The sequence below is a fragment of the Gobio gobio genome (assembly GCF_949357685.1).
Source record: "Gobio gobio genome assembly, chromosome: 6".
Taxonomy (NCBI): Eukaryota; Metazoa; Chordata; class Actinopteri; order Cypriniformes; family Gobionidae; genus Gobio; species Gobio gobio.
Window position 1 is genome coordinate 12,757,652 of NC_137102.1, and position 244,584 is coordinate 13,002,235.

General features: G+C 38.3%; 11 protein-coding genes and 1 long non-coding RNA gene across 24 annotated transcripts; 3 read left to right on the plus strand and 9 right to left on the minus strand.

Moving 5' to 3' along the window:
- The first annotated feature begins 11,241 nt into the window (after positions 1-11,241).
- On the plus strand, positions 11,242-20,583 carry nck1a (NCK adaptor protein 1a). The gene is made up of 3 exons (XM_079819107.1): positions 11,242-11,365; positions 17,553-18,262; positions 19,661-20,583. The coding sequence occupies exons 1-3, from the start codon at positions 11,332-11,334 to the stop codon at positions 19,853-19,855; spliced, it is 939 nt and encodes a 312-aa protein (XP_079675233.1). The 5' UTR covers positions 11,242-11,331; the 3' UTR covers positions 19,856-20,583.
- A 330-nt stretch (positions 20,584-20,913) lies between these two features.
- hltf (helicase-like transcription factor) lies at positions 20,914-35,702 on the plus strand. Its single transcript, XM_079819099.1, has 25 exons — positions 20,914-21,121; positions 22,482-22,613; positions 23,178-23,335; positions 25,108-25,274; positions 25,378-25,511; positions 25,624-25,706; positions 25,986-26,057; positions 26,152-26,343; positions 26,423-26,497; positions 26,649-26,697; positions 26,807-26,923; positions 28,145-28,192; positions 28,288-28,383; positions 28,475-28,566; positions 28,665-28,808; positions 30,214-30,352; positions 30,464-30,599; positions 30,675-30,854; positions 30,933-31,042; positions 31,401-31,582; positions 31,670-31,789; positions 32,651-32,763; positions 32,873-33,053; positions 33,208-33,288; positions 35,390-35,702. Exons 2-25 carry the CDS (start codon positions 22,526-22,528, stop codon positions 35,534-35,536), a joined length of 2,904 nt encoding a protein of 967 aa, XP_079675225.1. The 5' UTR covers positions 20,914-21,121; positions 22,482-22,525; the 3' UTR covers positions 35,537-35,702.
- gyg1a (glycogenin 1a) lies at positions 34,563-43,251 on the minus strand. The gene is made up of 7 exons (XM_079819106.1): positions 43,114-43,251; positions 41,410-41,545; positions 40,551-40,725; positions 40,303-40,465; positions 38,636-38,762; positions 37,824-38,043; positions 34,563-36,573 (listed from the first exon to the last, which is right to left on the minus strand). The coding sequence occupies exons 1-7, from the start codon at positions 43,118-43,120 to the stop codon at positions 36,406-36,408; spliced, it is 996 nt and encodes a 331-aa protein (XP_079675232.1). The 5' UTR covers positions 43,121-43,251; the 3' UTR covers positions 34,563-36,405.
- Positions 43,252-43,724: 473 nt separating this feature from the next.
- On the minus strand, positions 43,725-47,768 carry agtr1 (angiotensin II receptor type 1). The gene is made up of 3 exons (XM_079819108.1): positions 47,620-47,768; positions 47,261-47,344; positions 43,725-45,905 (listed from the first exon to the last, which is right to left on the minus strand). The coding sequence occupies exon 3, from the start codon at positions 45,854-45,856 to the stop codon at positions 44,780-44,782; it is 1,077 nt and encodes a 358-aa protein (XP_079675234.1). The 5' UTR covers positions 45,857-45,905; positions 47,261-47,344; positions 47,620-47,768; the 3' UTR covers positions 43,725-44,779.
- Positions 47,769-69,980: 22,212 nt separating this feature from the next.
- rab3aa (RAB3A, member RAS oncogene family, a) lies at positions 69,981-78,760 on the minus strand. Its single transcript, XM_079819805.1, has 5 exons — positions 78,677-78,760; positions 76,109-76,336; positions 75,852-75,970; positions 72,080-72,204; positions 69,981-71,955 (listed from the first exon to the last, which is right to left on the minus strand). Exons 2-5 carry the CDS (start codon positions 76,334-76,336, stop codon positions 71,768-71,770), a joined length of 660 nt encoding a protein of 219 aa, XP_079675931.1. The 5' UTR covers positions 78,677-78,760; the 3' UTR covers positions 69,981-71,767.
- A 365-nt stretch (positions 78,761-79,125) lies between these two features.
- pde4ca (phosphodiesterase 4C, cAMP-specific a) lies at positions 79,126-129,477 on the minus strand (the record flags this gene model as incomplete). 10 transcript variants are annotated; one of them, XM_079819806.1, is made up of 18 exons in its annotated part: positions 79,126-81,589; positions 83,080-83,262; positions 83,353-83,475; positions 83,585-83,739; positions 83,825-83,924; positions 84,005-84,169; positions 84,256-84,354; positions 84,483-84,655; positions 85,450-85,543; positions 87,725-87,837; positions 87,945-87,994; positions 88,078-88,151; positions 89,017-89,053; positions 89,653-89,694; positions 90,799-90,990; positions 127,241-127,455; positions 129,042-129,099; positions 129,290-129,455. In XM_079819806.1, the coding sequence occupies 17 exons, from the start codon at positions 129,081-129,083 to the stop codon at positions 81,101-81,103; spliced, it is 2,346 nt and encodes a 781-aa protein (XP_079675932.1). In that variant the 3' UTR covers positions 79,126-81,100. The 10 variants fall into 10 exon arrangements, with proteins under 10 accessions (XP_079675932.1, XP_079675935.1, XP_079675934.1 ...); XM_079819809.1 differs by lacking the exon at positions 89,653-89,694 and having other exon boundaries at positions 129,290-129,477; XM_079819808.1 differs by lacking the exons at positions 127,241-127,455; positions 129,042-129,099; positions 129,290-129,455 and adding an exon at positions 124,646-125,087.
- A 200-nt stretch (positions 129,478-129,677) lies between these two features.
- mpv17l2 (MPV17 mitochondrial inner membrane protein like 2) lies at positions 129,678-132,507 on the minus strand. Of its 2 annotated transcripts, XR_013816746.1 has the most exons (6): positions 132,027-132,507; positions 131,659-131,820; positions 131,411-131,487; positions 131,193-131,319; positions 130,409-131,022; positions 129,678-130,093 (listed from the first exon to the last, which is right to left on the minus strand). XR_013816746.1 is itself a non-coding variant. In XM_079819817.1 (5 exons), the coding sequence occupies exons 1-5, from the start codon at positions 132,214-132,216 to the stop codon at positions 130,988-130,990; spliced, it is 591 nt and encodes a 196-aa protein (XP_079675943.1). In that variant the 5' UTR covers positions 132,217-132,503; the 3' UTR covers positions 129,678-130,987. The 2 variants fall into 2 exon arrangements, 1 of the variants encoding a protein (XP_079675943.1); XM_079819817.1 differs by having other exon boundaries at positions 129,678-131,022; positions 132,027-132,503.
- Positions 132,508-132,924: 417 nt separating this feature from the next.
- ifi30a (IFI30 lysosomal thiol reductase a) lies at positions 132,925-135,817 on the minus strand. The gene is made up of 7 exons (XM_079819816.1): positions 135,166-135,817; positions 134,602-134,784; positions 133,938-134,012; positions 133,723-133,812; positions 133,481-133,633; positions 133,320-133,388; positions 132,925-133,227 (listed from the first exon to the last, which is right to left on the minus strand). The coding sequence occupies exons 1-7, from the start codon at positions 135,298-135,300 to the stop codon at positions 133,165-133,167; spliced, it is 768 nt and encodes a 255-aa protein (XP_079675942.1). The 5' UTR covers positions 135,301-135,817; the 3' UTR covers positions 132,925-133,164.
- Positions 135,818-141,562: 5,745 nt separating this feature from the next.
- Positions 141,563-188,980, minus strand: pik3r2 (phosphoinositide-3-kinase, regulatory subunit 2 (beta)). 2 transcript variants are annotated; one of them, XM_079820206.1, is made up of 16 exons: positions 188,642-188,980; positions 181,356-182,056; positions 161,952-162,044; positions 161,300-161,371; positions 160,339-160,479; positions 159,969-160,167; positions 159,782-159,867; positions 157,660-157,765; positions 157,467-157,565; positions 157,123-157,303; positions 153,254-153,379; positions 153,024-153,166; positions 152,719-152,895; positions 151,339-151,410; positions 148,159-148,332; positions 141,563-145,617 (listed from the first exon to the last, which is right to left on the minus strand). In XM_079820206.1, the coding sequence occupies exons 2-16, from the start codon at positions 181,672-181,674 to the stop codon at positions 145,428-145,430; spliced, it is 2,178 nt and encodes a 725-aa protein (XP_079676332.1). In that variant the 5' UTR covers positions 181,675-182,056; positions 188,642-188,980; the 3' UTR covers positions 141,563-145,427. The 2 variants fall into 2 exon arrangements, with proteins under 2 accessions (XP_079676332.1, XP_079676331.1); XM_079820205.1 differs by having other exon boundaries at positions 153,024-153,379.
- A 365-nt stretch (positions 188,981-189,345) lies between these two features.
- Positions 189,346-222,117, minus strand: mast3a (microtubule associated serine/threonine kinase 3a). Of its 2 annotated transcripts, none has more exons than XM_079820208.1 (26): positions 221,587-222,117; positions 219,098-219,174; positions 218,765-218,834; positions 217,561-217,636; positions 215,291-215,445; positions 214,175-214,250; positions 213,787-213,996; positions 210,918-211,019; positions 210,465-210,597; positions 210,270-210,334; positions 209,117-209,202; positions 205,899-206,107; positions 205,650-205,788; positions 205,430-205,562; positions 204,170-204,335; positions 203,854-203,955; positions 202,117-202,239; positions 201,927-202,030; positions 201,658-201,833; positions 199,190-199,308; positions 198,872-199,069; positions 198,395-198,621; positions 195,319-195,441; positions 195,084-195,220; positions 194,798-194,976; positions 189,346-191,909 (listed from the first exon to the last, which is right to left on the minus strand). In XM_079820208.1, the coding sequence occupies exons 1-26, from the start codon at positions 221,667-221,669 to the stop codon at positions 191,110-191,112; spliced, it is 4,068 nt and encodes a 1,355-aa protein (XP_079676334.1). In that variant the 5' UTR covers positions 221,670-222,117; the 3' UTR covers positions 189,346-191,109. The 2 variants fall into 2 exon arrangements, with proteins under 2 accessions (XP_079676334.1, XP_079676335.1); XM_079820209.1 differs by having other exon boundaries at positions 201,664-201,833; positions 221,587-222,087.
- Positions 222,118-233,928: 11,811 nt separating this feature from the next.
- Positions 233,929-236,185, plus strand: gdf15 (Growth differentiation factor-15). Its single transcript, XM_079819804.1, has 2 exons — positions 233,929-234,293; positions 235,003-236,185. Exons 1-2 carry the CDS (start codon positions 233,975-233,977, stop codon positions 235,746-235,748), a joined length of 1,065 nt encoding a protein of 354 aa, XP_079675930.1. The 5' UTR covers positions 233,929-233,974; the 3' UTR covers positions 235,749-236,185.
- Positions 236,186-239,546: 3,361 nt separating this feature from the next.
- On the minus strand, positions 239,547-241,591 carry LOC307127677. Its single transcript, XR_013816672.1, has 3 exons — positions 241,493-241,591; positions 240,920-241,281; positions 239,547-240,602 (listed from the first exon to the last, which is right to left on the minus strand). It is a non-coding gene; the product is annotated as an uncharacterized lncRNA (long non-coding RNA).
- Between the last annotated feature and the right edge of the window lie 2,993 nt (positions 241,592-244,584).

Sequence of the window (244,584 nt, forward strand, 5' to 3'; positions counted from 1 at the left end):
CTCTCACTGGCCCTGCTCCTCTCACTGCTCCTGCACCTCTTACTGCATCTCTCACTGCTCCTGCTCCTCTCACTGTACATGCATCTCTCACTGCTCCTGCTCCTCTCACTGCTCCTGCTCCTCTCACTGTACATGCACCTCTCACTGGCCCTGCTCCTCTCACTGCTCCTGCTCCTCTCACTGCATCTCTCACTGCTCCTGCTCCTCTCACTGTAAATGCATCTCTCACTGCTCCTGCTCCTCTCACTGTACATGCATCTCTCACTGGGCCTGCTCCTCTCACTGCTCCTGCTCCTCTCACTGCATCTCTCACTGCTCCTGCTCCTCTCACTGTAAATGCATCTCTCACTGGGCCTGCTCCTCTCACTGCTCCTGCTCCTCTCACTGCATCTCTCACTGCTCCTGCACCTCTTACTGCTCCTGCTCCTCTCACTGCATCTCTCACTGGCCCTGCTCCTCTCACTGCTCCTGCTCCTCTCACTGTACATGCACCTCTCACTGGCCCTGCTCCTCTCACTGCTCCTGCACCTCTTACTGCTCCTGCTCCTCTCACTGCATCTCTCACTGGCCCTGCTCCTCTCACTGCTCCTGCACCTCTTACTGCTCCTGCTCCTCTCACTGCATCTCTCACTGGCCCTGCTCCTCTCACTGCTCCTGCACCTCTTACTGCATCTCTCACTGCTCCTGCTCCTCTCAGTGTAAATGCATCTCTCACTGCTCCTGCTCCTCTCACTGTACATGCATCTCTCACTGGGCCTGCTCCTCTCACTGCTCCTGCTCCTCTCACTGCATCTCTCACTGCTCCTGCTCCTCTCACTGTAAATGCTTCTCTCACTGCTCCTGCTCCTCTCACTGCTCCTGCTCCTCTCACTGTACATGCATCTCTCACTGGGCCTGCTCCTCTCACTGCTCCTGCTCCTCTCACTGCATCTCTCACTGCTCCTGCTCCTCTCACTGTAAATGCATCTCTCACTGCTCCTGCTCCTCTCACTGCTCCTGCTCCTCTCACTGCTCCTGCTCCTCTCACTGTACATGCATCTCTCACTGGGCCTGCTCCTCTCATTGCTCCTGCTCCTCACTGCTCCTGCTCCTCTCACTGTACATGCATCTCTCACTGGGCCTGCTCCTCTCACTGCTCCTGCTCCTCTCACTGCTCCTGCTCCTCTCACTGTACATGCATTTCTCACTGCTCCTGCTCCTCTCACTGCTCCTGCTCCTCTCACTGCTCCTGCTCCTCTCACTGTACATGCATCTCTCACTGGGCCTGCTCCTCTCACTGCTCCTGCTCCTCTCACTGTACATGCATCTCTCACTGGGTCTGCTCCTCTCACTGCTCCTGCTCCTCTCACTGTACATGCATCTCTCACTGCTCCTGCTCCTCTCACTGCTCCTGCTCCTCTCACTGTACATGCATCTCTCACTGCTCCTGCTCCTCTCACTGCTCCTGCTCCTCTCACTGCTCCTGCTCCTCTCACTGTACATGCATCTCTCACTGCTCCTGCTCCTCTCACTGCTCCTGCTCCTCTCACTGTACATGCATCTCTCACTGCTCCTGCTCCTCTCACTGCTCCTGCTCCTCTCACTGTACATGCATCTCTCACTGGGCCTGCTCCTCTCACTGCTCCTGCTCCTCACTGCATCTCTCACTGCTCCTGCTCCTCTCACTGTACATGCATCTCTCACTGCTCCTGCTCCTCTCACTGTACATGCATCTCTCACTGGGCCTGCTCCTCTCACTGCTCCTGCTCCTCTCACTGTACATGCATCTCTCACTGGGCCTGCTCCTCTCACTGCTCCTGCTCCTCACTGCATCTCTCACTGCTCCTGCATCTCTCACTGCTCCTACTCTTCTCACTGTACATGCATCTCTCACTGCTCCTGCTCCTCTCACTGTACATGCATCTCTCACTGCTCCTGCTCCTCTCACTGCTCCTGCTCCTCTCACTGCTCCTGCTCCTCTCACTGTACATGCACCTCTCACTGGCCCTGCTCCTCTCACTGCTCCTGCTCCTCTCACTGCTCCTGCTCCTCTCACTGTACATGCATCTCTCACTGGGCCTGCTCCTCTCACTGCTCCTGCTCCTCACTGCATCTCTCACTGCTCCTGCTCCTCTCACTGTACATGCATCTCTCACTGCTCCTGCTCCTCTCACTGTACATGCATCTCTCACTGGGCCTGCTCCTCTCACTGCTCCTGCTCCTCACTGCATCTCTCACTGCTCCTGCATCTCTCACTGCTCCTGCTCCTCTCACTGTACATGCATCTCTCACTGCTCCTGCTCCTCTCACTGCTCCTGCTCCTCTCACTGTACATGCATCTCTCACTGGGCCTGCTCCTCTCACTGCTCCTGCTCCTCACTGCATCTCTCACTGCTCCTGCATCTCTCACTGCTCCTGCTCTTCTCACTGTACATGCATCTCTCACTGCTCCTGCTCCTCTCACTGCTCCTGCTCCTCTCACTGCTCCTGCTCCTCTCACTGTACATGCATCTCTCACTGCTCCTGCTCCTCTCACTGCTCCTGCACCTCACTGCATGTCTCACTGCTCCTGCTCCTCTCACTGTACATGCATCTCTCACTGGGCCTGCTCTTCTCCCTGGGCCCCTTGTTCTTACTCTCCCTCGTCCAGACATTACAGTGTTTGTCTTTTTCTGTTTCCAAAAATATAACTCCTAAAAGTTCTCCTTTTACTGTATAAGTGTCAATGTAATAGAAAAAATAACCCCTGCCACTGAGTCTAAGCCAGACTGGAATCAGCTGTGCTTGGCCCAATTTACCCAACATAAATCAGCTCTGTGTCAATTATTCAATTGTTTGTTTATTATCAGCTGAGATATATTGTTTTTGAACTGATATCATTGCAGAAGCAGAGGTTTTTATACTGTATCTAAGGTTTGGAATATTGTTTTTTCTATTGTGGGATGTTGTGTGTTAACATTCGTAAACACTACAAAAACAATCCATAATTTTGTTGGGAGGTATAGCTTGTCTGTTACGAAAATGTAAGCATTGTGGAAATGTGTTCATTGACTGCATATTGTGTGAAAACGACATGAAATGTGTGAATGGTATGGCCACAAAAGACTGACGCTGTGCTAATTGTGTTTAGAGTTTTGAAAATGTAACAACTGGTTGGACAAATGCTTGTTAGCGACTGAAAAAAAATAATTAATTTACATTATTAGTTACAGTTTTTTCCAACTGCTTACACACGTTTTCAAAACAATGTCTCCTTTTTTCAAAACTCTGCACAATTCCCAAAACTGCACACACAAAATGCAAAATGCCTCACATCTCCTTCAAAATGTGACACCGCATTCAAATTGCCATAAACGCATGTCAGAATGAAGCATTTGCATCAAATGGCAAACACTTCTTTCATAGTAGTACATTTTTGGATATACCATATAAACACTGTTATAGTCTGTCATAGGCTTATATCTAAATTTCAATATAATGTTCTACAGTGAAAGTAATCTGCTGAGAGGGGTTACAAGTACACTCTAAACACCAATGCAATGTAGAAACAGAAAATATTTATTAGGTCAAACATTACTGTTGTATACAGTAGCATACAACAAAACCATAAACATATGTAAACATGTGAGGAGTGTGTGTGTGTGTGTGTGTGTGTGTGTGTGTGTGTGTGTGTGTGTGTGTGTGTGTGTGTGTGTGTGTGTGTGTGTGTGTGTGTGTGTGTGTGTGTGTGTGTGTGTGTGTGTGTGTGTGTGTGTGTGTGTGTGTGTGTGTGTGTGTGTGTGTGTGTGTGTGTGTGTGTGTGTGTGTGTGTGTGTGTGTGTGTGTGTGTGTGTGTGTGTGTGTGTGTGTGTGTGTGTGTGTGTGTGTGGGTGTGTGTGTGTGTGTGTGGGTGTGACCTGGTGAATAAGTGTAGCATTTTGATTGGTTGCGTTTGGAAAAGTCACTATCACTTCCTGTTAATTTTTTGTGTTTTAGGTAGAGAATTGTATGTAGCGTTTTGACAAAAGTGTTTTATGTACTTGAAAACTGAGTCAAAGGCTGAGAAATAGCTTATGGTTTTGGAGATTTGGTGTGTTTTTCACAGATTTGTCTGTCCGTCCGTCCGTCTATCTATCTATCTATCTATCTATCTATCTATCTATCTATCTATCTATCTATCTATCTATCTATCTATCTATCTATCTATCTATCTATCTATCTATCTATCTATCTATCTATCTATCTATCTATCTATCTATCTATCTATCTATCTATCTATCTATCTATCTATCTATCTATCTATCTATCTATCTATCTATCTATCTATCTATCTATCTATCTATCTACTGTCTGTCTGTCTGTCTGTCTGTCTGTCTGTCCGTCCGTCCGTCCGTCTGTCTGTCTGTCTACCTGTCTATCTATAATCAAGGTCTTTCCAGGCTCCAGACGTACCAGAAGACTAGTAGGTCTCCTGAAAATAATCTGAATATGCAACTTTATGATCCACAGAGGAAGGGAGAACTAAAACAGGATGTGTAAGTCTGAAGTGAGAGGGTTTGCTGTGAAGTCTCACATGTCATATATCTCATACAGGAAGTTTTGTCTTTATAGCTTTGGATATCCCCAAGCTCTCACGTTCCTGAGCTCATTTCGGTCTGTTTTGTCCTATAAACCCATGTCTCTATGGATGTCACCCACTCTGTGAGACGTGTCTAACCCTACTTCTGAAAGCAGAAGTTCGGTGTTATGAGGAAGGAGGCCCCAGCGCTTGAGTCAGAGCACACATGGTTTGGTTTATATACTTGGCCTACCACTTCGATTGGATTTTCCTGTTTTTTCTGATAGTTGGTCATTTAGAAAGTTTACACTCTTAAGATTGCTTTCCCTCACCAGTGTCAAAAGTTGAAGTGATGCAATGGCCCATGCAGTTAAATGAGAACATTTGTTGTTATTGAGGTGGAGCCTGAGACATATATTGCAGCAGACCTGACTTCATGCGCATAATTCGTAAATTATGTTAATTTTGTCATTTGTACACAATTTCACTAGCCTGGCGTGGCCATACTCAATTCTAGTCAGAATTTGAGTCTGGTACCGCTCCATTGAGCTTTGATTATGGGGCGTGTTTCAACCGAGCCAGGAAAGACCTCAATTGGATAGACCCACAACCAATCAGAGCAACGGAGCGACGCGTAACGTTAGTTGTCAAACGTCAACAGAACTCAAATGCACTGTGTTACCAAGTCCGTGTTTTTCTCCATGTCCGCGGGTTGAAGCGACCCCAATTATGTGATTATATAAACCCAGGAATGCGAATTTTAGCAGGCAACCTTGCCAAAATAACATATTTTGCCAACCAAACGCCATTTTTTTCCGGAGAACCCCCCGGAAAGTTATTGTTTTGGGCTATAGTTTTGAGTAGCAATTGTGCGCGACATTGCAAAAACACTTGGCAACCCTGTCTGCACGCACGCTGGATTAAGTAACGTTACAAGAAAAAGATGAGTGTAAACAATCTTTGCCAGTAATAAAATAATTTAAGGATACACAGAGTACTTACTAACACGATCATCGTTTCTGAGAGAAATAGTGAAGGTGAATGCATATACGAACAAGTTCTCCGTTTAGGATAAGAGCAAATTCAACCCAAGAGCCTTCGATGACGTGGATGATTACGTTACTGTTGATCATCTGTCCATCATCGTCTAAAGCCCGCCCTGACAATTTCATTGGTCCGAACAGTTTCTGTTCGGGCATAATTACTCCTCTATGGAGCGAGTCCAGACCGAATTGCCCGAGCAAAAATTTTTGTGGGCGGGGCTAAATTCGGCTGGCATCCAGGCTACAATTTCACAGACTGACACTGCAAAGTGTTTTTTTTTTCTTCTGCACTGGTCTATTATTTATTGTTATATCAGCATTATCAGATGAATCTGCTACTCACTGACACAAAAAAACTGTGATTGGTCGATTTTCATATTGGTGCAAGCTGCAGACTGGACCAGGCTTTATGCCGATCAACAAATGTCTGTCTGTGTGCGACCTGGTTGCAATTAGGGCTAGATTAAAGCTTAAGTTTTTGGTTGAGACAAGACGCATTACTTATGGGATCAGTATCATGGCAGTATTGTTTTTGTGTTTTTGTCCAATAAATATATAATTAATGATTTCAAAATAAAGGATGTATATTTAACATATGGTTTGTAATGTGTGCTTGCGTGTGTCTGTGTGTGTTGTTATTCCATTATTTATTTGTCTGTTGTAAATCCACACAAGCCCAGCATGTTGGCTCTCGTTTCCAGTGCAGGGCAGCTGCAGGCGAATCCTGTAGTAAACAGCTGCCCTGCATTTGTAGGGTTTGGATGGGTCACAAGCACTGAAGTGTTTGTTCTTTTATGTTCTGTTATCCTTCCTTTCAAGCTGCAATGAAAAATAAAGTTTATTTTCAGGTGCTGCATGTTCAAGATGTCTCATCATTGTCTAATCATGACAAGGTGAATGCTGGTGGATATGAAAGCCCATTTCCGCCACATAAGAAAAAAGTTACACTTTGGTAAATCCTAATGATGACATAGAATGTCATAATTATGAGATAAAAATTTAAGATTAAAGTCACAATTATTATATAAAACTATTATCTGCGTAATATTCTCGCGCATGCGTCGTGGAGGCAAACACGGAAGACAAGAACAAGTTGGATAAAGGTATTATTTAGATTTTTTTTTGCGCACAAAAACTATTGTCGTCGCATCGTAAAATTATTGTAGAGCCACTGTGGTGAGATGGACTTTGTAACGACGTTTTAAGTGCCTTTTATGGGTCTTGGGAGTGTAAATGTACTGAATGCCAATGGAGGCCTATCTGAAGCCTTTCTCAATCATCAGCTTTCAACAAAAATATCTTCATTTGTGTTCCGAGGATGAACGGAGGTCTGACGGGTGTCGAACGACATGAGGGTGAGTAATTAATGACAGAATTTTCATTTTTGGGTGAACTAACCCTTTAAATGGCTGTAATTCAAGAATGCCTTGGAATATAGACCTAAGGTTTGTCTCGTTTTAAAGATGACACTCAGCAGATTATTGCTGAAGTGAAAGCACTTCATTGAAAGCATGAAAAAGTTATAGAAGTTTAAATTTACTGTAAATTACACATACTATTTTTTTATTTTATATAAAATACATATTTTACGAAAAAAAATACTATAAAATTACTATAAAATCAAAGCCATATGTCTAACCAAGTTGTGTTCCAAATTTGAAGTTGATATCACAAAAATGTAAGTTCCCATGAGATTTTGTTTAGGCGCTATACCAAAAAATAGCCACCGGGTGTGAGCCACCTTCCATTGATTTTTTATGCATTCTCCTGTAACAAATTACTAAATATCTGTCCAAATATCGCTTCTATCAAAAAAACAGTGACCAAATATGGAACCTTGAGACCTCTCCGACGATATGTTTTGTCAAGATTAGAAAAGCATTTGATTATAAAGTAGTTAACATACATTTTGTAATATGAAACCTGACACCACCCACTAGGGGAGGAGCCCGCAAGAAGAATTTAGAGTACAATGGTAAAGCAACGTCCAATTTCAAAATGGGTTTCACAGGATGCATTTTGAGTTCGTAAGCTTTTAAATGATATCTAATTTATGATGATTACTAAAATATATGATAAGAAAAAAGGCGTTAAGTTAAGGGGAACTATACTTAACCTTTCAGGATGTGTGGCCTTTCAAAGTATACTCAATTTGAGAAAACCCGTTTGAGAGAACCCATTTGAAAGAGCCCATTTGATTGATTGAGCCCATTAAATAGACTGAGACCATTGGAAAGAACCCATAATAGAACATATTTAAAAAAAATAACACTATAGTGTTAGAAATGGGCTCCATGGCCTGGTTTCACAGACAGGGCTCAGATTAAACCAAGATTAGGCCGTTGTAAAATTAGCGCATTTGAGTAGCTTTTATAAACGTGCCTTAATAAAACATCTCCTATGTGCATCTTGAGACAAAACAATGACACTGACATATTGTACGATACGATACCTCAGTTAAAACAGGTAAAATATGCTTTTTAGTCTGGGACTACTTTTAAGCCTTGCTTGTGAAACCAGGGGCATATGTGGTAAAATAGGTTATCTCATTGAATCTTTATTAATTTTTTCTCCCACTCTCTATCTGTCTCTTTCACTCTTTATGTCTCTTTTTCATAATATGCTGCTTATAGCTTGCTGTTCCTGCCCCTTTTTTCAGTCATTGAACCTTCTCACACCCTTCAGGAAGCAATTCGGCTCCATGTAACTGTGACCTCATTCCCTTAAATTACAGCTCTGTCCACTGGACCAGGTGCTCCAGAGGTGCATTTGACAGCCTCTCTTTCACAATAGCTCTGCAGGTTTGTAAACAGATGACTCGCACACTTATACAGCTAAAGAGTTGAGAGAGCTGTGAGAACTTGTTCATGTTCAGAGTAGTTTACTCATATTACACACACTGTTGAACCACTGGGGGACCAACTAAATAACCCACGAAGACCCACATTAGGTCAATAAACTGCAGTACAGTTCTTAACTGGTTTTGCTTCATGACCTAGATTTTACACTGAACATCAGTGTTGACCTAAAACAATATCATAACTGATTAGCATACAAAATGTCAACAAAATTAAATATGTACCGGTAAACGAATAATATTACCATGAGCAACATAGGCCCAATAATACTGAATAGGAAAAAATTTAATGAATTGGAAAATTAAAAGCATACTTTGAGTAGGTCCTCATTTTTAATAAGTAATTACTTTATGACCGCCAAAAAAAAGTGTGTTCTATATCGTAAGAATGTGTGTAGTATGAATGTAATCTGGACATAGCCTACATGTTGCACCATGTTGTCATTATCATGTGACATACCAGCGTCAGTTACCTCGTGTTGGAGCACACACACACACACACACACGAGGGAACAACATTGAGGCAAGGGATGATGTGATGACTGGAAGATGACTTGGATGACTGGAGATCAACTTGGATGAAGTAACAGCAGCAGCTAGCAAGTCAGGAACATAAAGCAGGTAGCAAGGCAAGTAGTCTGTAGCATCAGACAAGGTCAGAAATGACTGAGTGTGTGTGCTCTATTGACTAGATGAGGCTAGGTGTGCGTGGGTAGGTGCCAGAGAGGATGTTGGGAAATGTTTTAATAGTTTTAAAGAAAGTTAAACCTTAAATTGCACTGTGAGTCTGCTCAATATGTACATGTAAATATATAAATTATGTGTCAATATTTATTTCAGTTACATTTAGTATCCACTTACGAAACATAAGCAATTTGTTACAGAGCCAACAATATTCATAGTGTACAATGCCAAGTTTATAAGAAAAGCTAGACTTATGCTAGAGCAGAGGTGAAATCAAAAAAAGATTTTTTTTTAAATGCATGCATACAAAATTAGAACATTGCTACATGTTTTGTGGCTCACCAGAGCATGCACTCTGTCTGTAAACTCATATACACTGTAAAAATGTATATGATCAATAAGTCGTGACAACATAAATGGACTGCATTTATATAGCGCTTTTAACAGACCTACGGCCATCCAAAGCGCTTTACATTTTGCCTCACATTCCCCCATTCACACACTCATTCATACACCGACGGCGGTGTCAGCCATGCAAGGCCCCACCCAGCTCGTCGGGAGCAGCTGGGGTTAGGTGTCTTGCTCATGGACACCTCGACACTTGGTCAGGTGGAACCAGGGATCGAACCACCAACCTTCCGGTTTGTAGACAACCTACATGGACCACTGAGCCACTGCCGCCCCATTACACTATATTGCCGCCCACATACACTATATTGCCAAAAGTTTTGGGACGCCTGCCTTTACATGCACATGAACTTTGATGACATCCCATTCTTAATCCATAGAGTTTAATATGGAGTTGGCCCACCCTTTGCAGCTATAACAGCTTCAACTCTTCTGTGAAGGCTTTCCACAAGGTTAAGGAGTGTGTCTTCTAGAAGCGCATTTGTGAGGTCAGGCACAGATGTTGGACGAGAAGGCCTGGCTCTCAGTCTCCGCTCTAATTCATCCCAAAGGTGTTCTATCGGGTTGAGGTCAGGACTCTTGTGCAGGCCAGTCAAGTTCCTCCACACCAAACTCACTCATCCATGTCTTTATGGACCTTGCTTTATTCACTGGCGCGCAGTCATGTTGGAACAGGAAGAGGCCATACCCAAACTGTTCCCACAAAGTTGGGAGCATGAAATTGTCCAAAATGTCTTGGTATGCTGAAGCATTAAGAATTCCTTTCACTGGAACTAAGGGGCCAAGCCCAACCCCTGAAAAACAACTCCGCCCCATAATCCCCCCTCCACCAAACTTTAACTTGGCACAACGGAGTCAGGAAAGTACCGTTCTCCTGGCAACCGCCAAACCGAGACTCGTCCATTGGATTGCCAGACACCACAGCGTGCTTTACATCACTGCATCCAACGCTTTGCATTGCACTTGGTGATGTAAGGCTTGGATACATCTGCTCGGCCATGGAAACCCATTCCAGGAAGCTCTCTAAGCACTGTTCTTGAGCTAATCTGAGAGCCACACAAAGTTTGGAGGTCTGAAGCTATTGACTCTGCAGAAAGTTCGAATTCTGCACACTGTACGCCTCAGCATGCGCTGACCCCGCTCTGTGGTTTTACGTTGAGTTGCTGTTGCTATAATACCACTAACAGTTGACCGTAGATTAGAATATTTAGAAGTGAGGAAATTTCACGAATGGACTTATTGCACAGGTGGCAACCTATCACGGTACCACGCTTGAATTCACTGAGCTCCTGAGAGCGACCCATTCTTTCTCAAATGTTTGTAGAAGCGTCTGCATGCTTGATTTTATACACCTTTGGCCATGGAAGTGATTGAAACACCTGAATTCAATGATTTGGAGGGGTGTCCCAATACTTTTGGCAATCTAGAGTATGTTTTAACATTAATAAAATTTAAGCAATTGCAACTTTTTTATGTTATACAAGATTCAATTAAATTTAATCAGCTTAATATAATTTAAGTTGGAATGCCTATAGAGGCAATTTAATTATATATATTTTTCAGCGTTGTCATGTTAGTTGCCCTGAGTTTCCACAGAAGACCCTGTAAGTGTTTGAGGCCCAGCCAGCCACTACAGAGAGTACAGAAAGGACCTCTTGACAGCCATTGGATAAGGACAGTCATGTGTGGGGGGTGGAGAGTCTCTCTGTCAATAACTCTGGACTTTCAGGAAGTTCTCATGGAATAGCTGCTGCTCTGTTACAGAGAGAGAGAAAGAGAGAGCGGTAGTGTGTGAGAAAGGGGGGCTGCTCGCAGAGCTGGGAATGGATATGGCCAACCTTTTTAAACACTTCTTTCGTGAGTACATATTTATTCTCTTTTCCACTGAAGTATATCACTTTTTCTTAACAAAGTCGTTGCCATTGCCCTGCATGTACTGCTGATATATTAACTAAATCTCTGAGGAAAGAACAATTTCTGTGAGTTTCTTCATACTTGATGTGATTTTTAAGTTATATACTTAGGTTGTCTGCCCTTTGTAACTGTCCTTGTCTTTGTCTTGTCCAATATGATCAGATGAAAGTGGGCAGATAAGGGTGCAAATGTGCAAAAATCCCTGTCCTCACAATCTTTCAGAAATATTGTTCAGTTTGGGATTATTTAGAAGATGTGTTTCTCTTCCATCATAAAAATAATTTTTAAAAAGTTATTACGAGTTTAGTGCTTAATGATATGTTTTTGGTGTCATACGTCTCTGGGTTGTAAACTTAGATGAGTCACTCATAATGTCATACGCAAGCTCTTTGACATACATTTTAAAGGGCAGTTAGGCTACACTCAGGTACATCAGCTACTTTCTTTTTTCTATAAAACTGGCCATAAGAGAGGGAGGAAATAGCACCAGGCCCTTCAGGGTAGCTTGGACAGTCTTAAAAAACTCAAATCAAAGCAGAAACCCATGCAGGCCCCCTCAACCTCCTCTACTGTCAACTTGAGCTGCTCTGTGAAGGCGGCCGGAAGCTGTCTAATTCAACGCAGATTTCTAGTGCAGGAAAACAGAAGGATGTGAGGCAATGAATAATTGAGGGCCTTTGATTCTGGGTTTTTCTCTCTCTCATTAAGTTCTTCTTCCCCTTTGTAACACATTCAGCATTTCAGAGTGTTTTATTCCCCACATTACAGTGGACAAGACAGTGGGGTGTCTTGACTTGGCAGGGTGAAGCAGCGGATCTTGCAGGACAAAAGAACAGTAGAGATGGGACAGAACACTTCAACAAATGAGACTCCTTATTTGCGTTCGCTTTCTTCGCACTTGTTTTGTTTGCTCACTTATTGAATAGCCGTATTTGAAAATTCGGGAGAAGAGGGGAAAAAATCGCAGGCTGCTCTGATGGCCTCCTGCCAGCTCTTTTTCTTGCTCTCTGTGTCTGCCTTTCTTTCTCTCTCTGTGCATTAGTATGCCGTGGAAGTTCAGAGAGGCTATTGTATACCAAAACGGAGGCGTGACCGATTCCTGCACAAAGGGAAAAATGTCTCAAGTGTTATTTGTGCAATTTTGCATTCACAAAAATCCGTTGCGGACAATTAGCCACAAAACAAAATATACTGTCGGTTGAAATGAGAAAGAATAGGGAAGAGCAGCTGTGAGGTCAAAAGTGAACAGAAACACATGCTGAAGTTCATTACGGGTTTACATTTGTGTGGATGCGTGTATTGCGTCACTCTGAGAATTAACGGCGCTATACCTTTGCTGACAGCTCTTGGATGCTACATCTGTTTGTGAAGAGGCTGTTTGTCTTATGCTGTCATTGGTGGAGTGAGCTCAGCCTGAACAGAAACAAAGGCAGGGTGATTTGGCTGCGTTCGCTCGGTTCCTGTCGTGGATATGAGAAAGCAGCTTGCCACGGGTCACATTACATTGATAATCACACTCAGCTTTTTCAAAACCTGGGCTGAGTGAGAGAGCTCATTCAATATTGAGGGCAGATGACAACCAAATTAGGTCAATTCAAAATGTTCTGTTGTGTTTCGTGGGAAATATGTATGCAAACTCATTTCAAACCCTATATTCATTGAATCTCTGTTCGGCCTTTGGGTTGGACTCTGAAAAACAGAAGACTTTATGACAGTCTCAATGCTATTTTAATATAGCATACCTGTGGTGCCAAGGTTTTTACTTTGGGTGGAATTCTGCCTTATCTCTGCTTTTGAATGTTTTTCCGCATGTGGAAAACTTGGGAAATTGACTGGAAAGCTGAGCCGCCGTTATTCTGGCTGTCAGAGGAAATGAAACAAAAGCAGACAGGACACAGTGCCTCAAGCTCCGTCCTTGAGTCACGTCATAAAGACAGTTAAGATCTGTATGGATCCTGCTTTCATTACCGTTGCCTGGAATTTCCATTTGAAATAAAATGTCAGCGTCATTGGCTTTTCCACACATCCTCATGATAGTTTTACCTCTCGAAACGGTTGCATCACATTGACCATGATAGTGATTTATCACTGACATTTTGTTTCCCTCCAATTTTATGCCTGTGTGACTTTTATGTCTCCATGGTTATTTGGAATACATCGGCTGTTATGGACGAGTTTGGAAAGTTTGATTTTGATGGAGCAGATGAGCTCTGTAATTCCACACATATGAATGAGTTAACTGGATCACGAGGCTGCTTTACATTTCAACGCTCTTCCCTATTTTTTGTGTTGGTGTTTATTTTACAGGAAGCTCTTCCATCACTCTTCTGCTTTTTCTTCCTGTTGATGGTCATGAATGGGCAAAAATTAGATTTCGTTTTTCATTTGGAGGGGGCGTTTCTTTTTTTAGCCCTTTTTTGGGAAATTCTAATAAGTAAAAAAAAAAGAAATGTATGGATCTTGTTAGGGAATAACCGATCTTTTACTATGTTGGTGATTGAGTCTGTGGTATTTAATAAAGGATTGTGTCTGAAGAGAATTTGTGTTGTTTACGTTAAATGCCATTTACCTGTATGTTTCAGCTAAAAGCTTACCGTTTTCAGCAGTTTGGGAACATTCTGACAATTTTAAATGTAAAAAATAAAAAAATTATACGTCCATTATTTAAAGTGATCAAATAATTTTGATTGTTTGAACTAACAGTAGTATATTTGACATTTTCAAATTAAATTGTATTTTTCTAAACATGTGAAATATATTTTAAAATGTATACATATATAAGTGCTGTCAATCGATTAAAAAAATAACTATTAATCACACTTTTTTCTGTAATTAATTGCGATTAATCACACATAAATTATTTATTTATACCTATCTCTTTTTATATTTAATAATTTCACATTTAATCTCCAAATTAATTGTAGAAACATCATAAAGACGGTAGCCTAATATTTCTTTAATGACATCTTTTTATGAAAGAACGCCAGTATCACAGATACTAATACTGATTACTGATGTCTCTATGAAATAATTTTTTCCCCGCCTCAATTTTAGCTATTAAATAAAGCCATTCAGCATTACAGTATTGGAAGCTATGATTAAAAACTTTTAATTTAAGTGAACTTTAAACCATCTTCACATAAACCCATTATAATAAATGGAACATTTACCTGTGCCCTTCAATATCAGGGATCATTTTTTTCTTTTGGCCCAGTCAGACCAGTTCAGATTTTTACTGTCAAATAGCACGAAAAATTATTTTTTTCATTTTCAGTTTCAGGTATGGCTATATATACAGAAATTGAATAAAGTTATCAAACCCAGTCTTCACTGCATAAATTATAAATTAAATATATGTTATCCTTATTAAAGCTACAAATGTTATTCCGTCAAGAGAGTGATTTTCTCTTTTTCTTTTGTTCTTTGATTAACATTAACATTAAAGACAGACAGCAGAGGATTTATTACGCTGCTGTCACTTTAAAACCAGCCACACATGACTCCGATCCGATATTTTCTCACAACTCTTTACATTCATTTAACCAATTTAAGACTGTGATCGATACTCGACCAAACGGGCATTTGCGTTCTCTTTTGTGTCTTAACATGCTTGAATGGTTTAAAAGCATATGCATAAATAAGAGCGTGATCATATGATGTAGCTATATGAGGTCTTAAGTAATATTCTAATTTTCTGAGATACTGAATTTGGGATTTTCCTTAGTTGTCAGTTATAATCATCAAAATTAAAAGTCTGTGTATCAATGAATGATTATAATATACAAGTTTCGCTCTTTGAATGGAATTAGTGAAATAAATCAACTTTTTGATGATATTCTAATTAAATGACCAGCACCTGTATGTACACAATAAGTGCATTGTATCAAATTACTAATTTAAACGTATATAAAGGCCACCTAATATAAAGTGGGTCCCAGAATGTTCTTTTTTCGGTGAACTAACCCTTTAAATACAATTTTGGTTTCAACAATGGGTTAAAAGAAACACATTTCTCTAGAAACTCATCAGCCTATTGTTCATCTGAAGACTTTTCCGTGAACTACTCTCTTGAAAGGAGAGCAAACTGGATCCAACCAGTACAAAGAGAAGTGGACAGCCCTGCTGCTCAACAACAAGATGAGAAGTACATCAGAGTCTCTCGTTTGAGAAACAGCCCCCCCACTGGTGCTCAGCTGGCAGCTTCATTGAGAAGTACATGTCAAATATCAGTTCCATCAGCAACAGTGAAGAAGACAAGCCTGTGTGTGGGAAGCTGCTCGCCTTTAGGCAGAGTTTCACAGATAAAGTTTAATCTGAAACTTAAATAAATAAATACGTTGTGCTGTTGTGGGAACCGTTCGGTCGCAAGGCCAGTGAGAAATGCCCTAAAAAGCCTGTGGGAACACCTGTGGGAAGTGCTGCAGGAAGCATGAATTCATTTCATTTAATGCATCCTTGGTGGACAAGTATCAGCTTATTTTAACAAGATAAACATTTCATAGCGATTTCAAACTTTTAGTAAAGTAGGGTAGATTTTTGTTCCAAATTGTACTCTTCCTGTGTTTGCCGAGTTTCATTTCCATCTGATCCACATTTTCCTGAAAGGAGAAAGAGATGTTGACAGCACTGGGTGTGTATTTTAGCATTTGTGTAGACACACAGACTCGGTGGATTCAGGCCCAGAAATGAGTATGTTAAACTGTTAAACTGATGTTTCATTGCCAAATCACTAAATTGGAATTTATCTCTTCTGGGATCAGGGTGTATTTTCCTGACTTGATTTAGTAGTCATGTTAAACAATTTATGCGAGATGGTAAACCTGTCAAATGTCATTTTGCTTACATTTAGCATACTCAAGTCATGATGAAACAAGATGATAGTCGGTCTAATGATGTGCAGATTTGAAGTCTGTAGCACTCAAATTGACAGAGGGAAAAAATTATTTAATAATTAACATTTTTTTGTATTTTCTTGTACACTTCACATCATATATTGTTATATGTAAATGAACTTTTATGTGTTTATCAGATATGAACAAAGTGTACCTCTATGTCATTTTCAATTGTCAAATGTCAAATCAAATCCAAATTCTTAACTGTTATAAATTTAGTAAAGATTTTAACCATTTAAGAAAATTGATAATTGGGATTAAACGTAACTATCTGACTTCACCTTTATTCACTGAACTTTACTTAATTTTTTTTTCACTGTACTACACTGCCATTCAAAATTTGGGGCTTCGATTTTATTTTTATTTTTTTAAAGAAATTAATACTTTTATTCTGTAATGATGCATTAAATTGATAAACAGTAAAGACATTTATAATACAAAAGATTTCTATTTAAAATACTGAACTTTCTATTCATCAAAGAATCCTACATAAAAAAAAAAAGATTTTTGATTTTAACATGGATGAAGATAATAATAATAATAGTTTTTATGCAGCAAATCAGCATATAAGAATGATTTCTAAAGGATCACTGAAGACTGGAGTAATGGTGCTAAAAAAATACAGCTTTGACATCATGAATAAATTACATTTGAAAATATATTCAATTAAAAAATGGTTATTTTAAATTGTAATAATATTTCACAATATTACTGTATTTCTAATCAAATTAATGCAGCCTTGGTAAGCATAAGATATATATTTTTTTAAAACATGAACAAAATCTTACAGACTGCAACCTTTTGAATGGTAGTACATTTTTATTCTTTTAATTTCAAAGTGTTGAAACAAGAAAAAAGTCTTAAAATAATTTAAACGTGACCATTTCTATGTGGCACATTATAAAGATCATTAATGTCAGTTTGCAATGATAAAATACCAATATACTAGTATCATTAGTTAATACTACACTCTAAAAAATGCTGGGCTAAAAATAACCCAAGTTGGGTTGAAAATGGACTAACCCAGCAATTGGGTTGTTTTAACCCAGCGGTTGGGTTAAATGTTTGCTTAAAACAACCCAATTGCTGCAATAAAGCAACCCAATCGCTGGGTTAAAACAACCCAATTGCTGGGTTAGTCCATTTTCAACCCAACTTGGGTTATTTTTAACCCAGCATTTTTTAGAGTGTAATCATTGTCCATATGCTCATATTAAAAACACTTTCTATGACTGCAGGGATTGGGAAGGTGAAGCAGAAAGGCTGTGTGCGAGATTTGCCCTCCAGCGCAGAGAAATATGACAGCGATGAGCGACTGTATGACCTCAACCTGCCCGCAATGGTGAAGTTCAACTACACCGCAGAGCGGGAGGACGAGCTCTCATTGGTGAAGGGCACAAAGGTCATCGTCATGGAGAAGTGCAGCGACGGTTGGTGGCGAGGAACCTATAATGGCCTTTCTGGGTGGTTTCCTTCCAATTATGTCACGGAGGATGTGGACAGGACAATGAGGGGCGATTCCATGAGCTCTCTCAAAGATAAACTGGCCTCTGTGGGGCACAATAACAATGGCTCTCAGGTTCTGCAGACTGTACAGGCACTTTATCATTTCAGCTCGGGCAATGTCGAGGAGCTAAATTTCAACAAGGACGAACTTATGGATGTGTTGGAGAAACCTGAGAACGACCCTGAATGGTGGAAGTGTAGGAAGGAAAACGGGCAGGTGGGTTTAGTGCCCAAGAACTATGTTACAGTTGTACAAAAAACACATAAAGAACTGGGGGATTCAGGACCACCTACTTTAAACTATGACATTAAGCCTTCTATGGACGGAAAGTTTGGAGGAAAACAATGGTACTATGGGAAACTGACACGGCACCAGGCTGAGATGGTCTTGAACCAGAGGGGTGCAGATGGTGACTTCCTCATCAGAGACAGCGAGTCTACGGTAATTGAATTCAATTGAAAATGTGTCCAAAAAAAGTTAATATTATTTTTTTCTAATTAATATAAAGAGCTTCTGGTGGTAGAAATGGAATTTTGCATTTTTTCATATTTATTTATTTAAAGGTGCACTATGTAACTTTTCCGTCCACTAGAGGTCGCCTGTTCAAAACAAAGGCGTATTTGATGACGCCACGTTTGAGTGCAGAATCTTGGGACATGTGGTCTTCACCTCACAGCCGGTGGAAAAGAATCGGGATAGGACTCAGGCAGAAATCATGTTCATGGATGCGATTATTACCATTACTGTAGTCTGAAGCAGAGCAGGACCGAGTGTTGTGGATCTGAGCAAGGCCGCTGGAGCGATTGTTAATGAGAGAGATTGGCGGGACTTTTATTATGACACAGTCACCGGCACCACTTCCGGTTTTCCGGTCATGAGTATGAGGTAACGCCATAGACGGAAAAAAAATGATTGACGTAGTGTCCGTGACGTCACCCATAGGAATCTGATGAGAAGCTTTGAAGCGTAAAGTGGTCGAGATGGCCGTTGCCATCTTGTCCACGGATCACTCCCGGATAACAGAAAATGGGCAAAAAGGCGGGACGTGGGCGGAGCTTAAGTGACGCGATGACTTACAAACAGCAGATAAATGGCTATCCACCTGTCACTCGAAGTGGCCACGCCCTTAATTATGCAGAACTTTAATGCTTTATATAATGTAAACGAATTAGTTATAAAAAAATTCACCCCCTCACAGTTGTCATGAAGGGCAAAATTAGCCGTATAGACCAAAACCACAATTTGTACCAGGCTATAAACATGTTTTAATCTGCTGTAAAGTTGGACATTATAACATGGGGCTCAATGAGATTCTGCTCCCTTCTGGAGCCTGTCCCTAGTGGCCAGTCGATAAATTGCAGTTTACGTCACTTCTGTTTTGGCTTCAAGAGAAACTGCGGGAGTTTGCCGCTTAGGTAACCCAGCTCTGTTTATCATATTAGATACATCTGAGTGTGTTGGAAATTATGTTATGACGTTACTCTGTGCGTTCTCTCAGCGGCTGCTATGACACTTGTTCACACTGCAGTGAGAGTAAAGCGTTTCTGCAAAATAAAACAGGAAACCGAGGTTAAGGCAGATATGACGCCATCGACAGGCGACTCCCTCACACGTCCCGGTTCCTTGGTTAAAATAGCAATTTCTCACGATTTACAAATAGTTGGAAACATTTGGGATATTGTAAGTACTCAACTGAACAAAATATGTAACACTGGCCTAGTGGTTTTTGGATATTTTACTAAAAAAAATTACATAGTGCATGGTTAAGCACTGTTTTAGTGTCACAAACATTTTAATTTGTGCTTTATGAACACAACATTTCATTTTTTCACTTTCCAGCCAAACGACTTCTCCATCTCCCTGAAGGCGGTGCTCAAGAACAAGCATTTCAAGGTGCTGCTAAAAGATGGACTGTACTGCATTGGCCAGCGCAAGTTCAGCTCCATGGAGGATTTGGTGGAACATTATAAAAAGGCCCCCATTTTTACCAGTGAGCAGGGAGATAAACTGTACCTGATAAAAGCATTAACCTGAGCCTATACAGGAGCTAACTACATCTAACCCTGTCATCCTTCAGCGACAACATGAAACTATGTTGACTCTGCATTGGGAGAGTGTGAAAACTTATTTGGTTCTTTGGTGTATTCACAATTACATTCAGTAAATATGTTTGCTTTAGCATTGCTCCACTTTGGGATATTCCGCAAATGTAATTGCAAACTAATATCAGGATGATAAGCTATCATTGCAATTGTACAGTTTTTCCAGTGCAGCAGTCCAAACAAATCATTTCACGTTTATGTACTTGTATAGGCTTTTTGTGATTGTCCATGACAGTTAAAAAGTGAAGAATGAATGAAATGTATTAAAATTACATTTAATTTGTTTCATTTAATATCATGAGCCCCCCAGTGGACAGTGAGAGAATGGACATAGTAACTTTAAACCACATGTGTGATATCATTTTTACCTGATACATTTGTATTTGCAGCATTGATTTAATGTCTTTTTCCCATGCCAAAACTTTATTTTCAATCTACATTGGGTTTTTACAGAGATCAAGACTATATTTATATTCCCATAGTCCTATCCGAGCTTATCCCCACCTCACCCTTAAATGTATTTTCTCAACTACTAATTTGTAATTTGTAACAACTTATAAACTGTGAATGATGTTTCCTTCCACAGTGTTTTAGATTTATTTTACTTATCATTTCTTGACTTGATAAGTGTAACTTTTAAAAAATAAAGCATACAAGCTGTGTCCTTTGTATTTAATGCATTCAATAATTTCATACAAAATATGCATACAATATAGGCCTACATATGATTATGATGTATACAAAAGATACATATAAAGTCAGTTACTTTTCCAGAGTAACAAAAATATATTCTTTCTGCCTCCTTTATGCAAAATACAATCATTTAGAATCATGTACTTTTTTATGAATTTTATTTATTTATTTTTATTTTAGAAACGATGACAAAACCTTATTTTATTTGATTACAAAGCTAAAACATTAATATATTCAAAAAAATTGTAGTGACGACAATCGCCAGTCTTTGCTGATTCGTTCACGTGACAGTGACGTGAGGTCTGATTCTGGCGCCGGAAGTAGCGTGCAGTTTCAAAACACTCGCGCCACTAACAGACGTCACAGAAGCTAAACTTGTAGTCAAGAATTTATAACTGAACTACAATAAACCCTTATAAGACTGCAAGATTTATCGTTCATTTCGGAGATTGGATGTGTTTACATACAGAGCAATCCTTTATCGTACTGGAGTCTTGATCGGGAGGTGAGTGTGGCCTGCAGCTAAACAGTTTAACTTAATCCACGAGAGCGTGCTCGCTTGTTATGATTAGTGATGGGCAGACCGAGGCTTCGTGAAGCACTGAAGCAGTTGAAGCAAATGTGTCATATTGTTTCGAAGCTTCGAATCAATCTGACACCTGTCTCTACGGCGCCATCTAGTGGTCATTTCCATGTGTTGATCTGAAATACCTTGACAATGATCCATGTAAAAACAATTGTTTTTAACATCTGTCTGACAACTACATGATCTTGGTTTTGTAACCTGTAGCCTCGTCATTGTAAAGAACTATATATATTTTGTTTGTTATACAAAATGAACATTAATAAAATAAATAAAGCCACAATGTGTCACATTTGTCACAAAACATTTTTATTCAAAAATATGAATTGCTCTGCTGTTGAAGGACTCAGCTGACTTCTTTTTTTACATAATTTCTCCAGCCTTTGAAAAAATCCTCTCACAAGGGACATTTGTTGCTGGCATGCACAAATATTTTTGGATGATGTAAATACATGGATGATGTATTGTTGCAGAAGGCTAGCTGCCTATCACAATACACACATCTCACTTTATTTGGTGCTTCCAAATGGAAATGCTCCCACACCACAGATGTACGGCATCTCTTGCGTGCAGCCTCCATTTTATATATTCTATTAATATATCTATCTATATATCACCTATCTATATCTATATAATTCTATATATCTAACTTATGCTGTGCTATCTATCTGTCACTATCTAACTTAGCCTATATGAATGTGTCACTATATCTATCCTAACTATATGTCACTGTCTATACCTATCAGTCAATAGCCTATATCTTATTTAAATCTAGCCTAAATATAACTAACCAAAGCGCACTATAAATCTCACTGCTATCACAAAATCACCGCTATCACAAAATCACTCTCCTCTCACAAAAACCCACGAGGTGAAGATGGATTTACTTCACTTTTAAACTGTGGTGAATTAGGTTTACAGATGTGTGACTGTGTGGCTTGTTCCCGCCCCCTTTAATCAACGCAGTTTCGGAAGGCGCCACCTGATGAAACACTTTGAAGCTTCATTTAGCCATAGTCACGTGACATGGGTGTTTCGAATCACAGTTCGGAGCAGTGTTTCGAAACATCTGCGCTTCGGGATCTCGGCAAAGCCCCGAAACGTCTGTTTCGCGTCTGCCATCCCTAGTTATGATCCATAGACTGTATAAAACAGTTATGAACAATTTCATTCTAGTTGGAGTAATACGTTTACTATTTATATTACTATTAAGTCATTATATGCAGTTAAATGTCTTGCCTCTTTATTATACTTTCGAATGGCGCTTTGTTTTTCTGGTTAGGACCTGACACAGTGACATTTCGTGTTTGTGTTGTGATCGGAGACATGCAGTCGTCAAACAAATCAACAGGCATCAGTCCCCGCACTGCAGCTCACCCTCACAGCCCCTCCACCAGCGCCTCGCCACGATACGGTGAAAAACAGCACATGTCAAATTATAAATATGTGACCCTGGACCACAAAACCAGTCATAAGGTCCATTTTTTGAAATTGAGATTTAGACATCTCATGAATGTATTGATGTATGGTATGTGATGGGACAATATTTGGCCGAGAGAAAACTATTGGAAAATCTGGAATGTGAGGGTGCAAAAAATATTGAGAAAGTTGTCCAAATGAAGTCCTTAGCAATGCATATTACTACTAATACATTTTTTGATATATTCACGGTAGGAAATTTACAAAATATCTTCATGGAACATGATCTTTACTTAATATCATAATGATTTTTGGCATAAAAGAAAAATGTATCATTTTGACCCATACATTGAATTGATGGCTATTGCTACAAATATACCCGTGCATCTTATGGGTTTATGATGTTTTGTGTTCCAGGGTCACATATGTGAAATGAATAATGATTAATAATGGTTCCTAGCAAACTATAGTCTAAACTAAAACCTGGTAAATCTGCTCCAAATGTGTTGAATTGTTGTCACGCCTTATATTAATTATGATGCCTGTCATCCAACTTCAGGTTTTTTAGATTTCATGGATGTCGGCGGCACAGTGACCATATCCCAGGAAATTGCAAATCTAACAGAAGATTCAGGGCAGGACCTGGAGGCAGACGAGAGTGTTCAGATCGGATCAATTCAAGGCTCAGTTGTTGGTCTGCGCTACTACACTGGGATGGTAGGGATCTTCACATTTGACTGTGTGTGTGTGTATGTATGTATGTATATATATTACACCGATCAGGCATAACATTATGACAGGTGAAGTGAATAACATTGATTGTCTCTTAATCACTGCACCTGTTAGGCAGCAAGTGAACATTTTGTCCTCAAAGATGTGTTAGAAGCAGGAAAAATGGGAAAGAGTAAGGATTTGAGCGAGTTTGACAAAGGCCAAATTGTGATGGCTAGACGACTGGGTCAGAGCATCTCCGAAACTGCAGCTCTTGTGGGGTGTTCCCGGTCTGCAGTGGTGAGTATCTATCAAAAGTGATCCAAGAAAGGGTCAAGGGCCAAGGCTCATTGATGCATGTGGGGAGCTAAGGCTGGCCCGTGTGGTCCAATCAAAAAGACAAGCTCAAAGTAGCTCAAATTGCTCAAGAAGTTAATGCTGGTTCCGATAGAAAGGTGTCAGAATACACAGTGCATCACAGCTTGTTGCATATGGGGCTGTATAGCCACAGACCAGTCAGGGTGCCCATGCTGACCCCTGTCCACAGTCGAAAGCGCCAACAGTGGGCACGTGAGCATCAGAACTGGACCACAGTGCAATGGAAGAAGGTGGCCTGGTCTGATGAATCACATTTTCTTTTACATCATTTGGATGGCCGGGTGCGTGCACCAGAATGCACTATGGGAATAAGGCAAGCCAGCGGAGGCAGTGTGATTATTTGGGCAATGTTCTGCTGGGAAATCCGGGGTCCTGCCATCCATGTGGATGTTACTTTTACACGTACCACCTACCTAAGCATTGTTGCAGACCAATGACACCCTTTCATGGAAACGGTGTTCCCTGGTGGCTGTGGCCTCTTTCAGCAGGATAATGCGCCCTGCATGCACAAAGCAAAAATGGTTCAAGAATGGTTTGAGGAGCACAACAACAAGTTTACAGGACTTAAAGGACCTGCTGCTAACATCTTGGTGCCAGATACCACAGCACACCTTCAAGGGTCTAGTGGAGTCCATGCCTCAATGGGTCAGGGCTGTTCTAGTAGCAAAAGGGGGACCAACATGTTATGCTTGATCGGTATATATGTATAAATATAATTCATCTCATCAGAAAAGGCATTTTCCACACAGCTATATTTCTTTGAGTCGTGCTCTTGTTTAATAGTATCATAATATGCAAGAAAGCAGTATTATTTATTGCAGTACAACATGGTTTTATATATTCGCCATGAACTGTATTCTCCCGCCATCTGTACCCGCTTAATTCCTCTACATTTGACAGGAACGGGTGATCTGCACACCTGACCTGTCCCACCACACAGTGTACATTACCCTCTAGTGGTTTTAAGCAAAACACAGAATATTCTATTATGGCTCTTTCAATCTAGCCGGGTTCTACCAGACTACCGTACATTTAATTTGTACAGAGAGTCTGGCCACTCTCCATTGACAAGCGTTAACTTCCTTGAAGGCGGGGAACTCTATTGAAGTTTAAAACTGTTGGATCTGCCCAGAGCCACTCTGGATCTGCCATAACCAATCGCTAACGTTTGGTCGTGACGTATGTCATCTCAAACTAGCGCACGACATCAACGTCATCGTTGTTGTTCGCTGATTGGACCGGTTGAAATTTGACCGGAGAAAACCAGAGAATATACCGCAATCCCAGACGGAGTACTGAAGGAAAATGAAAATTGAGCTGAAGTACGTAGGAGGGCGGAACCAGGCTACCTTCAATCTCATTTAATAACTGGAATATTGTGTGATTGTGACGTGGTGTAGGTCAATAAAGGAGAGATGGTGTCTTTGGTGAGAGAGCCGCAGAATCCCTATGACCGAAATGCCGTGATGGTTGCCAATGTGTATGGAAGTCAGGTGGGGCACATCAAGAAAGAGCTTGCAGCCCCATTGGCTTACATTATGGACAACAACTTGGCCAGGGTGGAAGGGTACTGTAGTTTCTTCTTTTCTACAAATATTTTTGAAGTGATTTGGGAAGTATGCAACTGATTTGATTGCATCAGATCTCTTTTGTGTTTGATCTCTTAATAGGGTTGTGCCCTTTGGGACTACTAATAAATTCACAATGCCTGTGAACCTCACGTTCTGGGGCAAAGAGGAGAAACGAGAAGCTGTGCATAATCAGATGACACGCTATGGTTTCAGACTTGGCACTGACTTGAAAGGTTGTTTTTTTCCCCCAAATGACATACATGGCACTCGTTTATTTATTCAATACTTAATGTTCTTTTGTGAACACTTAATGCTTATATGATTGACGTTATGTTATTCTCTTAGGAGGTGCTAAACAAAGATCTATGGGTAGAGATCTGCTTGGATTGTCATCCAAAATATCTGCCATTCCTTTGACTGTAGAAGAGGTAAATTATAAGATTATTATTATTTGTCTAGTATGCTTTAGTATGTTAAAATCTAGATAAGTGGTTCTTAACTTTTTTGTTTGTTTGTTTTCTTTACTTTTTACACTGGACCCAACACAGTACTATCAAAAATGTCTGTATAATCAAACATGGAAAAAATATTAGTAATATTCAAATATTACATTTAAAAAAAGTTACAAATAACCATAATTATTCTTGTTTTAAGTTCATTTAACCTTTTAACATTTAAGTTCCTTTATTTTTGTTACATCATATCAGCTGAAAAATGCCTTTGACAAGCTCTTTGATGATTTGATGGAAGACAAAACCAGAGAAATGGAGCCAGCAGAGGTGAGCACAGACAAAAAGAACACAGCTGTCTTTGTACTGTCAATGTCATCCATCAGTCACTTACAGATGTCTCTGTTAATGTCTGTCCATACAGGCAGTGTGCACTCGTCTGCTCCCACATCAAAAGCAGGCACTCTCATGGATGACCTCTCGTGAAAACAGCGACGATCTGCCCCCATTCTGGGAGGAGAAGAGTGGCCTTTACTTTAACGTTCTCACTAACTTTGCTGTGAAGGAAAGGCCAGAGAAAGTGCTTGGTGGGATATTGGCTGATGACATGGGGCTGGTGAGAGGATCTTAGACTTGTTCTTTTGGTACTCAATATAAGCCCTACTAGTGCTCAGAACTTTAATGCTGTGTTTCAGGGCAAAACCCTCACCACCATTGCCTTGATAGTCTCTAATTTCCACAATGGGAAACCTCTGCCACTGGAAAAATGTGTAAGATGCAGATGAAAATATTTATTTAACAGATAAAGCATGTGTGTAAATGAAGTGTTGTTGATATAATGAATTTAACTGATTACTGTGACCTTGCATGTATTGTAGCCAGAATTTAATTATGAACATATCCACAAAAAATGTTTTTCAGGAAGAATCATCCATGCCTTCTACTACCAGAAAGAAAGCAGCCTCAAAAGGTAAATATGTCACAAATGTCTGTAAAACTGCAATCCAATCTAAAGTGAAAAGTTACATTTGTTGTAAAATACTGACACACAAATTGTATATCATTTTTTTTATGTACAGAGAAATGTGGAGACCATGAACAGTCTCAGGAACCAGTGGGGTCGTCCCCATTGAAAAGACTGCATGCTAATAGTGCCACTGCTGACACCATTGATGAAGAGGCACCTCAGAAGAAAGGTTCGTTTGGCTTTTAAGTCATGATGCAATGCACAAATATCATCTGGGGTCAGAAAGATTTTAAAAATATTTTTGAAAGAAGTCTGTTCACCAAGAGTCATTTTATTTGATCCGAAATACAGTAAATATGGTTAAATATGACAACAACAAAAAAAAAAATATATATTCTTTTGATAGCAAATCTGTCCACTCAAGTCTTCAGTCACATGATTCTTCAGAAATCATTCTAATATGCTGATTTGGTGATCAAGTAACATATAACAATAATAACAACTACTATTAGCAATGTTGAAAACAGTTGTGCTGCTATCATTATAATTCTTTGGTTATAAAGAACTGCATTTTTGTTTTGTAACTATGTAAAGGTCTTTGTCACTTTTGATTAATTTAAAGGATTAGTTCACTTCAAAATGAAAATTTCCTGATATTTTACTCACCCCCATCTCATCCAAGATGTTCATGTCTTTCTTCAGTCGAAAAGAAATTATGTATTTTGAGGAAAACATTCAGAGGCTCTGCGCGATCCCAGACGAGGAATAGGGTCTTATCTAGCGAAACAAAAAATTGAAATGAATATACTTTAAAAACCTAAATTGCTCATCTTGCACTGCTCTGCGACGTGCCACGGATTGCGTAATCACGTTGGAAAGGTCACGCCAGACGTAGGCGGAAGAACCGACCCAAGAGAACGTGCAAGGACTAATATAAACGAGCGCTTTGTAAACACATCCGTCTACTGTGACCTTTACGACGTGATTGCGCAATCCTTGGCATGGCGCAGAGCAACGCAAGATGAGCAATTTAGGCTTATTTATTTATTTTTTAAATGGTCGATCGTTTCGCTAGATAAAACCCTATTCCTCGTCTGGGATCGCGCAGAGCCTCTGAAGCCCTTCAAAGCGCTTTGAAACTGCATTGATTTTGGACCTTCGACATTTTGGTTGCCATGGAAGTCTATGATGGGGAGAAAAAACCTGGAATGTTTTCCTCAAAAAGTCGTTCTTTTCAACTGAAGAAAGAAAGACCGAACATCTATCAGGAAATTTTCATTTTGAAGTGAGCTAATCATTTAATGCATCTTTGCTTAATTTCTTTCCCAAAAACACTTTTACATAGTATTGTATGTCAGTTTGCATAAAAGTGTCTGACAAACACATGCATGTAAATGTTAATAATAATTGTTGAGTTTGTTTTTGTCACACTTATTTGTGTTTCATATAGCAAAAACTACAAAGAAAACCGCTAAAAAGTCTGCCAACACCAAGAAAGGTACCCTTACTTCTTGTCCTTTATTTTTCAGGTAAACTGAAAGGCAGATATATTTTCAGTCACAACTGACTTTGTTCTCATTCTCTCAAACACAGGAGCGGTTTTGCTGGATGATGTGGACTTCGCTGCCGCTCTGGAGTGCACTTCCTCACAGGCTGTGCCTGCCAAAAAGAGTGCGAAGAAGAGTTCTGGTGGGTGTAACATTAATGACCTTTTCGTCAGTTAGTTTATTATTGTATGAGAGAGTTTTACAGGATGCAATCTGCTTTGTGTGGGTTGTAGGCAGTGGTAAAGGCCCATCTGGAGTCGGTGGAGGGTCAGGAGCCAGAGCCACTTTGATTGTATGTCCCGTGTCAGTCCTTAGCAACTGGCTGGTGAGTGTTGAAAATCTGTCCACTGAAGTTTTTTAATGAAATGTTTAAAAAAAGTCATGAACTCACATTGCTCTTGTTTGGACTTCATATCCGTCCAGGACCAGTTTGAGCAACATATTCGAGCTGATGTCACATTAAAAGTGTACCTGTACTACGGCCCTGAGCGCAGCCGATCTGTCAGCCTTCTGTCTGGGCAAGATGTGGTTCTCACAACATACAATGTGCTTTCATTAGATTTTGGGGTAGGTGGATTTAAAACAGTCCTGCTGTTTTTCCTGTTAACATTGCCATTACATGATACTGTATGCTGAGCCATGCTGGAGGTTTTACCTGTGGAATTAAGTTATAAAAATAAAATAAATTTGGCATAAAAGCTTGGCAGGGTGCTATTTGCACTGTTATATTTATTTACATTGTGTAAATAGTGGAAATAAAATATTTTGTTTGTGTGAAGTATTAGTTAGATGCCAAGTGTAAATGGAGTTAGATTGCACCTCAGTGTACTGTTGGACATTATAAAATGGTATGCAGTTAAAACATATTCAGTGGATATTTATTAAAATCATTCTATCATTCATTGGATCTGCTGACCAGTAAAAGTGTCCAAGAAGGTCCACGTTAACAATATGAGCTGTGCACATCACAGTCAGCATACCAGTCCGTCCGATCAACATGAGGACACCACATCCAATTTCATTTATAAGCCTATTAAATAGATGTTAAACACTTTATTCCTACTATTGAATACAAATTTAAATTAAAATAAACACCTCTCCGAGCTGATAGGCGATGGGAACATTTTTAAGGGAAAAGATTGTGACTGGAAAAATGGGATTCAAATTTAAAAGCTAAATCCACTGCCCTTACTCTTCACGACACTGTCCCAATTACTGGCTTAGTTTCTTTTGTGATTTTTGTCTGGCTGAACTAGACAATGGTTGCCGGAGTTAGTGTAAATAGCCTCTGCCAACAAGATAGGTGTTAGTAGACACTCTGTAAAAACTTTGGACTAAAGCCTCGTGCACACCAGGGCGGTTATCATGCGCTTATCGTCAGCGTTTTTGAGACGTTTTTCGACGCGTCTTTTTGTTCATACCCAAGCGATTTTCACTGCCTTGCAAATTCACTCCCTGACAGTAGATGGCGCTTATTGAAAAACAGAAATACCCCGGCACAAAAGGTGGCGCTGCGCAACTTTACGTCAAGACTTTGTCTGTTTAGACACCAAAGAGACCAGCAGCTCTACTTTCATCTTGCCTCGTTGCATCTTCTTCTTCGTCTACTTGCTTCCTCTTTGTCGTCGTCTTCTTAGGTATCAATGTGTGCTCGGCAAGGCCGTTTTGCTCCACCAAGTCGTGTTTTACTGTAACTTCAGCAGCTCCAGGCACGTGAACAAAAGCACAAATCTCATTGGTGGACCAGTTTTTAACGCGGCGCGTCAAACCAAAAAAACAAACCCAATGCTTGTTTTTTTTAAAATGCCGCTTTTATGCCTACCGTTTTGCAGGTCGGTGTGCACACTCACATTGGCACCCTTTGTTTAGTCACAAGGCGTTACATGTCAGCGAAAAGCACGCGCAATAATTGTCCCGGTGTTCACAAGGCTTTATGGTGAAATAGAAAAGTAACTTTGACTCCCCCCTGCAGAATAGAGCCAGCAGTCCTCTGCACAAAGTGAACTGGCTGAGGGTGGTGCTGGATGAGGGCCACGTCATCAGAAACCCTAGTGCTCATCAGAGCAAAGCTGTCCTGGGGCTCCAGTCAGAGCGCAGGTGGATCCTGTCTGGTGCGTTGCCTCATTAATCTCTCAATCCTGGATTATTACATGTGAATATTACCAAAAGGACAGATCTTAATGCCAATGAAGTCAATGTCAGTTGTGTATTTTTACCTTCAGGAACTCCCATTCAAAACTCGCTAAAGGATCTGTACATGCTTCTGTCCTTTTTGAAGCTGAAGCCTTTCGATGTGAAGGAGTGGTGGAACAGAATAATTCAGAGACCCGTGACCATGGGTGACAGATTTGGACTAAAGTATGTCAACAATAGCTGCGTCCCAAATCACATACTTTCAATGTATTGAATTCTCTATTGTATAACTGTTATCAGGAACTTGCAAGCACTGGTAAAGGGCATCACACTGAGGCGCACCAAGAACAGTAAACTGGCTGGGCGCACGGTGGTGCAGTTACCCGCGCGGAGAGTGTTTGTGCAGCATGTGACTCTCTCTGAGGAGGAGAGGGAGGAGTATGAACAGGTCAAGAGGGAGGGCAGGAACATCGTCGGCAGGTGAGCACTTTTACTACAGATTTGAAAAGCATCTATATAACAAAGAGAATAGAAAACGGTAACCATTTGTCTTTCCAGGTATTTCCAAGAAGGAACAGTAATGACAAACTATGCCGACGTCCTGGCCATCCTGGTCCGTCTGAGGCAGTGCTGCTGTCACCCCAGTCTTGTGGGCAAATACACAGCAGGTATAAATTAGAGATTAGACAGTCGCTGATCACATTTAATTAAATGTTAAAATTAAATTATACTAATAATTAAAATCATTTTTAAACTATTTAAAATTATAAATTAAATGAATTTAAATTGTATTCTATATTAAAGGAGTAGTCCATTTTAAAATGAAAATTACCCCATGATTTACTAACACAGCTTTATAATGGCCATTGAGTTTGAAACTCAAAGTGAACTACTCCTTTAATTTTAATATTACAATTATTAAATAGATTCTAAGCTTTAACTACAATGCCACAGCAGCATCGCCCCAATCAGATGTGTTGTGATGACCCCGTCTTTGTGAGAACAAATGTTTTGGATGTTTGTTAGGTGATCTTGGGACCCCTGGTGAGCTGCGGGAGCGTCTCATCAATAAGATCACATTGGTGCTGAACTCTGGCTCAGACGAAGAGTGCGCCATCTGTCTAGACTCCCTACGTCAGCCTGTCATCACCTACTGTGCTCATGTGTACTGCAGGCCCTGCATCTGTGAGGTCATCCGCTCAGAGAAGGTCAGTATCTCAGAGGTTTGCTATAAAGACTACAGTAAAGACTTTATTGTGTGTTGGTTCTGCATACGGATTGTTCCTGTCTCACAGGAGCAGGCCAGATGTCCCCTGTGTCGTGCTCAGATCAAGACTAAAGAACTGGTGGAGTATCCCGGAGAGGAAGTGGAGGCTCAATCTGCAACTGGGGAGAACTGGCAATCAAGTTCCAAAGTAACTCTTAGGCTGAAATCGGATGGAACTCAAAGGAGACTATACAATTATTCAATAATAATAATACTTGCTACTAAAGCCCAAAGTATACTTCAGCCACCCGCGTAATATCCGCGTGATGTAATTTTCGTCATCAGGAGGATCCGCGGATAGTGCATGTCCGAGTGTTTGAAAACAGTCCATTACGCGTCTTTCAATGCTCACGGCCAAAGGAGTATACTTTTGAAAGTCTCGCACGGTGAACTGTCTCAAATATTTCAAATAAATTCAGATTTATTTAATTATTCCTTTTATTCATCAAGGACATATTAAATGGATCAAAAGTGAAAGTAAAAACTATTCTATTTCAAATAAATGCTGCTCTATTCATCAAAGAATCCTGAAAAGCAGCACAGCTGTTTTCAACATTGATAAGAAATGTTTCCCAAGCAGCAAATTAACATATTAGAATGATTTCTGAAGGATCATGTGACATTTAAATAGAAAAGAGTTATTTATTCCTGTGATGGAAAAGCTGAATTTCCCGTCTTGACTATGTAGTAAAATGTAATTTTAAATTTGTAATATTTCACAATATTACTGTTTTATTGTATTTTTGATCAATTAAACAGCCTTGGTGAAAAAAAAAACAAAAATGAAACGATGACCATCATTTAGATTTTTTGGGGGTTAAAAACAAGTAAATAGGACTAGAAATTGCTTCAGAAAGGCACATAAAATAACTGCCCTTCAGGGCTTAAATAGCTCTTAGTAAGATGAGCAAACATTAAGACTTAAGATTCTTCAGAGGCTAAAGAGACTTGTGTTGGTCATTTATGAGCAGCCAAAGTACTTAAGAATGAAGTGTTTCTCTTTATACAGGTGGATGCTTTGATGAGCCACCTATTGAAGCTTCGCAATGAAGACCCCACTGTGAAGAGTCTTGTGGTCTCTCAGTTTACCAGGTTTTTGGATCTTTTAGAGGTTCCTTTGAGGTACAGTTTTCATTCCTGAGGCTACTATAAACAACAGACTTTACTACATACTGAAAAAAAAGTAGTAGCTGTTAGTGGTTTAGTGTGCTGACGCTGCTGCTGTCTGCAGAGAATATGGGTTCTCTTTCACTCGCCTGGATGGCTCTATGAATCAGAAGACCCGAACAAAGGCCATTCAGGACTTTCAAGACTCCTCACCTGGAAGCCCCACCATCATGTTACTGTCACTCAAAGCTGGAGGGGTTGGGATTAATCTAACTGCTGCTTCTCACGTCTTTCTGATGGATCCAGTGAGTTGAATTCTCCCAGGATAGTGTCAGCCACTAGGTGGCAGTGATGTCATGGTTTGATTCTGTGTCCATATACATCTATAATGGGGAATGAATAGAGGCTTACACACTCAGAGCTCATTTGTTTGTCTTTTTTTCCCTGCTGTTTTTTCAGGCCTGGAATCCTGCCGCAGAAGATCAGTGTGTTGACAGATGTCATAGATTGGGCCAGACCAGAGATGTGGTGATCACTAAGGTACAGTCTTTTGATTTATGCCATGGCAGGCGCACAGAGGAATGATAGCGGCTAATCCCAGTAGTTATTATTGCACACCTGGCGTTTTTCCTCAATGGTAACAGATAGTGCCAACAAATGCAACAACATAATGTTAATGGCTTCCTTAAACAATGATTGACTACAATGTTTAAATTTTTTTGCCAGAATTGTGACAATACAAATCAAGATTTCAAAAAACTAGTTGTACATTTGGGAGATGATTGTTACATCTTTAGAGTGTGATGTTTGCTGAACCAGTATTAAAGTGATAATTCACCCTAAAGCCACGGACACACCAAACCAACAGTCAGCCATTGAGCAACGTCTGGCTTTTTTGAGCATCGGCTGACTTAGTTTTTTCTGTGTTCAGCACAGTTGTCTCTAGTTGGATGCCATTTTGTTTTTTTGGGTCGATTCAATTTGTAGAAATTGGTGTTGGGCCGGCGGTGAGAGAGAACTGTTCAGCTTAGCGAACAAGCCTATAACATGAAAATGGTAATATCTCACCTTCATGTCGCTCCAAACCTGTATGACTTACTTTCTTCTGCAGAACACAAAAGATGGTATTTTGAAGACTGTTGGTTACCAGACAATTTTGCAGACCATTGACTTCCATTGTATAGAAGAAAAAAAAAAAATGCTCTCAATATCTTCTCTTAAGGCGGGCATACACTGTGCAAGTTTAGACACTCGGGAGGTTGTAAGATGTTGCATACGGTATGAGTTAGTTAACTTGATAATCACGTCAAAGCAGCTGGTTCACGGCACGACTATCCACGGCGAGCTGGAAGCAACCATGTGAGTTTTTGCGCCAAACACAGACTTGAGTTGTTGCAGCTATAGCTTCGGATAGTAAAAAAATAAATACAAATAATTTGTTGTAAAAGCAGAGAACAGCAGCTATTCCTTTCAACAGAAACCACCAGACAGTAAGTGCATGCATGTGTGTGCACACTCTGTATGGTTGCAGTCACTTATAGCCTAATAATACTCGATTTAGCCTGTGCCTGTGTTTAGTTGTGTATGATTTGACAGTAGGGAACAGCCTATACACTGTTGAAAATCAGGCTGACTCCCCAAACTTTTTAAACATGTTTAAAAATTATCGGGAGGTCATGAGGTTCTTGTTACGTGCTCAGCTCGTCTCGTAATTCCTCACATGCTGCGAGCCCCGACCATATGAGTATCAACAATTTCCACGCGAGTGAAAATCATCTGTGAGCTCATACGACAGCAACAACAACAAACGCATTGTGTACACCCGGCTTTATTTTCCACAGAAGTCAGTCAGTCATACAGGTTTGTAATGACATGAGGGTGAGTAAACAAGGACAGAATGTATTCTGTTGCACTTTATTTTAGAAAGTACTGGTAATATAAGGAAACTACATGGGTTTAGGTTCCGGGTTAGCACCTAGTTATAATAACCAAGTTATTGTAAATCGCTATAATAAGTACATAGTATGTACATGCGGAATAGGACTGTAAATGTGCTACCACTATCCCTTTTAAGCATTTTTTTTTTTTGCTCATACTAATGAACAGTGAGCGGTGACAACGGATTCGACTCATGAAATGGATCCTTAAATCACCCTCTCAAGCGAGTTAGTAGCTTGAATGAGACCACTCATTTGATTTAGTTAATTACACTGAACAGAGTAATTCAGTTGTACAAGATTCAAAATAAACCAAGAAACAGTTTGAGACAGTATAATTGACATTTAATAACTGACTGATATTCATTGGGGTGTAATATGAGTATAGTAAAATCCAACAGAGTCACAGAGTTCTTATTGTAATAATTCAAATAGTGTCTACTATACTGAGGCCAAATTGTAAGGTTGGATTGGCTGTAAAACGGAGCGACATTTTGAAAATCTACATTTAACAGGAATAAAGATTGACATTTACGCAGCACATCAGGATTATTAGACTGACAGCATCAAGTTAAAACAAATTTTTACTAAATACAGTTCTAGTTTATGTAAACTATAACCATACTAGGGGGTTTATTTTAGGAGAACCGTTTGAGTTATTTAAAAAAAAAAACCTGAAGTCTCTTGTTTTCTGTTGTGTTCAGTTTATTGTGAAAGATTCTGTGGAGGAGAACATGGTGAAGATTCAGAAGAAAAAGCAGGAGCTTGTGGAGAAGGCTTTCGGAGTGAAAAACACTCAGGACCTAAAACAGGCACGGATAGACGAGATCCGAACCCTCATGGAGATTTAGTGTTAGTCCGTTCATTTCAGATTATTTACTTTAAGACAGCACTTTTTTGTTTTTTTTTCTCTCCATACACGATCTACACAATGTCTGTATAACTTGTTCTAAACGAAGTCGGTTTGGTTGTTCAAATAATGCATTTCAATAAACACTATGCTGTCAGTCTTTGTGCATGAACACTGGTTTGAACCACAGTAAATTGGGACTTCTGTTACTAGTTCTTTATTTCAGGCATTACAGGTGGGGGCAGAGTTACAAGGAGGTTATAAACTAGTTATCAACAGCTACAGCATTAACAGTAGTAACTAGGTGTAGCAAAACCGTTGTCTCTTAACCCTGCTACGGGGAGACTACTCAATAGGCAAGAGTGGAGTGACCTTGGTTCATACAATAAGAGTTGAAGTGTATTGGAGCCAGTAATGTGCACAATGTCTTGCAAAGGTGGTTATTAGATTATTAATACTGAATGTGGAGTGGTGTACAGTATATCTGGGATGCTGAAGTCATTTACAAGGTTTGGTATCATTTTGTTTGCTGTACTTTCTACAAATGTTTCTGATCTTTACAAACACATGAAGGGCAAATGAAAGAAAAACCTGAAAGTTGTAAGACTTTATATTATGGTATTTTGAACAAAAAGACAACTATTGTCTTGTTCAGTGAGATCAGAAACAAAACGTCTCCTCTGGAAATGAGGCAAGTGACAGACAGTGTCGTTCGAACAACTGTCGCAATCACAGCATTTAAGAGATGGAGTAGTTGAGCTGCATAGATCTGGACTGGTATAAAAATCATAGGAGGCTTGTTTTTAATGGTTATGTCCTGTACATACCCAAGTACAAAACTAGATCTGATGATCTGTTCCTAAGTGCCTCTCACTTTAGGAAAGAATCTAGCCTTTTCTCTATGTTGTCAAAAGAGTCCACTCCCATGTAGTCAGCTTGGCCCTGTTCCCACTTCTGTTTCCGTTCCTGAGAAGACATCTGAGGTGGAGGGGGATGATGGGATATGTGCATCTCCGCCACATCAACGTGAATATCACCCTGAGATGGAAAAAAAGAAAGCATAAATTGTAAATGCAATAGAATTGTTTTACATTTACTTTTTTTAAAAGGCTATAAAATAACAGACAATCATGTTAATACAGATATAAGGGATTTAATAACTTCCTAGTAATATATGGCACAACTCAAATAGAATTAGTATTTAATAATTCAACATAAAAAAAGACTACTTAATTTCTCTCCTGCACAGTAAGAGAAAGCAAATGTAGTTTAGTGAGCTATATATAAAGGGGTTTAGAGTTAGAACTTAAAGCCAATATAAAATAAAACTTGCCACTATGTATAGCCTTAATACGCATTCTTGGTCTTAAGATGCGTTCACATTTATAGTCGCAAATTTCACAGGGGAAATCCGATCTAAATTATTTTAACAGCAATTCAGGCAATCAGGTTTCATTTCATATGAGGGAAAAAGATTTCCCCACTCAGAATTTGCAAGAATTTTCTGTTGGTCACAAATTTGTCGTCCAACAGAAAGCTGCTTGTGTTTGAAAGTAACTTGAGAATAAAATCAATATTGAATAATGTAACCACACCTTTATTTTGCAAGATTGGGGAAATTACTTTTTTTAATTAAGTATTTAGTAGGGCTGCGCAATATATCGAAATATCGCAAATGTACATATCGCAAGGGCACGCAATATCGGAATGATTTTAATAGGCTACTTCAACATTGTGAAAAGTGGACGTTTTAGGTTGATGCATATAGCAGAGAATAGACTGAGCACATGACTGTTACTTATGTGACTTGCTTGACGTTAAAAAGAGTTAAACGCAATAACTCCTTGCAGTCTTGTGCGGTCTACACCGAAACGTGCGCACAAGCCGTTCTTTTTTTTCGTGTCTTGTTACACACAAACTATCAAAATGAAATGCACACAGTTGAGTCAAAATGGCTGTATTGATGAGTATTCATGTAAACAAAAAGTCGGTTATGCTTTAAGTGAAAGATATCAGTTGGGGAAAGAAATAGATTTTACGCACTTAAAGCAATATCGTATCGCAAATCGAATATCACACAGCCCTAGTATTTAGTATATTTGAATCTTTATAAATTTAATAAAGGACCAGTCTGGTATTAATGACACTATTATACGATCCAATCAATTTAAAACATCTTTTCCCTCATTAAATGTCCAATTTGACTTGAAATACTACATTTTAACCACAATACTGGCCAAAAACGACCTATAAATGATAATTGTGCCAGTTTCAGCAGTGGCGCTTACCTCTGTGCATCCGGTAAGGAAGGGCTGGTCACCATATTCCTCCTTCATGATGGGCAATACTGAAGAACAGAAAAGCTCCCACCATTGCATCAAGTAGTTGGGGAACATGCCAGAAGCATCCTGGGATTGTCCCTTTATTGTTTTGCTTGTAGTGTCATAACTGTAATCCCACGGTTTGACTTTGCCAAGGAAATGAACAACCTTAGCATCACTGCCGTATCTAAGGGAATAAAGAATGATCAGATCGCGACCGGCAAAAGGACAAGGACTCAGAATTCCCAAACACTGGCCAACCGGAAGCGCTAAAGTGGGACCTGCCAGTTATAATACCTAAACATTTTTATAAAGCCAGTGTCATGGGTGCATTCAAGATATGTCAGTTTGTGGCATACAGGTACAAACTGCATTTAAATTAGATCCGAATGGGAGCCTTACCAACCAGAGAACAGTACATGTTGCTAATGCAAAAGATCATGTAACAAACTATTCAAAATGACATTTAGGCTCTGTGCATGGACCCTAAAATAGCCCCACTATTTTTGGAGGGCAGTATGTATTTGGAGGAAGTTGAGGCTCAAGGCCAGGAACAGAAAGGATTTCTGGTGCTGGCTTCATCTCTGGTTTCAATGTTGCTCTGTGATGGGGCTCTCATTTGACCTTGGCACGGCTAATTACAAATACATAACATCTACAAGCAAACCTAACATTCATAGAATATCGAGAACAAGTGAAGCCAACCCCTCAAACAAAGGTCAATCCATGAAGAACCCAGTAACCCATCTGCTCGAACACCTAGCTTTAAAATCACTCACTGCTTGAATGCTGGGAGATAGGTGTAGATGGCGATGCTGCTGAGGTTATAGATGAAAGGAAGGTGTTTTGAAATATCTGCCGTTGCCCAGTCACTGAAGAAGCTGTTGAGGACACCCTGATCCCCACCTGATGAAAACAAAGCAGACAAACCGTCAGAATTAGAAATAGCACCGAAATATGAAAACTATTTACAGAAGGTTGTAATCTTCCCTAAACAGATGAAGCAATTAGAAGATTGCTTCAGGATACACTTGCTTTGCTGTTTGCTTAACCTTGTCACTTGGATTTTCACTGGGCATGTCAGCAAGGAAAAGTGACCTCAGACCAGCTGACCTCAGATTATCAGTGAACATGAGACTCATGTTACACATGAAAAGCACATGATGTCCTATACATGACTATGACCGAGAACATGTAAAAAGGATAGTTCAATCCCCTCACGTCGCTTAGGTCATTCCAAACTCTTATAACTTTCATTTCTCTGCAAAACAAGGACATTGTTGAATGAAACTTGAGATTTCTGTCCCTCCATTGAAAGTCCACGTAACCAAAAGTTTGGCATAATAAGGAATCCATATGAATTTAGTGGTTTAATCCAAGTCTTCAGACAAGATCACTTTACATAATGAACAGATTTAACTTTAACAGATTAAACTGCTCAATTCATATGTTTGTTTTTTCCTTTTATAATCTATATGAATTTAGCTTTTTGAAGCATCAAAAGTTTTGGTTACATGGACTTTCAATGGAGTGACAGTTCTCTCATGGTTCATGAAAAACACCCTCAGTTGTGACAAATTAAAGTCATATGGGTTTAGAACAACTACAGACTAAATGACAATTTTCATTTTTAGGTGAACCTCAAAAGAACTTTCAAAGATGGGCCATATGCTTTAAGGCATTGTGACTGGAACTAATCAATCACACTACAAGAACCCTCTGTATGTTGTGCTATATATACAGAGAGATAAACATGATGCAATTGTGGTTTTTTGAAAGCTGAGTGACACGGAGATAAAACAGAAATACGATAGCCTCAAAGACCTTCAAAACAGAGGTCTGCTGATAACTTCTGGGGTTCAATTCTTTGCTCAAGATTAGGTCTCTAAATAAAGAGCCAACCACAGAAGAGTCCTTTTGTTACATTGATTAGACAAAGCACAGACACATTGATGACGTGACAATTACAGTATCTTCGATAATTAGCTGTATAAATGCACTGGGATTGAATCTGCACTTACATGTAATCAATCAGGTATAAGCTGAGGTTTCGGAATTTCAAAAAGTACAACCAGAAGTTATTTCACAAAATGTAAGTAGGAGTCTGTCATATAAGAGGCCTTTGTTTATTTCATCCCACACCGAGCCTAGAAATAACTCCCTCAGGTGGAGTGGTGCACCCAAAAAAAGAAAATCACAGAGCCAACTTGTGTTCAGCCTACACGACTGATAAAGAACTCAGTCATTGCCATGTTAGGCTCTAGCAAGTTTGCACAACTCTTTTACAGCCCATGGTTTAAATATCTAATACAAGTTGTGCTGGAAGAGTGGGACCATTTTTTTTTCTCCACGAATGAATTCCTAAGTAAGGAATTCAAATTCCTGTTTAAAACCAGGAATTAAAATACAGTTTTCTCAAAACATAACACCAAAAAGTGTCACTCACCATCAAAGCTGCCATTCTCTGAGCAGGCGGTGAGAAGCTTCCCATGCGTCTCATTGGAGGGCCGGAAGACGAACACACCCGAGTTAAAGCAATCAGGCCAGCCGGGATCAGGTGCAGCGGAGAGCTCCTCTCTCTCAAATAACTCATCTATGTTAGACAAAACCTGGCGACAAGAGGGAACACCGTTAAAAAAAACCATGCAAGACATCATGAAAACATCACTACCAGCACTGAGAGGCAGCACTCACTAGAGTATCTGCATCCATAAACACGCATTTGGAGTATTCTGTAAGAGTCCAGCAGTGGAGTTTGGTGAAGGTGACACCCAGGTCAGGTCTCTTCATCATGGCCAAGTGTGCAGCATCCCCACTGTCCAGCACATCCACCAGCCTGACCTCATCATAGACTTTACGAAGCACTGCTCTGAAATATAGCACACAGAGCAAAGTGAAGCCGACTGATGTATAAAGGCCTGAATTTCATTTTGGAAAATGTGGGGGAATGCGTTTGATTGTTAAACACTATAAAAAATAAAAAAAAGTTGTTACTCGAGCTGTTTCTCATGCGGCTTTATGCATGCGCGCAAAGAAAACCATCCCTCAGAGAGTGCGAGTACTGAAGGGTTTAAAATCATTTGAATGTTTAAATTGGTAAGACTTAAAAAGATGTGCAGATGATTAACTTTAGAGACCCGATTGTGCAAGTGACAATTCAGTCAACTGTCCCGGCTCCCGAAACGTGCGAGTCTGGTACCTTGTGCAAATGCAATGTGGTGATGTTATGCGCATTGAGAGAGAGAGGACACGTCACGCTGTTTGTGAAATTATGTCTCACATAAAGTTTTAAAATGACTGATTTGATTTTATAATCTGTGTGGATTAATTTACAACCTACATACCAAAGGGAAAAAAGGTTTGCAGGAATGTCCCGGATTATAATTGCGAGACCTGCAGGAATGATTAAAATTGTGCAATACCATGCCGAAATTCGAGCCTTGTCTATGGATAACATTCTGCACTGTGGACGACAACAAATACCCTATGTGACACAAAGCAGTTGAAAACCCATCGACTTGCGCTGTGCAACAAAACACAGCAAACTCTCTACCTGGAGGGTTCTGAGACATGGGGGCCGATCAGGGCCACTAGTTTCTTCGATGTGTTGTGGTTCCTCAAGGAATTGCCAAGGACCAATGCTCCTTTCGCATAGTTGTCAGTTGTAGCAAGGGTGACAAAAGCCTGGTCTGCATTAAACACAAAAACACACCATCATTACTTGCGTATTCTAATACAGGTTATATCTTTATATTGCACAAACAAAATATCCATTATCCACCTTATTTTTAAACGAAAGAGTGGGCAGACATTTTTAACTTGAAAGAGTCTGACACCAGAAGACAGAAGCTTTACAAATTCATTTGTTTTAGCTGTACAAAACGGTCCATTATGCTGCTTGATGTTGCAAACTGATATGTTATATTATTTTCATGCATTATAATCATTGTAGTCCAAATAGTTTTACTGTTTACTGCACTGTTATTCTTTATTACTTAAAGTCAGCCTGAAACGGAATGCGATTCTTTTCTTCATTGTGACATTTGTATGGAAGTTTGTTTCCACCAGAGAATAAAAAAATTAATATAATTGTGACAATTCTGACCTTTTCCCCCCCTCACAACTTCCGAGTTTACATGTCGAAATTCAGGCACTTTTTTCTGAATTGTAAGTTATGAAGTCAGAACTGTAGGATATACTCACTATTCTGACTTTTCGCCAAATTGAAATATATGAACACAATTGCAATATAAGCTATAAGGTCCAATTCTGAGGATTCTGAGAAAAGTCAGAATTGGGAGCCAAAATGTCAATTACCTTTTCTATTTTTTATTCAGTGACATAAACAAGCTTCCATACATCCAATCAAAACGGCTTCAGAAAAAAAAAAGAAAAAAAAAAAAGACTCGATTTATTCCATAGGGAATTGATTGGATCAGTGTGGCTAATACGATATGATAACAGGTTGTCCCGCCCTCGAGATAGCAACATCAGAGAGGAGTCATCACAATAGGAAGTTATTTTATTAAATATTGTGATATCAACAATTGAATTCGTGATATCAGAAATGCTAATTGATGATATCAAGAATTCAATTCCTGATATCAACAAATTAATTTGAATGGCAGCCTATGGTGACATTTCACTATTGAAAATACAATATCAAGAATTTTAGTTGAAATTGAATGGTTGATATCAAGAATTCAAATCCTGTGAATGAATAAAAGTTAAAACGGCTTGCCATAGTGGCACTGCCAAGCAATGACTATTGCCTAACAAAAACAAGTTACCATTTGCGTTCATTTAAAAACAACGTATGCACTAGCGCGTGCGGCATACGTGTTAGATAAACTGATTGCAACACATCCGAGCGAGGGCAAACGCTTTTACTCGCTGTGATGATAGACACTCTTTACTGCCGCAATGAACTCAAACGGGTTAGAAGTGACAAACTAACGGCAGCTCTTACTGCAATACAGGCCAACGGCTGCTCAAACAACTGCGTACGAGAGGCGACTAGGCCATTTACGCAATGGAGCAGACTCTAAACGGTTTATATCGTCAAATATGACATGACAACGCGGTCTACACAACGCTGAAATGAAACTGAAGCTGTAATATCGAACCAGTCCTGCGAACTCATGAGGAAGCGCGTGGTTTAAGCTGAAACGTTGATCATGCTATTTGTGCAAACGCAACTGTTATTTACTTCATTTTACAGACATAGTCAATGTGTGACGTCCATAATGTTGCCTACCTGCCATGACTCCTATAACAGCCAGACCGAACCAAATACACGTCTTCCGTTAGAAACGCTGGGAGAGAAGCTGTACGCGTCTGACAGAGGATTTATACTAGTGACATGACTTTACATGGTCACATGACCATTGACAACAGACACGCCCCCACACGCTCCACATTTTGCTTCAAAACACGTACAAAGCTCACATTTTCAAGATTTAAAAAAGTAGTTGTGCATACTTTTAAATAATTAAAGTAAAAAATGTTTTCCGTTCATGTTCAAATGCAGTTAAAATTATTTTTTTTGGTCTCAGCATAGCCTAACAATTGAATTGTCTAATTTACTTCACACTGCAAATTATTTGGTTCTTACCAAGACCCCCCCCCCCCCCCAAAAAAAAAAACCTTTGATAATTTATCTTGTTTTAAGGTGTTTAACTTTACACTATAATCTTAATTCAAGAAATCTTGTCAAGTGAAATTATCTTGCTGCATGCAGGACAGATAATTTCACTTATTTTGAGTAGGCTATCTTTTCCCTAAGATTTAGTGTTTTTATCTTGTTTTTAGACACCCCTTTTTTGCAGTGCACAAACACTTACAAAGCATTGAGTTAGTCATCAAATTGAGGATCCTTTCATAGATTTATTTTGTTTTCCTGTTAAAAGACACCATAACCTATACATGTTCAGTTTCAAGTACATTATGTAGAATACAATATTTATCAAAAGAATAAACAATTTTACTAACCATAAGAGCTTTTTGGAGTACCAAATGACAGCGTGGTGGAAGAAAAATACAACTTTTAAACAGTGATGGTAACCATGATAGCACAGATGTGAAAATTACTATATACTGTGAGACCCCATGACAGTCGAGGGGGGTTTAAACTGGGGTCCGGAGACCCCCAGGGGGCCACAAGGGAGTGCTGGGGAGACTGTGGAAAAATTTTGACTAGAAAAGTAGTGTAAAAAATTTAAATAAAATCATATAAATAAATACAATTACAGAATTTGGCATTATTATGGTTTCATTTTGCTTTCTAAACATCTAAAGTCATTAAAAAATGAGTTTCATAGATTAGAAACATAAAACTATCGGTGTTACAGGATAAAATACTTGTGGGTAAAAAAATACAGTTAATAGAAGCTTAACTAAAATGTCCAGATTTTGTACATATTTATATTTTTATGAATGTGTAAAATCTAAATAGAATAATTATCATTATATGGTTCTTTATACTGTACATGAATTTGATCTATTTTTGCAAAGGGGTCATCATATTTTGGGGGTTCATGGCATAAAAAAAACACTGAAAACTTATCAATACACAGGAACCAGAGTAACAGAGTAATTGAAATTGCACTTTTTGGATGGAAAAAAATATATAGATTCAGCATGTTTTGGTCCCTTTGGCAGGCAAGGTGAAAAGTTGGTCATACAATTGTTTTGACAAAATGTTATAAGACAACATTAACATAAACCAGCATGTCAACAGTTACATTTTCAGTGTATTTACACTGAATTTACAGACTATACCCCAAAAGACAGAAAGATTAATCACTATATTTGTTCCCATTCAAGTATCAAGTGACAACACAATAAACAAGAGTTATCTTCTGAATTGAGTCAATGAGGATGATTCGTAGGAGATTCACCCCCTTCCCGTTTTCCCGATTTTCTCACGTGGCTTGAGGTAGCGCGGACGTTTTAATGACGGAGAGGTGGAAAGACTCTGAGGCTCGATACGAGAGAGAGCTCATCTTGGTACTGAGGGTGGGGTGAGAGGCCACAGAAGTCGAGGAACACCTCAGCAGCTTCAGCAAGTTCCTGCGGAAGTTCTTCCCAACAAAACCGTACAGGATTGGGTTCATACAGCTGTTGAAAAAGGCAATGCAAATGGTGAACGGCATCCCGGTGTCAATGATCTCGATGACGTCGCAGTTGGTGATCACGTTCAGCAGAAGAAGCATGTCCATGAAGTTGAAGATCTGATGCGGTGCCCAGCAAAGGAAAAACGACAGCACAGCGGCGGCCAGCATGCTCAAGACCTCGTCCCCGTTTGATCTCGAATTCCTCTGAATGTCCCGCGCTTTGAGCAGAGCCCGACCGATCAGGCAGTAGCACGTGAGGATGATGGTGATAGGCAGAAGGAACCCAAGAACACTCTTTATCAGACTGAGAGCTGCTAGCATATTGGGAAGATCTTCTTTGTCTAGGATGCCACATACAGTGACATTGATATGCTGGATTAAGTGGGTTTGACGGATAAGGGCTGTGGGCAGGCTTAGAAGAAAAGCAACCACCCAAACTAAGATGCACGTCACACGGGCGTAGGCCACTGTACGGCACCGGCGGGACTGGACGGGATGAACGATCGCCAGATAGCGGTCAATGCTGAGAGCAGTGAGGAGAAAAATACTAGTATATAGATTAAGGAGAACCATACCAGCAATGGCTTTACATAGGAAGCTTCCAAAAACCCAGTGGTAGCCTGTTGCGGTGTATATGGCCCAAATGGGCAGGGTCAGGAGGAAAGTCAAGTCTGACACAGCTAAGTTCAGAACAAATATGTTGGCAACAGTCTTCAGTTTCAAACAGAAGTAGATGACAGCGACTACCAGGCTGTTGCCTACAATTCCGATAATAAAGTTGCAGCTGTAGACTATGGGGATGAACGTGAAGATGAATTTGTGGTTCCCAGTCATGTTACACGTGAGATTGAGTCCCACATTACGGCCGGCGGTAATGTTGTCCATTTTGTAGACTTAGTTTCACAGCCTAAAGAGCTGCATCACTAAACAAGCCCTGTAAGAACATAGTGGATACAGACGGTTAATATGGCAACTTTATCCATTTGGAAGGTGCGATACTTACAACAAACACCAGATGTCTCTCTGCTCATATTATTTAATATGGGCCTCTGAATAAAAGTGAGGTGTTTTTTTCCTCCTCCAATATGAGCTTCATATTCTCCTATATTACACTCTATGAGCCATAAATCCTGGTATGAAATATGTTCAACAAACATATGCAAAAATGATTTGTTTGTTTAACTAGTCCATAAAAAAAAGGGTACAATGTACTGTATAAATATGAAGGAATTTTCCGTATTGGTTTTTTACAGATGTTTTACCTGTATTTTGAATTAGGCTACATTAGTTTGTGTTTTAAGAGTTAACGGAAAAAAATACTGGATAATGTACTGGCAGAAAATTACCAGTACATTTTCCGTTTTTATTTTTTAAAGTGTAGTTATTTAGATTTTGTCTAAATGTTTGAAAAACAAAAATAGATTTTTTGGACTATTATTTCATGACAGGGTCACTGATCTTTTTTTAAATCATTACCATTACATTTATCAACACTGTTTACACACTGTGCTGTATTTCCAGTTCACTACAAAAATAATGTCAAACCATATAAAATCCAGAGCATAAAAATAAACAGACTTCTGACCGCTCCAAAAGGTCAAACATGTGTTTCTAACTGGTTTTCTCTAATGAAAGATAGATTCACACCATCACAAAGAGAAGGTTTTTTTTCAGATTTGATCTCTTCTTTCAGCAAGCACATGCCATTCGAAATGGCTTCATATACAGTATGTTGATATATTGAATACAGTATGTCGATATATTGAATATTGTATGCTGTATGTAATGCAAATTCTTGGTAAGTGTAACTTGGCCAATAAAACTGAATTCTGATTCTGTATTTAGCGGCAATAGCGGCATTAGCATTTCAAATAGCTCTGCTCAAGATGTTTCTTCACTGGTTACATGATAAGACAAGCAAAATATTATGTAAGCAGATGCAGGCGTGCTGCCAAGGGAGTCAACAACCAATAACAGACGACATTGCATTCCAAGGTTCATGTCTTTTGAATATCCCTCAATCTATTTTAATATGCTTATCAGACATCCGCTATTACGCAGGAAGTTATGGCTGATCAGAATACTGTAATTAATCAAAGCGATAAGAGAACTTTGTTGTTGTGTTCATTTATTTTTATTTTGCTTGTCTAATAAAATCGTTGTACTCCCTACAATGATATGATCAGCCCTGTTAATGAAATGAGTGGAGGAAAGTTTATGCATTCAAATCGTGACAGAGTTTTAACAATAACATGAGTAACAAGTCCTCTGAGATTGTGCTATACTTACATTGACAGAGAATCTTAATGTGCTGAGCTGAACACATGAAACACTGTCATTGACATCAATGGTGGGTTAGTAGCTGGAAAGACACTGTATATGACCAGACAGACAACAGAGCACACACACACAAAAACATTAGATGCTGCTTTATGGTAAAAAAAAACATTTTTTGTTGTTGTTACTATGACACATTTACTGTTATCTGTGGTTGTGTGTAAAATCATAATCTAAAATGCACTTTCTTTGTTAATGCACAAGCGTACTCATCTATCAGGATTCTGATCAAGTATTCTAATTAAAGGTAATAATTAAAAATATAATAATATATAAAATTAGATAAACAGGGGGAAAAAAAGCTATTTTACCTTTTGTGAATATGACATCCAAGATGCTCCGTCAGTTCCAAAATTTAGCATTTGCTTTAAGAGATCCGTCCTGACTCTCAGTCATGACAGAGTGCCCGGTGCATTTCCTCTACGCCCCTCTTATACCTCTCCCATAGTCCTACAACTACACCAGGGACCCACAGCGGGGGCTGCACTGTGGGGGCCGGATACGTCCATGGTCATGGGAGCAAAAAGTGGGGGTGAGAGAGAGAGACCCTTGAGGGCAAAGACAGATTTTCCCATCATTTGTTTGGTCACCTTTTTCTCTTACACATGAAATGTTCTGTTCTCTTACCACACACTTGTAAACAAAATTTCTTCAATGGATTGTTTGGCAAAAAGCCTGCACATTAGCATAAAACACATTAAATCATTATCCAAGCTTTAAGCACATAACAAAAAAGGTACAAACTGGTACAGCACGACAGCGTGGGCATTCATTCTGACGGACATATTAATGTAGTATATCATCAGGGTAAGGTATTAAACCTGTGAAATGAACAGCACAATATATAAATGCTGAATACTAAAGCAAGCTCACAGTCAATAGCTGAATAATATTGTTTTCAGCCACTTTCATAAAGCAGCAGGGAAAACATATTGGACATTATGTTTATGTCTATTGTGAAAGAGACCAAGCTGGAAAAGAGTAATTCGATGATATTACATGCTGCAGACAGATTCAAATAAGGTACTGAAATAAAGTCCATTTCAATGTATTTGTATAGCGCTTTTCACGATATAGCCTATATATATAAAGCACATATGGACATTTTTCAAATAGTTTCCTTTAAGTACAAGTTTAAAATTACATGCAGTTTTTTGTGACTGTCTGCTAGTAATCTTTCCCTCATTTTTTGAGGCCTCTGGGAACTCTGGCCTCTAGTGCCTGTTTTACTCTGAATTCCCAAGGGCAATTCCAACTGCTTCATCACTGGTGTTTTCACTATTCAGCTGCTGGCCTTTCATTTCTTCCCTTAAACAGTCAGTCAAAGTGGCTAGTTTGCAGCACTAAAGGTCTTGCGCACAGACAAAACTTAGTGATGTCATGGCTAAAAGCAATTATATTGTGAGAAAGTTGCTTTAAAATTTGAAAGGTTATGCCAATCTGCTCCACTTATAATGCAACTATATATATTTTGTTATGTTCCTTTGCTGTAGAATAGAAACTTTTAACATTCAGAGCATCTGGATGTTCCCTCTAATGTTTGGACAAAAATACTAGATGGAACTAGAAGCGGCTCTAAATGGTAGACAGTATATACACTCACCTAAAGGATTATTAGGAACACCTATTCAATTTCTCATTAATGCAATTATCTAATCAACCAATCACATGGCGGTAGCTTCAATGCATTTAGGGGTGTGGTCCTGGTCAAGACAATCTCCTGAACTACAAACTGAATGTCAGAATGGGAAAGAAAGGTGATTTAAGCAATTTTGAGAGTGGCATGGTTGTTGGTGCCAGACGAGCCGGTCTGAGTATTTCACAATCTGCTCAGTTACTGGGATTTTCACACACAACCATTTCTAGGGTTTACAAAGAATGGTGTGAAAAGGGAAAAACATCCAGTATGTGGCAGTCCTGTGGGTGAAAATGCCTTGTTGATGCTAGAGGTCAGAGGAGAATGGGCCGACTGATTCAAGCTGATAGAAGAGCAACTTTGACTGAAATAACCACTCGTTACAACCGAGGTGTGCAGCAAAGCATTTGTGAAGCCACAACACGCACAACCTTGAGGCGGATGGGTTACAACAGCAGAAGACCCCACCGGGTACCACTCATCTCCACTACAAATAGGAAAAAGAGGTTACAATTTGCACAAGCTCACCAAAATTGGACAGTTGAAAACTGGATAAATGTTGCCTGGTCTGATGAGTCTCGCTTTCTGTTGAGACATTCAGATGGTAGAGTCAGAATTTGGCGTAAACAGAATGAGAACATGGATTCATCATGCCTTGTTACCACTGTGCAGGCTGCTGGTGGTGGTGTAATGGTGTGGGGGATGTTTTCTTGGCACACTTTAGGCCCCTTAGTGCCAATTGGGCATCGTTTAAAAGCCACGGCCTACCTGAGCATTGTTTCTGACCATGTCCATCCCTTTATGACCACCATGTACCCATCCTCTGATGGCTACTTCCAGCAGGATAATGCACCATGTCACAAAGCTCGAATAATTTCAAATTGGTTTCTTGAACATGACAATGAGTTCACTGTACTAAAATGGCCCCCACAGTCACCAGATCTCAACCCAATAGAGCATCTTTGGGATGTGGTGGAACGGGAGCTTCGTGCCCTGGATGTGCATCCCACAAATCTCCATCAACTGCAAGATGCTATCCTATCAATATGGGCCAACATTTCTAAAGAATGCTTTCAGCACCTTGTTGAATCAATGCCACGTAGAATTAAGGCAGTTCTGAAGGCGAAAGGGGGTCAAACACAGTATTAGTATGGTGTTTCTAATAATCCTTTAGGTGAGTGTAATTGAGAATATTGAAGAATTTTTTCTCCAAAAAAGTAATAATAAATGGTTAGTTTTTCATTGGCACAAAAGGACTGCCAAGAGACAGAGAGTGTGGTGCATAAGTCTCGTGGTAAGTGGATTACGTGTTGCTGCATCAATACAAGGCTGATTCAATACACTCATGTGCTCAAAAGTTAATGTTGCCTTCAGGGAGCAATGTGGATGCTGATGTCTGCAGTTCCCCTGCCACTATTAAGGATATTTATTCCACCTGTTTGTTTGGGTAAATGTTAAAGAGCACATCTCTATCAGTATTTAGAATTATGTTTATATTAAATATAGGATCTATTGTAAACGTAGTCTTTATCATAAAACAAGGGATAATGTAGGCCTATAATAAGACTGTGCATTTATCTTGTTTATTAAATAGGTGGACATGAAATATTTAATATTTGTTGGACAAATTGTTCATTACAATGCACAAAACAGGAAGTCGTATCTTACTAGACTATAGCCTACGGCCTACGCAGTACGCACACAATTAAATTGGAAAAACTTGCTACATTACAGTCAGTTTGTCACTGCAGTCTATTTGTTGCTGGGGAGATAAAACATAACAGAATTTGAGAGAGAGAAAAAAAGGTTTTCGTTACCTGCTAGCGACTGATAAACAGCTGACTGGATGCCGTGATTGACCAATCCGAATCATCATAGTGCAAAGAGCCGCGTAATAATGTCAAACAATTTTTTTTACATCAAGTATAAGCTTCCGACTAATTTAATGTAATCTCAGAGGAAGACACAGTTGTTGTTGTTGTTGTTGTTTTTTATTTATAGCTAATGATCTTTAATCCAAAGCTAACAGCTCTGATTCCCATACAGCTGCGCCCCAGAGAGCCCTATAGTCTGTCCACACCTAAATCAACATGGCCATCTCGAGACTACGCAAAAACCAAACACACCAACAAACCCTCTGGGACTTTTAAAGTTTGTTTGCATAGGCCTAGATAATTGAGATTTTCCTGTTGTCTCCCAAAAACACAGTTTGTCCTCCTGACGGTGCTAATAAACATTTACATTTAATCATATAGCAGACGCTTTTATCCAAAGCGACTTACAAAAGAGAAAATATGTCAAGTATTTTTTTTTCTTCTCTCAACAAAACTTCTGTGAGGCAGTAGGGCCTATAGGCTGAGAAGAAGTCTTTAGAGCCAAAAAAGAACGTTTAGCTGAATTAAAATTAATAATTTATTTTTCAGACTGTATTTAACAAGCCTATTTGCCGTTGTTTACCTCGATGTGAATTTTAAGTCAATATATAAGCATTCCATGCACATTTACAACATAAGCCAGTCTCTGAGTCGTAACCTTTGCCCTCCTGCAACTGATGATGTGAGTCATATACATGAGAAAAACATCCTGGATGACTCTACTGTAACATTCGCCTCATAGTACATCCCACTTAAAAAAATGTCACTGTGGAACAAGGACATAGTGGTTCTCATGGGTACACAATGAAAAGTCTAATGCAGACTCGGCAAGCACTGCATTATTTTCTGCTCATTGTTTTAGCTACTGCTCACATGCATTCCCCTCTGCAGCCTTTGATATGGCTGGTTGCTCTTCAGTCAACACCTACTGAGAGATTCTGAAGAAGAGCAGAGCATCACTGCTCAGAATATCTCCTCCAATCACTCGAACCCTCAGTAAAGTCATGACAGAATAATACACGCACATAAAATGCTAACTATATAAAGCTGAGTCATGACGATACTTGAAAACACGTAAATCACCCCATCTTATGCATTTAATTGCCTGGAGGAATTTTTTATTGCCGAAAAGTTGCTCTTTTGTAGCTCAGGGGAGCTTGTGAATGTTTGTGAATGATCATTATGTTTCAATTAGTGTTTCTCCCACATTTCCACAGATGAAATAAAACATGAAGTAAGCATACAAGTATTTGATGTATAATTAACAATATATTCAAAATTCTAAAAACTCAATAGAAGATGCATACTGTATATGAGTAAGGTCTTTATCTTAGGAGGATAAGTAGAAGACTTAAAGGTATAGTTCACCTAAATATTTAACCCTTAAATGCATGACTGTTTCGCCAAACATTCTTACATATTCGGGTCTTTAGCGACCCGGATCTATATCTAACATGGATAGATCTCTACCTGTCGTGATAATATATAAAACTCCTGATATTAGAGTAACAATTACAGAAGAATAAAATAAAACATATTTTTCGTTACCTTTTGGAGCTTGGAAGGGTTCAGTTTAAGCAGATGTTCATGTCCCAGTCCATTCAGCATCTGGCTCATATTCGCGATCTCATGCATATTCTCAAAACTCATTTTCAACGTCTTCAAAATAAATATTTTGATTGCTGACAGCTTCTTGACCAGATCCATCATCAGGTGACACTGACAGTAATATTTGAATGTGTTCAGTACTTGCTCTGCAGTAAATCGTTGAGCCGTTTCAAGTTTTGCAGATTATAATTATTATTGTTTCGTTACCTGTCTGAGGTAATTATGAGTGAAACGTCACAATTATAATTTTTTTGTTTCTTGTTATATTGTTTCAAATGGATTGATTGAGGAATACTAAGAAGGTTGATGTCTAACTTTAAAAAATGAATGAGGAGGAGGGTAGTGAATGATGCCCTGGGTCGCTAAAGACCCGAGGTATTCATAAGGCTGAAGAATCCTTTATTTGAAGTGTTATTGGTTCATTCGTGATCAGACTCTGACTTGCAATGTTATGGGCCAGGGCTCGCAAAGCCCAACGTCCCAGGGCTATGTGTTTTTCAGAGGGGCTACCAAAACGTAAGCCCGGCCTGCAGACGGGCTATCTTAAATAGTGAAATAATATTCCTTTCTTGCGTGTGTGTGTGAACGGTTTGCGGTTATATTCACTGATTGGGCCGGCCAAGTAATAAAAAAATAACATTCCAATCAATCGCGGGTGGATGAGAGATGAATCATTGTGTTTGTTTGATAAAGACATTTTGCGAGTCCTGTGAGCGTTTTCCCACATGCTTTCAAAACAATTCCCACATGTACTGAGGGAGCTGAAGCTCATTAAATATGCAAATCTTATCCAATCCTAGCCGTGGGCGTTTACTTCCAAGTCTTCAGTACGGCACGCCCATAGAAACCAAGCGTTTCTTCAAAGAGCCTCAAAATCAGGGTAGAAAATAGCCTATTACTTATTCATTATGATGTTTTTGAATGTAAAAACCACGCCAACGTCATAAAAATTTTAAAAAAGCCAGTTCATGACCCCTTTAAATTTTGCTATCACTTACCCTCATGTTGTTCCAAACCTGTATGAGTTTCTTTTTTCTGTTAAACACACAAAAAAAATACATTTTAAAGAATGTTGGTAATCAAAGAGTTGATGGTAGCAATGAACTTCCATAGTAGGAAAAAAAAATATTGGAAGTCAATGGAGCCCATCAACATTCTTCAAAATATCTTCTTTTGAGCTCAACAGAAAAAAGAAACTCATACAGGTTTGAAACAACATGAGGGGGAGTAAATTATTACAAAATAAAAAATTTTGGGTGAACTATACTTTTAAGCAAAAGTTTCCATTAGCTGTATTTATCTCGTTGATGTTTTGCAAAATAACCAAAAAAACTGATACAGATATTAAAAAGATGGTCGTATCTAGTGAAGTCAATCAAGTTTCAGTCCATCTGGAGCAGACTGCATGTTATTGTTACTAACATTAGGGCATCCTTAATATTGTCCTATTGTAATTATGTTAAAGTCACCATGAAGTCAAAATGGACAATTCTTGTTTTTCTATGGAATATTGCCCAATTTATTAAAAATTATTTATACATTCACATAATTATTTTTATTTACTTCATGCCCTCGTAATCAAAATAATTTCTCCCTTCATGCAGAGACATCTCTTCTCTGACAGCGTGTTTACTGGCGCGAGGGCGGGCAACCACACGACGTGTTATACTAGAAATGTTCATTTGAAATTCATCTATGCAAATTGTACACTAGACATGTGGAATGAGGAGGTTACACATTAAAATGAATCAGAGAGGTGCGCTGGCTGAACATGTGCAGACCTCAAAGAACATCCTGAAAAGCAGATGCTGTTATGATTTTTCTTAATTATTCTTTGTAACATTATCCTTTCATGTTTATGTTTTATCATTCTGAATTTATTCCTATCAACCATTTTTAGTTTCATCTTTAAAGAATAAAATATAAGGGATGGGATGGTCAAAGTTTTTGTCAATTATGGTTAAGTTTCTTATTCAAACAATCTCTAACATCCATGTGAAAACTCAAAGAAGGGAATCACCCAGGCTTATTTTAAAACAAGCACATATTTTTATATCGTCAGTCTCATGAGATCCAGCTATTGTGAATGATCATGAAGGTCATTTTTGAGGAAATTAAAAAAAGCCTCAAAGCCCTAGAGTCGGCCATGCAGAATAATTTGGGGGACTGAGACCACAACGAGCGGACCAGTGTTTGACTCAATAGACATGTCAGAATGTTTATTTGTAGTTGCTCTAGACCAGTTCAGCTGTAAAACAGAAGCTGTCATACTGTAATTTACTACGGGACCAAGATAGTTATTATTTATTTAGTTTTTGTTGTCAAGTGAGGTTTATAATATACTGTTGAACAGCTGGCTTTTACTTCAGGCAAGCTATAACGTACAGTACTACAAACAATATGATGCACATCTGACGTCATGATTTACACTCGGCAGAGAAGGCTCCACCTGCCAGTCCTCTTTATCACGTACACTCATCAGTCAACATCAGGAAAGTGCAGCAGCCCTGCATGTTACTGTTACTGTAACCAAATCAAGCTCACTAATGGATGTCTAAACCGTATGGTGAAGAGGGCCTGAGGCTTCAAACAGACTTTCAATTACTTCTGCACGGGTTACTTATGTGTTTTGATCACTGTCACAGCTGTCAGGTTTGTCACCACACAGAAGCACTTTTGACTGGAGACTACATCAGTGTTATAATGTGGGTTGCTTTTCCAATGGCTAACTTGATTTAGAGTCGATGACAAATGTATGTAATTGTTTGAAATGTAATTCCAATTTTACCATGTTAAAACAAACAATTAGATTGAATGACTGGTCTAACCATCAAGATTAAAAGTAATTATAATATTGTAAAAGTAAAAATATTGTCAAGAATATCAAAACGTTTTCTTGGTTACTTCGTTTGACCTTAAAGCTGCAGTCTGTAAGTTTTGCCTCTTTGTCGCCATCTCTGTTTGAAACCTGCAACTGCAGTTATTTGCGGAATTATCGTCTTCACGTGGGTTGTGCATCGGCACAGCTCCCCAGCGCGGATGAATCTAATGTTTTGAGGAGTATGTGTGGCTGGCTGTCAGTCACCGTACCAGTGTGGATACTGTACTTTAGAATCACAGATTCTACATCTTGGATAGGGTTGGGTACCGAAATCCGGTTCCAATATGGCACCGGTACTTATATAACCGGTATGTACCGGACCGAATCAGAACGCAGATTTCGGTTCCTCATTTCGGTGCCAAAATTCAAACGTGCTTTCGGGTGCTTTGGCTGGCACCGAGCCAGAGACAGACGCTCAGCGCTGGTCACATCACAACTCATGACAACTATTCAGTGTTTTCAAAGACATCATGTTTATTCCAGGTTTCAGACATTTAAATGCTCATAAGTAGGCTACTAGCAAAAAACACACTGATGTCTATGAAAGCGGCAATGACAATCCTTTCAGGCGGTTATAATTTGACTAACGTTACATGTTTTATTCACATCAGATACATGCACATTAAATAGTAGCTATATCGTTTACTCTATTCTTCCTCCAGTTCACTGGTCACTTACTTTCATGTATTTTGTAAGACGAGAATGAACTCTAGTGTTGTAAATCCGACAGATCCGATTCTGAAGCGCAAACTAACATGGCGCCGCCCATTGCGCTTTATAGATCAACTAACACACATTGACTCACACATTTGAACATCAGATAGTTCGTGACACAGTTCAGAAGTTTGTGAATATTTTGAATAAAAAGAAAAAAACGAAATAAACCCGATACAGCTGAGCTGTCAGCGCTATTGCGGCTGCTGTGTCATGTGAGAAACATGACGCGTCGTCATGGAAACATTAAGGCGATGCGTTCTAAAATATTTAGCCAGAGAATATGATCATATTTCAAAATAAAGCTGAAGCTCGAAGCTGGTTAGTAGCAGACTGAGAATACAGACTAGGCTAACTGCTGTTATTACTGTAACTGTTATTTAGAGTTATATTAGGCTTGTTGTAGTTGGGTTAGGTGGCTATTAGGTTTTACTGTGAATTTGTAAATAAGTCAATTATAATTTGTAAATAAGTCAATTGTGTTTTGTATTTATTTATATTCATACATTTAAGTATACATTAAACTTTTAATAAATGGTTCAATTTAAATAAATAAATAAAAAGCCATTTAATGTTATCCACCTCGTTTTGTGGCCATTTAAAAAAAAAAAAAAAGTATCGGTTCAGGCACCGTAACCGTTTTAAAAGTATCGGTTTGGCACCGGAATCGAAAAAAAAACCAAACGATACCCAACCCTAATCTTGGAGTATGACCAAAATAAGAATTTTCCCCGGAAAATGTCATCAAGTAAGTAACATGTCTGCCACTTTTATTCTGACCAACTGAGAAAAAAATCATTACAATAAATCATGCTACCAACGGTGATAAAAGGTGCAGTGTGTAGTTCCTACGAGGATCACTTTGACAGAAATGCAATATAATATACATAACTAGGTTTTCAGTGGTGTATAAAGACCTTACATAATGAACCGTTATGTTTTTATTAATGAGCCTATCTACATACGCCGCTGGTCCCCTTACAGTGAAATCGATACAGTAGCCCTAAACGGACTAAATTCTCTACAGAGCGCTACAGCTACTCTCTACTGTCTCAGACGACTGCTCACAACCTCACGGCTAGATACCGCTAACATTTACACAGTGCACCTGTAAATATAACAGTTGCTTAGCTCATATCATATCAAACCATGCAAATTATTATTATTATACTTTGTTCTCAAATGTTAATGTTAACGACATCAGCATTGCTTGACTATGTGTATTTAGTGTGTATTAGCGTTACCTGTGGATTTCAATTTCTGTCCATTCTAATCTTTTGCTTTTGACTACGGGTGAATCTCCAGTTGTCACTGATGATTGTCGTTTGGACCTTTCTGGATTACAATCTGCCATCAAAATGATACATTTTAATATTCCAGCTGCTGTGAGAAAAGGCTATAAATTATCTGCGACCTGCAGCATCCTCACATGCGATAGTACTACTAACCAGACTCCTTCTTTATGTATACAGATGTGATGTAATGACGCAAAGACATTTCCAGTGGAAATCCACCAGTACCACTCAAATTATAACACATTATTACAAGCTTACCGTTGTGAACCGGGCTAAAGTAAGAAGATAGTTTTGAACACTGGCTGATACTTGCTCAAAAATTAATTTTGGATCATTTTTAACCCCAAAAAGTTACAGACTGCAGCTTTAAAGTGACTTTTCATAAAAGTCAAAGTGTACATTGTTACACATTCATGTGGGTGTAAAGAAGTGTTATTTTTATAATTGTATTGTTTTCTAGTCACATGGCAAAATAATGACTTCCTGAATTTTGGTTATGCCACAATGACTTGATTTGTTGATTATACCAAGAAAAACTTTTTTCAAATAAGACTTTCTTTTTCTCCAGCCAGTTGCATTACATTTTAAGTACTTGGCTGTATAACTAATTTCAACTTAAATTATATTAAATTGACTTTTAAAAAAAAGAGTTTGCAACTTCTAAAAAGCTTATTTTGATGAGTTAATGCTAAAAAAAACATGTTGTCATGACTTATTAAATCTTTTTACACATATATTGTATAGACACCAATTATATAGTTATCTTTTATCAAAACTCAAACTCCCATATTATTTATAATACAGTGAGAAGTACTGATAATAACCTAATATTGTGATTTTGCTATTAAATAAATCATCATGATCAGTCCTTTGCCTCATTATAATATTAGGATAAAAATGGTAAAATGCCTGTATGACATACAGTATAAGTCATATAAGAGTTCATTTCTGCCGGTTTTATATTTGAGATGAAATAATCCTCCTTCCTCAAAAACGAAAAGATGTATAATCCTGTAATTGGTTATCTTTCGGCTATCACTGTTGAGGGACTTTCCATCAGGGATAACAAAATTAATAATATTTATATTAGGAAAATCTTAACTAAAGAAAAAAAGTGTTTCACCTTAGGCAATGGTGAAGTGGAAACAGGGTTACGGGACTAAAATAATCAGATATTATCCTTGTAATGATTTTATTACGTTTAAAGAAGGGTTTTTGCCATTATGCTGTTTTTGGTAAGAGGAAACAGAAATAATCTTGCATTTATTTTTCAGTTCTAATCATACCAAATTATTTTGGTCCCAAGTTTCTATGTTTCTTTTTGAGATGTTTGTCAATAACTGATACAAGGGTCTTGTTTATGATACCGGTTTATTGGAAATGGATAATATAATAAAAATTATTATTTTATTTGGGAAATAGCATATACATAAAGCAAAATGTGTGTTAACGGTACCAAATGGTAGACTATTTTCCACTGACTTAAAGGTTTTTTATGACTCCCTGACTTCTATACAGAACAAACGTAACGCTGTTAAGACATCTCAGCTGCTGAAAAGGGTACTTGATGTATTAGATGTATGATTGGTTTTTTAACAAGATGCAGAATTTTTTATTTATGTTCTCATTCAAGTGTTTTTGTATGACTCTGTATTCCCCTATTGTTATTTCAATAGAAAAAGAACCTCCTTCCTGTCATAGCCAGAACTGTGTCTCACCTCTGCCACCATGTGGCTCCCTGTATGTACAGTTTTAAAAGTCAAGTCAAGTTTCTAAAAAACGTTAAATTCTAACAAACTTGTGTTAACAGTAACCATATAGTGAATACATTAACATCTGCACTGATTATGTATAGAGTGTGATTTTAAGAGCTATATTATGCTATCAGGAAACACTCAAGGGAAAAACACCAATCAATGAAGTATGCAAATGACATCTGAATATTATTAGAGCATCTGAATGCCCGTCATACTGCTGGAAGTGAGAGATGCAGGTATTTCTGACAGCTGCACATTGAAATGACAGGTGCAGCTTTGACTGTTCGGTCCAGTGGGAGAACCCTTCAGATTAGAATCACTGGGGACCACTCTCAAAAATAATCTTTATTATGTTAGTATGAAACACAATCAGCTTGTTAAAACTAAGTGTGTTCACTGTGCAGTCACACTGAACCCTTAGGCTACTTTCTGGACCAATCTCAGTATTGTGTTCCTGAATCCTCTACATGTGTATCCAAACATAAGTATTAAACCACACGGAAATCGAAATTTAAGTTCAGCCAAATCAAGTCCCGTTTATTTATGCGCTTTTTACAATACAGATTTTTTCAAACAGGAAAATAATGCAACAAAGTTTGTTTCAGCTGTACAGCAGATCTAGAAGAAAATAATGTCATAGTCCATCTAAGTTCAGTGATGGAGGCAGATCAATAATTGAATATTTAGTGTCCACAACTAAGCAAGCCGAAAGCCAAAGGCGACAGTGGCAAACTGTTGACAGTTTAAAGTAAAAGTAATAATAACGTATTAGAGGTTTTACCCACAGAGAGATTAGCTGTGTGATCAGCATGTTCTAATCAACACAATTACTGCTGAGATCAGAGACATCAGATCAATGCATGGGTGATTTATTCTGTCTAGGTGAAGAGAACACGCCGTTTCTTCCAGAATCACCCTCTGCTAATTTTAACTTTCACATTAACTTTCCAATTTACCTTTCGCTAGTTGTGTCATTTAAAATGCCCTTAAAGGGATAGTTCACCCAAAAATTAAAATTACCCCATGAATTATAAATCACCCTCAAGCCATACTAGGTGTATATGACATTCTTCTTTCAGACGAATACAATCGGAGTTATATTAAAAAATGCCCTGGCTCTTCCAAGCTTTATAATGGCAGTGAATGGCTGTTTCCATAAAAGTCCTTAAAAGTGCATCTATCCATCATAAAAGTTATCCACACGGCTCCGGGGGTTAATAAAGAAATCTCTAATCTCTAACTTCCGCTAACTGTCATATGCACGTTCACGAGAGACTTGTTTTCCAGGGTATGACCAGTGATGCCAGTAACGCGTTACTCTAATCTGACTACTTTTTTCCAGTAACGAGTAATCTAACGCGTTACTATTTCCAAACCAGTAATCAGATTAAAGTAATTTATCCAAGTCACTGTGAGTTACTATTTTAGTAATTTTCCTTAGTAAAAATAGATATTTTTGCTTTCTTCCTGCGTCTCGGGGAGAGTATTTATATTAAAGGGGTAGTTCACCCAAAAATGAAAATTAGCCCATAATTTACTCACCCTCAAGTCCTCCTAGGTGTATATGACATTCTTCTTTCAGACGAATAAAATCTCTGAGTTATATTACAAAAGTCCAGGCTAATCCAAGCATTAGAATTGGATTCATAGTTGCTCTGTTTTTGAAGTCCATAAAAAGTGCATCTGCCCATCAAATAACTGCTCCACACGGCTCTGGGGTGTTAATAAAGGCCTTCTGAAGCGAATCGATGCGTTTGTGTAAGAAAAATATTCATATTTAAAACTTTATCAGGTAAACTTTCGACCGACCGCCTTCCCTATTCAATTTATGGAAAAATTGTTGAAAGTTCCCCTGCCGATCGAAAGACTAACACGACCAGGTAGGCTCGTCATGACGTCACGTACGCATCTTGAGTTTCACTTTCAACATTCAACACTTTTCCAAGGAAGGTGGTCGGCCGAAAGTTTACTTGATAAAGTTTTAAATATGAATATTTTTCTTACACAAACACGTCGATTCGCTTCAGAAGGCCTTTATTAACACCCCAGAGCCGCGTGGAGCAGTTATTTGACGGACAGATGCACTTTTTATGGACTTCAAAAACAGAGCAACTATTAATTCAATTCTAATGCTTGGATTAGCCTGGAATTTTTTAATATAACTCCGATTGTATTCGTCTGAAAGAAGAATGTCATATACACCTAGGAGGACTTGAGGGTGAGTAAATTATGGGCTAATTTTCATTTTTGGGTGAACTATCCCTTTAAGTGAAGTCAAGAAAAACAGTCTTTATTAAAAAATTTTATTAAAACATGTTTTTTTTTTTTAAGGAAATCTTTTTTAATTTTAACTTAAAATGTCAGGAGATACATTATTGACGTTACTGTTAAAAATGCACTTCCAATAAAGTGAGTGTTGGCAAAAACAGTTGTCATTTCTATGTTGAGGCGGCAGGGGTGTTGTCGGCAACTGCTGAATGAAACTAATAAAGTAACTTGTAATCTAACTTAGTTACTTTTAAAATCAAGTAATCTGTAAAGTAACTAAGTTACTTTTTGAAGGAGTAATCAGTAATCAGATTACTTTTTCAAAGTAACTGGGGCAACACCAGAGGTGGGTAGAGTAGCCAAAATCTGTACTCAAGTAAAAGTACAAGTACTTACGGAAATATTTACTCAAGTAAAAGTAACAATCGTAATATTTACTTGAGTAAGAGTAAAAAAGTATTCGATGAGAAAACTACTCAAGTAGTTAGTTACTAGTTACTTTCGATCTGATTGATAAGAAGCGAAAACCCTGAATATTTCAGGCTACTTGGAGAGCTTTCACACACGTCTCGGTAACACTTTACAATAAGGTTGTATTAGTTAACATTAGTTAATGTATTAGTTAACATGAACTAACCATGAACAACACCTCTGTTCAGCATTAGTTTATCTTTGTCAACGTTAGTTCATAAAAATCCAGCTGTTCATGGTTTATTCATGTTAGTTCACAGTGCATTGACTAATGTTAACAATATTTGAATATGCGTGTGTGTGTGTGTGTGTGTGTGTGTGTGTGTGTGTGTGTGTGTGTGTGTGTGTGTGTGTGTGTGTGTGTGTGTGTGTGTGTGTGTGTGATTAATGGTTAAACAGTGTAAATTAATGGTGTGCTGGGCTAACTGGAGCTCTTCTTAAAACATACTTTGTTCTTATATTTTTATAAGTATATAGGCTATTCTTTAGGTAGGAATAAAATACAATACCGTTTTTAATTGTATGTATTTTCTACACTTCAGACAGGTGTCTGTCCGGATTTGTGTATAAATGCAAGACGTCACATTAGGCTATTCAACTTGTTTCGTTTTGTGAAGAAAAGGATATGTAAATGTGAAGATGTGAACGCGTTTGTTCGTGGACGTGTGTTGTTTGGAGGATTCAAACGATTTGTCATTGCTTACACGAGCGCATATGAGGAAAACACTCGGACAGTGTGTGAAATAGTATTATAATAAGGGAAAATTTCCCATAGTTACCAAATGACCGTTAATAGTGTTCAAATATAGGCATCATTGTGACACTTACCGCTACATGTTCTTTTCAGGGTAGAATTCTTGTATGCTGAGAGATGTCAGTTCGTTTTGGTGCACACAACATGCATCGCATTATGAAACTATTCTTTTTGACATTTTGGAGTGAAAACATAGGCTGCGTCCCAATTCGCCTACTTATACTACGTCCTAAAAGTATGTACTCTTTTTGTGAAGAAAAAGTACATACTTTTGAGTGTGTAGCAGAAGAGTATGCAAGCTTTGGGACATACTACTTCATCATCTTTAACGGACTCTGTTACGTGCGTCCCGTCACCGTTTAAACTGCCCTGTCAATCATCATCACAGTTCAAATCCCCCACTTTCAATTTAATTTCCTACCGTATCGGAGAGAAATGTAGTCGCTCGTTGATCTGCCTTTCGTGGGTCTTTAATGCAGAGACTCCTCTCAAGTGTTAACAAAGTTAATGGCCAAACGCATCATTACAAAAGTTCTCAATGCTGCTGAAGGAGAAATATAATGTGGATAATATTGAATAAATATCTTTTCGTCCGGTTAAATACTGATAATTGCTCACTCAAACCACTTAATCTAATCCTCTCCACTTAACCGTCAGACTCGCGTAACCGTCATGTTTGTAGTTTTTAAACACTTTTTATCCGCGTTTGTAGTTCTAATCGAATCCTCGTCCATCTCGCAATGGGTTGTGGGCAATATCAGCCGTTAGAGTGCGCATCGATCTGCACTTCGGATTCTGACCGGAAATAGTAAACCATCCGGGAATCTTTGGAATACTTTTTTCAACATACTAAGATTTGGGACATACTAATTCTTTTTTCGAATACTATTTAGTACGGATAGTATGCGAATTGGGACGCAGCAAAAGACTGAACTTGAGGCCACGGGCAATCTGCGTCCCGTAGCTCACACACATCTCTGCTTCGGCCATCATCTTCCGACTAAACGCGCGCTAATTATAAGCGGGTGATGCGTAGCAACCTCTCGCGAAGCAGCCTCTCCAACGTTTCGCGAGACTTGCGAAAGTCATATTTACTTATTTTAAAATATATAATATAATTATTAGCATTTGACAGTGACGGAGGAACGCCACCGAATGTAACTAAGTAAAAGTACAGTTTTTTCACAAGAAATTTACTTGAGTAAGAGTAAAAGTACCCATCTCTAAATCTACTCTAAAAGTACAAGTTACCCAAAAAATTCAAAAATTTACTCAAGTAACGTTAAATGTAACGAAGTAAATGTAATTCGTTACTACCCACCTCTGGGCAACACTTAGTATGACATAGGACACTCCGGTGAGAATAGGGCTGCGCCCAAATTCGCATACTATCCGTACTAAATAGTATTCGAAAAAATAATTAGTATGTCCCAAATCTTAGTATGTTGAAAAAAGTATTCCAAAGATTCCCGGATGGTTTACTATTTCCGGTCAGAATCCGAAGTGCAGATCGATGCGCACTCTAACGGCTGATATTGCCCACAACCCATTGCGAGATGGCCGAGGATTCGATTAGAACTACAAACACGGATAAAAAGTGTTAAAAAACTACAAACATGACGGTTACGCGAGTCTGACGGATAAGTGGAGAGGATTAAAGTGGTTTGAGTGAGCAATTATCAGTATTTAACCTGACGAAAAGATATTTATTCAATATTATCCACATTATATTTTTCCTTCAGCAGCATTGAGAACTTTTGTAATGATACGTTTGGCCATTAACTTTGCAAACACATGAGAGGAGTCTCTGCATTAAAGACCCACGAAAGGCAGATCATCGAGCGACTACATTTCTCTCCGATACGGTAGGAAATTAAATTTAAAGTGGGGGATTTGAACTGTGACGATGATTGACAGGGCAGTTTAAACGGTGACGGGACCATAGACCGTAAAAAAATATGGACGATGCGACTTCATTGACTTCCGCTGACCAAAGTTGAAGCTTTCATAGGCCCGCTCACGGCGCTGACATCTTGGGACTTGGGTCTGCGCAGTAGCGATCTCGGGACCGGAGTTGCGCAGTAGAGAACAGGAAGTAGAGGCGCGATTATCAAAAGCCCGCCCACACTCTCGCAGATGCAGAACAATTAATTATGTTGGTGTGAAATAAACAGTTATGGAAGTGTAGAAATTAAAGCTAAAGCTCCAATCTCCTCCCAAAAATCCAGAAAAAAGTCCGTTAGTGCCTCAGTGACAAGTTCACTCAGAGAAGCCGTCAATCTCAGCTGTCAATCATGACGTCACACCCCCCGTTTTTATAGCATCAAATAACTCACTAAAACTAAACTTATTTAAAAAACGAACACTTGAAATGAAATTATTGTAATGAAAACTGCCTAAAATGACAGAAACCATCTTTAGGAAACAATTATTTGAAGTGTAATTAAATTGTTTAGTGTGTCTCGCGCCCATTCAAATACATGGAGAGGCGGGGTTTAGGAGCTATACTCGACCGGCCACCGGGGGGCGATCGAGGCGCGAAAGCTTCAATTTCTGACTGGAGCACTACAGGCTTGGACGGGACGCACGTAACAGAGTCCGTTAAAGATGACGAAGTAGTATGTCCCAAAGCTTGCATACTCTTCTGCTACACACTCAAAAGTATGTACTTTTTCTTCACAAAAAGAGTACATACTTTTAGGACATAGTATAAGTAGGCGAATTGGGACGCAGCCTAGGTTTTATTTTGCCCTATCTTCTGCACTTCCACGTTCGTCACCGGAACTTATGCTACACCTGCGTCCTACGTCATACGCTGGAACGCCAGTCTCTTGTGAACGCGCTTACGACAGTTAGCGGAAGTTAGAGATTATAGTTTGTAAAGTTTTAAATATGGATATTTTTCTTACACAAATGCATCGCTTCCCTTCAGAAGGCCTTTATTAACCCCCCGGAGCCGTGTGGAGTACTGAACTTCAAAATAGAAATACCCAATCACTGCCATTATAAAGCTTGAAAGAGCCAGGACATTTCTTAATATAACTCTGATTGTATTCGTCTGAAAGAAGAATGTCATATACACCTAGGATGGCTTGAGGGTGAGTAATTCCTGGGCTATTTTTCATTTTAGGGTGAACTATTCCTTTAATTGTGTGCCTAATCAAAATTGTTCTAAATGAAACCAAGTTGTGCAGTGTTTAATGTTTTATTACACTTAAAGAGAAAATTATCACTTTAGACAACAACAAAGCTGAGATGATTTTCATTCTGTATTTAGCTACTGACAGGTTACACATTTAAATAGTTTATCTCATCATGCTGGAACTGTTTTGACATGCAACTTACAAGATCTACTAACATGCAAACTGTTTTTAGTGGTCAAATATGTTTTAAGTTTCCTTATACACATGGGAAAACATTAGTAATTTTACAGTAAAATAGTGTTAAATGTATCATTTTTGGGAATAAAAAGAACAAATCATCTTACAATTTACAGCAAAAAAACTCTAAACTGACATTTCCAGAATTCCTTGTGACACTTCACATTTGATTTTTATTTTTTTATTAATATGTTTTATTATGTTATAGTATCAGTTATGCACATTAGTTTTTTTTCTATTACATCTTATGTTGTTAAATTAATGTTTTATTTTAGTGTCATTTGTGTTACCATGATAGTGTGTGTGTGTGTGTGTGTGTGTGTGTGTGTGTGTGTGTGTGTGTGTGTGTGTGTGTGTGTGTGTGTGTGTGTGTGTGTGTGTGTGTGTGTGTGTGTGTGTGTGTGTGTGTGTGTGTGTGTGTGTGTGTGTGTGTGTGTGTGTGTGTGTGTGTGTGTGTGTGTGTGTGTGTGTGTGTGTGTGGTGTGTGTGGTGGGTGTGTGGTGGGTGTGTGGTGGGTGTGTGGTTGGGGTGTGTGTGTGTGTGTGTGGTGGGTGTGTGGTTGGGGTGTGTGTGTGTGTGTGTGTGTGTGTGTGTGTGTGTGTGTGTGTTGTGTGTGGTGTGTGTGGTGGGTGTGTGGTTGGTGTGTGTGTGTGTGTGTGTGTGTGTGTGTGTGTGTGTGTGTGTGTGTGTGTGTGTGTGTGTGTGTGTGTGTGTGTGTGTGTGTGTGTGTGTGTGTGTGTGTGTGTGTGTGTGTGTGTGTGTGTGTGTGTGTGTGTGTGTGTGTGTGTGTGTGTGTGTGTGTGTGTGTGTGTGTGTGTGTGTGTGTGTGTGTGTGTGTGTGTGTGTGTGTGTGTGTGTGTGTGTGTGTGTGTGTGTGTGTGTATATTAGTCTTATATATATTAATATTTACCTTAGCTACTTGTAATGACCTGTTATTCTTCATGCGGCTTTCTCTTTACCACAAGTGTTATTATGGTGGATGTCAGTATATCTTAAAAGTACAAAATAGATTTTAGTAGCAGCATGGACTTGCTAATTCAGCAGAAAATAAATAAAATGTTGTTTTTTTCCTAGTTTTAAATTGTAAAATTTACAGGGTGTCCTGTAAATGTGTTTATATTTTTTCAACCACAGCTGCCAGTTTATTTTCTGCAAAAAGATTTTTACAGTGTAAGTATTTAATTTCATTGCTGCATAATAAATCAAATGACAGTATTTTTTTCTCTGTGTACATTATTAAATTATATAATTATTATAATATATAATTATTCATCATGTGTGGAACATCATTTTCACATGTTGACACAAAAAAAATGGAATGAAAAGAATGGAATAAAAGCAAATTTTTGTACTAGAGCACACCTTAAAATATTATTTGAAAAGGGCTGGATCTCTATAGCCGTTGTCATAACTGTAGTTCGGAGTGGATTCCATAACTGGCAGATGGACCTGCAGTAATGAAGAAGACAGATAAAGTGAGAGTTCAAGTATTTAAAAGTTCATTAACATATAATGAATCATTCACTGATGGAATATCAAAGTACATTTTTCATTTTCTATCAGCACAATTTTTTGGGGATACAAACGTCAAAACCACTTAAAATAAGTAAAAGAAAATGATATAAAATGTAATTTACCTTTATGTGTTTTCTGAGGGAGCTGGCATGAGAGTATGATTTATTGCAGTACATGCAAATGTATTGTTTGTCAGATGCGTGGACACGTATGTGTTTTTGTTTATCGCTGCTGTTTGCAAAACGCTTTTCACAGGCCTCAAAAGGGCATCTGAAAGGTTTTTCACCTGGAACAAGTGAAGATTATGAAAATTAAATGACAATCCCTTCATGTAACATCAACAAAACAAAAAAACCCCCCAAAAAACAGCAACAAATAAAGTGTCACCTGTATGTGTCCTTTCATGAATTTTCAGGTTTTCCGCCCGTGCAAACTCTCTTCCACATCCGAAGGAGCACCGGAAGGGTTTTTCACCTGTGTGGACTCTCAGGTGATTGATCAATTTGTACTTGGCCTTGAACGGACTCCATTGACGGGAACAACCTTCCCATAAACAAATGTAACTGTATTGCCCTGACACATTAACATGCTCCGCTGTCAGATGAGAGATGAGCTCCTTCATCGTGCAGTAGGTTTTCTTACAGCACTGTCGGTCCAGCCACTGGCAGGTGAACCTTGACATGCTCGTGCTCGGATTGATCTCTCTGGACGGCAGATAAATGGGTCTATCTGTGTTTGGGCCGTTGAACGTCATCCTTTCTCCTTGTTTCTGTCCGTTCTGTGTGGTGTAAAGCTCTTCTGTTGGGGTCAAGTGTGTAAAACCGTCCTCCACGACGAATACCCGTCCATGCAGATTAAAGAATCATGCAAAATATCCACGGTGGAAGACATCATCACCTGTCCATCACAAACGCTATAGACATCAGCGGTGTTATCCATAAACATCTGAAAACAAGAGCCGAACGCAGCCATATTTTACTAGTTGTAATATAATGCAGAGCGTGTGTTGTAACAAGTTTCTGTAGGCCTCCACTTGTAAGTTCACGGCAAGGTTCATCCATGAATCGGTGCGGATCTCAGCGGCTCTTTGATCTTTCTGAGAAAATATTTAGATTATGTGACAAGGCTTGGAAAGAAGGTAACTTATATAGTAAGTTTAACACGTGGATGATTTCAATTCCCAAGACTCTCTTCATTTAGCATCTGTGTACTTGTCATTCATCATTCATCAAAAAATAATTAAATAATCTTGAAACTCAAACTCTTGGTTATTTCTTATGACATAGTACATACACAATCAGGCATAACATAGTGAGGTGAAGTGAATAACACTGATTATCTCTTCATCATGGCACCTGTTAGTGGGTGGGATATATTAGGCAGCAAGTGAACATTTTGTCCTCAAAGTTGGTGTGTTAGAAGCAGGAAAAATGGACAAGCGTAAGGATTTGAGCGAAAGGGCCAAATTGTGATGGCTAGACGACTGGGTTAGAGCATCTACAAAACTGCAGCTCTTGTGGGGTGTTCCCGGTCTGCAGTGGTCAGTATCTATCAAAAGTGCTCCAAGGAAGTAAGTAACAGTGGTGAACCGGCGACAGGGTCATGGGTGGCCAAGGCTCATTGATGCACGTGGGGAGCGAAGGCTGGCCCGTGTGGTCCAATCAAACAGATGAGTAGCTCAAATTGCTTAAGAAAGCTGGTTCCGATAGAAAGGTGTCAGAATACACAGTGCATCACAGTTTGTTGCGTATGGGGCTGCATAGCCGCAGACAAGTCAGGGTGCCCATGCTGACCCCTGTCCACCACCGAAAGCGGCAACGGTGGGCACGTGAGCATCAGAACTGGACCACGGAGCAATGGAAGAAGGCTGCCTGGTTTGATGAATCACGTTTTCTTTTACATCACGTGGATGGTCAGTGTGCGTGTGCGTGGCTTACCTGGGGAACCCATGGCACCATGATGCACTATGGGAAGAAGGCAAGCCGGCGGAGACAGTGATGCTTTTTGGGCAATGTTCTGCTGGGAAACCTTGAGTCCTGCCATTCATGTGGATGTTACTTTGACACGTACCAACTTCCTAAGCATTGTTGCAGACCATGTACACCCTTTCATGGAAACGGCATTCCCTGGTGGCTGTGGCCTATCAGCAGGATAATGCTCCTGCCACAAAGCAAAAATAGTTCAGGAATGGTTTAAGGAGCACAAGTTTAAGGTGTTGACTTGACCTCCAAATTCCCCAGATCTCAATCCAATGTGCTGAACAAACAAGTCCGATCCATGGAGGCCCCACCTCACAATTTACAGGACTTAAAGGATCTGCTTAGTGCCAGATACCACAGCACACCTTCAGGGCTCTAGTAGAGTCCATGCCTCGATGGGTCAGGGCAGTTTTGGCAGCAGAAAGGGGACCAACCCAATATTAGGTCATAATGTTATGCCTGATCGGTGTATAAACCAAGCAAACTGATCACATCTCAAATGAGGACACAGGTCAAGACCAATGAAAAGCCAAATCACAAAAGATTTCAAACATAGCTTTTTATTTAACTCAAAGAGATGCATGTGTCCATTTCATTCAGAATAAAACTCATAACATCAAGTTTCCTGCTTATATTAGTTGCTAATACAGTGGTTTATTCTACCCATTCTCTCCCAGGGTGAAAAACAGCATTATATGATACACATCACTTAAAACCTGCTATCCGTATTGTTTTATTTTCTTGACATTTTTGAAAAGACATCTCATACGTGTGGGAATTGGAGAACTATTGTACAGTTTACAAAACAAACAAACAAAACTCAAACTGCCAAACTACAAAAAGAGTATCAAAACCAAAACTTTTGCTTTTCAAACTAAGTTGTATGACTTTGACAGTGATTACCCTACATATAAAGCGTACTAGTGTGTCATATTTCTCTGTATAAAAAAGTAAATCCCAGTGGTTTTCTATTTGTTTAGGACGGACTGTAAACAGTATATAAATGGAGGTTATAAATTACGCACCTTACAAACACAGCGTCTCTGCATATCCAATGACTATTTGGTATAACAAAGCTTCTGAATTGCATAGGGAAAAATCAAACAAAAGTTTTCAAACATTCATCCTCTTGAGTGTTTAAAACTGTGATTTATAAAAGTGTGACATTTCAGGGATCCAGGCCTGTTTTATAAGAATAGCAGTAACCTCTTGATCTAATGCAGAACACATACACCAATAAAAACGCACGGAAATAAATAAGCAATAAATAAAGCAGTAAATTAACATATTTTATAACAACATAACTAACAGTCTAGTGATTTAACCGACACACATGATCAATATATTCAACCAGGTAACTAAATAATATCTTTGCAGTAATTATAGCGTTTCCGATGCCTAAATGACAACGCATTTTGTTTTAATATTACTGTCTTTTCTGTCCAGAAACACATTAGCTGCTATTCTTTGATGAAGTTTCACTTTATTAAAGCTTTGATTGTGTTTTCAGCCTGTAGAAACGAAATACCTATACTAGGATGACATAACATGCATAACGCTCACACATTTTCTTCATGGCAAAAGTCCACAATGTGGAGGAACCGGAATAAAAGCAGAACATGTAACTGAAAAAACACTTAAATTCGTTAATTCTTTCATATTACAAAAACAAGACGCAATTAAGCACACCATAGTTATTTCTTCCTAATCACATCTATTATTTCACATATACCATTTTTACTTATATAATATGTTTTACAAAATACACCTGCTGTTATTTAAAAGTAATAGGGAGTAAATGAGTGTTTTTATTCAGTTTTCACTCTTTAATTGAAAAAAAATAATAAAAGAGTGAAACGGTACATTACGAAAGATTCAAGCTTAGGATTCATTCCAACTTTCTATCTTGGGAAGAGCCTTTATGCTGATGGTTTCTGGTCCCAACTGTATATTGGTCGGTTTAGAAAAGAGTAAAATATCTCTTGGCAATGAATTGGGGATATTTGTGTGAATTTGACTTTGATGAAACCCAAAACATACATACAAATTTGACGTTGGAATTGATTTGACACAAAATATACTTCTAATTATTCAGAGATTTAGTCAAAAAAGTTAGGTTCAATTATTAAGAGATGAGAGGAGCATTGGTTACCGATACCAACATAATCAGAAAAACACAAATGCGCTGATGTCAACCTCACAAAAGTGATAGAGAGAGATGACAGGCTCTCAGCCGCATCCCATCAGCTCTTCCCTTACCAAAGCCTTCGTAGAGCGGTCCATTGTTCAATCTGCAGGGGAATGGTTGAGAGGTTGAAAGCGACCCTTAGCAAGCACAGTCCTTGTTGGAGCGTTGTGGCTGCTCACTGAGCTGAGGGCCCTGCTTGTTTCCAACGACGGACGGATCCGACTCCAGGTTCTCTGACATCCTGTCACAGATTATGTCCACCAGACGCTCAAATGTCTGCTTCACGTTGATGTTGTCCTTGGCACTGGCCTCAAAATACTCAAAGCCTGTGACAGTTAAATAAGGGCAAAGACCAATAAAAGAGCCACAAATTAGGATAAGAGCTATAGGAAAACAGCATATGAAGGAAAGTCAAAAAGTGTCAAAAACATTCTGTTCAGGAAAACTCACCTAACTGTTCGGACAGCTGTCTTCCTCTCTCTGAAGCAACCACTCTCTCGTCTTCCATGTCGCACTTATTTCCCACCAGCAGCACTTGAGCATTGTCCCATGAATATGTCTTAATCTGTGTGGACCTAAGAACAATGAGAGGTCATTAGGAAGAGCTTAACTGCTTAATTACTGCTGCTGTAACTTATAGACACACATTTAATTTAAAAATACGTATAAAGTAAATGCTTTTGACATTGTGTCCTTGTGTACCAGTTATGATGTGGTAAAGCAACAAGTGACAAAAATTATTTTCATGTAAACATGAGTACTTATTAATGGTGCGCCATATCATACCATCCACGATAACACTGGTATAAATTTGATTTAAAAAAGTTTCATTTTTTAAATCAAAAAATCAAAAAAGCGACGTAATGACGTATACCGCATTTACGTTCCCTAGCCCGCACAACAACAACACCTGTCTGAGAGTAATCAGACATGTCAGCCTCCAATGACGATTTAGTACCTAAAAAGGGAGCTACTTGGTTACAAGAGGTCAGACCTCTTGACAACTGACAAAACATTGATAAGCTATCATTATTGATGTTTGCAACACAATATTTGACTGGAAGGGTAAAATTGATTTATGGTTATTTTTGTCAGTTAGTAGTGATGTAAACCCATCGTTGCTGAGAACTATAATGTAGTGATTCGTTCATTTTGAACAAATCTTTAATATGACTCGAGAACAACAGGTTGTCTCAGAGAGCGATTCGTTCATTTTGTGTTGACAGCACATGCGCAACATCCCATATGTTCCGTACAGGAAACAGAATTGATTAGTTAATCTCTAGAGTCTTCGGGTTTGAGTCATTCGTTCATCAAGTCCCAGCCCCATAGACAAGGCTATGCACTATGCAGTCACCAGTGATGGGAATAACGGCGTTATAGATAAACAGCGTTACTAACAGAATTATTTTTTTCAGTAACGAGTAATCAAACGAATTACTGTTTCTCCCGTTACAACGCCGTTAGCGTTACTGAGTGGGAAAAAACGCAGTGTTACTATAATTGAGCTCACTGAAGCGGTTTTCATCCGAACAGGCTCTCTGTCAGTCGGACCTGCAACTTTTTTTTCTCTGATTGGTGTGTGTGTGTGCGGGCGTGCATGGCATGTGTGTTGGGGGGTGGAACACATAACTGATGATGATTGGTGGGTGGGAGACAAGGTTGAGGTTGATAATGGTTGAGTTCTCACACACACACACACACACACACACACACACACACACACACGCACATGCACAGTCACACACACCAAGTCCTACGACTTCAAAGGTAGCTTTCCCAAACTGGAAGTGTAAGCGCTACTTTTCCCTCGTTGAAGTGAAAGGTAAGAATGTTTATGTAACGTGCAACTTATGCCCAGGAAGAAAGAGTCTCTCCACATCGATGGCAAGTAATTCTAATCTAATGAAGCGCCTCACATCATCACATGCCGTTTTTAGTGGCTAAAAACCCAGGTGATAACGTGAGCTCCACTACCAAAGGAGTAGTATAGTACTGATAATATTTACACAATATTTACACTACAGTAGGCCTACTGATAATATTTACAATAATGTATTGAATTTGATAGGTGTCTCACATTGTCCCACAGCAACATTACAATAGTGTACATTAATGTACAATGTTTTATAATAATAATTTATTCTATTTAGTGTCCAATTCATTCATTTAACATATTTAATATTAGGAGCATCCAAGTAAAAAAAAAAAAAAAAGTAACTCCGTAGTTACTTTCCCTGGTATTTAGTTGCTTTTATAATGATATAACTCAGTTACTAACTCAGTTACTATTTGTAAATAGTAACTAGTAACTATAACTACCGGTAATTACTTTTTTAAAGTAATGTGCCCAGCACTGGCAGTCACCGGAAACAGAAAAGTTTAGTTCATCTCTCGAGTCTTCTCGATCGAGTCGTTCGTTCAAGTCCCCATAGGCTGAATGCAGAAACGGTTCATCTCTCGAGTCTCATTCTTTTGTCACGTGACGTGACAGCCGTGTTGGATACAGAAATTAGTTAATTATTTTACAGTCTATGGTTAATTCCCAACCTTCCTTACAAACAAGTGAGTAGTTTTTTTAAATGTTTGTTTAGTTCAGTTTTTTAGTAGCATAATAATTTTCATATGATGAATGGACACATTGGATTGTTCAGAACGGATAGGCATAACGAATGTTTATTGCACATATCTTCTCTTCTGATGATTTTATAATAAATATATTACAACATGCAGTCAATAATACGACTAATGTATATGTTGCGAGACACTGAACAGCGAAGCGGTCACGTGAAAAAAGAACGAACGACTCAAACGAGAAGACTCGAGAGATAAACTAATCTTTTCTGTTTCTGGACGCATGTGTTACATATTAGGCTGTCACGGCCCAGATCAGACATGATGACGGAACTAACGGCTCGGACCCGAAGACACGAGAGGTGAACTAAACTTTCCAGGGAACAGATGTGTTTAAATGTGAAGTGACAAAAGAAAGAACGATTTGGATCGGGAGGTGAGGTGAACTAACAGACTGCATACATAGCCTGAAGACCCAGCTTAAGCAATTCATTAATCTTTCCTTTCTAAATCTAATCTTTTCTGGCTGCATTAGCTTATAGTTTATTTTTTATTCCAAAAGTACTAAATGTGTTGAAAAATGTAGCATGTAACATTTTAATTAGATTCTGCTGAAATGAAAGAAATTACTTGAAAAAAGATTAGTTCATTTTGCTGAACGAGATTCAAAGATCTGAGTCAGTAAAATGATCCAAACTTCCCACTACTAGTAGAGATCCAGTAGCTTAGCTATTTTATAGCTAAAAGTTGCAGGGCCCCGTTGATAGGTTGCTGTGCTCCTGAATGCGCAGCACAATCTCTGCTCTTTGCATGCGAGTGACACAGGCCTGCCTGCCTGCCTGTGTGTGTGTGTGTGTGTGTGTGTGTGTGTGTGTGCTCCACTCTCTGTTTGCGAGTGACGTGTGCGCTTCAATGAAAACAGCACATTAATATAGAACGGTGATTAATCTGACTTGGAACTACCTGTGCATTAAATTATTTTATTGCACACCTTCCAGCCAATCAGAATAGAGTATTCAGACAGACCATGGTATAATAGACTTTAGTTATTGGTAAACTAAAAGGTAAAGGAGTTATGTTATACTTTTACTTAAGATTTCCAGTGAAAACACTACCAACTTGTATCAAGTCTACTTTTTTTTTTTTTTTTACTTTGCTTAAATTTGACTAGTGCTGTGTGACTGTGTCACTTGCACTATAATGCTGCCGCTACCTTATGACAATAGATTTACACTTGGAATTAAGTATTCTGTCATCAATGACAGTAGCTCATTGGAAAAGGATGGAAAATGCCCTTCATTTTATTTGCACTAATAAATGCTGCAATCACCAATAAAACTGTTCCATATTTTTTTTATAAATTTATAAATTGTGGAGTGACGGGTTATAAGTGAAATAAATGATTGGAGAACCTCATATTACGTCACCATAATACGCTGACTCGCTGTGATCGTGTCATGTGTCATTGTGTATCAATTTTGTGTTCAGTGTGGAATCTATGGATACATTACTAATGGCTAGAATCATATCACACCAGGTTGTTGTAAATATATAGGTGTATGCTCTCAGGACAGCCTGCACTTTGACAGAAACTAGGTCACATCTTAGCAAATGTGTCAATTTTATGAAATACAGACAAATCTCGTACCAGTCCTGAACGGCATTAAAGGAATCCTCATTGGTGATGTCAAACATAAGAATGAAGCCCATAGCTCCACGATAGTATGCAGTGGTGATGGTCCTGTACCTTTCCTGCCCAGCAGTGTCCTGAAATATACAGCAGTTGGAGTGAAAATGCCTTGGTATAAAACACCACTTAACCAAAATCAATGAAACAGCTCTAACACAAAACTCAGAAAGACACAAAAACTGAAAATGCCAGGATGCTTTTGATAAAGTCCTCACCCATATTTGGAGCTTTATCCTTTTGTCATTCCGATAAATGGTCTTCACTTTGAAGTCTATGCCGACAGTGCTGACGAAAGCGGGTGTGAAGGAGTCATCAGCGTAGCGGAACAGGAAACTGGTTTTTCCGACACTGCTGTTACCAATGATCAGGATCTTAAACATGTAATCAAAGTTCTGATCCGCAGACTCTTTTTGTCCATATCGAGCATCATTTGCTGAGGCCATCTGCAAGCAACAATGAAACAGATTCACTGCAAAGAAGGTCATTCTTTAAAATTGCTATTCTGTTTTCATTCCGTACAGTTTAATAACAGTATTCTATTCAAGTATACATGAAATAGCATTTAAGTCAAATTTGAGTCTCAGTCCTAAATCCTTTTTAGGGGGTACTTGGTAATTATAATGTGCATGCTGCTTTTTCTTTTTTTTAATTGGGGTGAGAAAGTGCAATTTTTTTTAAAGAAGAATTTTCACAGATTATTACTACATCATGCCTTTGATATTCTGCTGTAAAATAAATGCAGAACTAAGGCTATTAGAAATCTGGGGAAAAAATAACTTGTGTGCATTGAGAAATTAAAGGCGCACTATGTAACTTTTCCGTCCGCTAGAGGTCGCCTATTCAAAACAAAGGCCTAGTTTGATGACGCCACGTTTGAGCGCAGAATCTTGGGAGTTGTGGTCTTCACCTCACAGCCGGTGGAAAAGAATCGGGATAGGACTCGAGCAGAAATCATGTTCATGGATGAGATTATTAACGTTACTGTAGTATGAAGCAGAGCAGGAGCTGAGCAAGGCCGCTGAAACGAACGTTAATAAGATGAACGCAACACACGCCTCACGAGCAGCGGGACTTTTATTATGCCACAGTCGCCGGCGCATCTTCCGCTTTTTCGGTCATGAGTATGAGGTAACGCAGCTCTGTTTATCATATTAGATGCATCTGAGTATGTTGAAAATTATGTTACGACGTTACTCTGTGCGTTCGCTCTGCGGCTGCTATGACACTTGTTCACAATGCAGGGAGAGTAAAGCGTTTCGGCAAAATAAAACCAGAAACCGAGGGTAACGTAGATATGACGCCATTGACAGGCGACTCCCTCACACTTCCCGGTTCCTTGGTTAAAATAGCAATTTTCTCACGATTTACAAGTAGTTTGGGATATTGCAAGTACTCAACTGGACAAAATATATAACACTGGCCTAGTGGTTTTTGGATATTTTACTGAATTTTTTTTACTTTTTACATAGTGCACCTTTAACAGATGTATAAACTGAGGCATATTTTAGACACTTTCTATGGTTAAACAAAGTAAAATAAAAACAAGTGGTTGTTATATTAATGCATAGAGGTAATCAATCAAAAATATATATCTGAAAAATGTAAAATGGTCAAGCAACCAACTGCATTTGGACAACTTGAGATGGACTAAACCATTTCATATTCTCTCTGAATAATAAACAATATGGTCATTCAAAATTGCAGATAAACAAAGCCTGAAAGCCTCATGAGAGTATAGGTTATTTTAGTGAACACAGAGACATTCATTTGCACAAAAGAATAGTAGAAACAAATAACTGCAGGATAATGTGTATTATTTTCCAATAAATTCCTCAAATATTTACAATGGAAACAATTAGGACAACTGACATTACTACAAGGTTGATTATTCATACTGTATCATTCAATATTGCACAATGGCATCAGAAACGGTTCCTGGCAATGTGTTGAAACAAATATGTTTTCCTATTCAGTCTGTTTGCTGAATTACAATTCATATTCAAATTGAATAGTGGGTGTAACTGGCACTATCCCTGTATCCTTCTGGATTGAGCTAGGCTGTCAGTGTAGCCAGGGATTTTAAAGGTTTTGTGCCGGCTAAACCCTGTGCTTAGCTGGCTGTCAGGAACTGAGCACACGACGTTGTCAGATAAAGATTAAGGCAATATTTCCCTTTTATAGTGGAAGACCAAGTAGTTTATTCCCATATAGGGACAAACAAACCTCTGAATGTTCATTCCAGCTCTATTCAGTCTGTAATTAATCAGGCCACCTTAGCAGACCCATCAAGGCTTAATTCAAACATATGGTTGAGACTTGGCGTACAAGATTAGAGCAGGAAACCGTTGCGTATGAAAAATGCTGCTACGTTCACAGTATACGGCAGCCAGTGAGAGCGAGTCTGCTGGCTGCTGTATGGTTGATAATGGTTAAGTCCGTACAGCTCTGGTTAGCATCTATCCGCTTAACACACGGACTGATTTCCATTTCCATTCGGGTCAGTGAGTGACTAACACCGCATCGATCAAACAAACAAACAGATAGCATCCATCATAACTGCTAGCTACAGTGTGCTGAGTGTCAAAAGCCAGTTGACATGTTTTAGCATGCAGCGATGGATTATACAGCAGAGGCTGTTTATGAGCCACCCCAGTTAGCGATGTCAAATGTAGGTTACGACGTTTTGAAATTAAAACCACTCATTTCCTAGTTTCTAAGCGACATCTTGGATCATTTCGAAATAAACGCAAGATTAAACGGCATGATGTTGCCAGAGAGCTTACCGTAAGAGGAGGTTTATTTGGTGTGGTTTGGATGCAGTTCCCAGGCTGTGCACCTGCGCTCGTGCTTTCGTCACTCGACTGGAGTCAGCTGGGGGCGGGGCTAAACAATGATTGACATGTGGATGAGCTAATCACACGCTCGCTCGGTCACCTTAGCGACATAGAGGTCTTCTGAATGCATGAAGCCACAAGACTTTTTAAACGTTTTTCTTTAATACTATGGAAGCCCATTTCATCTTAATTTTCTACAGCTCATAATGAAAATGTCAGAATTACAAACAGTCGGAATTATGACAAAAGGTCGAAACCTTTTATTTTTGTGACATAATTATGTTATAATTGACTTTTTGCCATAATTCTGACTTTTATATCATAATTATGATTTACCATAGCAAGATTTTCTCTCATGCGGCAAAAATGGGCTTTCATATAACACAATGAGTCCAGTTTACTAACATTTCTTGGTTTATTGGCATTGGGAACAGGAAAACAATCATAGCAACATTAGTAACAGCGTTGTGGTAAACAGTACTTTTGGGATTGTCAGATCTGCAACAGAAAGAGACCAAACAAATGTGTGCCACGTACAGTCAAGTCAAAACTTTGTATGGCCACATTTCTTTCACCACACGAAACGTTGCTGTAAAGAGCACAGACCGACATTAAGATGGACACAGCCAATAATTAAAAGCCCTGTTTACTTATGCATTTACTTACAAAGATTCACTGTATCCAATATTAAAATTAAAATTCATACCATGGTATAAAAAGGACACAAAAATCTGACTTACAATGAGCACATTGAGTCAGAAAGTCTGTTATTTATCATGAATAATCTTAAATAAAACAATCTTTTTGAATAAAGAAGAAAGAAAACTAAATGATCAAATCAGTATGTTACTGACAGTAGTAGATGTCATTGATGGAAATTAGCCAGTGGCAAAATGGAAATTACAGTACAGCATGGATCATGCTTGCTTGGCACTTGTACTGTCATTGGCTATGTCCCTGTGAAGAGCAGAGCACTGATCAATCACCAAAAACAAAAGAACACAAAATGTCTGGCACAGAAAACTAACTTTGGCTTCATTTCTCTTGCAGCGCACAGCTCTCGTTTTAGAACAAAATGTTCACTTTTGTTTAGACATCATACATTTGTAAAGATGTTATATACCTCACATTTTTCAGTGTGACCAGCACAGAAACAGAGAGAAAGTACACATGTGGTTTAAGGACACCGATCACTTCCTGTACAGCTAATGTGGGTTTCTGATCTAGCTCAGCCTTCCAGAGACCACCTTACAGGGCGCGTACACATGCTGGTTACCCTGCTGACCACAGCCAATCATAGCCTTCTGTACATTAACAATGACTCCAGCCCTTACTGATGGAGCAACGTTTGGCAATGACAAAGATATCTCTAAAGTGCTACCTGTTACATCAGAAGCAAGCCGTTTTAAAACCGTGACATACGACGTATTAATGCTTACGCTCATGCTTTTTGGATGAAGCAGAATAGAAAAATAAACGAGAAGCATATGTAAACCACGTGAATGTCATAAATTAAAGCAGCAATCCTACAAATAAAAGGTGAGAAGGGTTTTAAGTTCAAATTATAATAGTCAAATGAGTATCATCTGTGCAAAGGAACAACAATACAAAGCCACGGTGTTCAGCTGGAGTCGTAAATCCTATCAATGTGGCTCCAGTTCCACTATTAAGCACTAGGTGGCGTCACATACAAATACAAAAGATCACAATCATGGCTCGACTTCAGTCTACCGATTTAATAGCGATCCAAGGAAGACGGCGGGTACCCTCAAGCTGTTTGCTACATGAAAGCAATCGTTTCTTTGAATCCTGAGTTGTTCTGTTGTGTTAAGGTTAGGTTGTTTTTGTTCAGCTAATAATAGACCAGCTTTAAGTCAACAGTGTATCTTTTAAAAAACATTTTAGTGCACATACGTCTCACATAAAAAGTGTCCTGTCTCACATAAAAAGTGTCCTGCTTATCAATCAATATGTTCAGACGGCTCTCAAAGGTCCACTTGTTTGTTAACTTTAAACCCGGGATGTCACAGGAAGACACATTTCCTCTCAGTCCATATCACACAGGCAGTTTACACTTAGACTGCATGACAGTAAAGCCAAACGGCATCCCGAAGTCATGAAACTGTTGAGAATGTTTTAAGAAAGCTTCCTGGTTTGACAGTCTGTAGAGTAAGAGATCTCTCCAGTGCAAGGTTACTACTGTATAAAAAAAACGTCCTGTGGAAGCTTTCCTACCTCTCCTTTGCTCTTCTGCACTGCCTTTGCTCTTTCGCCTCTGCCCGAGGAAGCTAAGAATCGGATGGAGAGGGATAGGGAGGTTGTGAAGAAGAGGTACAAAAGAAAATGGAAACTAAATGAAAAAGTGCAGTAGTGTTATGTTCCCAGGCGCAGACACGATACGCTTTTCCCTTCTTGGTCAAGTTCTCTATCTTCATCACTGTCTGGCAAGTCGCCCATCCTAAAAGACATTGTCCTGCAGCCAGGAGAGCGGGCGGTCAGGTTGGTGTGCTGTGTGCGGGGAGTCAAAGACGGATGTTTGCCTTCTGGATCTGTCCTGGAGGAATCCTGTGTGATGGTAGGGAGCTCTTCGTCCACCGGACTTTCAACGTCAGACTCCCCTTCCTCTTCCAAGGTCAGTTCGAATTGGAATTTCTCCCCCGCTGAGGCAATGCCTCCACCCATCGCTCCCATCCCAACCACACCGCCCTTGTCCTCAGGGGTGGAAGTGGGACTGTGAGGGATCAAGCTCTGGTACCACTCACGATTGTCCTCCAGCGTGTCGAGAATCTCCTGGGCATCAGGGTGAACCAGATCCGCCCAGGTCTCCCACAGCGGGTGCACGATGTAGTCAATAAAGCCCACCTGTTGGATGAGGCATACACAGTAAATATGAGTTCGTATCATTCTACAAAAAGTGGATTTTCACTAATAATTCATAATTGTATACAAGTGCTGGTACTCATGTTATGTGTGTGTGTATATATATATATATATATATATATATATATATATATATATATATATATATATATATATATATATATATATATATATATATATATATATATATATATATATATATATATATATATGAATGAAGACTTCAGATGAAAAAGCCTCTAAGTCCGTCTGACGTTTTTCTTTAAAATAAGCATTTTTGTCAGGCTTCTATGTATAGGTTTTTACCTAAGTACCGGTACTTCTGAATGGGCTGAGGCTGGAATTTAGTGGGTTTGAAGTAATAGTATGTTTAAATAGTATATTTTATAAACGTATATTATATGCAGAGAGTATTCACTCAGTATCGTTATCTCATTTTTGACCAAAGTGGCTTTTAGAGGCTTTTGCATCTGAACTCTTCATATATACACATACACATATATAGGAATTTTATTATGGTGCTCCAGAGTGCTGATCAGGAATCACTGTTATTTTAGTATTATTTATTTATTATTATAGTATGCATTAATATTTTGTAAACGTTTGATTTTTACAATTTCAGTTTTCATTTTCAAGTTTAAGTTTGAGTATTTTCTATGTATTTGTCATTTTTATTAGTATTAATAATTTTTTTAAATATTCTATTTAGCTTAATTTTTTTATTTCAGTTTAAAAATTATTTTTAGTACTTCAACTTATTTTATTTTAGTTAGTTGCCAATGCAACATTTCTAATTGTCGTTTAAAGTTTTTTAATGCTACGTTTTTATAGATAAATCTAAGGCCGCATTTACACTGCAGGTCTTGATGCACAATTCCGAATTGGTGACTATATCCGACCCGCTTACATCATCTTTTAAAAGCGACCCGTATCCGATATTTGCATTTACACTATACACTGGCGAAACAGCCCAAGACGCTCTGACCCAGAAAAGGAAGTAAAACGGCGCAATGGATGCAGACGAGATGATTATTCAATGTTTTGCTTTCTGCACTATCTTTAAAGGTCAGCAAAAAATTGCTCTAATAAGGCGGAGAAAAAAGAGGAGAGCCCTTTATCGCAATTCTTGTCCACCTGAGTTGACGTCATTCGCCTCCGTCCCTTTTTTCAATGACGTACGACTTGCATTGACTGGGGATTATCCGATTTGACCGTTTACATGGCAGACGCAAATGCACGTATCCGAATCATATCGGATGTGATATGAGTGAGGCCTGAATCCGATCTGAGGATATCGGAAATCATGCGTTTTTTTCCTGCTTACACGTTCACATGTCATATCCGGTCTGTGCCACATGAGAGGGAAAAATCGGTATTGGATCACTTGAACCATGCAGTGTAAATGGGGCCGAAATGACAAAATGAGGCCCAAAGTCTTCAAAGACTGTTTGTGGCATATCATTTTCCCTCACCTGTGTTTTCTCAATTGAAGCATTGTGTTTATCACACATGGGGCTGATCTCCATCCCCTTATCTCTTTCTCTGTCCCCCTGAGTAAAAAACTCCACCATGATGCGATCGGTCCACTGACGGTACAGCTCCAGGGGCTTTGTTGGGTTGCTCAGGTCAGCGCAATGCACCATGTTTTGAAGAACCTAAGCATTTGATTAACCATACATTTGAATTATGGACTTTTAATACGTTCAGTATAAAATGGCTTTGCTCCACAGAAGCTCAAAGTATACCTGTATGCGATCAGAATAGTTGTCCAACAGTAGCACGCCTAGACTCGTCACCTTCTTGGTCTCTACCATGGTCTTGAGGTCCGCTAACAGGTTCATATGCTTTGACATATCAGTGGCTAGTACCTGTAAGGAGTTAAATACATGGTAAATACATAAAACCACGTGTTGATTGTAGTTCTCAGGACCTCTTCATCATAGCCTCACAGATTTGTCATTGCCTCCATTTCCTCACCATGTCAATGACCATTTTGCGTAGTGACTGCCTCTGTTTCTTGGTCAGGTTCTGGAAAATGTCACAGTTTTCTTCCTGCAGCAGTTTGAAGCCAACAGCCAGGTGGTGGTTCTCCAGAACAGAGGAATCGTTGTACATAAGAGCCAGCTCTGAGTCTGAAGAAAAGTATTAGGCTCTTAGTAAACAACACAGTGTGCAACCACAATGACAAGTTGCTGTTGCTCTGCCGTGGCCACTCACTTGTGTTGATGAGGAACTGGTTGGACACTCCAGGGTGGTCCACGTCATGTATGGCACTAGCAAACATTGCAGCCAAGATCTCAAGGTCGGTGAATACGGCCTAGCAAAACAGAATTCTGCATGTGAAACACCTTGCTTCGGAGACTAATGAGCAGATGAAAAGAGTTGATTCAGACAAACCTCCAGGGCAGGGGTGGACAGCAGGACATTGGTGGACTGGACCACGTCAGCTGCATGGATGCTATTGTGGTATGCAACATCTGAGTGATAGTTCTCCTCCAATGCCATCATGTAGGTAATGAATGTGTCTACAGGAATTTTAAAGGATTTCAACAGGTCTCTTTCCTGTGGATCACAGGTTCAGGACACTTGTTATTGTGGTGGTTTGGCCAAAACTACATGAGAAAAGTTTTTTATTCCCCCTTTTGTACCTGAAAGGTTGTGTACATCGCTACCGTTAGCGGTCGGTTGCCAGAATACTCGGATATCTTGAAAATATCAACACCCCATTTGTCAAAGTCCTCTAACTCCTGCAAAAGGGAGTTGGATGCAATTAAAAACAGTATTGAACTTTGTTATAATTACTGCAGATAAACTCCATGTTAACTGTGGTGATTTTAGAGGCTGATAGGGTGTTTTACTGGCCGTGAGAGCTCACCTTGGCCAGCAGATCTTCCTGGTCAGTGCTGATGCCAAAGCGTGGGATGCTGGAAGCTGCGACACTGGAGCTGTGTGTGGGTTTCTTCACTCCACTGATCTGAGACATGGGCCGTTTTTTCTTCTCCTTCTCCTTGGTTGGCGGGGACATAATCTCCATATCATGTTGCTTCTCTGCAACACAGATACATTTTTATAACTAGACGCAATGATACAGCTCTTTAAATGAGCATTGAAAACCTGGGACAAACTAGAATTTAAACCTGGAAAAAAATGAAAGTGTTTTAAGATTTAAAACAAAGAAACGTTATGATGTAGTCACTAACCAAATCTGAAGCAAATTTGTGACACTGGCCATTTTAGGTCAATATTGTCTGCTTCCATTGATGCACAAAATGCTCTTCATGCTCAAATTCTCATTCTTGACATTCTTAAATCATGCGCTGGATAACATGGATTTGAGGAGTCCATCCAAGCTTGAGCGAATGTTGTCTTTAAAGCAGTGTTGTTACTGTTAACTAAAACTAACTATAAAATGTCTTTGGTAATTGTAATAAAGCTGAAATAAAATAAGATATAAATATTACATGGAAAAGTTAAACAAAACAAAAAAACTTAAACGAAAACTAGACAATCAATTGAAGTACAAAAATGACAACAAAAAAAAAAATGCTAAAAAGTACAAATATATATATTATTTTATTATATATATTATATATATATATATATATATATATATATATATATATATATATATATATATATATATATATATATATATATATAATATATATAATAAAATAATATATATATTTGTACTTTTTAGCATTTTCTTTTTTTTTCTTCTTCTCCATAATATTCACAATATTTTTGTGTTGTGCCAATAATAGTATATTCTGAAACATTTGTATTCAATTATTATAAATTAAATTAAAATATTAAAAAGGATTTTCACTAGTTGATTTTACCTAAGAAGGTGCTGGAGATGAACTCTGAGACCTGGTTTCCTGACTTGCTAGTCTCTGATAACTGGGTTAGCTCTCGATTCAGCATCCTTTTGAACTGTAGAACAAGACACAACAAGAAAACATGTACACTTTGAGAATTAGCATCTCCAACCTGTATTTCATTTCAATAAATCCATACAATTGATTTTCGTATTTCCATTCAATACCCAATTGAATCTTCCGAGACCAAAACATTTTTATTCAACAATATTTTTCTACAAATATGTGCTTTATGTTTCATTAAGAAAAGTTAAGGGGTTAAACATCACACGACTTGCTCAGGTCTGAATATAGTTGCATTCAGAGTGGTATAGCAGCCAACTACAGGCATCCAAGATTAGGGGCTGGACCAAGCAGGGGGAGTGCCTTTCATCTGTGTAGTGCTATTATGTAATCATACACAAGGTTTCAGAATGAAACAGTTCTGACTGAGGCAGCAAAACATACAGTAGTACTGTAGGAGCTACACACACACACACACACACACACACACACACACACACACACACACACACACACACAGTGACATCAGAAACACACCCAGACTGACATCCTCACACCAACACTCTGCACCATCTGTGATTTATAGAGTGTCAACAAGAGCATCCCTCCCAACTTCAGATAAAAACATTGCAGGAGCTTCTTCCCAGCATGATGCTGCCAAATGAAAGTGCAGAGCCGAGCATGCAGAATCACAACACAAGTCTTACCTGAACATACATCCACGACAAAGAGAGCGAGTAACTGACGTCTGGCATTTTCAGCACAAAATGAAGCTTGAACAAAACAGAAGCTCCCTCTGACCGGTGCACATGCTACAGACACGTTCTGTGCTCCGGTCCAGATTGCCTGAGCTCCCCGGTTCCACAGCAGTCTAACGGTCCACAACTCATGTGGCGGCTCTGCAGAGCTCAGCCCAGCACTGGGAGCTCCAGCTGCCATGGGCTGCCCCTGTGGCAGGCTGAGAGCGTGTGCCGCTGACTGGAGCAAGTTTGCATCGCTGCCGCATGCTCTGCTCTCCTACTCTGCCTGATTCATGTGTAAACATAGAGATCAGGCTCCTCCCAGCAGCCCCCTCTCTCCCTCCAGCAGGTAGCTCCCTACTCGCTGCCACTCGCCAGCCAATCAGATGAGTTTTGCAACAGAGACTGGGTCAGGGGGAGGCATCTGATTGGCTCTTGGCTCCACAGCACATGCAGGGGCTGGATGGGGTGGATACAAGGGGCTGGGGCTGCACCATGTGCACTTGGTTTGAAGATGAAAAGCTTTAGGAGCCTCTTCATGCTTCGCATCCACTGTCATGTTGTTGCTGGTGTTTTATTAATACTTATAACTCATGCAGTTGTTATTTATATTGAATATTGAATTAGACGTTCAATTGTTAGGGGTCATTAAGATTTATGCATTAAATTAAGTGATAGTAAAGACAGCAGCAATAATAATAGAAATGTTTCTTGAGCAACAAATCAGCATGTTAGAATGATTTCAGAAGGATCATGTGACACTGAAGACTGGAATAATGATGCTGAAAATACACTGGAATAAATAAAGTTATTTTAAATTGTAATAATATGTATATATAATAGTAATAGTATTAATTTTACATTAATGAAAACTTTCATTAATGAAAAATACAAATCTCTAAATATGTTGCAGCTTAGCTCTGCCCATGACTTGCCATTCTTACCCGATCTAGTATGAAAATATGGCACTGCAAATTTTGATGAAAAAAAAACCTGATTTAATTGACTATCTATAAATTGCAGTGCTTTTATTGTAACCTAAATACTTTGAAAGGTTTTTGCACACTCATATATATATATTTCGCCTCTGCCAGTGCAGGGTGATGCCTCAACGGGTATTAGATACGTTAGTTAGAGTGAAAACACACAAACATGTGTGTGAAAGTATGTATCTGCGTGCACGTGGCTGCTGTGTGGGTGGGCTAATCACACGTCACACAGGCAATGAAACCCCCAGCAGGAATGGGGGGAGATAGAGGGGGTGGGGGATCAGATTCATCCATGACTCCACTCTCATTCACATTTTTCAGCACATGATGGGGTCGGGGAGGGGAGCGATTCAGAACATGCATGAATTCTGATGTGTAATTCATAAGAAGGCATGGCGGGTATTTGGCTGTTGAATTGTGTAAGATTGTTATTAGTGCTCAAGGCAAGTCCCTGGGTGGAAATGGGGATATTTGAGGAACCATCTTTTATTTTAGAAGGTCTACCTTGGTGGATGCCATCTCACTGACTGAGTGGCGTGTCTTGAGAGTCTCGAGCTGTTCGAGACACCAGTCCAGCTCATCCAGAGTCTCCACTGCCAGCTTCTGAAACGGCTCCTCTGCAAAATACAGTTCATATATTCATGACTACTGAAACAAGATCATCATCATATGTAATTTAAAAAAAAGTACTGTTTTGCTTTTCTACAAGAGTTTATTGTCTAACCTGGTAGGCTTGTCTTGCACATGGATGGTGGGTAGTTTCCAGTGGTCCTCCTGTAGAGATTTATAAGATCAAGTATGACTTAAGCATTTGAACAGGGATTACACAGTTTACTGGGACTGTAAAAAGGGCTTACTTGCTCGGGACACGGTCTTGCTGATGGGTCAAAGCGGCAAAGTTGCTCCGCACAGTCCTCAAGCTGGCAAGGACCTATGAGAAGAACTTTACTTTTCTTTCTTTTTTTAGTTCCAACTTGCTTGCTTACAGCTTCATTTTTTAGCATTGCAAAAATGAATGTATTCAGTTATCAGCATTTTTTATTGTATTTTTATTGTCCAACAAAATAGATAAGCAAATCTGTGCTAGATACTTTCAGCATATTTATACAAAAACATACAGTTTATTAATAAATATGAATATACATGTTATTATAAAATATATATTTTATGCTTTAAAGGGAAATGACAATATGGAAGTCTTAATATCTTATGCAGTTTTGCTTCACAAGTACATTCATCTTGTTTTACCAATGCTTGGATATTATTACTTTAAAAAAGATTAACACTGATAAATAAAATTATTTTTGGAATGAGCAAGAGAGAAAAAAGTCACATAAAGGTGATCTAGTAAATTAAAAATTAGCTTAAAGCGCCTAGTTTGTCCTAAATTCTGCAGCTCTTTTGGAGTTTCAAAAGGACATGAAGGGTATCTGATTTCCAAAGCAATGCAGATTTCTCATCTGTCAGCATCCATATCGACAAATGCGGTATTGGATTCCTTGCCTGTTTTGTAAACTGAGTACAGTGGTGACGCAAATCCCACGTAAAGCAAGCTGCATAAGAGCGGAAGGGCTGTTCCCGCCAATGCCAAAGGCAGCACACTCCGCTTACACAAAAAAGTCACTACCGAATATTAGGAGATTAATCTCTCTTTAAAATATAGGGGGTGTAGAGTCAAACTGCCATGTTCCTTAAAAGAGTGGTTATCTGAAACCACATGACGCAAAGTCTCTAATTGCCTATTAATGTCAGACTATGCCAAGCTTTTCATTTTCATGACCCACTCTACTACTAACCTGTGCAAACGGTGTAACTATCATGTCTTCTCCATGTCTGCAAGAGAAAAAGACATGAACAAATCACAAATCAAACTCAAACATTACATACTGGAAAAGACAGCTCTTTAATCTCCCAATAATAAAAGGAGGCACATAAAATTACTTTAGGATCAGTGAAAAAGAATGACAAAGAGTTTAACTGTGGAGAATTAAGGATGTGGTTGGCTTCAGGTTACAGCACACCATCATTCAAAAGAGCAAGAGGACGGTAATACGCTTTTTATTAACATGCAGTTTGAATGGAAATAAAGAAAACAGCTCAGCATAAGGAAGGCACCTCAGACTCTCCAGTGGGATATTAGAAATCCTACATTAAAAGCTTATGGAAATACGCAATAAGAACATAGATGGGTTCAGCGTGGTCGGACAGGGTGTGTCATGCATGTGTATTTGAGGAGCAGCAGGAGAGAAGCCAAACTAGGGAACACACTGGGAATTGCGCCTTTATTCATATATTCCAAAGCCTCTTTGGTGGCATGCCGATTGCACATGGTGGTAGAGGACAGAGGGGAAGCTCTGAGGTTAGACTGGTCTTAGACACTAGGGGAGAGAACCGGCCTGGATCCTGTAATGGACTGTAATGGATCTTCTCACCGATTAAGCCAGTTGACTTCCCAGTGCTTCAAGCTCTCTTCCCTTTGAAAAGACAACAAGAGTTGGTGACCTGCGATTAATTAAGCACACTTGTTCACATCGTCCCAGCAGTTGGAGGTGGTTGTGTTCACCATGCTGGAGTTTTGTTGGGGCGGTGTGAACCAGCCTTAAGGTGTTTCGATTCGGGCGACTAGCTTTGACGCAGAGTGGAAAAATAAACTGCAGAAAAAAACAAGAATGTGGCGCCCTTTTTCCGACTTTGTGAAATCCCTGCAAACCAGAGCTGACATGCAAGCGTGCTCAGATGGAAAGAACAGCTGGAAGTGGTAATAATAAGGAGTTTTTAACCAGGGCCTTGGATTTTCCAAAATGATCGAGCAATATGATGTGATGTAATACACTATTAAAATGGTGTGTCTTGGGAGAACTGTGTTTCAGACATAATCAACCAGCTGGAGTAAGCCACATCTGTTATGAGGCAACGTTTACAGTCCTAATTAACAGAACTCTTCCAGCCACAAAACACTGTAGCTGAAGTACACACTTGTGCAGCTTGTAACACGTGAAGCTTGCAGTGAATCAAACAACATGCACATGAAAACTGAGATCTTGAAAAGTTTGGGGTTGGTAAGATTTTGGTTTTTTGAAAGTAGTCTCGTGCTCACCAAGGCAGCATTTATTTGATCAAAAATACAGTAAGAACAGTCAAATTCTGAAATATTAGTAAATGTTTTATTATATTTTAAAATGTAATTTATTCCTGTGATGGCAAAAGAGAATTTTCAGCATCGTTACTCAAGTCTTCAGTGTCACATGATCCTTTAGAAATCACTCTAATATGATGATTTGATGCTCAAGAAATTATTATTAACAATGTTCAAAACAGCTGTGCTGCCTAATATTTTTGTGGAAACCGTGTTACAATTTTTCAAGACTATAGAAAATTCAAAAGAACAGCATTTATTTGATATAGAAATCTTTATAAATGTTTTTACCATCACTTTTATTTCAATAAAATTATTTATTTAAAACAATCTTACAACAAAACTTTTGAACAGTAGTCTAAATTAAAAAACAAGGTTATTATATGAGATTTCTTGAGCAACAGTATATTAGGGGATCATGAATGAGACGAGTGATACTCACAGCTCACTGGCCGTGGATGAGTTTCGGGACATGCCCTTGGGTGAAAGGTCAAAGTCGGAATCAGAGCGATACAGGAAGGATTCCCGCCGCTGACTGTGAGGGAAATTGGCCTGCAGCACAAGGCCGGAGCCTGGACTGGCCTGGGACTCCAGAGGACTGCGGCCCACCGACAGCCCATTCTCAACATCAAAACTGAGGAAAGAGAAACAGAAAGAAAATTGAACACAATTTACCTGGGATGCAGTCTTAGCTTTTGATTTGACTTTTTTTTTACATTCCTTTCAGATCAATTGTACCTAATGTCGCCATATGCTCAACACACACCCTGTGCCAGTGACCTAAACTAGTATAGAAGGTCACTGAGACCTTGATAAAAATGGATACACACAAATGTGAACCGAGACACTCTCTTCCTGCGTCAATCCAGATGTAAGCACTAGCCCTGCGGGTTAATATGACAGAGCTTGTCATAAAGTATATCACAGTCTCTGTGATCTCCATGACTTCAAACACAAGAATACTTTTCAATGCTTCGCTAAAGCCAAGCCAGCTGCTCTGACACTACATCACTCAAGAAAAAAGAGATGGGGGTCCAAAAGTCTGAGACCACTAGTGAATACAGTTTTTAACATTATATAATTATAACATCGGCAAACTGCATGAATTTCACAAGTTTGCGTAAAGCTTGCCAATCATGTTCTTTAATAGGGGTACACCAATACTGAAATTTTGGCTGATATCGATAAGCTAAAAGGGTCCCACTTTATATTAAGTGGCTTTAACTAATATGTACTTACATAAAAAACAAGTACATTGTACTTGTGTTCATACTGTATTGCAGAACACTTTTTCTGCTATTGAGGTGGGATACGGGTAAGGTTATGGACAGGTTTGGTGGTTTAAGGGTGGGTTAAGGGGTAAGGGAAGGGTCAACAGTATAATTATAGATGTAATACAAAAATTAATTACAACTGTAATTGCATGCAGGTATTTTCAAAATATAAATACAATGTAAAAACATATATGTATACAATAAGTACATTGTATCAAATTATTAATTTAAATCTTTAAAGCCAATTCATATAAAGTGGGAAACCTAAATGTTATATTTTTGTTATGGGCGATAACTGATACATGGTCGATATTATAAAACTACATTAAAACACAAAAATATGTGCATAAAAAAAATTGTTCACAAAAAAAAAAGATAACTATAATTACTCATACAGATATGTTACACAGAAACTCACTCTGGAAGAGATGGCGCTCTTAAAGTAGCCATGAAATCAAAATTGACAATTCTTATTTTTTATGCAGTATTATAGTGTTTATCATAAATGATTTATCTGTGCACTTCATTCTTTTATTTTTTTTAAATTCATGTGCCATCATAATCTTTAATCAAAAAACATGAACCTGTCCTCCCCCTATCGAAACAACTTCTGTTCCTGTCATCTGCTATGGCGCGAGGGCGGACCTATCGCGGTTTGTCTCGATTCTGCCTCCATTTTGTTAGCAACACCAACTTCCACTGATCTAATCAATTTCCAAAGGATGAAATCAAGCCCCATCCTAAATTTTTTCCCTCATTTCCGAAGCCGTTTCACTTGGATACACGTCACAATAGGTAAAAAAAGAACAATCGCAACTTCCGTTTACCAGCTAATATGGTGCCAATATATTGTGCACCCAGCATGATTTGAGACGATCCAAAGAGCATCTTGTGCTTCAATAGAAGCAAAAACATCTGACCAATTGTGTAAAGAATCACATGATCACTGTCATAAATACACATTTGAGCAGTGACCCAGAAATAGTGCAGATTTTCATAAACATTAAAAAAGAAATCCTAAAAGGTTCTATTATTAAATTCCAGGTTTTTTTTATACACTGCTGTATACAGCAACACTGGCAGAATGTCAAAACAGCTACAGGATTCGACCTCATTCCACAGACAGATATAGTACGTCTGTTATGGTGAAAGTGAATGAGAGAAATGCATTTGAGATTTCGTCCTCCTCTAAGCCACAGTCTGAGTGCCGTGAATCTGTCCGTCTCAGTGACAGATTCAGGTTTTGTGGAGTGGGTAAGACCTCCTGAGACACGGAGGCAGCGAAGCTCTGAATGGGCTGCGTTCTTCAAGGTCAATGTGATGCAGGAATGCGAAGCCAAAAATAGCCTTGGCTCATTGACGTGGAAGCATGTGAGAGACCTAAAAATAACCTCCTCAGGTAAAGCCAATTCCCAATCAAACTAGCACAAAATTGACACAAAGCACATATAGTAATTTCATTTATCAATAGCCCTGCCTCTGTTGCTTCTGTAACGATCCATTGCTAATGAAGGTATTCATCTACAGTGTATTATTAGGTTAGTGTGAAGGAGAGAAACAACATTGGCCAATGGCCATTTTTTTTTCTTCTATTTTTGGGAGAGAAGGAAAAGCATTGCCTAAATTTATAAAAAACAATTATTTATAGTCCCTGTTGTTCTAGTTCCAACACATAATACTGCAGTTTATGTTGATTAAGTTCAATTATGACCAAATGCACCATATATATTCAGCTTTTTTAACACGTGCAATCTGTATGCTTTATTAATCTTTTTATCTGCACATCCTTAACATGTGAGTGTATTAAATATTTTTGAAAGTGATGGTGCTTTGAATGTTCTGTAACATTTATGTGGTCATCTATATTATATATATATGCAAAAGCCTCTTAGTCCATCTGAGGTTTTTCTTTAAAATAAGCATTTTTGTCAGGCTTCTTTGTATAGGTTTCTACCTAAGTACCGGTACTTCTGAATGGGAAAATTATTATTACTATGATACATTTTTACACATATTTTCCCCCTTTACTTTTCCCATGACTGCAGTTTAAAAACATGCACATCACCCTGCAAAACACGTGAATTTGTAAGGTGTAGTACTCATCCAGCTGAATTAAGTTAAATCTGAATCTCTTCTGCATGTCCTCATTCACATCTTTCACAGATGTTGCATGAGGACAAGACGGATGTCTCTTACACTGTATTATATAATCAACCCGGTACACCCTATTCATGTGCCCACATTACAGGAGCGAGAGAAATATAGACAGAGCGAGAGAGCAGCACTGTGAATGGACCAAAACACACATACACATTAGCGCATCTCTTTAAGTCACTCTACTGTACATTCTGGCGTGAGGGGACACCGCATCCAGCTCTAAAAATACCTGTGCTTGGGGCAGAGGCTGTCGCTTCCACTTCGTTTCTGCTTCCGTCCCTCATCTTTACTGCTGTTTCTCCTATGGGTCCCTGTGCACACTCAGAGCGAGGCACTTCTGCAGTGCTGCTGCTATAAATAGCCCGTCCCTGTGCGAGGGATCCGAGCAGAAGCGCTATATTTAGAACAGCAGGTAGCCTCAGATTCTTCCCCCCATTCATGAATATTTATGGAGATTTCTACTGTGCTATTTTTGGCCCACACATCTATCCACCCACACATTTCCATGTTGCCATTTTAAGACATCCTCCGTCAAAGGGAATGTGGGAATTTCATCATTCAGTGAAGCTGCATTTTTAATGCTGTTTTTATACTGCATGTGGAAACTACATCAGTGCATATAGGCATATAAGCCAATCACAGTTTAACAGTTGGTGGGAAGATACCACCAAAATTCAAATATTTGATTTCTCTGATTATTATTATTAATGCAATATTGTACCAGTGCATTGAACATTGCTGAAATGATGCACATCACATTGGAAATACAAATAAAAATGTCTTATTAAAATAAAAAATATTTATCTCACAGGTGAACATGAGAAATGTCCCAACTCAAGGGAAATACTGATCCTCATTTTGCCTAGTTCTTTGTGTTAGCTTTCAATAGCTACATGTAAATTTAGTCATCTAAATTTAAGTGCATAAGATATATGATTAGTATCACAGTTTTTCTATACTAAAATACACTATACAGTTAAATTTTACTTTTTTTAGTGAACTATCCCTTTAACAGTGTTCACATGCACTGTATTGACAATTGCCCACATCATCTTTCCCACCAATGAGTCCAGACGGGTTAGATAAACTGGTCCTTGTTACCAGTCTTTGTGCTTGCAGTGCTGTGGAAAATAATGGGCTGTTTTCTGGGAATAGGATGCCTCCTGTGGCTCATGATAGAATAGGCATGTATGAAGCTGGCCTTTTCAGTCAAGACATGATGACAGAAGAGTACAAGCGTATGAGCCTTAATATGTATATTTTTCTGTTGATATGAAAAATTGGATCTATATAGCGGGTGAATTATGTATATGATGTACATCGATCAGGCATAACATTATGACCAGGTGAAGTGAATAATGATTATCTCTTCATCATGGCACCTGTTAGTGGGTGGGATATATTAGGCAGCAAGTGAACATTTTGTCCTCAAATTTTATGTGTTAGAAGCAGGAAAAATGGCCAAGCGTAAGGATTTGAGCGAGTTTGACAAGGGCCAAATTGTGATGGCTAGACGACTGGGTCAGAGCATCTCCAAAATTGCTTCCCCCTCTTGGGGGGTGTTCCCAGTCTGTAGTGGTCGTTGCCCAAGGAAGTAACAGTGGTGAACCGGTGACAGGGTCATGGGTGGCCAAGGCTCATTGATGCACGTGGGGAGCGAAGGCTGGCCCGTGTGGTCTAATCAAACAGACAGGCTACTGTAGCTCTGTAGGGTTAGTTCACCCAAAAATGAAAATTCTGTCATTAATTACTTACCCTCATGTCGTTCGACACCCGTAAGACCTCCGTTCATCTTCGGAACACAAATGAAGATATTTTAGTTGAAATCCGATGGCTCAGAAAGGCCTCCATTGGCACAATGCACTGTACACTCTCAAGACCCATAAAAGGTACTAAAGATGTCGTTACAAAGTCCATCTCACTACAGTGGTTCTACAATCATTTTATGAATCGACGAGAATAGTTTTTGTGCACAAAAAAAACCTAAATAACGACTTATATAGTGATGACCGATTTCAAAACACTGCTTCGAAGCGTTATGAATCAGTGAGTCGAATCATGATTCGGATCACGTGTCAAACCGCCAAACTGCTGAAATCACGTGACTTTGGCGATCCAAACCGCTGAATCGACTCACTGATTCATAACGCTTCGAAGCTTCATGATGCTGTGTTCTGAAATCGGTCATCACTATATAAGTCGTTATTTAGGTTTTTTTTGTGCACAAAAACTATTCTCGTCGATTCATAAAATGATTGTAGAACCACTGTAGTGAGATGGACTTTGTAACGACGTCTTTAGTACCTTTTATGGGTCTTTGTGCCAATGGAGGCCTTTCTGAGCCATCGGATTTCAACTAAAATATCTTCATTTGTGTTCTGAAGATGAACGGAGGTCTTATGGGTGTCGAACGACATGAGGGTAATTAATTATTGACAGAATTTCCATTCTTGGGTGAACTAACCCTTTTAAACTGGTTCTGATAGAAAGGTGTCAGAATACACAGTGCATAGAAGTTTGTTGCGTATGGGGCTGCATAGCCACAGACCAGTCAGGGTGCCCATGCTGACCCCTGTCCACCGCCGAAAGCGGCAACACTGATGTTATGGAAGTAATGGAAGGAGGTGACCTGGCTGGTCCGATGAATCACGTTTTCTTTCACATCACGTGGATGGCCATGTGCGTGTCCGTCGCTTACCTGGGGAACACATGGGACTAGGATGCACTATTGGAAGAAGGCAAGCCAGCAGAGGCAGTGTGATGCTTTGGGTAATGTTCTGCTGGGAAACTTTGGGTCTTGCCATCCATGTGGATGTTACTTTGAGACGCGTACAACCTACCTAAGCATTGTTGCAGACCATGTACACCCTTTCAAAAACGGTAACAATATTCCCTGGTGGCTGTGGGCTCTTTCAGCAGATAATGTGCCCTGCCACAAAGCAAAAATGTTTCAAGAATGGTTTGTGGAGCGCGACAATGAGTTTGAGGTGTTGATTTGGCCTTCAAATTCCCCAGATCTCAATCTAATCGAGCATCTGTGGGATGTGCTGAACAAACAAGTCCGATCCATGGAGGCCCCACCTCGCAGCTTACAGGACTTAAAGGATCCGCTGCTAACATCTTGGTGTCAGATACCACAGCACACCTTCAGGAGTCTAGTAGAGTCCATGCCTAGACGGGTCAGGGCTGTTTTGGCAGCAAAAACGATGCTATGATGAACTATATGCCTTTCTCTACTGACGTTCTAAGTTGTTCAAAGCATTTCTAAGGATGCTGATTTTTAGAAGGCGGACAGAGATGGCGAACGATTGTGTAAAATTAGCAACGCATTATTAGCTGTTTGAGTCAAGCAAAAGGCTAATCATATTAACTACCGTTATGTGTCCGACGTGTAAAGTGTTTACTACAGTAAAGTTGTCCGACAGTAAAGTGGATCTCTGAGCGCATACTAAATGAAACAAGGGTGTAGAGTTACATTCAAGCTATTTTAAGGCTTGAAGAATTTGTTTTCACAGGAAAAAAAACTTTTAAATGTGTCATTTTGGTGATCAAATATGAGTTTTAAGGGATACAATTATTGACTGCAGGGGGACTTAAGATCATATACTGTACTTGTACTCTTTTCTTTTGTTATATATTAATAATAGTAGTAGTAGTAATAATAATAATAAATGAATACAATATTAAAAACAATATTTATATAACTAAAAAGCTATAAAAATTCTAAACAAGTAGTATCATTGATCAGTCTGTAAACATAAACAACTGTGTCAAACAACTATAAAATCAAATGCAGCTGAATTTAAAGTTTAATAGTTTCTGGAAACAGGTTTCAGGATGTTACATATAGCATCTGGTGTGTTCTAGAGCTTTACATAAACAAAGCATTGAGAATTAAACAGGTTAGTGCTACTGTAACCAGTCAATTTCAAAAGCTAGGAAAACATTTTTACTTTCGACTTAATAATTAGTCCAATTGAATGTGGGAACATTTACATTTTTACTCAAGCATGTTTTTGCCTTGAGTACAAGTCTGACACGGTATCATTTTACACCCCTGGCTTTAACTCAGCTCGTCATCGCCTTCAGGAAACGGTTGAAATTGATTCTAAGTGGAGGCCAACTCGCTACAAAGGCTTCGAGCAGAATCTTTCAGACGTTTAAAGAGCACCTCCAGTGTGAGGAGTAAAAGAGCTGTTACTAAATCCTCTACAGTCGTATGACATGCTGCATGTTGACTGTCAGTATCTAAACACTTGACACCCAGCATGCGTCACGAGACACTGGTGCTACGTCAGTCCTAATCCGGGCACATTACCAGCCCAGCCTGCATGTCCCACCCGGGTCCTAGCCTACACCAGCCTAATTGCAGCACAATCATTAATCTACAGTCAAAACATCTTACGAAAAGCAAGAAAGCCGGCCCCACATCGAGGCATGTTTGTTTATATGCTTTAATGCCGCATTTTATGTAAAGACGAGAAGAATAGAGGCGGAGCCACGAGTTCATCTGAATCTTTTGTAGTCGTTTAGTCTCATAGTTGAATAACCAGTCCACTGGGACGCAGCCAGAAGGCTGTTCATCCTGTTCCTCTCTCCATTGTTTCTAATCAACAAGAAAAAATGGCATTTAAGAGAGCCACAACATCAAATGACGTCAATGAACACCCATGGGCCCGGACATACATGAACATACCACAGGAGATTTGGAAGACAGCTGTTGCCTTACAAATAAAATGGTTGCACAACACCAAAAGTTGAACATGAGAGCGCTGTAGAGAGATTAAAAGCACAGTTAACCACAAGTGAACATGCATTTGAGTTCTAAAAAGACCCTTCTTGGTGCTTCACGTTGAGATTGAAGTCTCAAAGAAGCACAACGGGAGACGTTACCGATCTGATGAGGTGGTTAATTACAGGGTCATCCAGCAGGTCACATACTCGTGCGTAGACACTGCGGGCAGAGGATGTGTCCTCGATTGTTTAATCACCGTTTCTGTGCATGCTGCCTTTTCCTAATTGTGCACATAAAATGTGGAGCACATCCATACCGGTAAGAGCCGCAGAGATTGTATAAAGATTTCTGAGGCACAATAGGGTGCTCAGAGAGAGGGAAGAGAGAGAGAGAGAGAGAGAGAGAGAGAGAGAGGGAAAGAGAGAGGGAGGTAGTGCTGTGATCTCAGCTTTCCACTGAACATTTATGGTCAAGATTAAAAATAAGCTTGGTTTGTCTCTGATTTAGACTGACATTTTAAAACATGAGTGGGGGTTAGCCAGAATTAAGTCATAGACATTTGAAGGCGCATTACACAGATATTTCCACATACATTTTCCTGCTCAGAAGCAAACTGGTGGTGACTTTAAAATACGTTCATGTTACAGAAAAGAGTGCTTCCGATCACAAAAAAACGACCCTTAGTTGTTATAGTTAGTGCAAATACACTTAATGTGGGCACTTTCAGCCTTGTTAATTACCTGTTAATGCAATAAAATGAGCTGTCTGCACTGTAAACATTTGAAAACTATATTTTTCTACTTTAATATTTACTTTCATTGGTGTATACTAATTTAGTTCAGCATAAAATAATATATTAATGCACTACCATTACATTTTTTTTTTAATAATCTCTTACGCTCACCAAGACTGCATTTGTTTTATAAAAATACAGTAAAAACAGTAATATTTTGAAATATTACACTTTAAAACAACCGTTGTCTATTTGAATATATTATAACATGTAATTAATTCCTGTGATGGCAAAGCTGAATTGTTCAGTGTCACATGATCCTTCAGAAATCATTCTAATATGGTGTATAATTTGACATTCAAGAAACATTTCGTATTATCATCAATGTTGAAATGAAATTTTTTTGAGGATTATTTGATGAATAGAAAGTTCAAAAGAACAGCATTTATTTGAAAGAGAGTTACAAGTCAAAAGATTCCTTGCTGAATAAAAGTATTAATTTCTTTAAAAACAAAACTTTCAACAGTATTTTATTTCTGACTAATATTAAATATTTGATTTGCATGCTACATGATGCACACTGTTTGCAGTGTGTACGATCCTGCATAAAAAAACACTACATTTGTAAATCAACACTTATTAACCCCTTAACTGTCATCCCCCTTTTTGAGAATAGATATGAAAATGCACTATCCAAATTTAAAGGGCTTTAATTCAAGAATGCTTTGGAATATAGACCTAAATTTGGACTTGTATTAAAGAAGACACTCGGCAGATTATTGCTGAAGTGAAATATGAAAGTATAAAAAAGTTATTTACTGTAAATGAAAAATACTGTACTAAATATTTTTTTCTTTTATATATATATACAGTGAGGAAAATAAGTATTTGAACACCCTGCTATTTTGCAAGTTCTCCCACTTAGAAATCATGGAGGGGTCGGAAATTGTCATCGTAGGTGCATGTCCACTGTGAGAGACATAATCTAAAAAAAAAATCCAGAAATCACAATGTATGATTTTTTAACTATTTATTTGTATGATACAGCTGCAAATAAGTATTTGAACACCTGAGAAAATCAATGTTAATATTTGGCACAGTAGCCTTTGTTTGCAATTACAGAGGTCAAACGTTTCCTGTAGTTTTTCACCAGGTTTGCACACACTGCAGGAGGGATTTTGGCCCACTCCTCCACACAGATCTTCTCTAGATCAGTCAGGTTTCTGGCCTGTCGCTGAGAAACAGTTTGAGCTCCCTCCAAAGATTCTCTATTGGGTTTAGGTCTGGAGACTGGCTAGACCACTCCAGAACCTTGATATGCTTCTTACAGAGCCACTCCTTGGTTATCTTGGCTGTGTGCTTCGGGTCATTGTCATGTTGGAAGACCCAGCTTCAACCCATTTTCAATGCTCTAACTTAGGGAAGGAGGTTGTTCCCCAAAATCTCGCAATACATGGCCCCAGTCATCCTCTCCTTAATACAGTGCACTCACCCTGTCCCATGTGCAGAAAAACACCACCAAAGCATGATGCTACCACCCCCATGCTTCACAGTAGGGATGGTGTTCTTGGGATGGTACTCATCATTCTTCTTCCTCCAAACACGTTTAGTGGAATTATGACCGAAAAGTTCTATTTTGGTCTCATCTGACCACATGACTTTCTCCCATGACTCCTCTGGATCATCCAAATGGTCATTGGCAAACTTAAGACTGGCCTGGACATGTGCTGGTTTAAGCAGGGGAACCTTCCGTGCCATGCATGATTTCAAACCATGACGTCATTAGTGTATTACCAACAGTAACCTTGGAAACGGTGGTCCCAGCTCTTTTCCTTTTTTCACGAGGCTGCTTGGCAATGTCCCCGTAGCCCTTTCCAGCCTTGTGGAGGTGTACAATTTTGTCTCTAGTGTCTTTGGACAGCTCTTTGGTCTTGGCCATGTTAGTAGTTGGATTCTTACTGATTGTATGGGGTGGACAGGTGGCTTTATGCAGCTAACGACTCCAAACAGGTGCATCTAATTTAGGATAATAAATGGAGTGGAGGTGGACATTTTAAAGGCAGACTAACAGGTCTTTGAGGGTCAGAATTCTAGCTGATAGACAGGTGTTCAAATACTTATTTGCAGCTGTATCATACAAATAAATAGTTTAAAAAAATCATACATTGTGATTTCTGGATTTTTTTTTTTAGATTATGTCTCTCACAGTGGACATGCACCTACGATGACAATTTCCGACCCCTCCATGATTTCTAAGTGGGAGAACTTGCAAAATAGCAGGGTGTTCAAATCCTTATTTTCCTCACTGTATGTATATATATATATATATATATATATATATATATATATATATATATATATATATATATATATATATATATATATATATATATATATATATATATATATTACAAAAAAAAATACTCTAAAATTACTATAAAATCAAATCCATTATGTCTAACCAAGTTGTGTCCCAAATTTGAAGTGGATATCACAAAATTTGAAGTTCCCATGAGATTTTGTTTAGGCGCTATACCAAAAATAGCCACCGGGTCATCCGCATTCCATTGATTGTTTTTTTGATGCATTTTCCTGTAAATTTCTGTCCAAATATCACTTCCATCACAAAACAGTCAACAAATATGGAACCTTGAGACTCCGACCTTTCTGACGATGTGTTTTGTCACGATAACTACTTTTTGTTTTGCGATATATCGTCCCAGAAATAATTGCGATAAACAATATTATTGTCATTTTAAGACTATTTTATGCTACTGAATATATAATCCTAATATAACAGCATAATATTGCAAGTAGACCTACACACTTTCAAATGACAACCTTTTAATTCTTTAGATCATGGAAATGAAGGGTAAAAAATATATTATCCTAAATAAAAAATACAAAAATGTTATAAATAGTAAATAAACATTTTTCCTTGTGAAATGGCTTTAACATTTATATGAGCACCGGAACAGGGGATTGCGGCTTTGAAATCGAGTCCATTTGGGCTTATTCTTCCAAACTGTCAGTAGTTGTCAGGAAAACACTATAACGCCTCAAATGGCACCTTTTTTTCACCTGTCGATAACCGCTCTGTTTATGGAGGAACTGCCCGAGAACCACTTTCGCCTCCATCACGGAAAACATACAAGATGACAGCACAATCGAGTAAAATGTTGGTGACATTCATTATCATGTAAACATAATGGGCGATATATTGCATCACAAAAAATGATTGAGGTCATATATCGATATATTGCGACAAGATTGATTATAAAGTAGTTAAAATAAATGTTGTAGTATGACACATGACACCGTCCACTAGTGGAGGAGCCCGCTAGAATAATTTAGAGTACCATTTCCATGGTAATGCAACGTCTGATTTCAAAACGGTTTTCCCAGGATGAATTTTGAGTTCCTAATTTATGATAATTACTAAAATATGAGATACGTAAAAAGGTGATCAAAAAGAAGAGCAGCAGGCATCCCACCAGCGGGACAGTGACAGTTAAAATAACACAAATGTTTCTTATAACAAAATTGTCTCATTTTACAAATTAGCTTTTTTTTTTTTTACAAAAATAAAAATATTACTTTTAGCAATAAATGAATTAAATAATAATCAAAAGAAATACATACTAAGAAGAGGGATTTTTATATGAGTAATGTCCTTTAAAAAATGTAGAGGAAAATACATGCCGGCCCATGCATCATGCCAGACCATCACTACAAACAGAGTTAACGAAGTGCATCAGATTTTCCATGCAGGGTCTGTGACGGAGCACTTCTGTGAACACAGCAGAGGGTCTCTCAGAGGGCACGGATGGGGCTCAGTCTGTTATCCTAGGATCATTTTGTGACCATAAGAAAACAACAGAACAGCAGTGCAAAATGCCCAGAGCAAAACATACATTATGAAAGTAATCTAAAGTGATGGTAAAGTTCATCAAAAATAGTCATACTATGGAGAAAAGAGATCTGATATAGCCTAAGAGACACACTAAAATCACACGATTACAGCCGGATTCAGAGACAGCTACAGGTAATACTGTGAACCGTGTCCGTACAAAAGAGCTATAGGACCCCATTTGTTTTAGACAACACTAGCGTCGTTTTGTAATAGGTTGACTAAAACTGAAAATAGCTGTATCTCTTGGGGGTGAAAGTAATCCCATGTGACATTTCACTTGAAAAAAAAAGCAAGAAGAATGAGCTGCAGATGTTCAGACGATTGCAATCTAACACCGCCAAGACACCGGCCAAGAGGGAGACAAATGGATATTCTCAAAGAATGTTTTACAGAAAACCTCTCTAATAAAGATTAAGAAAACTAACACAGTTCAACATATTCATTACAGAGCAATATTCTGTCAGGTCACACAATTCAGCAGCACAAGGCCAAGTGCTTAGATAATAACTTGAATGTGCTCCAACCATACCATTGCGTTTAGTAGTGTTGCCTTTACCTCGCCGCTAACATTTAACGGCAGAAGACGTGGCACTCCCAGCCTCCAGTGACTGTAATCCGCTAAGTCCCATAAATCATTTTTCTGGACATGAGGCTCTAGAAAATATGTTGAACAGTTGACAAATGGTTTACAACCGTTTACAGATCCTGACAATCTACACAAGAAGGAATTACGAGCAGAAGCAGATGTAGAAGCACACACAATGTCCTAATGAGTGATACATTTAAACATTAGGGGATTTGGGGTATTGGCCATCGGACGTTTTAGTTGAACTTTGATATTTGAATAATTCTAATGACCAGTTTTACAAACAGCAACCTAATAAAATAGCCAACAAAACTGATGTTTCGTAAAGCTTGAAATGTTCAGTCTGTGTGAATTTCGCCCAATCTCATAAAAGATGAAAGCCTGTTTCTAACTCAAAGTTTAAGTTTAAAAGAAAGAATAAAGTCAGAATTATGAAAAACAGTCAATCAATTAAAAGTAAAAGTCATATTGTGCAATTGGTATATATAAAAACCGCAGCTACAAGATTTAAAGTCACATTGCACTATATAAAGTCCCAATTGTGATCATATAAAGCCAAAGTGTCTTGTAATTTAATGCCTTCAGATTAACCAAGGTTGTGTGTTCTTAAAATCTGAATCAATATTTCAGCACTAGCTTTTGCATGGTAAAATATACACCTCATACAATATACACCTCAGTAATATGCGCCCTTAAGTTTCCATTAAAATAATCAGTTGTAATAAAAGTTGTAATTTTTCATCCATGTCTCTAACTCCCAAATGTCCTGTACTTTATCTGATAAACCAAGACACAGCCTAAGAAAATAAATGGTGGAAAAAAATGGAAAGGATACCTCTTTTTATCTGTAATCCTGCTGTCAACACTGACATTGATGGCTATGCAAGTGGGAAACGTGTGTGTGTGTGTGTGTCCAAAAGGAGTGTACTAACTCAGACTAGGTCTGATACTGTGGGAGGACAGATGCTTCATGGTTCACTTTAAATCAAAAACCCCTCTGACTAAAGCAGATTTCCTCTTTACTTCATAAATCCCATACTTCCCTGACAAAATTACTATTCTACCAGGAGAGAGCACAAGTGTGTCTCGTAATTTTTCTGTCGATGGCCATGAAGAAAATTATGATTAGATGGTGGCCTTTTTCTATATCTAATATACAAGAAAATACTGCCAAACATTCAAAGAAACTTTTATTTCTGAAAGTATTTTTTATAAGAATAATAACTGGTGTGCAGCTGAACAAGTGGACATGGAAACACCACTCTCTGTCACTGCTTTAAAATTTTAATATTTTCAATATTAAAAAGCAGTTATAAAATAAGCCATCTGTATGTTGATTTGCATGAAAAGTGTCAACACTGTGACTTTTTGTTTCAGCATCCCAGCAACACTGGCTCAACCAGTGGTGTGAGTTCGGAGACGCTTTGGTTTTTCTGACTGACGGCAAATAGGGGGAGCATTCAGGAAACCTGTTTGAAAACAGTTGCTATTTTTGCAATTCCTTTTGGTAGCGATAATAGAAAATAAAATTTCAGCTTCAACTTCTGTAACAATCCAAAGGTACAGTCCTGGTACTGTAACAGACAAATAGAAGACTATTATATATATATATTTTTTTTCATTTAATATATTTTTTATATTTCTTAATGCTATTGGTTAATGGTTTATAGAGAAAATCATCAGAAAAGTCCACACGATTTAAGGGTGAATTAGAGGTGTTATATGCTGAACGTTCTCAGTGAATAAGCAGGGCTGTTTGGCATTTGGTGGAACAGTTACAGATTAACTGATTTTCAGACTGTGATACAATAAATGCAAAAGCAGAGAACTCTCACAATCACTGATTGCGCACACAGAGTAATGCAAAACCCTGGAAGAATAACTGCTCATTTATCATAGTGCTTTACTGCCACCAGACTGAAGAGAACTAGTAGATCATATCAAGCATATCAACAGGTTATTCCATGGACATAGTAGAAGATTTATTCAGCCAAACCACATGACAATCTGTCTCTGTCTCTACACCAGGTGTAAAGAAAAAAAATCAATCTATCAATGTGCAACAAACAAACGTGCAAAACCACACCTAATTTTGATTTTATATATGATATATTAGATATAAAAAAAAAGATTCTGCAACATTTTTTGGTTATTAATCAAGTAACTAAATTTGTGCCAATGATCATATGACTCTTTGTACAAACGGTCAGGTGTTCTTGCTTCTATTAAAGCTCAAGTTGCCATTTGGATCATCTCAAATCATTCTGAAAAACATGATCATCAGGTTTGACACAAACTTGTGGAGTTCATGCAGCTCCACTGCTGCTGTCATTAAAGCAAAAGAGAGACAAAAAAAAAAACAATTCCCTCCATTTTTCCTCCATTCCTTCCCTATTCTAGCTTATGCTACTCTAAGCAATGTCCAAAACGTAGTATTTCAGGAACTTTTTGTGATTTTTCGCCTTTTCACAAAGTCGCTTTGGATAAAAGCGTCTGCTAAATTAATAAATGTAAATGTAAACCAAATATTGAGACATTCTGATATAAATGTTAATTTTTAAATTCATCTTTCAAGGAAAAAAAGTTACATTTATAAGCATTTTCACTATTTGGTCTCAGACTTTTGGACCCCACTGTATTTGACAGTAATGTGCACTAGAATCACATATATAAATCAAGTTTATTACCGCCTGCGTTTCTGCACAATGTCGATGGGTCTGTTGACGGCACATGGGGATCCATATAAATTCCAGTTCCGTGGCTTTAATGCCCGGTCAGCTGAGAAAGAGTATCCACAGTTTGCCGGTACGCTCATCTTGCCGGCACACTCATCCAGTGATGTCTCTCGCGTAATTCCTTAACACAAATCACCTAAATATACTTTCCTTTCACTTTTTTTTAGGTAAACATTGTTCGTGGGTCAAAATGACTCCTCATTGCCTCTGATTAATAGTTACATCTCAACTGAAAATCTGAAGGAAAACGAGAAAAAGCAAAGCATGATATCCACCGTCCTCTTCTAAAAGTCCATCAGCTCTCCTGTCCTCTGTGACACCTTTGCGAGTAAACGGGGATGTGAGCTTGAGTGACGAGCCTTGTCAAAACCCATGCTTCACTCTGAAAGCATGTGTTCAACTTAAAGAGATGCTCAGGCAGCATTTACACATGGATCCTCTGCTCTTTCAGCCCCAGTCTAACTTCTCATGTAGACGCATCTAAGATGATCCTTTAAGTGAAGGTACATCAGGCTTCTGTCCTACTCTGCTTCTGTGTGGTAGCTGGACTCATGTAGGAGAGTCTGTGCCATATTTGAGCTAGACTCTTTGGCCCACTGCTGTCCCGCGGCTGGAGCTCGCCTTACTCTGAGATCATGCTCAAGAAAGAGGGTGGGACCAAAGAAAGCATAGTTCCTGCCTCCTTGAGACGTTAACTCTTTCTTGCGCTGTCTGCAGCTGATTAAAGGTGCTGAGTTATATAAAAATAAAGAAAAATGAAACAAAAATAGATAGAAATTAAAACACATTTTCATTGCAAAGACAGTCTTCTATTTGGGAGCTATACTGGAATTTTGCCTAAATGCAGACGCAGACACAAAAGGTTCACATCTTAACATTGGTGCTCATGCACTAAGATAATAAACAATCCAGAAAACCATAGATCATCCACAGCTGTTTAAAATCACCATGTAATCATGTAATTTTTAATATGGAATACTGCAGTATTTATTATAAATGATTTGTCTGTGCTCATACTTTTTTTTAAATTCATGTGCCCTTGTAATCTTTGATTCAAATAACTTCCCCTCCCTTTTCCAGTGAGATCACTTCTTTCCTTTGATGTTGTGTTTACTGGCGCAAGGGCAGGACAACCTGTCACTCACATGACATCACAGCAACAGCAAACTACAATTGTCCAATAAATTCCTGATGGACAAAATCAAGTCCCGACCAACATTTTTTCATGATTGAGAATCTGTTTCTCTCAGATATACATCAAAAGTGAAGAGAAGACTATCGCAACTTCCGTTTCATGCCGACTTTAATCTGGCCAGACTATTAGGTTGAATCTTACCTCTAGGGCACAAATGTGAACGGTTAACCAAAAACTTTAAGGCAAGAAAAAAGTCTATTCCTTCCCCTCAAGAGAGGATCTACAGTGAACCCAAGATAACAATAAAAAAAAAAAAATGCTATTGCTGTCATGAATTGAAAGAGTCAGGCATATAACTTCCTGAGCTGATATATACATTCTTAAAGCTAGTCTAGGCAGTGTAGATGAGTGACAGTCCCTCCGACTAGAAATAGACTAATAACCTGAAGTATATGCTGTAACTACAACAGTTCACTGATCTGAGACTGACAGAACTGATGTGAAGTGAACTCCGGACCATCCGTCTCTCTGGCAGCAGCTCGTGCCTGCTCGTGCCTCGTAGACCTCGTTAAACCACGCCCCCTCCGCTTATTTCAAATGCAAAGATGTCATCCAATCACAACAGTGGGCGTTTTTACTGAAGTCTCACAGCAGACACGCCTCTTGTAACAGGGCAGTCAGCCACAGGGCAAACAGCAGTATTGAAAAAATGCCTTTTATTTCTAAATTATGACATTTTATGATGTAAAAATCATACTAACAATATAAGTACACCTCAGGGAACATTATAAAATAATAGAAAAATGCCATGCCATGGGACCTTTAAGTTTATATGCAGAGGACGAAATCCAGTGGGAACTGGAAAGTCGTGCGCAGTCCTACGTCATCGGACTAAACTTCACGGTACTTTAGACCACGATGGAAACAGACAGCAACAGGTCTGGGGGGAAAAAGTTCCTGGGACAAATTGTTCAGGGTAATTTCGGTGGAAACGGGGCTTATGTACATGTTTTAAATGAACACACCGACTTTTTGGGACTTTAGCTTACTCACCGTATCCCCTAGAGTTAGATAAGTCCATACATGCCATTCTCATCTCCGTGCGTGCCATAACTCTGTCTGACGCATCCACCGCTAGCCTAGCTTAGCACAAAGACTGGATGTAAATGGCTCCAGCTAGCCTACTGCTCAATAAGTGACAAAATAACGCCAAAATTTTCCTATTTACATTTTGTGATGTGTATAGTTACATCATGTACAAAGACTGTCGGAAAATGAAAAGTTGCGATTTTCTAGACCGATATGGCTAGGAATAATAATAATAATCATGCGTAATAATCAAGGAACTTTGCTGCCCTACCATGGGTGCAGCGGCGCAGTGATATTACACAGCGCCTGAAAATAGGCGACTTTTTATTTTCCATCAGTCTTAGTACACAATGTAACTATACACATCACAACATGTAAATAGGAAAATGTTGGCGTTATTTTGTCACTTATTGAGCAGTAGGCTAGCTGGAGCCGTTTACCTCCAGTCTTTGTGCTAAGCTAGGCTAGCGGTGGGTGCATCAGACAGAGTTATGGCACGCACGGAGATGAGAATGGTATGTATGGACTTATCTAACTCTGGGGGATACTGTGAATAAGCTAAAGTCCCAAAAAGTTGGCATGTTCCTTTAATATTTAGACTACTTCTATTATTCATTGTTATAAGGATGTGAAGAAAGTTTCAACCAGTATTACAAAAAGTGTTTATAAAACAAATTGCCTACCCTACCTTTAATCTTCATATTCACTATTGAATGATTACAAGTTTAGCTAAGATCTTAAGAGACTTCAAGGGGCTTCTAATTACTTGAGACCAGCTTTTGAGTACTGAAATGTTGTTACTATTGCTACCTCAAACAAAGTGGTTAAACTGGTTTCTCTGTTGTAAAACTATTGTTTGCAGTGACCGCAAAATAAACAAGTGGTATAGAAATCACATCCATGGCCTCTCGTGGCCCTTTTTTCTTTTTCCAGTAATGATAACACTCCCAGAATGACCTCAGAAAGGTTGTTTTCAAACAGTATGCAATTATTTAAAGCTGAGGTTCTCAAGTACAGCCCTTGAAGTCCACTTTCCTGCAGAGTTTAGCTTCAACCCAGATCAAACTAATCTGCCCATAACTTTCTAGTAATTCTGAAGACCTTGATAAGCATGTTTAAAGTGTTTGTTTAGAATTGGAGCTGAACTCAGGAAAGTGGATCTCAAGTGCCAGAGTTTATAACCCCTGAATTACCTTACAGCATCTTTACATTATAAACCTATTTAGGCCCCACTTTATATTAGGTGGCCTTAACTACTATGTACTTACATCAAAAAATAAGTACAATGTACTTACTGTGTTCAAATTGTATTGCAAAACACCTTTGCTGATATTGAGGTGGGATACGGGTAGGGTTAGGGACAGGTGTGGTGGTATGGGTAAGTTTAAGGGTAGGGTTAAGTGTAAGGGAAGTGTCAACTGTGTAATTACAAATGTAACTACAGAAATTAATTACAGATGTAATTACATGCAGGTATTTTTTTTAAATGTAAGTACAATGTAAAAAAATGTATGTACACAATAAGTGCATTGTATCAAATTATTAATTAAAATATTAGTACATAGAAGTTAAGGCCACCTAATATAAAGTGGGTCCCATATTTATTATTAAACATGTTATTTGAAGTTTCGCTCTCTAATTATTTAAATGTCATTTGCAAACTAATTATTTTGTCTGATAAAACAATGAATCCACTCAAACCACTTTAACTGCCAGGATGTAGTTGTTTCTCTATGCTAATGATTTGGACAGCGTGAGGGCTGATAAAGATCTTTGGCTAAAGCAAATGGCCTTGTTTGGACTATCTACATGTCTCAGTCAGAACAGTCTGTTAGGATGTCATAATCATGACTCAAAAAATGATGATGGGCAAACTGGAGAATGCATGTTTTAGCACTCAAATATTGAAAATAACAGAAGGCTGTAGCTCATCCACAGAACTGTCAATCTGGGATCTTTTTTTGTTAGAAAGATCAGCCAATGGCCAGTTTTGTGTTGATTTAAGAGAAAGTTTTAGAAAATACATACTTCATGAGGTTTTTGACTGTTTGGAATTTGCTTTTAAAATATGATATCGAAGGATATATTCCAACTCGAAACTATCCAGTTTAATAAACCCGACAAAGAGATTCATGACATTGATGCTTTGGCTCTTTAAATTAAATGTTAAATAACCGAACAAAACTGAATGATCAGGTGCTGTGTTGATAATGTCAGTATGACAAAGTGCTGTGTGTTGATAATGTCATTATGACAACATATGTAGCTAGGATTTTCTAAGAATTAATGAAATATTTTTCCTCAACACAATGAATTACCAATTACTTTGACGGATCGAAACCCAGCGTAAAAATGAACGTTTCTTAACAGATTACCGCACGAGGAATGAAAGTCCCGAGGTCAAGATGATATGTCTAAAGTAAAGTATTATTCTTGGCTTTGCAGCGTAGTGAAAAATTCTCTGGTGCTCACCTCAGTGCTCATTTTTTATTACTCAGGGTTATAACGTGTGTTCAGAGTCAGTGTCCTGGAAATCTATCAGCTTCAGATAGCAAACAGACCTCAGTTTTTTATACCTGGCAAATGTCTCTGAAGTGCTGGTACTGGTACAGATTATTTACTCTTTTTCAGTTTTTGTCTCTTAAAGGGGTCATGAATTGAGAAATCAACTTTTCACTCAGCCTTTGATATATAAAAGTTCATCGTGATATAAGAATATCCTGTACGTTTCGGAGCAGAAAACTTCCTTGTTAGTCAAAGAAAAGCTTTTATTGACACCAGGCCCAGAAAACACTCAATCTCAGAATGTGCCAACCTGTGAGGTCAGAGTGTGGTGAAACGCCGCCTCAACAGAAGAAGAAGTACGCCTGATTCTGTAGCCTTGCCCACCGACTCATGCAAGAAATCTAACATAAATAACATAGGCCTTAGTAGAGCTAAACACGTCGCGCTACCGAGCAATAAACATGCCGAAGATAGCAAGATATTGCGCTGTGCCTGGTTGTGGAAGAACACAGTCTTCCTTAAGCTTCCTTCGGATTCTAATATTAGGAATGTGTGGTTGAACTTTATTTTTAATGAAGATCCAGCTCAAGTGGGGAAGACATTTGTTTGTAAACAAGAGACTGGATTTGCAGAAAGGATGAGATTACATGAATGAATCCCGGTTGCCGTTTCCCACACGCTTGTGTAGGGAACTCAGGAGTGTACTCACAGGGGAGCCGGAGCTCATTATAATATGCAACGCTTATCCAATCATAGCAGTTGGCCTTTACTTCCAAGCAGTGTTGGGGAAAGTAACTTTGAAAAGTAATGCATTACAATATTGCGTTACTCCCTTAAAAAGTAACTAATTGAGTTACTTAGTTACTTTTTAAGAAAAGTAATGCGTTACGTTACTTTTGCGTTACTTTTTCTCACCTGGGCTGGGCTTGTTTTTGTTTTGTTTTTTATAACAAAAAAGTTATATTTTTGTGCAACGGTAAAGACCTCTTCATACCAAAATTGAAATAATAAAAATGGTAAGAATGCAAATTCACGCATGAACAGTAGAGGGCGCAGCTCTGCTCTGCTGTGCTTCCATTCTGGATAATGGTAGAATAGAATGCAGGAGAAAAAAGTTTTACCAATAAAAACAAAAAATCTAGTAAATTTCATCATCAAAGGTCAGCAGCAAGACATTGGTAAATTAAATATAAAGGTAGATTATGCATAAAAATAGTTGTTTTATTTAACATTTAATTATTGGAGGTTTGCATAGTACTGATTTTATTCATTTTGAGGAGTACAGAATCTTTATTGTGCAAGTTAAATAAATGCTCACATTTAGTCTGGAACTACAATAACCATCATGTTTACACACAACGCCTCTGCACTTATTTTTCTCAACATGGGGACAGGAGAGCTGTCAGTCAAATTAATGTGAAAAAGTAACTTGCGTTACTTTTTTAAAAAAGTAACTCAGATATTTTGTTGTAAATTTGAAAAGTAATGCGTTACTTTACTAGTTACTTGGAAAAAGTAATATTATTACGTAACTCAAGTTACTTGTAATGAGTTACCCCCAACACTGCTTCCAAGTCTTCAGTGCGGCACACCCATAAAAACTGAGCGTTCCATGAGAGAGGCTCAAAACCAGGGTAGAAAACAGCCTATTACTTATTCATTATGATGTTTTTGAATGTAAAAACCACGCAAACGTCATAAGTTGACCTCAGACAACAGCAATGGAAAAAAACTTCAGGTCTCCAATTAAACATTTTCTAGTGACCGATCACATCTTAATTTTTCAGTTGGCCAAATTTAATTTCTGTGAATGTATGCAATTTAATTCACAGAAATTCAATTTGGCCAACTAACATTTTTTGATGTGATCAGTCACTACAACATTTTCAATTGGAGACCTGATTTTTTTTTACAGTGAGTATAATTTTTTTTTAAAGCCAGTTCATGACCCCTTTAATCTATGCACACTCACAGATAAAAAATACATACATTACCTTTCAAAAAAATTTTACTTTTAAAATATTATTTCATTATTTCAAATAAATGCTGTTCCTTTGAACATTCTAATCACCAAAGAATCCTGAAAAACACATGATTTCCACAATATCCCATATTAGAATGATTTCTGAAGGATTATGTGACACTGAAGACTGGAGTAAAGATGCTGAATATTCAGCTTTCAGACATCACATGAATAAATTACATTTTAAAATAGAAAAGTTATTTTAAAATTGTAATCATTTTTCACTATTTTTATGGTTATTTATCAAATAAATGTATTAACTAGTCAGACAAGCTTTGTCCTGCTTTTGTAGTGACTTGTTTTGCTTTGGTTTGGCTTAATTTCATAAGTTCACCTCTACATTCTCTGCACACCTGAACTGACTGAATAACTGAGCTTTGGCAGTAGCCATTGACAACATTCTTCAAAATATCTTCTTTTGAGTGCAACAGAAGAAAGAAACTCATACATGTTTGGAACAACTTGAGGGTGAGTAAACGATGACAGAATTTTCATTTTTGGGTGAACTATTGCTTTAACAGCACTATCCGTGGGAAAAAAAAAGTTTTTTGCCAGGACTGAGACTCATAGGATGCATGAAATCTCCAGGCAGACGTCATCGCAGGCATGAAGCATCACTGTGTTGACGACACAGGCTTGTCACACTGTGATGCTTGGCCAACAGCGCGTCTGGCTGGCAGCTGAAAGCGTCGAGGCTCGAGACTAAATTCCCGTGATAAAAATTGTGCTAAGGATCAGAAAAGCATTGCCAAAAAAGTCAATTCTCCACAAAATGGAACATAATAATCTGAAGCAGGTCTGTGAAAAAATAGTGTAATTGTAGCTCTGCTCATAATTCTCAGGTGAGGATGCCTTGTGAAACAGAAACAAAAACTATAGTCTAAAAAGACAATATTTCAACTGGTCTTGTGCTAAGAAATGTATTAAAAACTTTTATTGGATTTTGTAACAGGCAGGCATGCAAATGCACCTTCATTCATTCATAATGTGATGCATTTGCATTAGACCACTGCATCCCCTGCTGGTGAGACATGAACTACACGTAGCAATCTGGAAGACCACATATAGTTTAAACCAGTGGCACACACACACACACACACACACGCACACATTGTAAGAATATGACTACTAATACTGATAAATAAACTGTATAAGGCAAGGCAATAAAATAGCAGTCCCAAACTAGTTTTTTGTTAATACAATAAATTTAGTAAGTTGGTATGAGCCACCACAGTCATACACAAAGTGAAAATAAAGTGGCATTTTGGGGTTACGGAAACAACAGTTAGCATGTAAATACACAATACTAGCATGACCTTTTAATGAGATAGGGAAACTGCTCCTGATGAATAAACCTGCATGCAAATCCTTCCAAGTTAACATATGCTGCATGCATGGCATGCTCATAATTTATTTCGCTCTTTATTTATAATGAAGTGAAAAGCAGCTTGCACTACTGCATTAGCGCCTGCAATTGAAGAGTAACAGGACAAGAAAGTTTGTTTTTATGATGCAAGACTTTTTATTTCGTAACAAGTAATGAAAACAAACAACGTTAGAATAATGGACGAAGATATACCAGTGAAATTAATACAATGAGGCCCTTACAGAAGGTAGCCTTTTGTATTTTTACAGCTTGCTTATAATTAGTTTATAATAGCAATATATAATAAATAAATAAATACATTTAACCTACAGGACAAACTGAAATTCTATTTCAAAATAGGACAATGTCCAAAAGGATTCTAAAAAATATCAAACAAGACCCTATTATTTTTATTTATTTATCACAATGTCCAATAAGATTCTAACAATCAAACAAGACCCTACAAGACAAACTGAAATTCTAATAGGATTTTTTGACAAGGGATGACACTGACATATATCCTGTCAACATCTCATGTAACCGCAGATACTGAATCAGGCAGCGCGCTTTTCTCAGGCATTCTTTACTTTAAGTGTCAACAGCTTTCATGCACAAATGTTTTGCATTAAACCAAACCTAAACCACTCAATCATGAGTTCAGCCCACCCTCCCCATCTCTTTAAGGGGTTACAGTACAGCAAAGATACCAAGATATAGTGGTAGATTAATTGTGTCAAATGGTATTAATAATAAAAAAAAGTGTTATTTTGGTATTTACCATAGTACTTAATTATTCATGTTGGCCAACCATGGCATATACTTGGCACTCCAATGTACTTCAAAAGAATACTATGGTATTAGCATTGTACATGTCCAAAAAACATAGTTTTACCATAGTACCATATGAAAAACAAAACAAAACAAAACTAGGGATATAACGTCTAAACACAGACACTTCTCAGCTAAACCAGTTGAGCACCAGGCTTGGAGTCCAGCTAAGACCACCAAACCAGCTTAGACAGAATGAATCACCTTTGAATCTGGAGAATAAAATGCACTGCTGATAATACTAGGTCCACAAAGCAAAGCATTACTTCAAATAATCTGATGTGATTTTCGCAGTAACATCATTTTACCAGTAGATGTCACCAGCCTATAATCTAAGAGCACTGTAACACTAACCAAAAACAGCAAGGTATAAAAAAAACTGGTCTGACAGCTTCTATTAGATTGCTGGGTTTTTTTTAATTGAGAAAGGGCAGACGGGTTGGCAGGGTTTCCAGCATTAGTGAGAGAGGCTGACTGATCAATGAGCGGTGGGAGTCATTGGGGAAAGCAGCCATGCTGAAAATATGGAGCAGAACAGTGACGCACAGCGACTCCAGTCACAGCATCAGCGCCTATCGACTATTCTGAGGTTTTATTTTTGGGTCCGCTGGTTACTGACACTGTTGTCCTGTTTTTGGTTCACCTCACTTGACTTTCTCTTTCGACATCTGTTTGGAACGACTCAACATGGTTCTACTCGAATATGTGCTGCGATATTAGAAAGTTGTTTGCCGAACCAGTTTAAGAATTAAGAAGCTGCAACCACCACTACTTTAAGAGTTCAGAAAAAGCTAACATAAAATGCAATGCAAAGTTTTAGCTCAGTTTAGCTCATTAGAGATTAGACAGTGACATTCTTAGGGGCCACAGAATGTGTTTTGTGCATTCCCTGTAGATGCACCCAAATTCATGTACGTATACACTATAATATGCTGTTTTGTAGTATAAAGAGTAGTGCGTTCACAAAATTCCAAAAAGAAAACGTGCACTTTAACCGAACAAATGAAGTGTGGGATGTTGGACACTTCATGCACTCAACTGTCTTTAATTATGTAGCGGATGGGAAGGGGCTATCAGACTCCAATGTTGAATGACAAAATAATCGTATAAATTTCATACACCACACGATTGTATATAGTATATGACATTTGGGACACAACTGAAGTGTGGAATGTTATACACTCAACTGGCACAGCTTTAATTATGTAGTGGAGGGGAAAGGGCTATCAGATTCAGTTGTTGAATGACAAAATTCATCCACTGCATGGTTGAGTACATGGTGCAGAGTGTATAATGTGTCATTTGGGACACACGACTATTGTTTTTCCCCCTATGTAAACATGCACAAGACGGACATGTTTGACAACTGACTTGCACCTCAAATCTTTCGCAGCGCTCAAGTAAAAAGAAGTTAAATTATTAAAAAAACAAGTCGAGGGACTTTAATGTTGTTTCATTCTGTCCGGCATCTCGCATATAAAAACACATTCTGTGTGAATGGCTTATGTACACAAACAGCAGCAAGGTTGAAATACAGTCGACATTGAACCAGATTTCTTTAACTTAGTGAAAATAATATTTTTCCACACTTTCATACAACAGCTCAGTAAACAAAGTTAATATTGAGTGCCTTGCTCAATTTTCTGTTTTTGCACAAATAGCTCCAAACGAAACCACAGCAGAGGCGTTTCTCATCAGGCAGCACTCGGTAATGGCGTTCCTGAGTGAATCAGTGTTTTTTTTTAATGAATCGGTTTAAATAATCATTCAATGACTCACTCGTACAGACATCCACCTGCCTCTGTCTGAACACCTGGCGTAACAATGTAACTGATGTAACCTGCACGAACTACAGCCAATCATATTTGAGGTCCTGAAATAATTGTCTAAGTACATTTTTTTTCTTTAAGATTCTTACTATATATTACACCACCTGCTATCGCCAGATGGATGTTTAGCTCTTAGTTGTGGTACAAAACTAAGAAATGATGAGGTATATATCCAGTCCTCTGTTTTGATGTTAATGCTCTACAACACTGATTGCCCTGCTTTAAATGGCTATTGTGGTGAGACGCGTCTAGGAAACAAGTCAGAGCTTTGTCTGAGTCACATGGCGAGTAAGAGCGTTGTCTCTGAGTGAAAAGCCTCTTGTGAACAGTGTAACATTGTGATATGCTGTGCGGAGTTGTGACAGGTCCTTTAGAGAGCCATAGATTGAAGAGTGGCAGTGTTTCAAAGAGGCTCAAATGAATCAACTTTACAGGAGATAAATACAGCTCAGGCTTACCAATAAAATGACTGCACGTATAGCGGCTGTGATCACTGGTATCTTCATCTAGGGATGCACAATATTTCATATCGACCATAAATGTGACATTTTAATGTTATTACTAAAAGTCAGATTAGTAAAATAGGCCAATAAATTATAGCCAAATGATCATGGGATTTCTAACTATTGTTAAACACAGATAACACGGTTACAGAGTAAGACTTTGTTTCTTTATTATTCTTTTATTTTCCACAAATATTTCAATATATTTTTCTAGTAATATACAATACCGTTCAAAAGTTTGGGATTGGAAAAAATTACAATTTTATGTTTTAGAGGGGGGGGAAAGTACCATAATATTGTGATTTTTTTTACAACAACATTTTAAAATGTAATTTCAGTGTCACATGATCCTTCAGAAATCCTTCTAATATACCGATTTGGTGCTCCAAAAAAACATTTCTTATTATCAACGTTGAAAACAGTTGTGCTGCTTAATATTTTCGTGGAAACTGATACATTTTTTCATGATTCTTCGATGAATAGAAAGTAATGGAAAAGTCTTCACTGTCACTTCAATGCATCCTAGCTAAATTTAAGCAATATTTTCTTTCTTTAAACAACAAAAAGACTACATAATTTTGAATGGTAAAGTAACTCTCTTTTGTTTGAAGAGCACTTTTTTGTAATCTCAATGTAGATTGATATCTACTACTGGCCAATATATCTGTTATCAGCTTCAAAACATAAAAAGATGCTGGTAACGTTCAAAATTTCCAAATCAGTGCATCCCTAACTGATGAAATGAAGTTAATCTTAGGGAAACTATCTATCTCTGCCATAGTGTTTCTCCAAAGAACAGAAAACGTCTCAACATTCATCAAAATGTATGTGTGTTTGAACAACATACACTCTGCATAAAGGCCACATATAGAGTACAAGAGCATAATTTACTCATCATTTACATTAGATAATGCCAGGCATGCTGGATAGTACAGAGGTTACTGTGTGCGTAAGGTTGTGATGTGTCTGCCCATCGTGACTCTGCCTGACCGCCACAGGCGAACATCAACAGACAGTGGCTGAGCCATCGATTCCCTACCTCTACTTGCCTCAGGCTGTCCAGGCCACAGATATAGCAGCTACACAAAACATCACATAACAGCCAGCGCTGCTCTCTGCCTGCTTTAACACTGTGACACTATGTATATGCAGTGCTTGCAGAAAAAGAGGGAAGTCTAAGTAACTCCAGAGCAACTCTCTCCACTAGACGTGCACTCCACTCATCATTTCAGAGTTGACGTTAGTGATGTCAGAAATTCAGTGGAGATGGGAGCACTGGTTTGCTTCAAGACTTTCTTACACAAGAAAGATCTGTCAGGGCTGAGCACTGGAAAAACACCATATTCAGAAGAGCAAATCTCATTCTGTAGTCATTTCAGTGTTATCAACACAGCAAAAATGATATTGACATCATGGGACAGTGACATGGTGTAACGTGCACTTGAGCAAAGTTCAACCGAGGTCATTATATAATCAATGGGATTTTAACATTGAAGCTTTAAAAGTGAGATTAGCAGATGACTGACTCCACTGAAGGTGAAGACACCATCATTGTCGCTTCTGTTGCCTATACATACCCAATGCATGAGTGTCGTCGCGTTGAGTAGTTCATCTGCATTGCCTTCCTGGGGAAACGAGGATCTTTGTTCATTGTGAGAGAGGATTAACTTTTGAATACTACAGTTAAAACTTGGGAATTGTTTCCAATGTCAGACAGCAAGAGCGTGACACAACTAAAAGCAACACCTCAGAAGATCTTGATCTCATGTCCCCAGTGTCTCCATCCGCTGAGAAACATAATGCCGTGACAATCTCGAAGCCACGTATTGAACAAAAACTCGGCAGCGCGAAAGTGTTTCTGTTGTTGGGCACTCAAACTTGACATAAACTTAAATAAGCCACTATGTCGCCAGCATAAAGGCCTACCATAGCCTCTACAGTCCCGGATGAAAGTCGATCTAGATTCACCCTGCTCGATCCCACAAAGTCCTTAAAGGAAGAGCATAAAGGAGAAAAATTAGCCCAGTAAAAAAATTGTTCCTAAACATCAAAAGTTTTTTGCTGATATTTCATTAGTAGTCTAAAAAAAAAAACTGTGGATCATAATCCCGTCAGATGCTCCATATAGTGTGTCATCCCATCTAGCCTCCTGGTGCCATTCTCTGAATCCAAAGCCCTGAAACTAAACTCTGGCCTGAAACAACCAGCCTTTGATAGAGAGAGAGTGAAAGAGAGAGAGAGAGAGAGAGAGAGAGAGTGAAAGATAGAGGGTGGAGGGAAGGGGAGAGAAGGACACAGAGAGAGAAACTCTGCAGCACTGTTGCATGTGTATATAAGGTATTTTTTTCAAGGGTCAGTTTGTGATAGATGGGGTGTCCTGAGGCGTAACATCTGCAACTTGCTGCTTTACCATCTTCATGTGCACTAAAAGTAATAACCTGAGTCGTACACATCACTGGCCTGTTTCCAAATGCAACACTAACTGAACTCTGCCTGCAGCAAAATAATGACACTGTGTGTCACTAAATCCAATACATTGAGGGAGGCGGTATGTACACACAGCGGCTCAACATCCTGAACTCAAAACAAAAAAATTCTAGCTTTTCAATTTACAAATGTCTAATTTTGTGACTATATACTAATGTGTTCAGAATTATGCCAGGAAAATATTTCCAGTATAAAAAAACGAAGTGTAATCTTTACATTTACTAACTGAGATGACTTGCATGGTCTGTAGAACAAAAATAGAACAAAATTATTACAAAATGACAACGATGTCAAGTAAGGGGTAAGATAAGCTACTCAGCTCTACCCTCTAGTGGACACGAAGAACAAAAGGAGCAAAAGAACCCCCTTCAATCTTACAGAGCAGTTGACATTTTACTGTAACTTATTTTGTTCTCTTTTGACTGTCCTAATTATGAACTACAAATATTAACCTAAAAAACTGAAATGTAAAGTAAATTTGATCATTGTTGCAGTGTTAGGTCTCCACATAATAGAAAAAGAATCATCACCATTAATTTAAAAAAAATAAAAAGTTGAAATGGTGAAACCTTTTGAACAGGATGAAGGTGTCCAAGTTTTTCTTATTTTGTTTAAATATAATTTATTTTCATTTAGTACTCCCCTTCGGAAGCAACAGAAGGTACTTGCATGTTTGCTATTTATTTGCCTTGATATTTAAATTCCCAAATTTTCAGGACTTGAAGGATTTTTCTGAAGAACATTGGGCAGTTTAACTGCTCAGGTCAAATAGGGACTCATGAACAATCGTCGTAAAAAAAAAAAAACAGCCGTGGATCATCCAACGACACACAATATTAAGAATCAATGGTTCATAAACTTTTGAACAGGTAATTTTTAAAAATTCAGCTTCTTTTTTTTGTCTTAAAAATAACATGTGTTTTGTTAAAGTTATACACGTTTTCACAGACTCTGAAAGGGGTGTATAAACTTTTAAGACTGTATATTAACCTAAAATCTTGAAAACACAAAGTTTATTCATCAACGACCCTAAAATAACCTATAGTCATTATAAAGTAAGTTCAGATGATTTGGCAGCCTGTAAGTGACAGGAAGAGAGGAGAGAGAAAGTTAGGGTTGATCTGTTTATGGGTCAGGCGAGGGTGAGGGAGGATGAGGGCTGATGCAGGCGCTTGAACTCAGGTTGTTGATATTGGCCAAACAGTCTTGAGAGGAAGATCAGCACATGACAGGATAACGCTCAAGAAGAACGGCAAGAGCAGTGTGAGCTTTACACACAAGATCTGGATCCAAAACGCATCCAGCATCTCAGAAAAGTTATTAAAGAAGAAGCAGCAATAACAAAAGACAAACTCTTAGAATTATGTTGGTCAAAATCCATGTGGTAAAAAAGGAGGGGAAGTTATAGTTCTTCTCTAAAATACCTACAGATCAAATTTTGTTATTTCACTGAACTCACATGATTTGTAAGCGCAGCATAGCACAGAATAGGCTCCCTAAATATTGAGGGATTCATGGGTCAAAATATTTGCTACGGTCAACCTCTAGCGGAGTTAAGAACCAGAAAAGATACATTTAACCACTCAGTGGAAGAACTTCTCAGAACAAACAGATCTGCTGTTATTATAACCCTGAAACCTTGTTAAAAACACTTTCAAGTTACTGACACTAAATGTTAAATAAAGTCTCTTGCTCCGATTTGCTTTATCTCTCGCGGACAGTATTCTGACAGAGATATGACTTGTTTAATCGTTCCTGTTCCTACACCATCCTGCCATAATTCTCCAACAGCCTGTTTCTTTCTTCTCCCAAATCATTTGACCTGTGTGGACTTTCACCGTTCACAGAGCCAAGGGAATGGTTTCAGTGTCCATTAGACGGATGGCAGGTTGACTCTTTCCACTTACATCACACAAACCAGCTGACATGAACACAGTGACCCGTGTTCAAACATTTTAGCTGAAACTCTTCTCTTGCAGATTTATTCTGATAAACAACTTCTGAGTTCACTTGTGGTCACCTCTTGGCAAAATACTTGATAGCTGTAATCAGTTAATAAATATTTGAAGTAATGTCTATTTCATCGTTTTGAAGTATAACACCTCCTGTGAGCTCTGCTGATGATTTCTCAACATTTATTGCATGTGCGTGTATGGCCGGGGATGTTTACAGTGTTGTCAGGCTCTGACTTCCTCAAATCTTGGAAGTTTAACAGACGCAAAAACAACTCAAACCAGAGGCTGTAACACGTCAAAGGCACCAGCGTTAGAGATGTATTTTGGCAATGGCTTCCAAAAGGGCAGTTTTAAGGGTTTATACTGGGTTTTATTGATGTCAATCTTCAGAACTCAGGCAATTAGTGTGAACCATGTGATTCTTCACTTTCAGAGTGTTTTGAGGACAATAAAAAATAAAGAAAGGCATCATCTCTTAGCATTAGGTGCAACACACTACACAGTAAAATCCAACGGTGATTCTAACAAGCACTTTAGTTAACTTTACTTAATGTCTTAATTGTAAAAGTCTAGTAATCTGTCCTATTCACATACTATCCCTTGTTTATTCAGAAAACCCAAGTTAAGATTAATTGATTGGTTTGAAGTGCCATTTTGTCAAGCAAATAAAAACATCACCATTATGGTGATCAGTGTTCACTTTGGTTGGGCACTTGGAACATTCATATTATTATAAATCTCTCTATTGATGCAGCGATGCAACAAGAGATCCCAGTTATTTGGTTTTAAAGGAAGAGAAGTAATAAATAGTTTTCTTTTAAAAGATGATCTAGCTTTTTTTATTTAGTCAGAAATTAAGATCAACTTTTAAAATTAACCTATGTAACATTTCCCTTTATGTCGTATAATGATCGTTTACAAGTTTATTGCTAACACTTGCGTCATAAACACCGGAACTTTTAATTGGGTTGAAATAATCCCTCTATATTTGTAACAATATCTTGCAGTTGATCATGCGTGAGTCACACACAGACTTCAACATTCAGCATGCAAAACACAACAATGGTAGCTAAACTAAGTCAAGAGTAAATCTAAAATAAAAGATCAAGTACTCTTTACTGTACTTTTTAAGTTACTAGAACTCTTGTGCAAGTGAACTATACTAACTAAGCATTTGTTAGCACAACATACTACTCCTATTTCTCTTTACTTGTTTTTTTAAAGCAATCGGTTTGCATGCTTTTTTTAAGTAAGTCTAACTAATTCGATTTTACAGTGTACTGGTCAAAAGTTGGGGTCAGTAAGTCAGTAATTGTTTTGAAAGAAACTTTTACTATTATTCAGGCGTTAAATTGATCAAAGGTGACAGCAAAGACATTTATAATGCTACAAAAGATTTCTATTTCAAATAAATGCTGTTCTTTTGAACTTTCTGTTACTTTTCATCAAAGAATCTTGATTAAAAAAATTGTCACAGTTTCCATCAAAATATTAAGCAACACACTGTTTTCAGTATAAAAAATATAAGTAATACAGTTTCCTGAGCAGCAAATCCACATATTAGAATGATTTCTGAAGGATCATGTCATGTGACACTGAAGACTGGAGTAATGATGCTGAAAATTCAGCTTTGCCCTCACAGAAATAATTTGCATTTTAAAATATGCTATTTTTAATTGTAATAATACAAAAAATGCAAGCATTGTATCTGATCAAATAAATGCAACCTGAATGAGCAAGAAACTATCAAAAAAGAGTGCATCAACCCCCAACAGTAGTAATTTAAAATGGACAAAAAAAAACCGTTAAGCCACAAAAGCCAATCATTTGCAGAAGTTACAAACCATGTTGAACTGTTTCTTACTACACTGTGAGAAATGTTTTGTCAGGTAAACCTAAAAGTATACTATAAAAAGGTCAGCACGGCTGTCTGTATACATGCATTTATATCTTAAAAAAAGAAGTAGAAAAAAGAGGCAAAATTATACAATGCGGATCAAAGCCTGTTCTCTCAGGAGGTCAAGTGCTCATAGTTAATTTTAGTACCATGTTTGACTTTAGCAGGCTTAAGAGACAGAAACCAGTATAACTACGTGCAAAAAAAGCAGTTCATTCGATCACTGCTGAGATAGGCTGACAATAAATACCTCAGGTCAAGATATCTTCCCAAACAAAGACATCTTTTTATGCTTCCACACAGCAGACAAACCACCTCCTTGATTATAGTGATTATAATTGTAGCTAGAAGTGTTAGCATCAATACAAACCTTGGAAGGGGGGGCGAATGTCTCAAGCAGCCACAAAATTTGCCATGTGATGCGTTGTTACGTAGGTGCCTGTGCCACAAGACTCCTGTGTGTGTGTGTGTGTTTGTTTTTGAAGCCAAGCCTCCCGGTAAGAGGCTAAATAAACGATGCAGAAGAATTCAGATCCTACCTGGGAGTGTGAGCCAAAGTGAAGCGTCTCTGCAGAGCAATGCTGCGATTCATCATCAGCTTCCGGAAGAGCAGAGGCGAGTTGCGGGGCGAACTCCGAGGAGAGTCCCGCGGAGACATTTTGGGGGAGACAGTGGGAGATTTTCCCTTCAGCTTGAGATGCGAGGGTCTCTGAGGTCTCTCCTCTTCCGAACCCTCTGAGAGCAGGTCACTCATGACAGCAGAGTTTGTGTGTCTTCACAACTGGCAGAACGGCTGTCTAGTCATGGCATGAGTTGCTCACTCACACTGCTTTCTCAACACTAAAACCACAGTCTACATCTCTCACCCTTCACTAGAGCTGAGAAATCCAGCCTTGCTTCAGAGATCACAGGCGCATTAATGGAGCCAGCCATCATAGCAATGGAACATCTCCCCTTGTGAACTCTCTTTGTTTACATAACTTGGAAGACTTCCCTCCAACAGACTAAATATGGCAGTGTGATTTACAATGAGAGGACTCCATGATAGAGCTCTCTAAGTGGCCCCACCTCCGCGTTAAGACTATTAGTGTGCGAGGTCCAGTGTTTACTGGTCTATAATGACTTCCTGTTCCAGTCCCCTGGTGTGCTGAAAAGCCAGTGCACAAGCGGCGCAGCGCAGAGCTGATCGCGGCGTTCAGATTTCCTCAGAGAAATGCGTATGCCTTTCACATGCTCTAGGTTTACCAGGAGAAGTCACATGAAAGCTCTGACTATAAAAAGCAAAGTCAGATAAAGTCAGACAGAGAGCATGGCTCATGTCACGATGGCCCTCTATCACGGGCCCCATGGGCTTTGATTATCAGAGGGGAAAAGGTTCCCTGTGATCCTTTGACTGCCGGATGAGTTGTTTATGCAAAAACAATATGCATACAGTGGCCCCCCGAAAAAGGATACTTTAGATACAAATGTCTTATGCATTACAAAACAAGATATTAAAACTTTATATTAAATATTAAAATGATTTATAGGTTTTCAAAATACAAGACAATATACACTTACTATTAAAAAGTTTGGGGACAGGCTTTTTTGTTTTGTTTATTAATTTAAATTGTTCAAAAAGTGACAGTAAAGACATTTATTATAATGTTAAGATTTCAAATAAACACTGTTTTGAACTTTCTATTCATCAAAGAATCCCGAAAAAATATATACATTTTTCCCCCCACAAAAATATTCAATTTTCAACTACATTTGAGCAGCAAATAAGGATATTAGAATGATTTCGAAGGATCATGTGACACTGAAAACTGGAGTAATGAAAATGGAAATTCAGCTTTGCCATCACAGGAACGGATTATATTTAAAATATGTATTAAAACAGTTAATTAGAATTGAAGTAATATGTCACAGTAATACTGTTTTTACTGTATTTGTGTATTTCAAATAAAAGTTACTGTATTTCACCTTGATTAAAAGTACCAGCTAATTAAAAGTAACTGCGTTTTTTCTAAAGGCACATTTGTTTTGTCAGCCCCTGACCAATTAATACTAGCACTTACCTATTCTATTAGTTTTTTTCTGATTTAAAAACCTTGCTATGCGTACTGTGCTAGACTAACTGAGACGTGTTACAGCACTTGTATGCTGTTGCCCTCTTGTTGGTCTGGTTTCTTCTATTGTTCTCCTCATTTGTAAGCCGCTTTGGATAAAAGCGTCTGCTAAATGATTAAATGTTAAACTCCAAAAACAGCTCAAAAGTGGGGGGAAAGTGTGAAGAAAGCACTAGCATAATTTGTTTTAATTTAAGTACTGAGTAATATTGATTAACTACATAATATAGGGTTAGGGTTTGATTTAGGGTTAGTTGCATGTAATTATGCATAATTTACTTGTATTAATATGGTAAGTACATGTAACAAGGACACTGTAAAATAAAGTGACCATTTCTTTAAATTAAATAGCAAATCATGAACAATAACCTAGTGCACAAAGAATGTGTTCTTCTTATGACTCTTCTTTTACTTTTTTATATATCACTAAAGTTACCTGAAAAGTGAGCTTGGTAAATCATTAAAAAAAGTTAATAATGTGTAACTGCACATTTACTGTTTATGATTTCATTTTTTCCTCCTGACTGTTCTTTTGTCAGAGCTATATATTTTTTGTCTTTATCGAACAATAGCTCCCTCTGCTGTCTCTATGCAAAACGTCAATCATCAATTAATGAATAATTGACATTTAGACAATTACAATACTGTACAATTTTGTTCAAAGTACATTATGTTAAATTATAAGCCATTACACCTTATAATTAAGAAACAACATAGGCTAACACAACATTGAAACAGTAAGTGCTCGTGCTCAGTCTAAAGTTGCTGACGTGAAGCCACTATTTTGAAAACAGGTAGGCCTAGATAACGAACGGTTATCGACTAAAATCGGTAAAGTTCCTCAAACCCTTACACTTGTTTACAACAGAAGATAAAAAACAGGATTTTCCTCATTCTTCTTCACAAACTGAAGCCTACAAAGCGCAAGGTTGTTACCAGACATTCAAATCCTTTCGTCAAATGATCACTTGTTAAGATTAAGTGATTCGAAGTGTCTTTAAAAATGGCAAAAGAGCAGCTTACCAGGTACTTTGAGAAGTATCGAGGTCGAGGCCATTGGCGATGCCGAGACAGAAGGTGGCCTTGCGGGCTGTGTTCTCTGAATCTCCCTGAACCGAGAGCCGGCGGGACAGACGGGGAAGCTGAAGGATCCCTGAAAATGTCCTCTTAACTGTACGGTGACTGGGCTTGGGTTTGGATCCTTGCAGGCCTTGCTGGTTCGCAGTTTCCCATTCTCTCTGAATTAAACAGAGCAAGTAATTAATTTACACCAACACATAATCTCTCTCCAGAACAGCACAAAAGCACAATTATATTAATACTTTTTCCATCACATGGAGGGGAGAGTGGTGACGGTTGCAACATGGGGCAGTTGCACTTGCAACATTGCTTATTATTATTCCTTCAATCAGGTATGAGCTACTCATATAGATATGATCATATAGCCCCTCTACTTTTCTGGAAGAAAGAAGCCACATGTGACCATTCCTTCAGAAAACAAAATAATACTTCTTTAAGTTAAAAAAAAAAGTTGTTGTTTTTTTCACGCCCAGAGTTTTCGTTTGTCTAAACTGTTTGCGTGAAGCATTATAAAGTTATATCGTTTTAATCGGTGTTTTCTTAGCTTCTAAAAGACAGCTACCATGTGTCAAGGCTATTGTGTCAAGCTAGCATAGCAAGTTTTGTCATGGCTGTCAGTGTAGGGACGGTTGCATCAACAATTGATGTAAGCTATAACCAGTATTGTTTAAGTTACTCTAAAAGTTCATTTAACTTAGTGAAAACCCTGTCTGTGTACAAATAAAATAAAGAAATTGCAATATTATGATAAAGTAATTTTTATTATTACATGTTAATGAATGTTGCAACGTCCACTATTCAAGTATAAATTGTATGTATTATCATATGTACGCATGTTACAGTGGTGTGTGGGGGGGGGGGGGGGGGGTTGCTGACAGATTTCAGTTTAGTGCATTACAATTTTGGCTTTCCAATAAAAACAGTCTCTGAGAAACTGAAAAAAAAAATGCTAAAAGTGTTACAACCGTCCCCACTCTCCCCTAATATTGGCATAATTACTATCAAAGTAAAAAAAAAAAAAACTATATAATAATATATTATATAATATATTTAATGTTAAAAAGTTAGTTCACCCAAAAATGAAAATTTACTCGCCCTCAAGTCATCCTAGGTGTAGTTATATGATGGATAGATGCACTTTTTATGGACTTCAAAAACGAAGCAACAATTCACTGCCATTACTTGACTAGTCAAGTGCCATGAGTAACTCGGTGAGGGTGAGTAAAACATGGGCTAATTTTCATTTTTGGGTGAACTAGCCCTTTAAATTGCCAAATAGTTAGCCCTTTATATGCATATTATTATGCCTATTGTTGGAAATCTTAAAGGGATAGTTCACCCTAAAATGAAAATTCAATCATCATTTACTCTCCCTCAAATTGTTCCAAACCTGAATGAGTTTCTTTCTTCTACTGAACACAAAAAAAATATATATTTTAAAGAATGTAGTAAACCAAACTGCTGATGGTCCCCATTGACTTCCATGGTATTTTTTTCTACTGTGGAAGTCAATGGGGACCATCAGCAGTCTGGTTGGAAACTCATACAGGTTTGGAACAAGTTGAGGGAGAGTAAATGATGACAAGAATATTCATTTTAGGGTGAACTATCCCTTTAATGGTGCACTTTAATTTAGTATTATTGTAAATTAATCTGCACAGTCACAGTGAATCTAAACTAATCTTTTAAGAATCAAACCAGAAAGGATAATAACTGTGAGCGCTGATGAACTGATATGACCTACTTCTAATGTCCAGAAAGACTTCAAAGAAGAACTTCTCTTCATAATGCGGGAGGCACTTCTGAAAATACACACTTCATGGTAAACAACTCAACTTTTTCCAGCCTAAATAAAAATAAAATCTACATGACTATACAGTTCACTAAAATAAAAATAAGAAACATTAAACACCAGTCAATAAATAGGCCAATTAATAATAAACTATTATTTTAATTAAACAATAGTATATATGTGCAGCAAATAACACCTACCTCTAAAACTGAGAAGATATTGTAATATGTAATGTGTTTTTCTTCAAATAATTTTTAAGCATATCTTCAGTCCAAAAGTTGCACATTCGGGTCATTTCCAAAAAAAAAAGGTTGTTGTCCAATCCTGTGGCAGGTAATCTTTATAGCTCAAAACCAAATGGTTTGTGAAAACATCCTGCCAGAACACTTGTGTTTGTCAGTTTGGAAGCCCCTATGAAGGCTGTCCTGTCACTCTCACTCAGCAGGTTTGCCTGTGCTGACTGCAGAGCAGCTCACGTGCTGTCAAGCACTGTCATACACCACTGAAAGATGGATGCCTTGATATACGAGTAAAAATGCTCCTTCAAATTTGGATTTTAACCTCAAAGTACAAGTTATAAAGCATGATAATATTCAAAACACAAAATCCTTTTATTGTCTTCCATAGAAAACAGTGTCACATAGGACAATGTCGATATAAAAGGTCTAGCCAACTGATGCATTTATCATCAAAACAATTTAATTAATTAGGTAAAAAATACAGGTACAGGTACATGTAAAGGCAATTTATGAACAACATTACTTTGGAACAAAAACTGGCTAGAAGCAGACACACAGCCAGCCACATTACCGCTTATGCAGCATAGGCTTATGTTACAGCATTCATCCAGTATATATGACAGTAATATTGGCACATTATTGTGATTATAAACCAAAATGAAAATATTTCTTACAATGAAGGAAGATAACTATATAATCGGTATACCATATTGGTCACCTTGATTTTGCCAAGTAAGATATTTTGTTGATCCTGGAACAACATTCCTGTCAGGAAATGAAGTCCTAACCATAACCATAACCCTACCCCTAAACCTAACCTTATTCCTAAAATCAGAGGCAAATAATAAGTCAATAACTCTGATGTAGAAGCACTTAACCCTGGTTGTAAGTCTAAATTTGACACAAACTGTAAACATGTCCCTCAAATCTGACTGGTTGATTGGAATGTTGTTCCAGGATCAACAAAGATAAGGAACCGGGGGGGGGGGGGGGGGGTATTCCAGAAAGCAGGTTATGTGACATACCTGGGTATGTTTAAGGGTAAGTAAGCGGATAACCTCGACTTTCACTTCCAAAAACGGAGGTAACTTTCAGGGTTCAAGTAGCCATAGCAACTCATTCCCTGAACATAACCTGCTCCGTCGCTCTGTTGAGAATGTCTTGTGTGTTTACCGGGAACATACTCTGAGTTGTCTGAACTTACTCCCGGACTCGTTTTTGGAACCAGCATACCTCGAATAAGCCAGGTTTGGGTTAATCAACCAAGAGTTCAAGGTATATGTGACGGTAAGTTAACCTTGCTTTCTGGAATACCCCCCAGAAACACGTACTTGGTGAAATCAGGTTCACCACACTATACCATATATATTTGTAAACAGTATGATTTTATAAATTGCTCTTCGTTTGTCAACAATACACTGATTTCAGACATTGAATTACATTCAATACTTTTTATATTATTCAAAATAAATACAAACACACTCAAATAAAATGTTTTACAAAATGTGCAATTTACCTGCCATTATTGGATACAATTCGATTGATCCTATTATATGAAATAAAAAAAAAAAGCTGTACATTAACAGTCTTGAATTATCTTATTTAATTAATTTTGTGTGATCGAAGCAGTGTTTTGTGATTCCTTTTCTTCAGATTTCTTCATTCAGCTTCTCTTTTGACCTCTACTTGGTCTCCTTGAAAAACACAAATGTCATCGTGTCACAAGGAAGCTCACATCCAGGAAAAGAGCTTTGCTTTAATTTTAAAACGGCCAAGCACTATGTAAAACTTACACACCATCTTTGTTCAATAATTACTACAAATGTATTATTGTTATGCATTGATAGATGCAAACATGTCTTACTGTGTTTAAGGTAGGAGAGGTAGGTGTCCCATCCCAGGGTAATCATATTCACATAAAGAACCCGGAACTTGGGTGGCAAGAAGTAGAAGTTTACCATTTGTGCTGCTGGCCAAACACACCAATCTGCCTGAAAAGAAGCATGTTATGAAAAGCTGTCAGCTATGAAGATACGTAATTTGAGGTTGAACTAACAACACATGCTTATTAATGCAACTTACCTTGTAAAACTCCCAGAATTTGTCTCTGAATTCTCTTTGTGCCTCAGACAAAGTGTGGCCCTCCATCATACCCATACCTTCATTAAAACAACAACAACAACAAACAGGTGTAACATCATTCAGACTTTCATTCATTATATTAGAAATCTTACATTATGCCTCATTACCGTAAAATATATTTGTAATAAATTCTGAGACTATAACTGAGTGAAAAACAGAAATAAATGGAAATCAGCAGCAGATCTCACCTAGAAAGTACCAGGCCCCCAGTACCGGTGAAGCAACCAGCTGATCAATAAGCACTTTCTTGCCGACATTACGTATGCCATTGCCAACAAAGTATTTGTCGAGCCACAGGTACCAATAGTGCATGAATGGACCCATAGAGCATCCGACGGCAAACATACAACCTGTAGAGGGCGCAACACCGCGAGAGTTAATCAATCTCGCGTTACTTAGAACAGGACATTCGAACGATACTTAAAAAAAATAAGATAAAAGTTTTTTGGGGGGGTATCACGCATTGGTACATAAATTACAAACACGAGCTGATGTGTATATATTTTTAAACAAGCCAAACTTTCTTCTGTGTGTGTGTGTAACTAAATATCGTCACCTGTACGCCACCAGTCACGTGCTCGTCCGGGTGTCCTCCGTCTCTCTCGCGTCTGCTGGATGCAGTCGCCCGCCGCTAACATTCCCCCACAACTCACCGTGTTTGTCACGATCAGAAATCTGCCTTTGAAAAGCGGCTTCCAGTAACCGGCGATCCGTATGAGAAAATCCTTACTCTGACGAGATATCATGTTTAGGCCGTTTGAACGTAAATTCCTCTCAAGTTTCCGAACAACCAACGCTTGACGACTTCATTCGCCACTTCTGTTCCTTTACCCCAGGATAAATAGCATAAGATACACAAACATATATTTAAATACTGAGAAGGGTTGTTAACTTAAAATGGAGAGGAGCACATCTTCCTTAATAATCGAAGATAGATGTTTAGCGTTGTTACGCTATCCCGGAATTGTGTATTTCATAAGTTGAGCTGCAATCAGCTGACTAACAAATTTACATCTTTAGATTTCATTCATATAACCGGCGGAACCTTGAGCAGCCTTATGGAGCCGGTGACGAGTCATGCGTAATGGCGTTGCGCTCACGAGCATCAAGATTGCGTCAACGTGCGCAGAACGCCGCCACATCAGTCTGACCCCTAACAATCATCTCGTCCCGTTTGAATACTTGCTATTAGAATATAATTTATTGATCTTCGGGCGCTTACTTTTTTTTGACATTATATTAACGATAGTTTTATTTAAAACCCCAAAGTATTTTCATCATGTAGGTCAAAATGTGGAAAGACTTAAGGTTAATGATAAGCAAACATGTAGACAAGCAAAAAATTAAAACCACTGAGGAAGCATTTATCTTGAGTAAAGTCCACTTAAGCAATGCTTATTTAAAAAAAAAAAAATCATTGACACACAAGAAAAATTACATAAAAAAAGTGCAAAGATGATGGAAACAATTTTATTTTGTTTATGCACACAGAATGGTTTAAAACTGACTGTATAAAAATATGGTCTTGACACCAGTTGTAGTCAGCAGCAAAACATGTTCAAAACTACCCTTTCATGTACATGAGCATAAAAAACAACAACAACAAATGATTCAAATACATTTCAGCGTGTATTCACGTATGTCTCACACATGGTCTCCATTCCTGACTTGAGTAGTGTTATCAGATTTAATGATTACTTCATGCAGTAACTGCTGGTTTTCTTCAACCCTTGAGCACAAGCACTAGGCTTTTCACCCTATATGAACACAAAGAATGAAGAGGTCATGTGATGGACAGCTCATTGATAGGATAAGACTCTGAAATGGTTATAAACACTAACAGACAAACCTTGTACAAACTGCACACAAGACTGAAGAGGGAACTCATTGCTTTATCCTGAAGATCGTCTGAGTGTTCCTACAGGAACAACATTGAGAAATTTAAATTACACTGATAAAAAAAAAAAAAAAAAATCCTTATAAATAAAAAAAACAAATAAACATCCTTACTCCATTAATGGTTATCCAAGGCACATACTGATGAGGGGGCTTCAGAGCATTTGTTTTCACTGCATTTGCATGCATTAATTTATTGCCCTGGTCTCCCTTCACACACGTCATGACTGAATCCCATGTTATTTCGGGATGATAGGCTCCAAGACACTGAGATGGGAGGTACAGGTTAGCATTGCATTGCAACAGTGTTGATGATGGATAGAATAACAGCAGGTCAAATAGAAATGAAGACTTACAGGCTGGGCCGATTTCAGAACATCTACACCAGACTCCATGCAAAAAATGACCGGAATAGCTTGCAGTCCTAAAGTATTCAACAGGCAGGTCTGATAGGCAGGAAAGATTACAATTATTATATCGCTAAACAAGATGTCTTCAAATGTTGACAACACCAATCCACTTCTGCTTTTAAAATGTTTGAGCTGTGAAATAAATAGGCGTTGCGCCTCACCTCAATCATGTTACCAAGACATTCTTCCTCTCCGTGCTGACAGATGAAGGTGTACTTCCCCTGATCTTCTTTCTCCTATTATGAAAACAAATTATGAGCGACATCATTTAACATTAAAGGGATAGTTCACCCAAAAATTAAAATTCTGTCATCATTTACTCGCCATCGAGTTGTTCCAAACCTGTATGAATTTCTTTCTTCTGCTGAAAACAAAAGGTTATATTTTGAAGAATATGGGGAACCAAACAGTTGATGGACCCCAGGGAAAAATACTATGGAAGTCAATGGGGTCCATCAACTGTTCGGTTACTGACATTCTTCAAATATCTTCTTTTGTGTTCAGCAGAACAAAGAAATTCATACAGGTTTGGAACAATTTGAGGGTGAGTAAATGACAGAATTTGAATTTGTAGGTGAACTATCCCTTGAATGTAACTTACATGAATGGGAGCCTTTTACTAAGTATAAAATAAATTGGTTGCCATTTGCGCTGTGTAAATTGTGTCCGATACTATATTTGCATCGTGTCAAATACAATAAATATAATCTAGTTACACCATGTTAAATGCAAACTGATTCTATTCACACAAAGGGTAAATAGCAGCTATGTGCTGTTTGTACAAAGGGGAAATTGTGTAAGCAACAGTGGGTAGTGTAAATATACCTGTGCATTTCCATATGGAACCAGATCGACGTTCATGATGTCAAACAGCATGTATAAGGTTGGCACGAGTTGTCCTACAAGAAAATTTCTGCATCCGGGACACAAAGACTCATAGTATAAGCTCACATTCACTTTGTCAGCGTTGGGCTTTGTCACGTTAAACTTCATGCATTGATCCAGCACCTAAGAAAGAAGAGAATAAAGGGAAATGATCAGTGCCAAAAAAAGTTTGGGATTTCCCAGATTTAAAAAAACGAGAAGCACATCAGGGCAATTTGCATAGGCTAAATGTATCTACTGTAACTTCAAATGCGGTGAAAATTTTAATTTTGTTTATGCATACAAAATGGTTTAAAACGTAACTAGAAAAATATGGTCTTGTCACCAGTTGTAGTCAGCAGCAGAAAACCATGTTCAAAACTACTCTTTCGTGTACATAAAAAACATTTAGGTCAAATTCTTGCCCAAAGCAATATAAAAACATAGGCTATCCAATGGTTTCATATTATGAAATGTAAGGAGAAAGTTACAGGTTGTTTGGTTTTTTTTCGATAGCCTACTTACCCCACATTCGGCTGCAATGTCTTCAGAGTCGCACCACTGTGAAGGCGGATATTTACAGGAGAAAACAAAGCTTCCGCTGCATTTACTCAGCGAGAACACGGCGAAGAACAACACAGACAGTTTAAAGCCGAACATGATTCCTGGTCACCTGCTTGCCTTATGCTCTGAATGAAAATGTGTATGTGTTGTGTACATCATTTTAAACTTTCTTCCTCGTACGGATATCAAAGGGCCGAGATTTTGATTGGTGTATTTACGTGACGTCATTAAAATCCGGCAAAATCCAACTCTGCAACTGCGGGATACTTTTATTATGGCCTCAAAACATTATTGCTATCACGAGGAAGGCTGCGCCGAAAATTCTTCCCTTTTTTTGTAGTGAAACATTATGATACTAGTTGACCGTCGAATGTAAATGTTTCCCGATGAAAACTACCAAAATGGCAACATTTAAATACTTTTAGACACTGTTGCACGAAGAATGCCGCAGTGACTATATACGTTCAGTGTCTAGTTTCTGCCGTCATCAAAACAATTTTGTTCGAATAGACTTGGTGGTATTCCTCTTAACAATATACATTCCCCATAGAGTTCACTGTCTGCAGAGGTAGTGACAAAACAATAAAAAAGAGATGATATTTTGTCCAGAAATGTGTGAAAGTGTGTGAATGATGGTGCACCAAGGCCAGGGTTGCCAGGTTTTCACAACAAAACCCGCCCAATTGCTCCTCAAAACAAGCCCCGGTTGGTTCCCCGGTAAAAATTGTGTTCGGGGGGTAAAATGTGTGTTTTTTTGGCAGGGTTCCCTACAAAAGTCGTATTCCCGGGGATAAATCACATAATGCGGGTCGCATCAACCCGCGGACTTGAAAAACAGCCCGCGGAAACAGTGTTAAAGTAGCCCAATTCAGCGCGAAAACCGCGGACTTGGCAACACTGAAGGAAGACAAAATGCCATGAGCAGCTGTATTCACATTTTCTAAGCTTGCCCATGTGGATAATGCCCAATAAAATGATGACCATGGATCATTTTGGCTAACTATCCTGGCCTAGGTTATTGTTGTGGCAGAAATTAATAGCAGAATATCATGATTGATGCCATTGAACGGAACTGATTCTGTTCCAAATGATATTGTCTTGTTGTGATTGTTAGCATGTTAAAAGTGGGATGAGTGTTTTCCAAGTAAAAAATGAATCGTATATATTACTGAATAAAAGCATGAACAAGAAATAGGAAGCAATTATTTGATGACAATGGACTGCAAACAGCAAAGAAAATCATATAACCGAAACCAAATCATGTATGATATTGAGTGAATAATGACATGGGTTCGAGTATGGACAGCCCTCAATGAGTAAATATGGTGTCTCTAACAAAAGCATTTTAAGGTCTCCATTTACAGGTAAATGCAGTTCTGTTAATACAGAGGATGTTCATTCTACCAATCCGGACCATCTGACTGGAAGAGGCAGAAGAGCGAGGAGATTGAGCAGACTCAACTGGTGGATTAAAAGCCCAGTGTTTGCTCCAACTGATAAAGAGCATCCCAGAATAGAGGGAGGATCCACGAACACCTCAGTGCTTTGCAGCCTTTATCCCTCTATAGCCTAATAAAAAATATGATGGAGAAAAAAAAATATTTGTGGTGTTTTTCCTGCTTAAAATTGGACATTATAACAATTATCAATAATATATATATAATTTTTTGAAGTGTTTCTTCAAGGCAACATTGTACCATAACGGACAAATTGAAACATTTTACATCTTCATGTAGAAAAAGAAATATATTTATTGAAAACATCAGTTTCTTTAACCAGACACTTGAACAAACACATTTATCCAGTTTTTAATATTACAAATTTCATATTTAATCAAAAGAAACATTTCAAATTCAGCTTTTGCTCTCAGGCAACACTGTACCATCGTGGAACAAAAGTATTACCAAACCATCGTATGAAGTTATCATATTCATCTTTGATATTTCCCTGCCGGATTGTCACTATGACCTCATCTTCCTCATCACAGTATGACATCTCATCCCACATCAACTGGCAGTTGTGTTTTATACCTTTTTGTGCTATAGAAAATGTGCAGATCATAATATGTGCAGTTATTGTATGTGAATTACTTCTCTTTTTTGTATAAGTGTATTACAAAATAATGCAAAAATGCAAACATATTTAGATAATTCTAACTCTTTTCCTTATAATATGTTTGTATCCAACCTAATACGTCTGGTATGGCCTTATGTGATTCCATTATGGTACAATGTTGCCTTGAGGCAACAGTTTTTTTGTTATTTCCTCTAAAACATTTGATGATATATAATGTAAAGTTCTTGAAAATACTTCTTTACTTAGTGAAGATGACTGATTTTTTTTGTGGGTGATTAACTGGACGCAAATGAGTGAAAAATGCACATTTCATTGAAGAACGTATATGGAGCCATGTGACCTGTGCATATGTGCTGAATCAGGGCACAAAATGGACCCATGTGGGTCATGTGACCACTTTTTTTGCACTTTCATTGTATAGTGAGTTTTTCTCCCCTGAGATAGGTTTGAACAATAAATTGGTGTTTCATTTTATTAAAATAAACTCAAATAGACTGTAGCCTGGAGGCAATACCGTACCATAGAGGGTTATGAATTGTAGATCCTTTTTATGCCTTGTGTTACATGATTTTTCCTGTACATGTTACTGATTTCTTTGAGTGTATTTACCTTCAGACTTGATCGCATGATGTGCCATGGTGTCAAAGTGCGTCTGTTTTCATCCCTGCAGACATGAGATAATGCAAGATCTGCTATATTCTCTTTAAGCGGTTAAAATCACAACCGCTCAGTAGGACATGGTGACCTAATAAGACCTACTAGGGTGCATTTTGTCTTGAGTGCATCCTTGTTGGTACAAAGGTACTTTCCCTATAGTCCCTTCCTTTTACGTAACCACAGCATATAAAATAGTTAGTTTCAGAAGACACAGGGCTTCTTTCTTGTCTCTTTTCATTGTGCAATATATTCCTTCTTTTTGGCCTTTCTTTTTACTCTGATCATCACAAACTAACTCTGATAGATACACTTCTTTGTATTTTATTGACTAAGATAGATTTATCTTATCTTGAAACTTATTTGCTTACAATTTTAATATTTACTTGATTCATTTGTCGTCTTTATAATTTTACAATATTTAATCAAATGTGTTATTCCTTATTCAAAATTGAATCGCCTACATAATCATTGCTCGTCTGCTTGGATCACACTTTGTCTCAACATTACTTCTTGAGTTTGAAGGTTCTAAAATGAGTTGTATTTTACAGATAATTGTCAACTATAAATGAAAATGCAGACGGTCTTGATTCTTTGTGGACTTTATACATGACTGGTGTAAACAATCACATGGGCTATTTATTCTAGTTTGCTCATCTGAACAATGATGTCCGTGTCAAAGCTCCATAAACAGAAACAATGTGTGCACATGTAGCCTATGAATGTTAGTAGTCACATAGAGCCACATTCTGAAGACATAACTGATTGATCCATATTATAAAATTGTAGTTTTAAAGTCACTATGCAATCAAAACTGACAATTAGTTTTTGGGAGGAATATATTTAATTTATTTAAAAGGGATAGTTCAACCAAAAATGAAAATGTTCTCACCCTCAAGCCATCCTAGGTGTATATGACATTCTTCTTTCAGGCGAACACAATCAGAGATATATTAAAAAATGTCCTGGCACTTCAAGCTTTACAATGGCAGTGAATGGCTGTTTCTGTTTTGAAGTCCATAAAAGGGTATCCATCCATCATAAAAGTACTCCACACGGCTCGGGGGGTTAATAAAGGCCTTCTGAAGTGAAGCGATGCATTTGTGTTGTAAGATTACAAATGTATTAATGTTTGAAATATATTGTGGTACAGTTTAAGGTAAAGATTGACTACATTCTAACATGATCAAGTTAATCAGCCCATGGGTTGGAGACATTACGTATTTTGTCTTTATGCACCTCCTGACCATTTAGCATAACAAGCTCAGAGCACAATATCGTTTGGCTGATTGGGATTAGGATTAGTGATACTCTGTCTGGGCGGTTTTTCCCAAAACCTGTATCTTCCCGGCCAGTTCCGGTTATCTTCATTGTAAGTAAAACGAGCACCATTTGTCTTTAATGGCTCTGGGATGGCTCTTGGAATTGGAGTTCCTGGCCAGTATCAGCATGCGAATAATTATGCTGATTCAATGGGATTGGTAGGGCTTCTCATAGTAGGGTGTGTCCTTTTACCTATACAACATTTGCATTGTATTGCTCAGAGTGTCTCAGGACACTCCGGTGAGAATATGCTAGTTCTACCCGAAAGACTCAGGAGGCGAGAATAACATTTGAATGAGATTTATTTACAGTTTGTATACAATGAGTATCAAATAGATGAAATGATACAGTTCTTTGGCGTAGGCCCCGTCCATATTCCGAATCCGGAGGGTAGCGGATGCTTGCAGCCTATGAGCCTAAGCTTGGAGCCTACCCCCCTGATGTATGGACAGGGCCCGACCTGGTGGTGGTTGGGAGGATGGGGGTGAACGCCGGCATCAGTATCTGCGAACAAAGTAATGGATGGGAACAGAACTTATATACTACAAATGATGAACAATGATAGATAATGAATGAATGACATGACATTTGAGTCTTCCAGGTAGAACTACGCTAAAGCTCCCATTTCTCACGAGAACCAAGTTTTGTTTTGCTCTATCCTCAGCGCTTCCACATTCGTCACCAGAACTCACGCCAAGTCTGCATCCTACATCGACATTTAGCGAAAGTTAGAGATTACAGTTTGTAAAGTTTTTAAAAAAAATTATATTTTTCCTTAAACAAACGCATCGCTTTGCTTCAGAAGGCCTTTATCAACCCCCCGGAGTTGTGTGGAGTACTTTTATGATGGATAGATGCACTTTTATGGATTTCAAAACAGAAACAGCCATTCACTGCCATTATATAGCTTGGATTAGCTAGGACATTTTTAAATATAACTCTGATTGTATTGGTCTGAAAGAAGAATGTCATATACACCTAGGATTTAGCCTGGCGTGGCCATACTCAATTCTAGTCAGAATATGAGTCTGGTACCGCTCCATTGAGTTTTGATTATGGGGCGTGTTTCAACCGAGCCAGGAAAGACCTCAATTGGATAGACCCACAACCAATCAGAGCAACGGAGCGACGCGTAACGTTAGTTAGTTGTCAAATGTCAACAGAACTCAACTGCACTGTGTTACCAAGTCCGTGTTTTTCTCCATGTCCGCAGGTTGAAGCGACCCCAATTATGTGATTATATAAACCCAGGAATGCGAATTTTAGCAGGCAACCTTGCCAAAATAACATATTTTGCCAACCAAACGCCATTTTTTTCCGGAGAACCTCCCAGAAAGTTATAGTTTTGAGTAGCAATTGTGCGCGACATTGCAAAAACACTTGGAAACCCTGTCTGGACGCACGCTGGATTAAGTAACGTTACAAGAAAAAGATGAGTGTAAACGATCTTTGCCAGTAATAAAATAATTTAAGGATACACAGAGTACTTACCAACACGATCATCGTTTCTGAGAGAAATAGTGAAGGTGAATGCATATACGAACAAGTTCTCTGTTTAGGATAAGAGCAAATTCAACCCAAGAGCCTTCGATGACGTGGATGATTACGTTACTGTTGATCATCTGTCCATCATCGTCTAAAGCCCGCCCTGACAATTTCATTGGTCCGAACAGTTTCTGTTCGGGCATAATTCCTCCTCTATGAAGCGAGTCCAGACCGAATTGCCCGAGCAAAACATTTTGTGGGCGGGGCTAAATTCGGCTGGCATCCAGGCTACCTAGGATTACTTGAGGGTGTGTAAATCGTGGGCAAATTTTTATTTTTGGGTGAACTAACCCTTTAATTCATATGCCCTTGTAATCTTTAATTAAAAGCATACAATGATCCAACCAATCAACCCATCCCGATGGACAAAGTCCTGGCCTACATTTTTTTCTCATTGGATATTCATTACAATGGGGAAGGCAATTTCTGTTTCATGCAAGTTTAAAAGTATTGTTGCATAAAATTCAGACATTCCTAGGAAGAGCAGCAAAAATACTGTCATTTGATTTAAAACCATCCTGATCCAGCTGTTGGTCACTTTGAATCAGAAACATTCTTTAGGTTGTCGCTATATTTGCACAGATTTTCCACCCCCAGGTAATCTAAGGACACATGCCAAAGTTTTTGTCAAAAACTGACCAAACAAGCTCACAGCATGATCTTTTTTGCTGCTTCAGCATGACATTCCCTATAATAGCAACAGTTGTTTGGATCACACCACACATCACAAGATCAAACTGATGACGACAGACAAGAAGGTGCAATAGACTCAATATCTTTTTATTGTCTTAAAAATAATTCCATCTACCTATTAAAGAGCCATATCTCTGTAATGCTTGTGTACCTGTTTGAGAGACAAACAACACTGATGCAAACTGTACACTGAAAAATCTGAACCCAAAAACAGATTGGAGAGAACAGAAGTAGTAAAAGGAAATAGAATTATGTACATATAGTTTGTGCACACACACACTCACACATCCAGTAGAAATGTACTGGTAACAAACAGTGCTCCCCATCCTCCATGTCTAATGGCACTTTGGTGTGCATTATCTTCAACAGACTACAGTAAGGTATCATTTAGTTTAAAGAGGTGAAGGATAATGAGTGGTTATGTCATAACCACTAAATACAAAAATACATGTCTATTAAACATTTGGCCCTGCTGTATCTTACTTTTCGGTGTATATCTTGTCATAGAAAGAAGGAAGGGGGGAAAAAAAGAACTGCTAATTTTAGTTCTTGCTCTGAGACTACAGAAGGAAGTTGAACAGAAATCAGGATATAACTGTCCACGTTATATGTAACTTGACAAATATGTCTGCTATGGAAAGAAAAAGCGAGCAAACCTGTTCTGGGTCATAGCTGCATTTTAAAGACCATATTAAAGTGTTTTTTTTTTTTTTAAGGAAATATGTTGTGAGGTGAGGGAGCACTGTTTAAAGTGAACAAAGAAGGGAAACAAAATCTTCAAGTTTAAAACAGAGGCACAAAAAAAAAGAAAAAAAAAAAAGACAAGAAACCCCGTCTGACAGACAGAGCACATTTGAAAACATCTTCTATTTGGTTAATTAGATACTGTAAACATTTGTAACTGTACTGAATGGAAGAGAGATATTCAAGCTAGCTTATCTTTGAATCCATAAGGTCATTACTTACAATGAGAAACAAAACAATTATAGACTCTCTTTAAAAAGGAGTTAAAAAAAAAAAAAAAGAACAGACCCACTTCGGCACAATCATAACACATTATGACATTACAGGCCTGTAACTAAAATGTGTACCTAACCTATATCTGTTGCTCATAAAGACTGTCAAGCTTCATTAATTCTCACTCATAAATCACCTCAAGATGTGCTTGTATAGTGCATTTAGCGGATTTTACTCACACAAACTCGTCACATCCAACACCCTGGCTCATTCTCTGTGCTCTCAAAGACCCGACGTCAGCCAGTCAGAACATTCAAGGAATCATAACCAGTGTCTCTGTCCTTGCTCCACTCCACACCATCATAGCAAAACAACTTCATCCTATCGATAGGATGAAACAAACTGGAGTATACCAACAAACACGCTTACAAAACTAAAACCTGCTCCACTGTATTGTCTGATTTATAAACAAAAATCAATCCATCTAAAAGGAGGATGTCAAAAGCAAAGAATTAATACACTAGAGATTCAGGCGAGTTTAAAGTTTCAAGGTTTTTCCATTTCAACGTGCCCTTTAAATCAATTGAAATACACTGCATCTGTTTTTGACAGCTTGCTAGCCTATTTTTATTGATTAAAATGTCGCCAGAATAAAAGCCTGTTCACGCCAACATAAATGTTCGAGATTTTTGTGTGTGTTTAGACCAATGCTTATAAAACCATAAACGTGCTGTATAAAAATGTCATTACTCTCTTTGACACTTTTGGAAAAGTGTCTGCTTACTACATTTTACACAAAGCACTATGCAACTTTTCGTTGATCTGCAACGTCTGTCTTTTCGCAATTTGTAAGGTATTGCTATTTCTGCCATGGAATAAAAAAAATTTAAATAAAAAAAATTACTTTTTATCTCTACTGAGCGTATATCTTTTTACCATTTATTATTAAAATCTTTATTATTTTCGAGTTTAAAGGATAGAACTGCATGGAAGTCCAAATTGTGAGATATAAACAACAACCAAAAAGTTGTAATTACCTTTATTTTTGTATTTTGTAGTCAAAAATAAAAAACAGAACTGCGAGATTTGTGAGGATTTTCTATTTCCAGAACCAAACTGTACTCTGTTTGCGAGAACCACCAAGTTGTAGTTTTATTGTAACAGTGTCAGCGGCTCTGGGTGTGTGACCAAAAGTGTGTTGAATAGCTTTATTCACAGTGCAATGGACAATGGATAAGAGATTAGAACACCTCTCTGTATTAAAAAAAATTAATCTGTCGCATTGATGGCATGTGAATGTTCAGGTTAGTCTGAAAGCATTACCAGCCATTCAATCAAATTCAAATGTTTATCTCATCGAATATTTGTCGGTGTGAACAGACCTTAAAAATGGATGAAATTACTCCTGTTGTTAAAAAGGTACCTCAAATGAACTTCCACGAAAGTGCATACTGGTTAAGACCAAACCTCATTAAAAAGCTAACAAATAAAAGTTGTTACAAATAAGAGGTCATCTCCAACTTTCTACTCTCAATACACCTGCAATAAGAAAGCGTTTTATTTTAAAGTACTTAATGCATTTCATGGGATGATCCTCCTTTTGGTTGTAGGGTTTATTGAATCGATGAAAGTGAAGCATTCTGTACTGCCCTAATCCCAGGAAAACCCATGGACACATGGGCAGAAGGCACTTTAAAACCACTCCCTCTCCAAAAATGTAATCACTGATTCTTAGCAAGCAAACATAGAATTGCTATCTGGTTCTGCTTGATAAAAAAATGCATATGGTCACTTTTTGATCCAGCTGACTGTATGACGTACAGACCTGTGTATCATCTGACAACATGAGTCATAGCACAAGCCCGAGATGCCATGAAACACTAGGGGAAGTACAGTTACAAAACACCCAACAACCATTAGGACTCATTTGCTACCACGATATATCAACTTGCACCTGATAATTCCCTCGAAAATCTGTAATCACATCCAGGTGTTTTCCGTTTCATTTTTGCTTGCGCCTGTTGATTAACCTGCTTTGCCCCTTGAAACCGTTCTAAGCGAGTGAAAGTTCCTGTGCGTGTCGTTGCTTTGGGATCACATTTGTTTTGCTCTGGATCTTAACGGTTCGCTATAGCTATGCATCATTCTCATGTTACAAGAATCAAAAATAAAGCAGGAAGCACCAATACCAGCCCACAGAAACCATTAAGAAGCCAGACTTCAGCTCTGTGGTGTAAAATCTCAAATAAAAGTACACAATTGTTGATGGCTATTTATTCTCACCATGACGACTAGCTTTTAAGAGGCAGATTAGAAGCTAAAAGGACTTCAGAGTCCCTCGACCACATCTGATATATATAAAAAAAAGGTTTGTTTCACATCTTCTACAGGACAACTCACATAAAGAGGAATCTATTCGTATGGTTGGCAGAAGCGAACTACCAAACAAATACACAGTGACATAAAGGTGCGTCCACGCCATGTCGCTATTACCGCAACGACAAGATTGCGGTACAGCTCAGAAGAGAACATCACGTGTTGTCATCTCGAGACCGCGGTAATTACGACATAGCGTTAACGCAGCATAACAGCTAAAAGATTGATTATCAACAGCTGCAACTTTCGGTTAATTCCTCATCTCGTCCCTGGCCTGTGTCCTAATCGAAAATATCCAAGACTACGACACTAGTTCGAGCTTTCGTGGAAACACGTGACACTTCCCTCTCTCTTCGTGTTGGGACAAACAAATACAGAGTACTCAAGCTGTGATCTGACCGTAATTACTGCAGCTGACTTTAAATTGATACGGAAAACTATGGGCTTACAAAAAAGCCGTACGTTTACTTACGATAATATACTGTGCTTATCTGTTCTCTATGATAAACATAAAAGTTCGGCGTTAGTATAGTTTGCTCTGTATAGTGTGCTTAATCATGCTTTAAATGCGTGTCCTCGGCAGTCTCGTGTCGCGGTGCTCATCTCGGCGGCTGTGCGAGGACCGGGTAGGCCAGGGTTACATTCAGTGAGTCGTTGTGCTGGACCAGAGAGGTGTGTTTGTAGTGCAAGACCAAGTCTTTCAAGGAACCGTAAAGGTTGTAGGGCTCAGCAAATCCAAAACCTGTGGCCGTCTTGTAAACCATGCAATGCTTGATCTCTCCATCCACTCTGTTGAAAAAGAAGAACATGTGTCAAGCTAGAGGGAGATATTAAGGAAGTGCAGGTCACAGCCGGGGAAGAGAACTGTGAAGAATTTGACTATTCCAGCTCCAATTCCTCTTAACACTTCTGGTTCCATGAATGATTCTTTCAGTGCTTTTAAGGAATAAATATTTAGAAAAAAAAGACATGAAATCAAATTCAAGACTTTTTGAGACCTGCACAAATAAAATGAAAATCGTGTAGGAGAGTGACACGTAAAAATAAGAGATTGTTAGTATCTTTGTTAGCTTTTTGCGCACAAAAATTATTCTCGTCGCTTCATAACATTTAAGTTGAACCACTGGAGTCACATGGACAATTTTAACGATCTTTCCTACCTTTCTGGGCCTTGAAAATGGTCATTGTGATGCGGCCTATAGCCCTGTTTCCACCGAAATTACCTGGAACAATTTGTACCAGGAACTTTTTTTACAGGAACTTTCCCCCCCCCCAGACCTGCTACTGTCTGCGTTTCCACTGCGGTCTAAAGTACCGTGAAGATAAGGCAAATTAGGGACAAATTGTTCCGGGTAATTTCGGTGGAAACAGGGCTTTAGTCCAGAGACGTGGGACTGCGCTCAACTGTTCCTCCCAGTCAGCGACAGACAGTAATAATTTTTTGTGCGACACTGTCTGCAACAATAACAAGTATGGAGGGGATGCGAGCAGCTCTGCTTTTTCTAGTTATGTATTGGTTTACTAAAGATGTAGTTAACAAAACGGCGGAAAAGAGACGAGCACTGCTACTAATGCGTATTCTGAAAGCTAGATTTAAAATAAGACAACGTATGTTATCAGCTATTATTGACATTGACCGTGCGATTGCTGAGAGAGCGTGCGCCATCGGACAGAAAGAGCAAGACTGATATTTACTGAACGCAGAACGAACCTCGCAAGACTTTTAAAAATGCCGGTTGAAATAAAATGCTGCGTGAGCTCAACCAATCAGCATGTTCAGCGCCCGAAAAGTCCCACCCCCGAAAGTTCCTGAACTTTGAAAAAGTACTACCTCGCAAGCAGTGCCGTTTGGAGGGGGAAATATTTACCCGGAACTTCATTTAGACCCTGGTTCCTGCGGTCGAAACACACCGAGTACCACCCCAAACTTCCTAGTTCCTGGGGAAAGTTCCTAGTTCCTGGGGAAAGTTAAAAGTTCCTGGGGAAAGTTCAAAGTTCCTGGGGAAATTTCCTGCGGTGGAAACGTGGCTTATGTGGGGCCAGAAAGCTCTCGGATTACATCAAAAATATCTTTATTTGTGTCCTGAAGATGAACGAAGGTCTTCCAGTTTTGGAACGACATGAGCGTGAGTAATTAATGACAAAAAATGTCATTATTGGGTGAACTATCCCTTTAAGGCTAGAGCACCCCCACTAATTTCAGAAGCACCCTCATACCCCTTTTCCACTAACATGGTTCTGGTGCGGGTTCCCAGCCTGTGTTCGTTCTTGAACCATTCCATGCATTTCTAAAGCACAAAAGTTAGTTCCGGGCCGGAAAGATTGTTTCAACATTCAGACATGTTTTGTGAACGTAGCTGCTTTAATAACAAATAATTTATGAGAAGCGTTTATGCTCGGATGTGTAGGTTGTTACCAGGCAACATGTAACTTGAAACTATTAAATGGAAATCTATTTAAATGTTTTTTTCTTTTGTTTTTTAAAGGGGAAGCGCATCTCCTTAGCCTTTCCCTGGAACCGGTTCACCCTCCACCTATGTCTATATACTGAATGTGTTAAATAACATTTAATATACCAATCAAATTGTGAATGAAAATAATAAACAAGCCCAGGACTCTTATTTTAAAATGTCTATGATTTACTACTTCCAGCTGCTCATTCAAAAAGATGAGGGAGAACAAATATACACTGTTTTAACCATCTACACTAGCTATGTCATAAACTAAACATTGTTATATATTTCATCAACAGTAGATCATAAGCAAACGCTTGGCATAAATGTGCACTATTCATTGATTGCAAACTAAACTCTGAACATGCAGCACTTGCATACATTTTATTCATAGCTTGTACATTTATACATTAGGCTGTATTTTGTCAAGATATTTAATTTAAGGATCCGGCAGGACAATTAATGCAAAATTCTTTGCGTCTTTTTAAAACCTACATACATGTAATCTCAGTTAGTTGAAAGCTGAATGTTTGATTCACTAAAGAAATGGATCACAAGAGTCTTTTTTTCGCGAGTCGGACTACACTGTATGAACTTGATGTTTCTGATTCACTAAAAGAAGAATCAATTCATTAGAATCCTTTATTGTTATCAGACTACTCTAACCAAACTGAATGTTTTTGGCTCTAGATTTGGTGCTGCAGCACCACTGAATTAAGTAGGGGAAGAAAACACTTTTTAAAACCACTAACAGAACCGAATGCTGTTCCACTATTTATTTATTTTTTAAATGGAACTGGTTCTGAATAAGCAGAACCCTAGTTGCAGCAAATGTGAAGCTGGATTCTGTGAATAGAGCGTTGCTTCAATAACTCACACCACAGAGCAGGCGTAGGAGCCTTTTTGGGTCTGGCTCTCTCTGATGAGGAAGGTGCCGTCTCGTTTGCCTCTCAGGAGATCCTCCGCCTGTGCACGCTTGATGTCCCCAACATACCAGGAGCACTCATCGTGATGCGCTTGATCGTCATCGTCGTCCAACAGAGAATAGAAGCTGAAAGGTCAAAAGTGAAAAATTACTGTATGAATAATGACTGTTTTTCTACATCTAATTTTATTTATTCAAAATATCATGATTTTGTTTCATTAATGTGCATTGTGCAATAGGATATTTTAGTTAAAGGGATAGTTCACCCAAAAAGGAAAATTAACCCATGATTTACTCACCCTCAAGTCATCCTAGGTGAATATGACATTCTTCTTTCAGACAAATAAAATCGGAGTTATATTTAAAAAAAGTCCTGGCTCTTCCAAACTTATTATGGCAGTGACTTCTCGTTTTTGAAGTCCATAAAAGTGCATCTATCCATCATATAACTGCTCCACACAGCTCCAGGGGGTTAATAAAGGCCTTCTGAAGCGAAGTGGCACATTTGTGTAAGAAACATATCCATATTTAAAACTTTATAGACTAAAATAACTTGCTTCCGGTGTTCAGTGGTACGCTGATGCGATGTACAGGAGCGACGCAAGCTTTGACGCCTCTCGTGGATAGGCTCAAGCCCCTCTTCTCTTATATCGAAATCCTCCGCCATTTCTCTTTAAAAATTCTCGTTTTAGACTTTAATTCATGACCAGTGTTTTGTTTTGCTCTATCCTCTGCGCTTCTGCGTTTGTCAATACGCATACATCAAGGGTTCAAGGGTTACACTTTCGTCGTAAAACGATGTGTATGGCGGTCCGCCGGTCTTCAAAAATGAAACATCAAGTCACTGCCATTACAAAGCTTGGAAGAGCCAGGACATGTTAATATAACTTTTTATTCGTCTGAAAGAAGAATGTCATATACACCTAGGATGGCTTGAGGGTGAGTAAATCATGGGCTAATTTTTGGGTGAACTAACCCTTTAATGTTCCTGCTTGTTTATTTAAAAAAAATTATCCCATGTCATCACTAAAAAGTCTATTTTCGTGGCTAAAACAGTGGTTTAACATACAATGGCAAACATAAATAAATCCACTATTATTTCTGTAAAATTACAAGCCAAAATCTTTTAAATTTAATATTTGACAGAATTTCTTCTGTCAAATATCTTCTGCCATTTTTCAAGAAGTTTTTGTGAATAAAACCTGTTTAAGCACAATAACATGTGTTTAAATTAATGTCCAGATTCTCTAAGTGGTGGTCTATGGGCAGGGGTGGACTGGGGCAAAGAAGTGCCCCTGGACTTTCTGGCACAAAGCGGCCCATCACACCCGGTCTGCAACACACCTCACCATAAACCCACCAGCTCATTATACACAGGGCAATTTTAAACACCGAAGCTATTTATACAAAAAATATGCATTATATTAATTGTTTTATTGAAATGCTTATCATACTGAATGACTGGCATACTTCTTCAGGTTATAATTTGTCTTTCCTGGTGCACATGGAAAATCGTTTTTTTTTTATATACAAATTTTGATTTCTCTTTTCCATACACTGTAGTTTCATCTCATTAAGTTCCTACCTATCATAAAATCAGACCGTATACAATGCTATGGTCTAGAAGACTTAGGATGTAGTGCAGAATGTGGACTGTTTTAGGGTGCCTTTCTAGTGGTTATAGTATCTAGACATCTGTAATTTTATGGAATAGACCTCAAAGAGTGGAAAAGAGTTTAAAAATGATATGAAAAATACAGCATATTAAAATTATTTCTGAAGGATCATGTGACACTGACTAAAATAATGATGCTGAAAAGTCAGCTTTTTACAGAAATAAATTACATTTTACAATACATTCTCATAGAAAACAACTAGGCCTATTGGAAATTGTATGAATATTTCTTAATATTTGTGGTTTTACTGTATTTTTGATCAAATAAATTCAGCCTTCTTCTTTCAAAAATATTTTAAAAAGTCTTAATTATTTCAAACTTTTGATTACCAGTGTGTAAAATAATGCATGTGAACTAACTAGCAAATTATATATTTATTTTCATATGACACTTTCCATAGGCTACTTGAATATGAAAGTTGCCAGTTTTTAGCATGATGTATGTGTAGGCTACACTCTAAAAAAAAGGTTCTATATGGCACCAAAAATGGTTCTTGGCTCGTAATCATAGGGGAACCTTTTTTTAGTGCTATAGGCTATAGCACCAATTTTGGTGCTTCAGTGGTTCTTCAGCGGTGCTATATAGCACCTTAGTCAAAGAACCGGTGAAGAACCTTTGAAGAACCACTGAAGCACCAAAATTGGTGCTATATAGCACTAAAAAAGGTTCCCCTATGATTTCGAGCCAAGAACCATTTTTGGTGCCATATAGAACCTTTTTGTGTAAGAGTGTAAGCCTACGTTTCAGAAATATATTTTGAGTATTATGAATAATTTGAAAATGATTGTGAAATTACTGAAGAAAGCCTGGAAACAGAAAGACAAACATTCCCTCTGATATGCTGAAAACTGCGACACCTACGCTAATGTTTCTTTGTGCATTCTGTGACGAAAAACGTAAAAGGCATTACAATCTGATTAATTCTAACAGGTCAGCAGTAGTTTACATCCCTGGAAATTAATGTCCATCGTTTAACATTTTTAAAATCGTTAACAGTCTGGAAATATTGCTGTAGCAATTTGACTCATCTGCCATTGACCCATTTTCAGCTCTTCCCTCGGCTCGCATTCAAGTGCCGCCCGCGCTGCTCGGCTCACAGTAAATCCCGCCTCCTTCAATTTGATTGGATATCGCAAACATTTTGACATTGACGAGCGCTTTTACACCACTGAGACACTGGGACTGAGCAGGCTATAGATTAGAGTTTTGCCTCAAGTGGGCTGCGCGGACCATTTGTCTGGGCTGACGGAAGGATATAGGCTACGTAGTTTTACTATAATTTATTCTTCCGTAGCAACGGGCCGGCCCACATTGTCCAGCAGCCCACCGGGAAAACGCCAGATGGCCAGTCCGCCCCTGACTATGGGTATCCCAAAAGGACTAATGTACCTGGTCCTGGCTTTATACAAATGTAGGTCCTATTTGCAATTCTGAAGACAGACTGAACAGAACTTACTCTTCAGATTCATTCTTTTCACCCAGCCATTCGTTGATCTTCTTTTGCCTGGTGCCTTTCTGAGTCAACCATCTGCAAAGACAATATCAGTGTTGTTAACATCACCAGCGGTTACCTGTGAATAAACATCCAGAGTACTGAGTATCCCTGCCACAATCTGCTCAATCTACAGCCTCACAGCAAAAAAAATTAGATTGCGAGCTTGCAGTAATGCCGGTGTACCGCAAATGAATGTCAACACACTACGTTTTTATATTGTGTCGTCTTTACTGGCTTCACTCAACAATGAAAAAACGGACTAGTCATTCCCACAAACATTAGATTCAAACAAACTTATAAACTCACAAGATATAATCAGTCTGATTTTGGGTTCAGTAAAAATTTTTTTTTTAAACAATTAAATACATTTGGGTTGTTAATGCTATTTCATGCATTCTGACGCATTTACACTGTTAAAGAGTTGGATTGTCATGCTTAACATGGCCAAAATGTCAAAAAAGGTCATAAAGGTGTCATAAAGGGCAGAATTCCGCGTGCGCACATCAACCAGAGCAAGAGCAAGAGCACGTCAAGCTTCGTTCAGGTTACCGTCGGCAGCGCGGTCATTTTGTTTTTAGACCACAAAATCATCAATGTCACTAAAGAAGTGTGTTTTTGGTTGTGAGGGAAAGATAACCTTGTTCAGCTTCCCAAATAACCCAGCGGTATGGAAACAGTGGATGCAGTTTGTTTTTCAAGAGGAGCAACAGAGTTCTGCAAGTGTGTTTCTTTGTTCCCGGTCATGAGTCGAAGCCGCAGGCAGTGAGTGAAACTGCATCAAATGTCATTTGTTGGCAATCGGTGCGTGTATATAATGTAAACAACATTAACGTATAGTGAATCGAAGGTTATCCAGGGATAAGGCCATGATGTATTGTGTGTGTGTGTGTGTGTCATAGGTGTGTGTGTGTGCGTGCTCGTGACTCTTTAGCTCCACTCACTGCACGCCTCCATGAGTTTGGCTGTTTTCGCAAAGAATCGGTACGGCGCATGTCTTTTATAAATATGATAAAACTAAAGACTCTTCGGAGATATGAAGGATGCAATACTACTCTATAGGCACACAAGATTAACATGAGATTGGCAGAAACTGTGCGTGTTATGTAGCCTTTAAAAAATGTATCAATGCTACCACAAAATGATTAAGCAGCACAACTGTTTTCAACATTGATAAGAAATGTTTCTTGAGCAACAAATCAACATATAAGAATGATTTCTGAAGGATCATGTGACACTGAAGACTGGAGTAATAATGCTAAAAATTCAGCTTTCAGACATCACAGGAATAAATTGAATTTTAACATATTAAAATAGAAATACATGTGTGGGGGCTGTTCTTACACAAGGTATTGGTCCCTTAGCTTCCTCAGCTGGATGAGGTCTGGTTTCAAGCTGTTCATCCTCTTGTCTATCTCACGATTGTCTGTGGCTTTCCTCTTTAAGTCCAGCTCCAATTTACTCTTGCTGTCATGAATCTCTGTCACTCTGGACTTCAGCTTCTCAGAGTTGCTCTGAATTCTGTATAGACAGTGAAAAAGTTTCCCTCTGACATAGAAGCCAAAACATTACTCAAACTCAAATTAACACCAGGGAATTAAGGATTGGATGCATATAGTGCTCTGATGTGTAATGACAAACAAGACTACCTCTCAATCTCCTTGTCATTGCCTTCTCTGCGAAACTTCTCAATGTTCTCTCTGCTGAGGCGCTCCTGGGTCTCACACTGCTCCTCAAAGATCTTGATGGTCTCATTAAATGCCTCTATGGCTGTTCGCTTCATCTGCAGCTCCTGAGAGAGATCGAACAGACCATCTCCATTAGTAACTTTGTTATTTAGATCCCAATGCATTTGAAGGAGAGATGAAATGCGGCCTACTTGTGATGTGCGTGTGTATTCTTCATACAGTACATCATATTCATGACTTTTCTCCTGAAACTGCTCGTGATAAACCTTCAGCTGCTCTCCTACCGCCTCAATACTGTCCTCTTTTACCACCTGATCCTGCAGAGCACAAGAAGACGTGTTCACAAGCCTTATTAACACCAAAATGAATTATTTTCTCACCCTCAAGCTGGTTTTAACTAGACATGTGCAAAACTATATATTTTTTAAATCGACTAGTCATGGGTTGCTCGATGCTTCCCAGACTGTTTAAATAAGTGCTGTGTTCTATGAGTGGACAAATAAGTAAAAAAAATTAACCTAAAAGGATTTCCATGTCATAGAAGGTGGAGCCTCAGACCACACCCACCTTTTGCGTAATTGCCATGGACCAATGTGCTTAACAGCCAGCGCAATTTTTTCTGGAAAGTTTGTGCTGGCGAGCTGATTCAAACCACCGAAATTCACTTTTTGGGCCAGATTTTGTTCGAAATGCCATCGCAATCATTTGTTCATCACCTTTTCACCTGACCCAAATCAGATACACTTCTTTAAGGGGCAATTACATAAGAAACACTATTGAGTTGGGATGGACAAATATATCGACCAATAATCGGTAATGGCAGATAAAAGGAATTCTTTTCACTATTGGCCGATTGTAAAACAGCCGATGATCAGGGCCAATCATAACCTGTCAATCAAAAGGGGGTGGAAAAATGTGTCAGACTGCAACTTCTCATGAAAAAACTTGTGTTGAATTTAAGGCTGTGGAAGTTAACGTTACAATAACTCATTAACAGTTAAAAAATAGCAACGTTAAAGCAGGCTCTATTTGAACCAAGGAATCACCTGTAGTTCAAGCCAGGATTGCCAGGTTAATGTCTCAGTCTTTTCTTTCACATACAAGTTTTAGAACGAAAAAACATGCATAAACATCAAAAGGTATGTAGAAAGATACAGTACAACTTACTGAAATGTAGCAAGTCACATATAATCGCTTAATCAGTGTTTCAACCACGGAAAAAAACAATAAAACAGCTTGTAAACAATATGTCGCTTAATGTTGCATTTACCTTAGGAAAGTTATCCAACATACACAGTTCATTAGTTAGCTATAAAAAACACTAGGATGATTATTTACTGTTAATTATATATGCATGTTTGAATAAATTTGTCATGAAGACAAGTGTTTATGAAAACTACCTTATGAGCAACTGCGTTGGATACAAACATTTCAGTTATTAAGCACAATTATATCTGATAATAAATTGAATATTTAGTTTGGGCTCTGTTGTTAATTTTAGCCTCTAATATTACAATAATGTACCAAATGAGAGGGTTCCTTGTATAGTTTACAGCATTAGTTGGGAAAGGTTTTTTTCTCCTTAAAGGGATAGTTCACCAAAAAACGAAAATGTTATGTTTTTCTGCTTACCCCCAAGGCATCCAAGATGTAGGTGTCTTTGTTTCCTCAGTAGAACACAAATGAAGATTTTTAACCTTTGCCATCTGTCAGTTGTATAATGCATGTGAATGGGGTCCAATTCTTTTAGAGTAAAAAAAACATGCACAGACAACTTCAAATTAAACCCTGCGGCTCGTAGCGACACATTGATGTCTTAAGACAGGAAACGATCGGTTTCTGCGAGAAACCGAGCAGTATTTATGCTATTACTTCACCTCATATCAGACGAATGTCATCAGCTCTCCAGACCGCCATAACTTCCTGTGAGTAAGGTCAAAATACCCGCAAGATCATAGAAATATATACGTAGATGCCTCATTCGACCAATCTGCGCAGGTACTAATGAGGCATCTATGTATATATCTATGACCGTGCAGGTATTTTGACCTTATTCGCAGGAAGTTATGGCGGTCTGGAGAGCTGATGACATTCGTCTGATAATAGGTGAAATAATAGCATAAATACTGCTCGGTTTCTCGCAGAAACCGATCGTTTCGTGTCTTAAGACATTAATGTGTCGCTACGAGCCGCAGGGTTTAATTTGAAGTTGTCTGTGCATGTTTTTTTTACTCTAATAGAATTAGACCCCATTCACATGCATTATACGACTGGCACACAGCAACGGTTGGAGTTAAAAATCTTAATTTGTGTTCTACTGAAGAAACAAAAGACACCTACATCTTGGATGCCTTGGGGGTAAGCAGAAAAACATCACATTTTCGTTTTTGGGTTAACTATCCCTTTAAGAAAATCAAACTAATTGTTATGGGCGGTTATCTTTCTGAATAATAGGCTATCTGTATCAGCGGAGAAATTTAGTATCAGTGCATCTCTACTATTGAGTTCAAAACAGCCAGATGAAGCGCAACATAATGGCAGCAGGGGTCTTGCTGCATTTCTTAAAGGTGCAGTGTGTAAATGTTAGCAGCATCTAGTGGTGAGGTTGTGAATTGCAACCGCCCAACGCTCACCCCTCCTTTAGGGCTACTGTAGAAACATGGGGCGCAAAATGGTGACTTCACTGTAAGGGGACCCGCGGTGTATGGAGATAGAAATGGCTCGTTCTAAGGTAATAAAAACATACCGGTTCAATATGTAAGGTCTTAATACACCACTGAAAACATAGTTATGTATATTATAGGGATGTGACGGTGAGGACATTTTCCCACCGGTTAATTGATGTGTGACAACACCGGTAATACCGGTATCACCGGCGGAGGCTTTTAAATCACTAATTCTATCTAACCGAAAGTAACATGCACACGACCGCTCTGGACTGAAAATGCGCCAGTGCGCGCACACCGTGAATGACCGCTCGTCTGTAAATGCGCGCTTTGTGAGGCCATGGGCGCGTCTCAATCAGTTCCCTAGTTCAGTAGTCAGGGCACTGATCAAGCATTGATCAGTCTATGACTGAGATGCACGCCATGAATGCACACTGTTAGTTCGTCCGTAAAGCCTCGTTTATACTCGACGCGCCCGCACGAGCGCGAGGGTGCGCGCTGCAAAAATTAATCCGCGCAGCAGCGTAGCGCGGAGGCTCGCACTGCGGGAGCCAGGCGAAAGTAAACAATGCGCGCTCATTTTACTTTCGCTTTTTAATTAGCACCAATTTGGCTGCGGGTTGCTTGAATTGTGGGTTCATTAGCCTATTATTTTTAATGAAAAACACAACAACAAAACAAAATGACAAACTCCCTTAAATAGGCGCTTTTACGTTTCACTTTGAAACCAAATCTTCCGCGATCATCTCAGTCAGCTCCTCACTCTTAAATCTGATGAATGACTCCTGCCGCTGCCGAGACTCACGGTCGGATCCTGCTTTATTAAGCAGACACGTTCAGTTTTTATTTGTATTGTCTGTTCTCTAACTGAACTAAATTATTTTATTACTATAAAAAAAAAAATCAAAAAGACGGTGGGCGGTGCCACGGTGGGCAAGTGATGTAACCGGTGTGGAGTCTGGACACCGGTAACACCGGCAACACCGACTATCATAGCAAGCCTAGTATATTATTTTGCATTTCTGTCAATAGATCCTCAAAAATACTACACACTGCAACTTTAAAGTTGGAGATTAAGTCTAATAACAAATTTAGTATTATATATTATTATTATTATTATTATATACCAGAAAGTTATAATATTTAAATGTGCATTTAACATCATGTGGACTACTTTTAAGGTGCTTTTTTTGGGGAAACTGAAAATCTGTGGTCGCTATGAACAGTCATTGTATGGAAAAAATCTATAAAATATTCTTTATCGTCATGAGGGTGAGTAAATAATGACAGAAATGTCATCTTTAGGCAAATTGTACCATTAACATGAAGACTGTGGTGAAAAGATTGCATCAGTTTGATCGGTTTAAGTACTGTGAAGAGTGGAGGCATCGCACCTGCTGATATTTAGAGACGGGGAAGAGCAGGCGAGTGTCCAGCTTGGCGTTGTACTGGGTCAGTGACTCATGTCGATAGTGGTTGATGAGCTCCACCACAGAGAGAAAAGTAAGAGGTTCTGAGAATCCGTACTTCCCCCCGCGGTAAAAAACCTTGATCAGTTTGTTATTGCCTCCTTTCCTGGAATAAACAACGCAAGGCTTTGATCATGTTGCGTCCCTGTTAGAAATTCCCCTTTGCAATCATGCATATTAAACAAATGATACAGCAGCACACCTACGCAATGCATACATCTCCTATTAGATATTACACAAAATGCAGTTTGGCCTGAGGGAGCACTCACCTGAGGGTCAGGGTGTACTCTCCCTGCACTTTGCTTGAAGCGTCCCGCACCAGGAACGTACCATCAGGAGTGTCTCTCATCTTCTCATTCACTTCCTCTCTGAACCAGTGCGCATTAAACAGAGATTCATCATATGCAGAAATGTGTGATGATCTTAATAACAGCTGACCTGGTAATTATGTCAGTGGTTTACCTTGAAATGTCGCCCCAGTACCATTCAGCGTCACTCAGCAAGCTGTTGTTTCCATTGGTCACAGATGAGGCCATGGCTTTGGCTTTGGGTGGTTTAGGAGGGAGAGCTAATAAGATACAAATATTTATGATTCAAATAAATAAATCTTTGTTTATCCCCACACGACTGGGACCAACACTTGCTTTCACAACTCATGCAGCGTCACCATAGAAACATGCAATGTTATATTACAGCAACAGTGTCTCTGGAGCCACCTGTCTGGCTCGAGGGCGTAGTGGTGATCGCTCGGGGATCAGCCCTGCAACCTTTCGGTTACCAGCCTAGATATTTAGCAATGACATAATGCTTTCTCTTCTGGAGTAGAGTTTATGTCTACACTATAGGGAAGATGAAGCCCTCTTGATATAATATACACTACCGGTCAAAAGTTTGGAAACTGTACTATTTTGATTGTGGTCTCTTCTGCTCACCAAGGCTGCATTTATGTTATTAAAAATACAAAAAAAGCTGTAATATTGTAAAATATTATTAAAATGTAATTTATTCCTGTGATGCAAAGCTGAATTTTGAGCATCATTACTCCAGTCTTCAGTGTCACATGATCCTTCAGAAATCATTCCAATATGATGATTTTCTGCTCAAGAAACATTTATGATTATTATAAATGTTGTAAGCAGTTGTGTAAAAAAAATTTTTTAGGATTCTTTGATGAATAGAAAGTTCAAAGGAACTGTATTTATCTGAATAGAAAGCTTTTGTAACATTGTTCTACCGTGCAAAAGTTTTGGGTTGGTAAGAATTCTATTTTATTTTTTGAGAAAGAACTTAAAGAAATTAATACATGTATTCAGCAAGGATGCATTAAGTGACAGTATAGACATTTATAATGTTGTAAAAGCTTTATATTTCAGATAAATGCTGTTCTTTTGAACTTTCTATTCATTAAATAATCCTGGAAAAATTGTACACAACTGTTTTCAACGATGATAATAATAAATGTTTCTTGAGCAGCAAATCGGCATATTAGAAGGATTTCTGAAGGATCATGTGACTCTAAAGACTGGAGTAATGCTGCTGAAAATTCAGCTTTGAATCACAGAAATAAATTTCATTTTAAAATATATTACAATAGAAAAAAGTTATTTTAAACTGTAAAAATATTTCACAATAATACTGTTTTTGCTGTATTTTGGATCAAATAAATGCAGCCTTGGTGAGCAGAAGAGACCTCTTTCAAAAACAAATAGTACAGTTTCCAAACTTTTGACTGGTAGTGTATATGTTACTATATACACACACACACACACACAGACACAGACACAGACACAGACACAGACACAGACACAGACACACACACACACACACACACACACACACACACACACACACACACACACACACACACACACACACACACACACACACACACACACACACACACACACACACACACACACACACACACACACACACACACACACACACACACACACACACACACACACACACACACACACACACACACACACACACACACACACACACACATCCACCCAGAGCTGAACATTTCCATCTTATGTCTATATGCTGCATCTGTGGCATGTTGTTGATTACCACAATAATTTATCACATTCCTCATTGTAACAAATTGGCAGGTTTACTGTAAATACTCTTACAATGAAAAATAAATAAATGTTTTAAAATGCAGCTAAACAAAAAAAGGAAATAGCTTAAATAACATTGTTTACAGAAGTGTAACCATGGCTGCATCTATTTACTGTACAATGCTAACAGATGGTGAAAAAAAAAGATGCGTAAATATTATGAAGTAAATATTTTCCAGATAATGTTTTAATGATTTGCTTTGGGTTTAGTCTAAATCACAATATAAGAGAATTATTTAACTATGGAAAAACATGCAGCCTAGAATATAAATGGATCTATATAGACGAAAATACAGCATAGAGCCGCCTTTATATTTCAAGATGGGATCAAAAGGTTTGAAAACACAAACCACCTTAGTGGGCTGCCCTCACCACAGGGCCCTGGTGGATCCTCCCTGACAACGGTGAATAAAAAGCTTTAATATTATATACAATAGCAAAAATGACAGGTAACTCACCGGGAGGAGTCGGCTCTTGTTCCCAAATTCTCTCCAAAAGAAGTCTCTCAACTGCAACCGCAGGAAACCCCTCATCTTCCTCTGACCTGTAAATCAAACATAGAAATGGAGATAGTTTGCACATGTGCTCCTTTTCAGCAACACATTTCCAGAATTTGTCTCCAGCCAATAGAATGCTCATGCTCACCCGCTCACAGGGCCCCTGATCAGCAGAGGGCCAAAGATTTGGCCGAGGGTGTGAATGTCGAGGCCGTTGTGCTCCGCGCACTGGCAGACCTTCTCCAGGTGTCTGAGCAAATAATGCAGCGTCAGGAGGTTCTGCAGTGGAACTTCAGGCTTCCCCAGTACCTCCAACAGCTGCTCTCGTCTCCTCACGGAGGGAACGTCTATTCATGAATGAAATCACCATGAGCGCATGAGTCATCAGATGCGCAGGCAAAGACAGGGCAGACACTTGTCACATTTGAGCTGTTTGTTCGCAGAGTTCATATAATTCTGTTACTTTCTATACACGGTGCTCTTTTGGCCTGCACGGATGAGTGAAAAGTGGCACATACCTGATTCTAGTTGCACTGCTGCCTGAAGGTCTGTATAAACAGAGGGAGGGATGATGGGGACAGGAAGTTCCTGCAGGTACCGAATAAGAGCCTCCGAGAGTGCATGAATGTCCCACTGTCCCACGTCCAACTCCTGCAGCTCTGCACAGGACAAATGACCGGTCACATCATGATGCACGCACCTTAGATCTAATCCAATACATCCCCTTTAAAGCACTTTAGAGTTACATAAATGTGTGGTACTTACGGTAACCAAATAGCTATTCACGAAGTAACTTTATCCGACCCTTAACAACATTTTATTTTGCCGCATCACTCCCAGTTATCATACTTTTGTGATGACATTTATATGGTATATTCAGTGGGGTGCAAAAGCCTGAGATTTTCAAAATCTAATTTAAACCTGGAAATAACATTTAAAAAAATAAAAACAAAGAAACTGTAAAATGAACAATTAACATTTATAAAATTTTATTCGTAATATAAGTACATTTGATAATTATATAATACTTATTATTGTATAACATATTATATAATATTTATTAAATAAACATACACTTTTTAACTATTCAGAATTATATAAAAATAAAAAAACGAGACCACTAATAAAAATGCTTATATTTTGATTTAATGCAATGTTTTTTGTAATGTAATAATGCAATTGAAAAGCTACATTTAAAATGTAAAAGCTGTTTCTTAGCGATGTTACAGCTGAAAAACTACGTTATCAATAATCAAACTGGTTAAAAGGAGAACATATTTAAATGTACACAAACTAATATCAACACTAAAATGAGACAAACAAAGACTTACAGCTACTAGGAATAACACGCAAAAACACTAAAGCAATCAAAAGCCTTAAGCTCTGACGCTGTATGTGTTTCCAAGTATGTGAATAAAACTCTTCCACTTCTGTGCAAGAGAAAACAGTCAAAGGATGAGAACAGCGGATTTAACTTACCAGCGAGGCTCTGTCGTTGACTGTCAGAGGCTGAAGCAGTGGATGTCCTGTATAGTGTCCGAGAGTCCAGACCTAGCAGAAAATCGAGGCGTTAGCTCATCTCTCAAAAATAGATCTTTCATGCCAGCTTGGATTAGAGAAGCAGTTACATCTAAACATTAAATGTAAAAGCCCGGAGATATAAATATATCCAGTCACGCTATCGGGAGAACTGGGAAAACAGCCCAGCTGAATCCCTGAGCTCTGCTTTAGTCTGTGAAGAAGTGAGAAGACGGCTTCAGTCAAGCCAGACAGTCCGAGCGTCACTCAGTCTCTTGCTCAGGGGAGAAAGAGAGGGACGGCTCACAGCGAAAGAGGAAATCTGGATGGTAATAACTGCCATATGGTGCAAAAAGAAACATTTTTCACACCTCTGCTTCCAATATTATTTTTAAAGTGGAAATATCTATTAAAAATACAATCAATTAAAAAAAGGAAATCCAAGATAACTGTTTTTATTTTCGTTTTTTCTTGCGGTTGGAGGAGGCACTTTTTTGCAGGGCTCTTGCTCGCTCTGGATTTGCACGCTCCGTATCATGTGTCAGGTTCTCTAACGAACAAACCACAAACAATAAAGCCCTTTACATGACATTCAATGACACAAAAGTATTACCTGTCTGCTCAATTGCTTCAACCAACTTAATAAGATTAGGGGGAGCAGTTTCCAGGTGTGTGAACTGTTTGGTCAAGTCCGGGACTGGAGCAACTGAAACGGCAGAGAAAAAGGAGAATTTCAAATCAAACCTCGGCTAAACAGAGAAAACAATAGGCTGAAAATAATAAGAAGCTTATTTAAATGAACATCAAAAACAACAACAAAAATATATCACTTATCAAACATTTTGTATAGGGCTCAATGACACCAAAATAAAGGAAAGAAAAGTTTTTATTTTTTAGAAAGTCAAGCGCAAAGTTCTTTATTCCATTTTCAACAAAAGTTTACATTTAATCGCTCAACTGTCATGTGGTGTGACCAAATAAAAAGTAATACATGTGAGCGCACACATCTTATTCACATTCAAAAGGTAACAAAAATATGTTGTACAAATATCAAGAATTATAAACTCATAAATACCATTACATTTTTGGGGAGTCACACATGACATTTTACAACCTTAAACAACTTTGCTTTGCCACAAAAAACTTGAATTATCTGATATTTTAAGAAATGTAATACAGTGGTCTGCAGGGGTCACCTCTATAATATAATTTCCTGTTTCATGTTTTTTTTCCCCCTCCAATTTGGTTGCACCACACGACTTTGATTTGAAGGACAGATTTTTTTCAAATATTACTAAGCAGGGTTTCCCCCTTATGAAATTATACAAGATTATGCCAAACTTCTTAAAATGATTTTCTTTTCATAAGGTGTTTTTCTCTTTATTATGTGATCAGGACATAGAAGGTGTATTCAATTTACTGTATGAATGAATTGCATTTGAATGTATTTTTCAAAAATACAAAAATAAATAAATATATAAATAAATAAAATCAGCATCATGTCATGGACTCGTGGGATCGCATTTGACGGTTTCCTTTTTTATAAATAAAATTAGTGCCTTAAATACTGTAAAAACCAAATCCAAAATGTGCCTTAACACCAGCATTTACTCTGGCACTCTTCCTTCTCATTTCTGAATTGTGGTTTGCAAGATTACAGCCTTCTCTACCTACTGTTGTGACTCAGTGTCCCGAGGCCAATGTTTTAAATTTGACTTTGACTTGCCTGTTACCTTTTTTAAATATAGCGCTAAATGTGCAGTCCTTCGTGGAATACTAAAGCTGCCAAAAGCAGCAACTGACTAGCGTAGAAGGCTGTTGATGTGATATAATGAGAAGGCTATTCTATAAAATCAGGGTATTTTTGCACCTCAAACTTCAGACCCAGTGCTGAACTCAATTCAGGCCACGTCTCCCACTTCTCTTCTGTCTTAGGAGAGTGATGACTGTGGGATGTATAATTGCATATGGTTTTTTTATATTGTGCTTCCTTCCTTGCTTGTTCTATTGGTTAAAAAAAACCACTCTTGCATTCATTCACAACACCTAAACACAAAAAAACGAATTAAAATAGCCTTAAGTAGCCATTAGAACGCATTACAAAAATAAATAGTAAAAGATTTAAAAAGAAAAATGGTATTAAAAAAAACAAATGGATAGAGCTACAGAAGAAAAAAAAGTCTTTATCATACAAAAGCTTTTTACTGCTGAAAAAAGCACTCCGTTTCCTCCTGTCTTATTCCACCCCTTCTGGAGCGAGCGCTGCCTTGGCCCTTTGCGTGAGTGGAGCACAATAAACGATTTAATCAAAAATCCTGAACAAGCAAAACCCCACTGGCCGTGTGCCAGACCCTCCTTTTCAGGCCCACCACAAAGAGGCCAGAGCTTGGCTGCCTTCGCCTCCTGGCAGTGCAAGGCTAAACCACGTCTGATTATTAATTTTGGAGTTCAGACGAAGTGCCATGTCAGCACATTCCACTTTTCCACTGCACGTTAAACATGGAACTTTGCTCGCTTTTCCCTCTTACGGACACAAAGCCTGCCTCTTCCGCCCTCAATCTTTCCTCATCTCGCACAGTTGCCTCAACATGGACATGAATCCATGTCCTAGCCTTAATCCATGTTATATCTTTGCTTTCCTGGGGATGTATTACAGAAACTTCCTAACTTTATTCTTGAATTATTTCCTAAGTCAAATTACCATGGTTACTAAACAGATGAGATGAGATTCTAAGTTTTTGTAATACAGCCCCTAAAGAACAACATTTTCATTTTCAACGTTAAGCAGAAATTTCTGTCAACGTCAATTTACTCCTGAAGACAAATCTAAATGGCTGTTATATTTACTATTATGCACAATTATAATTTAGCAAATGTCTTTACTTGCAATACTTTTTGTCAGGTAAAATGACAACATTGTTTTTTTGCCAGACCCATCACTTCTGATGACCATGTTTTTAATTTCTGAATATTCATTTCATTTTTGACATTTTTCCAAAATTGTCAAGAGACAATTCCTTGTTCCTTGTTTTTTTATTAGAATTTTTTTTTTTTTCATTAAAAGAATGAAATTCAAGTTTAGTATAAGCTTTGATTATTAAACCACTGCTTATTAACATTCGAAAAACTCAAACGCATGAGGTGTAACACGCTGAAAAACGAAAACCCAAACAGGAAATGATGCAGACCCCCATGACTGCCAAAGAGTGTCAAGCTCAATAAATAAGCTCTTAAAAATATCAGATAATTTGACCTTTTTATGACAGGGCAAAAATGATTCTCAAAACCACATGAAACCAACACGAATGTACAGATTATGTACACATGTGCTTTAAACAGACAAACAAAAAAAATGCAATAAAAGCCGTTTCCTTTTTTTATCGTGGACTTATGTCATTTACAAAATGGCTGCTTGTGCCTGTGTGGTCATCTATAACAAAACACAAAAAACTGATTATATTCCTTTACTAATAAACAAACTAAACTACAGCTGCAAACTCACTGGCACAATTGGTCAAACCCGCAGCAGGGGTTTTTGTGCAAAATACAGCTTTTAGGAAAAACAGCTGTGGCCCTGAAGTCATTGTTGGTTTTTGGAGAGAGAACCAACTAATCATTACCCAATTATAGTCGTCTTGGTAGTCTGCATTCTGGCAGGCCTGCAACTGAACGTGCCCTGGGAAAAAACAACTGCAACAACTAATGCTATGATTACAGCAACAGCTTACTTTATTCGGCTGTCACTTCTTTACGGCTGCACTGTCGGTGTATAAACGGTTAGCTAACCAAAGTCAGCGATTTTTCTTCAGTTTATCATTTTTAGGCTTGCCGAATGTAATTTAAACAACAACCTACCTTTTGCTAGGCTGAACCGCTCGACTAGTTTGCAGTTGTTTGTGTGTGGGGTTTTTTGGTTGACTGGTGCTCTGATGTGCTCTTCATTAACTTAGATTCGGCCATGCTCTACTAATGGAAAAGGATGTCTTTGTACTCTGTGAATATGATTATGTAAGACAACTTTCACCCGCATTGCTTTGTGCTGTTCAGTAATCTGGGCACCTCATTCATAGCTAACCGAAGGCCTAGCCCATTTCCTTTCACTGGAGCTCTGAACCTCTTGACATGTTTTAATCTTAATGCAGTGCAAACGGTATTAAGAAACACAACACACAAAAGCTGCAACTACAAGAGACAGTCTTATATAGCTCAAGTTTCTTTTTGTTGAGCATAATCGGCTTCAGGCCTGACAGGATTTCTGCACTGTTAACTAGTGCAACAGAAAAGGAAGAAAAAAAGAAAAAGGGAAAAACTCATTTTGATAGACTAAAATATCAAGAATATAAATCACATGTACATTACTGTTCTACAGGTTTGGGGTCTGTGAGCTTGTTTAATGTTTTTGAAAGCAAATCTTAGCATCTTAGATTAATGCATCTAAAGTAATTTATAACACTGTTAAATGTAATCTTTAGCAAATCCCAAAATGAATATCTTCTTTTCATACTGCACATTATAATGTTGTAATGACTAAATTCACTTGTAGAATTGAATGGTTGATTTTAGTTTTTAGTGTTTTATTTTCATTTCAACAAAATAGTATAGAATGTTAATATCTGCCTTTTATTGGTTATGAAAATTAATATAAGCTTTTCGGCAATATTGTGCATCCCTTGTAGGCATCATTCCCAAAATGTACCCTAAGTTAGGGCTTCTCAATTAATCAAAATAAAATTGCAATCAGACTGCAATTCTTAAATCCAAGATTTTTCTGGAATTTAGTCAGTCACAATAAAATGCATAATGTTAAGGCTGCACGATTTGGGGAGAAAAAAAAAACTAATTGCGTTTTTCTTGTTAAAATTGCGATTCATGATTTAAAATGCAAACACATTAAAATGCTTGTTTGTAGGGCTGCACAATTTGGCCCAAGATTTTGTTCTTATTTATTAATAATAATCATCAAAATTATTATTGCTAAATGCAAAAATTAACAAAATAAGAATTGTGTAATAACCCTTTTTATTATTAAAAATAAAAAAGACAATTCAAATAATTAACAAAAAACTACATAAGACATTTCAGGTTAATACAAGATAGAAATTCTAATATACATTCAGGTGAAACTTTTATAAATATATCAGTCAAACACATCTCTGAATAAAACAATTGTCTATTTACATAAAAAAATTGCAGTCCAGTAAAATATGGCAAGTATGGCATAAAGGCATCAAGCTATCGCTGTAGCTGAATTAAACGATTTGATTAAACATGAAGACAATAAAGACATGACTGCCACAATATATGGTGTATTCGAGTTCTTCAAGCCTTCTCTGGTATTTCCATAATAATAAAGGGTAACACTTTATTTTACAATGTCCTTGTACTTACCTTAGTAATAACAGAAAATTATGCATTATTACATGCAACTAACCCTAAACCAAACCCTAATCCTACCCTAACCCTATAGTAAGTACATGCAGTTACTAAATATTACTCAGTATTTAAAATGTATAATTACACTGTAACAATGACATTGTAAAATAAAGTGTAACCTAGTAATGGATATTTATAATGCCAATTATAATGCTAATCGACATAGCCTTTATCACTGTATAAAATATCTTGTCTGCCACATTCTACGATGAAATCAGCTCACAAAAGGAAGTTATTCTGAAAACACTTGACTGACGTTATGAAGTGAGTTTGGAGTAAAAACCTGTTATTAAATGCAGTCTTTTGTTGGACAACAGGTTTATGAACACTTTGCATTACAAGTTTGTAAAGATGTTTGACGCGTGTTGCTTTTTTAAATGCACTCAAACTCTTCAGACGCTCTTTACCAACACGCTGTGCATAATTAAAAATCTGAAGAATAAAAAAAAAATAAAAAAAAATAAGACAAAAAAAAAAAAAATCACAGCCTTTGCGATATCATAATCACTAAGCCAAATCGCGATTTCGGTTTCATTTTGATTAATCGTGCAGCACTACATAATGTGCTGATAAAGCCTGCAGTCCAAGTAACAATATGCCTAGCATTTGAACACAGGCCAAAGCACCATGGGAATGATTCTTTAATACAGGCTCAGATCGGAGGCCTTAACTAGCCCTCTACTAATTCTGTGAAAGAAAGTTCAGGGTAAGGAGCCGGGGGAAAATTCAAGGGGCCTTCTCTTTCTGAGAATTGTAGTGAGTGGATAGTTTATAGCTGCCTGGAGACAGTATCAGAAGAGTCTGTGAAACAGGGGAGGGGGAACAGGCGGAGACTGTAGAAATGCCAAGCCATGGTTCACTTCAACAAGCAGTAAAACTGAGGCCAGGAAAAGAAAAGAGGAAAAAAAAAGAGAGGGAGAACTTCTGCCACAGGCAGCGAAACAACCAAGTTTGACTTTGTGCAAAGTTTCTGAGAGGATAGTGTTGGTGGATTTCAATTAAATCACATGAAATCTCACTCACACTGAATAAGACGCCCTTAGACATGGGAAAACACCACATAATTATTTTTACATTTTGTGAACAGATGCTTTTCTGCCATATTAAAGGGATAGTTCACCAAAAAAATAAGAATTTGCTATCCAAGATGTAGGTTTTTTTTTCTTCAGTAGAAATGTAAAGAAGATTTTTAGCTGAAACCGCAGTCCTTGGTGATTAAAATACTGCAAGTCAATGGCTACCGTCACTTTGAGAGTCAAAAAAACATATACAGGCAGAACTAAAATTAATACCCGTGGATCCTGAGGATTCATTGAGGTTTTATGAAGCGAAATGATCGGTCTGTGCAAGAAACTGAACATTATCTACAACTTTATTACCTGTTTTATAAAATCATGGAAGTCTGGATTGTGAGCTTCCTGTCGCATAATGACGTATGCAAGGGAGTTAGCTGACGCTGTGTTTGTTTGCGCATGCATGATTATGCAACATAGTGGTGTAACGGTACACAAAACTGATGGTGCGGTACGTACCTCAGTTTTGAAGTCACGGTTCGGTACGGGTTCGTTACAGCCGGGGAGCTGCTCAAAGCTGTAAAGTGTAAACTATATAGGGAGCCCTTACTTGCACATTACTATTTTAAGGGTTAACAATAGAGCCCAAATTAGCCTAAATTGAAAATTCAGTAGCTATTTATTTTTAGATATAAATCCCCAACACTCAAATAGCATTGTATGCAAACATGTAAACTTCCCAATAGACCCTTTTCACAGACTGGGATGACGCGTTTTAACGGTCATCAATATCGTAAATCCTGCAGTATTTTGTAAGTTTTTTTTTTTTTTTTTAAATATATGTACATTTAAAACACTAATACTTTGTATTTTATTACTTTTGCATCAAATTACAATAAAAAAGTCACCACTGCTGTGTGGGTGTTTAGTAATAGCGTCTATGGGAGTGATGGTAAAAATGAACATATTTCTCTCTTTTCACTGCCGTTATCAATCTCACTTAGTTTTTTCCCCCTTTTTGAAAGTTGTGAAATCACAACTGTGGCGTTTTTCTTTTGCTATTTGAGCAAATGGGCACACAAAAAAAAATTTAATGTATTCTCTCATTCACAGCTATAATCTTTAACTCAACTAGGACGACTTCCGCTCTGAGAAACCCGGAAATGTGAAAAGGGTCTATTGGCAGTTTTTGCATTAACTTCTAAAACTAAATATAAAATTATGTTTTTACTCCAATTCGTTGTTGAAATATCATCATTTATACACAGTGGCTGTGTCATTTACATGACAGATTAATTTCTACATACATTAAATAATCAAGACATCACTAACAGGTAGATATTATGAATATATAGGCTAATATAGTGCATATATTTAGTGAAAGAGTTTATTTCTCTAGTGAACTAACCAGCTGTGGACTCTGAATGACTTGCCTGAGGTAAATGATACGTGACATTGTTTACAAGCTGTTTTATTGACGTCTTCCTGCGGTTGCAACACTGAGCGATTACACGACATTAGCCTAGAAATCTAGACGCACCCTAGCGGCAGCAAATCTAATTTGCAGCCAGGAAAGTCTAGCAACTCTCCGTTGGCGTGTGAGCTGGAAAAAACAAACTCTGGTTAGGCCAATCACATTGTGTATAGAGTCGGTGGGCGGGCTTAACATAACGTCGGCAGAGTTGCTGCGAGTCCGCGTGCTACTTTTAAACAAAGAAGCTGGCGAACAGCGGCCTTTCGAAACGGCTTTGGCCACGACTCTGGAAGACTCGGAGTTAAGCTTTTCTTTGAGGAAAGAACAAAGAACGGCACTGAAGTAATTCTTAAGAAAGGAAGATGTGTTTGGAGTTTTGCCGACCGGATATGGCGAAAGTTTAATCTATAAACTGGGTTTAATCCCAGACCCAACATCTTTATGTGGGTTTGGCTTGTCAGGCTAACACGACATATGATACGTTTCAGTAAGTTGTAATGTATTTTAAACATACCCAGGGTTTTTCCTACATTGAAATATTTTTGGCGGCCGCCAAAACAAATTTTTGTCCCGCCAAAGCCTTATTTGATCAGTTACTGTGATTTATGAGTGATGTAGAATAGATGACTGCTGGCTTGCATTAACTGAGTGACAGATAGAACGATCAGAGAGCTCCTCCCCCGCTCTCTGTCTTCAAAATAAGCATTCGCTTTCTAATATTTCACATATAACGTTAATCAAAATCAAAAGGTCGGAAGACCGAATCCATGTTGCACGTGGCGCTATCAGACGATGTTTTCCTTTAATAACCGCTGGGTGTGAATTGCGCTATAAAAAATGTTGACTCTTCTCTGACCAGCTGACATAAACCATACTTTCAATAAACGGGAAACAAATCCTATCCAGTTATGAAGTGTTTTCTGTGTGTTGACAAATCTTTCGCTATGTTCAAACAGAAGGGATTCGCACACAACGCGTGTGCTAATGCCCGATTCGCGACCTATATGACTCATTTGAATCGAATCATTTTAACGACTGGTTAGAACAACTGATCAGTCCAACACTGAACTCACGAACCAGTTTAATCATTTACTCAGAACGTCTCTGAAATGAGAACACAAGTGTGCTTACCCAATTTAGCAAGAGTAGGTGTAAGTAAGAGTTAGTTTTAATTAACCACAGTCTTTCAGCTTATTTATGTTCACAATGTGTAGTAAAATAAATAGCCTATAAATCATTTAGTTTAGACTGGAGTGAGGTGAACCCAGAACAAATTTGTTATTAGCTAGCTGATAATTTTATGAAATTGTATATAGCCGAAAATTAGGCTATTTGATAATTTTTTTAATACTACTTTTTAATATTGATATGATTATATACCAAAACAATTATCTGTAAATAGTGTAAAAATAAGGTATCAAAATAAGATAAGCAAAAATTACAAACTTTCTTTGAATTTATCTAAAATGTATTGTCAGTATTGCGCTTGCAGATCACGTGGGTAGGGTAATTTTTTACTGTGCGTGTGTGTGTGTATGGATGACCATGTCTGTCAGCCACCACCGAAGACCATTTTTGACCCAGGAAAAACCCTGATACCATCAGATGTTGATTCATGTTTATTCTTAGACTAGGAAGAGATGATCCTGTTCACTTGCACGCCGCATGCCGCTTGAACTGACGCGCATATAGCCTACAGTGATCAGCCACGTCAGATTAAAGTACGTCAAAACGGCATTCATCGTTTGATTATGTTCGTGAGGGAACTTAGATTGAAGTATGTTCCGTGCGTAAAACAAACCTACTGTTAACTGTTAAAGATTGCATTCGTACCGTTCGGTATACATGTGCACCGTACCGAAAGCCCTGTACCGAAACGGTTCAGTACGAATACGTGTACCATTACACCCCTAATGCAACAGGAAGCTCGCACTCCAGACTGTTGTGAACCTGCTCAGGACCTTTTGCAGAGGCTGTGGATTACAGGTAATAATGTTGTATATAAAAATAAAATCACTAAGAACGACGGTTTTAGCTAAAATCTTCTTTAGTGTTCTACTGAATAAAAAAAGAAGAAAGACCATAACATCTTGGATGGCCTGGGTGAACGATCCCCTGATGTTAGCAAGCACTCCAGCTGGAGGAAAACTGATACAAATAAAGTATTAGATCCATGCCATGAGCTGTCGGTATAAATGCTAGTGTCTGGTTTAGTTAGTAGATATCTGAGTCTGACAGATTTGAGGATGACCCCCCGGAAAAGTTACATAGTGCTGCTTTAATATTTTATTAACAAGTTTAACCTCTTAAGCTCTGGTACCATTTTTGGGATTTCCACCTGGATTTGGCCTACCAAATTGAAAAGCTTCCCTTACCCACAATACTCTTGGTCTAAATACACAATGTTGGTGTCATTTTAAAGGAAACCCTTTGAAGTTACATAAACCACTGCTAAAAGTGATACAAATATAAGTATATGTTGTTTAAGCTGTAATGACCCCCCGTAAACAAAACAATATGGTGCTCATCACATAGCCATAAGTCTTTAAGTATTAAGTATTTGGTTATTCATTTTCAAACTTAAACCTTTTATATTTTAATCTGGACTAAATGACATGCCCTAGATATTGTTTGAATATATTCTAAATGTTGTTCTGTCACACACTTTTCAATAAGGCTCTATTATTTAACATTAGTTCATTCATTAACAAACTGACAATGAAAAATACTTCTAACGCATGTATTAATTTTAGAGAGTTAATTGTAAATTTCAGCATTTAATAACACATTACATCAATTTGAATTGAATTGAATTATTAAAATCAAAAGTTGTAACTATTATTTAATGGACCTGAGCTAACACTAACAGTTGCTTTTTTTAACTAACATTATCAAAGAATAATAACTGTAAAACTTTAGCTATTCGCTCTTTGTTAATGTTAAAGCATAAACTAGTGAGACCTTATTGTAAAGTGTTACCTATTGTTCTTTATAATTCTTTTGCACTTTAATCTGTTTTAAATATTTGTTTACTTTATACATTTTTGTGTATTGCTGTATTGTATTTACATGTTTGGTTCTTTTTGTTATGAGAAAGTTATTAAACCTTACCTGTTCTATGGCAACACTGTTTTTGTAACAAATTTCTATATCGTGATAATACCATATACCGCGATAAAAGCTTCAGCAATTAATCGCAACATGAAAATTTGATACCGGCACATGCCTAGTTGTAACCATCTCTTAGCTCTGTATCATGCTTGAAGAAAAATGTGGTCTCTATTTGCTCTTTCAAAATTGAGTACTTTGATTATGGTATTATGGTTATTGTTTGCACTTAATATCTTAAAGTTCAGTTAGGAGGTAAGGATGGGCGATATGGACTTAAAAATGTATCCCGATATTTTCTAGTATTTATTGCGATAACGATATCAATGACGATAAATGTAGTATCATTCCCCATGTTTTTGGATACAAGTGAAAGCTGCATGCATTCTTGCGAAAACAAACAATGATCTAAAGTAAAACGTACATGTCATCAAATAGGCTCCTATAATACATTTATAAAAAAAAAAAAAAAAAAAAAAAATATTATATATATTAATTGGGTTTTTTTTTATATGAAATTTCACACCAGCCTTTTCAGAAATAGAAAAGTTGCAGATCTAATTGTCTTCCGTAAAAGTGCAGGTAATGTTTAAATAGTGCAACTGTGCTAAAAAACATCACACAATACAAACAATAATAATTTTTAAATCAATGACAAGTTTTACATGTAAACCGATTCTGTATTTATTCATACATGGTGCAAACAGTGGTAAAAATAGCAGAAACAGCAAAAGTAATTATCCCAAAAATTTCTTCAGATTACAAAAAAGTTTACAATAATGATTTAATGATAGAACTTCAGTAATTTGAGTTAAGATAATAATACCACGAATTCTTCTACTAATAAAAATAAACTGCACTAAGGAATAATAATGAGCTTCTGGGTTCATGAATATTAATCACGTTGTCAGCGCTCATTCAAACTGATTTGTTGAAATCAAAACAGGCACAGTAATTGGTGCACGCCAGCCAATGAGATTCCCGTTTGTGCATTCGTTTCTTCCTGTTCATGAAAGGCTGAATAATTCCAAATAAACGCCATTATTTTACAGGAAAATACAACAAAGGATATTGTTTACATGTAGCACATCAATTCTGTTTGGTATAAGACTCTCTCGCTCTCTCTTTGAGTGTGCGTGAAACACTGAGCGCTCTCAGTCGCGCGCCTCACACTAGTGTTTAAGGTGCGTCAAATGCACTGCGCATTCATTGAGATGAACTGAAATACTATGCTGTACCGATCGATTGAGAAAGAGCAAATCTCTCAAGCGCTCAGTCCAAGTGCTCAGCGAGTGAAAATACATCTGTATGGTTCAGATTGCCCTCAGGTGCCCCTCGTTTAGCTATGAACTCTTCCGCAGCTTCCGCCATAGTTGTTTTCGCTCTGCACGTGAGATGCGGATTCAGTGTCGCCGCTCCCATCACGCGCGGCGCTTAGGGCACCGAGTGAGTGCTGCGGGGGCACCACAAGAAAATTCTCTCTCCAACCCCCGGTCAGCTATACAAATTGACGAACGCAGCCACCGCGGCCATCATAAAGTAATAACGGCCAGCGGCGGCACTGTGCGGATGGGTCGCGCCATCAACTTGGCTTTATCGCTATTATCGCGGGAAGACAAATTCTTATCGTGGGAAGAATTTTTACCGGTATATCGCAAACGATAAGATATCGCCCATCCCTATTAGGAGGTCAAAAGAAGCTCATGTACAGTGAGGTCTGAAGAGACAATCATACAGGACAGAAGCCAGTCAGTTGAGTTTTTGGGAAAACCTTTACAGTGCTTGTTGTCTTTTACTGCATATGATAATTCATACTCAGAAAATAGAACTGAAATGACATTCATTACAAGATGATGAGTTAAAACATTTCAAATGCACCTGCAAACTATTTTTCTAGTCATGCATTTCATCATTGAGGATTTCTTAAAAATACTATGTAAAAATCTCGTCTCATCTCATTCTAGTGAACCCAATCTCGTGTCTCGTCTCGTCTCGTGAGATAAGGGTCTCGTCACACCCATAATTTTTTTTCTTCTTTTTTCTCCTGGTCAAAATACAGTACTTGAATAGAGCATAATTTCTATATTCCTCCTTCAATGCTACAATTTCATGCAAATCCATTTTAAGCAGCAGGCAAATGTCTTGGGCATGTAGGTTCATTCCCTACATCTACATAAGAAAAACAGAAAGAAATATGCAAGTTAGCCGATTTAAAGCAACCTTTTCTGTTTTCAGCAAGGAGGCTCTAAAGCAGCTAGTAGAGCCCAAAAGTTTTGACCAACGAATTTCTGTCCAGTCATCTAAAAATAATTTTACAGATTTCTAGCAACAACAAAAAAAATGAGAGTTGAACTTTTCAGGCCTGGAAATCACAATTTTAAAGAGTCACAGATTCTTCCATGTTTTCCATGATCATGACGACCCTGTTCATATTACTAGACCTACATGGAATCTGTGCCTGTAGAACTCAACAGAAAGTTCTGCAGACTTCCACATAATAGAAATGCTTATCATTCACAATTCTCAGAACTTGAAATTCCTTGCATTTGCCTTCAAAATGTGAAAAGGTGTGGATATTACTCAGAAGCAGCAGCTAAACTGGTGCATACCCTTGTGTCCTGTAATTCAACACTTCTCATACTTTCTCTTTTTAGTTAGTGAGCATCACAGATTGAATATGACAACTTTTTTTTAGTGTGCACTACAGACATTTAACAGTCCAAAAAAAGGGACACAAAGGAGACATTGAAGCAAAAATCACCTGATGGAGTGGGAATGTGCAGATGAAGCTGAAAGCCCTACCTGATACATATAACTCTCCAGATTGGCCTGGTGAACTGCCAGGCCTCCAAACATACTATAATTTACTGCTTCCTGAGGGCATATAGGGCGGAGGATAGAGGGCTCGGGGAAAGTGCCAGAGAAATACAGGAGCACAGACAGTTTGTGCAAAGGGACTGCATATTATATGTAAAAATGTTCATGCATTAATCAATTTTTCATTGCCAATGTGTGAACAGCTTGTAACAAAACTTACACGAGACCTGCCCCCACTTCCTAAGCCTGTTGACTGATATTTCTGTGAAGCACTTGGGACGTTTTTGCCGGGAAAATCAAAAGAATGTGCCGTTTATGTACGCTCCCGAGAGCCTCTCTTCTGTTTAATGACGCTTGAAAAATTAATGTTTATACAAAGTTCAGTTCAGGATATTGGTGAAAGAGCCATTCTGTACTGTAATGTCAATGTGTCATGCAAAGAAATGTTGATTGATTCAAACTATAGTCTCACATAGCCATATCTATATAGTCTATATCAGGGGTATTCAATTAAAGAGGTCCGGTGAGTCCCTATATTTCCTTCCCAGCAGAGGGCCGTATAATATTGTTTTGGCTGTAGCGATAAAAAAAAAAAAAAATTCTAAACACTTAAAATAAACATTAAAGATGAGAATCTTGGCCCCAGAGAGCCAGGGTGCGAAACCGGACCACGGCCCTCCATTTGAATGCCACCGGCCTATAGTCTCAAATACAATATACAGGGCTCCAGACTAACTTTTTTCACTAGGAGCACAGTGGCCCCCAACTAAAAATGTTAGGGGCACAACCAGAAAATGTAGGGGCGCACACTAGGGATGTGACGGTGAGGAAATTTCCCCACCGGTTAATTTATGTGTGACAACACCGGTAATACCGGTATCACCGGTGGAGGCTTTTAAATCACTAATTCTATCTAACCGAAAGGAACATGCACACGACCGCTCTGAACTGAAAACGCGCCAGTGCGCGCACACCGTGAATGACAGCTCGTCTGTAAATGCGCGCTCTGTGAGGCCATGGGTGCGTCTCAATCAGTTCCCTAGTTCAGTAGTCGGGGCACTGATCAAGCATTGATCAGTCTATGATTGAGATGCATGCCATGAATGAATAACAGTTCGTCCGTAAAGCCTTGTTTATACTCGACGAGCGCGAGGGTGCGCACGGCAAAAATAAATGCGCGCAGTCAGCGTAGCGCGGAGGCTCGCACTGCGGAGCCAGGCAAAAGTAAACGATGCGTGCTCTGTGCAGCTGGGCACATTTTACTTTCGGTTTTGAATTAGCGCCAATTCGGCTGCGGGTTGCTTGAATTGTGGGTTCATTAGCCTATTATTTTTAATGAAAAACACAACAACAAAACAAATGACAAACGCTTTTGCGTTTCGCTTTGAAACCAAATCTTCCGCGATCATCTCAGTCAGCTCCTCACTAGGGCTGAACGATATATCGTTATCTTATCTATATCTAGATATGAACTTTCAAGATATTACTATCGAAAAAAGCAACGATATAGACGATATAGATCTCCCCTCTCCGCGCTCGCCCTGCATACAACTCTGGCAGTTACAACAAACATCATTTTTACGAGTGCCCTTGAATGCACCGCAAAAGCCAGCGCGCACTACAGGGACTTGAGAGGGGGGCGGCGTTTCCATGGTGACACGTCATTGCTTGTCACGTGACACCGCAGCAGCAACAGCGCTGAATGAATGATGATCTGCTTTTGTCATTTTTTCCTTTTTTATTCAGAATATTCACAAATGTGTTAGCTATGGCATGACATATCTGATATTCCGATTGTCAAATACATGCAAGTGGAAGTATATTGTTGTTTAAACACCTTTATAACGATCGCGTTAGTTGAGCTGTATGCGCGATGGGCGCCGCCGTGTAATGCTGCCTTCACGTGCTCTCGGAATTATCGTAAATACGAGTTTCCTAGGTAAATAGTACTTATGTGAATTTATATGTTTGAAACCTAAAATAAACAGTATGTGGTTAAAAACACTGAAAAGTTGTGATATATGACAGCTCTGAGCGCGCCTGTCTCTGTTGATCAGGTGATGCACTTGATCATGCGCTCCAGGGACCAGCCTAGACTGATTACACCTGTGTGATCGTACGTGCCAAAGGCTTAAAAACAATACATTTTCTGACACACATTTTTGAAATGTAGGCTTAAATCAAACACATTTTAATTCAGATTCTGGTTTTCACCGAACACGTAGTCATATCGTATTGTATCGATATCGAGATATCTGGCATGAAAATCGAGATATGAAATTTTGTCCATATCGTTCAGCCCTACTCCTCACTCTTAAATCTGATGAATGACTCCTGCAGCTGCCGAGATTCACGGTCGGATCCTGCTTTATTAAGCAGATACGTTCAGTTTTTATTTGTATTGTCTGTTCTCTAACTGAACTAAATTATTTTATTACTAGGCCTATAAAAAAATCAAAAAGACGGTGGGCGGTGCCACGGTGGGCAAGTGATGTAACCGGTGTTGAGTCTGGACACCGGTAACACCGGCAACACCGACTATCATAGCAAGCCTAGCGCACACACCGTAAATCAACATGCTAACCAAATCTACTAATTTCCGCTGTATTACAAATAAATACTTTGATAATACACAGGGCTAACATTTGAGAGCAGTGACACCAGCTTTTCGTTATTTTAATCTTAAAATTACTATTGTTTTGCATTGTTTTGTTAACAAGTGCAGTTACTAATAATAGTACATGCTTGTTTATTGGAAATGTATCAGTGAAGCGCTGAGCTTGAATTGTTATGCAGAAAAAACTTTTATTAACAACAGTAATGTGCAAAAACCTAATTTTTATAAGGAAAATTGTAATATTCCACTATTATTAAATGTACTATTATTCTCCTATAGTATCATACTGAACTAAAAGGAACACTCTTTACTTGTTTTCTGTGTAATCCAGTCACAATTTGAAGAAAAGTTTCAGTTTTTCATGAGACTTTGTGACTTCCTACTTTTTTCCATATATTAAGGAGTGGAAATGTCTAATAAGTCAAATAAGTGCTCCTATGCCATCACCTACCGGTTATAGTGGTTTTTTTTTTCTTTTCATGAAGTGCTGGCACCTTTAAACTTTTAGTTTTACAAATCATCACACTAAAAATAATATTAAAATTGGATAATATTTAAAGCTTTGAAGTGCTGGAAAAAGTGTGAAACACTTGAAAAGTGCTTGAATTTCACTCTCAAAAGGTTGTACGAACCCTGAGATGAATAATGTAATAATAATAAAAAAAAGAAAAAACATTTGACTATGTCTTCCACAATACCATGGGGTGTTACTACATTAAATCCAGAGTGAATGTTTATGATTTGTGGCCTGAAACCCCTGGATGTTTCAAATTGTTTCTCCTGGTCTCCACGTCAGCTCTGTTTGCTCTGATATCTGTGGTTTATAACAGAGAATTCTGCACCAAACGCTTCCCACTAGGTCTCACAGTAGCGATGTTATTAATACTGAGGTGAATTCAAATGCGTTCTCACTGGATCTCCCAGCGCTGTTTAGTAACGGTGTCGCGTGATCGAGATTGGCCATGTATGAGCTCGCGCTGCGATGTCTATTATTGCTCCGAGCTGATAAACGCTCCGCACCAGCAGGAAAATTTTTTGCAAATGCGACCATTAAGTCGCAGTCAGGAGCTCTGATATATAGGGATGGGCGATATAGACTTAAAAATGTATCCCGATATTGTCTAGTATTTATTGCGATAACGATATCAATGACGATAAATGTAGTATCATTCCCCATGTTTTTGGATACAAGTGAAAGCTGCATGCATTCTTGCGAGTTTCAGAAAAACAAACAATGATCTAAAGTAAAACGTACATGTCATCAAATAGGCTCCTATAATACATAAAAAAAATAAAATAAAATATATATATATGTATTTAATTAATTAATTTTTAATGTAAAATTCCACACCAGCCTTTTCAGAAATGGAAAAGTTGCAGATATAATTGTCTTCTGTAAAGGTGCAGGTAATGTTTAAATAGTGCAACTGTGCTAAAAAAACATCACACGTTACAAACAATAATAATTTTGAAATCAATGACAAGTTTTACATGTAAACCGATTCTGTATTTATGCATACATAGTGCAAACAGTGGTAAAAATAGCAGAAACAGCAAAAGTAATTATCCCAAAAATGTCTTCAGATTACAAAAAAGTTGCAAATAATGATTTAATGATAGAACTTCCGTAATTTGAGTTGATAAGATGATAATACCACAAATTCTTCTACTAATAAAAATAAACTGCACTAAGGAATAATGAGCTTCTGGGTTCATGAATATTAATCACGTTGTCAGCGCTCATTCTAACTGATTTGCTGAAATCAAAACAGGCACAGTAATAGGTGCACGCCAGCCAATGAGATTCCCGTTTGTGCATTCGTTTCTTCCTGTTCACGAAAGGCTGAATAATTCCAAATAAACGCTATTATTTTACAGGAAAATACAACAAAGGATATTGTTTACATGTAGCACATCAATTCTGTGTGGTGTAAGACTCTCTCGCTCTCTCTTTGAGTGTGTGTGAAACACTGAGCGCTCTCAGTCGCGCGCCTCACACTAGTGTTTAATGTGCGTCAAATACACTGCGCATTCATTGAGATGAACTGAAATAGTTTGCTTTACCGATCGATTGAGAAAGAGCGAATCTCTTAAGCGCTCAGTCCAAGTGCTCAGCGAGTGAAAATACATCTGTATGTACAGGTTCTGATCGCCCTCAGGTGCCCCTCGTTTAGCTATGAACTCTTCCGCAGCTTCCGCCATAGTTGTTTTCGCTCTGCACGTGAGATGCGGATTCAGTGCCGCCGCGCTTAGGGCACCGAGTGCTGAGGGGGCACCACAAGAAAATTCTCTCTCCAACCCCCGTTCAGCTTTACAAATTGACGAACGCAGCCACCGCGGCCACCATAAAGTAAACGCTTTAAGCATCAAGAGACGGCCAGCGGCGGCACGGTGCTGATGGGTCGCGCTATCAACTAGGCTTTATCGTTGTTATCGTGGGAAGTCAAATTCTTATCGTGGGGAGAATTTTTACCGGTATATCGCAAACGATAAGATATCGCCCATCCCTACTGATATATAATCAAACTCTCATAACAGTGTAATTTTAATTAACTTATCTGTTGACATAATGGACACCGGTGTCACTAACATCAAGGATTTTTGAAAACTACATATAGCCCCTTTCAAAGGGGTGGTTGATTATGATTTCACTTTTTAAACTTTAGTTAGTGTGTAATGTTGCTGATTAAGCATAAATACCATCTGCAAAGTTACGACACTCAAAGTTCAAAGCAAAGGGAGATATTTTCTTTTACAGAAATAGCTTTTTAAGGACTACAACAAATGGCTGGTAGGGACTACACAAGCTTCCTCCCGGGTTAGTGACATCACTAACCCTGACATTTACATAAACCCTGCCCCCGGGAACACACAGATTATCATGACCGAATCTGCTAATCAATGATTTGAAGATAGTTAACTCCACACCAGCTATACATAAATTCATCAACTAAGCATTTAAGAACATCTTGTTGCGTTCTACATGTCGTCACTTCTTCTAGAGTCTCTCCATCATTGTTGAACTCCGGTTTGAACATAAAAGACTGAACAGTTTCATTGCCTGTCTGCACGAGGTAATCAGAGCTGCTAACTGGATTTCTTGAAGCTCCGCCCCATGAGCAGCAGCTCATTTGCATTTAAAGGAACCTACAAAAAATTATCTGTGGGGTATTTTGAGCTAAAACTTCACATACACACTCTAGGGACATCAGAGACTTATTTTACATCTTGTACAAAAAAGGATCAATCAACCACCCCTTTAAAGAGGTAGCTGATTAGAAAAAATTGGCGAAATCTCTGATGATTCAATGCCTAACTAATTTCGTTGTAGAAGAAGCCTGCTGTCAAAAGCAAATCCCCATTTTCCTTCAACAATAAAGAGGGGTAAAAATCCACAAATATTTATTATGAGAGATTTAAATCTGTTGGATTTAACAAGCATATCAGTCAGTTCCCAAAACAAAACAGGTTTTGACGGCTCTTTAGCACACATTTAGCAGGTTAGTAATTGGTCAACAGAGTAAAAGCCAATAAACAAAAAGCAGCCAGTCTTACCCTGCAAGGTTGGCTCAGGTCTGGGAACAGCAGGAAGCGGTCTCTGAGAACGAGGCTGGCAGGACGGCATTGACATTTTCACAGGTCCCACATACTGCACGTACGTCCCCGGAAAGTCTCCCCTCTGTTTGGTTCGCTCGTTTAACCCTAAGATCCAGCCCATGCATTCCGGGTGCTGCTCATCTCCCTCTTTCATGCCCAGTGACAGCAGAGACGCTTTGTCAACCGTCAGGATATCGCCGGGCTCAAGGTCAATGTCATCCTCCCAGTCCTTACAGTAGGCGTACAGAGATCTGTACTGGAAGCCATCGGCAGCCATTTTCAGAGTATGAAATAATCACCCCTGGCAGAAGAGTGTCGGACTGGGGATGAAACTTTGCGAGGGTGCGAATGATGTCGTACCGTGGGACGTTTCGTTGAAAGCTAAGCACTACTGACCCGTGCTCATAAGCAGGCATGCGCGGTAGGAACGGCTTAGACCTGGCCGGTGTTGGCCGAACAGGCCACTTTTCTCAACTTGAACCCGCGGTTCAACCAAATGATGGAACAGAGGGAATGCAGCATGCTCATTCAGGCACCGGAAAAGAAATAAAGAATGAAGTTCTTTACAGATTTTCTTCACCAAATCAGCTGGTGTCGTCTTATAGCAGGTTGCTCAACATTCCCTCTCGAGATGTGATCCTCCAAGTGTAACGTGATGACTGTAAGAAAAAAAAGACAGAAGTATATTAAGAGCAAAATACTCACACAGAGGCTTTCTTTCTAAAAGAATAATAACAAAATACGTACAGCACAACTTAATAGGTGCGTTTACATGCACAGTTATAAACGAGCTACCATAAGCTTTTGTACACGGTGGTGGCCAAAAGTGACGTCCGGCCTAGGAAAATTTACATCTTCACCCTATATTCAAATATATTATTAATAATTTGCTCAAGATTTTCTAAACCTATTGCATAGTTGTGCTTGGAGTCAATTGTTATATGTATGATAATGCAATAAAACATGGAAAATTGTGAATGTTGGCCAGGCTGTCATACAAAAATAAATTATGAACACGTGCAAAAACAAGAGAGAACCAACGCAATATTAAGAAATGATTATATTGTAGTCAATGTATGCTTTTTCCTGTGATCTTTTTCTGTGTATTTTTTGCATGGTAAAATACATTTGTAGCTGAAGTTTTTTTTAGTTTAGCGTTTTGTTCTTCCCTCATATTTAAAATATATATATAAAAAATATTTTCATCATATTTTGATGGTTTAATCAAACTGGATGGGCCATTAAGAGCAAATATCCCCTCCGGACATAACTTTTGATCACTACTGTACACGACAGAATGCGTAATGAAATATTACAAAGATTAAGTACACTTTGTGCGTCACCTCTGTCTTTCAGAGAAAGTGCACAACACCAAGGCCAACTGTAGTCCGATTATACATGCTCTAATTGCATTATCTTGGTCTGTTAGTCAGACTTCACAAAAAACAGACTGGTTGAACTAAAGCGCTTACATTTTGTTGAAACAATTGACTGTAATCGAACTTTTAAAGTGCATACAGTATAAATGCACTAACCATGATGCACCTCATACATGCGTCATACGATGGACACGGTAAGTCATTCTGTAAGACCAGATGAATTTTGAACACCATAATCTAAAAACAAACTAAACCGATACCGAACTAAACAAGTGACTCTACTTACCTTGAACAAATAAAAGCTAGAAATACCAGCACCCATAATTTCACAGCACAGCATGTAACCAAATATTTTCATTTCAGAAAATTGTCAAAAAGATAACTGTCTGTCATGAATTCGTCACAGTTGAGGGATGGTGTTTGTGGAAATAGCAAATGCCAGTCAAGAAGTCCATACTTGTCTGGGAACCCAAGTATCACAGTGCATAGTTGATTTTGTTTAGGCTTTTTTGCAATATGCATCACTTATTTGACGGAACACCAAATCATATTATTTTTTCATGCGCATGCGCACCTTTGAACCAGGGCTTTATGCTCATATACGAAGAAAGAGCAACATTAAAGGTTTGCCAAACCTGTGAAAGGATTGCAATCTATTAAACAACGTCAAAGTGCATCACAGGGCAACACTCACCCCACTTTGACCAGGCGCACTAAGGTCTCAGTCCGACATCCTCTGTGTAGAGAAGAGAGGTGCAAGCGCAGACACGTGGCACTGACATACCCAACCACAGCCCGCAATCCTCACACCACCGAAACACCCCCTCCGAAACACGTCATCCCCCTTTCCGCCTTTTCATCATTATAACTAAAGTACTTCGTGCAATGCTACTGCTGCCGTAGGAAAGGAGTTCATTCAGGAAAAGAGAAAAGGTCCATTCTGAGTCCGAGTTCTGAAACTAAAAGTTCTGCTGAGAGAAATCTTCATCTTTACAGTCAAGCACACGGCTTCAACTGCAGGACGGCGGCTGACTGATTCGTTCGCATCCTTTCCTCCCCTTTATTCAGTCAGAGAAGAGCAGTTTGCAAAACACTGTGACCAAGGCAGAGCACAAAATAATTAATGAATTGAGCCAGGAAACTCACTGTTGCTACAGAAGGGAAAAGGTAATCCTGGATTCCTATTGGGCAGCATATGGCCATGTGCTCAAGAATCACCAGAGAAGCTGGGGCAAATCAAGCAAACGTTCTAATATTAGAAAATGTATCTAGGCAGTGATCAAACCCAAAAACCCTTAAACAATACTGCTTTTCTGCATTGGATAACTTTTTTGCCATTCATAGGAATATGTTTAAGCCTGTATGACAGGCTTTTGAGTATTTTTGAAGAGACAAGCAATGCAAAAATAAAAAAAAACTAATTTGTTGAATGAGGGTTGCCTAATCAGGACTATTATTAGGATCAGTTGGATTTTTAAAACGCAAGGAAAACGCAGAGGGCTAGATTCTGTTTGGAGCTCAAATGAGCAAACAGGATTCTCTATCGTGCTGTTCATGTCTTCAGCCTCAGGCTACCGAGGTAGGAGTTTAATCTATCCATGGGACGCGTGTAAGATATAGAAATTAGGACAGTCACAGTATTTTGCAAAATGTGTGTCGAGAAGGAAAAACGATGAGATTGTCTGGGCATGGAAAGCTTATGCAATATTTTTTCCTTTCGTTTCATTGGCCGAAGTACCTTGACTAATGCCCATGAGTCTGGTGACAGAGAGTGTTCTCCAAACAATATGTCCTTTTAAAGCTTGGAGAGAGCAGGACTGAAGGAACGGCATGCAGAACATACTCTCTGGATATTTGGCATGCAATGGGTCAAATAAGGACAATGCTGCTAATTAAGGTTGAAGCGTGCCTTTATTTTACAATACTTTCTTGAGTTCATGTGCAGTCAGCTCGAAGTAAGCTTCCTACGAAAAGTGTAAACACTGTTGTGCTTTCAAAACATTGCTCTGTTTGTGTGAGCATCCTGACCAATGGTGTAAGTTTGGGACGGGACTACACACTCGTCCCATTAATGGCGGATGAGAGGAGTGTTAAAGAATAGCTCTTATTGTTGTACTGACATTAAGTATTAAGATGTTTACAGCTATAACTTTAATTTGCATTGAACAATATCTAGAATTGTTTGGGGGTATTTTAAGGATATTTGACATTATTTAGAAGAGTAACCTAGTCACAATGAAACAAAAGTAGCAACGTATTTGTGACGCATATCTGAGTGCAACGGATTATTGACAAAAAAAAAGTAGCCCGCCACACGTCACCAGAGAAAAGTCTGTTGTTTTCTTTAGGAGACCAAGTTGCGATTTTTTGATTAAACATTCAAAAAAGAAAAATGATGTATAGTTCCCAAAGGCGCAATCACATTAGCGAAAATTTTGCTAAATTTTGCGGGGGGAAATTTGGTCCATTGACCATCTATATGTAGCAATGCATGAAGCATCGCAGCTTTACATGGGTAAAGTGGCAAATGTGTGCGTTCAAATTTTCACAAACTTGAATCTGATTTAAAATGTTTAGCCTTGCTCAAAAGTCCAGATTGTGTGTATTCCTTCTGAATGAAAGGAACATTGAACCATACTAAGGTAAATTGGACCTAACCTTTAAATCTATAACACACATTTTAAAAAATAATAAAAATTTAATTTCATGCCGACTTTAAACAAAAATGTACCAGTTCCACAAGAAACTGCCTTGTGCACACTGTACGATTTACAATAGTCCTTTACTACAGTTGCTTGTCAGACTTTACGAACATGATCCCAGCTGTAAGCCATGTCACACTGTAGGATCTCAGTTGTCATTGTCAGACTGTAGGACCATAGTCAAGACACGTTAAAAAGGAACGCACACAAGAAGACTCATCCGGAGTTTTACATCATCAATCCATGACATGTTCAGTGACTGTGAACTGCATTAAAATGGTGGCTAGCAAACAGGCTTGCTGCGATTGTCGTTGTTGCACGGTATTCAGCCGCAACACCGGTTACATCACTTGCTCACTGCAGCACCGCCCACACAGTTGTTTTGATTTTTTTTATAGTAATACAAATTATTTTGTTCAGTTAGAGAACAGACTACAATTAAAAACTGAAAGTGTTTGCTCAATGCAGCGTGAGCCAAACAAGAGTCGCAGCACAGATCAGCAGCAGGAGTCAGAATCATTTAGCACGAGATGAGAGTCACTAGCTGACTGACAAGACGATGGCGGAAGATTTTGTTTCAAAGTGAAAGGTAAAAGCTCCTATTTGGCAATATTTTTTAGCATTGGTTTATTTAAACCCAATGCTAATAGGGAACCTGCAAAGGGTTAGTTGTGTTTTTCATTAAAAATAATAATGAACCCACCATTCAAGCAATTGCTGCCCCTGAATGCCCACACAGGCATTCAACGCGGTGCGGAGCAGAGTGAGCGTTTTCAGTTCATTCCTATGGAAGTTGAGCTTCACACTCAAAAGCGAGGTGCAAAAGAGGTAAAAACTCCAACGTCCCGAGCCCGGTGATGTAATTACCCAGTAATACTGGTATTACTGGTGTTGTCTCACGTTGATTAACCGGTGGGAGAGTTTCCTCACAGTCACATCCCTACTAGCAATGAAAAACAATCTCTACTCTCTAGCGTAAATTTAGATCATGTCTTAAAAAAAAGAGCAAGAGGTGGTTTGTTGTTGTCGCACTATTTGCGCCATCAGGTTCTGCACTCTTAAGCCCCGTTCACACCGCCAGCGATGATGTCGCTGCATGTCGCCAGCGCCAGAGATTCATGTCGCTAGTGGGCGTTCCCACTACGGGTTGCCTATAAACGTCATTAGCAGATCACCCTCGTCCTTCCACGCATCATTTTTTTTAATGTGTCTCTGTATGTACACAGAGACATATAGTAAAGAACAGGGAAATTGCTAACATCTAAAATCAACATCTCCATCTTAACACGACACCGCAGTAGCAGTACAGCAGACGGATCACGTGCACTCCACTGACTTCACTCCTATAGGTTGTCGATCGCGAAAATCGCTTCTCATTTGCATAAAGTTGAAATTTCTGAACTTTTGTCGCTTGTCTCGTGTCGCTTGACACGGCCACATTCTGTCGCCAACGGTCACTGTCGCTCGTGTCGCCGGAAGTCGCGAGCGCTCCATTGAAATGAATGGGATCATGTCGCTTTGTCGCTGCGTGCCGCTGGCGGTGTGAACGGGGATTTATTGGTTTTTGACTTTCGTAGGAGAAGCCACTGCAGGACTGTGCCTCAAAACTTCTGACATTGCCAGAATTTCATCGGAGGTCAAATTTGTGGAATAATCCAGGTTCAAAAATGAATGGTCATTAAATCGGTGAAACATGTCAAACTAGCTATCAAAGACTACAAATTTTAGGAGCAGTTTTGATTCGCAAAAATTGTCTCAGACGGCCAAATCGTGACCAGAATCGTAACGTGTGACGCGACCAAACCTGCCACACTCATGTTAAAAAACTGAACCCAAAACGTCTTAATCGCCCCCAAGTAGCTGGTCCCAGTATAGCTCATAACTCCGCCCATCTGTGTATTCTAATGGACGTGAGACAAACTAAACAATTTAAATTACACTTCATATAATTTTTTCCCCAAAGTTGGTTTCTGTCATTTTAGGCATCTTTTATCACGCTGATTTCATTTCAAGTGTTCATTTTTTTTTTTAAATAAGTTAGTTATTTGATGCTATATAAACGGGGGTGCAACAAGATTTACTCTTTCGGACGTTTTCGGCTAATTCCGCTATTTTCCGTCCTGCTTTCATTAGTTCTCACGCAGTCCTGCCCCCGTCCATGCCATGATTGACAGCTTCTCTGAGTGAAGTTGTCACTGAGGCACAAACAGACTTTTATCGGGATTTTTGGGGTCAGATTGGAGCTTTAGCTTTAATTCCTACATTTCCATAACTGTTTATTTCACAGACAATAATGAATTGTTCTGCAACTGCGAGAGTGTGGGCAGGCTTTTGATATCGCGGCTCAACTTCTTGCTCTCTACTGCGCAAACTCGGTCCCAAATCTGCAAGATGTCAGCGCCATATTCGTACCTCCGGCGGCTTCACTTTTCTTCAGGGGAAGAGAATGAAGTCGCGTTGTCCATTTTTTTTTTTACTGTCTATGGACGTGACGCACAGACTCCAATCCAGTGGAACAGAGCGGCAGAGACGTATCCTCCCGGCTCCAGCTCCACTCCGGGTTTTTATTTCTCACTCTTGGCACAATCCTGAGAGAAAGTCGCTCTGAGACAAACTGTGAAAAATCCCTGTGCTTATACACACAAAAAAACAAACACTGCTACCATTAGCTAGAACTAACCGCTGTATATTATGGAAGATAGGCGTCGAATAGAAGCAGTGTCTAAAAAAAATGGACGCTTCAAATTCAGAACCGTCTACATTTGATATAAAAGTTCAGTTTGTGGCATAAATACTTCAGAAACTGCTATGAAGGCTCAGTCATTGTCACGCGCTGAAGCTCTTGCAGGCTGTTAATGTTAACTGTGAATCTGCTGCCTTGATCAGACAAGGAGAACATGCTTGTGCATCATGCAAACCTAACGCATATCGGTTTGCACATTTCTGTCGCCCACTAAATCCGAGATTTTAGCAAACGGCCTTTCCGAAATTTTGCAAAGAAATAAAAGGTTGACTTCCTTAGAAGCAGACACTCCGCATATTATGTGTTCTAGGAGCTCACTTCGTGTCTTTTCCACCATTTCCCCACATTTGGAAACTGCTAGCTAGCCATCCAGTTTAGTAGACTACAGTAACGCAATGTGTAAAACTTGGGAAAACTTACCCGTGGCAAGTCGTTGCAAAGCCTTTGACGGTTTCCTTTCGCGCGTGCGAATTAAATGTGCGATGTTAACACTCGGCTGGACTAACGTTTTTAACTTCCATCCACTCCCTCGGCAGCGTAGAGGATTGATATCATTTTCCTTTTCATTCCGCACGAATCTTTTCAACTCGCCGAACTGCCATTTTCCAGCACAGCACGAAGCGGGGCAGGACTGCGTGAGAACTAATGAAAGCGCGACGGAAAATAGCGGAATTAGCCGAAAACGTCCGAAAGAGTAAACCTCGGTTAACACATGAAGCATTCCTCATTCTTGCGCTCCCTATTGCGCCATCCTGCTGTGGTTAGGCAAGGTAGTGTAAAAACCCGTTCATAAAAAATGTAGATCTACTAGTGATAAAAAAAAAAACATATCAAATTACGCTATTCGAAATGGGTACTAGTTTTGTAGTGGTGAGATATTTAACATTTTCAAAAGCAGCAGGTCAATGGTATTAAAAAACATTCTGATATATGTAACTCAGTAATATACAAGATTTGTTAAAACATTCATAAGTTTGGGGTCAGTAACTAAATTATATTGGGCAAGGATGCATTCAATTGACTAAAAAAAAAAAAGTGCTCTTCTAACTATTCATTAAAGAATCCTGAAAAATATTTTTTAACATATAAAAAAAAAAAAAAAAGTTAATTATATTGTTATATTTCACAAGAGAATATGTCTTGCTTTATTTTTGATCAAGTGCAGCTTGCTGAGCATAAGGAACTTCTTTCAAAAAACATGAAAAACCCCCAAACCTTTGAACAGTAGTGTATTTTGATCAATCTGGGAGGCAATAGATATACCACATGCCAGCAGGCGCTTTAGTAGAAAACCCATTCACAGTCACAACAGGAAAAAGCACTGAAACAACTGAAATATGATTATCAGCAATTATGTACACATTTAATCACTGTTAAATTCAAACTTTACAAATGCAGTTGAGGGTGAGTGGATTTAGTTGAGAGTCTAGGATCTTTTTGAGTCCCTTAAATCAGGTTGTGTAAATAACAAAACAAAGAAAAGGCTACACAGAACTTCTACTTAAAAAAAAGAACAGTACCATACCAAAAAAAATGACGGTAGTGTGTAAACTCGAGGAAATAGTGCCACATTAATCTGAGATACAGAAAAAGAGAAAGACAGACAAGTCAGACTGGGAGTGCAAGTTATATTTCACTAGTATCTGAACGTTGTCTTCTGTCTCTATAGTTCTGATTGAAGAATCAGGAAGCAATCCAGTTTAAGCAAACCAGTACACAGAAAGCTCATGTTACAAGTAACTGAATGATTTCTGCCATTTCTTTCCAAGCAAACAAGCAGATGACAACACTGCAGAAGGCTATCAGGCAGATTAAACCATGGCATTTATATAGGGAAGTCACAAAAACAAAGCCATATGGCTGTAGTGTGAATTCAAGAGAAAATACATTTCTACAAGTCAGACTACAAAACACAGAGACAGAAAGCCACCATTTGTTAAAGGTTACATAGGTCAAAGGATTTCAGTTGTACAACACTGCTACACCACCAACCGGATCCAAAATATTATAAATAAAAAGTTATCACCAAATTAGTATTCGTTTTTGGGGACACCAAATGGCATCCCAAACCTGTATGACTTTCTTCGGTGGAACACAAACATTTTGTTTCAATTTGTTCTTTCCAAGTAAAGAGTACAGGTACGCTCAGGTAAACATGACACACTACCGTGCCAACATTGGCTGAATGGCTTCTTAAAATTCATTATTTAGGTGCTGGGATATGACTGACAGAACAGAAGATTAATTTCTTGTACATCCAAGTTTGACAAAACGGCAGTCAACATATAACTAAATTTTGTCGACCAATTAGACATTGTGAGATGTGAGAATGAAAAAACCCAGTAATTGAACCTCAGCAGGACCACATATGTGCAAATTATCAGAAAGCGATCCTACTGTATGACCTATCTATTTCTGTCTCGTATAAAAGAAAATGTAATAAATAAAATCATTCAAAATCTACACTGTGCTACCAAGTAAAACTCATTTTATGGGATAGTCCACTCAAAAATTTTGTCATTTACTCACCCTCATGGCGTACCAAACCTGTATGGCTCTCTTCAGTGGAACACAAATATTTATTTTTCAAGAAAGTTTCAACCGTTTTTGGAAGTCAGTGGGGACAAAAACAACATTGAGACAATTTTACAAAGATCTCCCAGAGAACAAAGGAAATCATACAGGCTTGGAACAACATGAGGGCAAGTAAATGATAACAGAATAAAACAATTTGGGTAAACCATCCCTTTAAACAGTTTGGCAGGTGAATGACTTCTAACTTGTGAATAAATGAATAAAAGACCCCTGTCTTTTCTCTGAGTATGTTTCAAATGATCATGGAAGCACCCGTACATCTGAGTCTCACAGTTTTCTGGACATATCTAAGGCTAACACCCATCCTCTTGTTTCTTCTGTTCTTTTAGCTTGGATCCAAGCTCATCGGTCTTCCTCTCTGAAGCCTCGAAGCTTCCCCCAGCCTGCGTTGAGCTGATCCATTCCACTTTGAAACGTGGATGAGATGGCACTGGTGTAGATGTTGTGACCTCCTTGTCATCGGAGTCATCAAAGCTGACCTCTTGAACGGCTTCCTGCTTTTTAAATGAATCTCGTCTCTCAGACAAGTTTAGCTTCCTCATAACCACACCGCCGGAGTCCCTCACTCGTTGACCAGCCAGGTACAACCCTTGTCTAGCATGGTCACCAACACACACAAAACCTGAGGCAATGTCACTAGCTTGTGACTCAAGCCCGTCAGCCTCACACTGAGAAACCTCCACAGTGTGTCTTCGAGTGGAGAAGGCCTTTTTGTCTCCATGTTGGGCACCGGAGAGCCTCTCAGATGACTGAACCCTCTTCAGCAGTGGCGAACGGGGTGATTCTGCACTGCGGGGACACACCGTTTGTCTCACGATGGTCGGCGGGGACATCATCTTAGTATGAAAAGAGTGGAGGCTTTTAGGAACTCCAGCGAGGGAAGATGGAGAACACTGCGGAGACAGAGGCTGTGAGGAGGGATTGCAGGCGAGGGGAGAGGGGGGAATACTGTTGCTGGACTTGCAGCGGCCAGATTTGCTATAGCGAAGGCCAATCTTGGATCCCAAAACGTGAAGAGAACTTGGTCGACTTTGAGGGATGGGTGAATTTGGAGAGCTTGAGCAGGGTGAGGAACTCTGTGGAGAGTTTGAATCTGTGAAAAGAGTACAAGCAATGCCAATCAATCACATAATACTTGAAAAATGTCAATGATAAAGTTCTTTATTTTTATTTTTATTCATCAGTATATGAATGTAAAGACAATTTACAGTTTGGTGCTCTAATACTCCACCAATAAACTTTCCAACAGTGCAAAAATCGAATACATTTTAAATATAGCCTGCGCTATTTTTCAAAAGTTTGGCGTCTGTAAGATTTTTTTGTCTCTAATGCCCACCAAGGCAAGCCTGGCTCCACCCTCCAACGTACTTCCGCTCAATTTTCCTTTTCCTTCAGTACTCCGTCTGGGATTGCGGTATATTCTCTGGTTTTCTCCGATCAAATTTGAACCGTCCAATCAGCGAACAGAGGGAGTGGCTGAGAACGATGACGTTGATGTTGTGCGCTAATTTGAGATGACATACGTCATGACCAAACGTTGGTTATGGCAGACCCAGAGTGGCTCTGGGTAGATCCAATAGTTTTAAACTTCAACAGAGTTCCCACCTTCAAGGAAGTTAACGCTTGTCAATGGAGAGTGGCCAGACTCTCTGTACAAATGAAATGTACGAGAGTCTGGTAGGACCAGGCTACACCAAGGCTGCATTTATTTGATTAAGAAAAGTAAGTTACAATTATATTACTTTGAATATATTTTAAAATGTTATTTACTTCAGTGATGGCAAAGCTGAATTTTCAGCAGCCATTACACCAGTCTTCAGTGTCACATGATCTTTCAGAAATCATTCTGCTGATTTAGTGCTCAAGAAACATTTATTTTTCTTCTTCTTATAATTAGAAAATTATAAATGTCTGTACAGTCACTTAATTGACCTATCGGTAACCCCCGCCCACCTTAGTTACTGTTGCCAACTCAGACAAACAAACGGAGTTGCTATATTTATATTTTTGGACACAGAATGTAGCGTATATACCGTCCGAATGATGGCACAAACTCTCTCTCTCTCTCTAGCGCTCTCTCCGTGGCATTACCATTAACATCCAAAGCAAATTACACAAAAACACTCATACAACTAACAGTAAACAAACATGTACACAGAGCTTATGCCTTTTCGGGGGTGCAGTTAATAACGGGTAAACTTTGTATCTGCAAAACAACTCCCGATAAACTGCGTGCGAGCTCTCCCTTTCACTACCCGTAAATTATAATACCCATCAAAATAGGAGTCCTCCTTAGTAAGACAGATAATGTAGCCCTTAAACATATCTAAATGTATCTCACAGAAATATCAAATGTATACAAAAACAAATTAAACGATAAATCACAATAAAGTCTGTGACACCTCTCGTCGAGTAGCATTCAAGTGGGACTTAAATATATATAAAATGGGAATAAAATAAATTTGGTGAGAGATGAATTTGGAAGCGATGGTTTACAGATCTCAATGCAAACGGGAGAATCCTAATGTTATGCTCGTCACAATCGCTGATGACAACATCCAGGATCAACACTGTTCATGTAGCGCAGGGTAAGATCAAATTAATTTACAGTTTAATATGGAGAGGCACTGAAATGTAGACCTTAGTGTTTTTGACCTACACCGTTACATGAGAACAGTTAGTTATTTCGGTTTGTACGTTAGTAGGGACTTACTAACTTTAATAGTAACTTAATGAGAGTATGACAACCAGAAAATCCTCTCAGGATACCTGGAATCAATGTTACAGTACCTAAGGCATGAAGTTTTACCATTTTTGTAGCATAAACACCATCAAACCGATGAGAGCCGAATACTTCGGATTTTCCAATGTTTCTCTATGGCGCTGAAACCTAAAGATGTCCGAGTTCCGGTCCCAGCGCAACTGATACTCAACTGCCATTGGCTCATCTGCGTTCGATGGGAGGGGCTTACCGATAGGTCAATTAAGGCATCAATTAAAGGTGCTTTCACACTAGCAGTTTTGGTGCGCACCCGGTTGATGCAATCGTACTAAATCGCGGAAGTGAACCGCTATTAATGACATTAAAAAAAACGTGTGTTTGTGTGAGTTAACTCATTTTCCTGCCGAGCATGACTGATGTACTGAAAGCAGAAAATATCAATAAGCTGTAAATATAATTTCTGCCTTCAGCGTTCTTTAGAGCATTTGCAGTACATTTGCGGCAGATAGACGCAAGTGTCATTATGTACTTAAGCTTTGGTAACAAAACCAACGGTTCAAAAACAAAAATATAAAAGTGAGGCGAGCAACGCTATGCATTTTGTCACCTTCTCGCTCGCCGCCGTTACCAAGCAACGGGGTAAACAGCTGCTGCTTTGATGATGCAAATGCACCACGGTTCAGACCCAAATAATATAATATGAGCACAGTCCGGCAGGGGCAGGGGGAGGGGGAGCAATCGAACTCTGGTTCGGTCCTTGAACCAAGTGTGAAAGCACAATCAATGAAATATCCTTGCTGAATAAACACATTAATTTCTCGCTTTCTTTCTTAAACAGCACAAAACAGTTTAAAAATAGATTTTTCAAGGTAAAAAGTATTTTTGAACAAATATCCTGAATTTTTAATTCAAATATATAAAAGTTTTTGGGCAGTCACACCACATGACATTTTACAACCAGAATTATCCTTGCCTTGTCATAATGTCAAATTATTTTATATTTTAAGTGGCTTTGTCACAGTCATGAGGGTCTGCAGGGGTGCCCTCTATGATATCAGTGAGCAAGTTTTTCAAATATTAACGAGCAGTGAAGCAGTTTGTTAAAATCTCTCTCAAGAATTAAAAAAAAAATCATGCCAAACTAATTTTTTCAAGACCTTGACTCCTTGAATGAGGCAGGTTTTTTTTTAGGCGTAACTAATTACAAGCCGTAGCATATAAAGGCTGTATCTGACAGAGAGAGACAGACTGAGTCATACCACATGACAGGTCCGGAGCTGGGCTTCTGCACGGGGTGTTGGGCCCAGGAGACAGGCTCGGAGTTGGAGAGTCAGACAGGCTGTCGTTAGGAGAGTGCTGAAACCCCGCCGAGAAACTGCGACTGTTCTGAATCCCAGGACTGTGTTTGGGCAGCTTCTTCAAAAGGTTTCGCCGTTTGCTAGAAAAGTTATGATATAAAAGTTAGGCTTAAATTGGATTTTGGGTCCCAATGGGATGTAACAGGTTTAAAATGTTCCAGAAGACAGTACAAAACATCTTTCCAACCTGTCTTGACCCTCTTTCTTTTTGCTCTTTTTACTGCGTCGTGCCATTTTCCCCTTTGAGCTGGTCTTTCTCGCGGGACCAATTTTAATGGACGTATTCTCAAGAGGAGTCGTCTGCAGAGTCACTTTACTGCCACTCTACAAGGTGAAAATCAAGAACTCAAGAATCTATTCCCATCCTTTTTTTCAAAAGCATATGGGCCGCCTTCAATTTCAGATCTAATTGAGAATCTCACCTTCAGCAGAAGCTCCACCACTTCCGTGTGCACCAGACCCTGGATACACTCTCCATTCACATGAGTGATGAGGTCACCAGCCCTCAGTCCAGCTTCGTGAGCAGGGCTGCCATCTTCAACGCTCTAGATAAACGGTCACATATAAAAGCACATTTAAATGGGTCAAACTAATAAAATCTTTATACACTGGGTTCTCAATATGGTTAACCACAGTGATGCACCAAAAAAAAATTTTTTTACCGAAACCAAAATTAGTTTTGGTCACACTTTATATTAGGTGGCCTTAACTACTATGTTCTTACATAAAAAATAAGTACGTTGCACTATTGTGTTCAAATTGCAACACTTTTTCTGCTACTGAGGTGGGAAGGTTAGGGACGGGTTTAGTTTAGTATGGGTTGGTTTAAAGGTGGGTTAAGGTCTAAGGGAAGGGTCAACAGTGTAATTATAGATGTCATTTCAGGCAGGTATTTTTATTAAATATAAGTACAATGTAAAAGCATATATGTTCACAATAAGTGCATTGTAATAAATTATTCATTTAAATGTTAGTACATAGTAGTTAAAGCCACTTAATATAAAGTGGGACCATCAACTGAAAAGGTATTTATATCAACTTTTAATGATATATTCATTTGTTTTGATATAAACATTGAAATGGTAGCTGTTGTTTTCATGACAGATTTCTTCAAACATACATTAAATAATAAAATACATCAGATCAAGTAAAAATTAGGGCTGTCAAGCGAATACAAATTTTAATCTAATTAATTACACAATGTGGCGATTAATTAATCAAATTAAATCGCAAATTAATCACACATCAAATTTGGCTGACAAATTACTCCCAAGAGATCATTTAAAGTCATTATTGTGTAAAAAAGCAAATAGACATTACAAAAAGTAGCTTCAGAAAGAAATATTTTTGGGTGAACTACACCTTTAATATTTGTTTTTATTAATATATGAAATTATACTCTAAAGAAACTGCCAGTAGGTGGCGGTAAATGTCTAATTGAGTCATTCATTCGATTCGTTCATTCAGGAGTAAAGTAAATGGTTCTCTTTATGAAAATGGTAAATGGTTCTCTTTATGGTCCATTGAATCATTGGTTCACCTGATTCGTTCAAAACGCAGATTCAGAAATGAAACGCCACAGTGTATTGCTCGGAATCGGAGATGAACAGTTCTGCTTTGTCTTTATATTTTCGTTGGCAAAACAGACTATAAACAACACAATGTTTCGAGACTGCCTGAAGGAGGTGGTCTGAGTTCGGTTGCGCAACGTGATTGTGAAAGCAACACGGGTGCGCAAGAAAAGTAACCTGCGCATTTGCGTTTTATCAGATGACGATGTATTTAATTAAATAAAACAAATGTAAGGGATGATAGTGTTGATGATTTATCTTGGATACGAGCGAGAGTGAGTCTGCAGTGTATTCGCGCATATCACCAGCAGGACAAATCGTGCTCTGACGTGGACCACAACAAACGTGCTCAGTAACCTATAAAAGCTTCCTCACACAGTGAGTTCATCATATGCATCATATTCTTCATCAATCAATTGCAGTGTTGGGGGTAACGCATTACAAGTAACTTGAGTAACGTAATAATATTACTTTTTCCAAGTAACTAGTAAAGTAACGCAATAATTTTCAAATTTACAACAAAATATCTGAGTTACTTTTTCAAAAAAGTAACGCAAGTTACTTTTTCACATTAATTTGACTGACAGCTCTCCTGTCCCCATGTTGAGAAAAATAAGTGCAGAGGTGTTGTGTGTAAACATGATGGTTATCTGTAGTTCTTCATTTATTTATCTCACTTGCACAGTAAAGATTCTGTACTCCTCAAAATGAATAAAATCAGTCAAATGCAAAATCAGAGTACTATGCAAACCTCCAATAATTAAATGTTAAATAAAACAACAATTTTTATGCATAATCTACCTTTATATGTAATTTACCAATGTCTTGCTGCTGACCATTGATGATGAAAATTACTAGATTTTTTGGTTTTATTGGTAAAACTTTTTTCTCCTGCATCCTATTCTACCGTTATCCAGAATGGCAGCACAGCAGAGCTGCGCCCTCTACTGTTCATGCATGAATTAGCATTTTTACCTCAGCCTGGGGCTTATTATTTCAATTTTGGTATAAAGAGGTCTTTACCGTTGCACAAAAATATAACTTTTGTGTTATAAACAAAAACAAGCCCAGCCCAGGTGAGAAAAAGTAACGCAAAAGTAACGTAACGCATTACTTTTCTTAAAAAGTAACTAAGTAACTCAATTAGTTACTTTTTAAGGGAGTAACGCAATATTGTAATGCATTACTTTTCAAAGTAACTTTCCCCAACACTGATCAATTGTATGAAATGTTAGATGACCTAAGCAGGTCTGGGGCGGGGCAAGTGCGTTAAATGCGTTAATAATTTTAACCGTTATTTTTTACTGTAACTAAATCTAATTAACGCGTTAAAATTAAAAATTAAAATTACAGAATTAAAATGTAATAATGGTGTGTATATTTAGCAAAATGTTGTTTTACAAGTTGTTTTACTGGCATCTTTCCGCTGATGAAACACTGATGAAGCATTAACGTGAGACATGATGCATTTCAGCAAGTTGCACGGTTTCTTTCTACATACCTTCTGATGTTTATTTATATTTATTTTGTGCTATAACTAGTCGAAAAGTAATTTACTGTGATTACTGCATGGAAGGTAGGCACTACAAAATGAAGATTAAAAAAGGCAAAATGATATTGTTAACCCAGCCCTACTGTCCATGCAGCTAATTTTTTATTGTTGTAGGTTAAGCCCGCCCACCGACTCTATACACGATGTGATTGGCCTGACCAGAGTTTGTTTTTTTCAGCTTGCGAGCCAACGGAGAGTTGCTAGACTACCCTGGCTGCAAGTTAGATTTAGATAGACTTCTGCGTCTAGATTTCTAGGCTACCTCCCAAATAGTTTCGGTTAAAATTTTGTATTAATTTGCAGTGGAATATTTTGGGTTGCCAAATTGTTAATGGAATAAAACGGAATGATTCACACTACATTCGTAATACCTACCCAGACCATGTGGTGCACTGTGTAGACATCTGTGTCGCCCATGTAGACCCGAATGGCACGGAGTGCAAAGCCATACTTCCTCCCAGAGCTGTGGATGACCACAGGAGGACGAAGACTGCTTGCGCTGAGAGAGAGGTCACGGTTGGGGGAAGAGTCCCGAGATGAAGGGTTGGATGAGAGGGAGTGTGTAGACATGGGGCTTGTCTGGAGTCCACCAGGGATGTCATCTATGCAGATAAAGGATCATATATAAATGAAGTGCCTCAGCAATATTCACATTATTGTACTAAATATCTAAAACAGTTTATGTTTGTCAAGTAATGTTTCGCTTTCATCTTCGTCAATAAGCTCTCTGTTCCTCTCAACTGTTCATTGTTCTCTTGAAACCACCTGCTTCACTTGTTTATTGTTTTAGTCACATGAATTTCAGTTGCCTTCAATGTGATGGTATCACATGATGGTACATGCTGCCTGTACCTGCTGTGACGATGAGGGAAAGGCCAGACACGGATGCAGACTTGGGGACTTTGCATGTAAATGGTGATCGTGGCTTCTCGGGGGTCTCCTGCTGGAGTCCGAGGCGACGTGGACCCTTGTGGTCCCTGCGATTAGTAGGTCTTGTTCCAGTGGAATTGCTGCGCAGACGAATTCGCTGGAGATTTGAGACAAGACCTTCTAAAAAGGAAACAAATATACAAGAAAACTGTAAATTGAGATGACAAAGACTGACCAATTCACAAGCCGCCCTTTAATTTAACATAATGTTAGATTAAAATATGCATTAAAAAATGTTACCCTCATCTTCAGGAAAGGCAAAGTGTGGCATGGCTTCCAGGCTCTGAGTACTGTTTAAAATAAGAGGACTACTGCCCCTGTCAGGCTGAGATGAACTGGATGATGCTCTCGGCCTTGGACTGAGTGAGAAGAGATATAACAAACTTTGATTTTAAGCAATTAAACAGGATTTATAAAATGAATACCTAAAAATATGTAAAAAAAAAAAAAAAAAAAAAATAAAAAAAGTATGAGTGATTCACTAAATCCTTTGGAACACATTTTATTGCTTGTAAAAAAAACAAAAAAAAAACATGCATATCACATTTCAGATATCAGTATATCATCACCAGTGTTATAATTTTTACTAATATTTTGAATAAGCTTTTATATTTTCAGTATTCACAGTAATCTTAGTTAAATTTTTAGTAATTTTGTTACTGTGGTTTTGATATTTCTATTAATTATATATAATGTATATATATATTTCTAAATATTTAAAACATTTATTTTCAGTTAGCTGTCAAATGTCACATTTCTTGTTTAGTTTTTCCATCTACTATTTATATTTTATTTTCATTAACAATAAATGTTGCATGTGAAGTTAGTTTAGTTATCAAGGTGTAGATTAAAACTTTTTTGCATTTTTGATTAAATTCTGTCGAGAAAAAGAGACATTAAAATTTGTAGTTGTAATTATTTGATCTTCTAATTCCATTGTGATAACTGAACCTGAAGTAGAGCGCATTGCATTGTTAGTATTATAGTATTCCTTTCTTATAGCAAGCTCATTCAGGTACTCTATGCATACCCAATATGTCTGCAACATACAACCCCAAATCAGAAAAAGTTGGGACAGTATGGAAAACGCAAAAAAAAAAAAAAAAAGAAGTGATTTCTGAATTTACTTTGACTTGTATTTCATTGCAGACAATATGAACACAAAATATTTAATGTTTTGTCTGGTCAACTTCATGTCATTTGTAAATATGCATCCTTTCCTGTCATTCAGACCTGCAACACATTTAAAAAAAAGTTGGGACAGTAAAGCATTTACCACTTTGTAATGTTGCCATTCCTTTTCACAACACTTAAAAAGACGTTTAGGGACTGAAGACACCAAGTGATGAAGTGTTTCAAGTGTAATTTTGTCCCATTCTTCCTGCAAACAAGTCTTAAGGTGGGCAACAGTACGGGGTCTTCGTTGTCGCATTTTGCGCTTCAAAATGCGCCACACATTCTCTATTGGAGACAGGTCGGGACTGCAGGCCGGCCAGTCAAGTACCCGTACCCTCTTCCTCCGCAGCCAGGACTTTGTAATGTGTGCAGAATGTGGTTTTGCATTGTTTTGTTGAAATATGCATGGACGTCCCTGGAAAAGACGTCTTCTTGAAGGCAGCATATTATGCTCCAAAATCTCTATGTACTTTTCAGCATTAATGGTGCCTTCACAGAAGTGCAAGTTACCTTTGCCAAGGGCACTGACACAACCCCATACCATGACAGACCCTGGCTTTTGGACTTGTTGCTGGTAACAGTCTGGATGATCCTTTTCTTCTTTGGTCCGGAGCACACGGCGTCCATTCCTCCCAAAAAATACCTGAAATACTGATTCATCTGACCACAGTACACGTTTCCACTGTGTGATGGTCCATCCCAGATGCCTCTGAGCCCAGAGAAGTCGACGGCGCTTCTGGACACTGTTAACATAGGGCTTCCTTTTGGCACAGTACAGTTTTAACTGGCATTTGTGGATGTAACTACGTATTGTGGCACTTGACAAAGGTTTGCCAAAGTAGTCCTGAGCCCATGTGGTGATATCGCTTATAGATGAATGACGATTCTTGATGCAGTGCCGCCTGAGGGATCGGAGATCACGGTTGTTCAGCTTAGGCTTGTGCCCTCGTCCTTTACGCACTGAAATTCCTCCAGATTCCTTGAATCTTTTAATTATGTTATGCACTGTTGAATGTGAAATATCCAAATCTCTTCCTATCTTTCTTTGAGGAACATTGTTTTTAAATATTTCAATAATTTTCTCACGTATTTGTTGGCAAACTGGCGATCCTCGGCCCATCTTTGCTCCTAAAGGATTAGACCTTTCTTGGATGCTGCTTTTGTACCAAATCATAATTACAATCACCTGTTGACATCACCTGTTTCAAATCACATCAGCCATTTTACCTCATTACTAGCCCTAAATTGCCCCTGTCCCAACTTTTTTGAAATGTGTTGCAGGTCTGAATGACAGGAAAGGATGCATATTTACAAATGACATGAAGTTGACCAGACAAAACATGAAATATTTTTTGTTCATATTGTCTGCAATGAAATACAAGTCAAAGTAAATTTAGAAATCACTTCTTTTTTTTTTTTTGCGTTTTCCATACTGTCCCAACCTTTTCTGATTTGGGGTTGTACAAAAAATACACTGCAGAAATAGTAAGTTGTGTGTTAGTTAGCTATTCCATACACAGCCTTGTGCTCACCTCCACCTGTGGGCATCCAGCTTCCTGTCGCTACTCGCAAGCTGTCTGGGGGTTTCTACTGGAGACAGCGCTGAATGACCATCCCACCGGTCCTCCTTCTCCTCACTGCAGCTCCGGTCAGAGGAGGACAGGCTCAAGTTAGAGGGAGAAGCCAGCTGCTCGGAGCTACTGTACACCTGATTCACGTGACAAAAAAAAGTTATAATCTGCTCCTTAATGTGTGACAGGCATCACTGGAAGATAAAGTTGTGCACATTCAGCTATGTCACCTTGCTGAAGCGATGCGAGCAGGAAGAGAACTTGATCTCCTGATAAGATTCATCATCGTTTGTCTCATCGTCCTCCTCAGAGTGGTTGTAACGGTCTGAGCGTGCTGGACAGCAGATGAACAGAAACTTTAGTTGCATCTATATTATATTTATGATTCAGCAGATGTCATAGAGCAAGGGAGCCACCTACTGTCAAAGTAGCTTGTGTCGTCATCAGTTTCAAGCTGTGGAATGAACTCTGCTTTCTGCCTTAGCAGTCCACTCCAGTCCAGACCCTGGAAGAAGACGTGATGTTTGACCTCTCCTGCCCCTCCTGTAGGTTATTTCACACATGATTCAACGCTGGCTACATTATGGTAGCTTTTTAAGTTTATTAACTTATCAGTGTTGTTATTGTTAACTAAAACTGTGTTGTTAACTGAAACAAATGTAAAATAAAACATAATTATTAAGATTAAAAAACTCAAATTTATTTAATTTATTTGCCAAGGCAACATTTCTAGTTTAATTTCATTATAAGTTGAAGTAATATTAAAACAAAAAATATATAAAGCTAAATAGAAGTATTTTGTTTAAAAAAATAAATATATAAACCAGGGATTAAAAACAGAAAAAATATATCAATCTGTTCACTCCGAGCAGAATCGATATTATAGCGTTTCCGTTTTTGCGTTCCTCAATAAACATTACTGTTCCAAAAACGGTTTGATATGAAAAAAATACCGGTTAATAGCGTTATTTTAATTTAGCCTATACTTTAAACAAATATGTATAAATAGTCTTATTTTCACTCAATAATAATATAACGCATGGTAATTAAACTTGAATATTTATTTCATAATATTTTTAAAACCAGAAATACATGCATTAATTACAAAGCATAAACAGCGGACCTGTTTTAATGGAGCGTTAGACAATCTAAAGTGGCCCTCTAATGCCGAATTATTTTCAGAAGAGTGATAACATTCTTTGTACATAACTTTTTTTTCAACACGACTTGTTTTAAAAAATTGCATGAATAAAGAATAAATAAACTGGATAACCATTGCTCTTTTAATGCACCGTCAACTGCTAATTTCAAAGCAAACACTGCGCAACACGTCCTTGCATCACATAATCAAATTCAGTCAGCTAATAAAGCTTGATCATTTAATGCAATCTAACACACCATTTAATACGAAGCATCAACCGTCTATATAGAAAACATTGACCTGTCCTGTATTGGCAATCTGAAAGACTATAGGAAAAATGTTTGATAGATGCTAGTAACCTACTTGGATAGGCTTAAACGGAATCCATAAACTAGCCTAAATCAGACTATTTGAGCTTAAAGTCCATACTGCTTATTTAAACGTTCGAAAAGAATGTCCTCCAATACCTGCACATTTCAAAGTAGACCTCAGCGGGGAAAGAAATGTACTTGAGGCATGAAAATGCGCGCTCTACACTGACTTGCGTACCGGTAGATTCATAGATGACTGGTGCGTGGGCATTTCACTCACGCTTGATAAGTCAACGTCACATGCCGTACTACTCAATTCATGATTAGTCACTGCCAAATTAAAATATTAAAGAGAACGATAAAATAACGTTATTAACCGGTTAATGGTCATTTCAAATTAACGTTTCTGTTCAGAACGATTCAAATTGATTTTATTTCGTTTCCGTTTTTGTTCCTCTAAAAATTTTGTTCGTTTCCGGTTTTCGTTTTCGTTCCTTGAACCGGTTCAGAGCCCTGATATAAACTAATAAAAATTACAAAAGCAATCAACAAAATAACCTAAACTTAAAAATTAAACAAGAATTAAAAAATATAAAAATAAAAGAACATTTAAAATATGAATATATACTATAGTAGTATATAAATAATATTAAAATAACACTGATAAAAAGGCATTTTTCAGGGCTAAACAGGCAAAACACCAACCTGTTCCCAAGCGCTCCATGGGACTTTGTCTCAGCAGTTTTATGATTAGGTCTTGAGACTCAGCAGTCAATGCATCATCACCCTCTGGCCATTCAATTTCATCTATGTAGTGACAGGGATACAGATGCAAGGAAGTTACATTACGTACTGGCCCAAGTCAAAAGTGCCCCTCCCCAAGTTATGATATTCTGATCCCTAGATAAGGCTCTTCTGCAATGTAGGCAAATGGGAGATTTTCCCACTCGTTCAATCATCCAATAGGCAGAAATCCTATCAATCATAATTTAATACTCAGGGGTTAGGGCTTCATCCTTACCACTGACCACCTGGCCAAAGAGCTCTTCTGGTGTGTCTCCAAAGAACGGCACACAGCCCACCAGGAACTCGTACAGGATAATGCCCATGGCCCACCAATCCACAGGTTTCCCATAACCTTGCCTCAGGATCACCTCTGGTGCAATATACTCTGGAGTGCCACAGACCTAGAAAACAGAGGGAAATGTTGTCATCCTTTTTTTTTCTGCCGTGAAACACAAAAGGAGATTGGTAAAGGAAAATGAAACAAAAGGGAGTGGTCATTTTCACAGGTACCACAACAGTAAATAAATACCATAAAAGTGGTCCATACAACTCATGGGCTATGTGTTTTTGGTTGTCAGGGCAAGACAACCCTGCACAGCTTCCCAAAGAACCCAGCGTTAAGGGGACAGTGGATGGAGTTTGTTTTTCCAGAGCAGCAACGCAGTTGTGCAAGTGTTTTTGTTTGTTCCCTGAATTTCGGCGACGATGGTTTATGAACAAGCCCCAGTTCAACTCCGGATTTGTAGCTCGTCTAATGCTGAAAGATGGAGCGCTCCCAGGGATTAAGGTTCATGGTCGTGACTCGTGTGTTGGAAGCAGGTGGTGAGTAAAACTGCTTCAAATGTCTTTGTGTTGTTAACTATCGACTCGTTCATTCTAATGCGCCACTATTCCATTGTTTTTCTATGTAAACACGCACTAGTCTGACGTACTGCAGAACCGCTCCGCTTGCTGCTGCTGCTAAATTTAAATCGCATACAATAGTCCATAAACCAAATTATGCCCTCATAAACCACGAGTAAACACACACAAATGTTGCAAAACTCGCGCATGTATATTTACAGTTAGTTACAGTGCTTCTCCTGTTCAATTTCAGCCTCTAGATCTGATTCTGGATCATATAAGTATGGCTAAATCTGATTTGTCTCCATAGTTTATTTAGGATAAAGTTTTTTTTCCACGTTTAAGGAGGTCACAGCTTTCAGACGCTCTCAACACAATAGCTGCGCACGCTCGTGATTCTTTAGCTCCGACCACACGATACGCCTCCAGCCGCACATTTTTTTCCAGAAAGACTCAGTACAGCCTATCTTTCTTTTATAAATATAATAAAACTAAAGACTTTTCGGAGACATGAAGGATGCAATACTACTCTATAGGCACTCAAGATTGACATGAGATTGACTGAAACTGAGTGTTTCACCCCCCCTTTAAAAAAATCTTTTAATGTGAACACTTGAAACTAGTAACATTTCAAAACTGCATGTAGACTGACCTGTTTATCAATGAACTCTCGTGTGTCTTTCTCCATGTGCTCCTCATACAGGTTTGTGGTCATGTTCATTAAACCGATTTTAGACAAACCAAAGTCAGTCAGTTTAATGTGCCCCATTGATGTAATTAGTAGGCTGAAGACAAAACAAACAGTGTGAATGCAATATTCTCAGGATGTGGAGTCATGCGTAACTGCAGGATTGCATCAGAGCAGCTCTTACTTGTCAGGTTTGAGATCCCTGTGCACGATGCCATAATTATGAAGATACTCTAGTGCTAGAACTGTCTCTGCAAAGTACATTCTGGTCATGTCCACCGGCAAGGGACCCATATTCTTCAGCAAATTTGCACAGTCTCCACCTGCAAAGATAATTTCATCATAAAGCATTACAGCTGCAGACTCAGATAGTACATGTGTGTGTGTCATTAGATTAGACCAAGAAAAACAATGCATCACTCTTCTGACTCACCCTCCACATACTCCATGACCATGCAGAGGTGCCGTCTTGTCTCAAAGGAACAGAACATGCTGACCACAAAAGGGTTCTCTGCAAACGTCAGAATGTCTCGTTCCACAAACACTTGCTGGATCTGGTTCCTCAGGATCAAGTTCTGCCGGTTGATCTTCTTCATGGCAAAACGCTGCCGTGTCCCACGGTGTCTTACCAGGTACACAGCCCTGCGAGTCAACGCTCAAATCAGAATCAAAGCTAATTGATATTCTTAAGGCTGGAACACACTACACAACTTTTAAAATCTCAACACATTTAAAATCAGACACTTCTTGATTTTGTAATGGTTGTAGATAACATTTTTACAAACTGTTAACAAAATGTTAATGTTTGCTCTGAGACCATGACAAATGAAAACAATGTGATCTAAAATCAGTCTAATCTACTCCAACTAGGGCTGGGCGATAAAACGATAACGATATGTATCGCGATAGACACGTCATCGATATCAATAAAAAATGCGTTCGATAAAACCTTCGATCATTTATTTTCCCTTCTCCTTCGAAGAAACCAGAGGTTGCGAAGCAAGTTTGGTTGCATGAACAAAGGCACTCATTCTCTGGTAACCAAGCAACGTAGGGAGTGACAGGCTAACTGCCAGTCATGTAACTGTATCATGTTTGGTTGCGCCATATATCGTCGTCTCGTGTTGGATTAATTCTTCAGTAACAGAACCGGCATGGAGTGACCAGTGGAAAATGAGTGCCGCAGCGAGCGAGGAAGTTTTCCTGACTTATCAACAATAAGTCAGCTCGCCAGTATGGCAGTTTTGTGGATTTTAAAAGTCTGACCATAGTCAGACCAATGTCGTCTGCAAATTATGCAAGACTGTCATCCCCACCAAGACTGGTAATACCACTAGGGCTGTAATCAGCCAAATAAAATCTTGGTCGACTGAAGTCCTGAAATTTTCGACTAAAAATCACGTTAGGAAAAAAAAACGTTAAATTAATTAGTTGCGCACTGTGCGCAGTACTTGGTGGCCTTGTGTCTGCCTACATTAATTATAAATAAACATAAAAAACTAGTTGGCTATTTGCAGTATATTAAATTGTTTTTGACATTTTTATTTTGGGCTGAAATGAGTCTGACACACGAGTCTGTCGGCTCTGACAGTGTTGCATCACGTGCACCTGCGCAATATCATAGCCTATGATTTCCGAAAATATAGTACTATGTTGTCGACTAGTGATATCATCACAAGAACTTTTGAGGAATATGCAACATAATTTAGACAATTCTTTTTGTCATATTTATTATAATAACTGACAGACACTATCATTTCAGCCGCTCTGTGCAGCTTGAACATAGGATCCGCTCAGCTTTGCGGCTGAGACACAAATAGACTATTAACTTAAAGCTTTTACTCTTAAACACAAAAGGCACGTCCACTTTAATAAAAAAGGAATATTTATTAAACAAGCCAGATCAAGAGCAGAAACGAAATAGTGCATAACTGAAAAATAAAGCATAGGCTCAAAACGAATACAAACAGTGGGCACAGCACATCTCGCATTAGGCTCCAAATAAAACATTTAATAATAAAGTGCCCGAGTCCAATAAATAATACTAGAAATACATTTGCAGTTTGCACAATAATAAAAGGGACAGGGCAACTCAAAACAGATGGGGCAACCTAACGCAGACAAGTTAGCTTACCGTTTTTAGGTGATATGACATGTTTGTCGTCGAGCTGTGATAAGAAAACTGTTGCTTGCAAAATTTGCATTCGACTTTGTTCCCATTCTCAATTTTTTTTAAAAATGCTGCCACACTGCCGATGTCTTTGTTGACATGGTAGAAGAGGACTGACTAGGAAAACGCTCACAATTAAATAATTAATATACAGCAAAGTAGCCTACTTCAAGCCTATGCCTCTCTTCTCCAGTGGGTTGGGCTAATCCAAAAGAAGTGAAAACAAGGGGGGTGTTCTGAAGACAGACTGTTACCTGTGAAACAGGGCTGCTCTGAAAACACCCCCATTAGCAATTAGTGCTTTCCACCTGATGAAATGAACGCTGCAAAACTGATGGAATGAACGCAGCAAAAATAAAATCGACCAATCAGAATTTTGGTTGAGCCAGAATGTATCGACTAATAATCGACTAATCGACTGGGAGATTACAGCCCTAAATACCACAAACTTGTTTTACCAGCCTTGTTTATACTTTCGTCTGGCTCCGCAGCGCAAACCTCCGCTGACAGCGCACGCGCGTCTCGTTCGTTTGGGGACGGGTTTATACTCGACGCGGTCGCCGTTGTGCTATTCTTGACATTGGCTGAATCCGAAATCGCCCCCTAAACCCTCAATCACTATTCCCTACTTGAATCCACTAATACAGTTCACTTGAAGGAGTGAATGAAAACAAGTGAGCGCTGTGTGTGCATCGGCTGTACACTGTACACTGTACTTGTACACTGTGGAATAGAATGAGTGCACTCAATAACGTCCACTATGGTTTCGGACACCACTACAAATGGCTGTCCCCTCAAATAGCGCCCTATTTAAGGGTATAGGGGGCAATTTCGGATTCAGCCTTTGAAACTACATGGAGAGGTACTCTGCATCAGTCACTGCCTTATGACAAAGCATCTAAACGGTAACAGTTACAAAGAAATAAGGCCCTGCACCTTAATGTTAAGAGATAATTGTTAAGTGTTCATTGTGATTTTAGACTTGTGTTTATATTTTAATTATTTGAGTGTTTTCCATGGTTGTGTTGACATTTCTGCCTTTATAACTGAGGGGATTATAATCAGCGGAAGGTTACGTTTAAAATAAAAATGTTATATAAAATAAAAACAATTTTTCTCCTGGTCCTTATTTTAAATAGGTCAATAATTATCGATATCGACCGATATGAAACACTTATATCGTGATACAGTTTTCAGCCATATCGCCCAGCCCTAACTCCAACTGGATGGACTAAAAAAAAATTCTGAGAAGGTCTGTGCCCATCAGACATACGCCAGACTGCCCAAAATCTGCAGACTTGCTTTGACTTTAGGCAACTGGTGTTTACTCATCCAGACTGCAAATCATGCAGAAAATCTAGGCAAAACCATGCAGGTTGTGTAGTGTATTCCAGCCTTTAGTCAACCTGTGACCTAAATTCTTGTGACTATAAAACAGGCAATTCCTTGTTTGAAGAAAATAGCAATAAGTGTGAGCTCACCCATAAGCCCCATTGCTGATGAGCTTCAATGTCTCAAAATCTCTTTCCAGAGGTCTTCTTCGAGGTGTTGTGGTTCCAGGACGATTCTGGGTCACAAAACACAGAAACCTCTCAAGAACAGAACAATACAACATCTATTTCAATGAAAGTCAAAAGTCACAAGTTAGCAGGCGATGGTCTAGATCAGGGATGGGCACCTTCGGTCTTGGAGGGTCACTGTCCTGCAGAGTTTAGTTCCAACCCTAATAAAAACTCATCTGCCTGGATCTTTCAAGTAATCCTGAAGACATTGATTAGCTTGTTCAGTTGTTTGATTAGGGTTGGAGCTAAACTCTGCAGGACAGTGGCCCTCCAGGACCGAAGTTGCCCATCCCTGGTCTAGATCCACTAATTATTTCTCTGTTTCTTACAGTTGACATCAAGCATCTTTAACTGGAGCAGACTCAGTTCTGCATTTTTTTATGCATCACGGTTTCCGCAAATATATTAAGCAGCAGATCTGTTTTCAACATTAATGATAATAATAAATGATTCTTGAGCATCAAATCAGCATATTAGAATGATTTCTGAAGGATCACGTGACACTGAAGACTGGAATAATGATGCTGTAAAGTCAGCCGTGTCATCAAAGGAATAAATTACATTTTAAAATATATCAACATAGAATTTTTTTATTTTTAATAGAATTAATATTTCACAATATTACTGTTTCACTGTATTTTTAATTAAATAAATGCAGACTTGGTGAGTGTAAGTAAAATAACCACAAACTTATGAATGGTAGCATACATCAGATTTTACCACTTTAAATTTGATTAATCTAATCTCAATTATAATGTATTTCTGTTGTAAGATTTTTTAAACTCAAGTGTTGCATAAAGTAAAGTTGATATGACATGTTAGCAAGTACGTTTAACCAAAAAATATTGTCATTACTACATGAATTTGCACCAATATTCCTGCAATGTACATTGGTTATTTAATTTCACAACTGTACAAAATTTTGACTTATAGTTAAGATTGCTTGGACTGTGGTTAGGAATGAAATTTAGAGACTGGACCTCTTGGAAAGAAAAGTATGAGACCTCCAGCAGTATAGAGAAACCATGAGCCACTTTAAGATTTTATGTCAAGCCTTGGTTTATTTTCTTACCTCTGCAGTGTCATCCAGTTCTCTGCTTTGGCTGCCTGAGTTATTGTGCTCAAGCTGCACCATTTCTGAACCCAAAGACAAGGAAAAAAAAAAAAATCAATCACTTGTTTGCCTAAGGCTAATATTTAATTGCACTTTACAACAGACAAGAACATATCATTTAAGGGTGGGGTGTCAGATAAATCATAATTATACCCTCCAGGGGGTCTCGAGTGAGACCCAGTTGGCTGATGATGTATCGGGGGATGTCAGTCTTGATCCCCCGGCCAACTTTTGCTTGGCCTTCGGCAACTTCAAGACGTTGATAAAACTCCTCAGGATCAAACTCCTGTTGGTTAATATACATATATATATATGAGTCTTCACACAGTAATTAATTACAAAAGGTAGATTACTTGGACACAGTCAAATAAAATTCAATTTAAACCCTCACGTTCTCCTGAGATTTTGTTCCTAGAGAACCCAATGATGTGAGTTAATTGCAAAATTACTATTTATTTAATAAAAATGGGATTTTACATAATTCAAATGCTTAAAAACACAAGATAAAGTGAACCCCTGAAGTAGGCAGTTCAGAACAAAAATTACATTTGTAATTGGGGTCAGACCCAAAACAGAACAGAATCACAGTGTTAATCATCCTTTTACCAGACATTCCAGAAGTCTTGCTGGCCTGGAAATAATGATGAGAATCTTCTTCACGAGTTTGGCAATAACAGTCACTTCCTCACTCTCAGAGCGCTCGTATGCCTATGGGTAAAAAAACACACACAGGGCCAATGCAAATAAACTTTACGAGCGCAAAACAAAACAAAACCTACATTTTTGCATGACGTATGGTAGACGTTAACATGAGGCAAATTCAGTTTTTAAAATGGTAAAAGTTACAGAAATAAGCCACCTAATTCACTGCGAGAGGACAAAGAGAAGTAATGGAACAAGACCATAAAAACTCCTTAAAGGGATAGTTCACACAAAAATGAAAATTATCCCATGATTTACCATTCTAGCTGTATATGACATTCATCTTTCAGACAAATACAATCGGAGTCCTATTAATAAATGTCCTGGCTTGCTTTATAATGCCATCCATGCTTTATAATGGCAAAAGTGTATCCATCATTATAAAAGTACTCCACACGGCTCTGGGGGGTTAATAAAGGCATTCAATGGGTTATTGTAAGAAAAATATTAATATTTAATACATTATGAAGTAAAATATCTAGCTTCCGGCGGACCGCCTAGCCTACCGTATTGAACTTACGGAAAAATCATAACTGACGCGACGATGACGTTGGACGTAGCGTAAGCATTTTGAATTGCGAGAGGGGTTACATTTTCTTTGAATGCATTGAAGGCAGTCGGCCAGAAGCTCCATATTTGACTTTATTAAGTTTTAAATATGGATATTTTTATTACACAAACCCATCGATTCACAGAAGGCCTTTATTAACCCCATGGAGCCATGAAGATTACTTTTATAATGGATGGATGCACTTTGGGGCTTCAAATTTTGGCCATCCAGCCATTATAAATCTAAGATTAGCCAGGACATTTTTAATACAACTCCGATTGTATTCGTCTGAAAGAAGAATGTCATATACACCTAGGATGGCTTGAGGGAGAGTAAATTATGGGATAATTTTCATTTTTGGGTGTACTATCCCTTTAAGCTCCTACTGACATTTAAGTCATTTAAAGGGATAGTACACCCAAAAATGACATTTTTTGTCATTATTAATTCTCATGTCATTCCAAAGCCGTATGACAGCACTTTTTTTCTGTGGAACCCAAAATAAAAATATGAAGAATTTTCACGCAGCTCTTTTCCATAGAACAGTTTCCATAGAACAGCATCTTGGAAATTGCGACGACCAACAACCTTTTTCCCCTTGCTTAATTTGATCAGCCTTTTCCCTTCATTTGCTTTTCATGACTTCAGAAGCATGAAGCAAAAGCTCCTCGGGGAGACAAAACAGTCTCTCACTTGCCCTAATTAACCATCCTTCCCTCCGCAGTGTCGACATAACCGCTTGGGCACATAGACACTGCAGATGACTACTGTGTAATACTGCTGCTCTCTTCTTGTCTTTCCAGAAAACCTGCACGTCAACAGCAGCTTGGTATGAGGAATGAAAGCTGCCAGTTTATTTTAAAACAAAACACACGCAAACATGTGCCTGTATAGATACAACACCGTTTCATCTCCACAAAGGAAAGTACCACAGTGCTTCAATGCAGCAGTTCACTGAATGTCATTTTCAGAAGGACCATGACAGGAACAGTGCTTATTAAAAGAATAACTCAGGACTTCAGGGGTCTTATGTCTAGAGCCATGAGGCTCTCGGTCAGTAATCATTTAGTAATAATACTGCTATTATAAAGGAGACGGGTTGTAGCAGTATTACTGATTCAGCAGATGGTTGGAAAGAGAGCATTAAACCTCTCAGTATGAACTACAGCATGATCACGTTAGTGAAAACAAAAGATGTCAAATGTGTGTCGATAAAAATAAAAATAAAAAAGCAGTAACAGAGTACAGAAGTCTTGGGTCTTAATAAAGCACAGTTTGACAGTGCAATGTAAACAGACAGCAACAAAAAATATTTGAATAGTCTCAAAATCTATGCATTAGGGCTGCGGTTTTAAAGCGGCCTTATACAAATGCCACGCTGTATTATGTAGATAATATTGATCAAACAAAAAAATACTTTCATTGCTTTTGGCTAGATAACTTCTGTAACTTTGATGCTGCTCAACATTAATACACTCACATCACTGTGAATGTAATATTTTTCAAGACTGTCAATAATTGAAGCAGTTTTATTGAAAATTGATTACTTTTCTTTGCTTTAGAGCATTTGTTCTACTGTTCTTGATTTAGCAATCTTAACTTAATTGAGACATACGGTACCGTTCACAAGTTTGGAGTCCCTATGATATTTTAATGTTTTTAAAAGAAGTGTCGTAAGGCTGCATTTATTTGATTCGAAAAACAGTAATATATTAAAATATTATTACAGTTTGAAATAACTGTTTTAATATATCTTAAAATGTAATGTATTCCTTTAATGGCAAAGCTGAATTTTCAGCATCATTACTCGATTCATCAGTGTCACATGATCCTTCAGAAATGATTTAATGCTCATCTGGTGCCCAAGAAACATTTCTTATTATCGGTGTTGAAAACAGTTGAGCTGCTTAATATTTTTGTTTTGTAATTTATTTATTTCAGTAGTGTCAGTTTTGATCAATTTAATGTGTCCTTGCTGAATAAAAGTATTAATTAAAAAAAAAAAAATCTTACCAACTGCAAACATATGAACGGTAGTGTACTGTATTGTTTTAATCTAATTAATATGTACATATTTACATTAATACTTAGCGTAAAGTATTAAAGATTTGTGACATTTTACTATTATTGATCCGTCTTTTCTTTTGTGACATTGCAAACTATGGATATATGCAAGCTACTTATACCAGATTTATTATGTTGATATTTTTGCATGTTTTCTACCTCATGTAGTAAATTTTCTATTTTTTCCTGAAGTTCCACAAAGTAGCTGGATGTGATAAGCCCCTTTCTGGACTTCTCCAGGCAGTCTCGGACGAGCTCGACCAGCTGGTGTTGAATAAAGCCCAGCACTCCATCAGCAAGAGCGGGAGCGCTGTCTGGGGAATAGTCTGCAATCACTGCCAGCAAACGCCCCTCCATCTGAGCCGTGGCCTGGAAGAGTGATAAAGCGCTGTGAGACTGCGTAGGTGACAATTGTCATTTGTTTTGTTTAGACAAACCAAGCCGTCAATTTTCCCACAGCCACAAATTAAACAAAGTAAACAACATGTGATGACATGACGTGGCGTCCATGATGAAAAACAAAATTTAAATGTCACAGCTCAATTACCTTTGGAAACCGTTCTTTGTAGACGTGATTCATCATCACAATCTCGTTATCAAAGGAGCCACATGTCCGCCCAGGACTACAAAACAATTTTGTACAAACAAATAACATTATAGCAATAGTTTACTTCACAATGAAAAATCTATAATCATTTACTCATCCTCATTTCATTACAAACCCTGTATGACTTTCTTCAGTTAGAACAATTTTTTTTGTTAAATTACACTGAATGCGGACCAAAGTTTTCCGGCTTTAAACAAAACGGATACAAAAGCCTCATAAAAGAATCATAAATGTTCTCTGTATTAGTGTTTTTTTTAATGATAAATAAAACTATAAAATAATTGACTTTCAGTCATTGAAATAAAACTTAAATGAAACATAAATATTAGATTACATTTCTAAATAGAAACCTAACTAAAATTGAAATGAAAACTGAAAATATAAAAATAAAAGCCAATTCAAAATATTAATAAATACGTGTGCAGTATATTTGAAGTCTCCAGGGACCTTGTGACAACTTTGTGTGAGAAAAAGACCAAACATTATAACACTTTTATGATGCTTTTGCCTCCTTTTTTGAAACTTGAAATCTTCAGTCCCCCTTTCATAATAATTGCATGGAAATGAACATGAAATATATCCCTTCAAATTGTGTTCCTCAAAAGAAAGTAAATGATACAGGTTTGGAAGGACATGAAGGTGAGTAAATGACAGACAAAGATTTACTTAAGTAAACTCACTAAAGTACTGTAATTTTAGTTGGGACATATTTTTTAATTTCTTACAGGTTAGGACAATGTTGCCAGAGTAATTAATCATAATTGTAAAAATAAATCATCAAATCTGTACAGATTGTTGTACTAAGCAGATTGGTTAAGGATTAGCTCATTAAAACACTGTGTTTGCAAACTTTTTCCCTGCCCTGGCACGTACAATCCAAACTAATCCTTCATTCTTATTCATTCGTGTTAAAAAATTATGAAGTTACAAATGGGATTTCAAGTAAACATATTTCACCAGCTAACAGAATTGCTTTCTCTCTATGAAAATGTTGCATTTCACACATTAGCTGAATTTCTCTCAATCCTGTTTTTTTTCTCTACAACAAGCACAGACCTAAGACTCCGTGAGCGAGGACGGAAGGGAGAGGGCTGTCCATCCTCATCTGTCACACTCTCTGAACTCCTGAAATGCTTGAAGAGGCGATGGAGGTCATCTGGGGTGGGCTGGGAGGGCAGCTGGTGCAGGAGCTCCTGTGAGGAGGAGGAAGACTAGTGCAGAAGAAAAAGAGAGAGACAGAAACGCAGCATGATTCAGACAACAAAAATCACATTTACATGTGCCTGTTGTGTCACTCTAACATTATGGATGTGTAAAAATGTAACAACAGTTGTTGAGCAATGAATATACAACAGTCTGCATAGCAAGGTGGGGCGCATATGCTCAGATTGCATGAAATACAAGTGGTATCTGACAATCTAAAGCTGCTTATTAGTCTGCGCAATTATGCAAGACAACTATAGGACTGGACACTTTCCACTTTTTTGGTTCGCAGTAGTCTGTGGTACAGACGGTAATTCGAGACGAAACGTAAACTGAAATCTCGAGAAAGAAGAATGAGCAGACGAGCACATGACAGGACCAGTGCTCGAAGGAGGAAACCAGAGAAGCTTCACAGTTTCCCTCTGAATAAAGTCTTCACTGACACTGGCTCAATAGGACATTGTTAAACAAGGCTGACCTCATCGCATGAGCCAAAACAGAGAAAGAGGCTATTTTTCCAAATGATTTCCTTGCAAATATATCTACAAATTCATTTACAATATGAACTTACGGAAAATTACTCAAAATGACAACCCTGTAGTTAAATAATTTAAAAAGGATTAAAAAAAGGATACTACGATTTCAACAAATACTATGATTTTCAAAGGGGTTCTCAAAGTGGGGTCCGCAACCAATAGCCAAGGGGGGCGCAAATTAATTTGCAATACCATATTTCCTGAGCTATAAGGCTGTGTCCAACAAAAAGTTCACGCGGCTGGCTGGCATATCCAATTGTTTCCAATGGGAGTGCTGCGTTTTTAGAACAGCATGAGCGTAACGAGGCGCTGAGCGTCTATTTCACGCTTAAGCGCTGAGCACTGCATTTTTTACAGATCGCTGAGAGTTGAAAAATGTTCAACTGAGTAAAACGCAGCGGTCTTCACTAACTGTCACTTTTTACCCAGCTGTCCAATCACAGTGGAGGAGGGGCGGGACAAATACAGCACCGACCAACCGCCACATTCTGCTTGTAAAACGTCAACAGATGACAACAAGAAGCATAACAACGGAAAACTAAATAATTTAAAACAAGAGCCAGAGCAAATACTTTAAATTGTATCGGCATTTTATATAGAATCAATACGGAAACAAACTATCTGTGAAATGAGATCCAATGTATTCCGTATTATAACAAGCAAAGAGTCTCAACAGGAATTTTAATTTTTATTTTGAATGTACACAAAAATAGACCCTTTACAGTTTTAAATGCTCTCATCTACATGATCAAAAAATTATGGCGTATTTTAAGTGGTTTCCGCTGCTACAAGGGGAAAAAAATCCAAGTGATGATCGTGCTAACGCCTCACACGTGCACACACACACACACACACACACACACACACATATATTAGTTCTAGCATTGCTAACTGGACATCACAGGCTATTCATCATCAATTAGGCTAAATGTAAATTGTCTGTTGTACAATATGTATATATTTAAATTATAAACTTGTGATAAAGTTAAATTATAAACTTGTGATTTATTATTAAAAACTGCATATTTACAGTTGGGGACCATTCGCACCAATAAAACAAGCATATTGTGTTCAGTACTCCCACCCACATTAACTTTGGGTTTAATGACTATTATAATTATGAGGGGGTCCTTGGAAAATGTTCTGCCCCAAAAAGTTTGAGAACCCCTGATCTAGCCAATTAAACATTTTAGAGCAAGAGAAAAAGTGTATATTCATTGTAGAAATTCCGCAGCCTTTTCTGAGATTTTTTGTATGCTTGGAAATTTTTCAATTCCCTGATATTTCAAGGTGATTGTGGGGACCCTGAATACTTCAACACAGTAAAGTTCATCAATATTAATGAGAAAATTAGCATTCTGTGTACTTGTCTATTTTCTAACTGGTTGCACTAGTACTGCCGTTAAACTGCACTCCAATAGCAAAAACAAATAGTGTATAGATAACACATTTAATATACGATAGGTTAAACATCTTCTCCGTGCATAGTTTGACTATATACAGAAAAACATTGCAGATGAACTGGATTGATGGCTAAAGAAAAGAAAAACAGTTTTTTTTCAGAATAAGTAAGAGGGGCCCACTCACTGAAACAGCAGAACTGGGTGGATTGGTTCCATATCCAGACGAGACAGACGCCACAGACCACCTTCGTGTGTCCGGTCTAAAAAAAGGTAGAGATACAGGAAGACACTTTAATATGCGGGTAAGGATTTTCCATTCAGACACATAGTATGGATCAAAGTGCTGGTTATTTTAATCGACAACAACAAAAGAGTATATCTTCAACCAACAACAAATGACAGTGTGCGCCTTTATATAGATAACCATTCAAAAGTTTTGGGGTCACAAACATGTTTTAATGTTTCTTATGCTCACCAAGGCTGCATTTATTTGTTCAAAAACTGTAAAAACTAATTTTGTGAAATACTATTATTACAATTTAAAAGAACTGTTTTCTATTTCAATGTATTTTAAAATGTAATTTATTCCTGTGATGGCAAAGCTGAATTTTCAGCATCATTACTCCAGTCTACAGTGCCACATGATCCTTCAGAAATCATACTAATATGATGATTTGGTGCTCAAGAAACATTGAATTACTTAATATTTTTGTAGAAAACATGATGAATATAAATATAAATTTTGTAACATTATAAATGTCTTTACTGGTACTTTTGATCAAATGAATGCATCCTTGCTGATTAAAATTGATTGATTTCTTTCTTTCTTTCTTTCTTTTTATCTTACTGACCCCAAACTATTGAACAGTAGTGTATATACCAGACAGATTTACATTTAAAATGTTATATTACTGTATGATAAAGCTCATGTCTTTCAAAGTAATACTAGGACTTTTCTAATTGACTAAAGGGAAATTATCTACAAATGGATGCTTGCTTTTAGGGCACATTAAGGACACAACAAAAAAAAAACAACTCATTCTTCATTGAGCTGTACAAGGAGGAGGCTGGTAGGATCCCATCATTTTAAGCAAGCATTAATAAAAGTGGATGGAGCCTCAGTACATAATCATGGCAGCGTAAAGTAATGAGGCTACATGCTGACTTCACTATAATTGCTGTGACAAATGCCAAGCTTCCTATCCCAGATACAGCCTTAAGGGCAGCTGCAGTGAACGCTGAATCTTATTGGCCAGCGAGAGACTTTTCCACACTCATTCCTTGCTTTTATATACTGTCATTATGAAAGGGCAGACATGATATAACATAACTGACTGATGTGTATAAATTTGGACAGTTTGCACAGCCTCATTCTGCTCAGCTCTTACCTCCGTATGAACGGGAAATTGACAGAAGGACTGCTGGAGACATTTCTGGGACTGTCCAGTGGACTGCTGCCTGTAAAAAACACACCTTCTATGAGCAACATGGACATTGTGGTTGGTTTACACTGTCATTGGATGCCAAAGTGGTTGTGTATTGACTGGTGCTCCTCTGAGTGGCTTTGTTGACAGAGTGTTACTGGCAATGGCATATTCAAACAGTGGGCTAGATGTGCAAGCATGTTACACTACCCGGTGTTTATCATCAAGCCCAGTGTAAATTACACATCTATCATTATCTTAATTGAGAGAGAAGAAAAATGAAGTAATTATAGCTACCAGTTGGGAAAGGAAGGGGTGAGAGCGGTCTTGATAGAGTAGGTGAGGGAGCCAGACTCTTCCTCTTGTTTCGGTTACTGTGGAAAGAAAACTTGTTCTTGTAAGGCAAAATTTCTCGGTTTTCAAAACCATCTATAGGGATGCCATCTATATTGTTTTCTATATGGAAAACAACATTTTTGGTTTACTGAAACATTTGCTTAGAGCTGGTGTAACTCAATCAACGACTGTTTTCGTTAATAAATACTTTTGTACATAAATTGGCTTTGAAAAGGGATTTGAATTAAAATGTGAACTCAGTAATGTTTTGTTTAGCTGGCTCTTATTCGTCCCAAGAGTACAATAGTACCAGTGGTTTTGGGATTTACAGTGACACCTTTCTTCTATGGTTTTTAATAACTGTTTGTTGAATGGAGGCATTTTGCGGCACAGGAGCTATTATAAGTAGTTACATAGAGATGCTCCCACAGGATTTTTTTTGGCCAGTGATGGCCAACCAACAACTATTGGCCGATTCTAATAACATTAAGTAAAAAAATGTATGCATTAAGGTTTACTCGTTAGTTTATTGTTGCATCATCAAATCATCATTGATTGAATCCTATTCAACAGGCTAACATAAATACATGAATACAACAGAACAAAGATACTTATGAAATAAACAGTGCTTTTAAAGTAGGTCTAACAGTAGTTAGCAGGTACAGAAACTGAATAAAGTATTTCAATGTTAGATAACACTGCTGTATGAATTACATATATATTAATCCATATTAAAGTTACAAAAGTTATTTAGTGGTTATTGAGTGGTTTTTTTAAACATTAAAACACAGACAGCAGCTGTGACTGCAGGGATCTAATGTACTGATACACACATTCAAAACTTCTCGTACAGTGAGTGCCAAATTGAGTTCTCTTTCGCATCTTCTAGCGCTTGAATATTTCAATTGGCAAGGCTTAAAAACACGTGCAAAAGATAAACCTTTGTGAAGATGCAGCACTGGCCCAATTGGGACAGTGACAATTCCATAAATTGTCCCAAGCATCGTTCACGCTGGCACCGGGCAATATTGTTAAGCTCTGCTATATTTTGTACAGGTTTCATTTTGCTTTGGCAAGTATTTAAAGGGGGGGTGTCTAATGCTATTTCATGCATTCTGCATTTTTTGCGCATATCAATGTGCTTCAATCAGGTTACGAGAGCTGTCAGCAGCGCTTTGTTTTTAGACCACAACATCAACAATGTCACTAAAGAAGTTTGTAGTTGTGAGGGAAAGCTACCCTTGTTCAGCTTCACAAATAACCCAGCATTAAGGAAACATTGAGTGTAGTTAATTTTTCTGGAGCAGCAATAAGAGTTCTGCCAGTGTGTTTGTTTGTTCCCGGTCACGAGTCGAAACTGCATCAAATGTCTGTTTTGTTGGCAATCGGCACGTAATTGCAGATATAATGTAAACAACACAAACGTATAGTGAATAGGAAGTTATCCAGGGTGGGATAATGCCATGAATGTATTGTATTGTGTGTCTCTTTAGCTCCGCCCACTCCTTCACAAGTTCCTTCACATGTTTTCAGAAAGAGTCGGTACAGCTTATCTGTCTTTTATAAATCTAATAAAACGAAAGACTTTTTTGAGATAGGAAGGATGCAATAATACTCTGTAGGTACTCAAGATTAACATGAGAAAATTGAAACTGTGTTGTGAATCAAGGCTGGTCATGTGACATCAAAATGGCAGCACCCATAAGAGTGCGACCCTCTTTATGTAGTTAAACATAATAAAACATTTATCTACAAGACTAAAATGACTTGAGTATTCATCTCATGTGAAACAAAAGCGTAAAACGTTTTAATTAGCAAACAATTACACCTAAAATGTTGCAGTTCAACATACTAATTTTAACATGCTTCTTATTACACTTTTCCCGCACAAACCGTTTGATATAATGCTTAAGACTTGTAATAAGAATTAAAAAAATAAACATTAAAAATCCGCCTAAATTGACCGCTCAACTTTTGACTAACGTGATTACTGCGTACACTAACTAACTTTGTTGACAAATGCTTCAAACCGACATAACAATGACACAGTCAGCACAGACCAGACATACAGACGGTTAAACTGTATAAACATTACGTGAAGACTGGAAAACAGAATATGACCATCCACCATAGACTGTCCACCGCCAACAGGACAATGAGCAGCAGACGCTCAGCCGTACATGGGCCACGTTTACTAACATATCGGAAACAAAAATGGGCTGGGTGGAAAAACAGTGCGTGTGTGCGGTCCACAACGAGATCGACAGTGTTAAAACATATTTTCTAGCATTATAGTAGTGGTTTCTCGTCGGTCTACTTTATCAAGCACATTTCTCGCGCTTGCGGAATTTTTTCAAGTTAGACCAAGTTTTGTGGACCAACCTTGACGATTAACGTTAGTAAATGATAACAATGGAAATATACAGCAATATGCTTAAACTCGTCGTTACCTCTTGGGTCGTTTGACTAAGCCTCCTGAGACGAACTGACTTTTATAACTCGGACACACCGTCCAGTAATTCCGATCAGACATGATGTCGGTGTATTCGTCTTCGTTATGCCCGCAGTTATCAAATCCTCATCGATGATACACCGCAGCATTGCGACGAGTAAACGCAGTGAGGTCTAATGTCATTCCCAGGCGAACTCCATGTCGACACAGACTCCATTGCATGTAGTGCGGGGGAGTAGATAGAAAGCGCCTTGGATACAGCAGCGACGATGCCATCATCGCGTTTTTTTCTCACAAGTGACACATTGCCACATTGGTTTGGAAAATGCCATCGCCTGGTTGTACTCGAGCCCGGTCACTGCGAAACGGATGCTGCTCGCGGGATTAAAGGTATAGCAACACGACTGTAACGATTGCAAGTTTAGGGGAAACAATAAAAGAAATGCGGGTGTGCGGAGTGGAGGAAGTTGTCATAGAGTCTGACTGAGAGAACGAAGGGGTCATGGTGGGGTTTGAACGTCACCGTGCCGGGCAACTGAACCCGCCTTCTTTCACTTTACATGCAAAGAGTGTCCCATACTGGTAAGCCTGTCTAATAGGCTAAAACTGTTGAGGGTATAGTAATGCCAAAAGTCCCAAACTTTCAGAAACTCCCTCCTCTGGCATGGCTTTAAGACTAATATTCATATGAGCGTCACGAGGTTGTAAATGCATTAATCCCAATGGTCATTTCTTATAACTCTGTATGGATGTAAATATAAAGATTAAATAGCCTACATTAAATAGTAAATAACTATCTAATAAATACATAGGAAATAAAAAAAATACTGAGTGAGTGCATCTTTAAAATGTTGTAGATAATAATAATAAACTAATTTCCTTTTGTTTCTGACAAATTAATAATAATGCTTAAAACTTAGAAAACCACCTCATTTGACCTCACGGCCCTTATATATTTTGACTATATTTATTGGGGTTGGCGTACTGCAAATGTAACAAGTTTTTATATATATATATATATATATATATATATATATATATATATATATATATATATATATATATATATATATATATATATATATATATATATATATAATTTGTTAATTATGATATCATATATTACTGAATTTAATGGAGCTTAAAAAAATTATTTACATTTTCAATGCAGACTTTTAGAATATTTTTTTTTATATTAATACAAATACTAGAAATGTAAAAAGGGAAAGAAATAAAATAATGCAAATTAATGAACACACACAAAAAAAAAACGTTACTGAAAACTAAAAATGACAGTGACAAGATATTATATTAAAGAAGACTATACTCACATATTTCCTCTCCGTGGAAGGCTTAGTTCCTTCTGGAAAGTAATAAATATTGTTATAGATTATAGGTCATGTGTAACGCACATAATACACAGTTACAGACAGGCTTTTTATTATTATTATTATTATTAGCAAAGAATCATCCAAGTGTGTTTTATTGGAATCACCATATTGGATTTATTGACAAAGCCTGAGTAAGAGGAGCCTTGGATTTCAAAAGAATCAAATATGATGATACACAACAATAGTCATATAACGAATTTTAAAAACCACTGATCTTTGTGACATTGTCTTATTTAATTCTTAGTGTAAGTTTTAAACCAGAAACAAATTTTCCATTCCACTTAGAGCTCAGTACTGAGTTTCAAGATTTGTCTTATACAGGGAAAGCATTCACGTTTACAGAGTTTAACAGCCTCAAACTAAACTGCATCCTACATAAATGTTACACAGCTATAAAAAATAAAAAAAACAGCAATTTTGTTTTTGCATTTCTGGATTCGTTGAAAAGAGTGTTTAAGTATTGTCACTGGCTCTTGATTTAATGCTTATAAAACTTTACGGTCTTGAATCATAAGTATTTTAATCAAATTATGCTATGCCCTCACAAAATTCCTTGTTAATAGCCAACTTCCAGGCAAATTCTCATTGTCCCTTTTTAGCTGGAGAATCACTGTCAGTGGGCTCAATGCCACTAAATATTTGGATGGACATCTGAAGACAGTCGGGATATGAGGCCAAATTAATACTTCATTAGTTGCAAGGATGGAGTGTTTAATCCTAAAATTCATAAAAGAGTTCTGTTTATGCATGGTACAAAAGTTTCTCTTAAAAAAGTTTAAGTGCTTATTTGGAGACACATGTCAACCCTTACTTTCTTCTTCAGCTCCATTACAAATAATGCTCAGGCCAAAAGCCAAAACATTTCCATAAAACCATTTGTGATGGTGGAATGACTTTTGCATCAATAAATACATTATTGAGATCCAAAGCTCAGCCTTATGGACTGCTTTTGGATATAAATTTGTCAGCCCTCAGAAGTATGAGCAGTTTGTGTCAGCTCATTTTATGTTTTACAGGGCTGTCGTGTTCCAAGGGGACTGTCAATGTAGTGTACTTTGTCGCTTTGAATGAGTGTCTTGTAAATTACCAATAACAAAGGTTGTCTTGTTTATTCTGCAATAGTTTTGTGCCTTTCCCCAAGGATGTACATGCTTTTTATGAACTAAGAAATGCAGTGCATCTGGAAAGTATTCACAGCGCTTCACTTTTTCCATATTTTGTTATGCACAGCCTTATTCCAAAATGGATTAAATGTATTATTTCTTTCCTCAATTCTACAAACAATAACCCATAATGACAACATGAAAGAAGTTTGTTTGAAACCTTTGTACATATATACATATTACATAAGTATTCACAGCCTTTGATTGATACTTTGTTGAAGCGCTTTTGGCACCAATAGAGACAGAGCGACACGCGTCATACATAACCTGAGGGACACGCCCAATCCAACGCTCTCCATTGACTATGCATTGCGGGAGGCTGCCTCCTTGTCATTTTGGACTTATAACAAAAAACAGAACAATATCTTAAAGCTGATATGTGACAAAGTGTACAGCAAACAAGCTAAACAAAACCCAGAACCAAAAACCCAGAAGTTTTTATAAGCTGTTGACCCCAAAAACGAGCGTTTAAGGACACAAAAGTGGATACAGGCAAATGAGACAGAGCGTGACATGCTACATTACACTGAGAACTACGCCCACTAGAGGGGAACGTGATCAGAGACAGGAAATAGAATATATAAAACTGACATTTGGATATTTGACTTAACAGTGACAAAATGATTACTGCACACATAGCATTCTGAGGCATACTGAGGCATACTGAGTGTCAGGATCCTGAAATTTACCTATTCTTCCTGATGCTTCACGTCTTATTGCCTGTATCCACTTTTGTCTCCTTAAACGCTCGTTTTTTGGGTCGACGGCTTATATAAACTTATTTCTGAGGTTTTTTTAGCTTGTTTGCTGTACACCCTAGCACATATCAGCTTTTAGACATTGTTCTGTTTTTTGTTATAAGTCCGAGATGACAAGGATGACGCTTCACGCAATACAAAGTCAATGGAGAGCGTTGGATTGTCCCCGATTGTCCCATGTCTCTATTACAGCCAAGTCTTTTTCAGTATTATGCTACAAGCTTGGCACACCTATTTTTGGGCAGTTTCTCCCATTCTTCCTTGCAGGACCTCTCAAGCTCCATCAGGTTGGATGGGGAGCGTTGGTGCACAGCCATTTCAGATCTCTCCAGAGATGTTCAATCAGGTTCAAGTATGGGCTCTGGCTGGGCCACTCAAGGACATTTACAGAGTTGTTCCGTAGCCACTCCTTTGTTATCTTGGCTGTGTGCTTAGGGTTGTTGTCCTGTTGGAAGATGAACTTTCGCCCCAGTCTGAGGTCCAGAACAGGTTTTCATCAAGGATTTCTATGTACATTGCTGCATTCCTCTTTCCCTCGATCCTGACTAGTCTCCCAGTTCCTGCTGCTGAAAAACATCCCCACAGCATGATGCTGCCACCACCATGCTTCACTGTAGGGATGGTATTGGCCAGGTGATGAGTGGTGCCTGGTTTCCTCTACACATGATGCTTGCCATTCAGGTCAAAGAGTTCAATCTTTGTTTCATCAAACCAGAGAATTTTGTTTCTCATGTTCTGAGAGTCCTTCAGGTGCTTTTTGGCAAATTCCAGGTGGCCTTTTACTGAGGAGTGGTTTCCGTCTGGCCAGATTGATGGAGTGTGGCAGAGAAGGTTGTTCTTCTGGAAATTTCTCCTCTCTCCACGAGAAACGCTGGAGCTCTGTCAGAGTGACCATCAGGTTCTTGGTCACCTCCCTGACTAAGGCCCTTCTCCTCCGATCGCTCAGCTTGGCCAGGCGGCCAGCTCTTGGAAGAGTCCTGGTGGTTCCAAACTTCTTCCATTTATGGATGATGGAGGACACTGTGCTCATTGGGACCTTCAAAGCTGCAGACATTTTTCTGTACCCTTCCCCAGATCTGTGCTTCAATACAATCCTGTCTGGTCTACAGACAATTCCTTGGACTTCATGGCTTGGTTTGTGCTCTGACATACACTGTTAACTGTGTGAGCTTATATAGACAGGTGTGTGCCTTACCAAATCAACTGAATTTACTACAGGTGGACTCCAATCAAGTTGTGGAAACATCTCAAGGATGATCAGTGGAAACAGGATGCTCCTGAGGCGGTAATGCACCAATAAGTTAGGTTGCCAACCGCCAATAAACACCAAAGAAGAAGAAGGATGCACCTGAGCTCAATTATAAGTGCCATGGCAAAGGCTGTGAATACTTATGTACATGTGATTTTTTTTTAGGTTTTTATTTTTAATACATTTGCAAAGACTTTAATCAAACTTCTTTTACGTTTGCATTATGGGGTATTGCTTGTAGAATTGAGGATTTAAAAAAAAAATGTAATACATTTTGGAATAAGGCTATAACACAACAAAATGTGGAAAAAGTTAAATGCTGTGAATAGCCTACATTCCGGATGCACTGCAAGCTACTCTTTCTGAAACTCTTTCTGTTTAAAAAAAATAAACAATATATCTATATCTTTTACAGCACTAATGGTCTCTGCCAAAGTAATGCTCAGAAGTCCACTGAATTCAATTTGGGCTTCATAATAAAATTTTATCCTGTACCTGTCAACAAATGTACTGATATTAAACGTTAGGTGTCTTCTTTGAAAATAAAACTTTAAAACATAATTCCATTGCTGCGTCATCTGTCAAAACTTGTAACCTTTGTGGCACAGGTGTTTTGCACACCTATGTGCATGCAGTTGTGTATGATGTAACAGTGAGAGACAGAAATTCAGGTTTACTTCTGAGTAACAGGTTAGACCTGACATGTGTAGACAGAACATCAGACAGACAGGCCTTTCACTCAAAATGTACTGCAGGCCATGTTGTAACTGGGGTGAGCTAAAACACCATCAGTTTAATTAACCATTTAAAGGGATAGTTCACCCAAAAATTAAAATGTTGTCATAATTTACTCACCCTCAATTTGTTCCAAACCTGTATGAATTTCTTTCTTCTGCTGAACACAAAAGAAGATATTTTAAAGAATGTCTGTAACCAATACTATAAAATACTACTAATATCTTCTTTTGTGTTTAGCAGAAGAAAGAAATTCATACAGGTTTGGAACAACTTGAGGGTGAGTAAATGGTGACACAATTTTAATTTTTGGGTGAACAATCAAAATCATAAATCACAACCATACAGTTCATGACCACCATCCTCCTGAGGTGAAGAAGTTGTCATTTTCTGTAGGCCTATAGAAATATAAAGGATTTACAGGACAATAGTGAGGTGAAAAACTCATGTCTGGCTTCTAATAATGAAGGCAGCAAGTGAACATTTTGTCATCAAAGTTGATGTGTTAGAAGCAGGGAAAATGGGCAAGCGTAAAGGATTTGAGCGAGTTTGACAAGGGCCAAATTGTGATGGCTAGACGACTGGGTCAGAGCATCTCCAAAACTGCAGCTCTTGTGGGTTGTTCCTGGTCTGCAGTGGTGAGTATCTATCAAAAGGGGTCCAAGGAAAGAACAGTGGTGAACTGGCCCGTGTGGTCCGATCAAACAGACGAGCTACTGTAGCTCAAATTGCTCAAGAAGTTAATGCTGGTTCTGATAGAAAGGTGTCAGAATACACAGCGCACCGCAGTTTGTTGCGTATGGGGCTGCATAGCCTCAGACAAGTCAGGGTGCCCATGCTGACCCCTGTCCACCACCGAAAGCGCCAACTGTGGGCACGTAAGCATCAGAACTGGACCACGGAGCAATGGAAGAAGGTGGCCTGGTCTGATGAATCACGTTTTCTTTTACATCACGCGGATGACCAGTGTGTGTTGCTAACCTGGGGAACACATGGGACTAGGATGCACTGGGAAGAAGGCAAGCCGGCGGAGGCAGTGTGATGCTTTGGGCAATGTTCTGCTGGGACACCTTGGGTCCTCCATCCATGTGAATGTTACTTTGACACACGTACCACCGACCTAAGCATTGTTGTAGACCATGTACACCCTTTCATGGAAACGGCATTCCCTGGTCATCTTTCTGGCCTCTTTCAGCAGGATAATGCGCCCTGCCACAAAGCAAAAATGGTTCAGGAATGGTTTGAGGAGCACAACGAGTATGAGGTGTTGACTTGGCCTCCAAATTCCCCAGACCTCAATCTAATCGAGCATCTGTGGGATGTGTTGAACAAACGAGTACAATCCATGGAGGCCCCACCTCGCAATTTACAGGACTTAAAGGATCACGGCGACTTTTTGGGGTTTTAGCTTATTCACCGTATCCCCCAGAGTTAGATAAGTCCATACATACCATTCTCATCTCCGTGCGTGCCATAACTCTGTCTGATACACCCACCGCTAGCCTAGCTTAGCACAAAGACTGGAGGTAAACGGCTCCAGCTAGCCTACTGCTCAATAAGTGACAAAATAACGCCAACATTTTCCTATTTACATGTTGTGATGTGTATAGTTACATTGTGTACTAAGACCGACGGAAAATGAAAAGTTTTGATTTTCTAGGCCAATATGGCTAGGAACTATCCTCTCATTCCTGCATAATAATCAAGGAACTTTGCTGCCGTACCATGGGTGCAAGAGGCGCAATGATATTACGCAGCGTCCTATACTTGGCTAACTTCCGTCAACATAAAAAACGTGACAACCTGCTTGCACAGAGAGCGTGCTGGGGACTATTTTCAGGCGCTGTGTAAAATCATTGCGCCTGCTGCACCCATGGTACGGCAGCAAAGTGCCTTGATTATTACGTAACTATACACAGGCTAGTTGGAGCCATTTGCCTCCAGTCTTTAAGCTAGGCTAGCGATGGGTATGTCAGACAGTTATGGCATGCACAGAGATGAGAATGGTGTGTATGGACTTATCTAAATCTGGGGATACGGTGAATAAGTCCCAAAACTAAAGTCCCAAAAAGTTTTTGTTCCTTTAAAGGATCTGCTGCGAACATCTTGGTGCCAGATACCATAACACACCTTTAGGGGTCTAGTGGAGTCCATGCCTCGAAAGGTCAGAGCTGTTTTGGCAGCAAATGGGGGACCAACACAATATTAGTGTCATAATGTTATGCCTGATCAGTGAATATATATATATATATATATATATATATATATATATATATATATATATATATATATATATATATATATATATATATATATACCTTTGAAAATCCATATACATTATTATATTGGGAGTTTCGTGCAAAAAGGGAGCAAAGGCAGGTCTTTCCAACATAAACAGATCGGAGCATAACAAATGCAGTAATCACCATGGCAACTGCTGAAGAAACGTGTCGACTTCGCTGGTTCTGTAAAAACCTTAACGTGCATGAAATCAACAGCTGTTTTTTTTTTTTCAATGTCGCGGATATAAAAATATATATTCTATTAATGTTATTGCATATTTATCAAGTATGTAATCCAAAAACCGTTAATTTCCAACACTCGACACGTCAAATCAAACCATTTCAAACACATGCGATTCTGTTCAATGTAAACAAACGGATGCGAAACGTGTGATATAAATAAGTGGTTGCAACTAAGATGCACCGTTCGCTTAAAAATAAAACATGCTGATACAGATAAACCACTGGATTAAATAAAGATACAGCCTATATCCTCTAACGTTAAATATAAAAAAAAGAATAGGCTAACGTTACTGTCTTTATCACTTATGCACTCTTACCTGGAGACCACGCCGCCTCAGTATATTTGGCTCATCCATTATGAATATATTTTGTAGGTTTCCTATGGTTAATTTAACCCATCCCGTAGGGAGAAATGTCTTTTACTCATGATATCTGTAGTCTGCCAGTCCATCCCTGAAACAGCGCGCACACTGTCACCTGACTAGAGGATGAGAGTGTCTGCGAGGAACCAATCAAAACACGAATCTGTACAATTAAGGCGGTAGCGTAAAATTCAGGTTGTTGTTCTGAACAGCTTATCGAAATGTTGTCTTTCATATTAATTTAGGCAATGTAGACGGTGTAGTTAATTTAAAGAAAGGTCTTAACCAAAATGTAGCTATGAAGCGAGTTTTACTGAGTACTATTGCGTTAAATGAATCCTAGAGGAATACATGACTGTTTATTTGTTTATTTTAACTTTAGCCTAGAAGAGAAATGATTCTATCTGGTACTCTTAAGGTTCATTGTTAATTATGCTGGAATTAAACATGTAAGTTTTGCAATGCAATTTTGATGTTGATGTTTAGATTTGAGTGAAAGCTGGCAAAAAAAATAATCATATATTTTACCAAGGATTTAATTATCAGTATTGGGGGCACCCAAGATGTAAGTATTGTATTTGACTCTTTGACTTTTGCTAAATGTAAAAGACCTTTGATTTATGAAAACTACAGTTCTGCTGATGAAACATTCCCATTTTCAGAAGTATACTGGAATAATTTGGGCAGTTAGCCTGGCACTGCAGTCATGTGGGATATTGTCTCCTGATTGATTATTGTCTGTCTCCAAGTGGCACCATGATGCTTTGATGTAACAATGGAACATTGATTGAAAAACATCACAACACTGCATGAGTCACACTTTGCCCCTGTCTGCTCTCTTTTTATGCACAGAACACAGTCTTTAAATGGTCTTTAAATGACCATTACAATGTGAATTCTCGGTTGTTTTTAATATCCAAATGCTTGAGTGCACATTTTGTGTGATGATGGTTTCCTTTGGTCATTCTTTTTTGCAAATGTATTTATTTATTTTCTGTGCAGTTACTAGTTGTGGTAAATCGAGATGAGCGTGGTCTTTACAGTCCACTGCTTTTTGTCCTTTCCTATTACTGTGTGCGCCTGATGCACTGTGTTTCTGGAACAAAGGCAGGATCATTTGTGCTTGTTAGAGTTGTTTGAGCACGACAATGATTATATTATATACAGCTTTTGAGGCGGACGGTTTCCCTGATTCCTTCCCAGTTCATGAAATTTTGTTTATGTTTTATTTTTTAGTAGATTCTCATTGATTTTAGGATTTGTTGTGACAGAATTTAGAGAGGAGCTCTGACTTTCTGCTGTGATTCAGTTGTTGTGTTTTTTTGAATTTCCATTGTTTTATTAAAGGAACATGCCACCATTTTTGAAAATAGGCTTATTTCCAACTCCCCTAGAGTTAAACAGTTGAGTTTTACCGTTTTCGAATCCATTCAGCCGATCTCCGGATCTGGCGGTAGTACTTTTAGCATAGCTTAGCATAGATCATTGAATCTGATTAGACCGTTAGCATCTCGCTCAAAAATGACCAAAGAGTTTAAATATTTTTCCTATCTAAAACTATACTCTTCTGTAGTTACATCGTGTACTAAGCCTGACGGAAAAAGAAAAAGTTGTGATTTTCTTGGCCGATATGGAACTAAACTCTCATTTACTAACTAAACTTTGTTGTCGTACCATGGGTGCAGCGGCGCAATGATATTACGCAGCGCCTGAAAATAGTTCCCAGCACGCTCCCTGTGCAAGCGAGTATGGGGTCTCTGTGGAACAAATGTGGGCGTTGCTAAATTTGTGGGTGTTTTCAAACTGATGGGTGTTTATAAATCACGCAATGAAAATGATTCCCTTCACCCTCCCCTAAACCTTACCCACACTGTGACGTTGGCAAATCAGGCAACACAGTGAAAAACGCTCCTCTGTTTATGGCCTTGCTCACTGATCTGGTAACTCCTATTACTAACCTGCAGAGACCTATACTTGGTGCAAGTAGGTTGTCACATTGGTTATGTTAACGGAAGTTAGCCTATTTGCAGGCGCTGCGTAATATCATTGTGCCGCTGTACCCATGGTACGGCAGCAAAGTTCCTTGATTATAAGGCAGAAATGAGAGTATAGTTCCTAGCCATATCGGCCTAGAAAATCGCAACTTTTACACAATGTAACTACTTGAAACTCTTTGGTCATTTTTTAACGAGATGCTAACGGTCTAATCAGATTCAATTATCTATGCTAAGCTATGCTAAAATTGCTACCGCCAGACCCAGAGATCGGCTGAATGGATTCGAAAACAGTAAAACTCAACTGTTTAACTCTAGGGGAGTTGGAAAATTAGTCTATTTTCAAAAATAGTTGAGTGTTCCTTTAACCTTCATTACTTTTTTGTTACTTAAATTGTCTTTCAATGTTATTTTTATATGGACTTAGGCTATATTTTAAATGTAAGATATTATATAATACATATTGTCTAATATAGTTATATTTTCTGAGTTTGTCGTCCCTAAAAATATTTAACGTTTTAATATTTTTTAAAAATCAATGCCACAAGCTTAATTTTTTTTCCTGTTCAGTTTTTGTTATTTTCAATAGTAACCACTAGAGGGAGTCATTTATCTATATTCATCTTCAGAAAGCACATGTCTGACACCAAAAATTGGGTGATGCTCTTTTTTTTATCATCCTGGAGATTTGTCATTCTTGCTTATACACTTATTCTTTTATCTCCTCATATCTCATATAATATATGGCCCAGAGGGGAACAGATGGACACACATTTTTACTACTCTTTAAATAGCACTGCTGCTAGAATTAACCATTAACCCCTTAGTATTGTGAACACACAGCTGCCCTATATGGGTCTTATGATGCAATTCTGCTGTAAAATATCATCACAGTAGCCTCACTGACATGTATTATCATAGATTACAGTAAAGTCTTGTTTATCTGTGATCTAAATGTGGCGAGGTCTCTTTATGTAGTTTACAAAATGATGGAATTCATTGTAAGTGTGTAGTTATTTTGTAATTTAGTTGTAAATTAACTGGATGAACTTGACAACAGGGCACGTTCTAACCCTCAAACCTGATGCAATGACAACAGACGTGACACCAAGAGTGTTAGTACTTTCAGAGGGTAGGTGAAAAATATATATAGGCTATATTTAGGTTAAAACATGTAATCTGTCTGGTGTAACATACTGTGTTCTTTAAAAAAAAAAGTTAATTGTGGGTGTGTATTGAATGTGTATGACAACCATCCCTCGTGTTTTAAATACAGTTGTCGTTTTGTTTGGCTCCAAATGCTCCATTACTCAATGTGGTGCTTTTGGCATTCTGACAGCATGAACGCCACAATGTTTGTTTGAAACGTACCTAAAAACCTTTCACACACTTTTTACCTTAGAAGAGTCATCTGAGCATGTGACAAGCAACATGTGACGAATAGGCTAAGCTTAGACAATGATGCAAATTATTCAACCTTTTTTCAGGTTTGTTTAGATCCGTCTTGCTTTATTTTACTACCATATGTGAGTCTACTGCCGTCTATCGTTCCACATGTAAACAAATTTGTTTCCTACATGAAAACAGAGAGGAACATTTTTAAAATGATCCGAAAGTCGTTCATTTATAAAGACAAAAGCCAGTTTAGGCAAGACCACACATATCGTGGTGGTCCCATAATTATAGATTATCCTATGTTGTTATGAGTTTGATGCAGACTGTGTGTGGTCTTAAGATAATCATGAATATACACATAATTCAGATCTGTTCAAATGTAGAATTACATAATAATCATAGTACAGAAATTCATTTAATTAAAAAATACTCTCCTACTATTCTTATCTTATTTTGCCTCATTGTTATAGATTATGTATTAGTATATATTATCCAGTATAGTTTGAATATATTAAATAATATTAATGTTGAACAAAAGTGGCAATGTATTGTGTGTGCATGTGTGTGTTCAGCAAGTCCTAAGTCCAAGATGAATTTCACTTTGGGGTGACAGCATTACTCTAAAGTCATATTGGCATGATGTCATTGCCTAGGCTAGGGAATGGCTACTTTACGTGTTTTTTTTTTGTGTGGGTGTAGATGAGCAATTTTCTCCGGTGAGGCGTGGCCTGTACCTGTATAAATGAAAGCATGTCTGGAATGTCATTCATTGCACTGACCAACACAACGACAGCACAAACAAAAAGAACTTGCCATGCAGATCTCAGTAGCACAGTGCTTTCTCCTTTCTGTTGGGGCAGTTATTTTTAGCTCTTGTCTGAGAGAGTGTACAGCTCAACGGGAGCATGAGGAAACATACACAGGCCTGCAGCTTGAGGCTCTGAAGAGCATTATTCTGGAGTACCTGGGGATGGACGCACCACCCAGGACTGGTGGAAGAGCCTCTCACCAGGACTTGGTCAGGATGTACCGTCAGTACAGGAGAATTGGACAACTGCTAAAAGGGAATTCCAGTGAAGAGCAGGAGCTTCAGCCTGCAAGAAGAGCCTCTACGGTGCTCTTTCCCACGACAGGTAAGCTTTTATTATAATTATGTAAATTAAGTAAAAAAGTTTAATTGTGTAAATTAAAAGCATAAGTACATTTGCTTTAAAAATCCATATATATGTATGGATTTTTAAAACAAATCTACTTATGCTTTTAATTTACACAATTAAACTTTTTTTGTGTGTGTGTGTGAATTGAAAGTGCATTTATTTATAGATATATTTTGGATAAAAAATTTTTTTAACTCAATGACTTTATATGACTTTGAACTCAATATGACTATATATATTAGGTTCAAGGAGAATATTGGACAAATGGAAAAATTTAAAAAATGTATTTATATATATATATATATATAGTTTGCATTGTCTAATTTGTAATTTGCTATTATCTTTAACTTGTAATGCTGTAATGTAACGTTTCACTAAACTGAATATAGTAAAGTCAATATTTGTTTTGTGTATGTGTGTGTGTGTCTGTGTGTCGATCAATATATACATACACGCAAAACATATGTATATTTGTTTTTAATTGAATGTATATATTCACTGTATTCAAGTGGATTAAAAATTAAAACATAATTTATTTTATATATATATATATATATATATATATATATATATATACATACATACACATACATACATACCAATTTTAATATATATATTAATATACCACATTAATTGTTGGTTTGGCACTGTCTAATTTCAGTTTTCTTCATTATTTTCCTAACAGTACAGCCTCTGAATTCAAGCATGGATTCAAGGCAACAGTGGTTCAGAGCTGCTTTCCACAAGAACTCTCTCATTAAAACTGGAGTCAACCTTAAACATGCAAGGCTGCGAATTAAGAGACCTCGCATGGACAAAATTACACCCGGCCAGCCATGGCTATCAAAAGACATCGTGGTTAGAATGCATACAACTGGTTTTCATAAAGAGACTGTATTTCACACGAGGGACTTGAGCTCTCGGGATGTCACGTTGGATTTAACAGTTGCAGTTGAGAAGTGGCTTAAGGACACAAGTGCTGAGCTTTTAGTTGTTGAAATTTGCCTCCTCAAAAAACAAGAAGTGAGAACAGAGTCCATGCCTCGGCTTATTTTACAACTTGACCAAGCAGTGAGGAGAAGCAAGAGAGCTCTCTCTGCTAAAGAGGAAAGCGTTGAGGATGAAGGTCACTGCAGGCGGAAGTCATTAAATGTTTCCTTCAAAGAGATCGGCTGGTCAGACTGGGTTATCGCTCCTTCGGGCTATACTATGCACTACTGTGACGGTTCCTGTCCACATAATTATAAACCTGCCAGTATGCATACTCAGGTTAAGTCTCGTCTGCATCTTATGTCCAAAGGAGCAACACCTGGGCCTTGCTGCGTACCAGCTGCCTATGAGCCAATGGTTCTCATGCACTATGACAGTCGTGGAAAGCTGAAACTCACACCTTTCAACGATTTGATAGTTAGTAAATGCTACTGTGCATGAGCAACATTGGCACATGTTTCTAAAAGACACTGATTATTAACTGAACATTAAACTCTCAATAGAGAAGATGAAAAGGAGCCGAAATATCTAGCTGATGAAATGTTCTCACACACATTTGGTTACATTCCTCGGGTGTATAAAATAGTTTGGCTTCTTTTGAAACCAGATGCCTGCTTTCATGCATACACTGACATGTTGAATGGGTGCTGTATTTTTACATGATTGACATACTGGAATATCAAGTTATTTATTGTAATTTATTTGAAAAGTTTTGTACTGTTTTTAATAGTTTGTTGCTGTGTTGCGAATGAATCAAGAAACCTTTTGTATTTTTGAAAGAATGTTAATAAAATAAGGGAAATGTAATATATTTTCAGCATGGATGTTTAGCTCACAAATGACTGTTCACATTTCAATAAAGACGATTCAACATCCTCACATATAATATTTGTTGAGCTGCTATGAAAACTCAGGATGTTGTTAAAAAGCTTTGAATCCACAGCGAAATTGCCTCCTCATGCTATTAAATTGCGGAAAATAGACCATCAGAATGAATCATCTGTGTATGACTCACTTAGGTCATATAACAATGAACTATAAAATTAATTCACAATATGTTTTACATAAAGTGTAACGTTTAATTTACACTCAACATTTTACATTATCCACTCAGTTCTAGATAATATTTCAAGGTGAGTCATGCCATAAATATACATAAAGAATATTTATCCATGTTATCCAATATTATCCCATCTATAAAGATAGCCCTGGTTTTACATCTGTAGCCTTGAAAGCACACATACGTTTCAGTGGCCTTGACCAGAGAGTGAATGCTCTCTGAAGCAAGCGCAGTGAAGGTATGAGTTCATTTCTAACTTAGTATTTACATAATACTGTCACTACTGTCATAGTCCATAAAAATTGGTTGTCTTTTGAGATACATTAACTGACGTATTGTTTTGACACAATGTAATACACTCTAAAAAAAAAAGGTTCTATATTGCACCAAAAATGGTTCTTGGCTCGTAATCATAGGGGAACCTTTTTTAGTGCTATATAGCACCAATTTTGGTGCTTCAGTGGTTCTTCAGCGGTTCTTCAGAGGTTCTTCAGCGGTTCTTCAGAGGTTCTTCACCGGTTCTTTGACTAAGGTGCTATATAGCACCTCTGAAGAACCGCTGAAGAACCACTGAAGCACCAAAATTGGTGCTATATAGCACTAAAAAAGGTTCCCCTATGATTACGAGCCTTTTTTTTTAGAGTGTAATTTCATTGATAACAATAATAATAATCGTAATCATCACAGAATCAAGCATAAAGCAATAAACAAATTGACTTCCTTGTAGTTATTACTATCACTTTATTTGCTTCAAAGTAAAAGTACTGGCTCATACATCAATAAAACTGGTTTAGTAGGTTTAAATGTTCTGATTGTTTTGAGCGTTTGATAAAACAATGTGGCGAAATAAACGTATGTAAGTATGTGGGTACAGTAGATCTATAGTACAGAAATTCACCTCAGCATATCTGGCTGTGCCAGTAACCTGGAAACACAGTTTGGATGAAATGTGTGTCAGTAGGGAGTCTAGGGACTACTGAAAGCTCCCTGAAAGTCACTAAACAAAAGTTTTGCTGCCAGAATTGTAATATAGTCTATTTGTACATATCCAGGATTTTCTTTTTTGAATGTGTACATTTTAAACATACCTTACATTTTTTCTTATTTAAAAAATATATATATATTATTGTTTTAACATTTTACATGGAAATGTTTATATATATATATATACTTTAATAGGTACACCTTCAACTGCTCGTTAACACAAATATCTAATTAGCCAATCACATGGCAGCAACTTTGGGCATATAGACATGGTCAAGACTTTCTGCTGAAGTTTGAACTGAGCATCAGAATGGGGAAGAAAGGCGAGTGACTTTAAACGTGGCATGGTTGTTGGTGTCAGAATGGCTGTTCTGAGTATTTCAAAAACTGCTGATCTACTGGGTTTCATACATTCTCTGTAGGGTTTACTGAGAATGGTCTGAAAAAGAGTAAAAATCCAGTAAGCAGTTCTATCGGTGAAAATGCCTTGACGCCAGAGTGATGCCCTGATGGCTTGTATACAGCAGCCAGTACACATGTCAAACGGTTTTATCACTTACACTAGACAACATTGCATAAAGCACCATCCCTTCAAAAGAATTATACTTGAAACCAGACCTCTGATGAGTCTCAGAGAAGAATGACCCCTGGTTCGAGCTGAAAGAAAGGCAACAATAACTCAAATAACCACTTTACAACCGAGGTATGCAGAAGAGCAGGTCGAACTTTGAGGCAGATGGGCTACATCAGCAGAAGACACACCTGGTGCCAGTTCTGTCAGCTAAGAACAGGAAACTGTGGCTCACCAAAATTTGACAAAACCGTTGCCTGGTCTGATTATTTTCGATTTCTGCTGCAACATTCAGATGTTACGGGCAGAATTTGACATAAATAACATGAAAGAATGGCCTTGGTTCAGGCTGCTGGTGATGGTGTAATGGAGTGGGGAATATTTTCTTGGCACACTTTGGGCTCCTTAGTACTTCCAGCAGGATAACGCGCCATGTCACAAAGCTCAAAATATCTCAAACTGGTTTCTTGAACATGACAGTGAGTTTACTATACTCAAATGGCCACAGCCACCAGATCTCAATCCAATAGAGCATTTTTGGGATGTGGTGTAACAGGAGATTCGCATCATGAAAATCTCTGAGAAATGTTTCCAGCATTTTGTTGAGTCTTCCACAAAGAATTAAGGCAGTTCTGAAGGCAAAAGGGTTACTTGCATACTAGCAAGGTGTACCTAATAAAGTGGCCGGTATATATTAAGTTTTCTTTACAAAGACATTTTTCAATAAAAGCAGGAAATTACAGAGAACTTAGAGACAGCCATAAATCCACTATAAGCTAACAAGACCATCACAAGTTATTCTTGTAAATGTGCCAAAACATTGTCAGTCAACAGACAATCTTACCTCACTGACAACTTTAAAAAGTTGACAAGCACACTTCACAAACCAAATATTTAGGTTTGCAAGACATACAAATGCATGTTCACGACCAAAAGTCTAAGATATAGTGCGATTGAATCTCTCACATACTTGAGCCCTGTTTCTGAGCCCTGAAGCTACTATAAAATGTATGCAGGTTAGTGGGTCTGGGCCAATGTAATGTTTTAACTCTGATCAATGGCTGTTAACTGACTGTAGGTTAATTAAAAGTAGGGTGACCAAACGTCCTGTTTTCCCAGTCCTGTTTTCAAGTCATGTCCTGGCCCTAATATAACAATTTTCTATCCATACAGAGGGGGCATACTTTAAATGTATTGAAATGAATAAGGAATCTTTGAGTAAACTTCGAGTATCATTTGAGTATCTCATTGCCAGGCCGAGTGTCCTGGTTTTCGGTAATCAAAATATGGTCACCCTAATTAAAAGTTTATATAAAGTCAACAACAATCTCATCTGAGATCTAAGATTGAGAAATATATCTGAAACAGTGACTTGCCAACAGGATATGCAGCAATTATGTTATACTTCTTTATACTTAATTGCAAAGACGGAATCTAATGTTTCTGATTGCGACATTCAGATGGCTTCTTGGTGCCCTATAAAACCGCCTACTTGTCTAATGTTCCACTTGTTTCATTTATAGTTGTGGAAGTGGAAAAGACACTCTCAGCTAATTTGTAGCTAATCACTGAGGGAGAAGATTTCAGTGAGTCACTGTGACATAAAGATCACAAGGCTGAAGCCACAGTCAAGATGGATTGTTATTACTTTCACCTAATTGATATGAAAGCTTGAAAAACAGGTTTTGTATAGACATAAGCGTAAATCTTATGACATGAGGACTTGTGACATACACTGCACATACACTACCATTTAAACGTTTAGGTTCTGTAAGATTTTCTAATGTTTTTGAAATAAGTCTCTTAAAATATATTTTAAAATAAAATATAATTTATTCATGTGACAAAATATAACTTATTTGTAATTTATTGACATAATTGTCTTCAGTGTCATTGATATGCTGCTTAAAATTTTTGTGGTAACCTAATAAATGTTTTTGATGAATAGAAAGAAAAAATATTTTGTAACATGATATACTTCTGATCAATTTCATGCATTCTTGCTGAATAAAAGTATTAATTTATTTTAAATTAAAAAAAATAATAATTCTTACTGACCCCAAACATTTGAACAGTAGTATTAAAAAAACCGAGAAGCATACATTTTTAAACATTAAAAACATGGGAGTGGCACATGTGAAAAGCCCTTTGCTGAAAAGTCCAGGATATGGACCAGCATCTCAACTAGAACAACTTAGCTATGTTGGTCCACCAAACCAGAATAAAGCAGTCTGTACCAGCATGGAAAATTCACTCTGGTCAAAGCTGGTCTTTTCAGCAGGGATTATTTGCAGTCGGCAGAGACACCTGTTAAACTGTGATCAATAAGGTCATGATTATGTTTTGCTGTCTCTGAGTTCAGTCAATAAACTAAACTGGCTCATGTAATGTTTGTGAGGGCATTTGAATTGCACAGGTCAAGTCTATGTCTTGGGCAGAATGTCTTGCCCTTAATTTTACCATCTGAAAATAAGGACTTGTTTTTGTTTCACATCATGCCAGCACAAATTAGAAGTGAACTAGAAGGATTAATATTGGACAGCAAAACATTTCAGACTTTCAAGCATCTGGCATGATGTAAACATCCTCAGAGATTTCTGCCTGATCTGGATGGAAGAGGGCAGGATCATTGCTGTAGATTGCATCATTCGGATCACACTGCAGGTATGCTTGATGGGCTCTAAATGGGGGCAAAAGTGAAATTCAGTTCTTGAAAACTCAATTCAATCCTTAAATAAAGCGTTCAAATACATTATAACAAGGCAAAAAGAACCCAATAAATATTGCGGCAACATGAAAACTCCGTTAATCTGACTGCTAGGCCACTATTTCCACACATTCAGGCTGTCACTGTGGTCTTGCAAAACAGACAGCAAATAGAACTTAGCAGGAAATTCCATTTCTACTTCAAAGACTTCTTCTCATCGCCCAATTTCTGGTGATCTACATTACCGCAGTGGCTTACAAGCACATACCGATTTGACTTTTGTACTTTACCTGTGCGTGTCCTCGCTTTGTACAGGACGACTTTGAAATTCGTGCAGATTGGACTGTCCACTCTGAAAGTTCTCATAGATTGGGCTCTGCGGAGCAGGTTGAAGTCCTCCGGCGTATCCACTGTACGGAGACTCCCTGGAATGACCATCGTGGCTCTTATCCTGGCTCTTAAGTTTATTAGATAACTCAATATCAACTGACTTTCTGCGTCGAAACCACAGTAGCACTGCTATCCCCGCCAGAAGCAAAGCCACAAAGAATATAGGCAAACCAACAGCAAGTCCAAGTAACCCGCTGGTGGCAATCGGGCAATCATCTGTAGAATGACTTCCATTGAAACAAGTGCTGTTTACATTCATGGCCTAAAAAAGATAGAAAAAGTATGTTATTATGTCTAAAATGACAGCAAACACTCGAGCATTTAAAGCAGAAAACATCCACAGCAATGTATTTCGCATCAAGAGAAAGTGATAGATTTTAATTCTATTATGTACCCTAAAAATTAATCAAATGAACCTTTACTACTTTACTAATGTAACCCAAATGTATAGTTCATAATAGATATAACCTTACCATATTGTGTAGGTGAAACTATATCACCTATGTCTGTATCACAGTTGCTGGCAGAAATGATCAAGCTGCCGTTTGGTGTTTCTTTTTGCAGAAAGCCTTAAAGTTCCTCTTTCGGTGCAGTAGTCATGCAACCTGGAAATTCACACCCCCACACTATCATTCTTCCTGTTGTCTTCCTATAAACAGTTATTTGCTCTGAAATGAGATTTGTGGGTTCATCTTACTAGGAGCTATAAATGATATGCAAATAATAATAGCTGAGCATGACCTCTCAAATGTCCCGATTGTTCATAAAACACACCATTTGTTCATACATCATATTTTCACCCAATGGTGATCATACAGCCTTCAGTTTAAATCATGCTATGAAAGCTTGGCAACAATATATGCTACACTGGCCCACACATGTACCAAGTAGCCTACCAGAAAATCACTGAATGTGACTAGTTTGAAGATACAGAAATGAAAGTTGGTTAACCAGATCAAAACGTTAAACCGAAGCTCAAAATTAGAAAAATGTATCAAAGATTTGACAGTAACTCAGATGCTGTGGTCAGTGCTGATATAGACATCCTCAAGAAAATGAGGAACTTAGTTGTGCTAACATTGCAAGACCAGTTAGCACAATAAACTTTTACTCACAGTTTTACTGGGACTAATGTACATTGTGTATGTGGCTACAAAAAGAGGGCAAAAACAATGCCTGTTTAATGTAAAAAAGAAACAAGCAAGTTGCGGTCACTGTACTGGTCGCTTGTGCTTTTATCACCCCCTGGTGTTAAAAATAATGCATTTGCCTTCAAACTTACATGTTTGCATGATTGTTCATTTTTGATAGTGCTCAAACTGTGAGCATGAAATAGTGTAATTATTATTATTAATTATTTGGAAAAAAACACATCATTGTTGATTATAAAAAAAGTCACTTAATGTGTGACTTTGAGATCCATCCTCAGTAATGTTGACTATAGCATCAAGCTGGAAAACCCCAAATTCAAATCAACAGAATTTATGGAAAATAATTCCGGGTTCAATGGAAATTGCTTTTTAAGTACAGTATGTTTTGTTAGCATGTCAAACATAGAGCTCTGTTTATCTACTTAGCCTAAACAAGAAGACTAAACTAAGAAACTTGATTTTCCAGTGTTAGGTTTGCTCTAGACAGATAAACAGGAGCTAAATGGGTTCTTCATTGCACTCTAAAAAAAAAACGGTGCTATATGGCACTAAAAGTGGTTCTCGGCTCGTAATCATAGGGGAACCTTTTTAAGTGCTGTATAGCACCATTCTTGGTGCTTCTGTGGTTCTTCAGCGTTTTTTCAATGGTTCTTCACCAGTTCTTTGGCTGAGGTGCTATATAGCACCGCTATATACAGAACATGTTACGATATGGTGCTATACAGCACCAAAAGTGGTTCCCCTATGATTACGACCAAGAACCACTTTTAGTGCCATAGCACCTTTATTTTTTTAGAGTGTAGTTGGCTTGTAAAAACAAAAGCTTCACCTTCAGGTTGCAAGAATTTGACCACTTCTTTGCCTCTATTTTTATTTTCAGGACTGTAAATTAGTTTTTTTTTTGCAGTATTTTAAACTTTTTTTTTAAATGTGTTGCAGGTCTGAATGACAGGAAAGGATGCATATTTACAAATGACATGAAGTTGACCAGACAAAACATTAAATATTTTGTGTTCATATTGTCTGCAATGAAATACAAGTCAAAGTAAATTTAGAAATCCCTTCTTTTTTTATTTATTTGCGTTTTCCATACTGTCCCAACTTTTTCTGATTTGGGGTTGTATGAATGAGTGACACATGGGAGTAAAATAGTTGATGGTTGGCTACTGCAAATAACCCGATATGAAATGTGCATGTCACTGCACATATTATGCAACATCTGATTATATCAACTATACAGAAGTTCTGTTTCTCTATTAAAAAAACCCCACCTGCTGTAAAACACTTCCTTCCACATGCATTCATGGTTCTGTTAAATTGTACTTTACAAAATAGTTTACAAAATAGTTTCGTTTTATATTGATCAAATTGGCTGCAAGTAGCTACATTTATTAATCAACCAAAGAGCTATAACCAAACTAAACAGTATTTTAAAATAGCATATGATATGCATCATGACACGTCTGGATGGACCCGATGTCTTAACGCCTGGCAGACAGTTTTTTCTTCATTAGAGTTGGGAACCGAGAATCTTTCTTATTTTCAAATTAAAAGTAAATATGGGAACTGAAGGATCTCATGACCTTTCCTTCTCAACACTGATAAATCTACAGTTCAAACTTAACACGCATTTTGATTGTCGAACGAATGGCTCTTAAAGGGGTGGTTGATTATGATTTCACTTTTTAAACTTTAGTTAGTGTGTGCTGTTTGAGCATAAACAACACCTGCAAAGTTACGACGCTCAAAGTTCGAAGTAAAGGGAGATATTTTCTTTTAAAGAAATTGCTTTTTAAGGACTACAACATATGTCTGGTAGGGACTACACAAGCTTCCTCCTGGGTTAGTGACATCACTAACCCTGAAATTTACATAAACCCCGCCCCCGGGAACACACAACAAAGGGAAAAAGAAAAAAGATTATGGAGGAGGAAATGGTTGGGGAGATGCAGGGAGCAAGGATTGTGTTCTGCAAAGAGAGTTTGAGGTAAATAAATAATTTAGCAATGTACTGCTATTGCGGCTGGTCAAGCAAATGTTTGTGGTTTGTTTCTGTTTGATAGAATTGTAAATATATCTATTAAAATACTGATATTCTGGTCCTCACAGTCCTGAAAATAAAAATAGAGGCAAAGAAGTGGTCAACCTCCCGCTGCCCTGTATCTTGCTCTCTCATTGGCTGTCGGTCATCGACAATGTAGTTTTCAGCCAGAACACATTTCACACAGCAGGATTTTGAATCGCCAACATGTCCACATATTTAGCATGTGTCTGCGACTTATCTGCGATTCTTTCTGATCACATCTTTGATAATTCACACTGTGTGATTGTCACTCACGTGCACCAGCACCGAATTTGCCTATGATTTTGCTAAATCTGTCGGAGAGTCAAAATCGGGGCTAAAAGCGGCCAGT

What these genes read in the sequence shown, in the direction of transcription:
- mast3a (XM_079820208.1), bottom strand. Translation starts at nt 221,669, where the DNA reads ATGTCTGATCGGAATTACTGGACGGTGTGTCCGAGTTATAAAAGTCAG. An exon ending in TAGAAAATTTACTACATGAG is followed by an intron (nt 211,020 to 213,786) that starts GTAGAAAACATG and finishes TTTTACCCATAG; the next exon opens with GCATACGAGCGCTCTGAGAG. An exon ending in CACTCGAGACCCCCTGGAGG is followed by an intron (nt 210,335 to 210,464) that starts GTATAATTATGA and finishes CTTTGGGTTCAG; the next exon opens with AAATGGTGCAGCTTGAGCAC.
- ifi30a (XM_079819816.1), bottom strand. Translation starts at nt 135,300, where the DNA reads ATGTTCGGCTTTAAACTGTCTGTGTTGTTCTTCGCCGTGTTCTCGCTG. An exon ending in TTCCATATGGAAATGCACAG is followed by an intron (nt 134,013 to 134,601) that starts GTATATTTACAC and finishes TTTTCATAATAG; the next exon opens with GAGAAAGAAGATCAGGGGAA. An exon ending in GTCTTGGTAACATGATTGAG is followed by an intron (nt 133,813 to 133,937) that starts GTGAGGCGCAAC and finishes CCTGCCTATCAG; the next exon opens with ACCTGCCTGTTGAATACTTT.
- agtr1 (XM_079819108.1), bottom strand. Translation starts at nt 45,856, where the DNA reads ATGGACAACATTACCGCCGGCCGTAATGTGGGACTCAATCTCACGTGT.
- gyg1a (XM_079819106.1), bottom strand. An exon ending in TTATGGATGCAGATACTCTA is followed by an intron (nt 40,466 to 40,550) that starts GTGAGTGCTGCC and finishes TCTTGTCGCCAG; the next exon opens with GTTTTGTCTAACATAGATGA. An exon ending in TATCTCCCAGCATTCAAGCA is followed by an intron (nt 38,044 to 38,635) that starts GTGAGTGATTTT and finishes TTATTCCCTTAG; the next exon opens with ATACGGCAGTGATGCTAAGG.
- nck1a (XM_079819107.1), top strand. Translation starts at nt 11,332, where the DNA reads ATGGATATGGCCAACCTTTTTAAACACTTCTTTC. An exon ending in CCTTTTTAAACACTTCTTTC is followed by an intron (nt 11,366 to 17,552) that starts GTGAGTACATAT and finishes CTATGACTGCAG; the next exon opens with GGATTGGGAAGGTGAAGCAG. An exon ending in TCAGAGACAGCGAGTCTACG is followed by an intron (nt 18,263 to 19,660) that starts GTAATTGAATTC and finishes TTCACTTTCCAG; the next exon opens with CCAAACGACTTCTCCATCTC.
- hltf (XM_079819099.1), top strand. Translation starts at nt 22,526, where the DNA reads ATGCAGTCGTCAAACAAATCAACAGGCATCAGTCCCCGCACTGCAGCT. An exon ending in AAAGAAAGCAGCCTCAAAAG is followed by an intron (nt 26,698 to 26,806) that starts GTAAATATGTCA and finishes TTTTATGTACAG; the next exon opens with AGAAATGTGGAGACCATGAA. An exon ending in CTTTTAGAGGTTCCTTTGAG is followed by an intron (nt 32,764 to 32,872) that starts GTACAGTTTTCA and finishes TGCTGTCTGCAG; the next exon opens with AGAATATGGGTTCTCTTTCA.
- mpv17l2 (XM_079819817.1), bottom strand. Translation starts at nt 132,216, where the DNA reads ATGATATCTCGTCAGAGTAAGGATTTTCTCATACGGATCGCCGGTTAC. An exon ending in GGGGGCCTGGTACTTTCTAG is followed by an intron (nt 131,488 to 131,658) that starts GTGAGATCTGCT and finishes GTTTTAATGAAG; the next exon opens with GTATGGGTATGATGGAGGGC. An exon ending in CCTCTCCTACCTTAAACACA is followed by an intron (nt 131,023 to 131,192) that starts GTAAGACATGTT and finishes GTGTTTTTCAAG; the next exon opens with GAGACCAAGTAGAGGTCAAA.
- gdf15 (XM_079819804.1), top strand. Translation starts at nt 233,975, where the DNA reads ATGCAGATCTCAGTAGCACAGTGCTTTCTCCTTTCTGTTGGGGCAGTT. An exon ending in GGTGCTCTTTCCCACGACAG is followed by an intron (nt 234,294 to 235,002) that starts GTAAGCTTTTAT and finishes TTTTCCTAACAG; the next exon opens with TACAGCCTCTGAATTCAAGC.
- rab3aa (XM_079819805.1), bottom strand. Translation starts at nt 76,336, where the DNA reads ATGGCCTCAGCAAATGATGCTCGATATGGACAAAAAGAGTCTGCGGAT. An exon ending in GGATAAAGCTCCAAATATGG is followed by an intron (nt 75,971 to 76,108) that starts GTGAGGACTTTA and finishes TGTATATTTCAG; the next exon opens with GACACTGCTGGGCAGGAAAG. An exon ending in ACAGCTGTCCGAACAGTTAG is followed by an intron (nt 71,956 to 72,079) that starts GTGAGTTTTCCT and finishes TAACTGTCACAG; the next exon opens with GCTTTGAGTATTTTGAGGCC.
- pik3r2 (XM_079820205.1), bottom strand. Translation starts at nt 181,674, where the DNA reads ATGGCTGCCGATGGCTTCCAGTACAGATCTCTGTACGCCTACTGTAAG. An exon ending in TACTGGGGCGACATTTCAAG is followed by an intron (nt 157,566 to 157,659) that starts GTAAACCACTGA and finishes GCACTGGTTCAG; the next exon opens with AGAGGAAGTGAATGAGAAGA. An exon ending in CTAAGGGACCAATACCTTGT is followed by an intron (nt 151,411 to 152,718) that starts GTAAGAACAGCC and finishes TTGTCTTTGCAG; the next exon opens with ATGGTTGACTCAGAAAGGCA.